This window comes from Coloeus monedula (genome assembly GCF_965178545.1).
Source record: "Coloeus monedula genome assembly, chromosome: 19".
NCBI classification, from domain to species: Eukaryota; Metazoa; Chordata; class Aves; order Passeriformes; family Corvidae; genus Coloeus; species Coloeus monedula.
Genome location: NC_138799.1, coordinates 6,263,899 through 6,552,256, shown reverse-complemented (window position 1 = coordinate 6,552,256; position 288,358 = coordinate 6,263,899). Strand labels below are relative to the sequence as shown.

General features: G+C 41.0%; 6 protein-coding genes across 12 annotated transcripts in view; 3 read left to right on the top strand and 3 right to left on the bottom strand.

The window, feature by feature from the left end:
* Window positions 1-68,858, top strand: part of CA10 (carbonic anhydrase 10) — a gene marked incomplete at both ends in the record, with an annotated part of 185,804 nt that extends 116,946 nt beyond the window's left edge. The window contains 6 exons of the mRNA XM_082294323.1: window positions 30,296-30,481; window positions 58,471-58,566; window positions 60,177-60,249; window positions 65,433-65,587; window positions 67,793-67,967; window positions 68,836-68,858. Coding sequence (XP_082150449.1) covers window positions 30,296-30,481; window positions 58,471-58,566; window positions 60,177-60,249; window positions 65,433-65,587; window positions 67,793-67,967; window positions 68,836-68,858 — 708 coding nt within the window. The remainder of the gene's footprint in view (window positions 1-30,295; window positions 30,482-58,470; window positions 58,567-60,176; window positions 60,250-65,432; window positions 65,588-67,792; window positions 67,968-68,835) is intronic.
* A 90,405-nt stretch (window positions 68,859-159,263) lies between these two features.
* On the bottom strand, window positions 159,264-167,924 carry UTP18 (UTP18 small subunit processome component). The gene is made up of 14 exons (XM_082294027.1): window positions 167,628-167,924; window positions 167,358-167,485; window positions 167,159-167,254; window positions 166,365-166,444; window positions 166,048-166,133; window positions 165,350-165,475; window positions 164,344-164,518; window positions 163,922-164,022; window positions 163,070-163,160; window positions 162,629-162,752; window positions 161,558-161,732; window positions 160,685-160,827; window positions 160,024-160,083; window positions 159,264-159,407 (listed from the first exon to the last, which is right to left on the bottom strand). Exons 1-13 carry the CDS (start codon window positions 167,871-167,873, stop codon window positions 160,059-160,061), a joined length of 1,596 nt encoding a protein of 531 aa, XP_082150153.1. The 5' UTR covers window positions 167,874-167,924; the 3' UTR covers window positions 159,264-159,407; window positions 160,024-160,058.
* A 499-nt stretch (window positions 167,925-168,423) lies between these two features.
* MBTD1 (mbt domain containing 1) lies at window positions 168,424-203,866 on the top strand. 7 transcript variants are annotated; one of them, XR_014226961.1, is made up of 17 exons: window positions 168,424-168,604; window positions 176,098-176,299; window positions 177,443-177,582; window positions 178,156-178,270; window positions 178,359-178,444; window positions 183,963-184,080; window positions 184,711-184,845; window positions 185,318-185,406; window positions 186,691-186,925; window positions 188,136-188,191; window positions 188,450-188,554; window positions 189,358-189,505; window positions 191,957-192,039; window positions 192,341-192,575; window positions 193,180-193,257; window positions 200,009-200,225; window positions 201,125-203,866. XR_014226961.1 is itself a non-coding variant. In XM_082293948.1 (17 exons), exons 3-17 carry the CDS (start codon window positions 176,146-176,148, stop codon window positions 200,125-200,127), a joined length of 1,896 nt encoding a protein of 631 aa, XP_082150074.1. In that variant the 5' UTR covers window positions 168,424-168,604; window positions 170,367-170,555; window positions 176,098-176,145; the 3' UTR covers window positions 200,128-203,866. The 7 variants fall into 7 exon arrangements, 6 of the variants coding, with proteins under 6 accessions (XP_082150074.1, XP_082150073.1, XP_082150072.1 ...); XM_082293948.1 differs by adding an exon at window positions 170,367-170,555 and having other exon boundaries at window positions 200,009-203,866; XM_082293949.1 differs by lacking the exon at window positions 168,424-168,604 and adding exons at window positions 168,918-170,010; window positions 170,367-170,555 and having other exon boundaries at window positions 200,009-203,866.
* A 505-nt stretch (window positions 203,867-204,371) lies between these two features.
* LOC309580194 (nucleoside diphosphate kinase) lies at window positions 204,372-207,060 on the bottom strand. Its single transcript, XM_082293993.1, has 5 exons — window positions 206,830-207,060; window positions 206,498-206,630; window positions 205,868-205,969; window positions 205,051-205,163; window positions 204,372-204,608 (listed from the first exon to the last, which is right to left on the bottom strand). The coding sequence occupies exons 2-5, from the start codon at window positions 206,624-206,626 to the stop codon at window positions 204,491-204,493; spliced, it is 462 nt and encodes a 153-aa protein (XP_082150119.1). The 5' UTR covers window positions 206,627-206,630; window positions 206,830-207,060; the 3' UTR covers window positions 204,372-204,490.
* Window positions 207,061-209,223: 2,163 nt separating this feature from the next.
* Window positions 209,224-211,199, bottom strand: LOC309580195 (nucleoside diphosphate kinase-like; the record flags this gene model as incomplete). Its single annotated transcript, XM_082293994.1, has 4 exons — window positions 209,224-209,341; window positions 209,675-209,787; window positions 210,440-210,541; window positions 211,071-211,199. The coding sequence occupies 4 exons, from the start codon at window positions 211,197-211,199 to the stop codon at window positions 209,224-209,226; spliced, it is 462 nt and encodes a 153-aa protein (XP_082150120.1).
* Window positions 211,200-218,781: 7,582 nt separating this feature from the next.
* Window positions 218,782-280,575, top strand: SPAG9 (sperm associated antigen 9). Its single transcript, XM_082294213.1, has 29 exons — window positions 218,782-219,217; window positions 225,375-225,495; window positions 236,367-236,437; window positions 244,557-244,651; window positions 249,181-249,334; window positions 253,466-253,676; window positions 254,170-254,269; window positions 254,840-254,961; window positions 258,012-258,069; window positions 258,609-258,761; window positions 258,851-258,902; window positions 259,325-259,455; window positions 260,589-260,645; window positions 261,513-261,686; window positions 262,363-262,492; window positions 262,749-262,841; window positions 263,125-263,292; window positions 263,981-264,152; window positions 265,257-265,484; window positions 266,182-266,377; window positions 266,803-266,925; window positions 267,470-267,550; window positions 268,012-268,079; window positions 269,294-269,442; window positions 270,562-270,733; window positions 271,717-271,830; window positions 274,446-274,622; window positions 275,006-275,143; window positions 276,918-280,575. The coding sequence occupies exons 1-29, from the start codon at window positions 218,912-218,914 to the stop codon at window positions 277,031-277,033; spliced, it is 3,930 nt and encodes a 1,309-aa protein (XP_082150339.1). The 5' UTR covers window positions 218,782-218,911; the 3' UTR covers window positions 277,034-280,575.
* Window positions 280,576-288,358: the final 7,783 nt, after the last annotated feature.

Genomic DNA, 288,358 nt, shown 5'->3' with positions numbered 1-288,358 from the left:
TTTTTCTTTTCTTCATGCTTATTCATTCAGTTCTAAACAGCTGTAAAGAGAAACTGCAGGCAAGGGGTGAGTAAGAAGGGAAAGGCCCAGTGCAGGGCTGAATCCAACTACATTAAAGATTAAATTCTTTCTGTGATAAATGGGTTTCTGTTGCAAGCTCTGGAGCAGAAAATCCGTGATTTGTCAAGATCATCCACAAAAACTCATCAAACAAAGTGGAACATAAAGGAAAAATTTTTTCATAAACTTCCTAACATGGAAACATGAGATCGTTCCAATTCCTGTTTTCTGAAGAGTTTTCAAAGAAAAAATACAAACCCTGTCCTAAATTTAAAGACTTTGCACTGTGGAAGAGCTTCTGAACTTGAAAGGTAGCAACAAAAAATCCATACAAATTCAAAACACAGTCATTCCAGACTCTTGCAGTAGTAGCTTGATCACCCACACACATTTCCTTAAATCTCTTCTAAGGGTTTGGGCTGAAGATGATTGAAAAATATTTTTATTCCTCATGGTATTCCATATAGAGCAGTCACAAGGTGAACATGTATCCATGTGTGTATGAATATCCTAAATGTACTTTTTTGCTGCAGAACAATGGGACAGTATTTTTAATGCCAAGAAAGATGATGAGGGAAGGAAAACTAATGAACATCTGTAAGTGACTGATGTTAGTCATAGCACACAAGTCAGGGTGGTGTTTTCCTCAGGTGAAGAAGGATAATATATCAGTATGAAAGAAAGATTTGTGAATTAGATGTGAAGTCCAAAAGGAGAAAATACTGCAGAAGAAATAATTATGTTGGAAATACTCTTTATGGTTTGGAGAACATCCACTGAAGTGATCAGGTCTGTCCTGATGCTTCGTATATTGTTGATTCAAGGATATAATAAAATTCTATTCTTAGGATATAAGAGATGCCTGTGTTTCTCATTACTTATAAGTCAGAAAAAGTCATATGTGAAGGTAGATTTAGGTAGATTTTTTAAAAAATTGGGCATCAAATCCCTCCTGAAGTTCAGTGATGTCTAAATTCCTCAGGCTTCTCTGCAAAACTCAGTTTTGATACCCATAAAGCTGGTTAGAAATTCTAACACCATGAAGAGCTGAAAGCAACAGAAGACTCGTTGACTTTCTTGGCCTAACACTGACCAGTTCTCTTGCTGAAAAATGAATGAAAAGTCACTGACTGATTATAGAATTAATCAACATGAAGCCTGCTAGAATCTCCTACCATGAGGACATTCTTTTATGCCATAGTCACTAAGCAGAGCAGTGAGCAGTTGTGTTTACCTTTACTGTCAGTTAAATACCAGAACCTGGTGTTTCCTCAAAAATCCCACAGATGGGATGTTCATCAGCACACTGAGCTGTGCTGGGGCTCCATCAGCTGAAACTGCAGATTGGCACTGCACATAAACCTGAAAAATCCCTTTTCTGCCCAGGAAATGTCTCTGCACTGCCAGCCTGCAGCTGCTGCTGCCTCAGACCAGCTTTGGCTGAGGAAATGCAGCACACAGGCGTGGGGATTCCAGTATTCCAGCAGCATCTGACTGCCAGAACCCATTCCCTGGTGCTTCTAGACCTGGGCAACCAGCTGTGAGACAGGGATTCAAATGACCTGGAAAGAAAATTTGGCTGCACTGAAATCCATGGTAGAAGTCTCTTTTTCTTCAGCAGAGCCAGGATTTCACTCCTGGCAGTTGCCAGGCTGCTGTTTGTACAGAATTGTTTTCCTACTGAAGAGTGTTGATTTGGGGTGGGAGGAGGCTGTTTCTCCTGGAGTTGTTTCTGTAACTGAGCCAAGACCTAGAGAATTCATCTCAAGCAAGCCACTTCCACCTTTAATTTCCAAAGGAAACTTGAGAACTTTTTTTGCCTAATGCCAAGGAAATGAGGCTTCTTTTTCAGCAAAAAAACCTCAACTTGGACGCAATTTGCAAGCGAAACCAAGCTGTTAGAAAGGGGAGAATTGATGAAGTTGTGCACTGAGCTGTTGACAGGCCCTGAGGAAAGGGTTTGCATCCAAATCTGTGAGAAGTCAGCGGTCAGCTCATGCTCCTATTAACCCAAATAATGCTCACTGACAGAGCCATGGATGTAACATTAGAACTGGAGAGCTCCTGGTGTGCAGCTTTATGTGCTGGCCATTAAACAGCCTGGCTGGAGCTGGAGGCTCCTGGCTTGGGCTCAGCTGCTGTGGATTCACAGGAGTGTCCTGGTGGTACCAGAGAAATCCCAATTGTCCCCATCCCTCCTCCAGCCCATGTGTGACACAAAGATAAGCAGCCCTCAGACACGAAGAGGGAAGCAGGTATAATCTGCAGCTACATGGAAAACTGCTAAATATTAAGAATAAAATCCAGTTTTCTGTGCCAGTGAGAAGGTAGAGGAGCCTGTTGTCCTCCCCCAGTTGCCGTGGCCTTCCTTCACCTGCCCCCTGCAGCTCCAGCCAGATTACAGCAGAAATATTCCAAAGCCACAAGGAGGAATCACATTCTTAGGAACCCATTTGGCACTGAAAACCCTTTTTCCCTACTGGGAAAGCCACTTGTACATGTCAAACTGCAGCTGGCATGTTTGGTGACCAAGACCTGCTTTTGTGCCACCACTGCCAACTACCACAGCCATAATCTTTTTTCCTGTCCATTGCACCGTGGTGTCAAGAGCTTTTTTGTCATGACAGAATAGTTGTTGTGCAAGTTTAGAATCTGACAGGTTTTTTCTAATTCCATTTTTTAATTGTTTTTTTAGTTAGAGAAAGGTAATCCTTAAGCTATTGGAAGGGGCTAAAAGAATAATAAGTGTTCGAATACCTGGATTTGAATTTTAATTCTGTAGACAATCACTTCACTGTTAATAGGCTATTTTTCCCTATTTGGGTTTTAATCCTGAAAATATTATTAAAATAGGGAGGAATTTTCCTTCCTTAGGCTCCTTTCCCATGCAGTTTCATGTCTGTATTTAACAATTCACAAGGACACTGATATGAATACTCATTATTCCAACAAATAGGCTATTTATTTCTGGATAGAGTTACCCAAACCTAGTAGACAGTGCATCTGACCAAATCACTGAGGTTGACTTGAATTTTGTTTGAGTGTTAACCTCTGAGCTTTCCATACACTGTGTCATCCTGTCTGACAAGGAAATAGCAGAGATTCAGCCTCTACCTCTATTTCATTGCACCCACAGTGTATTTTACAAGAAATGTATGTGCTACTGAATGCAGTAACAAATCTACAAATTTCTTGAAGAACTTAAGGCAGCCACAACTTCTCTGAGGGAAGAAACCCTCCATGGAAAAATAAAGCCCAAGTTTAGAACGTGGGAGCAAACTGGTTGATTGCTGCTGTAGTAACTCAGTTGTCATTGGAATAATAATTATAATTTTAACAGAACTGATAAACCACTTTAGAGGTATTTGAAAATGGCTTGAGCAGACTTTAAAAATTATTAAACTGGTGGAGCACACCCTACCAGTAAGTGTTACAGTGATACTGGTTTGACACAACATGTGAGAACAGAGAATGGCAACGTTCACTAGACTTGGCTCTTATTTCCCTTACTCATGTAGGTGTTTGCATAAGGGTTGGAGGCTTTCTGCAGTGCTGCTCATTTGGGACTGAAATTTATTGTTCACTTTCGCTCCTAAAAAATTATCCAGTTTTCAAGCTGATAGAAAATAGTGTGAATTATTCACCTTGCTTCATTATTATAAGATACTTTATGGTGACACTAGAGAAGTAATTATTTATAACATATGGGATCATCTTTTATCAAATGTTTTCTCCTTTATCTTCTTTTAAGTGTCTTGAAACGATGAAGTAAATCTTGAATCATCCAGTTAAAAGTGCCTGACAATGATAAATAGTTGCATTATGTGCACAGGATTGCAACTGCAGTGTTTCTCTCAAAACTGTGTATTAGCTTTTACTTCTGAAAAACAAGACTTTTGACAGGAATTTTTCTTTAAGTGCTTCCCTTTATCATAACATTGAATATCTACCCTGCAGTTTAGAGGCAAATGGAACAAAAATTAGGGCTAGGGAGACTATAGGCTTCTGCTTTTGAGAGAGAGTGAACCAAAATTAAAACACAGATTTAAATGAAAAGGAAAACGTATTACTTGCCATAAATAAGCCAGCTGGAGTAGTGTGAGGGAGAGAGAGAGAGAGAAAGGCTCTGTGTTTGCATGTGTGTGTGATAAATTGAGGGAGTGAGTTTAACTGCAGCTGTCTGACTTTGGCAGATTAATGCAATGGAGAGAAGGTGACTTTTAAAACACAAAACCCAAATTTTTCTTCTGGAATAAGGGCTAGAGCACAGCCAAGGGTACTTTGACAACAAGCTGGAAAGCTCATTTTGTTCAAAGATAAAGTGCATCTGGTATGTTACTAGATGGCAGTGGCCAACCCAAAAGAGAGACAGTTAAAACCTGGTGAAATCTTACGACTTGATTATGTTTTTAACATGATTCAGGTAAGATCAGAAGGTTTTTTTCTAGTTTCTGCAAAGTATATTTTCAATTTAATACCTGCATCATTACATGGTGTTTCAGAAAGACCACATTCCTCTCAACATTTGAGGCTTTGTCTGAAAACCAGCCTGGCAGTTGAATCAAGCCATTTCTCACTTCTTACCAGTTCAAGTCCCATTCTGTCATTGTCTTCACAAAGACACCGAAATTACAACAGGTTTCTGGTTCAAGTCTTGAAAAAGATGCACCAGGCAAAATTAAGCCATTTTTCATGTTATGCTTTACCATCCCATCTTCTTTTAGCTGTAAAATCCCGGAAGGAAGTCAGTAGGGATTTTGTATTTATTTGGAGGCTGGGATTCCGTTCTTTGAACTCCCAGCCCTTGTGCATGTCCTCAGACATGGAGAAAGCCAGAACACCACAGTTTAAGTTAATGGTGCTGCTCTATTTCTGAGAGCAGAACCAGACACAGCAGCAACAACATGCCTGAAATGTTCTGAAAGCAAAACCAACAGGGCATAAACAGGAGCAGAATTTAGTTAATACCAGACAAAATATTACCGCTGCAGTAAATGATGAGGGAATGTCTTGCTGATTTATGTCTGTGAGGAGCTCCAGAATGGTGACGTTGTGTGCTGTATTGACAGGTTCATGGAAAATTCAGCACAGCCTGGTAAAAATCCACAGCACAGACCAGCCCATCTTTACTGCTATTAACCATCTACTTACTACTAAAACACGTGAATAGAGTGTGCAGCAAAACAAGGCATTAAAATGTTGTTTAGATTCTTCTCCTCGAGCACCGGTAAAGCTTTACTTATAAACTATTTTTTTAGGATGGACTAAAAATACCTGCCTCTTCCAATTACATCCCAGAAATCAACAGGAAGGAAATTACTGCTCTGTCTCTGACATCCCTGCTATTATGGTCTCGGTGGGGTGAAATTACTTTAATTAGATTTTTAAAAAATATCGGATGGCTTCTGTATAATTCCCCTGGCTGTTTATGCACCTCCCCAGCTTTTTAAATCCACTTCCAGGAGATCAGTCATTGATTTTGAGGAGATTTAATAACCCATTGGTAACTGTATAATCACCTGCAGCTGCCATGATTGCACTGGTTAGACTTTCTAATGGCTACAAGCAGCAAGTCAATATTTCCAGCAAAAATACGTGCATGTGTTCACAACCCAGTCCTATAAAATCATCCGGAGTTCTGAAAATGTGCATCTACTTCAGAATGTCAGTTCAGCTCCCGGGTGTGCTTTCAAAGCAAATTCCTCATCTCCACTCACTGAGATTCAGTTCATATCTGGGGAACCACCCAGTGCGAGAGCAGAGGTGGAAAAATCTGACATCACTGTGTGTGGGCAGCAGCATGGATGGGGATGTGGAGGGATGTGCAGGGGATTTCAAAGACATCTGAAAAACACACTTCTCACAGCAAGATCCTCGTCCAGCAACCCAAAACTTCTGATATTTGGAGCAGTGTGGTGTCTCACCCAAGGTCCTGTAGTTAGGAAAAGGTTTGCCATAGATGGAGAGGAGTTTCAAAGGCAGAGAGCAGAATCATTTTTTAAGTATTCTGATTTCTCTTTTTTGGTCATCATAATTCTATTGCTGACACTTTATCTGGGTTGGTTAAGTTGGTGCCTTGTTTTGGATTTTAACTGTGTTGTGGATAAAATATGAACTGGAAAACAACACTTAAAATAACCGTGGAGAGGCTGCTGTGGCTGGACAGTTTTCAGAAGCCATCTTTGGGCATGTCTGGGCAAGATGCTGGAGTCTGCAATACAGAGATGTGCCCAGTTCCAATCTCCTGTTACTTCATCCACTTCCCTCTGGAGTTTAGGGAAGCTCTTCCGGCAGGCAGCAGCATGGAGACCTGGCATGCAGTTGGCACATCTTCTGGAAACATTCCCCCAAATGCTGTTATTATCCTTAGGTGTGGTGCCATTCACAACAAAGAGGTGGAAAACTATGACTTGCCAAGGTGAGTGAGCATCCTGGACAGTCCCTTCAAAACACCTGTAATCTAGGCAATTTAATGACATTTGCAGCAGAATATTTGTTCTTCAGAAATCCCCTCACAGGTAGCTGGGAAAAGCCTTTAGCTGTTCAGCTGAGGAGCATCTGGAGCACCAGGAACTCCATCAACACTTGGGAAATCATCCTAATCTTCCCTTTTGTTTGCACTGACATTTTTATAGGGGCTCTTCTTTTAGCACATCATTGATTGAGCTTGAAATAGCATAATCAACTCAGTGGGAATTACCAGTCATAGATTACAGCCAAATTCTGCTTTCAGTTATGGCTGGCTGAGTCCACATAATTTTGCTGCAGTTACTGTCTATTTACCTCAGGGTATGAGGGATCAGAATCCATGAATCTGCATTTCCAAGGCAGCACGATATTTAGAAACACTGGATAGTAATTACTAATTGAACTTCATTATTTAACTGTAGGTTGTTTTCCTCCTGAAGAGACCTATCCATTATTATTAATTAACATTGCTTAATCAGGATCCTACTTCCCTTCTGATTTCTTTGAATACATTTTTATTGAATGCTTTCAAAGCATAGTTATGTTTCCTTACATTTGACTTTAAACATATCCTACAGCTTTTTACTACTTTTTCCTTCAGTCTTTAGATTACTTTCTTTTCTCATGTGTAGTTAATTCAGTTGTGTGGAGCTTGGTTGGTTTTTGGGAAAAGACAGATCTCTGGGGTTGAATGCTTTTCCCTCACTTTACCAATTACAATTATGGAAGTTGTGCTTTATATACAAGGGGTTTTTCACATCCTTTCTCAGATTTTTATTTTAAAGTTAAGCCCTCTTTTATGGGGAAATTTTCCTAGTAATATCTGGAGTAAAAATAGGAATTTTGTTAATTTTTGATCACTGCCTCAGTGTACAAGCCTGATTTTCAGTGTGATGGTAACACAGCTTCTCAGCTCCTGTAATTGCTCCAAGTCCTGCAGTTTGGTCTAAGAAGTGGATTTACAAAAAAGGAAGCCTTCTCTGTATTAAAAGAAGTGCTTGTTTCCAATGGATATATGAGAAAAATCTGGAAATATGACATGAAAACAGTAAAAGTCAGTAAAAAAGAAGCCCTCCATATATTTCTTGAGCCACTCATTATTTCACTGTGCTTCTTGAGAGTTTGGAATAATTTGGAGTGGCCAAAAAATGAAAAGAACCAAGGATAGCTGCTTATATGTATCTTGTTTTCCTTATATTAATGTGTACGTGAGCCCTTTGAATTTCTGATGTTTATTATCAATCATACCTTAACAGATAGTAACAGATATTTTGCATGCACTTGGCTTTTTTGGCCAGATTTTCAAAGTAGCAGTAGGTGGCTTGGGAAGCATCACTCTTTTGAAACCCCAATAGCTTCTGCTGTTCTCAGGTTGAGTTCCTGGGTTCAAAAGACAAACACAGCCTTCACTGGGTGTGTCGAGACTGATCAGAGCACATGTGACATCCCTCCCTACTGGAGGTGACATAAACATGACCCTGAACCTGTTTTGTGGTCACCTGAACAGAGAAAAAAACATCCCAGCATCCGAACCCTGTCCATGGAACGTCTTGAGTGGGGCATCTCAAATCTGCTCACTTCTCCTGACTTATTCAAGAGTTCCAGGCTGCCAGTGGTTGCAGTGAAGAGCAAAGTGCAGACAAAACCTGCCCGTGTCAGGTTGGTGACCAGGAGGGTGTTTGGGTCTCAGATGATTCAGAAACAGATGGGAGCCCAGTGGGTGAATAAATGCAAACCTCACCTTCAACGAGCACTTGACAAAGAAAGGTCAGGAATGAGACAGGAGAAAAGTCATAAGTGAAAGGGAGCGAGTGTCTGGTGACACCAGGGAGGAGGAAACTGTCTTTTCTCCACAGATAGACTGTTTCCATATAATAATTTAGCTATCAACGTCTGTTCGGTTTTTAAACTACTTTAATACTGACTGGCATTTCCTTTAAATTGTAACTTGTGCAATTTAATGATAACCTCTAATTTTCTTCTACCCATGTAATGAGAAGCAGCAAAAATAGTAAGAACTAAATTACAGACATTAGAAATACTTCCTATCAGAAGAAGGCAAAGAAGTGCATTCAGGCATGGTAATTTGTGAGAAATTTAGATGGCTTTCAACATTTTCTTTCCTATGATAACTGCTGTTTGGCACTGCTTCATTCATGATTAATATCTTTATTATTGTATCATGGAAGATCTCTTCTACCCTAGACTGAAGACCTAGTTTTTAGAAACTAAGAATTTTAATGTCCCACTGACTAGTGGGAACTGAAGTTTCTGAGCTTTCTTGTATGAGATCAAAAATGGTTATGAGTGCCCATTTACCCATTTAGTCTGCCCACACACACAATAAAAAGCTCTGTCACAGTTTCTTATGGGTCATTTCCATCAGTATGTTTGATGACATGAGGCTTCTGGCTCTCTTTGTTTAATAATGTAGTGCAGAAGATATTCTGCAGAAGTGATTAAATATCTACTTGAAACACTACTACAAGTGCTTTGGATTCCATTTATCTTAAATTGTTCGCATGTTTCAAAAACAAATCATTCCTTAATGTGGAGCCAGTGTTTGCCAAAGCTTTCCTTTTTCCCCCTTGGTCCAGTTTTTATGTGTTGCTGGAGTGTGGCAGCTCTGATAGCAGAGTCTCAGGAACTTCAGAAATAAATCCAAGCACTGCCTTACAGTAACTTAATTTTGCTGCTTTTCAAATTATGCTGCTAGTCCTGTCTCTCCTGTTATGGGAGATGGAAAGGAGCTGGCCCAGGAGGTTTAATTTGCACCCTGCCTTCTCTTGCACAGGCAGGGAGGTCCACTGAGATGAAGGGCTTGCTTTTTAGGTCTAATGCTGTGGTTTGGCCACGTGAACTTTATCAAAGGAGACAGTTTTTACCATGAGTGCATTGCCAAGGCTGATACCAGCCCATCTATGTATTTAAGCTTGTTTTATTTTGTCCAGCCAAGCTGTACCTCAGATTTCTCAAGTATAACTTACTGGAGAAATGTTGGCCAGGACGCCTCGGGGGCATTTTTGTAACTGGCAGTGGGAAGACTCTGGTCCCTTACAGTGAGGGAGATTCCACTGAGCAGAATTTGGTAAAAAGACATAGGAAGGCACAGAAGTGTGTAACTTTTTGATTTACTGTTACACTGACCACAAGCCAGTCCAGGCTGAAATTTTAACAATTGAAATGCAAAATTCCAAAAACCTTTTTCACAGGTGATGTCAACTACAGAGCTGTCCTGTTCCCATTGCTGTGATGCTGACATCAGGTTTAGGTCAGCTCACCTACCTGGTTACTCTGATGTCCCAGAGAACCCCTTCACAAGTTCTGTCCTTTTAGCTGAACTGTTGAATTGAGAAAAATCTGCACACAGAAATAGAAGAATGGTTCAGCTTGGTTCACAGAATCAATCAGTTAATCTAAGTTCACCTTTCATTTCCTGGGCTGTTTGTGGACACATCTGGATGTGGACATGAGTGAATTAGAGGGATACAAAGACAATTCATACAATTTGATCTACTTCAGAACCAAGTATTTTCCTTTATCGACGACTTTAAAGCCATCAGAACACCTCTATGGCTTTTTACTACAGTCTGCAGGATGCAAAATACGTAAGGGTCCAAGGTATTCAGCAGATTCTACCCCCTCATGACCCAGCCCTGGTCCCACTGCCTGGGCCATCAGCTCCTGTGGGACTGAGATCCTTGGCTCTCTAAACCTGTGTGTGAAGATTGCACTTCATCAGGATCATGAATCTTCTCTGGGTTTTCTCACTGGCAAGTTTAATTTAAAAATGGGGAAATCAGTGGCCCAGAGTGAACTGACAGCAGAATCTGAGCCTCTGTTCGTTCATCTGAATTAAATAAAACAACTTTGACCTGAAACCAAGCAAGCAAGGCACCTGCTTCCAGCCTCACACCCACGTGCTCTCCTGTTCCCTCACCCACAACTCCCAGCATTGTGCAAACACATTTACATACTGTGCAAACACAGTATTTATAGCCTGCTGGAATGGTATTGCTTATTTTCTTGTGCACACAGCCTAATTAACAGCTATCACTCAATTTATTCTTGATTCAAACATAATTAACAATATGCTTAAGTAATGATTTTGCATATGTCTATTAACTGCAGCCAAACTTGTCAAACTATTGCTCCATTAATTTAATTCTTCCTCTTGATTTAGGGAAATTCAATTACTGTGATGCAGTTAGTCATATAGTAAATGTTTTCGAGTTCTCTTCTGTTGCTTAGATACTTCCTGAGTATTTCCTAAATTATTATAGTTTGTTGCCAAGGGAATGCATGAGCAAAAAATTATACCTTTATAAACTGTCAGGTGTACCTGACTATTCTGTACAAGTTCTGTAGCATAAAAAGCATTGGATTCATTTCAGTAGTAAATAATCTACCAAATGTCTTTTCTTCCACAATATCCTTTTACAATGGGGAAAGGAAATGATGACGTCATTGTTGTGACTGATGTCCTTGTGTGTCACTGCCGGCCCAGTGCAGGTTAGCAGGATCTTCCCCAGAGTCTGGAGACAGCAGGAAGGGAAATATTCCTCCAGAAACAAAAGAGGAGCCACCTTCCACCTCTTTTCCCTGCTGGGAGCTGGGCCTCAACGGCTGAGGCTCCCTTGGGCGTGTGCCCAAAAGCTGCATTTTGGAGCATAAGGTGATCTTAGAGGCTTCTTCTCTGCACTGTGTGAGAAACCAGTGTTTTCTTAAAACCCTCCAGCTCTGCCCCCACCACTGCTATTACACACCTTTCTACTTGGCTGGTTTCAGCATATGTTTATTCAAGATTTTGACCATCTGAACCTTAGCAAAATCATGGAATTGGAACTGCTCAGATCATTAGTGAATTCTTCCCGCAGAATGGCTGGAGGGAATTCTTTCACACACTGAGCATGTCCCCTTAAGTCATTAATATGCTTGAGGACACTCTGGCTTGTGTTGTGGTTCCTGACACTGTGTGAGTGTTCAGGAACAGAGGCAGTGTCCTCAAGGTCTCTGAGCAGGCAGCCTCTGCTACACGGGGTGACTAATGCCATTCACTTGCTAGTAAAATCCTGATTCTTTGACTCTCCTTTTTTAGCTGTATTCCTCTGTTCAGCTGCCTGGAACAAGGCAAGACAGAGATGCTGTTGTCTCCCAGGACTTGAAAAGATAGCCCAACAGCACTGTCTCTATTGATGTAGGGAGAGCTGCCTTGTGCATATTGCTGGCACTTCAAAACACACCCTGAATAAGGGAATGAGTAGGGAAGGACCATGGGGGAATCCAAGCACAAATGTTCTGCCTTGAAGAGCAGCAGGTGTGAGCTGCCAGCATTTGAAAGGTCTGTGGTCATTTGGGGGGAATCTTCAGCCATCTACACAGCTCAGGGAAGGCTTGTTTTATTCAGGAGAGCTGAGGACTGGGGTCTGCGTTTTCTGAGCGAATAGGCCTCTTAAAATCTCCCTTGATGCATAAAATAAATGATACGTGCCTATGCTGTCATCATTTGAGTGAAAAAGACCTGGTTTGAAACTCCCCCAGCTCCCACTGATGCTTGCAGAGCTCCAAATCCAAAGGTCCTGTCTACACTGCAGTTTGTATCAGTTTATGCAACAATAAATCAGCTTTGTTCCATAGATAAAGCCCCTCTTAAACCATGTCTTGTATTTAGTTTCCCTATCAATTTAAAGTAAATCCATGTACACTGTTACACAGTTTTCAGATAAAGACTTGAGGTAATTCAAGTAAATTGATCTAGAAGTAACCAGGTCTCTCACATACAGATACACATACACATTTGGATGTTATATATGAGGAACACAACAATGGTGGGAGTGCACAAGGAGCAAAATTCAAAGGGAGAAGAGTTCCAAGAGCTCTAAATTGGGCAGGGTGCAGAAGGCAGAATGTTGGGCAAAGGAAAATCAAACTGTAAGGTTGTTTCCCAAGAGTTCTGATGAAATGATGCCTGACTGAGCTGTTTCCCAAGAATCCCCCACCTGGTGCACCCTCCCTGCTCGTTACAGGTTGCTCTGGAGATGAAGCTGCCTTATCTGTGCAGTGCTGCTCACACATCTGGTGGTGGAAAATTACCCACCCTAAACTACAAACAAAAGCTGTGTTGCATCTTAACTTGCTTATAAATGTGTAATTCTTCCTGAAACTAAATACAAAGCTCTGGCATTTGAGCATAAGAGCTCAAGGCCTGTCATCCTCCTGAACACATCCAGAGGGGCCCAGTCAGGGCATTCCTTTGGGCATTCTGTGATGTCCTGCACAAAGCATGTGATGAACCTTGGCTGGTACTAAAGCTGTCCCCAAACAGGGTGGCACAGGAAGGGGCACTGCTGGGAGCTCTCTCTGGGCTCTTGTTGCTGGGGTGACATGGTGGCATTTCAGTCTCACCGCAGTCCTTCCATCAAAACTAAATAAGATCTTAAGCTTTGCTTACAGCTGAAAATTTCACAAGAAATCGGGGTAGGGTGGTGCCTCTTTCCTCAGCAGAAAGAGCCTAATTCCAGATGATCTGGAGTCTAAAGCCTGGGGGTTTTTTTACAGGAACACCTGCATGTTAATTAGCTCGTTGTAAATGCACAGATCTGCAAAACTCTGCCAATAATCCCCAAATCTCCTGTACTGACAGGAGACATTTCATTAAAAATAAACTACCAAGGAATTTTGAATCATAAAGAACAAAAAAATACTTAGACGTCATGAAATATTTTATTTCAAATCAAACTCCAGGTATGTGGACTAAATTTCCATGTGATCTCCACTGGTTTTAGGCAAATGCATTTGCTTAAATTCATACTTCCTATGTGACTGTGCTAACAAGGGGTGAGTGGCCACTTGACTTGTACAAGTAAATACACCCTCCATTTTTCAACCATGTTGTTTAAGCCAAGTTGAAAATTCACCCTAAATGTGATTTAATGCCTCATAAGCCTGGTTTGTATGTACTCTGCTATAAATGATCATTGACTGAGTATTCAAAGCAGGAAACCAAGTGATCTATACATAAAGAATGACCACTAATCTTCACAAGGGGCCCTTCCTTCCCTGTGCATTCTGAATGCTTTATCCAGTACAAATCCTCAGCTGTAAACTCCAGGTTTGATTCTCCTCTCACAACAGTGTAAATCAGAAGTAGTAGCTCTGCTGAAGCCAGTGAATTTATACTGCAGTAAATCCACCAGAAGAGACTCACTGGATTCCCCATTGGCATTGATAAGAAGAGCACCAGGCTCCATGTAAACAAATGGCAAGAGGTTTCCTTGAGTCCATTCCACTTGACAGAAGTTATTTGATAAACACATTTTAATGAGGTCTGTTTAGGCTGTGTTACATTTCACCTGATGTTTATATGGTAATGCTTAGAAACTGGTTTACTGCATGAAATATAACATACTTTGATGCAGTCATCTATATGTATATGTGAGAACAGGAGGTTGGATGTGCCACATATGGAGAAAATTTACAATTTAGGGTTCCCAAATGGCATCTTTACATAACTGTTAGAATACTTAGAGGAGCTGAATAGCTGTAGTGGTAAAAAAGAGAAAGAGAATCATAAAGCTAATGATAAATAAATATTTGTACACACATGCCACACAATAGTCACTAATTCAATGTTAGAAGAGGGGAACAGCTGCTAGCTGTATTTCCCATAACAGACAAACAAACAAAAAAAAATATATAAAAGAATTTAAATATGGCACAGATTTGAATCCTTTCCTGTATTTTGCAGGTATTGTTAAATATTCCCTGAAGCTACACTTTCCGCTATATTTTTTAGCAGTAAGCAAAAGTTTTTCTCTTTAGAAGTCTGTGGATTCTGTGAAGTGACAGGTTTTGCTGTAAATAGGATTTTGCTGTAGAACAATGAAGAGGCAATTCCCTAGTTATCAATGCACCATATTGCAGGGATTGCAGAGACCTCAGACACTGGGGCTCTTGGCAAAAATAACTTCCTTTGACAGCAGTTTGAAAGCAGCTCCCTTGCATGTCAGAGACAGTGTGAACCCACAGCTGCACAGGCTTCAGCAAAGACAATTTTAAAACAACTTTCTAGATTTAGCTCTCCAGCTAAATAGATTTAGCCAATTACCTGCCAGTGGGATCACATTGCTTGTGGCTCCAGGGCTGTCTCTGCCTGCAGCAGCTCCAGGTTCTCTGGCTGGGAACATCAGGCAGCAGGGACAGGTTCACTGTTGATCTTATTTTGTTTCCCTGGAATGTGTTTAAGCGGAAGCAGAGCTGGTTTGGTACCAACAACTCATGAAAAAAACAAAGGCTGAGCTGGAAACGTCCTGCACATGTTGGTGACAGGGAGCCAAGCACAGGGAAGAGGGGACAGAGGCCTTTGAGATCTGAGGGATGTGTGAATGTGGATGCAAAAAAGTGTCCTCTTTTATCCCCCCAAAATACTGCACCAAGAGAGTTAAAATAGAAGAAATTTTCAACTCTGCAGTATGGAAATGTGGGAACCTGCAGCTGAAAATGGAAACTTAAGCAACCCCTGAGATGTTTGCAAGAAAGGAGAGGCTCCATCTGTGAATTTATCCTGGAAAAGGGAATGCAGTATATTCCACAGGGATGAGCACGACAGCTCTGTGGAATTACTCATGTATTAACAATTTGTACAAAGAAGTCAACGCTTTGATTTTTGTCTCAATTCCTGTTGAATCATGTTGCATCTCATAGTAGTAACAGTAATTTTCAGATACCATTAACGTTTTTTGAAGCAACTGTTTAATATCCAGGGTTTCTTTTTTGTCTGATTTATCAGTATCATGAGTTTAGGGGGGCTTCAGGGGCAGTGTTTGTTTGTGCTCAAATACACACAATCAGGAAAGATCTTTTTCTTGACAAGCCAGCTCTTCCCTGTTCACTTCTAGGGCTTTCATTTGAAACCAAACTGTCTAATCTTTCTCTAAAAATTGTTTACCACTCTTTTATCATCACTTGCTTTCATAAATGCTGTCAGTGCACATGATACCCTCTCTACTTCAGAACCTGCTTATAGCTGTGTGTTCACAAAGGTGGTAAAATACATTTGATTTCCACTGAAGGGCCTGTTTATAGAATATCTCCTACAGTCACATTAATTCCATTTTGTGGAAATTAAGCTGGGAATTCCAAACAAAATAATAATCATTCTGTCCAGCTGGAGCGAAGGTTGGATCTTAGAGTATAATCAGGCTCCAGAAAATGGAAACATGCCGTGTCATAAGTAAGAAACTGTCTGCATAGTAAATACTGTAATTTAAAAATTGATTAATATTACTAGAATTAATTAATATCAATCAGAATTAATTCTTCCCTGCTGCATATTCTTAACCTGTAAGTGGAGTACCTGCAGTTTAAAACTTTCAGTGATCCCACTGCAAAGCTGAATTGAAATTCATAAGATGTAACTTCTGTCATCAGTTTCTAACTTGTTTTTGTGGCTGTATGGTGTGTCTATACCATCATCTGCAAAACCAGCCCACAGCCATCCCCCTCACAAAACTGAGCCCAGGATTATTTTGCTTCACCTTGGAGAACAGAGGAGATGGATCAGAGAGGAGCTCGGACCTCCCCCTTGTTTTGTTGGCCCCTTTCCCTGGCTGGGGCTGTGTCAGGGCCCCGCTGCTCCTCTGGAAGGGGCTTTATCAGCTCCCTGTGGTAGCCCACAGTGGGGCATCATCCCACCTCTGCCACCACCAAAGACCTGCTGCTCCTGGTAGTGTGAGCCTGGACAGTGGAGCTTCCAACCTGCAGCTCTCCCCCTGATCCTTGCAATAGATCTGCAAGTGTAGAACTGGAAAATAAACCCCAAACCACCAAGCTGCAGCTCTTCCTAAAGCCTAATGATAATCCTTTGTAGTGTTTGTGATTTGAACTATCACTAACAACTGCAGCAGTAGCAGAGACCCTGAAGATAGGCTGGTCACAGATCAGAAGGATATCAGGAAACATGAAGAAGCTCCTTAATTTCTAATCCTTTTTCAGCCTTAATCTTCTTTTTTATAGTAAGATCTGGCTTTACACATTTTCTGCACACATGCTTTCTAGATGATGTAGATTAAGTCTTAGGTCTCTGATTTGCTGGAAGCAGCATGTTGGGGGGTTAGCTCTTACTGCAGCCTCGCGCTGGAATGCCCAGGATTATTCTCTGTGGGCTGACATATTCAGCTAAAATATTCATTAAAAATATGTGAAGTCATCCAGGATTTTAATCCATGCTTTGTTCTGTGTCTCACAAGGGTTTGTTCAATCTCTTTGCCATAGCTGGGGCTGTTTTATTTGTGCATTTATTCCAGAATTAGACTTAAAAATAGCAGTGCTGGGATGGGGGGCAGGAGGGCACTGAGTGAATATCTTGTGTCCAGGCATAAGAATAAATTATTCCATAGATATTTTGAGTGTTATAATCAAGAGGTGGGGCTTTTTTTTTCCTTACTAGCAATTGATAAAATGTCTTCTAATTTATTTTTTGAATACATAAAACAAGTGGAAAGGCCTCTTCTACCACCCTACCAAAGCAAGCCTAGCCACCAAGCACCCTCCTCCACGCTGGAGCAGAATCTGAAGTCTCTCAATTCGGGAGATTTGAAACGTATGTCAGAGAAGTCTGTCCCTATCAAACTCTGTAGCAAAATAGTTTTCAGGATCCTAGAGCAGAACCATAATTGGCTTTTTTTCCATGCTTTCTAGAGAAGCTTCTACATTTCCCTATGGTTAAGTAGGAATTTTCCATCAAGATAGAGGTTTTTTTAATAAGGACTTAGTCAAATTTAACAACTATCTGGACAACTATCACCTGATGTTACTTCTGACACTTCCAGTAGGAGAGTTGCAGGCTGTAACCACAGTAGAGAACGGGATGTTCATCCCTTCAAACTCAGGAACGAAGGTAGGTCAGTGCTGACAATGTGTTTTAAATTGTTCCTGCCTCAGATGCTCTTGCAGCACTACCAGATCCACATTTAGATAAGGACTTATAATCTGTGCCACTGCCTTGGTGAGGAGAAAAATGTATTCAAGTAGCTGGGATGCAGCACTGTGCTCTGGAAGTGAAAGGCTGGATGTTCACTGAGCATTTCCTGTTGGGTAGAACACACACATCCCTTTGCTGCACACTTTCATCAGGATTTAGATGAGTTTCAGACAGAAAATTGCAGAAAGTATTCGATTCTTCTGCAAACACCAAGAATAGAGACACAGAACAGACAATGAGTTTACCCAGAAGAGCAGGAGACACTTGAGACCTCCCCACGTGTGTTTAACTTCCTGAGGAACACTGGGACAGATGCTACACAGAAAGCAGACTTAAATTATGACTATCCCATATGTATAGGACAGTAAAAAAAGAGATCAAACGAAACAATTCACTGGAAGATGGAGGAAAAATCCCTTTGCACAACTACAGATAAAAACATTAGGATTCACATTTTCCTAATAGCCTAAGGGACGTATTTAGGAGTTTCTGAGGATTATTAGAAACCTAGAATGTTATGACTAACAGAATTCTGTTTACTTAGCACTTCAGAGAAGGAGGTCATGTCAGCTAAGGGTGCCTGGAAAGGGGAAAAAGTTGTCCTAGATCAGGATTTCTCTGACTTGGAGCATGTGTGGAGCACTCCTGGTCTTGTGCTTTCAAGGCAGGGATTCATCCTCCGGCAGCTGCTGGAAACAGTTGGGAGTCAAGGGGGAATGAAGTCACTGACATCTGTCACCTTGTGCCTCATCTCAGAGTGGTGGCCCAGACTTTGAGGAACACTGGCCTCAAGTGTAGATATTTTATCTTAGAGGTTGCTGGTTTGACTTTGCTTTGTTTTTGTGAGGCAGGACATACAATGAAAGGCAGGGATTTAGGAGTGTTAACCTTCTTTTTAATATGTAAACGAAAAAGACAACAAGCAACAGTACTTAAACCAATCTGAAATCCCTTAAAGGTGATTTGGCCATAATATTCTATTCAGGTTTTTACTCAATACCTATTACTAAGTTGTCAATTATCAGCTTGCATGTAGCACATTTTATTCAGTAATCCCTCAATGCTTCTGTTATGCTTTAGCATCTATAAATTTGTGTTTCAAGTTGGGGTTTTCCCTTAAAAACAGGCAGAGAAATATTCTCGGCACTTTGGGTTCCTACAGTTTTTTTTGTGCTATGAAAGCATAAGCTGGTATGGAAAAGAGGAAAAAAAAAACAACAGAAAAAAAATCATAAAACAAACAAAAAAAAAAGTTTTTTTAAAAGAGCTGGAATTATACCCTGAATACATATCTCTGACATGACATGCAAATAGCCATCTGTGTACTTGGATAATTATACAGATGCTTTGAGTCCCCTAATGGATCCATATATATATACAAACCCACAGTTTTAATACACAAGCTGCACTCACGCTTGAGGTGGAACTTGGAAACAGAAGAGTCTTTTTGATATTCTAACTGGCACATTTTAGGATGTTTTCCCCAACATGGATTTTCTTATAGTCTGAGGTGTACAAGAATTTTCTGTTGTTTCCATTTTACTTGTTTGGTTTTTTAACAGCTGTGCCATCATCACATGAACCTTCTGCCCAGAGAAATCCACAGCCACTCAGCTGTGTAAGGCAGACTGATTGAAGACACCCTGACACTCCTGAACATGTGCAGAGGTTTCATATACGCAAAGTAAATTCCAACAGTGATGAAAAACATTTCTGCAATTAGAGGCAAGTTTTTTAAATGTTCCAATGTTGACCCATTGGATTGCATGGCTGTGGGGTTCCCACCACATTTCCTCTGTGAGCCAGAATGTCATCTGGAAGGATTGGGCACTTTGGCCCAGTGTCCTCACTGCAAATGAATGTCAGCAATGAACGGATAATGGATTAGAGCTCCAGCAAAAACTTCCCTTATAAATTCAGCCCTTTGCCAAGTCTGTTGATGCCCTACTTTCAAGACTCATAGCAAGCAATTCTGGACACTCTCTGTTTATTAAAAACAGAGTGCTAAAATCAATACAGCAATATCTTGTTGGAGAAAATTCAATTCATCAATAGGTTTGTTGTTTTAAAGATGATTAAAGACTTGTTTATTAGGCATCATCTAGGCTTTAGTAATAGTTGGTATGAAAATAATAGGACATCAGCCACATTAGACTTACAAATCTTCCCATTACATCAGGGAGAGGACATTTTTCTCTAAGTAAAGGGCTGGAAGCCTTTCCTATCTTTACTTTAGCCTATATGAGTCACCAATTACATACCAAAACCTGGTACTGCTCACAGATTCCAGTGGCTCAGGGGCAACGCAATCTGTGCATTTAAAACCATTAAAAATACCAAGTGTGCTGAAATTTTCATTGGACTCTTGGAATGAATATTTATTCTGATCTGCAGGTGTTAATTTCTGAAAGCTCCAGTTCAGCTTCTGCCTAAGCACTGTCTAATTAGCATGAATATAAGCACATTTAAAGTATTTTCCTCTTCTGCAGGCAAGAACAGCAAACCTGAGTGTGAGAAGGAACTCTTAAACTCATCTTCATCAGGGATAAAGAGAGGAAGGTTGTCTTTACACTGTCAGTAAGATGTTCAGCACCTCTGAACTCCTCAGCTTTAACTAATCCCAAATAGGACTGTGAGCACACAAGTGCTTGTGCAGACACCCAGAGCTGGGGAAGATCTCCCTACACAGGCATTTGAGAGCATCCAGCCCCAGTTGGCCACAAAGAAGGAAAAAAGGTATAAAAAACAGGAGGAAAAGCAATTGCTGATAAGTAGGATTGTGGATCCATAGCTGAATTTGGACTATTTTAAAAGAATCTTCCTGGGAAGATAATAGAGATGAACTTGCCAACAAGTTTCAAAAAGTGAAACATGCCTGAAACTCTTGGAATATAGGTGATAAAATACTTCTTAAAAATGAACTTTTCCGTGTAAAAAGTTGAGATTCTGTCTAGTCTAAATTGTATCCCTATTGAAAAAGCATTTTCATATGCTGATTCCTAGCTAACTTTATCCCATAACCCCTTCCTCTTTTCCTCAGGGATTCTTTTGCAGAGCCAGATAAATTTGTACTTTGTAAGCAAAGCAACCAAGAAAGCAGAGAGGAGTTGGTGGCAAATTGGCGCAGTAGAAAAATTGATTTTCTAATAGCCTTTTTCAGAATAATTTCTCACCATTTCTTTAGTATTTGAGCTTATGGAAAAGTGTCTTTCACTCTGCATGGAATAAGGCATGTGTGGGAATGATGTAAGAGGACAAAGGTTCTTCTTGGTATCCAAAGCCTTGGTTTTGGTTACTTGTAAAAATACTGATTTACACAACTGCAGCATACATGGAGCTGTACAGGAGATCAGAATGTGGAACAAAAGACTGGCTCTTCCCCCATAGCCATAAACACAGCAGGGAATGGAGAAAAAAACAACCAACTAAACAAAAAAACCCAAACCAACCAATCATAAAAACAAAACAGGAAAGAATAAACACAAAATCTCTTGACCAAGTTAAGCAGAGGAGTGATCCTAAGCGAATCTGGAGCACAAATTCATGCTGTAACCCAAATTTCCTACTTTTCTTACATTGTGCATTGTCAGGGGGAAGAAATGAAGTTTTGGCAGAGAGGGAAGTGTCAGGAAAAGCAGATAGGTTCAGGATAGGGGTTGTTTGTTTGTTTTTCTTTTATTTCTACCTCTTCTGCAGACCTACTGTTTTCTCAACATAAAAAGTACACAGATGCTTTTGAGGCATACAACATGAGAACAGTAAAACAGTCCTCTGTTAAACTGGAACAGTAATATTTGCAGCTCGAAAGGCTAATTTATTCACCTCCTTTAAAGAAGTAGAAAAAGCAAGCCAGGACAAAACAGCTCTCTTCTGCTCAAAAAAAAAAAAATCCCAGTGAAATACGCTACTAGGCAGAATAACTCATGATTTTGCATGCCACAAAGGATTTGCTTTGACACATAATGAATTTTATTGAGGTCAAATTTCAAGTTATCTAAATACTAGTTTACCTCCAGAGATACAGGGCTCAGGAAATTATTTTGCAATAATTATGCATCTTTTCCTTGGCACTGATTTGAGAAGCAGTGAATACTGTGAATAACATTGCTCTCAAAAACTTGCTGAAAAAAGCTGATAAAACTTTTGTCTCTTTCATGGCTAAAAAGCTGAGTTTATAAACTCTATGTTTCCACTATAATTTCAGTAAAGCATCACCATGCTTCTCTGGCAACACCACAGCTCAGACACTGCAGTTTTCATTAGGATCAGTTCATGGGATGTCATGGCTGGAGTGGGCACAGGATCACAAAAACCAGCAGCAGTTCCTTCATTGTTTTAGAGAGTTTATGAAAACTTAATAGGCTTAGAAATTAGAACATCCTGGCAGCAAAGGAACTAGGGAAATAACTAACTACAGGTGGTGTTTTCTAGCTTTTGTAAAATTGAATCATTAACCTTAATAATGGTGTATTTTGACTGTGGAGTAAAACAGATGAGCTTTGAGGGCACATCCTTTGCCCTGGGCAGGAAGCTCTGTGATTCTCAGGCACTCGGATCTGCTGCTCTGGGTGCACAACTGCAAGAAGGGCTTTTTATTATTCTTGACCTGTGTGTGAGGACATTTTTTTCCTCCTTTCTATTAACAAAGTTAGTAAAAAATAAAATATTCACTTCTGTAGATGTATATGTAGAGATACAGACATGTAAGGATATATAGCTGCAGGTAAATAAAGCACTGAGTGCATTAATAACCTACACAACACTACAGTGTTAATTACTTAGCCTGAAAGATACTTCTTAAACTAATTTAGCACAGCCTTTTTGCTAATGCTATGCACAAATAGTAAAGCAGAAGATGCATCAACAGTTTAAAAGAGAATTTAAATCAATCAACTGGCTATATCTCATCCTCTCAGCAGGGAAGGATGTGTTAGGAATGAACGTACTAAAGAAAATGTAGAAGCAAAATCAAGATCTTAGAAAGTTGGAACACATTTATTAATATGCAGTTGATCAAATGAGATTTAAGCATTGAATGTCTACGTCTGTCTTCCTAGATGGTAAACATAAGGAAATTAAAACACACTAATTTCAATATACATCCTATAAATTTCTGTCTGATCTGGATTCCATTGGAAAACCTCTGGGTTTTCAAGCAAAGACCCCTCTGAAAGAAGAGCTCTGAAATCAGGCAGCTCCAAAGGTCAGCGCACGTCACTGTAACTCACTAAAAAGGAACTCAGGCCCTCTGGATTTGAGCATATTCAGTTTTATCTTTTGAACCCACATAAAAAAATGGAAAGAGCAATTTTTCATTGATCTGTATTTCTCACAAATTTGTTGGCTTCTCTACGATTTACAACCTTTTGAATATTTATGTAAGCCTTCAGATTTTGAAAAGGCAGCTCTTTTGACATCCCTTTAGCAGAGACAAAAATTATCCTTAGCACAATTTTTAATGCAGATTCTTCAAACAAAACCAAACTAAAATGTCTTTATAGATTGCAAGACTAAGTTAGGGTAATGAGTTCTCCAAACCCCAGTTATTCCTTTAAATACTTATTGGCTTAGCCTGTTTCTAAACTAAGGTTAATAAACTAAGAGGAGCATGCAAATGTGATTTTTCCCTCCTTCATATAATGCTTGTGACTGTCACAGCACAGGATGAGAGCTGTCATCAGTGGTACTAAAGTGGCTGTGGACACACAGGATTGTGAACAGCTGAGTTCTGCAGTCAGTGAAAGTCTGTCTTAGAATGCCCCAAAGTATCTTTTTTTACTCACAATGGAATATTTTAGATTAAGGAGAGCACGATTTCACTGCAAAGCTGGTGTCAGCATGCCCAGCAATTATTAATGCAAGACACCATAAATTTGGCTACATCTGCTTTAGGCTTCATAGTTACTAACAGGCAGAAATCACTGCATTAATGGAGCAGTGGAAACACAATGAAGCACTTTATTATCCCTAAAAGGCAGCATGTGGCACATGGGCTCTGTGGGGTGTTACCAGTGTCCTTGGAGCAATTTCATTCCTTCACATCCGATGGCATATAATTATCACAAGACTAACCATGACCCGTGCAGGTCCTCTATTAAAATTATATTTTGTTACAGAATGGAGTATACATTATTGAAGCACATTATTTTGATCACTGAAATTTGACATATTGTGCTCATTAGCCAGTAAGCCTGAATATTTAATTTATGAGGTTAACGCCACATTTTTTACAGACCAGTCACTTACAGGAAGTAAACAGGCAAAACTGCAGAGGAGTGAATGGGAAAAGTTCCTACTGAAAATGGTGCTTTAAAAGCAGAAAAGTGTCTCATGCCATATGCTGGTAGATGACACATTACATTAGGCAGGTAAATGGGTTAATTGGGCTCATTAACATCATTTCCTTTTTAAAACTTTTCAACTGAGAAGATGAAAAGATTATGTTAATCTTTACACTTCTCTCTTACATTTTACATTTTTCACACGGGCCTTTTTTAATCAAATATTGATTATGATGCCTGTTGTTCTTCAAAGCCCAGCAATTAGATTGCAGCTCCCTCCCAGTAAGTGGTGTTTTCTTATCTTTATTTCCCTTCTCTCCACATTTTTTTTTTCATAAACACAATGTAAGGTCCATTGAATTCTTGCCAGAAAGGCCACTCTGGATGTTTTTATCCGATGGCCAAGCAACCTGCAGAGCCTGAATCCCCCAAACCCTTCCTGAGCAGTGCAACAGATCCCACAGTTCTGTCCCACAGCTGAATCCACCACTCCTGAATTAAAGCCACGGATTACAGCCGTGCCACATAAACCAGATGAGTTTTCCTTTTCTTCCTGGCTGTGGCAGTCCCTGTGGGATACAGGTAAAGGCTGTGTGGGATGGGTGGACGCTGCTCTCTGCTGGCAGCAAGGAAAGCATGCAGGAAACAGGAAATTTCCCCTAAAACTACCTTCAAAACCAAAGCATTTCCACAGTTTCTTTCCATAATGTTGCATACAGTGATTAAGCATAAAGGCAGAGGAAAGGTATTGGATAAAATAACTCTTCAAATGTACAAATATTCATTAAAAACACCTAAATAAAACTGGATCTTCTGTAGAAAATCATTGCTTAAATACAATTTTGAAAGTTCTTTTTTGTACATATATCTCCATACACCCAGAAAATACCTCAGGACAAGGATAAAGATCTCAAAGGTTTGGAAAATCGATAGAATAACTGTCTCCTATTTGAATATGGCAATCTCCTCTTTAAGAGAAAACTTCACAACACCCTTTAAAGAACTATTAAATAACTTAGAATAACAACTCTATAAAACCATTTTATTTTCCAGCTTGGGCCCCCTCTTAACAGCAGCCAGAGGAATCAACACCATAAAACTACTCCTAAAACTGACTGGATGCCATAAGCACAATATTAAGAGAATGCATGTTCTCATGTAGCCACTGCTGTGAAAGAAAGGAATATAATCCTGCTGCAGAGAGCAAAGCAGGTTGCCCTGGCAGGTTACCTTTGAAATTCTGGTTAGGTGCAGTGCTTCCTCACTGTCCCTAAAGTCAGATTTCAGATCACAGACCTGAAGTCTATGCAAACTCTGCTTTCAAGCCCTGAAGCAGCCTCTGCTTTGCACAGGGGAGGTGAAGGTACTTGCTACAGTCCAGTCAATTTAAATCAGGGAGGACAAAACTTTGTATCACAGGATGTGGTCAAGATACTGTGAACAACCATCAAAACAACCCCATTAAATGAAAGGAACTTGCTTGAGGGACTCAGAAAAACATGATTTAGTTTATCACTACACATAGAAACTCAAGTTTAGATGACATTAGCCAGAGAGTGAAATTTTCCATAGGACAATTCTTCCTAGCTGTCAGGAAGAAAATGAACCCACCTGGCAAAGATGTTGACATTCCCCAGTGAGACAAAAAAACAACTGCACACTTATTTTTGCATTTTTTCACTTTGAGATCTGTAGATGGGGGATGCTACAACCAATTTAATATTAGTGTTCATGCTTTAATGCTTCATGGAGCACCTGTCCCTCCATGGAGCTGCTCACAGAGAGTTGAGCAGAAATGCAGTGGTACATCTCAGGTTCCTTGGGATCCCCGTGGCACTGCTGCCATTATTGAGGGGCAGAAAGCAACAGTAAATGGCAAAGTGGTTCAGGTGCTGCTCACAGAGGAGGAGAGCCCACCACTTCTACCCCTCCCAGAGCCTGCAGAGCTGCTTTCCTATTCTGCTGGAACACTGGACTCCAGGAGAAAGGATGGAAAGGCCAGGCAGCAAATGATCAAAAACTGGTTATTGCAGCACATAAAACCAGGGCACTACAATTCCTTCAAAACACAGCTCAAACCTTGGTGATTTGTTTCCCTCCAAGGCACTAGGCCTTCTTTGGACTGTATCTGTTTTCATCCTAAAGAAAGGAACATCAAATATTGCAGATAAGATCCAAGGACACCAGAGCAGGCAGCCATACACAATTGATTTTCCTGCTCCCATACATTCAGTGCTGCTCCACTGGCAGGTACTGATACAAGTTTAAAAATGTTCTTGGAACTAATCTTCAGCCCACTTTTAACTAGAATAAATCCAAAATGTACTATTCACTATTTGAAAAGGCCCCAGGAAGCGGAGGGCCTGTGCTACCTCTTGAAGGTGAGCGTGAACTGCAGATGTAGCATGGAATTGAAAGGCAAAGCATCCATCCCCTTTCCTCTTGCATTCCCTGCTCACATTTCTAGCATGGCTTCACCCTGAAACAGGCTTTCTTTTCTCCTGCTTGGAGTTTTGAAGGCTATTTTAACAGAGGCTGTAATGTAGAGATGTAGGCCGTAAAGGAAGTTCTGAAAAATACTAAGTTCAGGAGTAATTCAGGAAGAAAAGATGAAGGGAAGAAGATACACAGTTAGCTGGGACAAAACAAAAATGTTTCCACAGATGCTGGTTAAAGAACACCATTGGGGGAAAAAAAATTGTTTCTGGACTGTTTTGTATGTGGCTTTTTTTGTTTGGTTTGGGGGGGTTGCTATTTTTTTTATTATTGTAGGTTTTTTCCTAATGGTCATAAGGTCTGTAGCACTTCAAGATAAATGTGCATCAAGGAGATTGTGTTTCTTTGGTGTGTGTTTTTACTGACTTTGCTTATGTTCCACCTTTCAAAGAGCAGAATTGGGACTTTTTTTGTGGTCACAGAGCCAACTTATACAGAGGTACCACAGGAGTATTCAGATCTTACTGAGAAATGAAGTATGGAATATATCAGCAGCCTATGCCCGTGTGGATGTCTTGCATCAAGATAAAGATAGAGAAAAATGCTGCTGGGGAATTATGTGCACAAAGCCCTGTGAAGTAAGAATTAAAAGTAATGAGATTAAATAAAAAATAACTACATCAGGAATATGTTATATTTTATGTTAATAAATTAGGTAAAGCCTACCAAAGTTGAAGTGTTCCATATTGAGATTGAAGCCCATGAGAGTGCTCTCTTCTACTTGGGGATTTTGCCACAGGTAATATTACCTGTTTGGAAATGTTTCTAAATCTGTGAGGAAAATGGGGTCAACTGAGAATGTGGTCTGATCATTAACTTGGACGATTTTGAACTTCTCTGTTTTCTCAGACCAGTTTTATGGATGATTTAATATGTTTTCTTTACTGCAGTCTCATTTCTAGCACATAAGATAAATGTGAATATTGATCTTTCTTAAAAAGAGGAGGTCAATATTTAGTGCTTATTTCTTGCCCAGGTTTGTTGCTGAGTTTTCATCTTTGTGTAACTTTCAAGTCAAACATACAGAGAACAAAGCAGAGCAAGAAGCAGCACGAAGGCCACCACGCTGAAGCACCTGAGATCCATCTGACAAATTAAGGAAATAGTTATGTAGATCTTAACAGCTCTTTTATATGAGCCTTTTAAACTACCCTATAACATTTTATCCAGTCCACATATGAAAAATAAACACTCTGCTTTCTGGAGTGGCAGAGACTGTAGACTGTACCAGGATAAGGCACCATCTTTCCCAGAAGGTGCCCATTCTCCATACTGTTTCTTTTGTAGGGGAATGTACAAAATGCAGAAAATACTTCCTTGTTAACTTTTGCACCTGCAACCTTTTGTAAGGCCACATGCAAGTCTGCTTTCCCCAAAACCAACTTAGTTTGATGAGTCACCATCACTTTCAAGGCTCAGTACTATAAACATGGAGAATCCTTCTCTAATCGTAGTGAACAAGATCAGAACCTCATTTTACTGCAGCAGCAGTTAAAACTGCACATAGGGAAAAGAAATTATTTGCTCTGCAAAAGGCATTTGTGGGTGTTGTGCTTGCAAACAGAGGGTGAACACATTTAAGTGTTTCTGTATCCTAACTGCAAATGGTTACATTTCAAATGTACACCTGCAAAGGTGGTAAGATTTTGTGGTTGTGTATAAACCAGACAATATCCTGAACTGCAAGAAAGAAATTCACATTGTGTTGTGATGGTCCTTCCAGTAATCAAGCACAGCCAACTATAGAGCCTGGGCAAGTCACAGAGTCTCCTCACAAAAAAATGTTCCTCTGTATGTCAGCCTTTTCATTCCGCTGTAATCTCGGTAAATATAAGACCCTACTTCAGAAATGGGCATGTCCTGAAGATGTGGTTTGGTGCTGAATCTCAAGTGGTCTCTGCAGGTCCTCTTTCTTTGGGCACACACACCAGTAAAACCAGTGCTTCCCATAAACCTAAGAAGGCACGTAAAAGGGCAAGGCCTTGCATTTTTCATATTGAAGATCTTGGATTTTGTCCTGCCTGGTGCCCAGTCTGTGCCCATGCAGGAGAATTTTACAGTCTCACTTCTAGTGTTCACCCCTCCCCTCAGGTCAGAAATGAGGCACCTCAGATGCTTCACTGCTTTCCTGGTATTCCCCATCTACAGTTATGCAGGGAAATTCTGGTTCCAGAAAGTCAATACTGTGTCATTATGAGCACTGCATTTTTATGAAGGGGGAAATAAGAAAGACAAATGTTACTCCTGGTCATGAATTTGCCTCTTACCATTTCCCCTCTCTGGTCTGTGGAAAATGAATTCATATTAGAGGTTATTTGGGTCACTTTTACTTCGAGTGAGAAAATAATGGTAACCTCATTTGAGATTTATGCCAATTTAAGTAAGAAAATGGATTCTGAGTATTTCACATAGCTGCTAAATTTAACTGAGGGTTCAGTGAAGCATGAGCTTCCAAATGTGAGTAAGAGGCTGTAACCATTTTCCCGTTTGTTTTTAAACTACATTTGTTACTTATGATTGGCAATTTTGTGTCATTTATATGCAGTGTACTCAAACTGAGTTCAATAAACTGACCTTCTTCCACCTATTAAGCTAAACTTGGTATTTAATTATTATGCATGCAAAGTCAAATAGAAAAAGTAAGGATCATTTATAAATGAAATCATTGTGCTTTATTTGCAGTGAACAAGAATATCTGTCTTTATGACTTTTCATAAGAAATTTATTACTACTTATTTTGAATTGGAATAAACATTAAAAAAAAAGAGAACATCTATATCAGTGTAAAGAACCACAACAATCAAAAGCTGTTTAATCTCCTCCATTTAGTTCTAGTGCATAGTCTGTTCAGTGTAACTTTTTGTTACACTGTTGTTGTTATGCACAACATACTGTGCAAGAAAACAGGTCATTTAAGCTCAGTAATTAGTATTATAGATAAAATGACACTGCTGCAATGTTAATTACCGTAGTACTGATGTAGTATAGGATATAATACATAATAGTCATGTCTTTAATTTTAAATTGAAATGCAACAAAGCATATTATTGCTACACTTCTACTTCTTACATTAAGTGAATGTTATTCAAGTGTACATTTGTATCCATACAGAATGTTTTAAAATAAATCATAATTCTAACTCAAAGTGGTATATTTGACTTTCTAATGGCATAAATTAAAGAACTTCTTGATTGAAAAACTTTTTCTAAGACAGTGGAAATCATGACAGAATTATATTCCATATGAAAAATTTCCAAAATCATTTTCTTTTTCATTACAGCAGCTGTAAATCACTTTGCAAATGAAGCACAACATTCAGCCTTTTTAAAAATAAAGATGAATCTCAAGGAGCTGTTTGATGTGTAGTAGGAACTAGACATATATAATCAAATCATAATTAATTCTGCACTTCTCTGGCTAAAAGATCTGGCAATTGTACACATAGAATATTCATAACAAAACAAAGAGACTTGCATGGGCAGACAGTGAAAGTTTTTACCTGCAGCTCCAGGAGGAGTAGAGTTCCCTATTAATGAATAATTGCATCTCTGCTTTTTGCAACACCTTTACTTTTGAGTAACTTTGTTATAAATATTAAAAGAAGGGGGAAAAAATTAAACTTCAGATTTGTTCGAGTGTACTTTAATAATTTATGTCAGCTGAAATGTTCCCATTTCCAGTGCAGAAATTTTGAAATGAAGCCATTATTCAGACCTGGCATGAAAAGTACTCTAAAAACCTACTTAATTAGAAGTGCAACAATCCTATCCACCACATCAGCCCACGGCTAAAATGTGTACATAGGGTTTTAGCAAAATATTTGAATACACAGTATAAGGTTCAAAGCAGAAATTGAAGTGTGACCTGAGGTTGGTTATTTCATCTCACAACCCCAAGATGCGTCACTGCATTTGAGTGAAGGTGTGCAAAGAGCAAAATCTCCAGTTTCTAAGATTTGCAAATTATTTTGAAAAACTCCTTTTTTTTTTCTCCCCTCCACTCTGTTTAGGTCAGTGGGACGATGTACAACACAGGGAGACACGTGTCCCTGCGGTTAGACAAGGAGCACCTGGTGAACATCTCTGGGGGCCCGATGACCTACAGTCACCGCCTGGAGGAGATCCGGTTACACTTCGGCAGCGAGGACAGCCAGGGATCAGAGCACCTCCTCAATGGCCAGGCCTTCTCTGGGGAGGTATGTCACGCTGGGGGGAGGTACCACTAGCAATGACCCACCTCTTATTTCTGCCTGAAGGTATTTGCAAGTTAATCTGTAAAAACGGTTTCCCCGTAGCCATTCTGAAAATCAGGGAGTTGCTTTTTTTTTTTTTTTTTTAACCAAGCACTGCAGATTTTGTAACTCATATCTGCAGATGACACTGTTGTGTTTATTGTATATAGAGACACCCTCTATTCTCATCTGTGCTAGTTACAAAGTAATCAGGTCTCTTTGGATGGGGTCTTTATGTCTCTTGTAAAGGCAAATACGAGATTAACCACAAAGCAATGCTGGGAGTGCTTCAAATTCCCATAGAAGTGCTACGTTTGCTTCTCACTGGTGTGTAACACTTTACCTTGAGTACCATTCTGCCTTTGATTCATGCAAAAATAAGATGATACTTGATTCTGGAAATGACTCCACGGAACTCTGCTAAAGAAATAATGTTATCTGCATGTGTAGTCCCTGGCAGAATACTCATGTTGTATGTTAAATACATATCTATAACTGTCCCAGGAAATACCATCATTTCATGATCCTGATACCTATTCCAGAATGGCCCATTATTCTTGCTGGAAAAATATTTTAGTGGCTTAGATGGAGCACTTTTACAAGATGTACTATAAAGTTTGCAGAGTTTCTGGGACAAACAAAGTGGGATCTTTCCATTTTCCTTACATAGGGACATTTTCACATAAAAGAGATGTGTGAAGTTGGCAGTACCCCATCCTCCTTCAGCTTGGGCTGTGAACTACCCAGCATCCAACTCCACAGCTCAAAATAATGCTTCACAATAACTCTGTGTTACTGTAGGGATTATATTTAAAGCCACTCTGTTACCATTCCTTCAGAATACCAAAAAAGAACAGCTTTTTCATTGTAAAGCACTTATTTTCTCAGAGAGGGGTAATCAAATGAACATCTGTATTATGCATCTCAGACTGGTGATGAGTCAGTAATGTGTGGCATTTTCTTTGGCACTGAGCAACAGCAGTTATTTAAGAGTAAGAAATTAATTGCAGAGTTGTCAAATGATGGTGTTATAATTGATGGTAATCATTGGCTTTGTTTTATAAGGTACATGTAGCCATTGGCAGCTTTTTTGTGAAATTTCTAATGTCTTACACAACTGATTTTGGTTGCCGTTGTTAAATTCTGTAGTCAACTCATCGTGTATTGCTCCTTTAAGGGCTGGAAGTAAAGGATTCTGTAGTAAACAAGGTCTTTGCTTTGCTGTTCAGACTTACACAAGACCAATATTCAAACAAAAAAAATGTTGACTGAGCATGAAAGCAAAAATCTGCTTGAAACATACCATGGCACTTGTGATGTATGACCACCATTTCAGATGCTTTTAAAAGAGTGTAGTGGGTACAGTTCAAATGGAACAGGGCAGAAACACCAATTTAGTGTAATGGTTTGGTCCAAAATACTCATTACTTATTTACCTTCTGTGAGATATGAATTAGGGGAAAGCAAAGCAGGCACAAAACTTAAAAGAATATAAAGAAGTTTATTAACAGACCTAAAAGGAAGGAAAAAATAATCAGACTAAACCTTCAGACCACTTCTCCTCCCCCGACCTTACTCCCTTCTCCCACTGACAGTGCAAAAAGACAACCCTTGAAATTTCCAGTCAGTTTACCACTTCTATAGTAACCTTTCTCAGTTCACTTAGGGAGAGGAGTCTCTCTTGCTCATGCTATGGAGACATCTCCACAAGAAGTTCTCTCATGGCTTCAGTATCACAATGAGACAGCCGCCCGGGTTGGTTCTCTGCTCGCATGTGAGAGTCCCTTCCCCCGACTTACAGCTTTACCCACAACTGCTTTTGAGGGTCCAGTCTTGAGCTACTGGGGTACCATTTTAAGGATGAGCTGTTCAAAAACAAAGGTTCTCTTCACCCATCTCTGGGAGCATCTTCATCTCTAGGAATAGAGGCCCTCCTCCTTCCCTGGGAGAAAAAGGGTCCTCATCATCTTCATCTCTAGGACTATCTCTGGGAGCATCTCTAGGAACTGAGGTCTTCTCCGTCTGATTTGGAGCAAAAGGGTCCTCATCACTTCCATCTCTCCCTGTTCAAACTTCTCATCAACTTACAGCTGCTTCAGCATTTGCTTATTCCAGCACAGGTGCTTTTGCTGACAAGTACAGTTTGAACGCTCCACCCCCCATGCTGTCATGAAATTACAACGGGTACTGTGATATATCATAGCCCATCACCACCATAGCTTTACAACAGAATTTCAGCTTTAAGCATCTCCTCTTCCTCCTCCCTCAGGTTTTCATCTCTTCTTTCTTTACTTAATGTCTGCAGGCTTCATCTGTTCTGGAGGAAACTTACAGCACTAAAAGGGTTAATCTCACCCAGCCACGCAACTGGAGTTTGCTTTTGCTGTTGCTCACGTGATCTTTGCCGGACATCAGGGCAGCTTCAGCTGAATCTTTGGCCACACTGGAGGGGGGGGGTGTGGAGCTGGGCCACGCCGTCTGCATGTAACAGGGATGTGGGGGGCCACGGGTGGAACAGGGCCCATCGGCTCCAGGACTGAGGCCCACATGGGCTGGGCCCAGTTACCTGTCCCAAGACCAGAAGCAAGAGAGGGCTTCCCGGGGTTTGTCCATTCTTAAGGGTGGACCACAGAGGCAGTCAAAATTTTTAAGTGGCTTAAAAAATTGTCAATATTCAAACTAGCCAGTTGATAGGTTCTGTCAGGTCATGGAGGAAGCTGTAAGCACCTCTTTGCAAGAAAATCTCTTCCGGAGCTATGCTAACCCATGACAAAGAGCTTTTAAGTTTTTTATGCATCAGTCCTAGATTATTACAATGTAAAAATGTAGAACATTGTTTGGCAATACTTACTGTTATTAGCTAGGCTCTTCTAGTTTTGAAAAAAGGAGTTCTGAAGTACTATTAATATTTGGTGTTTTCTAACAGAGACCTCAAGTTTTTCTTAATAAAAGCAGAAAACTGAGCTAAGTGGAAACTGCTGTCAGTCAGTCAGGCACAGCTGGATCTACAGTGTGTGCAGGGTTCATCTTGTTGTCTGAATTCCTCCTGCAGTGAATAGAAAGAGCTCAGCACCTTCAGAGGATTGAACAGTCCTGGTAGCTAGAGCTGGGTCTCTTAGGACAGGACAAATCACTGTGGAGATGCATCTCTCTAACAGCAGAGCACAGACAAAGAGCAGGCAGAGGAGTTTAGATTCAATGACTTCCTTTCAGATACTGACCTTAATTCTGTCCTTTGTTTTTCAAGGTTTCAAACGCTGTTCTGGGCAGGTGGACAGGTGAGCTCCAGCAAGGTCAAGCATTAATTATTAATTCAAGTGTACACCTGCACAGTTAAGTCTTCTAGAACACACTGTTCCAAAGTGCAAGCCCAGATGCAAATCAATGGTGCTGAATGGCTGCAGATTTCCAGGGAAGGGCAGCAGCTGATGGAGTTATTTGAGTGTCCACCCGTGCAAGTGCTGCCTGTATAAATGAGTGATCTTCCACAAGCCCTCAGCACTGGGGTTTGTAACATCTACATCTCCCAGGGACGAGAAGGGGAAAGCTGTAAACAAGCCAGCTGACTTCCTGGGAGAGTGTCTTTGTGATGTCATGGATGCTTTCAAGGCTTCTGCTAATTACTGTTCACTCCTGCCTTGGATAACGCTGTCAGTGGAAATGGGATAAAGAAAAATAACTGCCTAGGTTCATTAGTGTAATTTAGCTGGTGCAGGTAAGAATTGCAGTGACTATTTACTGACTTAGCTTTAGGAACCAGGGAAAAATCATTGCAGGACTGCACTGTGTGACTGCTAATTGCACACTGAGCTCCGAGGGCACTACCCCATTACTGCTAGTCCGAGCTGTGTTGGACAAACCCTCTGTGGGCTTTCCAGAAACCTCTGTTATGCTGGGGAAGCAATTCCCAAGTTACCCAAGAAGGGTGATCCATTCCAGTAGATGACAATCAGAATTATTCCTGCTGCTCCTTTCCTCCATTCCCATCTATATCTCTCCCCTCATTTTCACTGAGGTCTCCCAGTTATATTAGAGTCAGGACATTGAAGAGAGAGGGGGGCCTGGGGAGAGGGCAGGGGACAGGGCAGCACCTCTCCCTCCCAGCACTGCCAAACTTAGACTGGTTCAGACCTAAATTAAATCCAAGTCCAGACAAAGCAGAAGCCTTTAAACAGCCCAAATACACCTTGAACCAGCTGCAATGTCCTTTACAAATCCTACCTGATGTCCACACTAAGGAAGTAGTTTATTTTAGGGTCCTTTATTGCCTAGTTCTGCAAGTGTGCAGGCACCCAGAGCAAGCTGGAGAGCACTGGAGTGGTACCATGGCATGAAAAACAGCCTACAAATAGCAGATTGCTTCAGAATGTCCTGTGGACAGAATGATACCAAGAGGCTTGTAATTTCCAGGCTTTAGCTTATAACTAGGTGTTAAAGGCTGTCAAGAGAGATCTCTACAATAATCTGGTTACCTTTTAGCCCCCAGTTATCACTTTAGTAGACAGAATAACTGAACTAATGTTTAAATAGTTTAGAACTGTGTATCAGATTATCAATATGTTTGGCACTGGTAGCATGGAAAGGCAGGCAGGCTTTGGAATGCTTAAATAAATAAATAAATGGACCATTTACTTGTCCCTATGGTACGGACTTGAGTGAGTTTTAATTCCTTATTCTTTGCAGGAGCATCCTACTGTATTATAATGATTAAAAGAAAGTCTTGGCTTAGGCAAAGTCTCCAACTAAGACACCAGTCATTTGTGTCTGCTGCCTAATGCCTCTATGCAAAACAGGTTTTAATGCTTCAGAGTCTGTATCATTTAATGAAAAAGATCATTTTCCATTCAAGCAGCAGAATTGGCCTGAGTGCTGTAGTTTAGGCACTGTCTGCCTTGTTAAAATAAAAAGGTAACCATTTCCAAAAGGTTCATGGTGAAAATAGCACCCTTTAACTTTACCGTGTGTCAAAGTCGTAAAAAATTTTTATGGTCAATTTTTTTTCCTAAGCATAAAAATGAAAAATGTGCTGCAGGAGACCTCCAATCACTTTGTGGCTGTGCATTTTGGCAGCCTTATCAGTGCCACAGCAGAAAGTCAAGGAGCTTAATTATTTGGGGTTAATGCACTTTTCACAAACTCAGTGGCTGGAGACTTTCAAACAAGAGACTATAGTCCACAACACATGAAAAAAAAATATTTCTTCTCTGCCCACCCTTCTAAAAACCCATGGACTGATTATAAACACACAATTATTTCATTTGATTCAGAAGAGTTAAAATGAAAGTGAGAACAGGATCTAAATAAATGGACATGTATTGCTGTCACATAATTTGGAACTGAGATTTACTTTTGCTGCTGCTAAAAGCCGCTGAGGAAACCAACACCAAAATACAAGAAAACGGGGATAAAAGGGAGAAGCTGGAAGTTCTGGAACACCAGTCTCCTCTTGCTACTGCCATTTCTTTAACTGCAGGCGTGTTCTGTGTGAGTGGGGGACTTCTAGTGATGGTAAAGGATTACTTATCAGGGAGATCAATGTTGTAAACCCAGCTTGGGATATTTTCAGATAGACAGCCTATGAGAACCAGCCAGCCAGCTGGGATAGTTTAATCCAGCCTGCAGCAGAATTAGATTTTGTGTTAAATCACAAACAGTGGCTCTGTTACTGAGACCCTCTGTACACCCCTGACTTGCATGTGAGGTTCCAAACAGCCTCACCAAAACACCTCATGGTGGTGTCATTTATAGAGGAAAAGCTTGAAATCAGATTGCACTAGCACATCATCCTTCCTCTTCTTCAGGGGAAGAGGATTAAATCAGATAGTGATGCCATTGAGGAGGAAGATGGGAATCACCTGCTTCTTCCTAACCCCACTCCTCCAGGTGCTCACAGAGCCAGCTGTGAGCAGCCCCTACTACACCAGGTAACCCCAGCACTGCTGCCAATAGCTCACAGAAGGAAGTTCAAAATTCAGATTTTTCAGTTGCCACAGGCCACTGGTATTACATTTTGGAGCCTCTTTTGGAAGTGGTGCAGGTCATTTTTAAATATTTCAGCCAAAAGAGAAGTTTACTGTATTCCAGTGCTTATTAATGTTGAAAAATAAGCCTCTGAAAAAAGTACCAGCTGAGGGAACATGTGTCTAATGGAAGGGGGGCTTAGTAAAATCTCTATAACCTTCAGATTAATGCTGAGGTTCAAAGGAGAAAGTCAAGAGGGTAACGAATTAAATTGCTATAGGAACAGCATATAAAGCAGGGAGAGATGGTAGTATGGTCATCACTAAAGTATAGGGAGACTGCTCACATGAGTAATTCAAAATCACTGGGACATGAATATGTGCTTCGTTGTAAGAATGCACCTCTGTCCCCACTAAAGATTACAGATTGTTTCACCCAAAATTTTATACAATATCAATTGTATCAATACAAATACCAATACAAAAAGCAGGGTTGAAGTCCAAAAAGACACTCATTCACAGAATATTGTGTTGAAGGAACCCACAAGGATCATCAAGTCCAACTCTTAAGTGAATGGCCCATACAGGGTTACTGCGTTTTTCTAAACCAAGTTCAATTTTTTGTTTTAAATTAAATGGGCTTTTACTGCTTGATAATATAACAAAATGCAGCTGGTGTTTCTTACCAAGAAGGCCTCTCCTTCTGAACTACTCTACTGGAGCCCACAAGAAAGATTACTTTCCAGGAACAGGGAGCTGAAATTTTTATGGTGTATTTTACATCAAAAGGCTGTAAACTTCCTGCACTGACTACATGCTAAAAATAAATCTTAATCCTTAGTGACCTTCAAAAGCAGTTTCATCTTTAACTTTGTTGGAGTAGTTGACTTTTAACTTATGTTCCTGTAATTTTTTGGCTAGACAGTCATCTTCAAGCCATGGGTAATACACACTTGTTAAATAAAAAATCCCAAACCTCAATAGCCAGGAGAAGTTCTAAAATCAACCAAAGGTGTAGCAACTATAAATCATTGATCATAAATACATAAATAGAAAAAATACACAGTGAGTACAACTCATTTTTATAGGAATGGCCACATTGCCAGGCAGTACCAGGGTACTCCTGCAGTCACAGGTTTACATTTAGTGCTGCTGTAGCCACACTGCCATTTTTAAAGGAAAATTAGATTCTAGAAATAGACTGCTCTATCCCTCCCTTAGGAAAACCCCTTAATTACACAAATCAAGTTATATGATGACCAAATTTTATAACAGCAATAAAGAATTTTACTTCATCTATAATCAGCTTCTCCTATCATAAATAGCATTCCTGTTATTTTTTTGCCTTTCTAAAACTTGATTACCAGTGGAAATACAAATAAGGCTTTTGACTTTTTTTCTTTTCAAGGGAAGAAGTTACAGTGCATACTACAGGCCTAAGTGTGCATTTTATGATAGTTCTGGCAAAACAGGAAAAGTCAAATGGTTTTATTTGTGGTAATTTCTAATAGGGTGTTTCTCTTGGTGGATAAATCCCAGAAATTCAGTTATTGCCCCAACAGGAATCAGGATTGGACCTGATGCAGCTGTGGCTTCCTGGATACAAACTAAGAAAAAGATACAGGGGCAGAATTATATATTTATGTCTTTTAGCAGAAAGACTGACAATAACATATAATTGAAAGGAACAGTAATTTAATTTTATAATCCCAAACAATCATTGGAAACCATCTGGAAACGGAACCTTTACAGCAGTCTTTTAGTACATCATCATTCTGATTATTTAATCATGCTAAAATTGCACTAAGTCTTTTCGGAATAGTTGAATACATTGATTTCAGACAACCAAACAATACAGAAGCCACCTGGTTCCTGTAGATCATTAGCTGATTTCTAGAAAGCGTCTTTAAATATTTGAAAATTTTGTGTATGGTATTTAAGGGAGTTTCCCCTCAAGCACTGAATGCCAGGCTGTTGAATTTGGGTACCAGCTGCTACACTGCATTGACGTTCTCTTTGTCATTTCCACTGATGTGCAACAGGACATTCACTCCCAAATCAGTTCTAGCAAGAACCAGAAACGTTTCTCTGTTTGCTCACTAAAGCCTGAAAGCATCCATATTCCCTGGATTTCTCCATGTTTTACTGAAGCACATGATTATTCCTGGATTCTGCATAGCAAATTCCAGGTGCTTGATACAAGAAGCTCCATTTTTGGGGCCCAGCATTTTTTCTTTCTGTCTCTTGCTTTCTGAGGATTTGGGGATACAAGCCCCCCTAGATACTGTCTGCTATACCCTGAATTACAAGAAGCTCTACAGGCAGAATTTTTGAGGGGTTGTATTTCACTATCTACACATATGTGGGCATTTCTTGCCAGAAAACTTCCCTTTGTTGGAAACTACTTTTCTGAATCTTATGAACTCTCCATCCATTAGCAGGAGCTGTCCAAACAAATTCCAAGCTTTATGACAATGCCAGCTCATTAATGTAGCATGTGAAACAGCAAAATATCTTCATGGAATAATAAATATTGAATTTCTTAGATACTGAGTGAAACAGATTCCTTTAGTAATAAATACATTTTTGCACGTGTTTACTTTTTGGTTACCAACTGTTCTCTTTTAAGAGGGGAGGGAGAAATGGAAGAGAGTGTCAATGTACTGAGAGCACAGTCTGTCACTGACTATAATCTAAATCCCTCTGGTGCCTCAATTTTAAAATCCAGCATCATAAAGCAATAAGGTGGAGTTTTTCTGCCTAGAGTAGCAGCTGTAGGATTCGCTCTTTTAAACCACTGGGACATGAAAACATTCAGCACTCTAAACCTCCAGTGTCACTTTTGAAATATTCACTTTGCCTCATTCCAAATTATTATCATTTGCTTGGGGTGACTTCACTTGCTACAGGATGACTCTTCTTTAATTAAAGAGTAATTTACCTCTGCAGGCAAAAAACTATGCACATTTTGAAATGGGTTTTGTTTTATGTCACTTGGTAATCAGTTTTCCATTACACTTTTTGTAAGCTTTAACTTTTTCCCCAAATATATTTAATGTAACATTCCAAAGAAAGGAGCAATCCTACTAACAACCTGTACAAAAGCTCTTGCAGCTACTATGGACAACCCAGAAAAAAATAAAAAGCAATGATAGGCATTTTTATTATTATAATTTAGCAAAACAATAAAAAACAGTGAGCAGTTGCTGTAAACATTATCCTGAGCAAAACCCTCCTGGAGGCAACAGACTTTGGTCTGGGGTAAAACTATAATTTGGTATTTCTGTACCTGTGTAGACTGCAGAAAGCCCTGGTAGGCCAGTCTGTCCTCACTGGTAGTACCCCTGAGCTGGATGAGGGATGCTGGTGGTCAGATAATAAATAGGAGAGTCCAGAGTTTATGACAGATGAGCCACAACACTGAGGATCCAGTGAAGCTCCTGAGCCCATTTGGTGCTGAGCACTCACACCCCACAAGTGTGTGTCTCAGTAAATGTCTAAGTGGGAGCAAACCCAACTAATTCTGAGAGCAAGCCCAGCCCTTGCACCCAGACAGCGGGGAGTCATTTTGGAAACTCATCTTTAGTGATTTTTATTTTACTCTATGAAAATGGAAGAGCTTCAGACAATGAATGTGACCCTAATTCTGAACAATCTGAATTTACTGGCAGAGTCCTCTTGTGGGAGATGGGAATTCCTGACTCGTTCCCATAGCCAGGACAGCACAGGAGGCAGCCACAGCAGGTTTTCCTCATCCCAAATGGATGTGCTGGTCACTGTGCCTTGGGACCCGAATGGGGAGGGGGAGCACTGCATCCCTCTAGGACCGAATGAGGCCAGGAGGAGCTCCAGCTCCCCCCTCTCCCTCCTCCCTGGTAATAATCCCTGTTTCCTAATACACAGTGGCAGCTGGGAACACTCACTGTCAGCTCCCTGACCTTCCAATTATTTCTGTAGCTTCAGCAACTCCTTTGGTAGATCTTTGTCCCTTACTTTATGTTTAACAGTTTCTTATGACACATTTTTTAATATCTTAGCAAAAAGCCAACTAAATCATGTAATTTCTTGCTGCCTTTTTATTACATTTTCAGGGATTGCTGGGAGGTGGCAGAGTTACAGTTTTCATTTAGAATACTGACTTGACCTTCCTCCATCACTGCAGACCTTTCCTGTCATGCAGTGCCTCCCAGAAAGTCAAAATACTTTAAATTTGAGGTATTTCATTTTAGCCATCTCTGTAATTTCAATAAAGACAGAGAAGGAAATATTTCTACATTTTGTTTTCTTGAGACAAAATTGTGATAGATAATGGATTGGGATATTTTACAAACAATAAAGGGAAGCAAAATTCAGTTTTGTTATCATTTCAGAAGCATGTCTTTCTAAAATTAGAACAGTTTCTCAGGCATAGCTGCTTTTAAAATAGCATGCAAGTGATAGCAGCCACAACGGCATCAGTGCTAACACTGTGAAGAATTAAAATTGACAAAGTTAAACTGCATTTATTCCAAGTCAATTTTCTTTTCATTTATCTTTTAAAATCTCACCTTTATCTGTCTGCATTCTTATCTTTATATAAACTAACTGGATGTTACAGCATACACCTGCCAAGATTTGGTGGTTTAAAATTCAGTAGGAATTAATTCATTATGTTCAGCTACTTTTCAGTGGTTTGGTTGGGGTTTTTTAATCTACTTGCCATGAAAAACATTTTGTCATTGTTGATTTGCCATAGGCACATTAGAAAAGCACCATATACAAGTTGTTACTCTGAAAGTTCTATCGAACACAGAGAGGGTTCTGGATTTTAGCTAGGAAAGGCAAGTTCATTACAGTTTATCTCTTTCTATCATCTCAAATTTTATTTACTTTTTCTTATCTAAGTATGAACATTCCACTACCATATAGTGCCTGGAAATTCTGCTAATAACAGAACCAGTTGGCAACACAGCCTTAATCTGCTTAACTTTCAGCGTAGGACTGGCCAGAAACAGCTGTCACATTCTCTCAAATGCAAAATTCCTATGAATAAAGAAAATAGATTTTTTTTAAAATTTATTTTCTGAGGCCTGTTCAATGTGAACAGTATCTATTCGGTGTATTTTGTTACATCAGTCTTTGCTCTTCTCACCTTGAGCAATTTCCTTCCCATTTCCTCTGACAATCAAAGCACAGAGTGATCAAGGCCTGAGCTATCAGTCCCACACAGCACCTCCAGCCCAGCATGATGCTTTGAAGTCCATGTCCACAGCACAGCATGTGGGGATGGTCCCATCACTTCCCATGCTGACACAGGAATTAATCTGACAGCATCCATGGCTACAGGAGCTCAGCCACCCAGTTCTCACCACCTGCTGCTCTTTTGCCTCCCTGAAGACTGAAATAACCTGCTGAGGTTGTGCAGACCCAACTTCTTCCTTCTGCCCCAATCCACCAAACTCTCAATGCAGTACTTGCACTGCACTAAAATTCATTAAATAAGGCATTAGATGAGCATGGCTTTCAAATTGGGTTTCTGCTAAGATTCTCCAGAAGAAACAAACTTTTATCCTCTTTTTTATTTTATTTTTGGGAGAACAGAAAAGCTTATGATAATGTGCATAAATGATAAATTAGCATACTTGCCTGAAATAAGGAATTCTCATTCAGAAAAGGATAAAAGACCTCTTAGTACTACTGAGTGTACCACTGTCAAGTGCTTTAGAAGACACGAGTGTTCATTGCTTGTTGTCTTCACATAAAAAAACAGGGAAGGGCCAATAAAATATCACAAAAACATGCTACCAATAAAAACATTAAAAACACATAAAACATTTTCAGAACAATCCACCATGGGCAGAACCTGAAGCCCTCTTTACCACACATTCCTTTTGCAGAATGTGCCTGTACTTCAAAGACAAAAACTAATAATCAAAGGGCCAGACAGAGCTCTCATCCCAGTTGTGAGTATTGTGGCTTTGGGGCTTGTGGGCTGTTCTGAAGAGTATTGTGGCACTGACCTGTGGAGCACATTTTACTGAAAATACAAATTACTGCACCAAGACTGCTTCAGTTATTTTAAATTTTGGCACATGTTGTTCCATTTTACCTTCAGAGCAGTGGTGGCAGTGAGATATTTCCAGTGAGGTGGCTCATGGACAAGCCTGGGAGGGTGGTGCTGCTGTGGTTTCAACTGTACAACCCAGCCCTGACCTTTACTGCTTCAGGCATAATTAGTGCCATGAAAGAGGCATCAGGCAGGAATATTTCCATGTGCATCCAAGGCTGCAAATCACAGCCTAACCCCAGGAATTCTAGTGTAAGGCAGAGTTCTCTACAGCAGCCTTAAAGCCCCCATGCTCTTGGTAGCCAGATTGTCCCTTTGAGAGTCTGTCTGTACCCACAAACATAATTTTATTCACACTCAGCCCTTCCTTGGGGAGGGACATCACAGGAAAACCAGCCAGTTCCTGAAGGCACCAGGTCTGCAGGCTCTTGGATAAATCACAAGATGAACTGGCAGGAAATCAGGGAGGTTTCTGATAGTCTCTGCTTGTCTTTCAGAAAAAAATCTCTTTGAAATCAAGTTCCCTCCACAAGGTACTTTGGTTTTGACACATAAGCATTTTCCAGCAAAACCCTGTTTCAGCAAAAAAAAATCCCAACTAGTTCTGCTTATGATTAGTGCAAGGCCTTATTCTGTGTGAAGCCCAAGGGTGTGTTCAGTTAAGAGGATTTTCACTGTTTGATTTATAGCTTAGAGCCTCCCCATCTACTGTTCCTAAGTCACAAAAGGCACAATAGAGGAACTGTTCTTCCTCCTGACTGGTAGAGCCATTCCCTGGGGCAGTTAATTAGAAAGGAAAAAAAAAAAAACACCCTTATTCTTCCAGATTCTAATGAATGTCAGTCTATTCTATTCTCATAGGATTTTCTTTCAGAAATCCAGGAAAATGATAAAAGGAAAAATGGCAGGGAGAAAAAAAAAAAAAAAAAAGTAAATGTTCCAAAAGCCTTTTTCCTGTGGCCTATTTGAAAATACCACACCATTTTTTAGATATAGTCAGTATTGAAGATGAATGCTTCAAAGAAAGTTGGAAATCTTTTGTTAGAATTTTGAGCTGTCAGTAAGCATATTTGGGGTTTATCCCCACAAATCTTCATATACATCAACAAACCCCTGGAAATAAGTGAAACCATGGGGATGATGACAGATGTAATTTGGGATGTATGTTTGCAGTGCAGTTGTTACTGTCAGAAGCACAAAAACTATGGGGGTCACAATACAAGAAAAACAGGATGCAATCCCTAGGATTTAAAATACTTAAATCCATCTAAATTTAAAATGCAAACCCCACTGTAAGCTTTTATAAGAATTTCATTTTTTCTTATTTTATGTACACAAGGTATTACCAAATAATAAAGCATCTAGAAATATCTAGAAATTGCTAATACTGAAGAAATTACCAAAAGATTAAGGTGAAAAGAGAAATTTTAAGACACAGGCTTCTTTCCTAGCAAAGAGTATCACATCAGTTCTCTGATGCCATCCATCTTTCAAATGATCTTGTAAATTCATCAATATTTTGGTTGTGATCATCAAACAATCTTTGGGCAGCTTGGAGTAGATCAATTTTATCTGTGTACTGTGAGATAGTATTCCTTATTTTGTGCTTTGAAAGTGGCAGCTTATAACTCAAAGTGAATGACCATGATTAAATCTAAAGATGTACATCATTTAAAATAAAAGAATTAAAAAAAGAGAATTCTAGAAAACCAACTGAATTACTGAGCTGTATCATCCTATATCAGCTGAAAATCTGTCCTTTAATGTTTATGAAGAGGAAAATAAAGTGCAGTGAGGAGCTGGAAGGGACCATCTGTCTCCTTTTAGTTCGTTGTTTTGTTTCGAGCTGGGCCTGAACCAAAATCCTAATTCAGAGATGTCCAGTGCTGGAAGCTGTCATGTCATGGTCCCCTTGGAAATTGGGAACTGCTGATGGCTGCACACAGCAGACACTAATGACAGCCCTTGGAATGCTTTTGGCTTCACAGCTATTAGCACGTTCTCCATTAACTATCAATTACCTCACAGGGTAATTATTGTGCCAGGTTTACAAATGACAGAGGCTGAGTCAACTGCACTCAGGACAACAGGCATGGCAGGGTGAAGACCAGGACATGAGAGCTCGTGATGTTTGCAAAGACCCAGAAATTTTGGCCACCTGATTTCTCAAAAATCATTCCTTTATTATTCCATTCCATTTATATTCTTGATGGACACCTTAAGCAGGCAGAACTTGCGGTGTTGCTGCTCCAGTGAAAGGCCATCATCCCAAGACACTGCACTGTGCAAACTGCAACATCCAGCTGCATCAGAGAACAGTCATGAACCTCCCATCATATATACACAATATTCTGCCACCCAGAAAGCCTTTTATCATCTATACCTGAACCTGCCTCTCACCTATTAAACTATTTAAATTTCCAAACTTGTAAATATAGAAAAAGAGGTAGATAAAAACAATGCCAGGTAGAGAAGACTGTAACGTAATAAATATGCCAAGCTAAGTAGATCTCCAAAGTACTTCTGAATTGCAGGGCCATAAGCAGTTGACAATATTAAAAATCAATGAAGCAGTGAAAAATAATTTACAAGATTTGTCTTCAAAGTTCATGGAATGCTGATGGGGTGAATACCTCCTTAAATGTGTCTAAATGTATAGTAATTTTTCTTTGGATGTATACCTCAGATTTATTGAACCATTTAATTATTTTGACAGTCTTCACACTTTGATTCTAATCAGTAGACCTGTACCTGAACAACTGTTTATCAAATTGCTGTTAATGAAGCAAAGAAAGCAATCCTTCACGTGCACACATTTCATCTGTACACCTTTCTTACACCATCTATCTGTGGGGTAGTGGAGCTGCACCAGTTTCTGCAAACTGCACTATGGTAACAACAACATGCTTCCCTTTCATTTGAATTCCTATTGGAAATCTCATTCACAGCAGTGACACTGTATGTAAAGAGCCACATATGGCTGGGTGAACACCTCCAGCTGCAGACAGTAAAACTATTGCCAATGACTTGAGAGAAAAACAGCACAGCCTTTGTAATCTGAAGTCTGTTACCTGCTGTGATGCATCAGCCTTCAAGTTTTGGGGCCAAATTTTCTCAAATGATCAGCACAGTGAGAGCTACTTAGCGTGTGAGTGTGCATACATACATAAACGTGAGAGAAAACCAGCAGCAGGTGAATGCTGAGCTGGTTTGAATGAACAGTCCAACCATTAATAGTTGGTTAGGTGAAAATATTTTCCTTTGTTTATTAAGAGCTGTCTTTGGTGTTTTGATTCATGAAAAATTTCCCTCCTCCTGCTCTTCTGAAGCAATGTGAGCTGCTCCTGCTTTAGATAGGTTGCACTAGATTCTTTTTCCCTTTATTGCTGCTGGTAGCTTTACCCTTCTCCCCATTTGTTATTAGCAGTAGAGGAACCAGAAGGAAATGAGAGTTTGGGGAGCTGCCAGAACCCCAGCTGCTGGTTCACCTGCCCTGATCTCTGCCTGCAGAGGAATTTGCCATGGCAGCACCATCCTCATTCCTGCTTTTCTTTCCTCTGGTGTCTTGTCTGGAGTAAGATTAGAGCTTGTTTTTGTAATACAGATTGACCTGCATGGTCAAAGGTACTTTGTTGAGAGTTCCTGGAAGGTACAAGCAGATCCTGCAGAAGTCACTGGCAGTGGAGCTGTTCCACAGCATCACTCTCAGAACATTTTCTCACCTAGCCTCCAACAGTGACCTGTAATCCAAGCTTAGCCCCAGGGACTGGAGGGTTTTATCTGGGTCTTTTCAAGTCATAGCAATTACCTTGTCCAATTAGATCTACTTTCATTATTAAATTGTTTATTTACTAGGCCTTTGGTTGGCCAGTAACAGTATAAATATGATGAGTGTATAAAACTGCACAGGTCTGTGAGCAAACTACTCCAATCACCTCAGCCTGCAGAATAATCTGTCCCTGTCCCAAGCATGAGACTCCTGATACCAAGATTTGTGACAGCTGCAGATGCCCAGCTCCAAGGTGTTCCTCTATTACTTACTGAATTTCGTGTACTTCATTTGTAAAGTACAGTATAAACATGAAAGATGCTAAAAAAAATGTTCTTTTCTAGTCTTCCCTACTAAAAAATCAGAATATATAACAAGAACATCATTCATCAAGAGTATAAATGTAGTACTTTTGCCTCCCTAGTCAGAGTATGAGCAGATCAAGCCTGTGCCTGTTCTCCCAGCTATCTTTTGAGTTAAAGGCAGTTCTTCTGTTGTCTTTTTAACTTACTTGTTTTCCAAAACAGTGCATGTACTTTGTGGTGCTTCAAATTACACAGAATAAACTTTGCTAAAAAATTACAGAATGCAGAAGTTTAGTGCTCCAAAGCTGGGACGTGGGAACAAAAAAGCTGGTTGTGCATCTCTTAGTTTGCTTGCCCAGACAGTCTTTTTTGTCCTCCCTCTCTGCTGTCTCATCTGATCTGCCACAGAGAGAGATGAAACAGGGTGAATCAAACAAGTCAAAGTAATTCAGAAGGTTGGGGTTTTTGTCAGCTACATCAATTCTGCTGAATTGCAGCATCACTCTGTACGTTCAGGTTGTACATTAATTCTGCCCCCCTTGTATGATAAAATAAAATAGTATTTTTGTAACACAGTTAATGCAACATTTGGGAGCTTTTTTCCCTGAAATTTGTTGATTCTAATTTTGCAGCAACAGAGATAAAATTCAGAATGCAAAGACACAGTAGCTGTACAAAGAAAAGGTGAGATACTGCAGCCTGCTAGAGCACCTGAATTGATTCTTCTGTGCTTCCAGAAACACTTGGAATAGCTACCTGTGACATCCCCAGAGTGATGCAGGTGGCAGAGCAGCATCACTGCCCTTTCCCACTGTGACAGCCCCTTGGAAAAGCGGTGGCCTGGCCTCAGACTTGTATTCACTAACCCCTGAACCCCACTGAGACAGGAAACCAGGGTGTATTTAGGGACCATTTTGCCTCTCTAGGAAATGCACAGTGGGGGACAGAACAGCTGGATTGCAGTGCTAACATTGGAAGAATGACAGATTTTAAGTGACAGGAAGAAATGGGTCAGAAAAGGACAGGGGAGGTTCAGTGTTCATAAAAATGGGAATATTTGGGTCTGAACATGGGCAAGGAAAACGCCACGGCTTGAGTGGCACAGGCAGCATTAAAGGAAAGGCTGGAAAAGAGCAGGGCTCAAAGGGAATCCAGCCCTGCTGGGCAGAGACAGCCACAGGCATGGCTTTGATTTCATCTTTTCATCTGCTGACACTGTCAGAGCTGACAAGGGTGGTGGGAGCAAAATTTCAGTCTATTAAATGAACGTGGGTAGCCTCAGTTCTGTGCAGAAATACAGACTGACTGATAAAACAGCTGAGTTATTTGGAATTGCAGGGGGAAAATAGACAAACTGAAATTTGGACTGAAGCACCAGAGCCAACAGCAACTTTATATAATGTGGCTGAGAGATGTAATGCCCTGAAGTACTAACAAATGCATTTTTACATCTCATCCTGAGAATCTTACAGATTTTTTTCTGGAAATGTCCTAAAAATCTCAACCTTGACGTTCAAACTCACAATTGTTTTGAGCAAACCTATTTCCCTGGTGAGTTGCCCTCTTTTCTTTTGCAGCAAATTTCTTCTACTTGACTCCCAGTTCTGCACAAAGTGATTTATAAGAGAGATTGCATTTTTTTCCCCCTTCTGGAAATTGTCAGTTTCTGAGAAAGATCAAAAAACCTTCTGTGCTTCAGTATTGACTAATTTTAATTATTAAAACCTTTCTCCCAGGAAAAACTCTTCATGCTGTTTGCTGAGAAACCAGCAATTTTTAATAGAATTCAGTGACTTGAGGAGATCAGGGAACACTGGAGACAGAATTCTGAATTTATACTGGGCTCACACTTCTACAACATTTTTTTTTAAAGTAGGAAGAACTAGATGTTTTTCTTTGCCTTCTTTCTATGTGTCTCCCTTTAAACTTGAGCTAATGGGCTTTTGCAAAGGCTAGAGGAACAGGAACACATAATTTGTTATGCAGTAAAACTAAATCATATATATTTAAATGAATTATAAAGCTAAAATCTTACTTTGCATATATATTAAGCTTATTAAAACCAGAAATCAGTCTTTTATTATGAATCCTTTTACTGATACGTAGTCCCTCACTGACAGCTCCACATGGAATCCTTTCCTCACAACGGCTTGGCATATTGATATTGTTAAAGTGTCAGTGAAAGAAAGTAACAGCTCCATTCCTATTTGAATTTCTCACATTTAAGTTCTCAGGTTTTCACATCATTGACAAATAATCAGATGTTTTAGCAAGGTAATAGGATAATTACACTGTTGCACCATAACTCAAAAGCTAAAGACAGCACTACCTGCATTTAAAGTAAAACACAGCTTTGCCTACAGACACCACAAACCAGCCTATATCACCTCAACAACAAACTGTTTACTGCAGGATAATGAAATTAAATACATGCTTAATGATGTAAGATTGACAAAGTAATAAAGTTATAGAGAGAGTCAACATTATCTTCAATTAGGTGTCTACTTCGGTTGAAGAATTCTTACCATTACAGTTCAAAGAGCTGGATTTTTATCTGCAGTAATTTTCAGCTCCATTTCACCTGTGCACTGAGAAAGCGTGGGTTTTTTCGCTGTGCAAAAGCCATACCAGAGGATATGGTACATAACAAAGGAATTAAATAAAGGAAGAGGTGGCAGGCACAGCACTAGAACTAACTGGAGAAAGTACAGCTGGGAGAAGAGTAATTGCATGGGGGAAAGACTAAGAGAAAACCCACAGGAGACATTGCTTGTATAAAGCCATCATTCCTTGCACAACTAAAAAAGAACAACACGTTTTCATCACCGTGCACCAACAGTCAAATATTGGCATGATTTTATGGGATTGGCATCAGTTCAAAGGGAACCAGAGTATTTACCACAGCACAGCACTCCAGTCACACCGGGAGTGCCCAACCTGGGGACAGCAGGAGCATCACCCACTCTTTGAACCATCCATCCTCCCCAGGGTGTCCTGGAAGGGGGAGGTGGCTGCTGCCGGGGTAGGAGAGGGGCAGGCACCACTACTGCTCTCTGCCTGCCCTGCTCACTGATCACAGCGTTATTCAGGTTGGAAAAGACCCCTGAGCCCAACCTTTGACTGCTCATCACCTTGAGGTGTTGTCACCAAAGGACACGGTGCTCCATGAGGAGATGGAAGCAGGTTGTACCTTTCACACCCCACTCAGACATTATTCCCCCGTGGAAGCCACAACATCCCCACTCAGCTGGTTATTTCAGGAGTCGGTAGCTCTCCCAGTGGGAGCTGGTGGCAGCAAGAAGTGAATAGTGGGTGTTGTTTGCATGGCAGTCAGGAACATTCTGAAGGCCCTTTGCCAGCCAGAGTAAAGAGCTGCTTTCACAGCCTGACTGAGGCCAGGCTTCCTGCTAGCAGAATAGAGTTTAGTACAGGACAAAACAAATTTGAAACACTTCTATTTGAATCACTGCCCAAAGTCACCTTTTCTAATTGCAGAAAGTCCAACAAACCAAAGATCAGTTCTTCAGGAATTCAGCATTTTTAGAGCATAGAATGTTCCCTGATCTTTTTTCATTAAGGCAAAATATCTCTTTGGCATTTCAGGTATTTCCATTCCAGTATTTCCAGCATTTCAGCTGTTAAACTAACCTGCAAATGAATACAGACTGTGTTGTCTAATAGGAAAAAAAAGCTTTGACTTCTGTTGTTTGATGTAGAAAGTCAGCTGATAAAAAATGCAAATGTGACTTTATTGCTGCCCCTTCCACCACCATCACATCCATATCCTGCATTTGTTCACCAGTGTTTGCCAATATGCTGCTTCTTTCACCAGAGCCTTCAGAGGAAGCTAAAGGGCTTACTTTTGAAAGATAACTGGCTTAGTTCTGGCTCCTAAGTGTCACTTATCTTCCCTACTGAGTTTAACACCACTCAAGTCATTCAGAAACAAGATAATTTTATACTTGCCTGCCTTAAGCTGTACAATCTCATATTCTTAGATAATCCATGTCCTCTTGTTTTTTTCTTGCTTGCTATTTCTCAACTTCAAAGTTGCCTATTAAATTACGAACATGAAACTCGCTCTTATGCAATTCACATGAACAGCAAAAGGCACTTGCACTTCCCTTAGCTTTAAAACAAGCTTCCAGGATATTCTTAAACAAAAACAAAAAAAACCCCACTTCTCTTCTGCCTGCAGGGCAGATCTGTGCCAACTTTCTCTGAATCATTGAAACTGCACCTCTGACAGGTGTTAAATTTCTCAGAATCGTTTCAAAAAAATTTATTCTAATTCATCATCTCACCTACCACAGCATTAATATCCTAAAAGACCTCTGAAAACTCAATAAAGCATCATTCCAGAAATGCTTTTGGCTATTTTGAATCAAACTGGGCTTTCTCAAACTCTTTTGTGTTTGAACTCTCAATTTACATTCAAACAGCAACTTAACCAGCAATTATATCCATTTCAATTTTTTTTCCTCTTCTATCGGGCTTTAAAAGTCTTCCTCTTACCACATTTTGAGGTGCTGGAAATCAAGTGGAAATCCCACAGTCTCCTGCCAGAACTATTTGGATTCTGATCTTTTTGTGCCTTTTATGGGTGATGTGTCACAAATTGTCATTGTCACGGATCAATGACACAGACTGAACTCCGTAACATGACATTCATTACTAAGATGCTTTCCCCAACACCATTAATGTTACATCTGAGCCTCTCACAATATTGATACTGGAGAAATGCAACTTTTCCCATGTTGGAGGTGATGAGCAGGGCAGAGATGGGAGGGAGATCTGCTCAAAGGCAGAGTAGGACTTGAACATAATTTTCTTAAGTCATAGGTGAGCAACCCAGTCACTGAAGTGGAAGGACACTCTTGAGAGAAGAGCATGAGAAAAAAAAAATCATGGAATTATTGGAAAAGACCTTTCAGTTTAATCAGCTGTTATCCTATAACTCCCAAGCCCACCCCTAAACCATGTCCCCAAGTACCACATCCGCACGTCCTTGGGGGATGGTAACTCCACCACTGCCCTGGGCAGCCTCTTCCAGGGCTTGACAGCGCTCTGGGGGGAGATTTTTTTCCTAAAATCCAATCTAAACCTCCCCTGGTACAACTTGAGGTAATTTTCTCTTATCCTGTTGCTTGTTACCTGGGAGAAGAGGTACGTTGTACCCCACCTGGCTACAACATCCTCTCCAATGGACAGTACCAACAGCTTCTTAAAATAGATCCTCAGTTTTATTCTGTCCTTTCCTCATATACACACATTGTTGGCATTTTAAAAATATCAAATCCCATGTTTCATTTTTGTCACAAATAGGAAAATAACATTTTGAATTTACAACACACTTCTATGCTCAAGAGAGCAGGTAAAACTGATAATTGCCTTATTTCTGCTTCTGGTTTGGAATCCTAACACTAAACTTTACTTGTTAGTTAACATCAGGTATCTTAAACTTTATTTTTTCCTACTAGATGATAAAATTAGGACAAAAAGGGTAAGATCTAGATTTTCACTAGACCAAATGCTCTTAACTTTTTTTTGCTCATCCTTTTATTCATCAGTCTGTGATGTGTCTCTGTCGGCTGTTGCCCGTCATGCCCAGCCCCTGAAGAGAAATGGAGCTACAGATGGTTCTTTGGCAAGGTGGACTGAGAGCTCTGGCGGTTTTTGGAGAAGACTTGAATTGCTAATTCCTCTGTCAGTGACCTGCTCTGGTGTCCTTTGTATTCAGTGTCTCAGGGCAATGCACTGAACAACAGAAATAGCATCAATCACCACTTCCCCACATTCTTGACATGCAGGAACCATTTTCTGCTGCTTTCTGGGTTGATTGCTAAAGAAACACAGAATTCTCTCAGAAATTCAGAGCACCATTATGTAACTGAATCTACCAAATGGAGCGTTTATACCGAGTTCATCATCATGGTGTCTGAGCATCTGTTGTATTTAAAATGAGAAAACAATTTAAATGCAGTGTTTAGTCAGAAAATCCTGCATGAATCCAGGAATGATGATAGACTCATCTAATAGTGGCTTTTTTCCTACATTACCCCTATTCTCTCTTAAGATACAACTTTAGTAGATGATGGACTGGGTCTGTGCCAAATAACAGCTCGCAGTGAAATTCTGCATCAGCCAAGACATAATCAACATTAAACATTTGAGCCTCAAACTTCAATTTGATCCTCACACGAAGTGAATTGCAGAGCAGTGTCATTTATTTATGTTTACCCAGCTCTTGCTCATCTGCTAACGACGAGTGACAAGAGTGGTTGAGTGGCAGGTCAGCCAAAAATATCCATGTTTGGAGCAACTGGCTCAGCAATGACTCCCCTGTCAAAAACCCTCCCCGAGTCACTCAGCAACCAGCAGCCAAGGAACTCCTCTGTACCTCTGGGGCTCAGTTTGGATTCTTCCTTCCTTGCATTTCCTGCTGTGCAGAAGAGAGTACAAATGGTTGTGACACTTGCAACAGTTCCAGCAGCATTTGGATGGCAGGAATCCATCACCTCTCGCTTTTACTTTTTCAGCCTATCATTTACTTAATCTTTTGGTGCTGGCACAAAGGTGAAAGTCCTGAGAGCAAATTCTGAGATATGCACAACCAGTCTGGTCTCCTCAGCCAGTAATTTGTAGTTTTTATTTTAGTCCTGGGGATGCTTAAGAGAAACATCAAGTTTTAAATACTATCTAAACTAGTCTTGTTTCGTACTTGCAAGTAAATTAAAGTAAGACTTAGGAAAGAAATCAGAATCTATATAAATATTAAAAAGAAAGGCTTAATCTTCTACATTTCGTTCAGGTCATTTTTTTTTTAACATTTTCTAGCTGCAGTGGTTGCATATAAACAAGGAATAAGGCTCTGTTAGAGCCTCATCAGTGTAAGATACCAGGTCAGCAGCCCAAATGGCATCTAGAAATAACTAGAGATAACTACTTCAACCCCAAAGCAGGTTATGGCAGATCCTTTTATATATATATTATATATTCATTTTTAGGAGCCATAATACATGCTGAAAATAACTCTCCATGTTAACGAGCTACCAAGGAGCCCTGGGGTTACCTGAGGGTAAGGCTCCCTGTTGAAAACCCTTTACTGCAAGTTAGTTCTTGTTACCAACTGCTCTAATGAAATGGTTAGACACCATTTGTAGCTTCAGTGATAATTCCAAGCATGCCATTATTTCCAATAAAGTAGATTCTGCAGCCAAGTGTAGTTAACCCAACTGCATTTCCACTTTACTGCATGATTATTGCATTTCTCTGCACAGCTGTCTGCTCAGAAGCAGGAGAAAAATGAGTCCTTTCCATGCATTCTTAGTCTTATTCTTCTAAGTAAAAAAATAATTCTAATATTGTTTATTTATTTAGGATACAATTGCCAGCATATAGCTATAAGTGTGGATGACAAGCCTTTCTATTAAACCAGTTCTTTATATACATTTCTTTTAAATCACAAAATAACTGTCAAAATCAGTAAAAACACAAAACAATGCACAAACCACATGTCAGCAACAGCCTAAGTAACTGCAGTTTTAATAAAGAGAACATCAAAGAGAGTCAGAGATAAAAAATTATTTCAAGCAGCTGGTTTTTTGCAGTTTTTCTCCTTGGTTTAACATAGCCAAGTTAATCTTGTAACCAATTTAAATCTTAAAACTGCAGTAGTTTGCTAAAATGCAAAGTAAACTGCTGGAAGTACAGGTGATCACGTACAGTTCATGTTACCAATGTATAAAGAAAGCAAGAGCACCTCACTGCTGTGAGCTTATACATAAAGAATAAAAGGTCGATCTGGGGATTAATGAATCAGGATGTGGGTAACACCACCTTGTCAAACACTAACATTCCATGGTTGGGTACCCTGGGCATGAGAAGATGGGTTTGTTCTTCAATGATAAGAAAATTCCCCTGCACCACTGCCAGGGATTGGTCCAGGGAAACAAGACAGATCAGGACCACAGGTTCTGAGGAGCTGGTCCATGCTCTCACAGCTGATGCTATGCCTTTCCACAAAGCAGGAGGTACATTTAATTTAATTTAGGACAATTTTAAAAATAGTTTTGTCAGTCACACAAATTGCACTGATCTCATACCTGTTCATGCCCACAAAATTAATGCCATAAATAACTCTTGAGTGATGCGGCATTACTGCTCTTTCCAAAGGGTTTTACAAGACCTGTAAGACCAACTATATTTTAACAGTGGAATAACTGTTGTTGTTAATAGCTTTTAACTCAGTAAAATTATTTTCCTCACTGGGCACCCACCATGCAGAAAATACATTTCTTTTGCTGTTTTTATTAAACTTTGGATAAACAAAAATGGCGTAATTATTTTCCTTAATGATATCTTAGACACTTCTTACAGGAACTCTGAATCAAAACAAACATTTAACCTGTCTTCTTGAGCAATTTCATTTGCTTTTGTTCCCTGCTGTGCTGGAAACATACTCTGCTTGCTCTCAGTGAGGTATCCCAACAGTTTATCAGGTAGTGCAGCATAATACAAATATTATGGTTACAGATGAGCTGTTCCTTGCTGCCATTTACTTCATGCTTTACCTCCCTTGTCATTTACAAATCAAAAATGTTTATGTACTCAATTATAACTCTTCAAGTGAGAATAAAGGGTATTCTATTATTCCCAAGAGGACTGTCGAAAAATGTGTGTGAAGTACTGCAACATTCTAAATTCCCTCAGTTTCCTATTGCTCCATGTTTGGCTGCGGCAGAACATGGGCAGTCTTGAGAGGCTAAAAAGTTCTGGTTCTGGTCCAATGCACATTCTTGGGTGATGGAACAAGGCCATATTCTGGTTTTTCACCAGCTAAAAGAGAGTAATTAATCTTAATTCTCTTCTTTTTCCTGCAAAATAGAACTGTAACTGGAGGAAAACAAAGCTATCAGTTATTCTGTGGCAAATTAATCTTAAAGGGGGGATCTTCCAAAGTAAATCAATAGGTTAGAACAAGATTCTATATTGTCTTTGAGCCCTGAAACCCAACCTAAACTCAAAGGGTGCTTTCAGCATTGTAAGTCTGCTCTTGTTGTGATGTGCTTTTAATACAGTGTCATCATTTGAAAAGTGAGATTTTCATATATGAGCAATTTTACTTATGTGGCTTCACCTTTGTGGAAGACTCCAGTAATATGTTATACAGACCAAAAGTTTACAAATATTTCAGGCAACTTAAAAGAAATTCTTCTCAGAGGGAATTTAATAGGGGATTATGTTTTTTATCCTGTTGTATTCTGTGTTTAAGACACTTGTTCATTTAAACCTTTCAAAATTAGCCTGTTCCATGTGAGAAACTTTGAAAATGATGTCTCCTTAGATGGTCAACCTTTTTTTAAAAAAAGATAAACCTAATGAATTTAACCATGGTACCATGGAAACAGCTTTAAAATTAATTTGGGTACAAGGAAGAAGGATGCAATTCCAACACAGAGAAAGTGACAGGTTTGAGAAGAAAAAAAAAAAGTCTCTCTTCATTAGGCACTGAGACCTTTGTTTGGGACAAATATCCTGTATGTGGTTGTATATAGCTGAGGGGTTTTATTTCCATAAGTTCCATCAGTCAAAACAAGAGTTTGATGTTGACTCAAGTTTCCTGGGTGAAAGGAGAACTTGGCCCTTGCCTTTACTCACTTCTGCACTCAGCATTTTGGTTTGTTATGTAAAATGAGTTTATCTAATTCATTGTTATTCTGGGACTTTGTACAAAAGAAGGTCTAGTCTAAAGCAGATGTCATCACTTATTTCCTTGATAATTCACAAGTTATTTTGGCTGCCAGGGTGAAGAGTTGTACGTAAAAAGAAAAATATGTGACCAAGCCAAAAAATTTCAGTGAGTGCACGGTCCCCAGAAAAGTGGTGTTACTGAAATTCAGTAGTACCACAAAATGATGACTAACAAGCATTGTAACTCCTGTGTGCTGTAGAGTAAATGCCATCATTAATTCTTTATGAGACCTTCACTTGTCCTGCTTTCTGACTGTCAGAATTTGGTAGAGGACTCCACTGGCTCCTTTGACATTTTCACTTTTTCACTGCAGTTTGATTTGTTTGCTTGCCTTAAAAAATGCCAACTGGGTAGACTGTAGAAAAAACAACCAATAGTTCCCAACTGACACAGGACTAAAGTAATTGAAATTAACACATCATAGCAGTACTTTTGACCCTCACCTTATTTTTTTGGTCTGTGAACTGCTGGCTGTAAATAGCAAAGCTACGCACCAAAAATCTTCTGATCTTACCAATGCAAATTTTCTCTTTCAGAATTTCCATTGCCCCTTTTTACATCAATGTCCAAGCACTAAAACAGCATCACAAAGTGATTTGGGGGGTGGTGAGAGGACAATGCTCAGGGGACTTTTATATAAAGCTTATGAGTTCAGATTCTGAGTAATTTACTTACAAGAAGAATACATTTTGCAGCCAGGGCAGAATGTGGGAAATAGAACTGTTTGAACACGTCATTTATTTCCCACCTTAGCTTGGACTGAGATAATAATGGTGTAGGTTACATATAACTTGGGATGCTGCTGTAATTCAGATCAGCACATGAATTGGTGGACTTACGTTTTTGAGTGGCAAAGTGAGGTTTAGTCTGTGTAACTTGATTGTGCCCAGCAGATCCTGTAGGGACATCATTCCTGCAGAAAACTCCTCACCTTTGTGTTTCACTACTGAATAACCAGATCTCACGTTCATCCAAAAGACAATGTCACCAATGCAGGCATTAAACCCTGTTTCAGTGAGGTTTAGGGGTTGTTTTTTTCCCTCATTATAAACACGGGCAGCACATTATAATGACATTTCTTTACTGGCACTCTTAGTCTTGGACCATTTGTACAGTTACAAAGATTACCAGATATAAACCAAATTAATCCCGATCTTGTTCACAGGATGTAAGTCCAGGAATTTCTCTGGACAGCCTTTAGAATTATCAGCACATGAAAGACAGACCTGATTTTAAAATGTGAACATCAGGCTGCTGAAATTCTGACAATGGCAGAACAAGAACCTTCCTTTTCTAATTGACATCTGAAAACTAAGAAAGATCTTTAGGCTAAATAAAGCTGACTAGACTTTCATCTGTTCAGAAGTACTTAACTGCCACCGGAGTTCATTACATTTGTTCATCTTTTTTTTAAAAAAAGCTACAAATTGCAATGTAAATGGTAGCAGTGGCTGGTGATCCCAGCCAAATCAAATACCAAGGTTCCGGGTAAGATATTTACATAGCAGTGAGAGAAGGGAACTGTGCCTTTGTAATTTAAAAGTTCCAGCAAGTCATAAAACTAAAAAGCAGAAGGAAAGCTGCAGGAGCTAAGGAGAACCTGGTTAACAATAATACAGTAACTGCTTACCTGTAGGAGCCTTTGTTACCAAGTTTGCAGAATCTGGGGCCAATGAATATCAGTATTTTGAATTCTGCAAGTGCTGGTTTTAACAGTTCCAAACTCATATTCCATATGTTTCCTCAAATATTTCAACCCCTGATTCCTCTGTGCTTGGCTTGAGGCTGCAGAGTACAGATTACTTGGTGCCCATGGCAAGTGCTGCTGGAACAGGGAAATGATGTCAGCCCCTGCAGTGCAATCTGTAACTGGATGTGGGTGAATTCACTGGCTGGCAATTCAGAAGAAGACACGCTGCTGCTGTACCAGTTGGAGCCAGAGGGTGACTGAAATTATTAAAATCACACATGCTGCAAATGCCTGAAAAATTACCCTGCTACAAAGTACCCAAAGCAGAGATGGAATCCTGATGCAAACTGAGGGGTGTGTGGGGAGTATTTGCAAATGCTGTATGGGATGATTTGCCACTGGTTAATTGTTCCCTTCACCCTTTTCTAGGTTCAGCTGATCCACTATAACCACGAGCTGTACACAAATGTCACAGAAGCTGCAAAGAGTCCTAATGGGTTGGTGGTAGTTTCCATATTTATGAAAGTAAGTATTCAGTACTACAGATTCCTAATATATAGACAGTAAACTTCTCCCTGAACTGTAAATGTAGGAGTTAGACTCCTCATTATGCTACAGCAATGCCCAGAGGCTCTGATCTGGAATCCAGAGACAGCTTCATCCTGAACTGAGCACACCATCTCTGCTCCAAAGCTTTTCCAATAGAAGGGAAATTAAAAGGGATAAGGAAGGGGGGAAAAAAACCCTTACATTACAAACATCACTCATAACACTTTAATGGGTATGACAGAAGTTACTAGCTTTGCAGATTTTGTGTTTCTTCGTGAAGTGTTATTCATCCAGTCTCTTCCAGTAGGTTGAGGCCCTGGGAAAGAGGGCATATGATGCTGATGTGTCAAAGCCAGCAAAATCAGTTTTTCTCCGTGTTATTTAAAACATCTTAAACTATCAAAACTGAAAGAACGTTAAAGTAGAACTTCTAATATCTTCCATTTCACAGAACTACAAAGACATGTGAATATTTTATTTAGTCTCCATCCTGTTGCATTCAAGGTACATATTTATGTCTATAATTTATAGTGATCTAACACTGAACTCAAGACTTCATGGTTTTCTCAAACCTCTTTAATTACATTGGAGAAACCTTTTCTCTAATTTTATATAAAGAATGGATTTCTCCCCTCCAAATATTGTTAATATTCTGCCATTTTGTAGCTCTGTTCATCAGTCTAAAAAAGTGTGTATTTCTGAGTAATGCTGAAATTCACCTCATCACACCTTAGGTATGGGATATCTATAGTTCCTCTTAGTACTCTAATCCCATTTCATAAAGCTCCTAACAAAGCATTAGCCTCAGAATTAAAGTATGCATTTCACAGAGCATACCGAATAATTAGATATAAAAGGACAATTTTCACACAGTCTAATATTTAAGAAAGTTATTTAGGCTACCTTTTTTTTTTTTTTTTAAATCCAAAATGTATTGTATTATGACCCAAAAAACTGACTTGAATTCATGAAAAAGGGGAAAATTAAAGAGAAGACAGAGAGATTGTTGTCAATATTTAGAAGTCCTGCAGGGAGGTGTCAGAGGATGGACCAGGCTCTGCTCGGGGCTGCTGAGCAACAGGGAAGAGGCAACAAGGGGGCAGAATCTGATACATGGGAAATTCCACCTGAACATGAGCTGTTACCTCATATGTTACCCAGACATAAACCAGAAGAAGAGAGCTTTAATTTGCAATTAAAATAGTCTGATGCAAGGAAATTATATTTATTAATAAATAAAATAATAGAATACTAATTAAAATCCTGGCTAGTATATCAACCACCTGCAAATTCCATCAAAGCTGTTGGAGAAGAAACCTGTGCTCATGCTTTTATTCAGGTAGTAATTTCTGTTCACCCTGTTCTCCCATCCCTGTGTTTTATTTATTTTACCAACTTTCTATCAAGCTTCATTAGAAAAATGACTAAGTAATTATTTCCTTCTCCCATAACAATGAAAAAAAGGCAGAACCCAGTTGGAGGAGTATCAGAGAGTGAGGGGGTGTGTGCACACGTGGAAGAGCTGCAGTTCTGGCAAGGAAATGTTTGTGAGAAGATTTTGACATTATCCATTTTCTCTTCTGTAGGTATCTGAATCATCAAATCCATTTCTAAATCGTATGCTTAACAGAGACACCATAACGAGAATAACATATAAGAGTAAGTTTCTTTTCATTTCCTCTGGTAAGAGCTGTATTCTTTCAGTATCAGATAACACATTTAGTGATCTTGAAATAAGAGGCACTTCATTATGGGCAGAAATTCCAGGTTTGCGTTGCCAGCAACTCTACAAGATAAACTCAGGAATGTGAAAAATCTCATTCGGTCATCACTTTATCAAATGAATTTTGAATTTCAAAGTCTGTTTTATGTCTGAAGGTGCAACAGATTAATGAAATTATATTTGACACATGTATTCACACAGAATGCTCAGGAGAAACTGCCTACTGTTAGCAATAAAAGGGACGTGTGGAGCAGCCGGGATTATATCGGATCTGGTTATGTCAAGATGCTGCACCATTAACTGGATTTAGTATTCATCAGTGTTTTCTTTTTGTACAGAAAAGTTACAACATTCCTATTCAACAACTGCTGCATTTAACAGATACAGAAAGAGGTCATTAACATAGCTTGTATATTTGTTGTATTCACATTTGGAAAGCCTTAAACTGATGATCCTCAATAATTCCATGTTCGTATATTGACCTTGTGGAAAACTGGAGCTTAATTAAGATATTTTAGAGAGAGTAATGAAAAATATGTATAACAAATTAAACTTCTTCTCCTGAAAACCTCATTTCCTTTGTCAAATATTCCAAGCTGCCATGAAGTTCTTAAGTTCAACAATACCAGAAATTAACTTTCAGAAAGTACACAGCAAACTGATAACACAAATAGTTCCTTGTCCTCTCCTACAACACACATACCTTTCACCCCACTGATGTTTCTCTGATTTTACCTGACAGTTAACAAATCTTGTTACATCTTTGGTCCAAATAAGAGGCTTCTATGATGATAAAACTCCGTTCTCTACAATACCTATGGAAAGGAAGGCAACAGAGGGTTCTCCTCAGAATGTTTTTTCCAAATTGTTCTATCACTATCAAATGCCATCTTTTCTGCGTGGAAGAAGCAGATCAGTCCCACTTTTAAACTGCTTGTCTTGATTCCTTGCAAAAACACAACAATGCTGTTCTGCAAGAGCTTCCTGCCTACCAGCACTGCTGCAGCATCCTGGAAACAGGGAATTATTGTTAAGGCTATGTGTGCTTTTTCCAGCTCTTTCACCCACAAATTCCATATTCCCAGCTTCTGTCTGGGGATCAACCAGATGTTCTCCCATGGGGCCACACCTTCCCAATACCAAATATTTCATTTGTATGCTGCATTTACAGTGAGAACTACTCCTCTTTGGAGTTGTCAGCATCCCACAACCTCCCATTGCTTGTTTTGTCTCCATACAAGGGAAAGACAATTCCAGTCACACCTAACTTGGGTTTACTACATGAAATTTCACATGGAGATGAACACACGAAACACAGGCTGGAAAAGCAGTGATTAACAGAATTGCTTTAATTTGTAACCACTGTTTTTGCTAAGTTTATCTGTTCAAATTAAACCCCTGGTAGGCACACAATGCACACAATATTCCACAGGGCATTGGGTTACTTACTGTAGTAACAAGTATTGACTGGGAATTTTTAGTGTAAATTGGAAACGTGGAAGTGTTATTGAAAGTAATTTTGCAGTTGTCTTGCATGATGGATTATAGCATCATTGCTGAAAACTAATTTTACCTCTTACACTGCAAGGATTTCTAGTGTGCCTTTAGCAGCTGGAGTTTTTCAGCTTCTGCTTTACGGCTCCACTCCTGAAGTCAATACTCAGCACAGTGCTGACAAAATGCCCAGGCCCAGTGTGCTCAAGAGGAGTGTGGAGGGAATGATAAAGGGAACACTGGTTCAGAGTCAGGACAGTTCATAACATAAATAAAGGTGGTTTTTTTGTTTAAAGAACAGCAACAACATTAAGTGCTATCTCTCCTGCTGCATGAAATTTCCACAGGCAAAATGCATTAAAAGGGAAATTTCTACCCTTAGATATTAATGGCTACAGTGAAGCAAAGTGGACCCCAAGGAATTTTTAAGGAGATTTTAAATGCTTATTTTATTCTGTTATCGCAGCCCAAAGAATCTACTGTGAGCAAGCTGAAACAAGGGTTCTTTCAAGCAGCCTTTAGTCAGAAGCTGTGTGGATATCTCAAAAGCTGTATTATTCCTTGTTAAGTGTGCCATTTGAGGGGAAAAGTTAGTTTTCTTTCAAAACAGTTATGCTACAGGAGCTTTCACCCAGTGTTTGCTTAACATAGGAAAAAAAAAGTAACTTTTTAGATTCACAAAATTCCTCATAAAAATTTGCTCTTGTCATTGTCTGGTAAGCAGAGAAACTGAGGATCTCTACATTCCTTACCCTGTAAATCTAACCTAGATCCTCTTCTGGATTATCATGATATGAACTTTAAAATCAAATGTACCATCCTCCACTCAATTCCCTATAACAAGCATTATTATAAAGAGAACATACAAGAATTTGCTGTGAAAGCCAACCCCATACATTTATTACAAATCTAGGGATAAAAGGATTTCCATAATTTCCTAAGTAAATTGTCAGAGTCAAGGCCTTTATGTAAATGAGTGTGAAATCTAATTAAATCTAATTTGTAGAGAGAACAGTTCCTGAGTTTGGAAATCACCCTAAGGTACCAGCAGATCAAGAGAAACAGATTGTGGGCTGTAGATAGGAATGATGCAGAGGACCTAGGAAAGGCTGGATGGGTTTATGAAAAGAAGTTTGTCACTGGCAGGAGATCACATGTAGTGATTTTGAGCATTTTGAACATATTTGCAGTAAATATAAGCAAGACTTTGAAGTGCTGCAGTCTGGTGTTAATACTGACCCACCACGTCTGCTTCAGCTCCAGAGCAGGAGACCCTTACCAAGATGTGGGAAAGGGCAGACCTGTTCATGGGAATAATGTTGGTAACCAAATCTTTATTGTGTACTCTTCTCTCATAGAGTCATCTGACTTCCCATGGGAATGTAACTCACATACAGGCATTAATAAGTACTGCTTTTTCTTGGACAAACTCTTGTTTCATTCACCCCTATCTTCCACTTTTCCTGAAGTGGTATTTTCCTCCAGTTTTCCATATCGATATCCCTCATCTGTATTAATCTTCAGTTAGCTTTCCATCTCCTAGTAAACATTTCAGGGCAAATTCTACCTGGTTTAAATCATTTTAGCCCAGCTGAAGCCAATATGGCTGTGAGAAAACAGATCTGGTCCTTAGGGATCTCTTCTGCCTGACTCTGTGCCACTTGGTGCTAAACACACCATGCTCCATGGCTTATAAATAATGAACAGGATGTTCATGTGGGAAAGGGAAAAGTGTGTGATGACTCATGAAAACAGGCGCTGGCATGAAAAAAATCCATCCCTTCTCTTCTGATGCAATTCTAGCAAAATTACCAGTGCACTGCAAATAATGTTTTTAATGAATAGGACACAGATGTATTCAGTCATCTCTACCTGTTCAAATATAACTGCATTTTGACAGTGTTTTCATGCTTCTGTCAGGAAAATTTGGGTTTAGAAAGAGGCTATCACAGGCCATGGGCCAGTGAAGCCTGGGCATATTAAAACAGGTGACAGTCAGCCACCTACCAGACACTAATGGCACTTTCCCCTCTGCTTGAGGATCCAGCCAGCCATGCAGCAGGAAAATCACCCTGGCTCAAGCTGCAGGGACAGGGCAGAGGGCTCTATTTTTGACAAACATGAGAGGACCTGCCAAGATTTTATTTTGTAAAATAACAAACACATTTAAAATATGAAATAACAGCAAGGCTCTGGTCAATGAGGCAGAAACATTACACTCTCACCCTGACACTTTAACTGATGCTGTAGCTGCCAATATTGCTGCCCCAAAACCCTGTACCATGTTGACTGTGCTGTGTTAAAATAAAAAACAAGGTCGTATTTGCTCTGCCTGTTTTCTTTGATTTTCTGTTGCCCAAGACAATAGTCTGCAGCCTTTCTTTTCTTTCCATTAGATTGTACGAGACAAGTCTTTTGCTCATCTAAGTTTTGTCCTTCAGATACAATATGTTAAATTCAAGTTAAATTATGCCTTTCTTTTTTAGCTCTTATACATTTCCTTGATCATTTGGATTTCTCTGCAAATCAAGGCCAGCCCTTGTTGAGCACTGAAAGAGGGAATGCACCTCAGTGTGCAATTTCCTTGCCTGCATTTTAATGTTCCCTCTGCAAATGAACCAAATTGGAGACACCACACAGGAGTGAAAGGGTTTGAAGAGATCTCACAATGTTACAACTCATAACCACCGCAGCTTTCTCCGAGACACACACAAGCAGCAGTGTATCAGTAATAAAAGATGTTTATCCCTGAGTGGATGAACTCGTACAGCCTAAGATTTGGCAGGAAAATCTGAGTTTTAGCTTTGACAGCACTGCCAAAAGTACTGTAGGGCTAGCATTACCCAAGGGAAATAGTGCAGGTAGTACAGGAAACACTGAGCAACTCTGATGGATTTTGAAAGATAGAACCGTATCTCATTATATTTTGGTACATATCCACAAAATAAATTCTGTTGGAGAGGAATACACCTCATTAATTCCCAGGGAACCTTACAATAAAGGCAGGAACCCTGGTGCTGCTTCCCAGCAAGCTTTCCACCCGGAGTTGAGCTTTCTGAGGGAGCTGGCACTGCACCCACCCCACTGTACACATGCAAGGCCAGGAGGTTTAATGGAGCAGCTTTATTATCACACATTCACTGCAACTTCCTCTCATGCCAGAAGGGCAATTAAGTTTTAACTCTCTTCACCTTCCCAAGGCTTTGTTGAGCAAAAATTGTTAATCACCCCAAAAGATGGAAAGTCAGCATTCTCCAAAGGCTTCTGCCTCTCAATCAATAACTGCAACTGCAAGAAGCCTTTGACTCCAGTCCCTAAATGTGATTCAGAATTCCCCTGTGAGAGCCTGTGCTCAGCTCTCATTGTGTGAATGTGAATCTCAGTGCAGCTCCACCCAGCAGTGTCAGGGATGCTACTCGTGTTGCTTGTTCTTGTCTAATCTGCTGGAGCATACAGAAATGTGCATCTGTTAAACTTCATTCTTTGGTAAAACTGAACATCATGTTCTGGAACTAGGAGACATGAAGTGGGGGGGGAGGGTTTGTTTGTTTTTGTTGGTTTGGGTTTGAGGTTTTTTTGTGATGCTACTGTTCTACTTGATTTGTTTTCCTCCTTTTTTCTCCAGATGATGCATATTTACTACAGGGGCTTAATATTGAGGAACTTTATCCAGAGACATCTAGTTTCATTACATATGATGGGTCAATGACAATTCCACCCTGCTATGAAACAGCAAGCTGGATAATAATGAACAAACCTGTCTACATAACAAGGATGCAGGTAAAGCAATTTACAAATTAATCTAGGATAGGTACAAAATAATATTTTAAACATAATATTTATAGCTTTACATAAAAAATTAGATTCAAGCCTTGTGCTGTAGGGATCTCTGCATGCAATTTATACAGTTTGCAAAAGCATCGAAGAGGTTTTTTTTCAAAATAAAAATCTTAACTGTTTAGAGTTCCATCAGTATCTGTATACACAAACTTTGAGGGGGGGCCCTGTTTTCAGTGAGGGTTTGAAACAAGTGGTTTCCAGCAGTCTGTTCACAACTGCATTATTCTGTGATGCTGTGAACTGTTACTTGGGGACTCTAAAACAAGTACAGCAGTGTTGTACAAACATAACTGAGGTTATTAAGGATAACAGAGGCCATTCCTAGGTCTGAATAAATACATGTTGATAGCACATTAATGTGACAGAGATACAGTATCTGGAGCCTTCTGGAAATAAAATAAGCTGATGCTTTCTGGTGTAGAATGAAATTACAGGATATACACCACAAATATCGTTGGAAAAATCACACTGACATATTGAAGCCCCTGTCAGAGAGAAGCAGAAGAAATCATGCAAGAGAAAACACAATTTCACATCCAAAAGGAAACTGTTGAGGAAACACATCAGTGGAAAAGTCTCAAAAACTACATTTCTGTACAGCTTGCTTACAATCCAATGCCTGGCATCAGAAAACAGCAAATTTAACACTTTGCCCTCTTCTCCAGAGTTTCCTTCAGTGAGTTGCCTAAAGAGCTGTGAGATGAACTAAAACCTCCTCTCTTGCCTGCTGGAACCCCAAGGAATACTTGAACCACCATCTGCCTGCCCCACGCAGGCAGCAGAAGAAATCTGGCCTGAGAAATGAAATGAGGAACAAGAAAACAACCCCAAATATCACTTTGGGATTTAAACTCATATTAATATTGTAAATAAGATGACTTTTAAAAGCCTGAGATGTTTTATTTTTGTGATATTCCTTGTGTCCAGTTTAGTCTGGAGGCAGAAAAAGCACTTTGTTTCTTTTCTAAACTGGTGATTTGGGAGAACAACACAGCTAAGCACAGGCAAAAATGCTGAGTATTGTGAACTTTTCAAACACAGGACCTGAATATTTTCCTGCAAGCAACATTTTTAGGTAGAACCTTAATGTGCAAAGTAAGGATTCAAATATTTCCAGTCTGTGCTGCTACCTATGGGTTATAACCTCATGATACTTGTTCCTTGTCATGCTTTAATGGTTATTTATATCCTCCATTATTAGTGCTGCAAATGGATTTTGTGGAAACTAGTTACGTTGTGTACTCAGACTGAAAGAGCAATGCCCAGCTCAAGTTTTCCCTAGAAGCTGTTAAAACTTCCAGTACATAAAACCCATCTACTGGATTTCCCAATTAAATGCCATAAACTAACCTCTTAAATTGTACACTGATGGGGAAGACACTTTCTTTTTATATCTTTAAACCAAAATATTGAGGATTTCTGGTTTGTAACTTGAAACTTCTTTTTCCCTCTCTGATTTTGGTTGACTTGAATCAATTAAGAGTTGCATAGTCACTATAACAGCCATTTCTGCCAACCAGTGCTGGATGCACAGGATGATTCAGTAATTCCCTCTGTGCTGTGAAACCATCTCAGAAGAAGGCCAGAGTCTGCTGTAGGAACACTCACAGTCCCAGCACAGACAGTATCATGACAGACCTGTCAGCAGAGAGAGGCTCTCACTTTTTAACATCATTAATTTCACGACTTCAGCAGCATCACTGTCAGTTTTCCTTCCCATCCTGTCTGCCCCTACCTGGTTCTTGAGTAACAACAACCAAAGCTCTGGCTTCTCAGCTGTAAGCTACAGTGATTCGGGAAATTAGCTCTTGTCATTCATCAAGTTCATTTGCTTTGCACCAGCTGCTGCCATCCAGTGCTGTGGATTCCATTTGTTTCCTGCTCACCCAAGGACACCTCAATACTATTTTCATTGGCTCCCCACAAAACTGGTTACTCTTGTTTAAAATGGGGCTCAGAAACAGAGGAGCACACGAGGAATGGTTATAAGTTACCTCTGACTACAAACTGTCAGCGTTAACTTAAATTCTGTTTTACTGAAATTCTGCTTCACTTCCAAATATTAACTTACCTATTTAATAGTGTTGTATGTTGTTTACTTACAGCAAAGACCAGTACTAAAACCCCCTTGTTTTGTGTTTATAGATGCATTCTTTACGACTGCTAAGCCAGAATCAACCATCACAGATATTTCTGAGCATGAGCGACAATTTCAGACCAGTCCAGCCTCTCAACAATCGATGTATCCGAACCAATATCAACTTTAGTTTACAGGGAAAAGATTGTCCAAACAATAGAGCACAGAAACTACAGTATAGAGGTACGTTCCACCTCCAGAATAACCCCTTCCATGCTTGCACTGAGCTCCTTTCTTTGAGAAATCCAAGGGCATGACAAAGCACACCAATAAAAACACATAAAACTCCAGATCTAGGGGAATAACTGTGTCAGTCAAATGCCACACACTTGAAATAGATGAGGAAATGTGCAGGAAAAGCATGACAAAACATAGCCTGGGACATCTGATATGTTTTTAGAAGTAAATAGGACAGGTCCTTGGTTTTTTAGCCTCATTTTAAAGTCTTCTCACCTTAAAAAGTGCATTTTGCTCTGGTTTACTCACCCACAAGGGGGGGGATGAGCTAGTCTTTATGACAACTGATCTCAAACAAAATGAATAATTTATAAGACTTAATTTTGCTTTCGAGGTGCACCACCATAACGAACACCTAAATTGCTACATGTAGTGTCAAGCATTGATATTAAACAATGAAGCAGCTCAGTCACCTGCAGTTAGAGTCTTACAATGCCACAGCTGTGGCTCACAACTGAGCTCTAATGTGTCTCATGCATCTTTGAGCCCATGCACACAACTGTACTGGCTGAAATAATGGTATTGAAGTGCCCTCCCAGCGGTAATATCATCATTATGAAGGAGTAGCACTGAAGGCTGGAAAAGAAAGGACATTTTCAGCAGCAAGGCAGATGACTGTGTTGCAATACTTCAAAGAAACAGTCATTCAGACAATTCTTTTCTAGAAAGAGGAGGAAACTGAACCTCCTGGCTTTTTTAAGCCATTTTGCCTAAGTGCCTAACACAGTGCTAAATAATTTGATTCACAGTGTTAAACCAGTTTCATATTTGGAGTTTATTAAAGCATAATGGTTTTTGTTTGTTTCTCTTCCAGTAAATGAATGGCTCCTCAAGTAAGTGAGACAGAGCAGGCAAAACCCAAATCCTCAGTGGAATGCTCCTTCTGGGAATTGACATCATCTACAATGCACCCAACCTCCCTCTCTGGGCTCACGTGCACCACGTGCTGTGGGAAAAGAGCTGCCGTGCTGGAAAACTCAAAATTCATTCATACGATCGGTGGCCATTTAAAAAACAAACAAACAAACAAACAACAAAAAAACCAAATCAGTATTACATTAAATGTGATTACAATTTTCCTGAACTAATTTAGAGTCACACAGAAAGACTTTTCAGCCTTTGTACATATGAAATTAATTCTTCCTCTGCTCCCCCCCTCCCCCAATTGAAAAAAAAAAAAAAAAGAAAAAAAGAAAAAAAAAAAAAGAAAAAAGGTGGCTCGGTACAGCATCAAAGTGGAGTTGTGTTCTGTGTGCCAAGTAATCCTTGGAAAGCTCTCATTATTTCACTATCATTAATGGATACTGACAAGACAGAACAAGACTACTGTAAAGGAAACCTATTTCTAGGTTATGATCTTTCTGTTAATTTAATTTAAAAAGGGACAGACTTTGAGAGATAAGTATTGTAAATATATCACTGCAGAATATAAAGGAAATTGAAATATTTCCCTCTGTCACAAATCTGTAGTAGGATTTGGCAAAATCAGAATTGATCCATTTTCTGTTTCTTGTTTTACAACAGATCATACATTGTGTTGGTTACAATTAACAGCTCAATAAATGTGTTTAACAAATTAATTTAGTAAAGTTGCTTTGATTTCTTTTTTCCTTTCTGAAATAATAACCCTCTACCACTTGTGGATGCATTATTTGTGGTTTTCTTTTTTTTCTCCTTTTTTTTCTTCTTTTTTTACTTCATTTCTTTCTTTGCAGCCCATTTAAGTGAGTTAATGACAATTGGGAATGCACTTAGAGGTGGTATAACTTTAACTCCACTTTATGGTCCATCATTAACAGGAATTGGGCTCAGAAGCAGAAAGCAGTTGAAACATATCTCAGTTTAAAATTGCCATTTTCCTTGCTGAAGCCATTATTGGGACAAACATTCAATCCTGTAAATTGGTGGTGAAAGGGATACTTTTTCTTCACAGATAAAGCAGGAGCTGACCAAGTAAAAGCAAATGCCTTTTTTCTAGTTTATAATGGTCATTCACTGTGTTTGGTTACTGTCAAGAATTCAATAAACGTGTTTAACAAGTTCACACAGCGCATGTTTGACCTTCTTGAATATTGAGGGATTTTTCAGGTTGGTTTTCTTTTCAGTGTGGAGAGGGGTCAGGCCTCCAGATATCCCATCCCTGATGCTCACTTTATACCACATTTAAGTTCACAGAAAGCAAAATGAAGCCAGAAAACGCTCCAGCAACAAGGAAGTGTTTACACCAAATGGAAGAGCAAATGGAAGAGCAGGCACTATACGAAGTGTGAGGGAACTGCCAGGGAGTTTTAATGTGACAACAATGTTATTTTATCTGTGCCTGAAGAGAACAGTGCAAGGAGCACCTGACAGGAAAGTCCAGGGTCTGTGTGGTTTGGAAAGATTACAGCTTGTAAAGTGAGAACAGGCCAGGACTGGCATTCAGGGGACTGTCAGGATGGAGATGGAAAACTGAGAGGAATCCAGAATTGTCAGCAGTTGGGTTGCTCAGTGCAAGGTGCAGGGAAGGCTCTGGTGAGAAGCACTGGCACAAAGGTGCCCTGTCTGCAGCGGGTCTTGGGCTGGTGACCCTGACCTAGAATCCTCTTAGCACAAGTATAATACTTGATCCTCAAGTTATTTCATTCCCAGGATCCTGTTAGCACACATATAAATTACTTGATCCTCAAGGTATTTAATTTCCAGGATCCTGTTTGCGTATCTGTAATATACTTGATCCTCGAGTTATTTCATTTTAAGCGTTTCCAATGACTTCCAACACTGTGCAGTAATCTGAAAAATCCACAACACGACAGAAATGTCACACAGCAAGTACTACACTGTCAAATTCTGTAATTGAAAACAGCAAAATTACCACCTTAGCTTTACCTAGCTAATAAAAAACTGAAAAACCATGGAAGTCACATGCCTTCAATATGTTTAAGTGATCTATATATAACTTATAAACTTGTTTCTCCTACTTGTTTGAGTTCTTTTAAGCTTCACTTAGGGTGCAGAGTAAAGTTACTGAGAGCGTAAAATGCACAATGCATTAATCTATATTTGGACAAATATCCAGCAGTTGTTGGTCCAAGTTTTTCAGTGACAGAAGGTAAGGAAGATAAGCCAGGCCTCCATTATAAAGCTTTTAATAAGTAATAAACCCTATTTTCTATTTTACTGAAAGCTGATTGAAGGGATTTAAGGGGAGGTAGACACATGATAGAAGGGACTAGCCCTGGGAAGGAATCATGCTGTACTTTGGATTAGGCTGCAATATAGGAGCCCTGCAAATTGAGAAAGGGAGCAATCATACTGGGACACCACAAGTATATTTGTCAACATTTCTAACTCCATTTTGTGAGTGTATCTTGCCATGAATTGCCTAGATTTTTGTTTTAGTCGTAGATTACAGCAGAAATAGACCCAAATAAAATTTAGGATTAAGTGTTCTGCCCAAATAAAATTTAGAATTAAATGTTTTGCCATTTAGACATCCAGCCCCAGTTGTTCAGATCAGGCATGGAGCTCTGTCAGGAGACTCTGAGGAGCCAGAGAAAGCCACATCTTATCACAAAGCCTTTAAGCAAAAAGATTAAAGTTCCAGGATCAAACAGCTGACACAGGCTGGGAGTTCAGAGCCCACACACCACCTGCCCAGGGTAATGCCTCCAACCTGAGCACTTTGTCTGCAGTGCTCAGCAGAGTCTGGCTGCACACAGAGCCCAATACTCATAGGATGGGCTGAATGTGGCCTCATTGCCTGAGCCATTCAGATCAGGACTGGGATTTTTTGCTTGTGATGAGGCTCAGCACAGATGGGAGGTACCTGGCAGGTGATGCGCTCATGGCAGCCTGTGGTGTTGACCTCAATGAACAGTCAACACCTCAGGCAGGACCAGGTATTCATGCCATGATGATAACAGATATTAAGAACCTAATAATGGGAGGAAATGCTCAGATCTGTCCACTCACAGTGAAGAACATGCTATCAAAACAGGTACCAAACTATCAAGCTCATCTGATGATAAAAGACATGAGAAGATTCAAATCTACAACACTCCAAAACCCTCTGCTTCAAGTAGCAGTCAAAAAAATGTAATAGCCAAGTTTTATAAGCTCATTTTTTCCTTTAACCAAAAATAAAAAAATATTCCTATGCAGAAAATCAGAACTGAAAGAGATCTGTGGGATGAAAGCAGAAAGCACAGGCCTTCAGCATAACAGTACCTACAGATACCACACATCTGTGCTTCCACCTTCCTGTTCCAGCCTTGAACGCTGAAGTAGCAAGGAAACAGATCGAGGATGTACCTCGAAGCTTGGGTATTTTATTATAAAACAAACTCCTATAAAACAAAAAAACATCCTTTCTTACCATTTAAAACCTCTCGCTTTCCTATCAAGGAGGTACCCTGAAAGAAGAGGGGTAACACCGTCCCTGCCCGGCTCGGTGGGGTCCCGCGTGCCCCCACAGGCGCACGGGTGGGTTCCGTGCTGCAGTCGGTAGCAAAGAGTCGAGAAGGGCATTTGTGTGCGCTCTGCCAGGAGCATTTATTGCTGCTACACTGTCAAAGGTTACAGGGGCAAATACCAACACGATCCCGAAGCTCACAGTTTTATCCAGGGGTGGGGAAAAGGCAGGACCAGGGAACGAGGACCAGTGGGGAGCTCTGGGGGAGTGATGAGGGGTAGAGGCCAACAGCCAACTGGGGAATCCAAACTGGGATAGATTAACACAACAGAAAAAGCATCCTGGGAGAAGCCTTTTTGGCCACCCTAACATGAAGTGGTTCTTGGGGTACTGGGGACTTGTACTGAAAACTCTGTGTCCCTTGTAATGAATGTTCACCGGCCAGCACAGAGGGCCAATGGAAATTGTGCTGAAAAATTGAGACCTGAGATCACAACACCAGGAACAAAGACACGTGAGGGTGTGCAAGGTTGTACTCCCTGTACCGATCCAAACATTCGAACACAAACAAGGAACTCAATCAAAAGAATTTGGTCTGCAAAGATCAGAACAACTTCAAAGTCAGCAAACTCTTGCTTCTTTGAATAGCACTGCTTGCTCTGAGTGTTCCACATCCTGGCCTTAAGAAATGCCAACACTAATTGCTGCTCATGTGACATTAGTTTGTCAGGCACCAGAGACATTGGGAGCCTGGTGGAAATCATTTTTAAGTACTTTGTATGTCAAACAGTAGGATCTTTCAAGACATTTATTATAAAACAAAGAAAAAAACCCAGGATAATACTTCAGAATCCTTCCTGCTTCTGACAGACCCTGCCTTTGCTCTCCCTATTTTCATTTTCTGGGGATTTCGCTCCTTGTTACTTCCACCAGTACCCTCCTCTTACAAAAGCAGCTCTAAGGAATGCAGTAAAGGTTTATCCCACAGAAGCACAGTGCTGCCATGAATATATGAGAATTGGCAATTTTCTTGCTATACTATTGCTGGATACACACTATCTGCTGGAATTAACACATTTCAGCAGCCATTAAAAAAATTCAAGTAATTATATAAAATAAGTTGGTACATCTATTAATTGGTGAAGACAAGCTGAAAAGTAGGATATGATTGTACCCAGAATGCCAAGACCAAAAGGCAAATAAAACCCTTCCAACATTTAGGGTGTTCCTCATGCTCTTTAATATTAAAGGAGAAGGATGTTCCATCTTTTTATCTTGCTTTATAAAGCGCTCAGGGTTAAACATTACCAAAATTCCATCTAAGTCTGAAAACAAAGCTGAAAATTTTGCTGCTTTCAGGAGGTGAACCTCCCCCAAAAGTCAGGAAAAATGGTCAGTGTATTTTATTGCAGATACCAGATTTGTAACAAAAGGTAGATGTTTTGTTGAACTTTATATCTCAAAGCTTTAGTACTGAACACTGCACCCCAAAAAATTGCAGATATTTAGTTCCTAAACTCAAAACACTGTAGGTTTTTCAGGGAGATAAGCTATAACTGCTCCATGTTTGGATTCTTTTTATTAGATTTTATTCCCCAGATACAGTGGCTGACAAAGCATGGAGAGTTTACTGTAGGAGATGCTGATTTACTGGCAAATGGCTCAGCACAGTTCTCAACAGCACACCGTAAAATTATTCAAGGAGCCTGGTTGTATGGCAAAGAACAAGCACCATTTATAATGTGAAATGTAATGCAGGCAAACATTTTTTGTTTCCTACAGTGTCAGGCTTCTATTCTAATAACTAAAGATGTGTCAAACACATACTCAGAACAGAAAATGAAAAACAGGATAATAAATCTTCTAAGGACAGGAAAATAACACTTAGCATTTGAATAGAGGGAAAAAAAATCCTGAGAAGCATTAGAAAAACAGCAAAAATATTGACGCAGTTTATGAATTTAGGCAGATGCTCCCACCCCATAAGGGAAGAAAGAGCTGGAGCCAAAAGTAAATTCAAGGGGAGAAAAGTTACAGTGGAAAATGGTGGTGTTGGCCCAGAAGGAAGGTCAAGGCTATGAAATTCACCCTTGGGTGCGTATTCCCAGCACAAGGAGACAGCCAGCACCTCACATGCCACTTGCTGAAGCATTCAGGTATTTGCACCTGTGGCACATGTTCAAATGCACCAGGACCATGTGTGGGCTTGGTCAAGGGAAGCTGATGCTGAGTCAGGGTCAGAATGTCCTTCCCAATTGCTCGAGGGCCATTTTGGGTGTGCCTCCTCAAGGATTTGTGAACCCTCCTCAAGGATTCTGCAAAGAAATCACCAGAAATGCCTCATGCCTGCTTCATTTGCTGTCCTGCTGCACCACCTAAGCCTTAGTGAGACTCCCTGGAGGTTTAGCCCTGCAAAGCTGCCCTAAAGGACTCTCAGGTAAGTGCCAGATGAGAAAGTGATTGTAAAGTGATGGTAAAGAGGTGGGAATATTACCACAGGCCTGGTTCCTACGGTATATCACCGGGTCCTGCAGCCATAGGGAGGAGGAGGAGAGAAGATCCAGCAGGCAGGAATTGTGCAGCAAGATTGATTTATTTATTTTACAAACTCTTTTATAGACTTTTTCTTCATAGTCTAATTGGACAAGGGACCAGCCACCCCTTGGGGGTGATTGGCCAAAATCCTAAAACATCCATTGTCAAAATATTTTTCTACTATACCATAAACAAGATTTTTCAAGGTTGCAGGTGTTTGGTTGTTTACATTCCCTGCTACCTCTTCTGTGAGAGAGAAAAATCTCTCACGGACTTAGAGAATAGCAAGAAAATCATCGCTAGCAGCATTTTTGTATCTACATGGGAATATGTCAACATGATGAGGAAATATCCTATTAATATTCAAATATGCAATAAAAATCTTATGGAGGAATGTTAAGACAACATAGAAAGTCGTAAGCACGACGGCAGAAAACAGAATTTGGGAGAATCACAAGGGGAAAAGATTGATCTTTTCCCTCTGTCCTGAATTTTCCCCTTAATGATGCAGCAATACAGCAGCATGCTGATTTCAGCTTGCTGCCTCCTTTCAGACATAATTTAAATTTGACAGCAATAGGAGTAATAGTGACATTTTCAGACATTCATGCCAAAGTTTCACAATACTGGAGGCCTCGCTCATTAAACATTTATTTGTATCTGTGTTCCTCAAGCTGCAGAAAAAGATGCAAAAATGGAACTTCATTGACGAACATTTCACCCAACTGCTGCCTGTGTTCGTCCCACACAGACGGGCAGCTGAGACACTTAAACTGAATCACTCAGACTCTGCCCTCCTGCAGGCAGTGGCTTCTCCTGGAAGCATGTGAACTATCAAAGGCAACCATCACCTCCTGAGATCTTCAATCATGTAGCCCAGACTACAGACCAACAGGACTTTGACTTTTAAAAGTCTTGATGAATCCCTGCATAATTCCGAATATAAAGAATGAAGAACTGTCAAATAATTCCAGGTTTCAGCTTTCAGAAATTGACTCTTTCCACTCCTCCTTATATCTTGCTTGTCTTACAGGGAGAACGTCTTTGTAGGGGACAAACTTTCCTGTCAGCATGGGAAATGTCAGAGGACGTGGTTGTTATCCCAGGTCAGGTTTCTGTAGGGAGTCTAAACGATGTCAACTGAATTATCACAGCTCTGCCTTTTGGAAGGCTGATACAGCCAACAAAATAAAACAAAACAAAAAACAAACAAACAAACAAAAGACTAAAGCTGGTGGAATCCACCAAATATTCTAATAAACAGCTTATTTCTACTAAAGACCTGTCATTCAATGCTGTCTTTTTTCACCACAATGCACAAGGGTTTCAGTGCCATGTGGGGCTTCACTGAGGATGCACAGCCCGGGTGCTGGATTTCAGCTCAGAGCCCACCCACCTCCTTCCTCCCCACGTCATTCTTATTTTGGCAGCTCAGACAGCTCTTTAGTTTAATTATTAGTGTGTCTTTCAGATTCCCCTATTCCTAGGTACTCCCCGTGCACAGCAAAAGAATTCCCAGCAGGGCAGAGGTGTATTTTCCCACCAACCATTTAGAGCACTATTCTCTCAGCCTGTAAGCAGCAATTAGTCCTATTTAAAAAAAAATAAATTAAATTCAAAACTAGACAAACGAGGTTGGCTCATAAAGCAGTTACAGCGTTGTCTGGGTTCCCATGCACATGCAAACAGCAGAAGGGCGAACTTCCAGCTCAGTTCTCCAAGCAGGGAGTGATAACATTTTATGGGAAGCCACTAGCCCCCGTGCCAGTGTCACTCAGGGTGGTTGTGCTTAGGTGTGAGCTGCACCTCACTGCAGCTGGTCTGCACAGCCCAGAGCCTGGGGCTGCCAGCCTGGGAGAGTCCCCAGCAGGCTGAGTGCCAGCCCCCAGACACACATCTCACAGACAATCCATGGATTCACTGCTGGGACTCACCACCTTCCCACCCCACACATCACGGGAAGCAACAGAGACCACACCAACTACCACTGTCAGGGCAGAGTGCCAGGAACACATGGAAAGCCTTGCGCTGCCTCTCTGTTTCTTTTCATCACAGGAATTTCAGTAGCAGCCACAGCACAGAGCAAAATGCACAAGGTGATTATGCCTGGTGTGTCGTGCTGCCCCAATCAAACAGGGATTAAGGACAAGCCAACCAGTCTGGCCTTCCCTACCTTTGTCACGAAGTGTTTCTGCCAAAGTGCAGACTCCAATATTCCATTTTGATGGATCATTGTCATTCCCAGTCGGTGCAAGCAACCATGGAAACAGAAGAAATTTGGGGCCAGGTTCAAGTTTAGAGAAACTGCAACCAGCAACAACTAAACTGTGTGCTTTATTTACAACTCCTTGATGCTGCATTGTGATTTGGAAAGGACTGTGATCTTGCTAGCCACACGAAATGGATGAGAAAGGAAATATCTCAAAACAGTGTTGGATGGTTAGACTGTAACAGCTTGCTTCTTTATGATGTTTGCATGGTTGCTCTGAATTTTTTTGTCTTATTACTCTTTTATGTTAACACCTCAGAATAATAGTATCAAATTATTTTTCCTATATTTGCTCTTTATTTGCAGTTTTAGGGTAAATTTTCACAAGTTAATGAGAAATTTGCTTGTTTGGGACACTTAGGAGAACAGTCCTACACAAATGCTATTAAGGTTCCTTACATAAAGGATTCTTCAAAGTTACACTGCAGAGCAAAAAGGGAACTAATTTGAGATCACCCTCATGCTTCTCAGACAAAAACACTAAAAGAGACAAACACAAAAAAAGAAACTTCTCCAAACTTTACAGCCTTAAAAATATATTTTCTTTTAACAGAATTTACGTGTAGTTGATTTACAAAACAGAGCAGAGGAATAACATTCTGTGCAAGCAGCACCATAAATACTGTGAAATGAGTAACAAGAGACACACAGCAATGGAATCTGGTTGCTTTTATAGTGTAGGATTTGTCACTGTGAATCAGGAGGTGTTGTGAAAGGGCAGTAAAGTCTGGTGAGTGATTGTGACAGGCTGGAGCCTGGCAAGGTAAGCAAAGCCCTTTGTGTCTCAGGAGTGGGCATCTTATCATGATGGGTGGAAGAGAGAAAGGAAAAAAAATCAGATGAGATTGACTTCAAGATGTTTCTCTTAATGAAAGTTTTCATGTCAACAGTCATTCCAATGCTAATGTCAACATTTTTTTGGAAGTAGTACCCTATAACATTCATTAGGGATGTCATAAGCATCCCACAACATATGGTGTCTCAAATCCAATTACTTTTCTATTCAAACCATGACCTTGAATAGGTTTTTAAAACAAGAAAGAACACAGAAACAAAGCCCCTATTGCTTATTTGATGGCTCCGTGGCATAGTACTAAAATTCAGAATTATGTCAACTTGTCGTTCTGTTTGTTTTGCTTTCCAGTCTTGTATCTAATCTAAAAAAAGTGATGGAAGCTTATTTTAGAAAAACAAGTGGCAGCATCTACTTCCTGAGACTGTTTGCACATTAAAAGCACCATGTACCCAGAAAAGGGCATTTTGAAATACTTCAAGCAGCCTTTGGCTGGGTTTCAAGTATCTCTAATTCCGAGGGCTAAGGCTGGAGTTCTCTGTGTGCTGCATGTCCTGGAGCTGAAATGCCTCTCTCTGCTGTGATAACCTCCCAACCCAGATGTACAAAAGCCTCTCACTGACCAGCATTTCCTCACTGCAGCTGCTGCCTTGGGTCATCTCTGGACATCAGTTTTTCCAGCTCAATCCATAAAAAACCCCCCAGAAATCTTAGAAGTGTTCCTAGGGCAGTGATTTAGGCACTTCACCTGGGTAATTCAAGAAACAAAAAGAAACTTTTTCATCTAAATTTTACCTTTTGAAAGCACCAATTTCACACAAAGATTATTCAGCAACACTTTTGTCAGACAGAGTTTTTCTTCTGCGACCATCTTCCCCTACATGATTTTAACAAAAGCCCCCAAGGATATTTTGCTTATGTGAAGATCTAAAAATCTAATCCATTCTATCTCAAGCATGTTATGTCTCCAGAAAATAAGTTCTTTGTAAATATAAATGATATCTTACTGGAAGTTCTCCTCTTGCCACAAGAATAGGGATAGCACTGTGCTGCTACACAAATAATACTGGTAATAGAAAACTTACAATTACTTGCCATGTTTTTTGCAAGTTCTTCCTATATTGTTACAATATAAACAGTCATGACTTTATTGGTACAATTAAATCTAGAGCAATTACTGCAGATGGTTCTTCACTGAGCTTTGCTGAAATAGCCCAAATATTCTTGCAGTTTAATACATTTAAATATGTAATTATGTTTAGCATATATCTATTTGTTGAGCTTTTGATGGGATACCCTTCCTTCTTGGACCAGGGTAGAAGAGCAGAGGAGGCTGCTGTTCTGCTAAATTCTTTATTTCATAGTCTCACAGCTTTCTTGAAGGCAGAGTTCAAGGGGGTTACATGATAAGGCCAAGCAGCAACAGCAAACAGCAGGTAGAAAACAGCTTCTTCTTCTAATTCTAGTTTCTTCTATATTTTTTCTTACAGAAGTGTGGATTATATTTGTTAATTGACCAATAAGATCAACACACGATTCTGGTTTTTCTTTTCTTAACCTATCCTGGTCTAATTCTAACAGTTGTAAGCCTCACACAAGGGTTACACAGGTATTACACAGATCTGCAGATGCAGTTTCTATCAGTTCTTATTGTTTATGTGAACACTCCATCTAAAAAATGTGAACAGTACAGTTCTATCTATACTTTGTCTAAAGTAAAGAATTCTGTGAAAAGGTAACACTGCTGCAGTAAGAACTGTGTTTAAGGTCTCTGCTGCAGCTTTTTAATGTTTAAGGCACTTAGCATATATTTCTACTAAAAGTTTAAAATCTATATTTCTATTTCATTTTGGTGTGACTTCATGTATCTCAGCTTGTCCAAAGGTTTTAATTCAACCCCTGTGCTTTGGCTTCCCTCTGGGCCCGAGTCCAGAGAAGCTTTCACTCCAACATCTATTTATTATGCACAGTCACTGGAAATCAAGTTCACTTTGAATATATTTTCTAATTGATACTTAGAAACACTGGCAGACAAAATAAGTGCTGAGGCTACATTCATGCACAGATAAATACATTAACCTAAACCTCTGTTACCCTTTTTTAATGATAAGAACATTAATTCAAGACATTCAGTCATGAAAATATTCATCATTTTCCTCTTAACTGTAAAGTAACTTACAAGCTACAGAAAGATCAAATATGATGACTATTTTAGAAAAAGAAATATTGATGAAAGAAAAATCTAGGGGAAAAAAGAACCCATGCTAAAAAAATGAACTGAAAGCGCTGACTTGTCTCAGTAGCCATCAGAATTATTCAGGGGAATAGAGCTCAACAAGAGAAGCCATCTTTTAAAATATTCCACATTTACATTGTTATTTATAGTGTGAACTTTGCAGAATGAGAAGCTGACAAGCACTGCAGTAGGAGATATGGTCATTCAAGGGAAGTAGTAATCAGCTTTCTGGGATTCACCCACAGCCTGGGGGCCTGGGAGACGTTTGTTACACCAGAGGCTGCTCTTGGAATCTGTGACAAATCGCTGCCCCCTCTTAGGTCTCTGCTCACACCTAAAAAAAACACAATAAAGCCTTGGCACAGTAGGGAAGGGCTGATGTGGGAACCACCCCACAAACAATTCAGATGCTGCAGCAATGGAAGCCCTTATAAAGTTTGGGATGGATTTGCCGTGCAGACACACCCAGAACTGTGCAATATTTCCCATCACTGGTGGTTTGGAGTTTATTTAATGATCCCTCCAAGCATAGGGAGAGAGAAACCCAATCCCCTTCCCGTGCCATAAGGAATTGTTAGGTCTGCCTGACCAGAGGGAATTGAGCTATCAAACTACAGCCAGCGATGTTTAGATAACAATATTTAGCATTTAGATAATTATGTGAATTTTCCAGATACCTTCAAAATGACACACCACCCTTTCTAGATGAATAACCGTGGTGGACTTCAGTGGCTGGTACAGGGCTGCTCAAAAAAAAATGTAATTCCACTCAGCTGAGGAATGACTGAGGGAGCTGGGATTGTTTAGCCTGGAGAAAAGGAGACTCAGAGGGGACCTTATCACTCTCTGCAACTTCCTGAAAGGTGGTTGTAGTCAGGTGGGGTTGGTCTCTTTCTCCAGGCAGCCACTGACAGAACGAGAGGACACAGTCTTAAGCTGCGCCAAGGGAAATATAGGTTGGATATTAGGAAAAAGTTTTTCACTGAAAGAGTGGTGAAGTACTGCAATTGTCTGCCCAGGGAGGTGGTGGAATCACGATCTCTGGATGTGTTTAAAAAAAGACTGGATGTGGCACTTGGTGCCATGGTTTAGTTGAGGTGTTAGAGCATGAGTTGGACTCGATAATCTTAGAGGTCTCTTCCAACTTGGTGATTCTGTGACTCTGTGAAATGCCAAGTTCTGGGGCCAAGCTGCCCTTCACATTGCTATTTTCCATTCCCAGCCCATTTCACTCCTTGCATATTTTTCTCTGCATCTTCCCACTCCCCACAGTGAATAGAAATACAAGCACACTGAAAACCTTGCTGAGCAGGATCAGACTGTGTAAAATAACATACATATTAAAAAAAAAAAGATGATACCCAAGGTCTGTTTCATCAATGCTCAGAACAGACTTGCATAAACTCCACAAACAGCAAGATAAACAAAATATTATGAGAAAAGAAAAATGTTACTTTAAAAACAAAAATGTAAGGTTAAGGATTTAAAAAAAAAAAAGAGAGAGAATAGTGAAATGAAACAAGTGTAAAAAATAAAGAAGTAGGAACAATTCTTTTATCATGTGGATCAGAATAACTGAAGTGAGACAGCAATAAATGTCTCTATGAACATGGAATACTGGCCTTTCAGGATGCTGCTTAATACTGGCAAAGTACAGAGAGGGCAGAGCTAACAATGTCTGACAGCAAATAGAAAATGAACACAACTTCAATGCTTAACAAGAAGACCACTACAAGTGATATGATTCAACCTAATTAATAATACTTTTAAGAAATCTTCGATCTCTACACAATTTTTAGAGGTTGGAGGTGATTTACCTGAGGGGGCTGGAACACAGAAACATGAATGCCCTGTGTATTGTGAAACAAAGAAACCTCTTCTCCAGCCCCCTGCATCATCCTTCACTGTGCTGAAGAGCCGTTGCCATGAGACAAATGTTGCCAGATTTTTTTTTGCATGCATTTGAAGGCCCAAGTTCAGCAATGATCGATTTTTGATGGTGACTTTACAGAGATCACACAATATGTGAGTGCAAAAACAAATTACAGAGCAATACTTACTGGGGAAAGCAAAGTGTGAAGCACCACGCTCGTTAGAATGCCTCAGCAGGAACAATTGCTTAACTAATGCTATCCAGCATGTGCATGATGTAATTCTAAAACAGAGATATACTACTCTATATAGTAGCACCCCTCCCCAAAGCCCTAAGCATTACTTCGACTTTCTTTATTATTTATTGAATACTTCACCTTGACAAGACTGAGAAAGCCTTCTATCACAAACTGTCATAATTGCTTTGGGGTCTATTTTCTGTCAGCAGCTGTGCAATGACTATTGCTGTTTAAGGTTGAAATTCATGTCCTAGCATTTTGATTCCTCTTCTTATACAGTGGATGAAGTGCCCCTTTCTCCCAGACGCATCCCAGCACCCCAAGAGTATCTGCACTGATTCCACTGGGAATAAATCCTTTCTAATTAGTAACCATATTGTGCTTCTTAAAAACAGAAGGTGATACAGAGATGTAAGACCTGGGCATGAGAGATGGGCTGTGAGAGAACCCTCCCTGCCCACCTGGAAATGGCAGTGACAAAAACTAGCAATAAGGCCCCACACTCTGCACACAAACCTCCTGTGTGCCTACAAATGCTTGAGAATCAAGCTAAAATTAATGCATCTCATCTCATGCACTGCTGTCACTCTTCTTAAATGAAAAATAACACAGAATCTTATCATGGCTGTATCCTGTACCACTGATACCTCATCAGCTGATCCCCTGAGCATTGCACTGCCACATCCCTTCCCTCACAAAAAACCACAGACCTGGAAAAGGACACAGATGTCCTATACTCACCTTCTCTACTAATATCAAACACAAAGGCGACAAGTCAGGCAAGATCTTCACTCAAGTTCATTCATTTAATACTTGAAACTGGAGCCAAAGCCAGCACAATGCTTATATTCATTCATGAAGTATTGTGAATGGGCAGATGTTGAAGGAGCGTGCTGAGTTTAGGAGTAAAACACGAAAAACCTGTTGAGCCAAGACTAGCCAGTGTTCCCAGTGACTGGGTTACAGGCAGTGCCTCAAACCTGATGCCCCCTTCTTCCCTCAGATTTTCATGGGATATCTGTGGTCTCATCTATGTAAGACAGGAAAATCCTAGGCCAGGCCTTTCTTTCAGAAGGGATCAAAGAGCAAAGACATGATAACCTAATCATCACCATTCACAGGGCACTGTGCAATCCCCAGCAAGAGGGTCCTGATTTGACCCCAGAGTCTCATGAATCCCAGTGCCAAAACTGCTGAAAGGAGCAATGTTACCTGCAGGGAGCTGGTTCCCAATGAATCAGCGTGGTACCCTCAGTCCATATTGTCTGGACACAAGGAAGGATCTCCTCAGCTTTTTGAAGCTCTGTCATGCAAAGCAGGTGGGCAGGAGCTTCAGTCCTAAAGGCAGAAACCAAAAATTAAGAGAGGTCAGAGAGAAACACTTTTATTTCTCCACCTTTACTGAGTCAGCCAAAGTTTATTTCAAGACATTTTAGTGGAAAACCCCAAGCACCTGCGAACTTTGCAGAACCGGTGTGAAGGCTCCGAGACTTGGTGAAATGGAAGATTCCCACGTCAACCCCCACAGTATGCCTATACTAGAGTACACAAACCCAACAACAGCCCACTGCTGAAAACATCCAGAGCCAGACCAGTGTTGTATCCTCACATAAAGTCCCCTGAGGCAGCGTATTTGAAGTTTATCTGGGCACTGTAAGCAGAATCACATTTACTCGTTTCTTTAGTAGCAAGTTTTCTTCCCCCTGTATATTCCAATTTGTTTCTTAATTCCATCAAACTTAAGTTCCTTCCCACAATCTTGCCCACTATTCTCAAGTACAAGATGGACATGTTTGTAAAAAGCTCATTATGTTATGGCCTTGCACTTAAAGTACCCATGCAAGTTTAAATTGACTACAGAATTCTCTTAACTCCCTCCGTTTCTTGTATCTACCTTTGTGCTCCTTTGCCAAGAAACAGTGTTAATAAATTTATCAGTTCTTCTCTCCCCTACTGCTCAGAGCATTGCAACACTTATTTATGCATTTTTATACACACATACAAAGTGTCATACATGTGGCAGTTATTGATTGTTCTATAATGGTTGGGGGATTCATATGTCACAGCTCTGGCATACTGATGTTATCTCATCTCATGTTTTCAGAGCCCTGAGGAGCTCCATTTTTTAGGTTGATACCATAATTTCTCCTGTTGTCAGTTCCAAGCATGTATTGACAAGACTGTCAAGAAGTCACCTTTTATGCATTTATTTTCTCTCCCTCAGTTAATTCAAAGACTTTCAAATTATAAGAAGGATAATTTATCCTTTATGGTGTAAATAAATCCAAGGGAGACAATGCATTTAAATTTATTTCTCTTATAGTATAATTAGTTGTTCCTACCCAATGAAGCTTTATTTCTATATGGTCCATTGTCTTTTAACTAATATCCAGCTTTTTGGTCCAGGACTTAGAACTCAAAGGATGATTTTATTCAATAAGTTTCTATGCAGTTCCATGACATAGCAAAGTCATAATTAGGTATTATAAATATTGTATCTTAGCACTAGTACTTTACTACTCTCCAGCGAAGATGTCACGATAATGAAAAATTCTATGGGTGAATTTCTAGAGAAAGAACAGCAAATAAACAGAAATTTGAATGACATTTCCTCAAACCAACTCTTTAGACTAAGAATGACTGCAACATGTAACCTGAGTCCAAATATCAAATTTACCAGAGCTGTAAAACCCACATCAGTAGGATGTGCAAGTAAGAGAAGGAGATTTTAGTGCAAGATGATCAGTGAGGTCAGGCAAGTCCTCAAGAATAACAGCAATAATTCATTAACAAAATAGGTGTTTAGTTGAAACCAAACTTGTCAAGACAACCACTAAACACTCATAATTTGTTAATAATCTTTATGTCTAATCAAGCAGATTGTTTAGCAATATTAAAGACCTGTAGGGTGAGCCTTCACATGTAATCAAATCTTCCCTTTTTCCTTTCACTTATTTACAAATGGATGGGTAGGGCTTTTCAGACATGAAGCAATTTTTATGAAATAGCCTTTTCTCAGCTGCAGAATAAGCCCACTAAAAGAAGAGCTTGTTGAAAGTTGATCTTTATTTCCAGTGACCACAAAAAAATGTCAGCTCTGAACAACATTTATCACCTCCTAGTGACTTCAACAGTCCCCATCTCTCTGTGTTAAAAGAAGTCTGTAATTACTGTCGATCATTTCTGACCATGGAACCACCAACCACTGCAGACTTGTACACATATGTAAAGCAGATTCTACCACAGATGTCTGTGTTTGTCATAAACAGCTGCTGATAGTTATGAAGAAATTTCCAGGCCATCATAACCCCATGGTGACAATCATTTGTTGCTTCTTCTGTTTAGAAGAAACAGCAGTGGACACCTCTTTGTGAGTTCCTTCAGATTAAATGCATTGAATTCAATGGGAATTATTCCATTCACATGTTGGCCACAGCCCAGCACTGAAATGTCATTTCTGGAACACTCCTAAAGGCTATTATCAAGTTGTATCAAGAACTAAAATGGCTGGAGCTCCCCCAAAATGTAGCAAGCATGCATTTTGATCAGAAGATGCTGAATACATTGCTGAAAAACAAAACTGTTTCCTCAAAACAACACCAAAAATCCATCCTAAAGGCCTGGGTCTCATGCCAGCTGTGATGTCCATGGGAGCATGTTGGGGGCTGCACTGAGCCAAAGCAGCAGCAGTTGATCCTGTTAGGGAAGGGCAGAGGATCCAGGCTGGGCAGTTTGCTGGGATCAACATCTGCCTGAATCTCTTCTTTTTGATTAAAAATCCCCTCAGACTAAGCCATCCCCAATGTGTCTTTAAACAGTAAGTTAAAAGGTTCCTTTAAAGTTACAGCTGCTGATACCTAAATCTCTCCTTCCTTGATGACATTATGCACATCTATGAGAAGGATTTCCATGCTCTCTGTGCAGAACAAAGAACTGATGTTCCCATTAAGGCCTTTAAATCTTATGTCTCCAGAAAAGTTCAAATCACCACTAATATCTTTCCTTTACATACTCTGAAAGCATGGTCAGGCTGACCTTCAATCTTCTGTGGTTTTTGCACTTATCTCCTTTTTCTCCTTGTGATTCTATGTCTGTTCCCTTTCAGAATAGTTCATGTCCTCAATTTCCCCCAGTGATTTGATGCCCATAATCTTTTTAGCGTTAAGGTTTGAGCACCATGGGATGCAACTTTGATTCTCCAGGAAAAAATCTGGAGGATCAAAGAAGAGCATTCTTCAATTTGTTTCAAAGTAAGCACTTGGTTTTGTTTGGTTTTAGAGGAATAATGGGTCATATAATTTCTCCAAGAAGCAGAGTCCATTGAATAATTCCATATTACTGAACTAAGAATCACTCTTCTATTACAGGAACAAATATGAAAGTATAAAAGGCATTTAGGGAATAATTGGGGAGGATCACTACAGAAGATGATTTATATTATCTCTTTTAAACACACAAACACGGTGGCAGACACAGGTTTTTCTAATGGAGGGTTAGATCTCAGGCATTAAGCAGCACCTAACTGTGTGGCCTTAATTCAGCAGCTACACAATTCCTGTCACAGGCTTGTTTTAATGAATGCTAAAAAAGAGTGATTTAATCCAGATAGGTTGGGTATTTCGGTACATAAGGAAGAAAATCAAACCATTCCTATCCCGTATTCCTACTCACCAAGCAGATCAGCTGAGTACAGACAGCACATTTAACCATTAAACCTGTAGGGTATTTATTTATAGAAATACTTTTATTATAAGAAAGGTAATGGGAATGTCATCTCCTTCCAAGTAAATTCCAATGGTGTATACATTATTAAAAATTATTGATTAAGTATTAACACCTGAACAACATAGGTTTTAAATAAGGTATGGGGACTGGATATTAGTTTTCACATTCTGAATGCAATGTCTCTTGTGACTAAAGGATCTGAAGCACAACTTCAATGTATTTTTTATTAGTACAATAAGTCTGTCTGACTGTATGATATAGTGATGTTATGCTTAAGATACCAGTAAGTGTACAGGGTAATACTCAATAACACAATTAATAGTGAAGGCAGCATTTCTTGGGCACTGAAGGAGTCAGTAAATAGAGCTGAGAGTGAATCAAAAGGCGCTGCAGCAAAACTGACACCTTAAAAGCAGTTTGAAAGCACTAAGTATTGCTACAAATGATTACTGGAGAAAATAAAACACAGGTTGCAGGGATCTAGTTCTTCTCTTCAAAGGGAAGATGATGGAGGAGGAGAGTTTAGGGTGTCTCTTCACCCTTCTAGAAGCACTCTTTAAGAAGTAAAATAACCATGTGCCCTAAAAAGTAAGCCAGCAGGTAAAATATAAATACCATGAGCAATGTACTGCTACTGAAAACACCTTCTTTATCCCACCTGTTCTCTCTTTCAGACAGAACAATGTGGCAACACTTTTCAGAAAAAAAGCCCGTGCTAGATAAGCACCAGTCTCCCTGTTCTACCTCAAAGCACTGAGAAATTCCAGCACAGGATCTCATGACCAGCCCAATTCTCAATCTTCAGTTTAAAACCTCTGCTATATGGCATTAAAACACTTGATATATAGGATCCATATATACACATCCCCTGAATTTAGGTCTTAAATTAACCATAATCTCAAATATAATCAATCACTGTTCATGCAGAACTCAAGGTGCCATACCAAGCATAAACTGTAATTTAAATATCAAGGTTGTGTGTGCTGCATTCTTGTTTTGTTTTGGATTTAACAACTACTGAAAGATTTTTCCAGCATTCCCTAAAGCAGTCACTGCTTCAGCAATTATGAACAGCAAAAATAATACTTCTTCCAAAATCTTCATAGGCACTGATCAGATCCCAATTTTACTGAAGTCTTCATTCAGCAAAATGAAAAAAAAAAAAAAGTGTAAGCCATACATTTTGGCCAAACATTATATATTTTATATACACATAAAATATATTTTTAAATATACATTTGCAGTGTACAATCACACATTTGGATTTCAAGGACAATGGCAAAGTCAGATCACAGAAGATTCAGGCAGTTACTGGAATACCAGAGGCAAGGTGGCTCTGGCTCATTTACCAGGATCCCAACTCAAATTCATGGAAAGGCTCCTCCCTGGTGTTTCTTCTTGTTCACTCTCACCTCAAAAAGATATTTTTAAAAAGTCTGATGGATCTTGGGTATGGATGAGCTTAGGTTACACAAAGGCTGCATTTTAATTGGCCAGAACTCCAGATGAGCGTCCTTCATTCCAGCATATTGGAAAATTCAAATCAAGAACAGAAAAAAATTTGCAAATAGGAGATTTGGGTGGCTGCTGATTTCAAACATAGATGATGGACAGTGAAGAGAAAGACAGACACAATGACATTCCCAAAAGCCTAAATCTTGTCTTCACTTGGAGTATTGACTGTAGCTCTCTCTGCTATGCTATGAATAAAACCTTTTTTTGGTAGTTCTGTGGTTCAGGCAAAGACCTTGGAATAAGATCATTCAAGTATTTGTGAGCCAAAGGACTGGGCTTCCAGGTACAGGTTACTTTGGGGTCACTGATCAGCTTGGTGTCTAACTCAGTGTTCAAAAGGGCAGGACCACTTCTTATCTGCATTCAGCAAGGAGAACTTTCCAAGTTTAGTACCCAAATTCACTGCTCAGGTTACAGCCATGGCAAATAATCCCAGCACAAATAACAGACAGTGAGTTACATCTTCACCACAGCTGACAGCTTGATTTCAGGTTGGTGGTCCTGGCACTTTTTTCACTCTTTTATGAAAAATAAACATTTAGGTTTGAATTAATTTACTTTGTATTTGTGGTAGAGAAAACCTTTTATTATTCCCTTTAATTACAAAGAAAAACAGCAGGATCATGAGGGAAGAGAAAAGCTGGGAAATTTCTATAGAGCAAGAAGTTCACAAATGTAGCCTCATTTGTGGTTCCCTCCTGTAGGAAGGAATGTGATGCTGGTGGCATTCGCAATTACACATCTATCAGCAGCAGCACAAAACATTTAATTATAGTTCTGACACATTTATTTCCATACCCTCTGCTTCCCTCAAGTGCTAGATACAATCACCCTGCTGGACTCCCACCTGCTATAAATCACTTGCTCAACGTGGTTTATCACTTCATTTAAACAAGCCAGAAAACCCCCAGTAAAGCTGAAAGGACCAAGCCACCCTTTCAGTAGCTTCTTTATGTCCCTCTGCACACACCTGGATGATGCTAAAACATCAATCAGCCTGCTGGGAACACGGGGGTACCAAGAGCTGCCTCAGCGCTCACACTCCCTCAGATTTATGCTGGGGAGGGTAAAGGTGCTCAGCTCTACACATCATATTTCTTTCATGTTTCTTTGAGGTTTTAAGGGCTTGGAGCCCACACAATAGCAAAAATCTCCCATCCTTATTTCTTTGAGTTCAATGGGGGAGGTCACCCCCTCAAAGTTTCCACTGAAGATAAAATATAAATGTACATCAGTTACTTAGAGGAGAATGTAATGGGAAAGTACCCAGCAGGGGTTTTTTTGAAGAGTTAAAACTCTAGGAAAAACAACACTACTTTCACACAATGTTTAGATGAGTAGTGACCTGGAAGAGGCAGAAGGTGGCTGCTGTTTTGGTATCTGTTAAAACACTGTCTGCTGTGTAAACAAGAAGTATAAATATTTTTCCTACTGCAGTCAAAACTGAGTGTTATTTGTTAACAATTCTGAATTTTTCAAAAGCCAATAGTAACCATAACTGGGTTCAGCATGGCAAGGGATTAAAAGAAGTCTCTTATTAAAAACATGCCCTCAAATTAACATGCCCAATGCACAGGCCATCGCTCTGGTCAGGGGATCGTGGCATTTGACTATACTTATAGAGAGAGAAGAAATGAGTCACTGGGCAAGTGTTCTCAGAAACTAAAATTTCACATACACCATCACTTTGCATCACACTGCTTTACAGAACTTGTGCTGGCCAGAGGGATCAAACTCAGGGCAACCTAAGCAGAAAATAGATGTATTTGGTATTCAAAAGAAGTGATTTTTGGGGATACTCTGTGTATCACACTGTGCAACATTACTCAATTGACTACTAGAGAGGGGAAATCTTCATATTAAGAAACAACTACCTCACAAGAAGTGATTGTACCTCCCAAGCATGATTGTACCCAGAAACAGAAGAATGAAACTTTGGTGTCCTAAGGTCTACATAAAGCTCCTTTCAGCAGTACAAACTCAGTCTGAGTGAGGTTCTAGAGCCCTTGGGGTACCTTAAATGAGCTGAGAACACCAAGCAGGGCACCACAACTTCCTGCAGAACTCTCCACATCAAGGTGGGTGATGAACTGCACCTCCATCTGCTGCAGCACCGACACACTGGACTCTCCACACGGAAACACACGGCTGCTCTCAAGCTAAACAAATGGAGATATGCAGATCTACAACATTTTTTTCATTTTTAAATATGCAGCTTGTTTAGTTTCTAGAAAATACATCTTGCAAACCAGTAAGTGTTATGGTTTGCTAGGATTTTTGATGGCCATCTGGCTTCAAAACAATTGATTGCCAAAGTATTGTCTGTAATCATCATCTAAGAACATATGTGTACCGGTTTGGACAAATTTGGAGGAAAATATCCTCTGATAGAAGGCAGGTTACAACCAGCCCTCCCCCACCAGGTTTGGGAAAAAAAATTTTCCTCTGTAGAAAGTGAAAGAGATTAAAATAACTATTTATTTAACCAACACCCAGGAAAAGGATAATAATGCTAAATAATAAAACCTCTTGCTGTGGAGAGAAACCTGGGAAGATTCCAGAGTCCTTCTATAAGTGTGGTCTCTCTCCTCCTCCTCGGAGCTGGGTCGGTGTGGGCCCACCCCCGGGGCCTCGGTGGGAAATTCTCCCAATGTGTTCTGATGTTGAAACAGTCCAGAAGAGAAGAAGGGAAATCCTAGGAAAACAAAGTTCAACTCTCCATCTCCCCGAGGAGAAAAAGAGGCGAAAGCTGGCTGAAAAGCAAGCAGGGCACTTCCTCTGCTCTTCTCTCTGCTGCAGCAGAACACAGAAGAGTGTATTTGTGTCCTTGAACAACTGTTTGAAAGGTTTGCTCAGTTTTTTTCTCTCCCCCCTCTTGGGCTCAGTTTAAAGGCACAAAAAGGCACAGGATTGATTTCTGGGCATAGAGCAGCAATAGGGGATACACATCATAAAGTCACCCCAAGACATTATGCTTATCCATTTCTAGCTCATCCTAAACAACCAGAGGTTACATGTAGCACTTAAAGAAAAAGAAAAAAAAAAAAGAGACATAAGCAGCAAAAAACCCCACAACCACGGCATGAATTTGATAGCACTGTAGTAATGTATTCAAATGAACTGTTTTCCTGCTTCCATCCTAACAGGTCCCACAAAAACACATCTGCATTTGTACTTGATAAGCTATCAACAGCACTTGTAAATCAGTGTGCTTACTGTTGTTTATGAGCAAAAGCAGGTACAACAAGCCAATAAACTCATATAAATCTGCATACTTTAATAAGGCAAATAATTTATAAAGTAGATTATACAACAAGGGAAGTTAAAATATATTGATGCACAGGGAAATTTAAGTGTTTAGGTATAATTCAAAGTCTAGTTTTCTGTTCTATGCAGTAAGTGCATAGTGCTATTTTACAAAAAACACACAGATTAGATTTCAAGTCAGTATATGTAAGCATTGCTTTGGTAGTGCAAGAAACTTCAGTTTTCTTACCACAGCAGAAAAAATTGAGGAAGGAAGAACTCATGTCCAATGTCAATGATCAAGGAATCCATTTAGAGCTGTTTCCAAAGCACTCTTTTTTCTTAATTTTTTCTCGCTTAAATGTTTTTCATTCTACTCCTTTATCAAGCATCACTGAAGCTACAGGACAGACCTGGCTCTTTCCAGGTCCTCTGGCAAAGGCAATGATTTTGGAAGTCAAACACCTTACACTGCATAAGCCAATCTGAATTTGGAAGCAGCCTTTAGCTTTAATTAAAGCCTTTTTTCCTGCTGCCCCCTCCTTAAACTGATCAGCCTTGCTTCAACCCCTTGTATCTGAAGAAGCATGTCCGACATATGAATTACATCTGGAAACCAAACTGAAATGTGTCTATCAAAAATACATATCTAACCTGGCTCCCCAAGGACATGCCTCTGCTTGCACAAAGGATGGGGCCAAATGAGCCCAGAAGACCAGCACTCACAGAACTAATGAAAGTACAGCTTTACAAATTTGACAGGAACAGCACATATGCTTGTTTTTCCAATTGTGATGGAATTAAAAGGAGCAGAGTACTCTTTCTGGACTCCTCCTAAGCATTTATTTATTCCTCAGGTATTCAGATAAATAACAGCAAAGTCTGCAATGAGATAAACAGACAAAATAAGGAAGGCTGAGCAATGGGACCTAAATAAAATATGAGATGCTTAAGAGCTGTAAGGAATCCCCAGTGATAGGAACTTTCAGATTAACAAATGCTAGGAAAAAGAAAAAAAAAAAGAGCTATTAAACCCTAATCTATTATGTCCTTCAGGGTGCCATTACACTTCCTTCACTAAATACTAAAGGTGCTTAAAGGACCATTTTGGGGGCATTTTAGTGCTTCTTGGCACCCTGAAACAAATGAAAGTGATGGCATATTTTAAATATTACATGATTCTTCCCCAACACGAAAGACCAATGGCAAGCTAAACTACCTATAGAACATACTGGGGGAGGGCGTAAGGTAAAAACAGATTTAAAAATAGATTAAAAGAAAGCAACTTCTCGGAAAACATCAAAACTTCTGAAAAACTCCCCATTTTTCATTCACCTTTGGCACACACCTAGAAAGAGAAGGCAGCAGGGAAGTGTGTGCTGAACATGTTTAGGTTACAGAGGAGCAAACTCACTTTGCCACTGCACTGAGGATATTTTAAGAAACAAATAACTAAGCACATAACTGGCTGCACACAGCTGAAAAGTCAAACAGCATGAGGAGCTACAACAGGACAGGGAAAATGTTCTGGTTATAGGTGCAGAGACATCTACAACATTTGCCTTCCTACCCCACCATTCTTTCAGAAGAGCTTTTAAACACTTGAAAGCATGATCTTGCAAAAAAAATTAAATGCTAGGATGACTCTTTCTTCCTCCATAGGTCAGAATCACAGCAGGAAGAGCAGTGCCTGCTTTGAAAGTCCTTGTGGTTTTTAAGAGCCAGATTCAGGAAATGATTGCAGTTTTCAGTGTGGACTCTGAATTTGTGTTAAGAACTGAAGAGTGTTATTTTCTCCATTTTTGCTCTGTGGCTTCATTTATTTTATGTAATTATTTTTAAAGCCCACGTAATGGGAGCTTTATGAAACTCCCAGCACACAAGATATACCAGGCACATGTACTTGGTTATGACCATGCTTATCACCTCTAGAGTTCATAGAAAGTGAGCAGTTACCACTTTATTCCCTGAAGATCCCTTATCCTACTGTATAGAACCTGTATATGAATCTTGTACAATCTACCAGTGGCACAACTGAAGAGAGGCAAGGGAAGAGGAAAGCTAGAGCTGATAGCTGAAATAACATGCCCTGGTAAGGAAAATGAGCAGTGCTAGAGAGAGAAACAGCACTGGTGTGAGCAGCAGAGGCTCCAAACACCAGTCTGGAAACACGCTGGTTTCTGGCTGTACTTGTGACTTGAGAGAGAGTCACACTGCAAGCAAGGCTTGAACACAGGGCTCTGAATTGCCCTAAGAATAGTTGATTAAAAAACAACAACAAAACACAAAAAAAACAAGCAAAAAAAACCCCAACATCCCACATATCAAAACAAAATCCCCAAAAAACCCCAAACCACCCAGCTTCAGTTCTGTGAGAACACCTCCACAACCTCCTCTCCAAACACTTTGTCTTGTCAACACAGGCCCCACATTCACCTCACATTATTCTTCCTTATTGCCTCTTTCTCTCTCCAAACCCAAAGTCCCGACCTTCAAGTGATCCACACAGTCAGGGTATGTTTCCATTTCCTCAGCCTCCCAATGCTCTGTCCTTATTTCATAATCTTCCTTGTAAAAACAGATACCAGCTCTGTTCCTGGGTGTTGAAGAACACACAACTCACCACTCTCTCACAACCTTCCTGGGCACAGGGCAGCTCACCTGGAACAGTCATCAAGGCTTGATAAATTACAATTTTTCATTAGTTCATTATTATATGTGTATTACATTATGGTGTTGCAGAAAACAATTTGTTTACAATTCCCTTTAAAACAATCCATGTGGTTATTGGAAGTGACCAAGCATTATTTTATAGGCTTCCCCATTCTTTTAGATTTTACGTTAAATTAGAATCAGATTTAAGCCTCCTGTAAAAGAACCTGTCCTCCATGGGGAATTCCCAAATCATGGACACGGATTGTAATGCAGAGGATAAAGAAATTACCCTCTTACCATGTAAATTGGATTAGATAATCACAAATTTATCATGCACAGTCAGAGATATACCTTAGAATTTTAAAAGACTGAGATTCTTCAAAGTCCACAGAAGAACAGGAGAGAATGGAAATGCACATCATTAGCTGCTTTGTGTAATTCTCTCTTGACATCTCCACGTTGGTTTTCTCCTCAGCACTGAAGCAGTGTCTTAGTTTACCAAGGCAGCCTCTAGTTTTAAGTCTGGTCTCATCTAAATCCACCTGTCATATGCATTACTTTTGCCTCAGTGACTACATTTAGTTTGCAATTACTCCATACTCAATGATAAATCAGCAATGGGGACAATGACCTGTGGATACAATATTGCTGCTAGCAAGAATTTCTCTTGCTTCTTTCCAGTCCCGTGAGATACTTTTCTCTCTCACAAAGACAGTAGCAGAGTTCTATAAGCTATGAACACCTGAGACCTTGCAAAGCCTTGTTCATGGTACAGTAGAAAAATATTTTGACACTGGATGTTTTAGGATTTTAGCCAATCACCCCCAAGGGGTGGCTGATCCTTTGATCAATTAGAATATGAAGAAAAAAGTCTATAAAAGAGTTTGTAAAATAATTAAATAAATCAATCTTGCTGCACAGTTCCTGCCTGCTGGATCTCTCCTCTCCTCCCTACCACTGCGGGATGCAATAATGATCCTGGATAAAAGCCCACGTGAATGCAAAAATGTACAAAAAGCTGGTTGGTTTTAAATTCAATTCCTCTCCTAACTATACCATAATATATTTCTTGGAAGTTTCCTACTCTCTTGACTAATTAAACAAAAAAAATCAAACAAAAATCACACACACTAAAAAACACACAAAGATACTTAGCAATTAAAATAATCTCGAAGAGTTTTTCTGGATGTTGTCTTGGACAAAACTGTGAGTGAAAGAGCTCAGGCAGAACGCAGGTCCTGATGACCATTTCCCCATAACACCCTCGAATGCAACACACCACCCTGCCAATGTTTTGTTTGCTTCTCAACCTGAACTGTTTCTCCTCTCATTCAAAAGTCTCATCAAAACAGCAAAAATTCTCGTCAAAATACCACATAGTGGTGGATCTCCATCTGCATCCTTTGTATCCCTGAGCACCATTTGGACTGTGGATGAGGAAATGAAGGTCTGAAATGAAGCCCTCAAAATACACTGATGAAGAATAGGGTTAAAATGCTATTATTTACAGAAGAACCAGGGTGAAGTGTTTATTTAACTTTACATAAATATCTTTGTTGTTTTCATCCTATTCGTAAAACATTTCTATGTATAAATATATATATAGAAATTATTAGATCTACTTGATGTATATTTCACTCTAAGAAATATTTTGCCACTTAAAACATAGATCTCAGCTCATGACAGGACTTCCAGGGCACAGGGTGCTTTACTCCTCCATCACACTCAGCCTGTGAAACCCACCTCAGAGATTTGGGGTGTGTCATCACAGAGATAGTGTCATCACTAGAGAACACAAAAAATGCATTTTTTATTAAAGATAATGACTTTTTAATGCAATGAGATTTAGATCAGACTATAACTAGGAACCAAAGTTCATGAAACCACAGGTTGAACTAACCAACACAACAGCCACACTGCTAGAGAACTCTCAGAAAATCTTCCTTTGCTGAAAAGTTGGTGTTTATGCATTCAAGTCATCTACAAGACTGAAGAACATAAATTATTCCACCACACATTGGCAGTAAATTTACACTTACTCAGCTGGCTTCAGATCTGATTGTTTCAGGTGGCAGAATAGGAAAAACTTTGATGTTTGACTAAACCTTAAAGTTCTGCCATCTGTTCACAAGCAATTTGCCAACAGAAAGATGCCAAAATTCATTTAATATTTGTCAGGGGCTCCTCGCTCCATTATTGATTGTGCATGACTGTAAGACAAAAGCAGCTCATGACCTGCCTGGATCACAACTGACAAATAATCAGACTCACACATAAGTTACAGAGGAATTCAAGTGGATAAAATAAGTACACAGTCAACACTGCCAGCCCTCCCACATAAATAAGCAAAGGTTTTATTCTTGCAGTGGATTGAACTGAGAATTTACCTCTTCTCGCAATGAGGGAACACTCAGGACTAGAAATAGTTCTGATTTCAGAGGAATTACTTTGTGGATAAGAAGCTGGGGCCATGAACAAAACCTGAACAATGGGAACCACTGAGCAAAATCTACCTGCCAAGTGCCTACACTGAGGTGAACAGGGCTACCCAGCTTGGCTTGGGTTTTGTGATATGAATTATACTTTCATTCACAAACTCAAGTGAGTCTCATTCATGCTGGCTCTGCCAGGCTTATCTAACAGAAAAACCTGAATAGACAACAGCACACCAGTCAATTCTGTGTAGGACATGCAGAGGTATCTTCAGGGAAAGACAAAACAAAACAAATCAAGCAGCCAAACAAGGGGAATACAGCCCAACTGCTGAAAGTCTTCCACATCTCAAATGTTCAAAGTGCCAAGATGGAAAAATAAAAATATTTCCAAATTTAAAAAATGTTTCAATTAAAATGGCTTGTGCACTTTATTGTGGAGGAATCAGAATCCTAAAACTGCACCCAAATACAAGAGAGGGACTCTGCTGCTTCCAAGACCATCACAACAGATATTCCATTTTCAGTGTTTGCCAGCTGGCTTATACACTACATAATCTTTTAAGCTCTTGGAGAATTTCTAATGGTTCAACATTCTTAAAATCAGATTATGCTAATTAGAATAAGAATTTACAATATAATTTAGCTGTAGAACAAAATGTTACCAAAAACTAGATACAAAAAGGCACTTTAGATTTCTAGGCTCAGGAAGAAGTTCTCATTCATTTTAACTGAAGTGGTCAGCAAATAACATGAAAAGCAGCCATGGAGTTGAAAAAATTAAACTATTTAATCAAAAGGCTTCCACAATATGTTTACTCACTGACGAAATCAGAGCCCCTCAGGAAAATAAATAAGTAAATTATATTTTAAGAAACTGATGAAAGAAGTTTGAAAAATAATGAACACTGATGGTAATTGCCTCTGAAGTTCCAGCCAGATGATTTAATTTGGTTGGTTGGAGCATCCTTAATTGCAACTAATGCTTTCCAAACAATAAAGGGTGAATTAAAATGGACACTTGTTCATTCAAATGAAGACTTCTCTCTCTTTAACATTCCAGTCAGTTTTACAAATGAATAAAAATGCAGACAGGGCAGAGGACAAGTCCTGCAGCACCCAAATGAAACTCAGTTCCAGGACATTTGTCATTTTGCTTGCAAGTGGCAGCAACACCAGCATTCCTGTGCACTGCTGAAGAGTCAGAAAGCCCCTGCTTTAAGCTCCTTAACCAAAAAGCTCCTTAAGAAGTATAAGTTTTACTCCACATTGACGGTGCTCCCAACAGCAGGAGATAAGGAGAGCGTTGTACGTGGCTTTGGAAGTCGTTCCTCAGTGGAGCCTCTCAAACCCTCCTGGCTCTGCAGTGATTAACTGAGAACAAGGTAAAAATACTTGTGGAAAGCACCCCTTGGCTGCTTGCACGTCCTGCTGACTGCTCTGCACATGGTAATTCACCAAATGCTCCTCAGCCTGTGTGCACTCACAAACAGGTAATTAATTCTCTTTACACTTGCTGCATGTACAATATTAATCTACAGTACAGATTTTAAGGTAAAATAGGCTGCCAGCCTAATAAAGACTCATTAACAAAAAAAAAAAAAAAAACCTATGTCAAAAAGCGTATTTTAAATATATAAATTCCAGGAAAAAAGTCTTTATGAGGATACAATGGTCCTTTTGGCATTATTTTAAAGTCTTCCTCGTGGCCTTGACTACACAAAGAGCCTACCACATGATTTCAAATATTTTATGTTACATACATTACAGTGTTGTTCAAAGAATTTTATTAATTTTTTATAGATTTCTTTTATTTTTTGATTATTACAATGGCTGCAGAGAAAGGGAGCTATTTCCATTCCAGCTCCAGTTGATTTACAGACAGAACATTTTCATACAGCAGTAGTAGCAATTACAGACAAAAAGGAAAGAAAAAATGAACAGCTGTATCACATGCTTTTGGTTAGGATGACAATCTATTTTACTGTGAAATTCAAATTCTGGGATGCAAAGATGAGGGCAGATATGGACTGAAAACAGAAAGCATAAATGACAAAGTTTAATACTGTTACATCTTTGCCAAGCACCACTTCTTGTTCTTATCAATTGCATAAGGTCCCAGAACACATATTTAAGACTTGTTCCAAGTTTTAAGTACCCTTTAAATCACCAAAGACAGTCTTTAGGACTAGGATCTCAGGCAGCTCCTCCTACATCAATCAGATCCTACTGTATTAGACCACTATTGAATAGCACAGAAAATACTTCTCCAAGTCTGAGGAAAATAAACACAACATGCTGGGTCAATACCAAGAGAGACCAGGGCTCACAGAAACAAGCAAACCCTTCAGCAAAAAATGATCTAATGTTTTGTGGTAAGTCCAAGAGGAAAATAAAAATGAAAACAAAACACAAACACACACACCCCAAAAAAACCAGATGTAACACTGAGAAATACTGGAAAGCCTAAAACTTTTACCCCTTTGCTGTTCTTCACTAAATGCTGCCACTGCCACGTTGACAGATGATGTATGGCATGGTAAATCACACTGGAAATGCACTATAAAAACAACTTGTTTGTGCAGTTATGGAAATGGTGTATTTTGGAAATGTGTCATTCTACTCAAGCCAAAATACAATTAGTAAAGTTAAAAGTTATATTGGAGCTCTTTATAAAGAAAAGCAGCTCAACATTCAGAGCATGGCAGCTTGCAGAAAGTGTGTGGTGGGCACCTTTCCTCTTCCTCACCTCTACAGCAGCAATTCTGATTTAGGAATAAAAACAGTAAAATTAAATTTTAAAAAATTATGGGAAAGAATCACACAACTGCCACTGCTATTCCAGTATGCATTTATGGCCATGATCCACCTTCCCAAAAGTATTCATTGCCTCCTTTTCCTCCTTTTCTTTTTTTTGTTTTATCTTTCTCCTCCACAGGCAGCTATTTACATACAGCTTTCAAACTGCTGGGAAATCTGAAAACAAACATATGCACAGCCTGAAAATTGAGAACATCCTCAGTGAAATAGAACCCTAAGAATATGGTCTGGATGTAAAACCTGATTTTAAAGTAAATGACAAGGTCAGAGTCATTTACCAAAATGGTCTGTTTAATCATCCTCTCAAAGCACTTACCATTTTGTTTAATTACAGAAGATAAAAAATAATCCAGGCAGGAAAAAAAAAATGTTGTGTATTGGTTAAGAAGAGCCTGAGTGTGAACAGGATTGCTCGATACTCTCTAAAAAGGAAATCTGACTTCATTCAGCTGAACACAGAAAGCAAAGAATTAAAACCTCCATTCATAAGAGTGGGTGAGAGAAAACATGAAAGACATATTTCAGTCTTTGTTTTGGTAGCATTTGAGAATATCTGTGTCCCATATGGTGCATCAATAAGATCCACATTTCTGGTGAGTCAGGTGATGCCACTTCCTGGGAATCACCTGAGCCTCATCAAACATCAGGTTGTTACTTTAGGTATAAATAATCCTGGATTACATAGTAACAACCTGATTCAAAGGGTTATTAATCAGTGGTACAGTGGCATAAAGTTTAGCAGAATTATCTATTACAAATAATTAATTTTTCCAGTGCTTCCAGGTTCTCCAAACTTCACAGTTTCCAGATGGTTCATCAAGAACACAGAGACCACGAATCTGCTCAGGTTTGTAGACAAACTAAAACAAGAGCAAGCAAAGCTGGGCCTTTAGGGTAGCAAGGAGACTCTGATAAAGCAATCCTAGATCTTTCAAAAGTCACTGATATTACTGCTCTGTTTCAGAATTTCAAGCAAAAAGCCAGAAATTTCCAATCAAATAATGCAAAGTTGACGAAGTTAATTTTGCACATTGCTGTCATATGTGTCAATAATTGATTATCATGCAAAAATGATAAATAATAAGTGCCCTCCTAAGAAATTATTTCTATCAGCTATTGATTTGCCTATGCAAGAACAAAAGAACCTGTGAGGATGTGGATGGCAGTGTGAAAATCCACTTTCCTGTAACTGACTGGTGGGTTTGATTCATCTCATGTATTTCTCCCCACAGCCAGAACATACCAACCGGCACATACCTAAGGGAAAGGCATTCTGCATGAAGCGAGAGTTGATTTGAACTTTTATCCTAAATATCAGAGAAGCCCCCCATCAAACAGAGAGAAGCCAGTCCTTTAAAGGCCAGTGTGAACTGACCGGTGGCCAAAGGCTCTGTTTGCATTGCTGGCTGAGAACAGACACACTGGGGACAGCAATGGCCAGGACACCTGCCCATGGCACTTTCCTGCTCACACAGGAGTGTCCAGGCTGAGAGGATGTAAGAGATGGTCTGAAGATCCCTCATCTGCCTCATGAGCATCACCTAGGACAGAGACTGAACACGGGAGTCCCGGCCTGGCTGAGGTGGGATGTCTGCCAAGTGTTGCCTGGGGGTGTGCCCACTGGGAACTGGTACTCATTCCTGAGGAAATTAGTGCAGGTCACAATGGACTGCACCGTTCTTGCTGCCCAGGCGGGAAGGACTGTGCTGAAGCGGAAAGGAATGGCCTGTCCTGTACACCTGTCCTGTACACCTGTCCTGTACGCCTGTCCTGTACGCCTGTCCTGTGCCTGTTTTCTCAAAGCAATGGGCCTCATAACAATGGTTGTAGACTTCCCCAACCCCTTGGCCAGTTGCCCCTCGCTTCTGAAAAGGACTATAAAGGGACTTTCTGAAATAACTGAGATCTCCCCACGGAAAGAAGATGAATCCATTGGCAGGAGACCACGAGGACTTCGTCTCATCCGTTGGTAGCTATTGCCCCCTCTTTTTCCCCCCTCTCTACTTTGTTTTTCTCTCTCTCTCTTACTCTCTTCTATTGCATTACTGTGTTGTGGGCACTTAATAGAAGTGCACTGTTTTGATTAAAACCTAAATCTCCTGTGTCCTTTTACACTCTGAGATCGATAAACGAACCATCACGACCCCCGCTTGCATTAGCAGATCGTGACAGAGGAACAGGCTCTGCAAGGAAAATACCAACCCAGCTCCACCACAGCAGCCTCAGATGTGCAGCTCTAATGCTGGAAATTACAGTGCCCAGGAAAAGGATGCTCTGGGGAACCAGTGAAGGGCATTAGTGAGGCTTGGCACAAGGAGTTAGGCACACATGCTCTTGGAGGAACCCAAGTATTCAGTAGGCACTAATTACAGCCTTATCAGCCACATTGTATTGTAATCAAACCATTTTTCACCACAGTCACATCCTGACCATGGCATATCAATGTCTGTCACCTGTAACACCAGCACAGTTCAGGCTTCTTCACTGGATGTATAAATTGCCTAATTTTGTCATTAGTAAGTCAAAGCCTTCACCCAAAATTTTCTTGATTTGTACAAACTGAACTTGTATTATAAAAGTGGTTTTGACCGAGTAGTTGCCAGAAAAATAGTTAAGTTAGTTGCCACTGACTGGACATGAAAAGCTGTCAGTCTTTTTCGATTTTTTTTTGCAGGTGAATGACAAAGCAGCAATTCTGGTTGCTGGGTACATTGACAAAGAAAATTAACAGAAGATTACACTTCAAAAAGGACAAGATGTTGGCAAAATTATAATTTCCTATTGAAGTGTATTATTTATTTTATCTACAGTAGTTATTTTATCTATTTTAGACACAGAATATACTTAATATTTTAGTTACCTGCATTTTGATAGCTATTTACTGTGCACACAAACTTACTTTGTGGTAGATTATGCTTAAACCCAAAAAAACCTGAGAAAGTTTAAAACAATCAGAAGTTGAAAGGCTGCCATACTGTAAGAAGCAAGGGAAGCATCCACATAGCCCAGAACAAGATGTTGGATGCCTAAATAATGAGAAATCTGAGATATTGTCATAGATTTTCCTGCTAACAGGAAAAGACTGACTTCCAGAACATTACCCAAAAAATGATTCAATTACTATAAAAGGGGAAAGCCAGCAAAACAACAGATATGTTATTCAGACTACCTATTTTTGGAAAAGGCATTTCAGTCTTTCGAGAAAGCTTTTTATAATTCATGTTCATGATGAAAAGATTCATCTTTCCTTAATCAAGTTGTACACCTAATCAAATGATTAATCACTTTGACTGTTACATGAAAATTAGGCCTTATTATGTACATTTAAATTTGGGAGATTATAAAATACATGAGTTTGAAATTTAAAAAAAAACAACAAACACAAAATCCCCATCACTTCATTATTTACATGCAGCCAGACTGAAACAAACTTTACAAGAAGACAAAGGAGGAAATTGCTTTAAGGAACTCCACACCACTGAGCTCCTGAGAGACCCAAGCAGTGGACAGGATTTGTCTGTTAAGCCTTTATTCAGGTAATTTATAACTAGTCTGATTATCATTTCCTTTTTGGATACAAATATAGCTACAGCTCTGAACAGAACGATACAGTGCCAATTCAAGACATCCCTGCCAGTTGGATTTTGCCAGAATAGCACTGAAGGACTCATTTCCTGGGAAACCAATTTATGGAAAGCATAAAACCTTTCATATCCTAAACAAACACTAAAATGAAACAGTAACTTAACGACTTGTTAATTACTGTCCTGAATGTTTATTTTTGTTTTAAAGCTTAGAAATCATAAACAAAGAATGGAAAAGAATTAAATCTGAGAGCTATTTGAGCAAACACATCAGATTGTATTAAACAATAGAAAAGCCATTAACAACACAGCTAAGTGTCTGCTATATGTATATACATATGTACTTGTGAAAAATAGATCCAACACACGGAATTGTTTCAGCAGCAATAGCCTTCCTTAGGGTTTGATCTTGCACTCATTGAGATAAGCAGTGAGTCCCCATTGACTTCAGTTGTGCACCATTTAAAAACTCAACTATTGTAACCCATTTATTTCAGGTTTCTAGATGCATTATTCAGCACAGGCATAAAAAAGCAGTTTAAAAGTGAGGGGGAAGAAGAAATTAAAACCCAAACTTGTAGTCTGGTCAGTGGGAACACACTTTGATAGAGAACTTGGAGCCCTATGTTTTGCCACAGCTGGAAGCTTCTGGGGAAGCCCCAGCACGTTTTGTCTTTAGCATCTCAACTCATACTATTGCAAAAGCAGCAAAGAAAAACAGAGCTCTGGTTTGGCATTTTGCATCTAGAGCATTAAAATGCAACCAGAACATGGTGCACAACAGATTTGTCTTTAAAACAGACTGAGGTACCCAGGACGCACAGAGATAAACATCTCCAATTCCATGAAGTCCAACCTTTTATCAAAAGGCAACTTGCTTGTCTTTCCATTAAACTTTTTCCCCCTTCTCTAAGCTTCCATAATATAACTTCTTCCCTTCATGCATATTTTTCCCTTTTTACATCTCCCTTTTTGGGTCAGTTATGTAAGATTGCATACAGTCCTGCTTGCAGTATCTCATTAAAATCCAGGTGCAATTAAGAGCAATAAACCCAGGCAAGGGGTTCTCCTGCTGTGGCTGGGCATTCAGAGCAGTGTGCATGGTTCAAAGGTAGTGCTTTCCAAAAAAATCCTATTAATTGCAAGCAGCTGTCAAATATTCCAGAAAAACAAATCACAGCTTCCATCATATGTAAAGCTTAAAAATGATGCAGCAGGGGAGTAAAGAAAGTTTATGTTGTGACTTCAGATTTACGTGATAATTGCAGTGATTGACAGGAGTCTGAGAAACAAGGAGGAAGCTATGGACATTTACAATGCACTGACATTTACAGGCGAGGATGACTGTCACAATTGTCAGAACTTTAATAAATATGTTAACTTTTCAACTCCTGCAATAATGAGATCTCTTCTACTTTCTGATATTTTGTTATCAAAACTCCATTATCTGTCCTTCCCAGCCCAACATACAATAAAAGCATTCACAATGAGTCACCTTTTAAAATGTGATTAAAAAAAATGAATAACTAAACCCTTGTCATTTCAGTCTTGACTCTAAGGTGGGATGAGCACCAGAAATGCTTATGGAAATAGAGGAAAACCTCAAAACCTTCAGAGCTCCAATTCCACCCCACTCTTCACATGGGCATAAATCCTGGGGCAGATCAGCAGGAACTATGCACAGAACAAAGCAGAATTTTCTTCCACAAATCTAGGTTTGAATTTCCCCAAAGCTTGACCTATTTTTTGTTTTGGTCATCCCTCACTTACAATGAAAATCCAGGAATTAAATCAGAAGCTTACAGAATCCCTATAGTAGTTACAGTTTTTCAAGAACAAAGCAGGCAGAGCAGCACTCCAGAGGGCATTTCCCAGTTATAAACTTTTTTACATACAGCAAAGATTAGCTTAACTCTTCTACCTTCACAGGAAACTGAGCCCTTCAAAGTTTGGTAAATAGAACAGTTGTTAAAGACTGAAAGATTATAAATGCAGGGGAAAAAAAATAAACACCTCAGCCAATTTAGTGCAGAACTGTAAAGCAATACCCAAAGCAAGCTCCCACAACATCCTGGCCACAGAGAAAAGAATAAATTAGATAATCTCTAGAGCAAAAACATTCCTATTATTTTAGAGATCATGCTACAAAAGAGGGAATATTTGACATGATTAAGGAGACCACAGCTCACAAATCAAATGTGAGAATTTGCCTTCACACAAGCCACAACAGATAATCACAGAGCAGAACTACAGGAGCACACAAGGAAACAGAAAATAAAGCACTTCCATGCATTTCCTGTTAACAAAAGACCCTTCCAACGAAATATTTCACCCCATGTGTCAGAAACTATGAGGATCTGGGACCCTGGATGAAGGATCTCAGCATGACACAGCACTTAGCACCACTCACTATGTGAATTTTCACTTTGGTAGGGGAAAAAAGGTAATTGGGAAGTCATTCCTACCAATAAACCCAGGGAAAGAACATCAGAGAAAGAGTTTTGCCCCCTCTCCAAAAAGGGGAAAAGAACCCAGTCTTAAAATGTGCATAAGCAAAGAGAAGGGGAAGGATGCAAAGTCTGGGATACAGCCATATAGCATTTCCCCAGCCAAAACACCATTATTCTTCCATTAATACAATAAAGACATAACATTTTAAACCAGAACTTGACCAGAGTGCACAGATCAGATTTAAAGTCTGAAAATTCAGGTAGAGGCTCAGGCTGCTGCTTTGAGAATTACTGTTTTCATACCATAGGGGTTGATGGTGTTGTTTTGTTGAGGGTTTTTTACATGAAAAATTAAGCATCAAATCAGTTTGAAATTATTTTTGATTCCCACTTTGGTTTAAAACAACAAAATGAAAAACAGCAGCAACACAGAGTTTGTGTTAAGGAAAGAAAAAGTGTTTTGACAAATAGTACCCACTATTTCAGAAATAGTGGAAATGGGATTTGCATAAATTCTATTACGACTTTAATATGTGGGGGGTTTATCTTGCTTAACAACCTCTACAGGTACATAAATTAAATTATAGATTTGCTGCATGTGTTATTAAATGAAAGTCTGAAATTGTGCTGAGAACTGAGTTACAGCTTTATCTGGTGAGATTTAGGTAAAACACAGAATAATTCCTAAAGCAGTAGGGTACGAGGCAACTCCAGAAGAAATCATATTCCTACTTCCTTCCAGAGGGTAATTCCTTCCCACAAGCCCAAAAATAGTTCATTTTGCCAAAGGCCCTGTAGGTGCAATGTTGTGCTAAGATGTTACAAGAGGCTTTGGGAGGCCAGAATTGCTTTTGTGGTTCAGGTGAGCAGCCAGGTCAGAGCTGAATGTAAAACACTCACCCACCCTTAAACCTCGTATTTCCCGTCTACTTTTTACCATGCCTGAAACATCCCTGTTTATAACTGTGGTGGTTTGACACTCGCCCAGCGCCAGGCACCCACAAGAGCCACTCACTCACCCTCTCCTGCCACAGCTGGGCAGAGGAGGGAGAAGGAAAAAAAGATTAACTAATGTTTCATGAGTGAGATAAGGACCGGGAGAAAACACTCCAAGGGCAAACCAGGCTTAACTTAAAGTTACAAAGTGAATTTATTGCTAACAGAATCAGAGGAGGATAATGAGAAATAAAATAACCCCTCAAAAACACCTTTTCCCCCCAGCCCCTCCCTCCTTCCCCCCGACAGCGCAGGGGGACAGGGCACGGGGGTTTGCTCAGTCCATCACCGAGATTTCCTTCGCTGCTCCGGGAGAGGAATCTTCCCCTGTGAGGCCGTGGGCTCCCTCCCACGGGAGACAGCTCTCCTGAACTTCCCCGGCGTGGGTCCGCTCTCAGGAGCAGCAGCCGCACCGCCCCTGCTGCAGCCTGAGCCCCTCCCACGGGCACACAGCCCCCCAAAACTGCTGCAGCCTGAGCCCCTCCCACGGGCACACAGCCCCCCAAAACTGCTGCAGCCCGAGCCCCTCCCACGGGCACACAGCCCCCCAAAACTGCTGCAGCCTGAGCCCCTCCCACGGGCACACAGCCCCCCAAAACTGCTGCAGCCTGAGCCCCTCCCACGGGCACACAGCCCCCCAAAACTGCTGCAGCGTGAGCCCCTCCCACGGGCACACAGCCCCCCAAAACTGCTGCAGCCTGAGCCCCTCCCACGGGCACACAGCCCCCCAAAACTGCTGCAGCGTGAGCCCCTCCCACGGGCACACAGCCCCCCAAAACTGCTGCAGCCTGAGCCCCTCCCACGGGCACACAGCCCCCCAAAACTGCTGCAGCCTGAGCCCCTCCCACGGGCACACAGCCCCCCAAAACTGCTGCAGCCTGAGCCCCTCCCACGGGCACACAGCCCCCCAAAACTGCTGCAGCGTGAGCCCCTCCCACGGGCACACAGCCCCCCAAAACTGCTGCGCCGGGCTCTGTCTGCCACGGGCTGCAGCGCTCCAAGGCCAGGCTGCTCCAGCCTGGGAGCAGGGCCCTCTCTGCACCGGGACTGCCCCTGGATCCCAGCCTCCTGCAGGCATCCACCCGCTCCGGCACGGGCACCTCCCGCAGGGCTGCGGGTGGATCTCTGCATCCCCCGGGGATCCCCAGGGGCTGTGGGTGGATCTCTGCATCCCCGGGGATCCCCAGGGCTGCGGGTGGATCTCTGCATCCCCCTATGGATCCCCAGGGGCTGCGGGTGGATCTCTGCATCCCCGGGGATCCCCAGGGCTGCGGGTGGATCTCTGCATCCCCCTATGGATCCCCAGGGCTGCGGGTGGATCTCTGCATCCCCCTATGGATCCCCAGGGGCTGCGGGTGGATCTCTGCATCCCCCGTGGATCCCCAGGGCTGTGGGTGGATCTCTGCATCCCCCTATGGATCCCCAGGGCTGCGGGTGGATCTCTGCATCCCCCTATGGATCCCCAGGGCTGCGGGTGGATCTCTGCATCCCCCTATGGATCCCCAGGGCTGCGGGTGGATCTCTGCATCCCCCTATGGATCCCCAGGGGCTGCGGGTGGATCTCTGCATCCCCGGGGATCCCCAGGGGCTGCGGGTGGATCTCTGCATCCCCGGGGATCCCCAGGGGCTGCGGGTGGATCTCTGCATCCCCCTATGGATCCCCAGGGCTGCGGGTGGATCTCTGCATCCTCCATGGATCCCCAGGGGCTGCGGGTGGATCTCTGCATCCCCCGGGGATCCCCAGGGCTGCGGGTGGATCTCTGCATCCCCCTATGGATCCCCAGGGGCTGCGGGTGGATCTCTGCATCCCCCTATGGATCCCCAGGGCTGCGGGTGGATCTCTGCATCCCCCTATGGATCCCCAGGGCTGCGGGTGGATCTCTGCATCCCCCTATGGATCCCCAGGGCTGCGGGTGGATCTCTGCATCCTCCATGGATCCCCAGGGGCTGCGGGTGGATCTCTGCATCCCCCTATGGATCCCCAGGGCTGCGGGTGGATCTCTGCATCCCCCGGGGATCCCCAGGGCTGCGGGTGGATCTCTGCATCCCCCGGGGATCCCCAGGGGCTGCGGGTGGATCTCTGCATCCCCCGGGGATCCCCAGGGCTGCGGGTGGATCTCTGCATCCCCCGGGGATCCCCAGGGGCTGCGGGTGGATCTCTGCATCCCCCTATGGATCCCCAGGGGCTGCGGGTGGATCTCTGCATCCCCCTATGGATCCCCAGGGGCTGCAGGGGCATCTCAGCTCCGGCGCCTGGAGCACCTCCTCCCCCTCCTTCTTCACTGACCTTGGTGTCAACCATGGTGTTTCCCTCACATGTTCTCACCTCCTCCTCTTCTCTGACTAGAACCCAAAATCTTGCGACTTTGTTTTGATTTTCTTCTTAAATATGTCATCACAGAGGTGTTACCAACATCTCTCACTGGCCCAGGTTTGGCCAGCATCATGTCCATCTTCAGAGCCATCAGCTGGCTCTGCCGGACATGGTGGAAACTTCCAGGAGCTTCTTCACAGGAGCCACCTCTGTGGCCCCCCTGCTACCTAAAACCACTGTGCCAAACCACTACAATAACTTCTCTTTCCTAATAAATTAAATCTAAATAAATAATATTTAAATTCATAAAATATTGTTAAATTATCTTGAGGTCTTATGTATTTAAGATCAAGTCTTATTAAGCCAATAAGAATATTAATTAGCTAGGAGCATATGTTCATTATTCAAATGTGTCATAACAATACTCTATCAATAAAATCATGCAGATTATCCATGTCCCTTTTCTTTGAAATTTTCACTTAACATCAAACATTCTCTGTGATTAAGAGAATTGTTTATTTTTGTCCAGAAAACCAGTGCTGAAACACCGTGCTAAACGTCCCTAGCCCCACAAAAATGATAATTTATTTATTGCTGGTTTGCTGGACTTTTCCCTAGTTGTCCTAGACCACATTCACTCATTTATGAAATGCAGTTCATAAAAAAATATGAGCTCCAGCTAAATCATATTTTTTATATTCTCTTCATGAAACGCTTACATTAAACCAGTACATTTTCTCATTATTTCTGCAGAATTCTAAAGCACTAAGTTGCCCTAATGTGCAATATATTAGTGACAACTTCTAGATCTCACATAATTGTGAATTTATTTTTTTTAAACCAACAAACTTGCATAATATTCCACTAGTGAAGAGCAGATCTTTCCTGGAAAAAGCACTTAGGGAGTTACCCATTTCTGCATTTCTGCAAAGCCTTCAACAGTTAGAAGGACAGAGCAAAAAAGTCAGCAAACTCCTGCAATAATCTCTCTTAAACATCACCCAGTGCCAAAGTTCCCTAATGCTTGGCTACAAAATATTTGAGGTTAAGATTTTCATTTTGGCACAAAGGTCTTACAGAACAAAGGATAATTTTTGCAAGTTGGGATATATTAAAAGACACATGTAATCATGCTTTCTCAATTTAACCTAGAATTTTAAAATATGTATTCTCTGTGCTTAAAATATTGAGCCTTCTGCCTCTAGCTCCAAGTATCTCTAAAGTATAATAAGTCCCACTGGTCTAATTTCAGGTTACCAGCTCATTGGTTCCTGTTAACAAGACAATTTTCCCAAGCATTTTTCAAATCTACTCATTTAATAGCATTATCATTGTCTTTCAACAGTGTTAATGGACTCCACAAAAATAGACCTTTGAAATGAATATGCCTGCTCTCACCTCAGCTTTTAAACTCCTTAAAGAATTAGGTCCTTAGAGCTGAAAATGTAATTCATATGTCAAGTTCTGCTCCCACTGAAATCAAGAGTCCTGTTGGCCTCTGTATCTGTCTGATGTAATCAAGAGTAAGAACCTCATTATGTCTCAAACCTGAGCTTTATCCTACCTTTCTCACATAATGAGCATAAAACTTTCCTTCTGCTCAATGCACAACCCTGTCTTTGCACTCCATCAGTACAACAAATCCTGAGAGACCTCCCCAACTTACTCATTTACACCAATTCTTCTCAAATGTCAAGAGGGAAATATATGCTCTTTCTTGTCTGCTTGCTACTTCTAAATCAATCCCTCAGATACCCAAATAAATAAATTGCTATTTCATCAAAAGATAAAAAAGAAAAGAGTTACTGGCCACTCATGCGGCATCTTCAGGTAAAGTAATTCTCCTGAATGTTTCACGCAATTATAATTCACATACTACAGTGATTTGTATCAAACAGAAGATGAGGAGAGACATTACCTTTTGAGGAAATGCCTGGATATTCGATACAACTCTATACAGCAACAACAAAACATAATCAAATAGATATTGTACTGAACAGCCAGACTTGTGGTTTAAGGAAATCAATGCAATTGATCCAGAGAGGATTTAACACCAGAGACCAAATCATGTTGTTTGTAGTCTGATTCTGAGACATTTCCTTGGAATTAAAGAGCATGGGCTGTGTCCACAGCTTGTTTTATTCAGCATTAGGATTGGAACATGGATCTCCCACATAATGAAAGCAGTACGGTTGTCACACTTAGAAATATCACAATATCGTGGAATGCAAAAACCATTTCCCTGCAAGTGATTTGATTGGATGCATCATATTAGAAGAGACTGTGAGTACTCACAACTTGAACACAGAGTAACCACTGAAATCTTCCATTTACCAAATAAAATAACTTATTAGATGCTGAACCTCCCTGAATCCCATCACCAACAGCTAACAAAAAGCTGTCTAACAGCAGCTAGAAAAATTCCGGGGAGAAGCTTAGATTCTGCCTACTCATCTTCCAGGTGGTTCCTGTTTAAGAAAACAGAATTCACTGAAGTTCTCTCTACACCACACAGCAGCAGGGCTTTCCAAGGTGATGTTACCACTGATTACACACTGTAGGGATGGATACAGGAGCAGAACTCTCCCCAGCACAGTGGACAGGGATAAGGAGACTGCTTGGAGACAGCAAAGGAAACCTCAGGTGGGGAAAGGTCTGGCTCGACAACTCTTAAGGATGCAGCAATGATCCTTTCATGGCAATTTTTCTCTATTGTCTTGGGATTTTTTTCCTCCACTTCAGTAAATACACCATCCCACCTAGTCAGAAGAGACTGACACACAGCTGGGTAGGAATCATTAGCTGATAGCACCCAGAGGCTTGACAGCATTTACACAGAGCACTCAGTAATACACGTTACTGAGAGAGATAGGGGACTGAAATTTAACACCAGTCCAGCCCTTAAAAATAAATAAAATCCTTCTATACAGTTTGACTTTTTCCTCACTGAATTCTCTCCAAGGCTATTTTTAGTGAGCCCAGCTGCAGGGGCTGGTGCTAAACATCAATATAATCTGTAAAGCCAAACACTGTCACTGGCACTGAGAGACAGGGCTGCCCTCCACAGAGCCATGTTTCTGCATGAAAGAGGGCATGAAAGCAGTGTTTTGTTCCTTCAGAGGATGGGAATAATGAGCACCCTCTCTCCAGGACAGAGAGGGTCAGAATGTACACAAAGGTTTCTAATTTCCAGCTTTAGGAGCCCCAGCTCTCTAAGGAGGGATTCACCTCTCCAAGGAGGCGGCTGCAGCAGGAGCAGGGAGAGGGGGCTTCAATACCCCCACACACAGAGCCCCTTCCCAGTCTCCACCTGTACTTCACCAGTTGCCAGGCAACAGCCACAAGGGTGTTTTCCCCCATATATTAAAAAATGAACAAAAAAAACCAGGTGTAGCTTTGTGTCTATATAACGAGATACAGGTATAGACACACCAGCTTCCAGGCACAGGCAAGCAGGGAGCTGGGTCAGGACAGGAGAGCAAAACCAGGACCCCCAGCGAAGGCCCTGGGAACCTCTCCCCTCAAATAAACACTTTTTTTTGTGAAATAGGTCACATCATCCTCACAAGCCTGCCCTCCTCCTAAACAGGATTTTTTGAGGGGCTGGCAAAATACAGGTGTGGCTCTGCCATGAGGGGACAAACCCTTCCTAGGCTGCATTGGAGCCACAGGCACCTTCTGGTGGTGAAGCGGTTCAGTCCAGTGTCCCTGTGACTTACTGGAATGGAGGTGAATTATGCGGGAAGCAACAGAAAACATTTTAAAAAATTAAACCAAAACAAAACCCCAAATTTCCTACCCAAAACAACTAGAGGTTTAAGTTGCTGCCTTTCAAAGGCAGACAGAGGCTGGGCACTCCTGGCCCTGTTCCCTCATTTTCCAGCCAGTCCAAGCTGCTGTGGCACAATTTCACTCATGTGCCACACAGAAGCTGAGCTTATAAATTCTTAGTGAGCACCATTAATCTGGAGTTATCACAATTTATTTGTCGGGTAAACACAAGGGAGTGTGGTTTTGGTGACAGGGAGAGGTGATGTGCCGGCAAAGTCACATCATTTCCCTCAGATTGTTTCCTCATCACAAGTCAAACTTTGGCACTGACATGAACCTCTGGAAAGAAATTTGTGTAAAACCTGCAAATTTCTACTATGGACAAGTAATTCCTGCAGAATGTGAGGCCTAAAACCTTTTCAATATTGTGTCCTTGAAGCAACATGCAGTGTGCTGTGATCTGCAGAGATGAAAGAAAAAAACAAACAGGAAAACACTCCCACTTTTTTTTCTTGGTCTTCCCTGCAATAATAACCCACAACACACTGACAGACTTGAACACAAGGAACACATATTAGAGACAAGATCAGGAAGGAATCCTCAAAATACTTTATACCTTCTGCACTTCTGCTACTTTTAAATTATTATTCTATTCTATCTAAAAGACATTTGAAAATGTGATGTTTAATGACCTGTTTTTCTTGTTTCATTTTGGTGTCAGATGTTTTTCTCATTTATTTTAGAGAAATAAAAGTATGCAGGGAATCGGAGGGAGAAAATATGTGGAACTCAAGTTGTCGCAGTCTCCATACATTGGTATTGATAAAAAACTGATAAAGGAATATAAGTTAAGATTTGAATTTTAGGAGGGGAAAAAAATGCTCATAGTGTTAGGGGCAATGAGGGAACACTGAGAGTCTAATAAGAGTTAGGATATCTCTGTACCACAATTTGACAATTCCTATGTGATGCTTTTTTTACTACTGGACATCTTATTGTTGAGAGCTAAGAAAATAATTATTTCTTTTTAAATCAAAGACCTTACCAATTTATTTGTACCAATTTAACCAGTTATTTCCTTGCAATAGCAGACCATAAACAACAAAGATCAGCCTGGACACAAAAAAAAAGCTCTACATTGACATCACTGCTCTTGAAATTCCCATTTCTGTCGCCTTGTTTAGGCACATCTACATCCCTTTAGCCTCAAGCAAACCAGAACCAGGAATAATATAATATCTTCATGGTGTTTCCAACTCACTCAATAGTATGGATTGCTAGAAATTTCAGAAAGACAGACTGCAAATCTTTCTGCTTGTTTATCACAGCTGGTTCAGAAGCAAAATTATGACCAAAACCCCTTTCTTGTAACTCCACCCCCTCAGAACATTAAGAAATAAAGAGGTTTTGGTAAACCAGACACAGTAGATGGAAACTTTAAATCAGAAGGTTTCTAAACTTGCCCAACTTCCTTTAAAACAAAGCATTATTCTACTTCATCGATCATTTCCAGGATTTACATAATAATGTGAATTAGAACACCATTAACTACCTGTCCAGTGCGAAACAAATGGTCTGTATAGAAGCACACTGCTGATTCCAATCTCTTCATTCATACTCACACAAGAATTTTAAGCAAATAACTTCATTTTAAATGGAACTTCATGGCTTTGGCAACTCATTCCAAAAGAAAGCACAGATACAAAGCAATCACAAGATATTTTTTGCCTTCATTCAAATGTAAAGTTGGAGTGAGGAATGCTCTAAAACCACACAACATCTGCATTTCCCTAACGTGATCCTTTTTTGCATGAATGTTTTGACAAGCACAGCCCTTGACTATTACCATTTTTAATGACAAGAGATGAGAGAGAGGAAGCAGACTGCAGATGCTGATCCACAAAAGCAATTAATGCTACATATTTTTCCCTTCTGGAGGTATATCATATTACTACAGGAAACCTCCTCACAAAGGAAGGGCTATAATGCAGGTCTGAACATCGGAGGGCAGTTCCAATGTACCTGCCTCTATATCACCCTTAATGAGAAGCACAGCAAAACTCAGACCCAGTTTGTGACATCCTCTGGTGTTCATAAATCCATTCTATTTAGAGCTAGGAATACTGCACAAAGGTAACAGGGGTAGAAACCTGCATTTTACCAGTTGGTCTGGAAGGAAGGGCAGTCACTGAAATATTCAGTTCGTTTCTAATGGGCCTTGTGGAAAATTAAAACTCCAGCTCTGCAAATCTCACCAGTCAGAGGCTTTTCCATTCTATTTTTTGCCTAATTCACTAATGAAACGAGGCTTAAGCAATTACTGTACCTATGTATCCATCAGTCCTTGTAATAACAACTTAACTTGTTGTCTAGCCTTAATAAAATCAGCACAGGGGTAGCAGCCTTCAAGATATTAATTTCCTACAAGTCTAATGAAATAATTGATAACTCCATCTCCAATAAAACCTGTTCTCCCATTACAAAATCTTCAAGGTATTTCAACCAAAGAGGGGACATAGTTTTACTGACTTCAGGCCTACATTTTCCTGTCTGAATATATCCTGTTACTGCTAGTGAAGCTGTCAGCTTGTCACCACTTCATAGATACACTCTAAAGGCATATAAATCCCTGGCTTTTAACAGTGACCTTCCCAGGTAGATATCTACCAAATATTAGCCTTGATAACCATTGGGAGGGGGGTTGTGTTTATGGGTTTAATTACAAATTTTTCGTATTTTCTAAACCAGACTAACAGAAAAAAAACCCCAATATTTAAATTTTTAACAAATATTTTTTAAAAGGGTTCTCTTGGATAGCATTACAGCAAGAAATTACAGATGAAACTGCTTTTGGCTTTGTACCTATGTGATAATATTGAAATAATAAATATCCAAGGAACACAACTTCCCCCCATGCCACAATGTTTTCAAGCTAAAGAGTGGTCCTGCATGCAGAAAAATCAAGTCTTTGGAAAACATAAAAACATTTTAGCCAGGGGAAGGTCAGGAATATTCCCCCCTCTACCTCTGTCCTCTAGTGTTACATGACCTATTATTATTTCAAATATTTATCACGGTTATGAGCTCCAAATCCAACTTCAGGCAGCTCACACAAGTCAGCACTATGTGGTCTGCTCACTAAAATTGCATAAAATAATTCTATCAAGAACTAGCATATATTATTGTGGATACAAAAATACAGCTAGCAAGAATTTCTCTTGCTTCTTTCCAGTCCCATGAGATACTTTTCTCTCTCACAAAGACAGTAGCAGAGTTCTATAAGCTACGAACACCTGAGACCTTGCAAAAATTTGTTTATGGTACAGTAGAAAAATAGTTTGACAACGGATGTTTTAGGATTTTAGCCAATCACCCCAAGGGGTGGCTGATCCTTTGTCCAATTAGACTATGAAGAAAAAAGTCTATAAAAGAGTTTGTGAAATAATTAAATAAATCAATCTTGCTGCACAATTCCTGCCTGTTGGATCGCTCCTCTCCTCCCTACCACTGCAGGATACTGTAATATATTATTTTTCAAAAGAGTACCTGAGAGTAAGGAAGTAGTTGTTAAATGCTCCTAAACAAGGAAGCAAGAAGCTGCTCAGCCTGATACACCACGATCAGCAAAAAACTCATATATTTCACATCACTGCCTTTTTGCACATCAGGTCTCCAGAGTCACCTGTAAATGACACCTGTAATTGTTGTGACCATCCAGGGCTGCTGGACCCAGACCAGACACAACCTCCTCCAGCATTTTCCCTTAAACCTGCCCCCTCTCAGCCTCACTGTGCACACTGGAGCTGACAGTTAATCAGCATTTGGGCAGGGAGCATTTGGCAGATTTGATCGGCTCTAAGACACCAAACAAATGAACTCCATTTTCACAAGATCAGAGGTTTATATGTTGAATAGAGACGTAGGCGCCTTGCTAGCATGAAGAAGTAATAAAACATGAATTATTATTGCAACACATTTTGCTTTAGAATTTTAAATTATAGTTTGGGGCTTCAAAGTTGCAATTTATGAATAGTAAACTGTGATTTGTTTCCCCCACATAACATCAAATCATCATCCTGGTATAAGCTCAGCAAAGGCTGCTTTTAATGGGGTGAAGAACTACAGAGATCTCTCATCAAACTAATGCGGAATAGGAAATCTGGTATATTGCAAATTTGCTCCTAATTATGCAATGAACAGAATCATCCTTCTTAAATCATTGTGCTTTTACTATGTCTTTACTAGTTTTGGTGTTAAACCTCATTTTCAGTCAGATCCTTACAAAGGGCATTGATCCCCCCCGCCCTTTTTTTGATCTCTGTCCACATCTGCAGTTGCAGATTTTATTTGCTATTATGAAGAGCAAAGTAGCAGATGACATCTCACCATAAAGCAGGTGACATTCCCAGACACCACACAAGAGAGTCAAGACACCCAAGTCAGGGAGAAGGATACCTAAACATTGGATACTGCTGTGGAATATCCACAGGAATATCTCTCTGATCTAATCCATTAAAAAATCCATGTGATCTGCAGCCCAGCAAAAGTCAAATCCAGGTATTTCAAATCCCCTGTCAGTGCATCTTAGACAGTGGGCTCTCTTTCCTTGCCTTTCATACTGTGACAGTTATGAAAAGAAAGAAATATACATATATACAGTTATAGTTATGAAAGAAAGGAATGAAATCACAACAAAAATCCCTCACTGGAAATAGTGATTTCTTTATAAATCTCTTTATAGAGAAACTTCATTCTTGAAGAAGCCTGAATTGTCAGAAAACTCCAGTCTATGCAAGGTGACAGATATCATCCAATCTGCAGGTAAAGTAGTGATTGTAAGTTCATTTTTCTCATTGACATGTAGTGAATACTTTGCTATTTCTGAGGTACAGCTCTCCTGCAGAAGTCCTGTATAGGCGTATTGAATGCTTAGTGAAACAGAATCATCTTTAAATAGTGTCTTCTTTTCCATGCACCCTTCTCACCCCTTCTTTCAATCCCAAAGAGCTTTGGATTTCGAACACATTCACCCACAATCATCACCTTCCGAGTCAAGAGGTGTTTTGGTAATGTGTTAGTTAAGATAATTTTGCCTTTGAGCAGGTGACCTACCATCATAACATGGACTAGGAAACGATGATGTGCTTGATTTCTACACAAAGTCCAAAAAGTTTCTTTTGCATCACTGCGGGGGTGGAAAACACTGAGCACTTTGACAAAATAAAGTTCTACATACAAAGGGATTTAATACAGAGAACAGGCTTGTGCTTGGTGGCTCCAGTTCAGCCTCTCCCAGGAAAAGTTTTATTACCCAATGGTCTGTGCAGAAGTTTTGTCTGTGCAAAAGTTTGATTGAAACTGCACTAGTTATAAAAATACAGCTGAAGAAACCCAAACCAAAGTATTCACAGTTATGAGTATCCCAGCAATGAGGTTTGTCATTCCAATCCAAGTTTAACACAGCCCGCACTGGGAAAAAGGTATTGGTTTCAGGGCTAGCAGTGCCAGCAGAGGAATACTAAAATCCCCATTCTCATCCTCTTTTACAAAGTCTTTCTGTGGCTCAGTAAACAAGGATAAGTCACACAAAGATTTGCCCAGCATCTGTTGATAGCTCTAAGTACTCGGTGCTTTAAAAAAAAAAATAAATCAGATTTTGTCTACAAAGAAAGATCTATTTAAGTGTCATTAATCTGGTGGTTGTTCTAACCTTCTCTGCCAGGATTTGAGGATAATAAACCCAGAAATGTCATAAGGAAATACATCTTTATATAAACGCTCTCCCTCATTTTCAATGTACAATGATATTAGAAAATACTCCGTTATCACCCACTGCCCCAGGATATAAACAGAGTTGTAATGGATTCATGCAAGAAATTTGTGGAAGTCTATCCCCTGTAAACAGCTCTTCTTCCTATTCTATCAAAGGCTATTTCAACATCAAGCAGCACCAACCACCTCCCCTGGTGAATCCAATTTTGTATCTGCAATCACTGCTCCCAGATGGTGGATATTATCAGTCAAGAATCTGTTTTTAATAACAACTTGTTTGATCTGTACAGCGTCTTGCAAGGAGCAGATCCCTCAGGCACAAAGTACTTTTCACCAATATTTCTCAATTATCATAAAAGAGGGCTGCATAACCCCCGTCTTGAAAAGGTTCTTCACAAGTATAATTTTTAAAAAGTAGAAAACAAACCCAGATGCAGATTAGGGCCAAAATAATTGAATGCCTCCCAAATCTTTTTAGTTAAGGGTCAGCAAATATAATATCCATAAATACATGGACACCACCTGAGCCACCTAAACTTTTGCCCTTTACTTTTCCAACTGTAGACTTGTTTGAACTACAGTCAGATAACTGTGGTCCAGTTTACAGTTTCTTGTTCAGAGTCAGAGCTTTAAATTCAGCTAAATCTTTAACATCAATAAATAGATATATTATATGTATATATATTATATGCACAAGATGAATTTTACACACCTTTGTCCTGTGCACTGGAAAAGTTAGGCACCACAAATTCTTCTGAATTGGTGAATTTGCTCAGGAAGATACATGTAATAAACAGAAGTGAACAGAACTTTGTTAGTTAAGCCCTCTTGAACCTACGGGAGAAAATTTGCCTTCCTTACTTTGTATTATTTTTAAAATGCATCGTTCCATTAAGGTTTTCTTTCAGTGTCACTAGTCTAAAATACACTGTTCCAAACGGAAAACAAAAAGAGGGAAAGTCTTTTTGAAATGTCTTAAAACATTTTGAAATGTTTTAAGACCCAAGTATAAACAAAATGAACAATTAGCTCTCTTCAACCACATTGTCACCAGAAGGGAACCACAAGTTTTAGAATGTGATCAGGATTTATTAAACAACTTTTGCACCAGCAAGGAGGAGAATACTGTTATAATTGAACTGACTTAAGTTGGTTTTCATAGCTGAGAGAATAGTTAAGAGTTCTCTGTTAATTGTTAATTAGTTAACCACTTATTATTGGCTTTGCCAACTGATCGTTAATTGTTAGGAAATTTGTTGATTAACAATTGTTAAGGGGAAGTAGTGTTAGGAGCATTTTCTGTGTTAGTGTTAGGATGGTGGGGGGGTTGCAAGTTGGTGAAGAGGGAAAGTTCTATGAGCTGTGAGGGTCTGTGCCAGTCATGTGTCCTTGGCATAAGGGGATAAACGCCAATGCTGATAGGAGCGAGACAGCGAATCACTCGAGGCCCAAGAGTCACAGCAGGGAGGAGAACCTGTCCCCTGGAGATGACACCCTAATGAGCCAATGGGACTATGGAGGGTGCGAGGGCCTGGGCTGCAAGGGGCTGGTGCCTCCCTGGGGATAAAAGGCGGCGCCCCTGAGGGGACGGGGGATTTCTCTGCCCACACACGACCGTGAGCGGAGCCCTCAGCGCGTGTCCTTTCTCTCTGACTGTTGGGCTGATTTGCTGTGAAAAACGAGGTTCACTCTCCTGTGAGAATTTAAGGGGTTTAATATAAAGACAATAAGAGACACATAAAATAAAGCAAAGGGATAACTGCCGGGTGCCTTGGCGCTCTGCCAAGAGAACACCTGATGCTCGAGGTGAGTCCTTTTTATACCATTTTTACTGTCTGTTCTCTATTCATATTCAAACTTTTCCCAGAGCTGTTCTGCATGGCCACTCCTTGGCTCTGCCTTTTTAGAACATGCGTGTTCTTCTGCCTTGCGGTTTTCTTTCTTTTGATTCTTGGGGTTGGGCTCGCTAGGTAAGAGTCGATGGTGGGGTGGATCTCTTAATTTTCCAGACAGTCAGGGCTGATTGCAGCTTTGGGCCTCTTCATCTCTCCGGGCAGAGCAGTGATAGCGGCTCTCGGACTCTTCTGGCCACCCATTCTCCGGGCGGAGTAGCCTTTGGGCCCTTCTGTTCCCTGGACAAAGTGTTGATTAGCAGCTTCTTGGGCCTCATCCTCTGTTCGCTTGGAGGTTATCTTACTTGCTCACACTTGCTAACATTCTTGCTAAAAAGAAAGAACACTACATCCACACAGCAAAAGCATTTCTAACATTATGTAATATCTACTTTAATACTTGCGAGAAACCAATATTACAATATATGTTTATAACATTTGCCAAAGAGATTCTTAATCGTCTCAGCTTAAACAGTAAACTCTGAAAAGGGACAACTGGCTGATGTGGTTATCTCTCTCAATATCACCAGTGTTATTTCATGTTCTCTGATTTAGTCAATACATGGGGCCTTTTAAACACTTTTTGTTTCTTCTCAATATACCATGTAACAGTAGATTCAGATTCAGTCTCTTCCTGAAACACGTCTGAGCACGTTTGGAAGAATTTAGTGTAGAGAAGCAATAGAAGACTTTGTTAGAGTTTTAAGCCAGTCTTGCTCTTGGACTTACAGATAGATGGCAACATTACTTTATCAGTAGATAAAGACTGGCAGACCTTGAATTCTGAAAGTCTGTATTTCCACTCAACGTATCTTTTGAGCTTGTTTTTCCCAGAAATGGGATAGCTTTTTCACGCTCCATCAATTCATGACACATTTGCAGCTATCAGGAGAAGGAGAGCTCCACTCACCACAATCTATTACATGTACAGAAAATAGTCTGTGTTTTTTTAACAGCTCTAAAACACTCTAAAGAAACTCAGCATTTAAAAACTGGTTAGTCCATGTTCTCCAGATTTATGATACTGTATCAATGCAAGTCTTGTTCTGCTGGGTTCAGTGTAAGTGAATGGAGCTTCATAGACCAACCTGCGCTGCAATGCTTAGTGTTTTATTTGTATATAAATACAGTTTTTAGACATACATTTATATATAAGTATAAACAAAATCAGCCCTCCGTTTCACATCAGCATGCTCTGAATTTTAATCAATCCCTTCAGGGCAACTGGAGGTTATGAATAGAGAAGACAAGTTCTGTGCACTCATTTTCAGAGCTATACTCTTATTTAAGCATCCTTTATTTCTTGCCTTCAATTTGAGTATAAAAACCCTTCCTGATTACATGTCAGAGCAAACTCTTGATCAGAAACGAACAACCAGTGAAACCTCACAAAAACATTGAACCTCCTCTGAATCATCTATATTAAAGTGTATCACATATCAATACACAGTAATGTCTAGAGGAAAAACAGGCGGTATGATAAGAATTGAAAGAATTTTAGTTTAAAAAGAGAAAAAGAAATCACATAGGAAGCATTGTTCACAGAAAATCTGATGTGTCTGGGCTGTTGGATACCAGCATAAAAGGATGCAGGTGTGTGGAGGGCAGCAAGAAAAATTCTAAGTATCTTCTTAGTACCAAGAATTGTCAGCTAAAAGCTTGTAAGTAGGATTATTTTTTCTTTTAAAGAGAGTCAAGGTTGTAATTTTGAGTCAGGAATCATGAAAAGCACTGCTCCCTAAGGCACACAACTCCACAAAGTACAGGGAGGCTGAAGGGGCATAGAAGAAAAGTCTATTCAAGATGTTACATACCTTCTCCATGGAGACAAACATCAGTGGTTTTTATTTTTGAGAGCTGGGTGTACACGTAGAACTCTTGTGACGGGTTAGGACAGCACAACGTGTTTCCCCATCCACATTTCTGCCCTGGTAACACAGGGAACTGCATAGAGCTCAGCTCTCCCTGTGCAGTTCCCTCACGGCACCATAAAAATCAAGTACTGCAAGCATAGCATGGATGGATTTTGCATCAGTGCCTACAAGTTTGAAGCAGAACAACAAAGGATTGGGTTTTGGCATACAGAGAGCTGCATTATCAGTTACCTCTCCTGGCTCAAAGGGCCATCAATTCCTCCCCTTTACCAAAACATGCAGTTTGTGGAAGAAACAGGGAACTTGTGCAGCTCCCCATCACACAGCACTGCTGACCCTGCCCCCAGGACAGCAAGAGGAAAGCAAAACCCACTTAACTGAGCGTTTCCCAACAGCCATGGCATTAGGTAATCCTAATTTCACATGGTGACATTATTAATCTTCCCAGGAGTTTACCGACCTATATGAACCCTGAAATAATTTTGTGTTTCTATTCCAGACTTCTAATGAAAGTTTTCAGTGAAATGCAGCCAACTCATTTCCCAGTGTTATAAAAGCTTGTGAAATGCTCAATTTTTATTATGTGATGATACCTTTTATAAAAGCTTAGCAAAACAGCAGTAACCACTAAAACAGCCCCTTACAAGAGGCTCAAATCTATGCCTGGTAAAAGGGTTTATAATTATTGCTGCATTCATCAAAACAAATCTATTGAGCAAACAAATTACAAACACAGAAGGTTCAGCTCTTCTGAAGCTCTCCTTTCTGGTTAGCCCAGCAGAATTGGACACATTAAAATTCTTCCAAACTGTGAAGGAGAAATTCCTCTCATGAGTGAAATTATGCAGACAACACCCAGCTGGATATATTTTGGTTTTCATATTGATATTTGTTGTGCTCAGGGGACATTAGCAGCAGAGCAATAATGGAAAAATAGACCACCACTGCTAATAGTCCCTAACTGCTTTAAAAACATGGTTACAGCTCATGTGCATATATATATATATATATGGTAGATATATTAAATACATAGCTAAATAAAAATAACATGGCATTGGGCAATCCTTATTGGTTAAAGAGGTAGAGGGAGAGAGAAAAGCTCATCAGCAACTCCTAAAGATCATCAGAAGCCTTTGTTGCAGAAGAACTTGCTCTCACAAAAATTATCTCCCCAGCCTCATCCACAAGTCCCTCAGGAGAACAAACAGGCCCCCAAGGAGAAAGACAGAGAGCAGAGTTTCACTGCCTTCCCCAGCATTTGTGTTTATTCAGGGGAAATTACCCCCTACTCACAATTAAAAGCTCACCACGTTCAGATTTCACATATCAGTCTCCCCCTACATTTTTTTGAGCAAATGGTCACAATAAGAAGCTGCCTCAATTCCATGGATAAAATGCCCCTTTATTGCAGGAAAGAAAGTAACTTTCCCAGCCACTTTGATCTACAGGACTGAGCAGCAGCTGCAACAAGTAGAAGGGAGCTGCAGATCTCTGCTTGCAGGTTGCTGGAGTTATTTTTGCAACCCAAATGTGGTCTTTGGATTAGAGGACTGAAATGGGATCAAGAACTGGAGAATCATTTTCATGTCTCAGGGCGGTTGCTGTACCCCGCTGGTCAAACGTCTGAACACTTTGGGCCTCCCTTACATGTATGATCAGGTTTCTAACACTTCATAACCCTCTATAACTTCAGAACCACGATGGGGTAAAACCTGATTAAGGCAATTAAACATCCCCACAGCAACGCACTCCAAGGAAATACAAACTGTACAAGTAGTTGCCTAATAGCAGCAGAGTCCTCAGCATTTCCTGTGTCACTGATGCCTGTTAGGATGGGATCCCACAGGTTTTGGAGCTCTAAAACCACCTGGAAACTGTGACAGGTTCCCTAGTGCTGACTTGTCTGATCTCCACAATGAGGCAGGAGATTGTTGGTGCAGAGGAACAGAAGTTTGGCACGGGTCACCCTCACAGGATTTGTGTCCAATACCCCCACTGAAGACACACCACAGGCAGCCTGTGCTGCCTGGCTGGGCAGCCTGTTGCTGCTGCATCTTTGCCTTTGTTTCATGGTTTGGTGGGTGCTTTTTCAAACATGCAACATTTGCTGGTTCTGAGTTTTTTCTGAAACTCAAGAGCATTCAGACCCCACAAATTTTGACATATACCTCCATGTAACAGTCAAGAGGACTATGAGCTGGTGTAGCTCAGAAGCATTTTCCAGCCTGCTGGCAGCCCTTCCCTATCCCTGATCAACCAGTCCTCAGAGTGGTACCAACGAGGTGCCTGAAGAAACAGACCCAGAGCACTCTGGAGCAGGTCCATTCTCCATGTCTCAAAGCTCTCCTGAGCTGTTTTCCCTTCTCCCTGTTGCTGGGAGGTCAGAGCAGAAGAGAGAGAACTGACTGTGTGTGGGAAAGTCCTTAGGAAATTTAAGGCATTAAGGAAAGAGTAACTCGTAACTTTTGAGATACACAAAGGCAAACAATCCATGAGTTTGTTCCCAGCACACATCTACAACTGGAGGAAAAATTCAGTTTGACTGCTCAAACCCTTGCTCTACCATCTCCCCACCCTTGAGAGAAGCCAGACAATGCCATCAAGAGAGAAGGGGCTGTTTTCCACAAAATTATCAAAACTATCAAAAAAACCCAGTTCTTCTCAGCTGGCAGCACAGAAAGAAAGCCTGCCTATGTTTTTCTGGCAGTTTTTAGGAAGAAATTAACAGTTTAAAGTCCCAAAATAACTTTAATCCCCTGCACATTAAAAAAAAATCCCAACACTATGACAACATAGGAGAGTTAGCAAAAGATAAGCAAATTTTGTTTTCTACATTTTCACAAGAGAACATATTGCTGCACCAAATTCAATACAGCCAGCTCTGCATTTATAAACCATGAACGAAACCATGAAGATTAGATTACTTTCCCCCCCGCCCCTTTTATTTAAAGCTGAGATTCCCATGGTTCCAGGAGCTCAGATTTCAGTAAAAACAGCAAGCACTGCTAGACTGCCATCCCTGCAATCAGCTTAAGTGCCAAGAAACGTGCAGCATTGCAGTTCCAGGCTCCTCTTCCTCTGTTCAGTTAAGTTCATTTCTGTGCCTGCCTGCTCCCTTTTTCAGAAGTTGAATTATTTCCCCAAGCCTGAGGTGGCCACCTGCTATCAGTGCAAAAAGAGCCGTGGTGTTTCCTGGGTACCCACAAATACAACCTCATACTCACTTCCTCAACAAAAGAGTGTCAGCCCCATCTTGCAGGAGACCAGGTAAAGCACCACCAGTTTAAATGACTTGCTCAAGGTCACAGAACTAAAATTACCAAGCCAGAGTTTGAGTCCACTTTGTCTATAACCCAGCCCAGTGCTCCTACCAGGTGATAGCTCTGTTCTGGTATCCCTGAAGTCCCATGCTTTCTTTAACTACAGTCATTTTGAAATGCAGATAAACAGTTATGAAAAGATCCAAACTAAGAAAAGACACAACCTTAAACTCTTTTGCTTTTCACCAGAAGCATCCATATAAAATTTTCTGCAGTGGGGATCCCACTAGATCTCACCTAATATTGTCACTGGTTGCCACTTGCAATCCCTTTGGCTGTCAGAGCCCATCAGTTCAGCAGCTGATGTATAGGTGTTGGAGATTATTTGATATTTTCTGCTTCAACCTTGTCTCTTTAAATAAAACAATACTTCTCTTGATACCGCTGAGATGGTTCCTCCAGGTAGTACAGGAATAGGCAATGCTATCTAAATACATTCTTCAGTCTTGGCACGAGATGACTTAACTGTATTTGTTAAAAGGAAGAAAGAAAGAAATTTTAGAAGTACAATAAAGCTGATTCCTTAGCCCAAAAAAAAAAAAAAAAACCCACATGCATTTATTTTATTTCTATAGGCTGTCATATTATTTTTATTGAAATTGTAGTATATGCTGGTACTAGAAGGAATTACTGCAAAGGGCTCAAATCCTTAATCAAGCCCTGCTTCAAATAAGGTCATTGGCAACATGAGGAAATCCTATGAAGATGTGTGACCCTGATGGATACACACACAATGGAGAAGGTTTGGCCCTGCACCAGCACGGCAGAGGTGACCAGGACTAAATTGCCTCCAAGCGTGTAATTGTTAAATATCATTACGCAGATTTTGAAACAGAATCTGCTGAAACGTCACAATTTTTTGCATTTCACAAGAGCTGCACTGAAGGCTTCGTTTGCTCTAAGTGAATTCTGTTCATGTCATCAGCCTCACCTTCCAGCCCTCTTTCGGATCTTTCTGTACACATGGTGTCATTAATCTCAAACGCATCACCTACAGTCCACGTGTGCTCTTTCACATCACTACAATACTGCAGAGCACTTAATTTCATCAGCCCAGCATAACTGAAATTTGAATTGCTGGAGGAAAAAGGTGTGATTTAGTAACATTAAGTTTTTTATCACCGTTGTTGAAATACTACATTGAAGAGTTAGGATTTTCCTCCCCGAAACCTACAGGAATGCTCTGGATTTACATTACAGCAAAACCTAAACAGAAGAAAGCCCCAACACCCATTTACTTGTATTCATTGTCACAGGGCAAGTTTGAGAGTGGTTGAAAAACTGGTTTTGTGGTTTTAAGGATCAGTTTCTCACATGGAAGAACCAATGTCTTCTGAAAAAGAGGTTCATTTTTCTCCAGCTTCCCTCTACATACAAATAAAAACCACTTTGCAAGAGTCTGGCCCATACCACAAACCAAGGAGAGCCCACCCACTGCTGGAGGTCATCACCTAGAATATAATATTTGGGAAGCATATCAGATCTTCCAGGTATTTAATCCAACTGTATTTCAGTGGAGATTTGTACCTTATTTAGCTTCTGACTAAAGCTCTACTCTTGGCACTAAGTAATACTTGAAAGCATATTTGTATTTCTGGAACTAAGGCACAGCTCTATCCCATGGGCTCCAGTGAGCACAATGCACATGAAATTGGAAGCTGTGCTCAGCTGAGCCATACATGAGCCCAGGTTATGTGATGGACAACAAGAGAAGCAAGCCGAGCTAACACAGGAAAACAGGTGCAGCATCCAATTTGGGCCAACTTTCCTATTAAAAAAAGCTTTTTAAGGGTCCTCAGGGTAACTCTCATTGCTATTGAAAACATTAAGTCCTTGTGGCGAAGCAATGAGCTCCAACAGACCTCTCAGACAAAATTTAGTATTTATATTTTAAATGAACAAGCTGCAGAATAGGTAAAGCCTTTAACTGCACCTGAACAGCAGTTCTGGCAGAATACTGAGAAAACACTTAAAATGTTTTCAGGGAAGGGGGGGAAAAATGTGACTGCTGATTTAAAATCCCTTTTATGGCTACATTTATTGCCATTCTTATTGTAATGTCTAGGCTTGCTCTACTGCATGAGCCTCAGGCCTCTCTCCCCATCAACTTCAAACAGGGAATTTATTACAGAAGTAAGTGTGGCTTTTGCAAAAAAAAAAAGTAAACTCAGAACAGTGCTAACTGCAAGCAGCCCTAAACGCAGAATGCTCACAGCACAGCCCATTAAAAGCCAGCCCAACAGAACTAACAAGCAACTATCCCAGTTCCTGGAAACACCCAGCACACAAAGCTGCAGATTATTTTCAAATCATCAATGTCATCATGTGTGAAAAAAAAATTCTGATGTTCTGCTGTTTACAACAGGTCCCCTCTGTGTGCATCTGGTGCAACCTTTATTAATGGGAGGTAGAGTGGATTTCAAGTCTACAGATCAGAAAGAAACAGGAATAAATGATGCAGCATGCCAAGGGACAGACTTCCTTTCAAGCCAGTGACAGCTGAGGCAGCCTGGCTTTGCTACCTTGAACAGTTAGCGATAAAGTGGGCCCCTAGCAGCTGGAGAGAAGTCCCAATGCAGAGGATGTTTTTAACCTCTGCTCCAAGCTTCCAGCAGAGTGAGGCAGGAGGTGATAAAACTGAGCCACTGTGCCTTGATGGCTCAAGATAGACTTGACACTGCCAGGACAGCCATATCAGCCTGAAATTGTGCCAGCTCTATTAGGGAGTACAAACCACATTCCATTCAATGTCAAAAACAAAACAGAATAGAGATGTGCTATAGGCAGCAGCTATGGGAAAAGATAGAGTATTCTGCATTCAGCTTTGAATCCAAGCTTTTCACTTCCCTACCTTGGTGACAATTTAGATCCCACAAAATCAAGAGGATTTAATGCAATATCTTATTTTTGTAATTCCTTTTAAGCAGAGAAATGAAATAAAAGACTAGTTCTTTAAAACTAATCCTTTCATACCTGCTATACTCCAACCAAGAGAAAGCTATTTCTTTCAAGGCCCTCATGTCTGCTATGCCTTGACTCCTGATCTCCAGGACTAAAGACATCTATAAAACAAAATGGAGATTCTGGCACTACTACTATTCGTATTTAGCTTTACAAAGTTCAGAGGGGCATTTTATTGGGAAAAAAAAAAATCAATATTAAGAGCTGACACTTTGGCTGCTGATGTTTATTATACATTACTAATTTATTGTTAGATTCAACTTTTCCACTGGGCCCAGAGGTGCTTCTTTACCATCCCAGCCCCTCATCTGACCTCTTGGGTTCTGATTTCTCCCTTTAATTCTCATTACACCCCTGCCTTGCCACAAGGCCACCTCTACCTCCCTACTCCACTACATGATTTTCCTGGCCACTCTCCACCCATACCTGGACCAGAACATCCAAGTGGTGGGTCAAGGAAAGAAAGCAGTACTGTAAGGTCTTGGCTGAAGAGAGAAAAAAACCACCCACATGGGAAATAAAAGGCCAGCAACACCATCAATTGATTCTTTTTTCCAGCTATTCATTAAAACATGCATATATTTAGCCTACTAATATCACACAGGCTCCACATATAAGCAGAAAACATCACTCTTTCTGGTCTCAGTCTGACTTGCACAAACCACATCACCCCAGAAATAACAATGCCATGACAACAGTTAAAGGAAAGGATCTGGAAAGCTTCATGTGGTGTTAGACCACAGCACAAGCTCAAGCCAGTAGAAATACCAGAGAAAGAAGTTGCACTGCTTCCTGCTGCTGTTTATTTGTATAATTAATTGTCATCCCAGCCTCAAAAGATGATGAGGATGTTTGCAATCATGGTGCTTGAGACCAGAGACCCCTCACTTCCTGCTTTGATTGTGGCAGAAAGTGCAGCTGCCTAGAACACACCTAGTCCAGTTAATTGCACCATCTTGGTCATGGCCTTGGTATCCCACTGCCAACCCCCATCCAACAACAAACTACACACCCTTTGTGCTTTGGGGTTTAGTGGTACCATAGGTAACTCAGGCTATTCCCCAAGTTTTAAAAGCCACCCAAGAACTCTCCCTTGTTAGTGTACAGTTGTGCTACCAAACACTCCTAGTTATATCAGGACCCCAGAGAGTCCTGTATCTGGAAGTCAATATGGACCCAAATAACTTTCTCATACCATTATCTTCTGTCTTTTCCCTCATGACAGGGGAAAGCACAGCCTGTTGTTGCTGTATTCCCTTGTGCTTTCCCAAACTTCTTTTGCAACCATTTCTTCCAGCAGTTGGCCCAGTACCGCACTGCATGCAGTTCGTGAAGGGCAGCTGCGTTTCTCTGAAACACCCCTGGCTATGGAATTGTTCTGGTGGGTGCAGTATGGCACTCCAGCAGGCTTACTCCTTTCACCCACACAGCTGTAAGGCATGGACTCTCACATACACACTCAAGCTGGATGGCTCAGCGTTCCCAGAGGCAGAGTCAGGAGGGCTCTCCCGTATGGCATCTCCACAGACGAGGTTTATTGCATCCTGCTGCGAAGGGAGACCAGAGACGAACGAGAGCGGGACCAAGCAGTCCCAGGGTTTTTGTACTGGAGTGGAGAGAGCATCAGGGACCAATGATCTGAGGGCACAGGGGTGGTACAAAGGCAGGACTAGGGAAGGGGAGCCAGTGGGGAAGGTCTGGGGGTGTGTAGGGTAACAAGCCAATGAGACAGACCAAGTCAGAAAGCCTGATGGGAGAGGCTTCTCCTTTCTCACCATATTTGGGGGTGTTCTTAAACCTCGGAATTGGTCCACCAGCAGGCCCCTGCTATTTCGGGACTCCTTGGCCCCTCAGCCATCACAGTCGCTGGCTCAATCACCTCAACAGCCCAGGGCAATCACTGAGTATCAGCTACACGATCACCCCTGGAGAAGGCACTTAGGAAAGACTGAATCCCATGTCTAGTGGGGCAACTACCCTGTGGGCCTGATCAGAGCTTTCCAAACAGATGGGCACAAGTACAGGCACTCAGAGACACTGCACAGACACAAAGTCCGATGGCTGCAGGCAGGATTTCCAGCCAAGCTCTCCCAAAAGGATGCCCACCCCGGATCAGGACGCTCTGCTCCAGAGGATATTGTCCTCCACAACCAATCCTCAGCTTCCCCTCACTGCTGCAGCCACATGAAGTGGTGCCTGACCTCTGCAGATCGAGAGAAGCAGAGTCAGGTGGAGAGCGAGGTGTTTTAATGCAGTGATCACACTGTGTGGGCTCTGCTCGAATCCCTGCAGAAGAGGCTCACACTAACTGTTGTTTCTGAAATAGCTCCATCAAAATCAGCACACAGCACCGCAGCCAACTCTGATAACACTTCCATATCCATTCACACAGCAAGAAAAATGGGGAGAAAGGAGAGGAGCAATTTTACAGGATGTGAAAATGGAGCCTGTAGCAGTGACGTACTGCAGAACTTGTTATTTTCTCTGTAGAAATATTTCATGTCATGCCTCTGACCCGTGAAGATAGTTTAACAGGGAACATTCCAAACCAATTTTTACAGTTATTTTTTTGCCCTCAGGACTGAAATATAAAAGTAACCAGACAATTTGTGCAGCTTCTGGTAAAAGAGATGAAATAAAAAGGCTGCTATTAAACAGCTTTATAGTAACTACAGTATGCCAGAATCATCATACATATATTAATATAATACTGCTGCCTTCCACTTGCCTCAGCCCTCAAGTGATAAAGATAAACCAGAAAAAGTTATCCCAGCAATTGCCTGGAGCAGTGAACAGTGTATTTACATGCTGCACTGGGCATTTGTGGGGTTTAGGGAAGAAATACCATTTAAACAAGCACATGTACATTTTACACATACATAGCACAGCTCTACCTGCTGCACCATTTATATTTTACAGGGATCTTTGCAGCCCAAGGAGCCCAGTGTTAATTTAAAAGCTGCATCCTGCAGAGAGAGTGGATGTTTGCTCTGTGATTGCCATCTTGTGGCCACACAAACCTGTCCTGCTCCATGTTTACTGCTCCCAAACAAATCCATCTTGGAAGAGGCAACCTTTTGGCTATTCCTTGAGCTGTAAGGGGTAATTTAGAGCTCAGGCTGACAAAAAGCCAGGTTGTGGTGACCTTGTGAACAGATCAGCCAAACCCCCAGCCCTGTGCAGCTAAATATTGGTGGGAAAGGATGAAGTTGGGCAGCTCCCAGGTGCTCCATGGCTTCAGCACAGCAGGAGCAGCAGCTGACTCTGCTTTCCCAAGAGCATGGAAACAGCCTCTGGTTGTTATCATTAATGATATCGTTAAATCATCATTTGATGACTAATGAAATACAGCTGAGGTCACACAGCAAGTCACTACAGGAAAAGAATTCAGCAGTTCTGGAAATAACAGCTTTTATCTTTATTTCATCTCACCTGAGAAAGTGCACATATGTTGGTTTAAGTGGAATTTATCATCTCTTGATTGAAAAAATACCAAATACTATTTTTGATGAGTACCTTAAAAAAATACATCTCTTCAAATATATACATTAGAGAATATGTTGGCTAGAATTCACACACTGCTACACAGCATAAGCACAAAAAATAAATTATTAAAATTACCACCCACAGAGTGTCTTGCCATGAGTTTAGGGTATTTCATATAGTGAGACACCACAAATCTGAAGGCAAATGAGACTTTTCTGCTGTGGTTATAAAATTTATCATGCAAAACATCATTTTATCCATGCCACCAACTGAGTATTTTGATCCTTGCTCTCAGACTCATTGTGTAGTTTAGCACATCTCCAGCATGAAATATGAATACATTGTAATTCCAACAACCACAAAACCCGGAGGCAGGAGCTTGGAAGGATTCCCAGCAAGAACTGTGAGGGAGAGAAATCGCCCAAACTCTTTAATGCTCATTAAAGGGACAAATGTAATTCAGTCTTAGATTTCCCTAACAGGTTTCAACAGAAAGGGAGCCTTAAGGCTTTCTAAACAAGAGTTGAAAGATTAAACAAACAAATAAAAAACCTACACAAACCCAACAGCAACTTCTCCCTTAAAAATTGCCCTCTGAATTGCACCATTCTAGATTCCAAAGTTTGTTGATCCCTTTATTGTGTTCTGGTCTTTTCTGAAAGCACCCACCTTACCCACCCACAAGAGATTTTTATTGTAAGAATTCCTATTTTAACAGGTGCTGGTAGGTGCTATGCAGAAAGAGTAGTTTTTAAAAATCGTCCTAAGGCCTCATTATATGAACATGGCCAAATGCAGATAACAGGTACCTGTTATCTATCATCTTTGCCTCTCCTGAAATCTGTTCTACCCCAGTTCTTGTGTTCTCTAGAACTTCCAGCTCTGCCAGTTCTTGCAATAAATTACAGCACCCACACATCTTACCCCTTCTGTTTCCATAGTGTAATACCACAAGACATTTTTCCCTATTTCATCCCTATTCTGGGATATCTCAGGCTCTTTTAGCCTCCCCTTTTCCAAAGAACTGACTGGAGAAACAGAAACATCTGCTAATGGTACCAAACCCTTTCAGCCAGGGAATGCCATTTGTAGTCTCCCAGTACAGATCAATATGTAAGTGTTTTCAGAACAAAACCAGCTCAATTATTACACCCAAGGCTCACACACAAGGAACAGACTAATTGGTTTAATTATTTGGGGGGAGACCAGTTCTTTGTTTAAAAAAGAAAAAAAAAAACAAAAAACCAACCCCACTACATCAGGTAGACCTTTCTCTTGAGATCAGCACTAACCCACCAAGCACAAAGCACGAGGGCATTCATGCTTGAGGCAGTCCTTTACCTGCTCCACAGACAGGAGGGAGGAAAATCTACAGCTAAACCTGTTGACAATTGGAAATAGAAAGAACCACACATATATACACAACACAAACACTACTTTCCTCCTCTTCCTCAGCCTCCCATCCCTGAGCCATCCTGCTCTCACTGAGCTGAGCAGAGGACAAGACACCTCAGGTTCCCTCCTCCTTTTCTCAGTACCCCGCTGGAGAGCAACAATCAATACCAAGTTCACAGGGAGAAACACAAAGCTTCAGCCTGACAGTTTTTCCCATCTTTTTCTAAATGTCCTCTGCAAGCAGTGAGAGCATCCAGCTTGGGCTGCAATCCCAGCTGTTCTGTATTCATCTTCATTGTGACACTTGGAGCTTCAACACCCAGCCAAACCCACCCAATTAGTGCATCTCCCTCCTGCAGCACAAATACTCCATAACACTCAGCTCAGACTCAATTTGCTTGTAGAAAAAAAGAAAAAAAAAAAGAAGGCAGTAGAACATTAGGTGTGGATTTGCCTCATTGTGAAAAAGGAACTTTGATTTTAAGAAAAGTAAAGCTTTGCAGTACATTAGGGAAAAGTGAAGCAAAGCCATACTAGGAGAGGCAACTAGTAACAGATGTAATCAAAAAAGCCACTCCCAATTCTGCTCCAGATCTGCCTCAGAAATCCAGGGGCAAAGCAGTGAAGGGCAGAGGGGAGCCCCGAGCCCATCCCAAACCCCAGCTCCCTGCATACACAGCCCCAGTGCAGCGCAACAGCCAGGAGCCACATCTGTGCTTCAGAAATTCCCTGAAAAACAACATGAGGGGCTGTTTTATCCCTTAAAGCTTTGTTTCAACTGACAAAGTTCAAGCAAAGAACTTCTTACAGTAGCCAGAACTCAGATCCACTGGTTAAAAGAATTAAATTAAGAGGGGGCCATAAATACCCTCCACACACACATCCTTGAAGAGCAGGCTCTTCCCGCCAGATTGGAGCCTCATCCCTACAGGTGGTCTAGTTCTTCAGAAAAACAACCCTTTCAGTGTCCTGAGAGAGGATGAGCAGTTCCCTACCCCAACATCAGCAGTTCCTGCTCCCTCCCCAGGGAGGAGGCAGCTCCCAAGATCAGGCTGCTCCCTCTCCCTGCCAGCACAACCAGCAGAAGGCAAAGAAAATCTTCCCCTCCACTGCTCGGTCCCTTCCTCCCCTAAGGGAAAACAAACAAAAACCACGAAGCAAACAAAGCTGATATCGTCCCTCAAAGCCCTATTCAGAAAGGTTCCCTCAAGTTCAAGAAAACCAAGGGCTCCGAGTTGAAAGTCTTAATTAAAATCAAGCCTTGGAGGCTGTAGATGGCTGGAACAGGAGCACACCCTCAAACCTCACACTCGCTTTCTCCCCAAGGAATGGGGATCTTAGAATTATAGCTCAGTCTTTTGGCAATCAAACATCAAGGGGGCACAGAGACACACTTTAGTCAATCCCCAGCCCCAGCAATACCAGAGACAGAGGATTTACCCCATAGGGGTGATAGACACATTAATAATTCCAACAATGAGCATTGTTTAAAAAAGATGACACAAAGGTCTCCCTCTGGGGGAACTACACGAATCATAAACTGGCATTCTCAAGAACATTCAAAATGCAACAATAAAATTTCAATCAAAGAAAGATAAGCACTAAAGTGGGATTAACAATGTCCAGCACTTTGATATGTGATATGATCCAAAAGTAACATGAGCAACAGGAACAGCAAAAGAAATCCTGAATACACTGATGTAATTTTTCCTTTAATTTTGGGAGGTCCAGAAACAGAAGAAGAGAGACTTTTCCTCTAGATCCCCCTCTCCAAGTCTGACCTTTGAGACATTAGAAAGAGGGTTAGTTCCATTTTGTGTATGATTTCCTTGAAAATTTTATTGCCCTCTTGTAGGAGCCAAACCAGCAGCTCAGCACGATTCCAGTGTTTATTGGGATGCAGGGCATACACTGCTCACAACCATCTTGCAGGGCTGACCATTGAGGTGGTTATTTAAGAACTGCTGCTCTCATTTCCACCCACCCCGCTGCAGAAAGAACCAAAGCAAGGCTGCACATGGCCAGATCCATGACCTGGTCATGTATGTTTATGTGGAGGCCGGTGGGCCTGCTGGACAAGGAACAAAAGGAGTCCCACGGTGGGATAAGTCCCAGGTTCCTTTCCAGCTTATGGTGGCTGAAAGGCTTCCCCCAGAACGCTTTGTTCTGTTCATGTACCCCAGTTCTGCTCCCCTGGTTGGCTCCGTTGGCCACCACAACCCTGGTTACCCGATACCCCCTCAGGGTTTCTCTATTGGCCCCCTTACCCTGGGCCTCCCATTGATCTCCCCAGGGACTTCTCTGGAACCTTGTGTGGGTGCAGAGGCATTAAAATCTCTCCTGTAGAACCCCATGTGAAGACCCTTCCTGCTCATTCATCATCAGACTGCTTTGCCAGCTGTCCAGGGTGTGCGTGCACGTGTGTGTGCCAGCGTGCTGGCTGCTCTGAGAGGCTCCCTTAGAGGCATTTTTGGGAAGGCTGTGGCATTTTACCATCCAATATCACCTCAACGTGTTTAATTCCAGTAAACACACTGGACCCTCTCTGGTAAAAGTTTACAAAATATTTCATGGAGGATGCAAATAAACTGTGCTGTAGGTGACTTCGTTGGGGTTTTTGAAGCCAAAGTTAGCAGCTTGCCACAGTGACCAGTCCTAGTGAGAGAGGAGAGGACAGAGAGAGGAGGACAGCTCAGCTGGGGCAAGGCTCATAAAGACACCTGGGCCACACAATCCAGGAGCTCAGGCAGGTGACATTAACTGCCCTCCTTGGCTGTCACCATCTCTGTGGAATGCAGGAGTCTGGGCAGCTCTTTGGGACTGGACACCTGAAGTTAGGTTAGATTAATCTCAGCTTAAGTGCTTCAACAGCATTTAAAATCTTCAGGGTAAAAAAAACCAACCAACCAAAAAACCCAAGCCACCGAATTATTTGTTATTAATTTAGTTTGAAGCGGAAACAGAAGGTAAACATCTTTCCTAATGAACTTCCAGTATTCTGTCTGTGATGTTTATTGCTGTTACTAGTAATACATCCCATCAAATAAAGCATTTATTTTAATTGGCTCCTTAAGTGTGTGATCAGTTTGTTTGTTTCTGCAGATCTTTGACACATCCACATAAGACAACAACTCAATGCTTGAAAGCTAGGTTACTGTAAATCACCAAAAGTGACACGTTCTCATGAACTTACTTAAATGGCTTTTTTCATCCTGATTACAGCATCTATAATAGCATTCTCTTTGATCAACTCTTTGCTTCCACAAGTTCATGTTGGTTCAAACTCAGTATTGGTTTAGGATAAAGTCTATGCTGAATTTGGTCACCTAGTGTAAACAGACCTTGTCATGACCGTATTAAGTGTCAAAGGACTGGGCTGGTACCCATTTCACTTACATAGTCCAGCAGTAATTAAAACATTTTTCCTCTCAGATATAAATCTCTTTATAAAGAATAAATGCTATTCTTAAAATGCACATTAGCATGCCTAGACCTTGTGTTCTCAGAGACATGGCTAATCAATATCTAATGTGGTGAAAACAAAACATTACATGTATTTTCTATGAAGGTTAAAAATTCAGAACACAAAACTGTGAAGCTGTGATACAACACGCAAAATCAGAAAGAACAAACAGTGCATTCAGAAATGCCAGCAAAACGTGAAATAAAAGTGAAATGAAAAAGAAATAGAAGAAAAATAATTAACTGCCTTTATGATCAGGCTCAGTTTACAGCCCCCACCTCTTGTTTACACTGATAGACCTGGGTTTGGGACACCACATCACTCACACCATCCCTGGCATGGCCTCAAACAGCACTTGCTGTTAAATGGTCATCAATGTGAAAAGGGATCTGAATGGATTTCTCATTATTAAATTACTTCTGGTGGCACAATATTATCTCAAATACTCCAAAGAGCCACAAAAGGATCATTATTCCTTAAAACAAAACCAAACCAACCAACCAAAAACAACAACAAAAAAGACTTTACCAAAATTTCTCTAAAAGGGTATAATAGCTTCCTTTGGTCTGAGGAGGAAAATAGACCCAAAACAACAACACAAGAACCAAACCCACAAACCACATAATGGGGAAAGGGAAATGGTTGGGTTTAGGTTCTTTTTTTTTTCCTGCTTTTACATCATGTAATATCCTGACTCCCAACAGAATATTTTCAGCAGGGAAATAAATGGTTTTCTAAAGTTCATTAAGATGAACGGGAAAAAGACAAGTGCCATCATGGGGCACCAAAGTGTGTAAAATTTGTGTTTATTTTCTCTAAATGCATAGCATTATTAAACACATACACATAGTAGAAAAATCTTACCATTTAAAAAAATCTGTATCTGCCAGAAATCCTTTGAACTTACAAAGTCAATCAAATTTCAGAAGCATCAGCCCCCAATTAATTCAGTGTAACCCTCTTTAAATAACGCTATGTTAAAGATAAAGAGACATGACTGAGAATTTCTGATGCATCATTATTTAAAGAAAAATATTAATAGCTCATGAAAATTATGTAAATTAGGAATGAAAAATGAATTTGATGATTGGAAGAAATAAAACCAACTCTGTGGGGACAATCTGAATGGAGAAGGAGTAGCCCATACTCAAAGAGAAACTGCTTTACTGGACAGCTCTGCATCACTGAAACAAAATAATAATAACAACAACAACAAGTGCATCATAAGTCCATGCCCACAAATCACAAGGGGATGCTGCATGAGAGAAAACTCCATGGTTCTGATAGGAGATGTCAATCAAGGGTGATGCCTCAAAATCACTTTACTAAACATGAATGCAGAAAATACCATACAGAGGAAAAAAAAAAAAAAATGTACCAAGCTCTTGTCATTTATTATCTCCCAAGACCCCTCAAACCTGAAGGAGGAGGTGTCTCCTGTTTCATGACCAATAATGAGGAAGGTTACAGGCTCAAATTTGTCTCTTTGCAGGACTACAATGTGCCTCTCTAGAAAAAAGTCATTTCCATCAGTGCTGCCCACACAGTAATAACTAGTTTAAATATAGTTATTAACCTCATAAAATCTACCAAAATTAGAATTGTTTTGTTTAATGACCAGCCATTTCTTAACAGCTGATGGCATCTGCTGTTTCTTGTATTGTATTTCTTATTTTAAAAAAAAAAAATCAAAGGAAAAACATCACTTCAAAATTCACCATCTTGGCCTTGTTTATGTTCACCTTCAATCAGCTCCTTCAGTCCCCCGTGCAGGTGCACAGCAGCAGCAGCCCCTGACACTGTGGCAGGGGGGAATTTCCTTTGTTTTCTCCCAAATTTGTCCTTGTCTTCTTCATCTCCAGTACCAGACCCACAGTCACAGTCCTGCAAAGGCCCTAATTAGAGAAATGCATTAAGCTGAAAACACTGGTGTTTCTTGTGGCACTGGAGATGGATGCTCCGGAAACACCGACTCTGAGCACTCACTTCAGTGCCAGCAGGAATCCAGAACGTTGCCTGCAGGCTGAACTGGGAATGAACCTCCAGTTGCTTTTGTAGGCAACATGTGGCACATTCAAGCAACATTACTCCATATAAACGTAAGAAACAGGGATTTACAGTTTCTACTTCTCCTTCTGCCTCTCACAGAACTACTTTAAATAAGCCTCCCCAATTTCCCTCTACTTCAATTTGGGAAGCTGAGAAATGTTGGATGTAAAGTATTACAGAAATGTACTGTATTCCCACTCTATCACCAGCTTCAAAATATTTCAGCATGAAATGCTATCTTTTCCCTGAAGATTTTTATCCAAAGAGACAACAATCCAGAAGCAGTGTTGAATAGGTGCCTCTCTAGACACAAAAAGCCCGAGTCAATTATGTGCATAACTATGAACAATTCTAACTTTGAACAGACTTCAAATGAGAAAATATAGTGTTGAATTTACATCAAGTTAAAAAAACAACCACATTTCAAATTTATTTTCTTTCTTTTTTTTCCTCCATTGCTCCAGATCAGGCTTTGTATTCCTACTCTACCCCCTCCTGTGACAGGGAACTACAGCATAATTACCCCTTTTATCAAACCACAGGCTTTATCTTAAAACCAGGTAAGATTTCTGCCTTCCACAACTCCAACAGGAAAGTTGTTTCCAAACCTCATCCACATCAACTATTAAAAATATCTTTCTTTCAAATTTGTTTATAAACAGTGACATGGATAAATATGTGATTCTTTGCACCATCATTGTTCTTCTGTTTGGACACCACATTTATTTTCTCCTCTGAGAGGGTTTTACCACAGGGTGCCCAGGACAGCACCAGCCCATCTCAATCTCAAAATGCCAGTGCTTCTGTGCAACCCTTTAGGTTCATCATCCATTATCAAGTTCCATTTCCTTACCCAAATTCCCAACATTAATAACATGGATATTGACAGATAATCACTTTTCCCTCACCTTAGCCAGGAATTGGAAGCAAGGCATTGTACGTGAACATAAAATAGGTATAGACTATGAACGAAAAGTCTTCAACACTAATAAATGCATAATGATTCATGAATCAGTTTTTTGGACAGATAACAATTAATGAAGTTTAATTGCAAGAAACAAGGTAAAGTGCTAATTGAAAATACTACCATATTGTTCGCCTGTTTATTTTTATGGTCTATTTTTCCATTATCCAAAAGGAAATGGATAGACTTCACTCAGACCTTCCAATTTATACATGTTAATATTATTAGTATATACAGATTACTGAAAATCTTCAGGTTTTACTTGTTTGGCCACTTGGATTCCCAGACTGTGACATAAGCTCTGAGTCCTGGCTCACAAAATTTTTTGTTGTTTGCAATATTCAAGTCTACTGTATGTGCAAACAGTGTATAAAGAAAAATTAGCCCAATTTCCATGTGTGTGAAAACACATTTCTAGAACTTTTAAGTCAGATTGCACTTGATAGGGTGTCTCAGGCTTAAAGTAGCTTTAATTTGAAAGACTTATTTGAAGGCACAAGCCTTCCACTAGATTTTACTAAATGCATTTTCACCTGTCTTTTCTATAACATTCTAAAACCCTGATTTGACTTCCTCTGTGCCATGCAGAACTAAGATGCTGCTGTGAACATTTTCAATGGGAGTTTGTAGAAAGAGCAAACCACAAACAGCTTCTGCTAACGAAGGATGCTGCTATTTCACAACATAAGCCTCATGGAGCAGGAGACTGAAGACAAAGCAGCACTTCGCCCAGAGCTGGAAGACAATTGTAGTGATAAAATGAAAAACATTATTTAGCTGTTTCACCAACCTCTATTTACACAGGTCCTCAAAATGCCCAGCTGCACTGCCCTTTTCCAAGGCTCTATCATTATTAGCTTGTTACACCCCAGCGGTTTCAAAACCCTAACTTTTTGTTCCTGTCATATTCACTATTTTATAATCTTTAAAAGAAATAGGAAAGGAACTCTGTACTAACCTATAAAATATTATTTACTCAATAGGTGGATAGTTTCTTTCAAGCAGTCACTACCAACCTCCCATAGCTACAAACAGGAATGATAAAGTACAAGAAACCTTCACAAAACTCTTTGAAAAATGCTGCATTTCTGTGAACAATAAACACCTCCAGTATCACTTTTCTTATTCCATAAAAACTTCTATTACCTTTTTTCTTCCCTAAGAAGATGGGTGAGCACATGTGCCAGTGGCTGCACTGTGACCAGTACAAGAACGTGGTGTGGAGTCTGTACATTCAATTTCTGACTTCAACAAATAAAGCCAACAAATGACATGGGAAGGGGGGGGAAGAAAAAAGAGTGGAAAGAATGAAATCCCAATCTTAGAGGGAATGTGCTTGCACGTAAGAGGAAGGATTTCAAAGGAGATTTTCCCATCCATACAAATACCTACTTGGTACTTATAGGAAGAAAAAAAAAAAGGGAAAAATAAAAAGGAAAATTATGTTATCTGGACAGCATGTTCCTGTGGGGTTTTGTCTGGAGCACAGGGGGTATAGGCAGTATCTGCAGACAGACTACCAATAAAAAGCACAGGTGAGTGACTCCTGTTTTACACCCCATGCCCTCCACTCTCCGCCTGCCCACGCAGGTCCATCCAGAAGAGCTCAACACCTTCATTCCTAACTGCAAAACACCAATACCTGCAGATGGAAGGTCCTATCAGAGAAGAATTGCTCTATTAGTAATAAATTAGAAGTTAAACACTTGACAGGTCAGGAGATTTAGATGAGGAACATGAAGTTGTTTTCTTAAACTAATTTCTTCATTGAGTGCAGATTATTTGGAATCATGCTCTTACAGTTGTATCTTTGAGAAGTAAAAAAGATGATTGCAATGGGCTAAGGCAGGTTTACTTTCCTGGAGTTCTTTGGAATGGATATCTTGCATGATTGAGCAGAGCTTTGTTCAATTCTCAAAGCAATTTACTAGGATTGAGAACAAAACGTTTGGTAGAGCAAGTTGTTCAGTCCTGGATGATTACTTCTTATTCCAAAACAATTACAATAAAGGGAAAGTGGGTTATGTTCCTGTAAAAATATGACTCTTTCCAAGTAGCAGCAGAGAAACACACGGATACACAATCCCAGTCCACTAAAGAAAACAGTCAGTCCATATTTTGCCAAAAAGTGCCTAATTAAAACTCACTGCTTCTTCATTTTTAATCATTTCAAAAGAGCTATATAAAGTAGGATATATCCCCCCCAGTAATCAGAAATGTGCTTTTTCCCATTCTGTGTTATTAGTTCCAGTTCCATGCAGGTTGGAAGTCGCTGGTGCAACGCTGAACCAAACACAAGCAGAGCAAGGGTATTGCTTGGGACTGAACTTCGGATTATTGGATCAAATAAAATGAAAAGCCATTGCTTTGCTCTGCACTTGTTCCATTGACAAAGGACTTCTCCCAGCTCTGGAAATGGGAACTCTTAATTGAAAAGCTTTGGGCTGTGTTCCTCATACCACTGCATACCATTTACACTCTGGAACTGCAAGTGGGGGAAGGGAAGGAAAGCAGCCTCAATTTTCAAAGGTTTCTGCCACTGTAAAGCAAAACCTATTTGGAAAATTGAGACCTCATCAGCTTTTATCTGAGGAGGGAAAGCAGGGGATAAATTCATTTCAAGTCTGTGATAAGGTTATTGAATAAAATGAAATACAATAAAAATCATTTAGCAGCTAGAGAAACATAAAGAGAGACACAGAGGTTTGAACGCTCAGGCTTTTCATCCCGGCAGTCAAATAGTCAGCAGAGTTTTAACCTTTACACAAACAGCTTGCTTTCAAACATTTACTAAGCCAACAGCACATCATTCAGATGTGATCAAGACACATCAACACCTAAATGCTGTTCTGCATCACAGTTCATACAACTCCTGAAGCCCACAGAGCCCTACATTTCCCTAACGCTTGGGACAACATAGGGAAAGCAAAACTCTAAAAGACAGTTGGTGACAACTGTGGATTTATAAGGATCAAGGAGAACTAGAGATGTACCAACATATGGGTCTGTCATTGAATCCCAACAATTTATTCCAAGGTTCCCAGGTGGCTGCTAACAGTTGTCGTTAGTTGGCTTAGCAGCACCAGATGATGAAGTGCCGCAACCTTCCTAAAAGCATCTCCAAGGCGAAGATGCTCAGCAGGACCACCACACACTCACACACACGTGCACGCACACGGATCGCTCCTTAAAATGGGTCAATGGCAAAGAGGCAGGAAGGGTCTTTGTACGGGGTTCCACGGGAGTTTAACACAGCCACGCTCATGAAGGGTGCCAGGGATGAAGACAAAGAACACAGGAGGGTCCAGGTTTATATACGGGACCAGAGGGAGCATTGGAGACCAATGATCTGAGGGCACAGGGGCGGTACACAGGCGGGGCTAGGGTAAGGGAACCAACGGGGAAACTCTGAGGGAGTGGCAATGGGGCAAGGGCCAGTGGGGAAACAGGGAGTGCAGAACCTTCTAGGGCAGGGACATAGAAGGTATAAAGGGGCAGGGAGGCCAACCGGCCAACCAGGGAAGCAGAATTGGGATACATGAACAGAACAGAGCATCCTGGGGGAAGCCTCTTTTGTCATCCTAACCTGGGGAGGATCTCTGATACTAGGGACTGTCCTACCAGTGGACTCTTTGTCCCTTGTTCTGTAGGCTCACTAGCTGCCGTAGCTCCCCTTTTTTTATTAATTAAAAAGGCTTCCCCTAGGTATTTCAAAAGCATACGTCTTAAACAACCAAAAAACACACAAAACAACAAAATACAGCCAGAAGCACCCACAACCCAACGTCCTAGCAAGTCCTCAAATCTTTCAGGGGATTTTTCTTCTGGATGCTGGCATAGATGCTTTTCACAGTGGGTGGTCTCTTTTGACTGCGGCACAGTCCAGGCATCCAGAGGATGGCAGGGTGATAGGTGTTGGGTGCTGCTCTAGCAGGTACTTTTCTGGTGGAGGCTCTGGTTACGGGACAGTGGGTCGGTGTCGGTGGTGGAGATCTGCACCATCTCCATTTCCACATTGCGCTCGTTTGGTCTTCTGGCTGCGCCCTGTTTGTCTCGGTTGACATTGTGTCCACGGGAGCAGTATTTGCCGGGCCAGTGTAGGGCTTGATCTTATCTGGCAGCTCCCAGTTACCGTCCCTGGCTGTTCGCTTCCTCACCCCAGTCCAGTGATCCTCAGACCCAGTGTCAGAATCTGAGGAGTCACTGCTCTCCTCCTCCGAAGAGGAGGGAGCTTGCCTGGCAGGGGTGCAGGGTTTTCGGCAAACCGGAGCAGCCTGACGTTGTGATGCCAAGATGGTGTCCTTTTGGTCACCACCACCCACACTTCTGGTCCTGGTAGTGTGGGAACTGGAAGTGGGTTGGACCCTGGGGCAGAGGCGCCAATGGAGGGGGTGGGAACACAGGAAGGAGAGGCAGGGTCTGCGGCCAGAAGGGGATCCCCAGTGGAGGGGGGAGATCCCAACGCAGACATGCCCAACAACGTAGGGGAGGAGCTGGGAATGGAGGAGGGGCTGCACGCGGTGACACGCGTGGGAAAAGGCGGGGGAGCAGCGAGTTTGCAAAATGGCCACTGCCACCATGTGGTCGGCACCATTTTGTGTGGTCAGAGTGAGGGCAGGAAAACCTGGAGAGGGAGAAGACAAGATGGTGGGGCTGGCCACGTTGCCGGCGCCGTTTCAGGAAATAACTGGGGGTGATAGAACTGGGTACACAGGCATAGGCAAGAGGGTTAGGGAACAGCCCGGGACAGCCTGGCCAGTGTTGTCCTGGGAAGGGGATAGAGGAGATCAGGAGATGTCAGGGAGACAGCAGCAACCCTGCGCCCTTGGGCAGGATCTGTCTCCCGATCTCTCCTGAGGCAGGGAACAGGGCTCAGGAACACGGGGAGAGGAAAGCGGCGAAGGGGCTTTCAAACTGGAGTTAACATTTCCCAGCTGTTCCCCAATACCCTCAACAGCTTTTACTAGCTTGTAAAACAAATAGCCTTTTCCCGACATAAACAACCAATGCACAAAATGCTTTAAATACTTAAACAACCAGTGAACAAAATGTTTTAAATTTTCCCTTGAAAAATGAAAATTTCCCCAAACAAGGCCTCCGACAACTTGGAGAAAAGCTTCCTGCAGGAGACGGGTCAACTCAACCCCCATCTCCCACTCTTCCCAACACCCAAGAAAAAAGGAGGTTAACAGAAAAGGATATAAAAGTGACCCATAATACACTCAACAAAGGGTCAACTGAAATTCTCGGGGTGGTCCATTGATCCCTGACCAATCCTCTTTCCCCAAGAGGGTTGCTGGTCACCTCTCAGATCACCCTGATAGAACTCAGAGCTCTCTCTGGGGAAGTGGCTGCGCTGAGAGCAACTTGCTTCCAGCGGCTCGGGCTGCATTTAGGGACGCTTCTGAGAGGTCCTTGTTCGGGCACCACTTTCTCAGTCTTCAGAGGCTTAGCAGCACCAGATGATGAAGTGCCGCAACCTTCCTAAAAGCATCTCCAAGGCGAAGATGCTCAGCAGGACCACCACACACTCACACACACGCGCACGCACACGGATCGCTCCTTAAAATGGGTCAACGGCAAAGAGGCAGGAAGGGTCTTCGTACGGGGTTCCACGGGAGTTTAACACAGCCACGCTCATGAAGGGTGCCAGGGATGAAGACAAAGAACACAGGAGGGTCCAGGTTTATGTACGGGACCAGAGGGAGCATTGGAGACCAATGATCTGAGGGCACAGGGGCAGTACACAGGCGGGGCTAGGGTAAGGGAACCAACGGGGAAACTCTGAGGGAGTGGCAATGGGGCAAGGGCCAGTGGGGAAACAGGGAGTGCAGAACCTTCTAGGGCAGGGACATATAAGGTATAAAGGGGCAGGGAGGCCAACCGGCCAACCAGGGAAGCAGAATTGGGATACATGAACAGAACAGAGCATCCTGGGGGAAGCCTCTTTTGTCATCCTAACCTGGGGAGGATCTCTGATACTAGGGACTGTCCTACCAGAGAACTCTCTCTGTCCCTTGCTCCCTAGGCTCATCAGCCACCACAAACTGCAGAAACCTTCAGTGGAAGGCATTTGTACCTGGCAGCAAGATGGCAAACAAGCTTGGGGAAGGATACAAGGTTTCTTTCCCCTTTCACAAAGTTCTTCTGCATAACAGAGCTTGAATTATCCCCACCTGCAACTTCACCCCAAACTGCCTCATCCCAAACCAATGACAGGGCATTGGCTGCTCTCAGGGCTTCATGAAAATAGGGAGTGTTTGCAAAAAAAATCACTTTTCCAAAAGACTAAGGGCCACATTCCTTAACCTTCACAGTGCACAGATGTAAATGACAACAAAGTAGAAGAGAAAGTACAACAAAGGACCAAAAAAAAAAAAAAAAAAAAAAAAAGAAAAGGAGAAAAATCTGAGGATAAATGGATATTTTAACATCTGTGTTCCTCTCTCATTTACATCTCTGGGCAAAGATGGCCAGCACTGCAGCTAATTAGTGCTAAATCTGGTAGGCAATTTTTGGATTATGAGCATACCTGTCTATAAAGAACAAAATGAGACCAACAGCTTAGTTTGAAGACTAGAACGAGCAGCCATCAGGTGAATCTTTTGTGTCCATGAACTAGAAACTGTCTCAGAGTACTAAAAATATTTGGAGTCCATGCCTCGCCTTACCTCCTGAGACAGTTTTGAACTACCTGCCCTACCTTGGTGTGTCCAGCCCAGCAATAAACTCGCACTTGGAAAATCAGAAAAAATTGCAGATCCGTGCTTTTAGCAACATTCCAGATTTACAGTGGGCTTTTTTTCTCTCTCTCTAATAGATAGACCTTTTATATAAATTAATTAGGTACAGTTGAAGTGCTGCTGGTTGAATATTAAAGCATCTGCTTTTGCTGCCCATTTGTACCAAGGAGCACGTTGAAATGCCAGGTTGCTGAAGATTTTATGCCAGCCATGTACAAAAACAATTACTTGCAAATGAAGCTGACATCATCTGCCCTCCTGTACTGGAGGCGTTCATCAGATGTCTTACCTCTGCCATGTATCACTTGATTCTCTCTGAATTAATCTGCTGGGTCATGAAACCTGCTCATTTGAAGTTTTTAGAAGATTGTAACAGATTTTTAACCCTCTTTCATGCTCTTCAAGTGACTCTAGCATCGAATTCATGGCTAAACAGCAGAATAGATTAACTTACCACTTCAGAATGAAAAACAAAGTTGAGGAAAATGGATATACTTTTACAAAAATATAACCTAGCAAACCTTTTTGGGGCAGACAACATGTTTATGGCTTTGTGCTTGCCTACAGCAAAGGAGTTCTGGTCCAGGGCTGGACTTGCAGATGCCCCCTTAAATACACAGTAAAATTATACAGGGGAAAGGAATTCAGGGGAGAAGCTGAAAATGGATTTTTTTTTTCTCTGTGCATACAAACAAGATCAGCCCCAAGAGAGGATGAAATCCAGCCATGGAACCAGTCCTTGAACAGGCTCCTTTTCCCAGCTTCCCCGACTGGCTCAGCTGAGCTCTTCCACCCCTTCCTGGAAGGATCCATGACTGCTGCCCTCCCACCTGTGTCACCATGACAAAAATCAAATGTTGCTTAGGAAATCTGGGGAAATCTGGAGACAGCTCTTGTCTCATGCCTCAGACTACTTTTAGGATTTTTTTTAAAATTCCAAGTTTTGTGCCATCACCAAAACTGGTGCCAAGGGACTTCACAGTGGTGTGTTTAGGGGAACAGACTGTTCAGCCTTTCCCCCTTTCCCAGCAGCAGCACATGAGGTTATTAAAGACTTACTACTTCTAGCTCTAGTTCCAGGTTACAATTAACATCCTGAGCCATAGGAGCTTTTCAAAAGCTATAAATTTTACCTGGGTTGCAGAAACTTACTCCTTGCTTTATCCCACTTGGCCTAGTTATATTAGAAAGGAAGAAGTGAGGTTGGAAAGTAACAATGTAGGGGAAAAAATAGAATTTATCACGCTGAAAAGGCTTTAGCCCTGCAAATGAGTTTTTTGCAGCAGTTCTCAGAATCAGGAATGGGCAGAGGCAGCAGCCCTGGGTAGGGCTGCTGGACCAGGAAATCTCAACAGCCCAATCCCAAAGGCGCTGCAGGCAAGAACAAAATTCTGTCACAACATCTAATAACTACTTCCCACACACATACACCTTTTTTATAAAAAAAAAAAATCCATGTTTTCATTCAGTTGGATAAAGATTTACTAGAATGAGAATCTTTCTGCCTGAGCAGAGAAGTGGGAAAGGGGGAAGAAAAATGCCCCATATCAGAACTGTGTGTTTTTACTTAGTATTAGACAAGGAGAACATATGAAGTATTTGAATTTTGATTTGAACCTCAAAGAACATCTTGTTCTCTGGGGTAGCAGAGTCCAGCACAGAGAGCACTTACCCACACTAACTACTCTGCATATGGTTCTTCTGAGTAAGAGCACCAGAAGGCTCTTTTTATTAAAATCTTGACACCTTTTTTTGCTTTTCAGTTGAAATTTTTCCAGCTATTTGCACATAACATCATGCCACTCCTTTGCAGAGCTAAGATATGCTTTTTCCTGACAAAGTAGGAGGCCTTTTTTCATGCTTACAAAGCATCCATTGCTCTTTTAGCTTTAAAGGAACCACATCAGCAAAAATATTGCCAGAAAGAATTGCACCCAGGTGCAATTCTTAACACTGCAGCTCAAAGCACACTGTGGATGCACCAGGACTAAAACCAGGCTACAAGACCTCCAGGATAACTGGCTGCATGCAGAGTGACCAAATTCAACACTTGTATCAACATAAAAATCCCTGACATAAATGAACTCAGAGCATAACTAATTAGGAAACTGGTTTCAGGGGTTGCTAACATTAAGCATTGGGGGCCCATGGATTTCCTGGTCACAGCAACACATTACGGTTCTTTTGGGTTTTGGATTTCTTTTTTCCTACTTTTGTGAGCACAAATTAATGATGAGTAACCATGGGTTTTGTCAGATACTGTGGAAAGCTACTCAGGGCAGAGAGGAGGTGGCACAGAAACTCAGCAGCTGCTCCCTCCTCTGTAAACTGGCAGCCCACCATGTCCTGGTGAATCAAAACCACAAGTGAGGAACAAGGAATTAGGGAAAACACCAGAAAACTGGTAGGCAAGCTCCTATCCTGGCAATAGCTCCTTTAGGCCTGGAACCCTACAACTTTTCCTGTTACAAGTATGTGAATGCAAACAGAGCTCTCATGAAAGGGATCCTGCCTCAGTCCATCCCTGTGATAACAGCAAAATTACTGTATTCCAGAGAGTTCACCGTGTTTAGATTAACTCTTCCATCCTTAAGACATTAAAGAAAGTCCTTTAAATTCCTTCAGGGAATACCCTCCTCCAGCACTCAGTTATTATCAGAATGCCAAAGCTAAACATTCCAGAGAGACAACTGGTCAGAGCCCTTACCTGGAGCTTCAGCTCCGAGCTGCACCAAAGCAGATCATCAGCATCACATACCCAGACCAACAAGCAGAGATTTGACATCTGGGAAAAGGATTATATTCTAGGGAAACTCTTACCTGCCTTCCCAAATTCAGCCATGCCTTAACCTGGGGTGAATATAGAGCCTCCAGCGCTAATCTGAGCCTGCTCACAGAGAGCTTCCTTCAGCTGAGCTGAGCTGAGCTACCCCACCCCATCCCACCCCACCCAACCCAACCCCTCCTGCCACAGCTGTGTCAAACTAACTTGGGTGCTGCCAGCCTTAACCAGTTCCACTGGCCTTGCTCCAGCACAAATCCATCTGTGTGGCCATTTCTAAAATCCCTTGGATGGCCACAGCTCTTAGGACAAGTAAGAGTGGTTTTGCCTGACATGGTGAAAATATCTGGTGCTCTCATTAATAAATAGTCACAAATGGAGAGATGTACCTGCTGCTTCTGAATTCTGTGGGAACAAGACCCAGCCTCATGATTTTGATGATTTTTCAAGGGCTCACTGAGTCAATGCCTCATTTGCAAGGCTTGGAGGTGAATAATTGATATTACATAGGTCTTAAGTGTTTAAGCCCATGAATACCCCACTTAGTGAGTGCAGGAATAGAAGGAATGAAGCCCAGGCCTTCTGTGACCACATGTGATTCAAATTTCTCCCACTAACTCCAGCCAGAACACAGGTGTTCAGCATCTCAAAAATCAAGGGTATCTGCAGTCTGGGACCATGACCTTATAAACTTTCATCCAACTAAAAATACCTGACATACCAGCTGATATATTTTTTGGGGTAAAATCTTCAGAATAAGGTATAAATACTTATGAAATGCACAACTCCTTGAAATACTTTTAAAACTCCCATGCATCCATTAAATTAAGTGACATATAAATAAATATACAGATCTGAGTTCTTTAGAGTGATCTCACTTCTACTATATGTGTGCAAGCATATGCTCTGGCAATTAATGATGTTTGTAAGTGCTGTGATACTACTCTGGGCAGGGACTAGCACTTGATATTGATGGAGTCTTAAGTAATTTTGCCTAATACAGTTAATGAAGTATATGCTACTAGCTGGAGTATATCAATCTCTTCACTTTAATGGCAATATATATATAAATTCATTACCATAAAAATTTACTAAACTCAATTTTTGCACATTTTCTTCTCTAGGCCTCCTTACTAGGCTGATCTCTGGAGGTGGCATGGCCACTCATAAACCAAATTGTGTCTGTAAGTGAGATTATCACGTGCTTCACAGAAACATGTGCTCTGTGTCCTTGAGAGCAAAGGATCATTTGGTATCAAAGTGCAGGTAAACTATGAAGGGAGTAAAGTAATGAAGCAATGACATGGTCATTAGGAACATAATCTAACTGGAGAGTAGCCCCATTAAACCACTGGTTAACTTTGCACAGTTTTAAGGCTGTTACAAGTGGTAACAGCAATTACGTGCCTCATACTTTTAGATTAAGGGAGTTGGCTGAGCTAGAGACTTCCTGCAGCCTTCTCTGAGTCTGTCTGAAAGCACAGAAGAGGTTCCCAGAGGATAGGTTGGGGGAAAGGCAGAAAAAACATACGAATTTGGGGATTCCTTAAAGCATCAGCCTGGAGCAGCCACAGGCCATGCTGCTTTTACTGAAACGGGCACTGGACACACACTCAGGACCACCCCAGACCTGTGGGACCAGCTGTCTCTAATTATTACACTTATATACTGAATATATAACTGAAATACTGATGCCCAGAGACACCCCATGCCTGGCAATCTTGCTATCTAAAAGCAGTAGAAGAAAAATTAGGTTTCCCCTTGCCTTGAGCATCTTCCCCACATTGAACTGCAGCCTTGAGGTGCATCACCAGTGGAGCATTAACCTTCTCCTTGTCCACAGCCCTTTGCCAGTCCTTCTGCAGCTTTCTTGCATAGAAAAGCATCCAAATAACATCCCCTTGCCTCTGACCAGGATAAAGAAGCTGTTTCATGGCAGGAGCAGTGCCGTGTGTCCTTGTGAGTAATGTCTGCCTGGGTTGCCAACAGCCCTGCCTGTGTCAGGCAAGAGGATCTGGGCAGGGGTTTCCCCTCCTGCAGAGCCCTCCAGCAGAAAGATGTTCATTACTGTACTTAAAAGTTAGCAAAACCTTCCAGAGCTGGGAAAGTGGGATAGCACAGGCCTGACCTGTTCATTAATTTATCATATGTGCTTCACCTTCATTTGTTCTTGGCAATGTTTTGCATAAGCACACACAGGTTTCTGAGCTGAAAACATGCTGGAAAATGTTGGGTTTACTCTCTGCAAGTAAAATACCAAATCAGTTATGCCAGCTTCAGAGCTTCACATCCTTTCAGAGCACAAACTCCCACTCATTTATTATTCTATTTGGAAGATCTTGCATGGTACTCAGACTTTCTCCCTCTGGGGGAAATCAGCATATGGCAAAGGCAGGAGTAGAGCAGTAAACGCATTCAAGTGAAGTCCTGTTCCACTGGTTTAATTGCTCTGAGGTGAAGACATAATTTGCTGAAGGATCTATTTGCTGGAGGATATTTTCAAACAAATCAGTGAGTTACTATGGCTAATTTTAAGTGCAAGTTCCAGGGGTATCATTCAGCTTCTTTCCGGATAGAGGTAGGAGAGTATGGAACACACTGTACAGCTCTGTGTGAATTGCACTGAGGCACTTGCTTACTACCACATCCCAAGTTCAGAGAAGCAATATAGCATTAATTCATTATTTTAGCAATAGGTCCAATGCTGGCTGCATGCTACTGAACACTTTTTTTTCAAATTATCGTTTGAGTCTTGCTGCCTGCAGAAATCATGGCAAATGAAAATTTTCTTAGTTTCTTACAGACTTTTTTGCCAGGTGCTGGGTGATCTTTCTACTCTTGTGTATGTCACAGCCTCTAATTATCAGACCTACCCCTCAGATCACTGGAATTCACTTTATTGACAGGGAAGCAGACAGCGAATATAAAAGATAGTCTTCAGGCTTTGTGTACAAATTTTCTGCTCAGAGATTTGGGGAGAAGTTTCTTCCATCTCTCAAAGGCTTTATTTAATGGCTCTCATACAAGTGAAGATAGATGCTTACAAAGTGTTTAGGACCTTAGAAAAAACTTAGTTAAAAGCATCTCTAGCATTATTAGACAGGTAGAGAGCAGGATATTTATTTAGTTTAAAACAAAGGTAGTTATTTCTACATGGCCCTTTTAAAATTTTAGACAATTTTAGTGCATTTATTTTTCCCACAGGTCTCTCCTCCTCATTCCTGGCTTGCAATTTCATCTGTACCCACAAAGAACCTATGAATTGTTGTTCAAGAGTGAATTTTCTGCTACAAACTGAACTTTTGTAAGATGAGCATCTTTGCAAAAACCTGCCAGAACTGACAGATTAGTACAAAATACCAATACAGATGTCAGTTCCCACAGAACCAGTATTCTTCACAAAAATCTCATCAGCAGAGTCACTTTTAAGTATCTGGGGAAGAAGAACAGATTGGAGAGTCAATGAAATAACTTCAGTATCATCCAAGAATTGCAAATCAATAGAGAAGAAAATAGCAGGCGTGCATGCAAGAGCAGAACAAGGCACAGCCTTCAGAGAGACAAGCAATCTAGTAGTGTTTTTTTAAAAAGTGACAGGAAATCAAGAAAATAAACTGAAATTCCATTTCTGATTCATTTTAGGTAATTTATTTCACCTCTGAGATGAGCCTAGTATTACTTACTATGTAATATAATTAAATTACATCCTTGCCTTGACAAAGCCCTTCTGGAGCCCCACACTGAAGGCTCTGCAGGTACAGATGATAACAATCCAACAACACAGGAACATTTTAACTTTGCCCTGCTGGGCTCCAGGACACAGACATGAGTTAGGTACAGCCTTCACCTTAAGACAATCAAGTGGACATTGCACCTGCAGTAAATACAAATGGCCATTGCATTAATGGACATTACAAAAGGATGTTTTAAACAAAACACTGGGGTTTTTTTCAAATCACAGCCACCTGCACCTTTCTTTGTCTGTGCCTATCCTGACTTTTATGTAAACAACTTGAGGAATGTGAGCAGCACAGATTCAGCTTCACAGCCTCTGAGGGGAGAAGTGTGAAGCTGCAGCATTTTTTTCAAAAGCTAGAAGAAAGTAAAATACATAATCCCCATCCTACAATAGTTTGATATATAGTCCTGAATTTCAAACAGGTTTTCAAATCTCCAAGAGCTTAGACTAACCCCAAAGTTACATATGTCTGTTTGGGAAGTTTAACTGTAAAATTTAAAACTTTTGATTGACCCCATTATAATCTCTGCATTGCTGAATTCCTCAGTATCTTTAGAGTAAGCCATTTGCTACCAGGGCTGATGTCACACATCACTTAAACCAGGAATAAGAGTCACAAAAGAAGACTTTTCCACTCAGCTGGAAACAGCATTCAATCTTGGCTTTTTCTGTAAGTGAAACCTGCACACTTGAGGGATCCCAAGTACAGCCTCTATTCATTCCCACAATTATGCTTGAATAAGTCATTTCATCCAGTTACAACAGGCCAAGACAAATTTGGGGATAGAAAATCAACATGGTTCTGTCAAACAATGTTCCTATTTTTTTTTTTTCAAGATAGAAAACTTTATTAGAGATTTGCTTAAATTTTGCCAAGTATCTGTCCATAATACTCAAACTTTTACAGTAATTAACATTAATTGGCACATAGCACTTCATTGCATAGCTTCATCTCAGCGTGGTGTAGAACACAGCTGAAATTCTGCAGCACAACATGGGCTGAGAACTGACAGCCCATGGATTCTGCTGTAGTTGCTACAAACTGCTTGGGGGCCTGGCTCCACTAGACAAATTTATGCAGATGAAAGACTAGTTTGTGTTAATATAGACATAAATATTTTTATGAGCAATAATGGCTGTTTCATACAAAATTAACTCCCAGGAATTTGTCTCATATTCATGGATCCCGTGTCATTTTGCTGTGGCACGTACCCGACCACTTCTTGGCTGTCCTCAATTAAATGTAACCTTGAATTTCCTATTATCAAAGACCTTCCCATTCATTCTCAAATTGCAATCACTTCATCTCACAGTGTAGTAATCTTCCCTCTAGCCTTCCCTTGTTGAACTGAAGCATTATGCAGCCAGGACAGCATGGTAACAACCATCCCACAGGGTAACAGATACTTGTATTTCATTATGAATTACTCTTGGCAGCACAAATTCAATATTCTGCAGAAGCCACACAAGGAATCTGTGCACACGGGGCATAATTTTTATTTCTACAATCCAGCTCATATCTTGCAATCTGTGAAGAAACTGCTTCTTCTACAAATTGAGCTGGGTTTCTCCAGAATTTGATCCCTGTGTGCAGAAAAAGGTAGTTTGTGTGGTATCCCAGCCTGCTGGAGCACACATAGGCATGGCTGTGACTGCTGTCATGTGGAACACGTTTGTATAAATGAAGGACAACATTCTCCAAGGAAGGAAAATGCAGCCACTGAGTACAGTTAGAGTCAGAACAAGCTCTTGCTGCTGCAATGTGTTCATTAGAGAAGCTACCGGGGAAAAAACTCCAAAGCATGGCATAATTAATTAATTCTTAATGCAATTCCTCCCAGTATAGCAGGGAGAATAGTTTTTCAGCAAGTAACTGAAACCATCTCATGAAAAGCAGGTTTCCAAGTTTTGAGTGACTACACAAGTTTTTGAAAATTTTTTTGAATTGTAAATACTCAAAACACCTTATCTCTTCCATAACTTTGAAATATGCATTAAAAACTTAAAACAAAGATTACAAAGGAATAAAAAGCCTTTGTGTTAAAACATGGGGTACAGACCCTTAAACACTACACTGCATCAGGATTTGCAGACAAGTAACTCAGCCTTCATAAAATGGATGTATCTTCAAAGATCCTTGGCTGAAGATCCACTTCCCCCCAGTCTCCAGCCATGTACATCTTAAAAAACATCTCACTGTGCTGAATTTCTTAAGTCAGTCCCAATTCGGTGAAAACTGACTGAAAACACAACAGAATTCCAAAAAAATCCATTACAAATACAGATCCCTGACCTTCTGGCAAGGCAGGAGGAGATCAACGGAGAGGAACTAAAGCCAAGGCTCCTGCATCACCTTTCCCACCTCCCCTCTGCTTCAACTCTTCCTCCAAGCTGTTTAAGCATTAGAAGACATTCAATACTGCACAGACAAAATGAGGTCTCCCATGGCAGGAAATCTTACGTGCAAAATACAACACTCTGAAGACTCAGATCTCCGGCACAATTTCAATCTCTGTTATGAAAACCATATTGCAGCCACTTCCAAGTGCCTGATCAGCTTATAAGACTTCATTCAGGTTAAGGGGTCTCAAAGCAATTTAATCAGATGTATAACTTGCATGGTTTTAATAACAGGAAGAAAATACACAGGAGCAGCTGCCTCTGTTAGTGCTCTAGAATAGGTATTGCCATCTCACTGTGACACAACAGGGGACAAAAATGTCCAAGTACCCAAGAGATGCTTTGTTCCAGAAAAAAACAATTTTTGTTCCATAGTTTCAACAGAAGAAATCGAAGCAAACACAGCAAGGTGTCAGTAAGTGCTGCTGCTGTTTGTCCAAGGGAAATGCAGCACAAACACACCAGGATTCAGTGGGAGAATCAGTGCAGGTGTTTGGGTGTCTGAGAGACCCCCAGAGGGATTGGACAGACTGATTTCAGACACCCTCCAGAAGAATTCTGCATCCTCCCAGTAGATATAACAAATTAGAGCACAAAAGGGAATTTAGAGGGTCACCAAAGGCCTTGCAATACTTTGAGAAGATCTCTTGGCAGGAAACTAACTCCTTTCCAAGGTGTGCCATGACTGTCACAGCCCATGGATAGGTTCAGCATATCCACAGAGAGAACCTAATTTGCTGTCTGATCAGCAAGCAGTTGGAAAAATCATGTAGCAGTTGAAACAGTTCCACATGGAAGAGATTTACAGAACCACAACTTCCCCAATAATTTTGAGAGCAGCAATCTTGGATATTGAATGAGACATGAGAGAAAAAAAAAACATTCAGTCCTTCAAGAATTTGCTAAACTTGTACCACAAACACAGCTCGTGGACAGGTGCAGGGTCAAATAGCAAATTCAAGACAGACAAGAGTTGCAAACCCAATAATTTTCTAAATACCCAGTGTTACTCTAACATCTAGACAGGTTTTTTTTCTTGGAGGTTTCCTTTTCTAAGCACCAACCAGCCTAATTCTCTTTAGCTTGCAAAATCAGACAAGATCACAGCCTGGAGGGGAAAGGCTGCCATGATAAATATTTCATGGGCTACATCAATAAAATTTATTTTGCCAAGGAGAATGGAAGGAGAGGAAAAGCAGAGAAATAATTCATTAAAAGAACTTGAGCTTAGCAGTGCTGGGGAAAAAAGCCATGCTAGGAAAAAAGGAATTAAACACAGAGGTTTTAAATAGGTCAGAAGCTTAAGTACTCTTAACACATGGCAAACTGACAAAGAGCTGATCTTTTCAGAATGAGAGTACTGCAAAGTGTATACTTAACAGTAATTCGCCCCTTTCCAAATAAATATCCCCAGACACACAAGTAGCAGTTTCAGCTTCTTCCTATCATCCAACTTTTAAGACCTGCTCAGTACATGAAAGTGTCATTGCTCAAAACCTATTACAGAATGCAACTGGTACCTTGAGGTCTCCTTTATTTCTCAGAGCAAAAGTCTTCCCTGTTTGATATTGGATGGGGCAATAAGCTGTGTTTTCCAGAAGACAAAAATGCAGCAGCAAGAAGTTATTTTGTTCAAAGCTTAAACTTTCCTGCAGTGCAGTAACTCAGCAGCCTAAAATTTGTAACTTGCATCATATATTTTGCAAAAAATGTTTAACTTTTTCTTTCTTTCTGCCACTATTTGAAGCTATTTCCAGTGATACAAAAGTAAACAGAACCTCAGTTTTATGACACCTTTTCCATTTACTCCCCTGCTCCATCCAGTCTGGACCTCTTACAAACAGAGGTCAGCAAGATGAGCAAGGAAAACCAGCAGAAATTCGTTGTGTTTAGGCAAACTAAACAAGTCCAGGACCCAGTAATTCCCAAATTCTAACCCCAGACCTGCCAGTGACTTGCTGTATAGCTTTGAATCACTGGATTTGGGCATTTTGTTTTCAAATGGGTAAATTGGAGAAGCACATACTGTGCAAAGAGTGGAACAGTCTCAGGACATGTAGATTAAATAGCATTAAAACCCTTCACAGCCACTTCAGTGAGATTTGGTAACAGGCAAAATTTACCTCTTTAGAAATCTTTCATTTGAAAATATTAAATAATTTTATGGGTGAAATCACACTACTTAATTTTACTTAATGATGAGATACAGAGATGATGAAAAAAGAGAATTGCTTGCTAACCACAAGCAAACCATCTCCCATCAGCAGAGCTGTCTCAGGACAATCTGGTCAATACCATCCAACAGCTAAATGTTCTGTAAGTGATGCTGAGCTGCCCTCTAGTGAAGTCAGAAACCACTTCCAGCACCTGGATTTCTGAAATTCAGGACTCAGTCCCAAATAGATTTTAGCCAGATTTGTTTATAACAGAAGAAACCTACAGCAAGCATCTTAATACAGTGTGCTTATGATTTAATTTTACTCTTCCATCCTAGGGTCTTTAGTTTAGGTTTAGATTAAAGAGTGTACTCAATTTAACACCTCCAGAGCATACCCTGCTTTTTCCAAGATTTGTGAATTTAAATTCTCATTTTACAATGAATCACTGGCAAAACCATTGCAAAGACTTATAATATCTAAACATATGATAGTTTACTTTTTAAACAGCATGACAAGAATTTATCAACATGCTCCTATAGTCAAAATTTTTGACATGGTTATAGAATTACATTTTTCTCATGCTCAGAGTACATTTTCTGGGATGCCACTTTCACTGAAAGTGAAATGACCTCAGTGCTGGTTACTGGAGCACCTTGACTGGTGCTGTTACTGCCCACAAAGCTCCATTGTGGGAAGGGGTCAGACATGACTCACAATTTATTCTCAAAGCAGGGTTTCACTGTAGCAGGTTCCTAACCAACCTTTTTTTTCATGAATTTAAGCAGAATGAGGTAGCCACATCAGGAAGAGAGAAGAGGTGCAGGATTTGGCAGCAGATGAAGCAGCAGCAGCAGCTGTACCCCAGTCCCTGCTGGGGGACCCTGATGGCATTACAGTTTCACCACTGATTTAAAAATCATGTGATACTCAAGATTCTTTGCTTTCACAGAAAGATAAGACTGGGGTCTTCCTTAAGAATTAAACCCATGTTAGATGCAGTTGTTTGGGTGATACAGGAGGCAGGAAAGCATAAATGGGGGTGGGGTTTTTTCACTTCTTGCTTTAGGGCACCTTGAAGCTCCAGCTGGGAAGTTGGGCTGAGCTGCAACACCAACATCAACAGGGTCTCAGGGGAATGGGCTCCTCCAGGCAGCAAAATGCTGTTTCCAACCCAGCCTCAAGTGAAGCAGGCTGATGGAAAAGCTCCTGCTAATAAATGCATGGAGCAGAGGTCAGTTTACACAAAATTTCTGTTTCAGCACTGGAATATTTCTCATGCTTATAATAATTAAGACATTTAAGCACTTCTGGAAGACACCAGCTTGAGTGCCAAGCAATAAAATCTTACTTGTGAGCTTACACAAAGCATTGGAATAAATTGAAACAAGTTGCCTGGAAACTTAACCAGGTATATTTATTTTAAAAAACAAACAAAATTTTAAAATACATACATTCTATTACTATTTTGTAGCTTCCATATACAATAAAAATAAAAAAAAGTTTTGATTTTGTCAGCATCCTTGTATCTGCAGGTTACAACACCTGGGGAAAGACCAGTAGAGAGAATTTTGTTAGTATTTTCCAAACACTGAGCCATCACAAAATTCTATGCAAGCTTAACATGCAGCAGTCAGAGCTGCTTCCAGTCTGAACAAGTTCAGCCTCCCCTCATTAACACAGTTTTTGTCAATCTACTGTATTACTATCAAGGCTACAGGTTTTTCCAGTTTCCCAAGAAGATGTTTAAGTGCACAATAAAATCCTATCTACACACAAACTATGCTTCAAACTTCAGTAATTCATGTAATGGTAATTTGAAATGATGCAGACTTGTGTAGGCTCACAAGACACCAGAACAGGATCAAGCCAAGGACCTGCCAGCCTGCAGCTGCTTATCAACATTGCTGAGTTTGATTTAAATATATTCAGCTCAGTCATGCTGACAGCAGTTTTTAGTTGAACTATCAACTTGCTTCATTATCAGAAAAGCTGAGAATGACAAGGCCAGTCCTACTCCAGCCCACAAGTGACCCAGGCAGGACAGATCACACAGGGCTAAGAAATTCTTCCTGCCATCTGTAAAGAAGTGGAGGCAGCAACATGAAAATTTTGAGGCTCCTCAAGCCAATATTGTGAACAGCTCTAGTGCTATTTTCACCTCAGTTACTGGTTCATTTTCTCCTGTATCTTCTTTTAGAAGGATGAATAATGTTTCAGCCTAAAGAAAAAAGAAATTGAGAGATTTAAAACTTCTCAGTAACCTCTTGAGGGGGCAACACAAAAAAACAACAGCTCTTCAGCAGTGTCACTGAGTATCCTTAGCTAATCTGAAACATGGAGCTTTGAAACAAAGACAGCAAACATCCACCTGCTAGAATTACTTAAGTGCCATTATAATATGCAGTTCAAGTTCACATAAAGGACAAATCACAAGATTTATTCACATTTAGGAATATTTCTAGAAATTTTCCCTGTCAGTCTTGGTAAATCATTAAAATCTCATCTTAAAAATAAGCAGTTTTTCAAGCATCATGAAGTTATGAGTTGAAATAAAATAAATATTCCTGCCTAGATTAGCACTACTCCTCACCCCTGACCACACCAGCAGGGGAGGAAAATAAAAAAGCATGGAAACAGGGTGTATTTCATAATCAGACAATAAACAAGGGTTGTTCTCCAGCAGGGAAAGCCAGCTCCACACTCCAATAACTCATCAGGTGAAATTCAGATCAGGAAGTTAAACCTTATCACTTAGTCAGGGCCCCATCTTACAGAACACAGATGTTATCTGGGATTAATGGACCTAATTTAGTACGTACCTAAATAACAAAGCTTTGCCTTTGTTATTTGCTACAGAGAAATATCCACTTCTGGGAGAGAAGTCCATAGATTGAGTAAGATAAATCTGTTTTCTCCTGAACACTGGGAAGTTTGAGAATACAGTGTATGAAGGAAGGTGCACCTATTGAGAAATAGGTCAGAATTTAAAATTAGAAAAAAACCACTAAAAATGAAATTAAATTACGAATCTATAATTGAAGGTCAATGTTAAGTTCAAATGTTCAGTTATATTCCTACCCTACATGACTCCATATATAGAATTCTACTGGAGAAAAGGAGCAGGGAACACACCATGGAACCAATTATTGCAATTCTTGGGCCTACAAATCCTCAGAATAGTTCAACAGTTCCACTGTTGGCAAGAATTCTGATAAGGCTGGCAAGAAAAAAAAACCCTACTAAGATGGTTTCAGTTACCAGCTACTGAAAACTCACATTTGTTGCTGAGTTATATTTACAGCACTGAAATAGAACCACAGACTGGTTGGGTTAGAAGGAACCTTAAAGTTTTCATCCAGTTCCAACCCCCTGCCATGGGCAGGGACACCTTCCATTAGACCAGGTTGCTCCAAGCCCTGTCCAACCTGGCCTTGAACACTTCCAGACATTTTAGAAGGCACTTTAAAAAGGTTAAAAGGTTAACTAAACTACAAAATGTTATTTTCAGAGCAACTTTACTAAAGAAAATACAATTATATTCTTGTAAATGCAGAGTCTTGGCCATGTCCAGATCTGGTTGGTCCAGCACCTTATACAGTATCTGTATCTGCTTCCTTTCAGTTTTATTACGTCACCAGCAGTATTTTAATCAAGATATAAAAGAAATATTGCAATAAAGAAGCTGAACCTACCAATTTGACAGCCTCATCAGTGTCACGGGAAGCCACTGCCAAAATCTCAGTGGTGGGATTGAAGGTCACACAGGTGGCAGAAGTAACAAGGTTCATTATGGCTTTAACTGGTTTAGGGCGGTTTTCTTTGAGGCAAGTATCAGTAGTGTATAAATTTACAACTCCAGAAGATGAACTAAAGAATAAAATGAACAAAGATTATACCAAAAAGTGACATTTCAGTACATATTACCTTGTTATCTATAGCCACTACTCACCAGAAGATGTAATTTCCAATTAGTTAGTAGAGTTTGTAATAATATTTTGTTTGGAGCTTGATTTTCCTTTGGAATTTATAACAGTATTTAGTGGAGGGGTTTAGGTTTTTGCTGATTTGGGTTTTCTTTTTACTTATATATTAAGAGACTCAACTCTGATGAGCCCATCTCTTACCACGTGAATTCAAAGCAAGGAGAGTTTGGTATCAAAATGTTCTGAAATAACTTCAAGTTTTTTATTGTGGGGGGTTTTTTGTAACTGTAGCATAAGCTCACTTAAAAATCCTCTTCTGCAGTGAGCTAGGAAAATACTCCTGTATTTATTTGCTATTCTCATTTAAAAGAATCCAGACACTGGCTGAAACTGCATCTCAATAAATGTATTTGGAGAAACAGTTTCAGCCTGTGGCTTTGAGTTGAAGCCCCTTCTGAAAGGCTAACATGTTGCCTTTCAGGAAACAAATTCAGAGTACAGGGAAGAGAATTAGAAAATGGAGAAGACCCTGAACCAACATTCCTATTACAGAATTCGTAATTTCTGTCAGTGTGATTTCAAAATTAACTGCTGGACCCATACATGGCAATACCAACACCAGTATCACTCCTATTGTTTTAAGTGTACTATGGTATTTTATATTTACACAGAAAAAAAAGTAAATTATTATCATAAAATAGGGAATATTCATCTATTTATGTCTATTCTAAGCTTATTAGAACCAAACCATGTTCCTACACTCTCACCAGACACCCATGAGTTCACTGAAGAGCTTCAAAATGAGAGCACGAGAAGCTGCCAAAGCTGTCAGTCACTTACCCACATGCCACATACTGGTTATTTTTTGAAACAGCAATGCACTTTCCTTCCAAAGAACCTTCATCTTCAAATTTGTGTAGACATTTTCTGCTTCTCACATCCCAAATGAAAACTTCACCTTCCTCTGATTACAGAATGAAGGATATTAGAGAAACCACATATACACATCACTTCGTTGGTCTATTTTGCTAAAATAAATTTAATTAGATGACAACTAGAAGCTCATTTACAACTATCAAATATAGGATATTTTTAAAAAACCCCAACAATTAAAGGCATACTAAAATAGTTAACTCCATTCTTTAATGATTGATCACTTAGTTGTGTTTTTAGGTGAGATACTGGCATAATTTTTTAAATTATTTTTCTAAAACGGTAAGTGACTTCTAAGAACTCATGCAATTTAAATGGAATTATGATTGGAGCTGTTGGAATACTCACTTGAATAGCTGTATATTTTACTGCTGTCTGGGGTGAAAGCAGAGGCAGTGCACCTTCCATTCACCTTCATAGTGCTGATCAGTTCTTTTGTCTGTAGGATGGAGAACAATGGTGACAGAGATTCTACCAAAAATCTATAGGAAAGTTGTTTCCTGTCCCACAAAAATCTTAAGTTAGCTGACATTCAGAGAACAGCACCAACGTTTTCAGTGCCTGCAGAGCAGAGCACAAGCTCCTGAGTCCAGCTACAGCTGGATCAACAATCACTTGTTTGCTCCCTCACTGAAGGGCCTGAGTTATACAACAGAACTGAACTTTCTCCTTTAAAAGCATTTTTCCCTGTGAAAGTTTAAAACAAATCCAGCTGCCATCATATGGCATTTTAAAATTCAGCTGAAAGATTGCTCTATGCATTATGAATCAGTATTTGGCATGATTCATGAACAGGGTACAACAGCATGCACTAGCATGACTCCCAAAAAAGCAGTCCTATATTCTATCCCCAGGTGCCTGTTCCCATGCTGTTTCCATTCCTTTTGCCAGCACAGTGCTCATGCAAGCAGCTGAAATACAACACTGACATATGACATCTTACAGCTGAAAACCCCATGGAACTGCCCTGAGCTCCACCAGCCCCACGGAGCTGCAGAACAAAGTCTCAGAGAGCCCAAAATAATTCCCTAAAGCTGCAGTGGGTTGATTCAGCAGCACATTTTTGAGGGCTGTCACAGTATGTGTCATACCTTGGCTTCAGCTGAAAGTTAGATTGCCTTGCAGATGAGACAAAAGCAGATTCAAAAGGGAAAAGGTGCCAAGGAAAATGAAGCTACATGAACCACGCAGAGAAAGTACCTTCATGGACAGCAAGTGAAGGTAACCTGAAGTTCCAATTAGCAGCATAAATGATCCATCTGGAGAGAGCTCGAAGTTTCTGAGAAATTTTTCCTCCACACCTTTAAAAAGAGATTTGAAACTTGAAATTGGTGTAATTTATTCTTTGACCTCAACATTTAGAGGTAGGATGACTAAGACCTGACTCCACTTCAGCTTTTCATTTCTGCAATATGCTGTCACAGTGAAGCTGAACTCAACCTTGCTCCTGTGTGATAATTAATATCCCAGACAAATTAACCCTCAAGGTACTTTAGTTCTTTGAAGACAGGTTAAAAATACAACCTCCAACTCACTGCACTTCCTTTTAAAGCAAATTCATGTGCCATCTTTATTTGGGACAGCTTGAACTGTGCCTGGACACTCAGAGCTGCAAAACATACCTCGTACTTTTGGGATAGGGATGATACTCCCAGCCATCATGTCATACACAAAGAACATACTGTGGTGAGTGCCAGTGGCTATAACTTGCTCTCCATCCATGCTGAAACGAGCCTTATAAATTGGAAAACTCTCTAAATAGATGCTCTGTATTTTTGGGTTCCTTATACCGTCCACCTTCAAAAAAGAAAGTAACAAACCAGGTTGTCATATTGAGGAATATATCAAATACTTTTACAGAGAAAAATCATATCAACTACTCAGCTGAGACTTAAGTAGTAAGACCACTGTGAAGCAGTGAACTCTTCCTCTCTCCTACAAATGACGTGGTTCTTAGCTCCTCACCTCATGTAAGAGGCACTCCCTGCCTTTCTGATACACCTCACACCTCGTGCCCTTCCTCATCTTGCCCATGCTTTGTTCAAATCATCACTTCTGTTGTGCTTTTTCTAAACAGAAACATCTGCTTTGATTTGGGGTTTCTTGCAGCCCTGTGGGAATATCACGTTCCACTTGTGTCTGACCATTTCACTGATACTGGGCCATGCTAAAAGTTCCTAAATAACATTAGGATCTTTAATTTTCAGAGGAGCAGGGCAGTGTCTCAGGATGAGCACCTTCCTGCTGCAGCACAGCAATTTTACAGTCTTAAAGCAAAGTGGCCAGCTTGCTCCACTACAGGTTCTCCAAACAACTTAGGAACAAAAAACCTCCTTAGTCCTCATCACTGCACACCTTCAAACCAAACGTTTTTAAACACAAATCTTCAGCTAAAAACTCTGGTACAACTATGTTTGCCAGTACTCTGCATGTGCTCGGTGTGAAGTCACAGATAGAAATTCCTTCTGAGATGCCTTTAACCAAGGAATCTCAATTGTAACCACAGACATTACACCCAGTGTGCAGAGGAAGAGAAAAAACAAGGTCTACCACTCCAGGCTATTTCATGTACACTCAAAAAAAAAGGTTCTGTGTAACATTTGCAGAGTACAGACTGAAGTTCTTCACCTGGAAGAGGGACACAGAGCGATCATGCCCAGCTGTCATCACCACTTGAGCTGAAGGATGAAACTGCACTGTCACCAGTTTTCCATTGGCAAAACGTTCCTGGTTTGCAGGAAGGCAGGTGCTCATCTACAACACAGATCAGACAGTTAAAACAATCCCAACAATCACTTGTGCTGAATAAAAAACCAATTACTCTTTACGCTACAAGACCTCAAGCCTGGTGATGAACTTTTGTGCAGCATGAGGTGAGCAGAGCACACACAGCCAGTTCAGGGAGCTGCTCCAGTGCAAACACAGGCTGAACTCACCAGCCTTTCTACTGGCTTTAAAACTGAGTGTAAAACCAGCTGCATTCTGACTCATCTGAGATAGCTGTAGGAGATAGTGTGAGAAATACTCATTTAAGGCTGTCTTCTTAAAGACCATTTCAGTAGCTTCAAAGCTGTGGGAGAATTCCATCCTTCTCTGCAGAAATTAAAATCCTATTACAAGATGCTGTTTAGAGTGCAGGAAATTCTATGTCAAACAATCCACCTCAGTTTATTGTTTCATGCTTTCACATGAACTATTCAATTTTTATATCCTCTAGAGCTTCTACTTGCAGAAACAAATTCACAGAATCACTAATTTTATACACAACCAGAGTCAAAGTGTGCACCTAAGTCCAATTGAAGTGGAAAAATAAGGTTTGTCCTTACCTTTAAAATCCCTCTTGGCAGAGACTCCGAGCTCGTGATGTAATTGCCAGTCCTGCGTAGCAGATCATCATCTTCATCACTGTCACCTCATTAAACCAAAGCACATGGAAACAGCTAATTGCACAAACATCCACAGCAAAATCAACACATTCCTCACTGAAACAAATTAAATTAAAGCACACTGAAGGAGTAAAGCTGACTTATCCAGCATATTGTCACACTACTGAAACTGAGAAGACATCAAAAGTAATTCTTTTCTAGCAAGCTGAACAAGGAATCACAGAAACACTTATCAGAATAGTATTGGACATATTTACTATCACTCAAAGTCCTTTTGGATTTCTTCCTGTTTTCTAGATCAGCCCAGGCAGGAACTCCTCCCATGGCTTGCTGAAACCTTGCAAGAAAAAGGGGAAAGAGAAAAAACACATAACTGTTGTGAAACAGTAATTTCCTTCTATGAATTAAGTACTTAGAAGAAGCAGTCAGAATTTTGCAGGATTACTTGCACTTAGAACACAAGGCAAGCTTTTAATTTAAAAAAAAAAATTAAGATGTCACTGTTTCTTGTATAACTCCCTAGAAGACAAATTATTGTGCACTTTGACTAATACAAGTATTAAACAAACTAGTCTAGACAATGCTAATGCACATTTTATTTAAAAACACTGCAAATACTGCAGGAAGCACTGGCTTTAAAGAAGCCACATGAGCACAGTGGCTAGAGAAAAGTGACTTTGAATAGCACATAAATGTTATTTTAGCTCACAAAATTGTGGGGTTGGAAGGGAGATCAACCCTCTGGACTCTGGAGATCACCCAGGCCAACCCCCCCACCACAAAGCAGGGTCATCTGGAGCAGGTGACACAGGAACATGTCCAGGTGTGTTTGGAATGTCTCCAGAGACTCCACACCCTCCCTGGGCAGCTGTTCCAGTGCTGTGTCACCCTCCATGGAAAGAAACATTTTGTGTTTTAATGTATGGTCACAGCCCCTCATCCTGTGCTGGGCACCACTGAAAAGAGTCTGACACCATCCTCCTGGCACCCACCAGGAGGTCAATGATCCCACCTCAATAAAGTCAGCCACAAAAACATTAATGAAACTCACTGTTCCTCAAGTCTTTTCTTCAGCTTTTTCTTAGTAAGCGTTGTCTCGGCATCACTTTTCATGAAATCTTTCCTGTACTTATGGGTCATATCAACACTAGAGGGGAAGAACAGACAGAACACAAAGATCGTTCAAACCAAGGCCACTTCAGTCACTCCCAAGCGTAAGATGCCATTCCCACCACCCAGTCTGAACTTACTTTTCCTCGGCTTCATCATCCTCATCCACCCAGGCTGGCTTTTTGGGCAGTAAGTCACCTTTCGCTTCATTTTCCACCTCCGAATCGCTGGACTCCTCCTGGAGGCCTTTACCCTCTGCAGCAGTAACCTGAAAACAACCGAACGGGCCGTGTGAGCGGGGACACGGCCCGGAGCCGGGGGGCAGCGGGGGGGCCGCACCGAGCACCGAGCCCCGCCCGGGGCCGCCGCCGCTGCTGGGTGGGGCAGGGCCGGAGGGTGATGTGCCGTACCCGCCGGGGCCCGGCCAGGCGCCGCAGCAGCTCGTCCTCCTCCACGTTGAGGCTGTCCCCGAATACCAGCTCCTCCAGCTCCCGCTCGGCGCCCGACACGCAGCTCAGCGCCTTCAGGTGGCGGGCGCGCCGCGCCGCCTCGGCCGCTGCCTGATCCGCCACAGCCGGGCGCCGCTTCACCATCCGCTTCGGTTTCGTCATTTTGGCCGCTTTGGGCAATTTCGCCGCTTTCTTCGCCGCCTTCATTCCGGGCGCTTTCGCCGCTTTCGCCGCGCCCGGACCCCGCACCAGACCCGGAACCGGAACACGTGCGCCCGGTCACGTGACCCCGCCCGGCCCCGCCCCCGCCCGCGATAGGCTCGCGCCTCCGCCCCGCCCCCGCCCCGTGACCAGGCCCCGCCCCCGGCGCCGAGGCGCAGTCACGTGACTCCTTTCTTTGCCTCCCTTTGCCCCCACCCCCCCCGCCCACCCGGAGTTCCACGTGACGCGGCCACGTCTGGGCCACTCCATTGCGAGCGCGCGGGGGGGGACGCCCCCGTGAGGAAACACGCGTCTCTCACCGGCTGCTCATCGGCCCCTCACCGGGACATCCCGCGCGCACCGGCACTCGCTGGCGGACATGGCTGTTCTTATCCCCGCAGTCCCCGCCTGGGCGCGGGGCGCTCCCCCCCGGTAACGAGTGTTTTCGCCCGGAGTGGGGGGACATGGCGGAGGGGCCGCCCCGCGCAGCCTGGGCCCGGCGGGGGCGTGTCCGCGCCTGCGCAGCCGCGCGCTCGTGTTGTTGATGTCCCGGCGGCCGCGGTCGGTCCCGGTCGGTCTCCGGCGCTTGGAGCGGCTGAACCGCCCGGGCCGCCCCCGCCCCGCCGGGTCCGGCCCCGACCGCGGGCACCCGCAGCGCCTGAGCCCCTGGGGCGAGCGCGCAGAGGCAGCGGGCGGCTCCTGCCCATGAGGGCCTGATGGAAAACACAAAGGAGCTGGTGAGTACCGGAGCCCGCGGGAGGCGCGGCCGCGGCGGCCCCGCGAGACCCCCAGCGCCTGAGGCGGGGAGCGGCGCGGGCTCAGCCGGGGCCGGGAGCGGAGCGAGCCCCGGTGCCCGTGCGGGGGGAGGCGGCCCCGCAGCGCGTGGGAGGGAGCCGGGGACACCCCCGGGTGTTGCGGGGGCGGCCCCGCGGGGTGCGGGGGTTTGTGCCCGCCCGGGGCGGGGGCTCCCGGGGCCGGGCCGGCGCTCCCTGGGGCGCTGCTGCTCGCGGAGGGTCCCGGGGAGCGGCGGGGGAATCTGGCCGAGGCACGTGGGGGCGGCACGGCGGGACCCCTTTGTTGCGGCCCGGCTGTGCAGGGGCGGGTTTTGTCCTTTCCCCTCCTTTCTCCTGCCTCGGAAAAAAGTTTCAGCTTCTCCAGGGTGCGCTCGGATCCGCTTCTCCCTCTGCTCCGCTGTAGTGCCGGGTTTCAGCAACTTCCTCCTGTAGTTCCAGCCTTTAAAGTTCAGTTGTCCAGCATGCTCGTGTTAAGCGCTGGGGAGTTTTCTTTAATAACAGCACCTCAAAAGTTTTGGATTCTTTGCGGCCACTTCCCCCCTTCCCGTGCAATTTTTATGACTTCTGGTATTGTTACTTTGTTCTCTTTGTAAGGAACAGTAAACTCGTGAAACCAGTTTCACTTTCAGGTTGTTGCTGGAAATATTTGAAAGTGTAGCAATTTCTGCCCGGCGTGGCTTTAAAAATTAAAAGTCCTACTTCAAAGCGTATGCTGACTACGGTAAAAACTTTTGTGTGTGAAAAAGCAATTTATTTTAAAATGTGGCTGGCAACTGCTGTGATTTTTCACATCTAGACCAAGTCAAAACTGAAAGCTGCAGGGCAATCTTCTGCATTTTAAATTAAAATTATTTGGCAGGTTTGAGGAGCCACATTTACCTATTTATTGTATTCAACATCTTGATTTTGACTTAAAAGGAGTGGACTAAGGCTATGAGAGTCTAATCTGGAGTATTTAATGAGAACTAAAACAATATGTTCCCTTAAAAAGGCAGTAAAACTTGGCAGGTCAGTTGTCTTTACTCATTCCTTCAGCCTAGGCATCGTTTTGTGGAAGTGTGTAACGTAGGCTGTAGGGAACTATGCAGAGGGATCTTGTCTCCCAGGAATAGTTTAGGTGTTGTTCTTGAGAGCATGTGGGCTTGTGCATGTGCAGAAGGATTGCAAACTGGAAGTAAGAATTCTCTTAATTGTTCCTAAAAGAGCGAGGTGCCTCTGGCAGCAGTGATAACATGCACAAAAGTTCCCTCTCATTTGCTTTGATTTCTCTTACCTTCTAAAATTTGATTTAATTTTGCAAGGCTTTTGATATCTTCTGCAAACCTCTACTGCATTCCTTCATTTCTCAGGTAAGTTGGTACACTCTGGGCATGTGGGATCATTTGCTGAACCTGGCTCTGAGCACGTGGAATGAATTCAGGTGCTGAAGACTTTGATTTTGGGTTGGTGGTGGTTTTGGGGTGTTTTACATTTAAATTTATTATTTTATTTGGGTCTGGGGGTTTTTTTTGTTAGTTTTCTTAATGGTAACACAGTGTTTAAAGTGAAATATTTGCCTCATCGAGATACTCCTGTAAGGCTTTGTAGAAACATAATGGAGTTTGTAACGGATTTTTAGTTTTCTCAAAATTCAGATATTTCACATATTAATCATCACACCCTCCTCCAAAATTTCCTGCTAATGTGATATATTTTTTTATGAAAGAGTCTTCCCTCTTGTGTGAAACCCCCTGGGGAAGAGGCTATGGACAAAACCATTGGCAAACAGCAGAAACTGGCTTCAGACAAAATGCTGTCATACATAGCAAATGAAGAGACAGGAAAAAACATTTCTGTAATTTTCCAGCAGAGATTTTACTTATAATAAGAGTGGAAGGCACATTTCCAGATAGAGGTGAGTTGTTTATATAAAAAAAGTAAGTTTGGTTGGTTCTGATTTCCAGGAATCCCAAGATGTTTAGCTTTGGGAGATTTTGTTTGTTTTGAATTAAAGCTGAAAGTATGTTTTCTTTAAATTGGTACCATGTTTGAATTTTCTTTTTTGATCATGTTCTGAAGCACAATTAGGCTTCAGTTCCACAGGGACAAGCTACTGTTCTAGTGTAAATTCAGAAGAATTGTAATAAATTAGTTCTATTGTAGTGTTTCCTAAACATCCAGAGCTGAAACTAAGTTTGTAGCATAAAGCATCAATGAACTTTTGAAAACAAAACCTCTGCATCAAATTTAAGTCTAACTTGGAAATACCCTTAGATGCATTAAGGATATGTGATTAAAGTAAATCTGTCTTACAACAGCCCCTTGGCTTGAAGGTTGTGGTGACCTCATTGTTGACGTTGGCCTCAGATCCCATCCCTCCATGGTTCTGTCCTGTTTGGGGGGGTTGGAGCTGAATATAGGAAGCAATGCCTCTGTTCAGGTGCTGCTGGGCCTTTGCTGAGCTACAGCTCTTGTACTCCAAGCTCCAAATTGCTGCCATCCTGAAATCAAGCCCCAGATTGAATTCAGTAGTAACAACAACAATTTGGAGTGGTTTGAAACCTTTCTGTGGCTGTTTTGGATCCTCCTCCTGTGGCTAGATGCACTTACCTGGGTGCAAGAGGTTTGGTTACATAATAATAGGGTGTCTTTCTTTCAAGTTTTTACCTTCAAAACTCTTTTGCATAAATTTTGCCAATGCTTGAGCATGGTTTTCATCAAGCCACTAAAGCCATTTCCTGAGTAAGTGTTTGATGTCTAATTAACATGAAATGGTTTTTGTTTTGGCCTTGAATTGCTCACCCTTTGTGCCCAATTTTTTGTTGTAAGAATAGTTATTACACTCAAAGAATGTATGCTATAATGTGTTGATCAACTTCAGTGTGTGTATATATATATATATATATAAAAATGTATGTTAAGAGTGAGAAACTGGTTATTTTCTTATTTGTTTAGAGTTGCCTTCCTGCTCTCAGGGAAACCTATTTCCTTAACTATATTCTTTTATCATACCATTTGCCTTATGTAATGCTTAATTAAAAGTATTTCTTAAAAATACTCTGTTGCCAAGTACTCACAGGGAGGAGGGGAAGAACAGGAAAATGGGAAGTTGGGCAGAATAAGAAAGCAGTTCTTAAGAGTTCCTTTCTCCACCCATCCCTCCTATAAAGAAAAGTATGCAAGAAAAGCCCCCGAGCAAATAGTATGGGGTAATTTGCCAATGCTGTTCACCCTACCCTTCACAGTGCTCTGACTAAAAGCCTCTGTTGAGGAACCAGTAATCTTATTAGGAAAATAAGCCTTAGCCAGAATGCCTGAAAGTTTGTCTTGTTCTTTTGTTTGTGCATTGCTTCTGCTTAATGTACAGATAGACTCTATTAGTGGAGTAGTTACTCAAGCTGCTGCTCTTTTGGCATTAACCAGCTGCAAGGTTCTGTTTTATAGCAAGCCAGGCTCCTGCTCCAAGCAGTTTCTGTGGATAGGCAGGAGGTTGTTCCCTGGTTTGTTAGCAGGTGAACACTGGTTGTGTTTTGAGGAAAAGACAACCTCCTCAGCATGATTTTTAGTGCTAAGTCCAGCTTTGAAGAGTAGGAAACTGGCTTGATGTTGATTTGAGGGTTTGTCATTGTTGGTTTTTTGCACGCCTGTTTTTGAACCGAAGGCCCTGCAGCTGCTTGGGGAGGTGCTGCTTCAAGATAGACAAAGTGTTGCTGTTGGCTGTGGAGCCTAAAAGGACTCGGCAAGAATTGCGTGTCCTTCACATGCCTAGAAATTACTTCCAACATTGCTTGTTCCATCACCTCACAAGGAGTAAGATGAGGTGCTTTGACCTGTCACTTCCTGGGTCCTCCTTTTGCCTTTTTCGAAGATGGGAAGCATAACAACCCAGGGACAGAGAATGTGTGCATAAAGTAGATGGTTCCAAGTTCCTGGCATCTCTGATGAAGCTCACCATAGTGTATTAGAGGCCACCAACACTTCAGGAAGTGTTGGTGAGATGGTTGAGAGCTTCTGGAAAAAGGTTGAGGCCCTAGAAAATCAGGAATGGGCAAATTTTGTACTTAATTTTCAAAAGAAAAAGATGCAACCAGTCAGCAAGAACTCAGCAGGAATTGCAGGCTGCTGCTGTACCAGAGCAGCTGCTTTATCTTGTTTATAGTTCTGTTTGAGACATACATTGTCCTTTTTGTAAGGATGTGTCTTTAACCTTTGAATTCAGAGCAATGCCCTAACATTTTTCACTTTCAGATGTTAGAGCTCCTATTCTTTTGTGTATCCAAATTCTGCAGGAAGGGTTATCAAAGCTTCCTTATATTCACTTATTTCTATAAATGCTGTGTTTCAATATGGGTTAAAAAGAACCTTTGTGGTGTTTATTATCAAAATAGAAGTGTTTTGATCTGCTCTAAGAAAATTCCAGCATAGTTATTTGTATATCATCTTCCCTAACTTTCACCTACTTTTGTGTACAAAGTATTTTGGTTTTTTTTTTCCTGCAATCTCTGCCTTTTTGAAATCTCACAAAACATTTTGAGTGGTTTCCCCAATTGCAATCCAGGTAATAACTGTAAATTAACATTAAGCATGTCTTGCATAACTTATCTGGCAAATATGGTTGTCTTCAGGCAAAAGCTGGGATACAAATGTTTTATAAAAACTACAGTATTATTTTAAAATGGTAAGCAAAGATGCTGATTTGAATTGCAAATTTGATGTTCAAAAATTCTGAATTGGAACCATTTGGATGAATATTAAGTAAATGGAAAGGTGATATATGAGATTTGTTTTGACAGTGTAGTTAAGCTCAAAAACTTGATGATTGCTACTTTTGAAATTGTATAATGCTGAAGAACGATTTTTCCTAATTGAGCGCCCAACTTTCCATTTACAAAGGGAAACTATTTTCCTTCTCATCTGTGGATATTTTGGCGAAGAAAACCTACCAGTAATATTGAGGTTCTAAATGGAAGTTATGCAAAAGAACAACAAAAAGAGCCAGGTGCACTGCTGTGGTGGTCACCTTACCCCATGCTCCAGCCTCTGGTCCTTCACCTTGCCCCCAGCTGCCTGGTTCTTCTTCCACCTTCCCTGGCAGTGGGAGCAGAGCTGGCATGGGGAGCTGGAGGGACTGGGAATGGGCTGCACTTCAATTCTTTCTGAGCTGTGACAGCATTTCAGACTTCTGCCAGCAGAGCACTGAGCAGAGCTGCTGCCCTGTAGGTCCAGGGATCTCCAGACTGGAGTGGGAAGGGGGTGCCCTGAGAATGGCTTGTACTGCAGCTTCCATAAGAGGGCTGAAGCCATAGAATCACACCTTGGTGTGGGATGATGCCCTAATTTAGTGAAATCAGAACGGCTGACTTAGGGAGGATGAGGGCATGAAGAGGGAGATCCTTCCCTGGGCTCTGAAACACCACGAGTTGTCTGTCCTTAAAACCTTCTAAGCATCACAGTGCTCTGGTAGTACTGCTGGGAATGGTTCCTATGGAATCACACTTTATATCTTAGCAGAGTCTGTGGTCAAGAGAACTTAAACGGTGGGAGATGTTAAGGAGCTCCTGAAATCTTGAGGAAGATTACTAGTTTTCATCTTCTGCTCTGAAAATTCCTGGCAGTGTTGGCAGGATACTGTATCCATGGCAACGTTGTGCTCAACTTCTGCCTTAAGCTGCACACACGTGCATGCACAAACAAGTCACTGGTGGTGCATGGTGGTGGCAGATGGGACAGGTGACACTGCTGCCAGCATGGGTCAGGGCTGGGCTTTGTCTGCTCAGTGTTTCCTCTGACAATCCCACAGGCGCCCTGATTGCCGGTGTCAGCGCCTTCAGGAAGTTGTCAGGTTATGCCCTATCCTAAATTTCATTTGGTTTAATACAATTCTAATTTTTTTTTTTCTGAGAATATTCGTAATTAACATTACACTGACTTTTTTTGTTGTTTTGTTTCAGAGCTACTGTAAGTGTGTTAAATGTGTTTGCATTATTGCATAACCTTTTGTACTTACTGGGTTTTTTGAGGATTTTTTTTTTAATAATTACACGCTAGGATTGGGTCAGTGTGGAAATCAGTTTTTCCTTGTAGCTATTAGGAAATTCTTTCATAATAGGATTTATTCAGATTGAAAAGGAGAATATAATATAATAAAGGGATAGCATGGTAGAAAAAGGCTTGAATGAGATCTAACAATAAAGATGTTCAGGCATGCACTCTAGGAAAGAGATTTGGGGAATTGTGATGAGATCTTGAGGCTATGAATCCAAATGCAGTTTAAGAAGGAAAAGCCCAATCACATTATTTTTCTGTCTACTCTGACTTTTAAATAAAATTAGCTCTTGGAAAAGGAAGTTGAGGGAAAGGCTTTCTTAATTTTTCTTGTGTTTCCTTGTCTGTACTTCATTCCCCTAACTTGTGCTTCTATTGTAGAATGTCTTTGTTTTCTCTGTAGTTATTTCCTCTCAAACTTAGTAAATACTGTGTAAGATTTTTGGAAATAATTTGAAACTTTTTTCCCCTTAATGAGGGCAGCTCACATAGGAGTAGCCTTGTTTCAATAGAGCTGTGTAAGATATCAATAAAGTAAAAAGTGTCACTGTATCAAAATGCATGTGGTGGATGTGCCTCAGAAAAAGTACATCAGTTAATCTCTTTCTTCTTTAATGTCGATGCTGGAAATTGCTTAGCTGTCATGCCTTCTTCAAAATTGTGTGGTTTTATCCTACTTCAGATTTTTTGATTATAGAAAAACTATTATGTAACAAGTTTTTTGTATATGACAGTGTCAAATTAGTCACCTTTCTATCTTTCAGCATTTGTACAGACCCTATTGCCATAGTAACTGAGCTCTTCATAATGGTTAATGTATTAATCCTCAGAACAGCCCTGTGAGCTGAAGAGGTGTTCCTGCTTCACACGGGAGTCATGGACTCATAGGGGAGCTGAGTGATTTATGGATAACCCCACAAGCCAATGAGAGCAGAGAGCCTCTCATTCCTGCTCCTGTGGTATAAGTGACCTCTTGGTTGAACTGTCTTCTCTGCCCAGCTTTCTCAAATGAATGAATTTTAGTAGAATTGGCTGCAGCCATCTGGAATGTGCTGATTTGCATATAAGATCCCTGTGGCTGTCAGTGTTCAGCGCATCAGGCTTAATGCACTCTGAAGATACCAAGGAAATTAAATGTGTGGACGGCTCCTGTGTATTCTCAGTGGATCATGAGATAGATGTTTTTTTCTTCCTGTATATCACAATACCAAAAATTGGCCAGTTTTGATTATACCAATGCTCATGTAATTGGCAATACATGGCTCATGTCTGTGCTGATACATCAGTGCCTTAGAATATCTGCTATTGAAGACTGACCTGTGAAACTTTGTAAGCTTGACTTTGAAATCTTTGTATTCAGAACATTCTGATATTCTTTGGTTTTTTTGTTTTTGGTTATTTTTAATTTTTAGACAGAGCATAGTTCCCAAGTGGAAAGGAAACGCCGAGACTCGTTCGGGATGTTTGACGGTTATGATAGTTGTAGTGAGGACACCAGCAGCAGCTCCAGTTCAGATGAGAGTGAGGAGGAGGTTGCTCCTTTGCCATCCAGTCTCCCAATTATCAAGAACAATGGGCAAGTTTATACTTATCCAGATGGCAAATCTGGCATGGGTAAGTATGTGCTGTGTGAGTGCAAGGAGTTGGATATTGATGGGATTTAGCCTGTGCTGGGTTGTGAGGGTCCAATCCTGAATGTTGGTCCCAACTGAAAAGGGACCAGAGCAGCTGAAGGGTTTGGGTTGGTTGGTTTTGGGAGGGGGAATTGTTTGGGTTCTGCTAAACTGAAGTAAGAGAGGGTTTGAATCCTACTGACAGGGAAGAAATAGTATGGGAACATCTGCCCTCCTCTCAAATGTGTTGTGTCTATCTGCACATGCATGTGTGCGTTCTCATGTGCATTGGTTTTGTTCTTGGAGCTTTGAGGACAACGTCAGTGTATTCTCTGCCAGGCATGCCTTGTCTCTGCCCTTTATTACATACACAATATGTTTAAATATATTTCTTCCTATTCTAGGAAAACTTAATTACTGCTACTGTGTAAAACCTGTTAGTGTATACCTGTTCACTCCTCACTAGCTGTGAGCTGGAGGATACTAGGAAAATAAATCTAAATTTCTTTTGTTATCAGGGAAAAACATTCTTTGTGAAATCCTAGTGGTTAGTGTAGAGCTCTCTCTGGGCAGAATTTTGGTATTGTCTCACTGGCATTAGTTGGTCTCTAAGTCTTACTCATCGTGGAAAGCACTGTGGGTGATGCTGTCCACCTCTGAAACATGATTCCAGCCAGAAGAAAACTTTCGTGGGCTGGGATACTTGGGATATACTAATTTATGAATCAAACAAGAGATCTGGTTTTATTTCAGGTTGGAAGTGTTAAATATTTAGAGGAAATCAAGATTGGCAGGCCCAGATTCAAAGCAGATGTTTCCTTGAGAACAGTGAAAAACCAGAAATTGGCTTGAGCTGCTTTAGCTGGATCGTTCATTTGCACCAGGGGTGAAATTAATAGGGAGCAGAAAGAGGCACTGTTTCACCAGTGAACTTGAGGTTCCTGGCATTTCACTGACATCAGTGGTGGTGTTCTAAATTTTAAATTATTCTCCTGTGCAATTCTCTTTGGGATCAAACCCTCAGATACCATTTGATGGTGCCACTTCCAGCACCTTAATTCTGTCTTCATCATTCTGAATTCTTACTGTGATTTTTTAACTACGCTCTTAACATTTTGGGGATTTTTTTCTCTCCTCTGATTAGCTACATGTGAGATGTGTGGGATGGTTGGCGTCCGGGACGCTTTTTACTCTAAAACCAAGCGCTTCTGCAGCGTGTCGTGCTCCAGAAGCTACTCCTCCAACTCCAAGAAGGCCAGCATTCTGGCCAGGCTTCAGGTAGCGGTACAGACACCGTTTTTTTACATCCTTTCTGTCGTCTGCGTGCTGAAATTGGGCTTTTGTACAGATGGCTGCATGTTTTAAGATAAGTTTCTTGGGTTTGAGGGTTTTCTTTGTAGAGCTGCAAAATAGTGATATGTCTGTTCACTTAAAATATTAATTGAATGATCACTCAGGCGTTTTTATAGTGTTCAAGAAAAGATAGAGAATTGTCAAGAAATATCATTATACCCTGTCTCAAATTCATTGCAATAAATGCCAAGAGATTGCATTGCTATAAGTTAGATTAAAAGTTCTTCCTTTTGACTTGCTTTTAAGAGATATCTTTTTTTCAGGTAAACAACAGTGAACCTATAATGCTGTTCAAGTTGGAATAGTAGTACAAACCCCATCTTTTGGACATTCCTTACTACTGGTTTTTAAATTTATTTTGTAACACATGTTGTTGTGTGATACTTAGCCTCTGTGTACTTCTAATTTTAGTTTAAATCTGCCAAAGATAGCTACAGACCTGTGGAAATTTCGTGATGAGAGTTTGAAAATATGTTATTTACTTGGGTTGTTGGTCTTTTTTAGGGTAAACCTCCGACAAAGAAAGCTAAAGTTCTACAAAAACAGCCCTTAGTGGCTAAATTAGCAGCATATGCCCAGTACCAAGCAACTTTACAAAACCAGGCAAAGACAAAAGCAGGTAACAACATATAACCAGAGCTGAGAAAGAAATAGTGAAAGATTTGTGCCTCATTAGCAGCTTCCTAACTAAAATAACTTTTCCTTAGCAGCTGTCCCTGTGGAAGGTTTCAGCTGGGGTAACTACATCAATAGTAATAGCTTTACAGCAGCTCCTGTTACCTGCTTTAAACATGTGAGTATTTCTCAGTTTGTGCTTTCTGTCTCTGTGTGTATGAGTGACTCCATGGGAGTTCTTGAATTCATTTTTCCAAAACATTCATATCCAAGTATCTTTCATGATCTATGGAATACAACTGTTAGTATGTATCTGTCCTTTAAAACCATTCTGGATGCCATCAGTTACTTTCATCATATATATACTCTCATAAACAAAAAGGAAGGCTCTTAAATACTTGGGAATTGTTTTTCTCGTGTTCAAGTCACAAAATTATCCCATGTACTGCAGAGTAACAAACCAACCAAGTCAAGCTGTACTGAAAACAGTTACAAAAAGCTTTTTAGATTAAATCAGGCTTGCTCCATTGTGTTGGACTGATCTTTTCATTACATATTTGGTTTTGGGGCTTTCTTTCTTACTTTTTAGTCAGACTCTCCCTGTCAGTCATGCTGCCAGGTAGTCTGGTATGGGGCAAAATGAAGGCTGTTTAGAAATCTGAAATTTAAAAAGTTAGTTTTCTTTGTATTAGTTTAAAAAGTTTCAAACAAAAAGACATTCTTTAATGACTGAGGAAATTGGAGGATGGGGAAAATATTTAGGACCATCTGTCTTTAATGTGTTTGTAAAATTCCAATAATTAGGCATTGTTTAAAATATTGTCAGTACTTTCTGTCTCTTAAGAAAAAGCTTGGACAGAAGGTGTTTTCTCAGCATATTTTTTAATTTGAGAAACTGAAGTGTTCTGTGTTACAAAATTTTTGTTTTGCTCAAAATTATGTGCTGAAAGTTACCATCAAAACAAACATTTTGCTTCATGGAAGTTGTCCATGAGGGAGAAGAGACATATTTTCTCTCCAGCTCAGGAATTCCTGCTGAGCCCTGTCAGCTCATAAACCAGTGGGAGTTGAGGGCTCCTGGCAGTTGGCACTTTGTGAATAGTACCCTTTATGCTCAGAGGCCTCAGCTACTTCCCAGAACAGAGCCTTGCATTAGGAGAACTTGGGGAATTTGTATCAAATTCCACGTGCTCGAGTCAGCATGTTTGCACTTGGCTTTCACAGCTATGTACATGTAATAAGTGATTCCGTAAGTCCATATCAAAAAGTAGCATTTGATAACAGGGGCTGTGCTATTGTACCAACAAATGCCTCAGGATGGGTGGCATCCTCAATTAGAGACAGCTGCAGGTCACTTGTAAATTATGCTCCAACATTCCATTTTATTAAAAGGAGTTGTATGGTCCCTTCTCACTGCTTCATTTGTTCAGCTGCACAGTGCCCCAGTAATGTGAACCAAGACCACACTCATGGGCACGTTGTACCTTGAAAATTTTCACAAGATAATGGCAACAGTGCTACCAAGTAGCCTGAAAGTTGTTGCTTTTCTGTCCTCATTTTCCTTTTTCATACAAGTGAAATGCAAATCCTACAGTTTTCTTTGGAGATTTCTACTTCTTTGGTGGATATGAGTTAGTGTCATAAGGGTATGATTTGCTTTTAACTTTACTGTAATTATTTCTTTGAAAAGTACATTATTTAAACCAGTCAGAGTCTGAAAAACACATCAGTGCTCTCTTGTTAGATCCTTCTTTGTCCCACTCTCCACTGATAATTAAACAACATTCTTTTTTTCTTTCTGGAAAGATTATTGCTGTTTTCTGTGTACTGTATTGCTTTGATTTGTAAATGTTTTTATTAGTTGATGTTTGTTTACCATCTAGATTATGGATTTCATACGCCTGTATGTATGTGATGGAAGATATAAAGCTTATTCTGGTCAAGACCAAAGTTTTGACTTGACAGAAAAATCATGGCATATCTACCCTTGAGTTCATTATTCAATAAAATACATCGAATTTACTGGTTATACTGGGTGTACCTGTATGGATATTTGATAGGGAACATTGGGATCAATATTAAAGAAAATTTAAGGGAATTATGACATGTGAGATTTGGCTTATTAATTATTTTTTTAATAACCTGGCATACTTTAGTATCTCAGGTCTGATGTAGATTTCCCTCATCAGGTTTTCTGTTGTTTGTTTTTTTTTTTTTTCCCCTGGGGATTTATTTCTTCTTCAGTTTAAAATAGTTACACTTTAGAATTAAAGTATCTAAATCTTGAAAGTTCTCTCTCTTTATGATAATAATTAATTTCATAGTATTTTGATGTGCTTTTTGTGCTTCCATGTTACCTTTATTCCAGACTTGAGTAACACTAATGAAATTCAGTATCAATAATATGGCCATGCCCATGACTTCAGAGTTCAGTAAACAGAAGTAGGGAACTGCTTTGTTTTATGCTTTCCTACAGGAAGCCCATGACAATGCCAGAATTCCCATTTGTGCACCTTGCAGCCTCTTTTTTTTTTTTTTTCCTCTTTTTTTTTTTTTTTGGTCAAATTGCATTGATCAGGCACACAGCAGTAGCTGCTGCAAGGAGAAAAACTCAGTTTAATGTTTTTAATATTGAGTTACAGCTTAGTCACATACAGTGAGCTCATTGCTGACCTGCATTCTACTTTTTCTCATCTAAACACTTTTTATTCTTTTCTATAGTTGCTCTTATTAGTTCAAACTGTTCCTACAACTGAAAGCAAGTTACAGTGGTTTGAGTTGTTTTTCAATACTACTTACTGGACAATTTCATGCACAATTAAGAGTACTTATTTATTTTCACTCTGTTGCTAGTGAGAGGCACATTTCCTGAAGTTCTTTATTCCAGCTGAATTTTATTCTGAGCCAAAATATTTTCATTCTCTTGGTTTCTTGTGTTTTTAAACTATATCCAGTGTGATTTAAGGGAGCATTTCCAGGATGCTACACTGGGTGGCAGTGCTCTGCTTTGAAGGTTTTTGTTTAAACCCTGTTGCACGTTGACTCCTCTGGCATTACCTGTTCTTGGGGCACTGCTCACACACGAAGTTCCAGCATTCCATACAATCCAGGATTTGGTAGCATCACCATCAGGATTTGCCATTAAAATCCTGATTTAATTTAAAGTCTGGAATCATGGCAGTGTTGATGCCATCCAAAACTTTTAGAAGTTATTTATTTAAGCCATGTGAGCTCTTTGTCCAGCTGTGTATGTGGGGATACTTGGCCTTTAGGTGCTCCTGTCAAACAGGCCCTTCCTGACTGCACCTTACCTTGCAGAGAAGGCCCTTGGTGCTCAGAGATAGACCCTCCCAGGTCATGTCCTGAAGCAGGAAGCCAGGAACCAGCTCTTCCTTGTTTGAGAGTGATGTGAAGTGGATCTCTTCGTCATGAGTCTGAAAGGTAAATTTGTTCTTACCTGTAAATGATGGTTCTGCTAGTTCACACTATGCCAATCCAGACTGCAGTCACCTTCCAGCCAGCAGATAAATAAGACTTAACACTTCTCTAGTGCTTTCTGAGTTTTTAAAAGCACTCTTCAAACATTGATTGATTAAACAGATGAGACAGAGGAGAGATGAAGAAAGATGGCTGTCACAGCCCTGGTTTATCCAGGTCTTTCTGCCTTAACAATATCCCTAATGAGTGAAGGAGACCAAGATGGTGCAGTGTAGGTGGTGTGCTGTAAACCATCCCTCAGGACAGTACCATTGTCTGGCATTTCAGCAGTGATGCTGCACAGGATGGCTTCCTTCTTGAAGGGGTGAGCCATATGGATTGGTGTAGGAGAACTAGCAGAACCAATGTTTTCACAGACAAGGACAAATTTAACTTTCTGCTATTTCCCTCTATACCAATCCACATTCTAGAAATGAAATTTCCATTGTAGGTTGATGTCAGAAGAAGTGTTTTGATATACTTTTCTCTCTGAATCAACTGAATAGATGAGCAGGCAGTAAAACATATTTCAGTTGAGTGCAGCTGGATTATGAAATTATTCAGCACTGCTATTTTTGATTGTTTGGCCTCATCTGTATCTCTGTACAAGGCAACAAGATTTGCTAAAATAAGCAGATCGAAAAGTTTATTTCCCCAGTTCAATTCAAAAACCTACACATGTCAATTTAGAGAGGGTAGTGAATATGGGATGGGACTTAAGTTGTATCTGCATATTTTGTGTGTGAAAATAAGCCATCATCTTTTCAGTTGGATTTTTCTCTGGCTGCCAGTTGGCAGAAGAGAGCTCTGTGGTCTAGACTGGTGTAGATGGGTATAGCAGAACATGAAGAGACCAGGCTTCAAGAATAAAAGCTGGCATACCTACATTTCCTTTAGGAGTTAAAACTGGTTTTAAGTTTTGTATAGTCTCAAATACTTCAACTAGTGAAGGGTTTCCCTTTTTAAAATAAGTTCAGCTTTTAGTGCTGCTAGTGGCAATTGCTGATTGCCAGCAAAATTCCAATATTGTCATTTCCAATCATTCAAGATTTATCCAGATTTCTTCACTTGTAGCTCTCAGCAAAAATTCTGTGCAGTTGGAGGCTATTCCCACTGAGTGGTTCAGTTCTCTGGGTTTGCAAAGAGCTTTGTAAATGAGACATGGTGCAGAGCCAGAGATCCCTCCTTCAGTTCTCCCTGTGATAGCTGGGTAATCTCTGAACTGATAAGAATTTATTTTTCTCAAATTTATGTGACTGTTTTTCAAAAAACCCAAAATACAAATCTCTCTCTTCTGGGTAGTCTCAAGTTTAGTGCAGACTGAGTAATTTTCTAGCTTGTTACCAATATAACTTCATTTGAGTTACTGTTAAAAATTTAGGTTCTTCAGCACTGTGCATTTCTGGTATCTACAATACCATCTTGGACTGACATTTCATGATGCTCTGTTCCACAAAATGTTCTTCTGAAGATAGCAAACTTAATGTAATTTCTATCACCATCTTCTGCAAACCCTTACGAGTTCATCAGGCATGTATTCCTTCTTGTTCCTAACATATTCCTCATACAGGGCAGTGTGAGGGATCTTGCTGTGCCTTTCCTTCTGGTGTTCATTAAAAAGGTGCCACTCAGAGCCTTCTGTTCTTTTTGCCTGCTCCATGGAGGGATCACTTGCAGGTGATGTGAAAGCCTGTTCCTTTGAGAGGATGCGAACCAGTGGATGATAAACCCCACCATAATAAATCATCAGAATAGATTCAAGAAATAATTTTTAGGCATTCTTCCAGCAGCATGCCTGACTTGCAGAATTTAAAGGTTTTGATGTCTGTGCTACAGGTACCATAGTTTTCTTGCAAGTAGAATTGCATAGGAATTCCACCATTCTCACTAACACCTGTAGTTTGTTCCTAATTGAAACATCATAGATAAAACTGACCTGTGAGAATGTACAATTTGTGCTTAACTGATATTCAGACTTGGAATGCTATAGGTTTTTTCAGTAAATACACAGGAATAATTGGATACAATTACAGTATTATGCATAAGCATCAAATCAAAACCAAAGTAGGTCCTCATAGAAACAGTGGTTTCTAACCATATGTTTGTTATGTGTATATTGAATATTTTATCTTTTTAAGTTGCTTGTAGAACACTGAGATAACAAAAAATGAATATTTTCACATGGTGAACTGGTGACTTTTTAACCCCAACCTTGACAGGCACCCATGGGGACTTGCTGGGGTGATATTGCAGAAGGAGTGCGAGTGGAGGTTCCAAACACTGACTGCAGCCTACCTACCAAAGTCTTCTGGATAGCTGGAATTGTAAAATTAGCAGGTAAATGTGTTTTAGTTGAAATTAAAATAATCAAAGAACTGTGTGAAGGGATCTAATAATTTAGTCAGTGATCACCTGGTGAGGGTAATGCTGGCACTGGTCAGGTTGGCAGAGCTGTGTCTGTAGGTTACATGCTGTAGTGTTGTCACTGTTCTACAGTGGCTGCAGTGATGCTTGAGAATGTCTGTCCTTGGTTTGGTTTTTTCAATATTGCCTCAGAGTGCAGTAAGAGCAGTGCAGAGCAGATAGACTGTATAAGAGCTGGCAAGAAGCCTCATTATACAAATCACTTGTCTTGGTAAAAAGTTAGAAATTCAAGGTGGCAGATCTAAGATATGAAAAAGCAGATACTGTGCATAATTAATTTTGTCCTCTTATGTACAACTCCTAAAGGTTTATAGTTCAAGAATTTTAATTAAATTGACTTACATGATAATACATGCACATTTATCAAAGTAATCTATTCTGTGCATTTATAGCATCCTGAAATGTGCCATAAAAACAACTTGCTATAAAAAAATTACATTTAGAAAACCCATGTAATGTATATGATGATTGGACAAGAAATATTAATACGTATTTTATAATCTTGTTTAATTCTTGTGGGTTTTTTTAAATGCTTTCTTTCAGGCTACAATGCTCTGCTGAGATATGAAGGCTTTGAAAATGATTCAAGTCTTGACTTCTGGTGCAACGTTTGTGGGTCTGACATCCACCCAGTTGGTTGGTGTGCAACCAGTGGGAAGCCCTTAGTTCCTCCTCGAAGTATGTAAATAGTGGCCTTACTGACTCATGTCAGAGTCTCTTTATTAGACTGAATTTGCTCATGGTGCAGATATCAAAGTATTCTTTTACCATAAGAACTCTTTCAACAGTTATGAATTAATAATTTTGACTTTTGGAAAAATAAGAGCTTGACTGATGCTGAAGTGTTTCTTGGAATAGTCCATCTGATGCGACTCAAAGCTTTTAAGATCAGGGTGGCAGCAGTTGGCTAATCAGTGATGGGAACATACACTGATTTAATTTATACTTTGTTATTAAATTCTTTACCCTGACCCATAAACCTAATTTTGGGTAGCATTCATTCTCTAAAGAGGCTTTTTGTCATTACTGTCATGTAGGTGTTTTAATAGTCATCTGGGATTTCTTCTTCACATATTCCAGACTCTAATATTGTCTCTAATGGACAAAATTAAATATCAGTGGCTTATTTTTTCCCCTTCATTTGCAACAGCTATCCAACACAAATACACAAACTGGAAAGCTTTTCTAGTGAAACGACTTACTGGTGCCAAAACACTTCCTCCTGACTTTTCTCAGAAGGTAAGGCTGATGCAGTATCAATGATGTTCTGTAAAGAGAATTGCACCACAGTGTGGAGAACTGAAATATTGTACAGTGGCACATTACCTTCTCTTGGAGTGAAGGTGATACAGTAGTTTCTTCCCTTAGATACAGTTTTCCTTGGAATCCCTTCTCCAGTTATGTCCCCACTTGTCAGTATGTATTTGGAAAACTGCTCCAGAAAAAATAGCTTTCTTTAAAAACTAGTTAGTCTATTTTAATTTTAAAATACCCCATTTAAAAAATCCACAGAAAACCCAGAAGTGCTCATGAGTTACCGATGATATGTAAGAAAAATGAAAAGTGATTTTTCTAATTCAGGAATGATTTTTATCATGCACTATTTCAAAAAACTGAACAGAATATGTTAATATAGCATGGATCTAGAAGGAATGAAGATCATACTTTTACGTCTTAGTATTTTTCACCTGCTCTGGACTGTGTTTTTTTTCTCTTAGTCATGTCTTCAGGTGTGGCAGCTGCTGTATAGTGTGCTGTAAGTTTACTTACCAATATTGTGAGATGATGTTGCATATAGTTCTTAGTAGAAATATGAGACTTGACTTGTTGTTTAACACTGTATCTAATGTTTAAAAAACAACCAAAAAGCCTTTCTGCAGTTGTTAATTTTTATTTAAAAATTGGCTCAGTTAGAAGCCAAATTAAGTTGTCAAGATCTCAGTCCTTTGGGGGAGGTGGTAATGAAAAGGGCAAATGACAGATACTGATTTTTAAACACAATCAATTTTCACAAAGCAGATTAACATCTATTTACATTCTCTTCCTTTCTTTTGGAAATACTTTTGTCAATGGCCAGCTTTAATTATGTTGAAGGTTTGTTTTCCATGCCTTATAATGAAGTATTTTAATCCTGTTTTTAAAATGCTGTATTTTGAGTGGATGACAAAACAAGAACAAAAAGTCTTGAGATTTTTCTTGTTAAAATTGTTTCTCAAGGTAACTTCACCCATTGTTAACAACTGAACAAACTTTCATTACGTCAGTGGAAAATTCCTTGAACTTGTGAGGGAATTGTATCTCATCTTAAGGGATGACCTTGAAACAATTGAAGTACTGTAGGATCTATTCTTAGTTTTCTGAAACATTTTGTTACAATGAAATAGAAGAGAAATAATTTGTGTCATTTCTTCAGGTTGATTCAAGTACTTGAATTAAATTACAAGTGCATCAATACTGTGCTTTAACAGACAGGAGGATATAAAGCAGAGGATATTCTTACAGAATGTGTTGTGTTGCTTCAAGGTGTCTGAGAGTATGCAGTACCCTTTCAAAACTTCCATGAGGGTGGAAGTGGTGGACAAGACCCACCTCTGCCGGACAAGGGTGGCGGTGGTGGAAAGTGTCATTGGGGGCCGCCTGAGGCTGGTGTATGAAGAGAGTGAGGACAAAACTGATGACTTCTGGTGCCATATGTACAGCCCACTCATTCATCATATTGGCTGGTCTCGAAGTATAGGACACAGGTTCAAAAGACCTGGTAAGTTTGGTTTGGGTTAGAGGTGTTTTGTGGGCACTGTTGGCTGGGAGGAGTCTGGCTTAAGCAGTTCTGTTGCTTTGTACAATTAATCAAACTATTTTGAATAATGACATTTTAAAACATGTAATGTGGCCCAGGGGTTTTACCCATTATATTACACTCAGGAATTTCTGTTAAAATTATAATTAACTGTATTATACACCAGTGGAAAAGCCACAGTAACCTTGAGGTTGATTTGTAGTATGTTGATACTTAGAAGATTCAATGATAAACAAAGGTCAACAAAATGTTGGCAGAAAAACCTTTAACTGCACAATTCAAGCATGGTAAACGTCACTTTTCATGCTGATATCTGGAATTACAGCCCTGCTCCACAAACTCCTAGTTTCTTCACATCTAACTCCTTTTTTTGTACAACGTGACATGGACAAGTATCCTAGTAGATACAGAATTTCTATTTACTTGCAAGTTTAAGGACTGTCTAATATTTTATATTGCAGTATTTACATGATTTAGAGGGCGTTAGGAGATGGGCAGGGAAAGTGAAGTGACAGTCTAATAGAAGGGACACAATTAAGGCCCATGCTACCTAAAATACAAAAGTAATTGTAATTTGAAATAGTTAAGGTTTCTAAACAAAAAAAAGTCTGGGTTTTTTTATTATTTCTCTGTTTCTTTGAGCCGGTATCTCTTGTCAGAAACAGAATTTCTGTAAAGCATTTCACAAGGCTTCCCTTCAGGGAAAGGCCTTCAGTTTTCCTAATGATTCAACTTTCACTGAAACCATTTATAAACAGATAGATATAGATAGATATATTTCAAGTGATTGTGTAATTATATAAAAATATATAGAGAAATGTAATTTTCTGTCATAGCATAGTGCAAAATAGTTTACCTGCCAATTTCTTGCAAAAGCTTTTATATAATACTTTCATCAATTTTGCAACATAATCAAACGGTCTTGTAAATACTGGATATTGGGTTTTTTTCCAAAAATTATGTTTGTGTTATAGAGGTAGCTCAGATTGAAGTCAGCAAGGAAAATGGATGGATTATGTCCTCCTGATTTTTGTGGGAGTGTTGCTAGAAACTGTGGGCCTTCCACACCACTGATTGTATGGTACTGGTTAATATATTCAGAAAAACATATTGTTTGCTCTGTGAACAGAACTTCTGAACAATATTATGATACTATTATTATTCCCTGTAGATATTACAAAGAAACAGGATGGACATTTTGATGCACCCCCACACTTATTTATGAAGGTGAGTTCAGTAACTGGAACACTCTTTGCAGAGTTGATTGAGGACTTTTAGTTCCTGTTGTGTGTAAACCAGACCTGAAACTATTTACATCCTGGCCCAGTACAAGCATTTCTGCTTTTATTACCCAATCTGACCTCCTTGATATAAGCAGAGGTGGTAGAACAGGTATTTCAGTCTGTTGTTTTGGCAGTGTGGGGGTGTGTTTTGTTCCAGGCTCATTAAATTCTTTGTTTCTGCTGCTGTTCTGTGATTCTTCAGGTAAAAGAGGTTGATGCAGCTGGAGAGTGGTTTAAAGAAGGAATGAAGTTGGAAGCTATAGACCCCCTAAACCTTTCAGCAATATGTGTGGCAACTATCAGAAAGGTAAAAAAGCAAATGTGCATTTTTGGGAGGCAGAGAGGAATCCTTTTTCACTAACCTTTATTCGGGCTTGAAACAAAAAGCACGAAACCAAAACCAGTGCAGTTCATTCACACAGTGAATGGGGTATGTCTGTTAATTGTTTATATACAACTGCTATGAAAACGTGCTCATGTAAATTTGACTTTAATCTCTGGAAATTCAGCCTTACCTTTACTTAGAATGTATGTGTGAGATGAATTTGCAGGAAAATCTTCTGCTAATTATACCAGTTTTGCAACTGTTCAAAACCAAACCTCATCTTGCTGACTTGCAGAAGTCTATGAAGATATTTTAAGGCTGTCCTTCTTTCTTAGCTTGATTGAAAGGGAGCCAATCCATGTGAAATCTGCTTTAAAAGAGAAAATGTAAAAAGCAGCTTAGCTGAATTGTTTAACCTTTCCGGTGAGGAGGAGTATGGTTATGGTTTTGAGTAATGGTATACCGAATATCCTTGTAAGATGAAGAATAGACTGAGTTATAAAGCTTTAGAAATAGAGCTGATGTTCACAAGAAAAACTGGAGATCAGAAAAAGGAAATGTTGATCTCATAACTTTGCAGTTCTCAGAGGTACATGTGACAGTGGTATTCACAATCCTGGAGACAGGTATGATTTGGAGGGTTTTTTGTTATAATTGAATGTCCTTCTAAGTGCTTCCATTATTATTGAGTTACTTTCACTCTTTTGAAACATGGCATGCTTTCTTTTTAGCCTTCTCACCCAGCTGAAGGTATTTAATGTGGAATTTTGTTTCTCTTTACCAAGGTGTTAGCAGATGGCTATCTTATGATTGGGATTGATGGCTCAGAAGCAGCAGATGGGTCTGATTGGTTTTGTTACCATGCCACTTCCCCTTCTATTTTCCCTGTTGGTTTCTGTGAAATTAACATGATTGAACTAACTCCACCCAGAGGTACAGGTAGCATTCTGACACCTTTTATTGTGAATATTGCTCAGTGATATTGTATGTGCCATATGCTTTGTTTCTTAACTCAGCCTACAAAATTCAGGTCACTTTTTAGAACTTCCTTAAGTCTGAAACAAATACAACAGCTTTACTTTGAAGTGATCTGAACCAGAGGTAGCCAACTCTTCATTTAGAAAAAGTTTGATTATTGGCTGAAATAATTTGCATTTGCTGTCAGAAATTCAGGATTCCACTAAGTCAGTGGGAAGTGTAGGAATCACTAAAAAGGCTATTCCAAAAATGTAACTGGTTGAGAAGTCCTAGCCACCAAAACAATTAATGAACATTGTAAAGAATCTTAGGCTAATTCACAATACCAGTCAATTTTTGGAAGGCTATACATAAACTTGAGTTTTAGGGCTGTACACTGAATAAACCCCTCTGTGAGGAAAAGCTGTCTGTCCACAAGCACACATGCCTACAGAAGACTTTGCCTCCCTTTTCCCATTTTTTGCCTTGGTCTGGCACTTTTTAAGATGATTATAGCTGTATAACAGCAGATGACGATAATTTTCTATGGCTTTTTCCCTCCATTCTCATTCTTGCAGGCTTCTACTTGTATTTAATGAATTATTTCTCTAGGTAATAACTACAGTGTAATGCAGCATGCAGAAAGTAATTTCATATCATTTTTGTTGTACAGCAACAACTCTGTCTCCTTAGAGTGTGTGGAAAGTGTAGTTATACAGATATAGTTTTATTTTTCAGTCAGCTCATTTAGTGAATTTATTGCCTAGAAATTCATGGGCACAAGCATCCCTCAAAAATCTGAGGTGCAGAGACTCTTGCAATAGAGATACTTTTATAAGAGGAAATGCTTGTATATCAATACATACCAATCATTTTAGAAACACATACATGAAACTGATGAGACAGAATAGGAGAAGAACTTGCCTTTGGTGATGAGACTTTACCTCTTCACTCTTCAAACACTGCTTTCAGAATGTGGGTTTTGTTGTTAGCACATTTATGATAATCAGTGTTTTTCTTGTATCACGGCAACCTAATTCTTTACCTCCATGTACATTTTCCCTTTTACTGCAGTTTTTCCTAAGTCCTGTGTCATCAGTGAGAGGTGATTAGAAGTCACACGTGCAATAGTCTAATAGTCATTTGGAAGAGGAATTACCAGCAGTAAAATACAGAGTATAATGCACATTAGCATTTTTAATAGGATCAAAGTGATCAAAGCTCCTTAACTCTAATGAGGAGGGTATTCTGCTTTCCAAATTACAGGCTGGAAAATGGACAGTTTCTTAATTCTGCCTGGTCTGACAAGTCCCACGTGCACATTTCTTGTGTGTGATGAACTTGAGTACAAATATCTTGGTGTAGCAGAGGAATGTTACATTGAGAAGAAAAGCATTAATATGCAGAACTGATACAGTATTGCCCTTACTAATTAACTCTCCAGCTGCATCTGTTCATGGAGATATTCCACAGCCAGTATGAGCACTCTTATCCACATTGCATTTAGCACTGTGGAAACTTCAGTTGCTGTGAAATCACTGGGCTTTGCAAAGCTCTTTCCTCCCAAACATCTTCATCCCATGCTGAAATCAGTAGAAGATGAAGGCTTAGGCACTTTGAGGGATGGGATTGAATTTTGGGCTGTGAGTACTGAGTGTGGCAGCCCTGAGCTGCAGCCCTCTGCCCCCACAGAGGTGAGATCCAGCCCTGTGCTGTAGCTCCCATGCCATGCCCACTGCACTGCAGATTTTCAGCATGTCCATCACTGCACACTGCTGCAGAGAAACCCTCCAAGCTGTTGTTGCTTCAGCTAGAATTAAAAAATTATTAGTTTAAGCAGTTGTTGAAGTTGCCCAATGGAAAAGATATTCCTATGTTTTATGCATATTCAGTAGCAGATACATATATTTTTGAGAGATTATTTTCTTCCCTTTATAATAGCTTTTAGAAAATCCTCTTATTTTCCATATTACTGCTATTTTTACCCTTATTAAACTTTTAAAATGTCCATGTTTATCCTTACCATTCTGTTCCTGACAATTCAAGTGTTTCAATAGTGAAGCTATTTCCCCACAGGGAAGAAACTGGATGTGCTTAATTCCATTATCTGTTCTGGGTCATTTGTGTAGGGTATTTGTAGAGATCAAGAATCTGCGTGGACAAAAAACTTTAAGTTTCAATGATTAATCTTAAATGATACCTTTTATGCTACCCAGTGCTTCATTCTTCCTGTTTGTTGCAAATGGGCAATGTCCAGGTGACTGTCCCTTAGACCAAAGCTCACAGAGTGGAAGTTTCTGTTATTAATGTTTGACTTCTTTGTTGTCTTTTTAGCTGTAACACACTCCCAATGTGCAATTTTTTTGCTGTTGTTCTTACACCTGAAGTTTGCAGTTGGTGTATGAAAATGTTGTTTAAAATTCACAGGTTATGCAAAACTCCCTTTTAAGTGGTTTGACTACCTCAGGGAAACTGACTCAATAGCAGCACCAGTGAAGCTCTTCAATAAGGTAATAAAAATTGTACATGTTTGTACTGGAGTTAGTATTTTCTTTCTATTTTTGCATAGTGCATGGGATGGACCCATTTTATTAAATACAGTTTTGAAATCTGAGACTAGAGATAAGAACCATTTGAGTAAACAGAAGTTGGTATCTCTGAAATGTTAGGCAGATGCAGAGGTGCAGGAAACTTCATCAGTGATACTTAGTTTTTTTCTATATTAAGTTGATTGAAGCTCCTGTTTCAGCACTGTGCTTAAGCTATCTTAATGAACATGTTTACTGATGTTTGCCTTGTTTGCTTCCCCAGGAAGTTCCAAATCATGGGTTTCATGTTGGCATGAAACTGGAGGCTGTAGATCTGATGGAGCCCCGTCTGGTGTGTGTGGCCACAGTGACACGCATTATCCACCGGCTTCTGAGGATACACTTTGATGGGTGGGAAGATGAATATGATCAGTGGGTGGATTGTGAGTCCCCAGACCTGTATCCCGTGGGATGGTGTCAGCTGACTGGGTACCAGCTGCAGCCTCCAGCACCGCAGTGTGAGTCCTGCTTTGTCAGTAGTGGAGATGAATTTCGTGGGGGCTCATTCTCCTAACCTTTTCCAGTTAGCTCCCCAGGCATAACAAAAATAGAACAAATCCTTGCTAATGCCTGAAAGTGCTAATTCACAGTTCTAATCTCTCCCACTTTGATTTTTAAAGTACTTCTGAGGTTTTTTTACTATTTTTCAATGCCAGAAGATGCTGATTTGATGCAGGGAAAAAGCCTCTTACTTGTCAGTTCTGGAGGAGATCGCTGAGAATTTATATTGCTTTAAGACTGCCAGTGTATCTGTTTCACCTCCTGAATTTTGTAGAACTCAGCCTGTGCAGAAGCTGTATCTAATTTATTACATCACAACTTGTCCTGTCAGATCAAGTGATAAAAACTACTAACTCTATCTCAAGAGCTGTTGTTTAATGAGAGGGTAATGAGAGAGTTCACGTTAAGTAGTTTAGTGCAAGTTGGTTTTCCACAATAAATTTCTGTCTTTGTTCTGTCACTAAGGAAAAATTCTGTAACTGTGTAGCAGTTTTGATGCGTTCTGAAGTGTTTATTTTTTTAAATAATAAGCAGAAATTTTGAATTCTTCTTTTTTTGCAGCATCAAGAGATAGCCAGTCAAGTTCATCCAAACAGAAGAAAAAAGCTAAATCGCAACAGTACAAAGGACATAAGAAAAGTGGGTGACAAAGTAGTGTTTGCACCTTTCCTGTTGTTTTAAAGTTTGTGGTCTCTGCCTAAGTCCCTGTTCTATTTGGAAATGTTTGTGTCTAAACAGGTGTTATGCTTAAAGGTGCAGTATGCCATAAAAGGAGCTTTTTCATTGAGAATAACCATTTTTTATAACTTGTGATAGGGCAGATGTTGCTCATAATAATAATCTATGAATTGTAGATGGACAATGGTTAAAATATTTTTGTATTCTGACATAATTTCAGTTAAATAATATATTGGCTGTGTAGTTCTACTGCCTTGTACAAAATACTCAGGTATCAACACAGTTTTCCCTCTGCTCTCTGTAACACAGGTGGAGGAATAAGAACCAAGTTACTGGGATCAGAAAGAATGAGGTGTAGAAAATTTGAATCATCATCTAACTGGCTCCTCTTTAAGACAAAAAAGCCACTTATTTGCCAAATTTTTTGCCTTAGGCATCTGCGTAAATTAGGCTTTTATATTATTACTTTCAGAAACAAGCAGCCCTGCTGTATGTGGCTGTTCTTGTCACAGTAAAACACACTAATGACATTATTAAGAATCTGAAGTGTTCAGGTTCTTTGCACAGTAGTTGATTCCCTTGGAATCAAATTGTCAAAATATCAAATTAGTGTGATTAATTTAGACTTGTTTCCAGAGTGTTTTGTTGTTGTGTAGAACTAATGTGAGGAATTAAAGCCTTGTCTTCCTGGTAAATTTGTGAATGGATCTATTAAAGCCAATTGGAACCTTCTTCCCCAGTCATTGAGAATACAACCTTTGCTGTGTTGATCTTTGGGCATGAAAAAAGTTGGCTGGTGAGTTTCACAGATAAACCAGGTGTCTGGGAAGTTCTTAGAACCTCTTGCTAAGTGCCTCAAACATTGCACTGGTTTTTCTTTTTGCTATTGGAGGAAATAAACAGTAAAACAAACAGTAAAATCCAGATCCTTTTCAGAAACTTGCAGCAGTATTTTTTAAAATAGAATTCAGGTACTAGAAAACTCCTCATTTGAGAATATCCAGGGAATGTGAGTGCTGTTGCCTTAAGCTAGGGAAATATGGCCCTATGGTTAATTACCTTTGTGTAGGACCTGTTTTTGGATAATTCTGCACTGTCTGAGCAGATTTTGTTTATAAAGCTGTGCTAGACCATTGTACTCCTTACCTTATCCCTTTCCTAATACCTCTGCTGGTTTCTTGCTACCCCTCTTACAGTTAGTGTGACCCAAAGCTGGAAGATTAATTCCTCTTACTTAGTGCCATAGGAAGCTTTAGTCTAGCTTTAGAAAACTAGGGAAATTTCTCACTAACCTGAGGTAAATGTTGGCTGTGGAAGCAAGGAAAACTTTGTATTCTGGGCTGTTTGCTCAATACTAAGAAATCCTCTTAATCACCAGAAGATGAGAGAACAAGGTCATGAAGAGTTAGAGCTGGTTGCCTCCTACATGGGTTTTTTCTAAGTAGGTTATGGCAGTGGAAGTGCTGAGTCACAGGAAATAGCACTAAAAATGTCTTCTGAAGCTTTTCTTGTTCAGCACTTGTAAATGAAATAGAAGGTTATTTTGTAAAGGATTTCAGTCACAAAACCATATAATGCAGCAGTGATGTTTTTATGGTACCATGTAAAGTCACCACAGACGATTGATGAGAAATTCTGTGTATGTTGTAAATTAGATTAGTTTTAGCAGGGCAGGATTATTTCCACACATTTTTCTCAAGTGTTCACAACACAGCCCAGGATGTCGTTGAGTCATTCTGCTGTGTGTAATGATGCAGATTTCTGCTGCAGTGTCCCCTCCTTCCTGGGAGCACTGGGAGTGCACATATTCTTTGGGAAGCAGAACTGATGGCATCGTAAACACTTTGGGAATGCTGCTGGGGATATGTGAGAATCTCCCCCAATTCCCTTTCCAGTAGTGTTTGTTTCAGTGAGTGGGGTTTTGTACCGTGTGCCTGCTGCTCAGATGGCTGTGCAGGTGAATTCTTGAAGGGTAACTTGCCAGCATGCCTGGACAATTAATTAATCATGAAGGATGCAATATCTGCTGGTATTGTCTGCTTCCTCTTGGGTATATATATCAGAATAAGGTTACTGAAATCATAATCTGACCTCCATATTTTCAAGGCTGGGATTCTGTAGACACCATTCTGCCTCATTAATCTCTCTAAAAGGCTTATCCTGAAGTTGTCTTATAAGAAGAATATTTGAGCAGGGTGTGCTACCTTTAGCATATGCATAATCAGTTACCTTTTCAGGACTGAGCTTTTGTTTGTCTGTCCGACAGTGCTGATAGGACTGAAGCATCAGCAGACACAGTTTTGATGTAGCTGAAGACACTAATTTGTGTTACAGATCTTGTAACCTCAATATCACAGAGAACATGCCTTGGGCACAGAATGGGAGCATCTTAGTGGTAAAGGAGAAACATGGTAATTTGTATGGGAAATGTTTTAATAACATTTTTTCATGAATGCAGTGTTTAATAATTTGAGGGCATTTTAGAAGTTTTTTTCTACACACTGAAATGGTTATTTCTGTTACAGTAAGGCACTGTAAAAATGGGGAATACCATTCTAAGGGAATTAAGAGTATGTATTTTTAGAGGTGCTAAACTTTGTCTGGAGAGGATTATTTCCCCAGAAGCATCCTTCTGTCTCTTAGGCACACACACTGAAACAACTGCAGCCTCACAGAGCCAAGATGTCTTGGGTGTCCAGGCAGAGAAATGTGTGTGACTGTGCAGTGTAGCTGCAGCAGAAGCAATTCACAGCACTTGTATTTCATTGATAGAGCATGAAATAAGTAGGTCATGGTATTAAGCAAGGGCCTTGAAACCCTACCAGCACCCTCTAGAATTCAGGGACTACAATGTGGTTGTTGAGAACAATTTTCCCAGTAATAACTGAATAGTGCCATTGTATGTGCCCTGGTTTTCCAGAATGGGTGAATATCAACCAGAGCCATTTCTCAGTGAACAGAGTTGCCTGATGCACTTTAACTCGAGCGTTTATTTTAGTTTGACTTGATGTTTAGAGAGGAAGATACCAGTTGGGAAGAAACCTGTCAGTTTGTCCAGCCCACCCATGGCAGGTGAGGTGCGGAGGAGCTTCTCTGGGGATGACGAGTTGGTTCCTCCTCCATACCGAGCCCTTCCAGCACAGACAGCCCCCGAGGCCTTCCAGCCTCCCAGGAATAGCCAGGAGTTCAGTCCCAGCCTCCAAACAGGTAACTGGTCACAGCAGTGTGTCACTGCAGAGTGGGGAGCTATGGTCCAGGGTGTCATGTGCTGACTCATCCAATCTTTCTTTTTTCCTTTTTTTTTTTTTCTTTGAATTTTAGTTGTTTTGGTTTTTTTTCTGTTAGAGAGCTTTTCATTCTCGCTGATGCACCACGTCACTGAATTAATCATAGCAGAGGGTTGCAGCTGCTTTAGAACTTCAGAGGAGGGAGGCTTTGGTGTGGGTTACTGAGAATCCCAGAGGGGCTCTGCAGAGTGTTAAAATACAAAAATGCACTCTGGTAATGTGGATCTGGGAATATTGGATGTAAGTAGGTCATTAGTGTGGATTATCCTTTGCAGAGAAAATAACGATACGCGATAAATAAACATTTTTGTCTTTGTATTGGAAAAAAGCAGTTATCTGGGAAAAATATCTTTGGAATGTGTTATTTGAAATTTTGTGGATTACTAAGAAAATATATTTGAAACAGTGTAATTGTGCATCTGTATGACTGAGCAGAGAAACTCTTAAAAATTAATCAGTAGTATTAAGGAAGGTGATTAGAGTTTTGAACTTATTTAAGTATAGTTTGCATAATGTAAGCAATCTTCAATTATACAAGTTCACTTCAAGGATCTGGTAGTTTTTTCTATTCCTTTCTCCTAATATCTGTGGCAACATAATGCAGCAAATTATTGCTAACAAATATGTTGTGGCAATAAGCTGTCAGACAGGCTGGATGATGCTCTCCCTGCAGGACAGTTGCCAGGTTGATAGATTTAGCTTCAGATTTGCTTGATTACTCCCTTAAGCTTGCCTTAGTCTGCACTTAAGCTTGCCCTGTCAGCACTCTCTGCTGACTCTGAAATACATCCAGAACAGTTTCTCTTGTCCATGTGTTATCCATTAACAGACTGGGGGAAAAAGAACCCACATGCCACCTTTAGACCCTGAGGAAAACCTTTACTCTCTTCTGCACGCCTCTTAACACTTCTCAAGGACCCCTTTAGTGTCACTTCATGTTGCTGCTGGTGTGTACATGCTGTGTTTAACAGAGCCTTTGATGCCAAAGGGAAGCCTTGCTTAGGGGAGTGTTCTGGAGCATCTATTTCTGCCCAGTTCTTCTCTTATTCCAAATCTACACCTGCATTGCATTTCTATAGTGCAAAGACATACACAGTCTGAATTTCTGTGTCATTAGATCTCACAGTTCCTATGAAACACCTGTGTTCCTTGGTTTCTGATACTCAATGCTTTCTGTGATCAGTTGAGGGGAACTTTTCAACCCTGAGTTTTGGTAAGGCTGGACAAAATTCATTTTGTTTGTGGTGTAGCCATGTCATTGTCCAAAGGTGTTTGTGTTTATATTGAAACCAGCAAGACCACACCTTTTCAGTCTCTAGGAAGGAGGCATAACCTTGATACCATCTAATCAGTTTAGAACACGTTTGAGATTGGCCAGAACTCATTAATTACATACATATTCCTCAGCATCATTCATTGCCTGATGTTGCAGTAGCTGTAGGACAGATGCAGGGGATGTTTGCAGGGCTTTGAATGGAGTTGGTGTAAGGTTAGTAACAAAGCAGCATCTGCTCTGAAATGTCCTGTCCGTGGGAGATCTCAGTAAGGTTCAAACCCAATTCTTTCCCTGTTTGTCCTGTCATGAGGACAGGAGAAAGGTTCAGCACTTCTTCACCTTGTTTGTATGGAGTGGTTTTGCTCTCTAGCAAGTTCCTGATGCTGCTTTAGGGTGCATGAGTACTTCACATCTTTCAGTCATCTGAAATGATCTCTTTAAGCACTGAAATCCACCTGTTGGACTGTTTTACTTTTAAAAAGAACCTACAGCCAACCTGGCAGAGGAGGAGATTGTTCCCAGAGATTCTCCCAACTCTGGAGCATATTGCTCCATTCATATTGGTTTTGAGAGGTTTGAATGTCATAGCACCAGACACAGTCTGTGTCCCGGCAAATCACTGAGACAATGTAGAAAGGGAGTACCTGGCTCATCTGCATCCCTTTTCCTTTAGCTGGATGACTTCCACTAGCTTTCCTTTTTCTTCTTTCAAGTAATTCAGTGTGTAGCTGTAACTAAGCTTTTCTGATGGAGGATTGTAGTTAAAAGCTATATAATAGAAACAAACTAAATGTCAGGACTTTGGTTTAAATGAGCCAAAGACAATCCAAATCATGGCAACTGCTGTTACTGCTGTACCTGCAGGAGCTTCCTGCTGGGGGAAGAGAAGGGAAACAATGTGCATGGTGGGTTGGTTCGTATCCCTGACCTCTGTGTAGCCTTTGCTTAAGGTATTGCAGCATAGCCAAGTAGCCAATTGTGTGTCTTAGCATTTAGACAGCACTTTGTTGTACCCCAAAGATCAGGAGTCTTGGTCAGAGATGGGCATGATGCAGGGAAAAGTACTTGAGAGAAAAAAATAAGGAAGGGATTGTGGGCTGTGTAGATGGGAGGAAGAATCTACTAAAGATGAGGAGAGCTTGCATTATGCTGCAACTTTTGACATCTTCTACTATCTTAATTTTCAAATTTTATTTTTATTTAGCTCAAGAACTTGTTTCAACATAGAAGATGACATAGAATATTTGTAAAAGAATAATCAAACAGCTTGTAAGTTACTGAAGGGCTATCAGTAGCAGCAGGTTATGGGTTGGGGTTTTTTTCTTTCACTGCATATTCCTGCATTTCAAGACACATTGACAATGTATATAAACTTTATACTCAATAATTATAAACTTTGATACTTTTCTCATTCATTTGGTCATAGAGAATCATTTATTTTTGTATAATCAACCCTTTAATGTGGGTACTGCACCTTTAATGAATGCTTACATGTTTTGTTTTCAGTGTTCTTTTCATTGTGCTCATATTTTGATAATCATCTCTATTCATTAATGAAACAGGAAAAGTAATTGTGACATTATTGCTATTCATAACATCTTTGTCTTAGATCTCATTTCTATTTAATTTTGACAAAAGAAGAGAGAAGATTGAAACTACAAAAAATGTTTTGCTTGAATGAAACTGTCTGGGAACTTAAAATTTTAATGATGGATTGAGAAATCTTTGTCAATAATTTTGTTGTCTTGCATAGACTGTTTGCAGTAACTGGGCTAAGTAATTTGAATTATAGGTTAACTGTTGGCCATTTCCAATCTCATTTTTACTTGCATAAAGACTAAATAGGAAGCAAAGTGGTTTAAAAGTTTAAGTGGTTTTAAAATACTCAGATCTTGAGAAAACCTTGTAGAGAATATATTATTGTAAGTAATTTGAAGTCTGTTAATATTGGAGCATAACTGGAGGTTCCATCTGCACTCACAAAGTGTCTGCTCTCTGTGGGATCCTGAGTGTTAAAGCATTGCTAAAATGCAGACTATAAGAAAATGGGGAATCTGGGGTGCTCCCAATAGCAATATTATTAAGTAAATTGAAGGAAAAGTTGCACTTTAAATTGTATAGACGTTTAACATGAGGTTTTGATTTGTAGTGACTTCATTGCAGCTGAAGGAGGAGTTGCTGGATGGAGAGGAGTACAGCTTCCTGCAGGGAGCATCTGACCAGGAGAGCAACGGCTCCGCCAGCTACTACATCAAACAGGAACCCTGAGGCAGCTCCCAGGAGTGTGGGGCACAGCATTGGTGATAGGAAAAGAACCTTTCTCCAAGACTGACTGATTCTGTTCCCACTTGGATGGTGCAGTTCGGGTGACTGTGCCTGGGGCACTTTGCTAACTGTAGGTGAATTAGACTCAGTTCAGAATTTTTTGGAAGGGCGGGGAAACTATTTTAGTGAAAAAGATTTTTCAATTTATTAAAAACAAAAAAAATGGACACTTTTGTGTTGTATTTGAAGCTTTTGAAAGAATTTTGTAATATTTTCAAGTTCAGATTTATTGTGCATTGTTAACAAGAACTGAAATTCTAATTTTTTGGTAAGATTAAAGTTTAATTAGCATGGTTGTGGGAAGCAGTTGGAGGAAGATATAGTTGCAAATACAAATGAACTGTCATAACAAATGAACCTTTTTGGTACAAGTTGGGAGACTTTTAGACTCTTGTGAACTGCACTGGTCACGCCTCTGTTTTTTTAATTGTGAAAATAAGGCTTTTAAGCCCTGATTTAGAGGCATAAATTGTATGTGGAAGATAGTGCTGTAAAGCTCTACTCAGTGAGTAGGCCCAAGTGCAACGGAGCGGAGCCATCGCCTGAGGAAGATTTTAACTTTTCAAGGTGTTTTTATTTAGTTTAAAATACCTTTTTCTATATAAAATTTTGGTTTTTAATGTTCCTTAGGGTCTGATTCAGTGCCCATTAATATCAGTAGCCTTGTCTCCATCGACTGCAGTGGGCATTGGATTGGATCTAGAAAGCCCTTGTCTGTACATGAATGTCTGTAGTCTTGGAATGCTTCAGCAGATGTTTACAGAGCCCTATGCCAAACTGGAACTTCAGAAAATTCCCTCATTGGAAGATTAGTTTTAGCTCTGAATTTTGACTGAAGAAGCAGCTTAGATGGACAGTCACTAAGGACTCCCTTGGTTATTGGGAAGGAACTTGTGAGTATTCTTGTGATTTTTTTTTTTTAATTTTTTTTTCCATTCAGGAAGCCCTAAATGTTTCCTTACCATCTTAAATATTTATCTGTGACCATTCAGAACTGATGTGCCACGTGGTTTCAGGTGAGCTGAAAGGAGCCCTACACTGTGGATTAAAAATTAGTTCAGTCCTGCATAGCCTGCAATATTCATGTCTTGCTGCAATAGTGTAACATAGGAGTTGTGACTTGAGAACAGTATAAAAATTACATGGTTTTAGTCTATAATTCATAAACTGGATTTGCCTATTGCCTGGAATTCTTGTCTCATGTCAAGTATCCCATTAGTCCCACCTGGTCAACTTCTAGAATTTTACAAGGCAAAAGTCACATAAAAGGGTGAAAATGACAACCACTTAAACACAAAGTTTTTGCAGGAGCTCTTAGTAATTTGGATTTTATCTTTCCATATTTTTAACCTTTGTACATTTTTGTAAATGGAGTTGATGAGTGAGGTGGTTGATCAGCCCTGCAGAGCTGTGACTGGAAAAATGTGCATCAAGAGCTTTAGCTTTTACCAGTAAGGTTCATTAACTAAACTCTCAGGAATTATCTCATAAGTTCTGCAAGTGCTTCTGGGTCTTCACAGGTCCCCTTCAGAGCAGTACGATGACTCTTGACCATAAATTAGGGCTTAAAAAAAAAACTATCAAAAATTATTAACATCTGTATTCCTACAGCCTAAGAAATGCTTTAAGGATATCAACCCACAGAGCCCCAGGAGACCATTTTTGTATATTGTTGTTTGAGCTTAAAAAAAAAAAAGTGCATAGAAAGTTGAAAACCAGCAATTTGATTATTTTCTAAAAAATTGCTCTAACTTTGGGTACATAGTATTGGTGATATGCACAGGTTTACCTCATTCTATGCAAGAGGGGTTAATTATGTAAAGTTTTGTATTTACTACTGGAAGTAAAACATGTCCTGTATAGTGTAGGAATGTCTGGAATCCTTTTCTCCCTTACTGGTAACATTTCTTAAATAACGACCCATTTTTAACAACAGCTTCTTCTATTGACAGAATCTGTTAATCAGATTACAAGAACCTGTAACTTCAGGTGGTAAAGACATTTTAGCTCTCTATAACAGCCATGAAAAGGACTTTGTTGGACCTGGTAGACTTCAAATACTTTATCTCAGATTCTGACCCAGCCATGAAGTTTATTTTGAACAGCCTAGATTGGAGAAGTAGGATTAGAGACCATTGTAGTGACACTTTGAGCCTTGAGTGTTTGTTTTCCTATGTTCTCAATTTAACCTGCTGTAAAATCCAGCTCTGCAAGCATTGATTTGGTTTGGTAAGTATAGTACTATTGATTTATTTATTTTTTTTTTAATGCAACAACTTGCAGGTTGTCCCAGTCAGCTGGAACAAGGTTCTCACAATCTTGCTTTCTTCTCTCATCAACAGCTTCTGACTTGAGTAGAAAAACTGTTGCATTAATTAGTGTTTCCTAAGGTAGAAGGTCGGGCTAGTTAATGAGTGAGGTGCATTGCCAGGTCACTAAACTTGGGCTCCTGAGTATTGCCCAGGCTCATCCCTGATTTCAGAGTTGGTCTTCAAATGTCAAGAGGGAAAATTAGTCCTTAACACACTTCCTGTGCTGGAAAATGTAACAATCTGTTCTGTCAGTCTTTATAGTATTCTTTTATTCATCAAACACTAAAGTCTTGTGAGGTGATGTATGTTCTCGGGTACCCGTGTGACTTCAGCAGTTGGTGAAATGTCTTTTGTGTCTCTGAGTTCATAATATGCCTCAGTTGTGTAATTGTCAAGTACAGTGACATCTGTGCTAAGCAAACCATGGAAGGAGCTGCTGGAAGTCACTTGCTGAGGAGAAGCTCAGGAAAACCTGAGCAAGGTGCTACCAGGGATGTGATCTCCAGAGAGCCTGTGGCGTGTCCCTGTGGCAGCTCCCTGGCTTTGCAAAGCATTCCCGTGGCTCTGGGATGTTTCTCTTGGCTTCAAGCTGTGGTACCTGGCTGAGAGAGCAGCAGATGTTGGACACCTGAAACCTTCAATGGGGTCGGACTAATTCTGGCATTTGGCACAGCAGGTTTTTCTGACCATGAGGCAGCCCAAGCTCTGTCCCTGCCTTGGCTGCTGCCCCTTTCCTTGCTCCAAATCTCTGCTGATCTTTGATTGTTGTTATTTTCAGTAGAACTCTAACCTGTTCCTTGCTACGTCTGAGGAAAGCTACAGCAGTGATTGATTCCTTGTTCTACGGATACTAACACGGGTTTCAGTGTTTGTTTTGGTTTTTTATTGTTGTTTTCTGTGATGTGAATACCCTCCCTCAATCTTTGTACGATGGTGCTAATATATTTGGTAACAATCCTTTATTGGGAAGGGATTTTAAAAAACTGTGATTTCAGCTGAATTTTTCTTCCTTTTGATTTTTTTTCATATTTAAAATGAAAAGTCACAGCCATTTATACAAAAACAGGCATCAGCTTTGGCCCCCGGGAAAATGTTGGGGCGGGAATCAAGATTAAACAAATGGGGTTTTTACATAATTTCTGTATGTATTTGATATATAGATCAATATCTGTACAAATTTATCTTTTATTTTCTTGGTAATTTGTGTGGTCAGTGAGAAAGTATTTAAAGCTTTCTCATGCAATGTACATAACTCAGTGAAAAAATGCTTTTGGAGAAATTAATGTTACTTTCATTTTTACGAGACTGCAGATTTTCAGCATGGATGTGAAAAGCATTAAAATTATAACTTTGTGTACAAGATGAAAATAATTCACTAAATTTGCCTTTTTTACACAAAATAAAAATTATAAAAAGTCTTTTTCTGAGTAGGGATTGTTTTGTTTAAAAGACAGTCTTACCCCTAAATGCATTTCAGCTTATTTCTCTCAAGATAATGCACATTAATACCCACAATCTGTAAAACCATGAGTATTTTAAGTAACTGGGTATATTGGTGTGACAGCAAATTGTGTGAGGCCCTGAGCACAAGGTAATGGGTTTGATAAGAGAAGGTGAATTAGATAATCATTTCAGAGAGCAAGATTTGCACTTGGCTCTCATTTCATTTAGTATTAATATTTGTATAAGGAGGGAAATTTTGTGGTATCCCGTTTTTCTTCTAGCTCCAGCCTCCCTTCAGCTCTCCCTCTGTGAATTTGCCACTTCTTGAGTTCAGCAGCTGTGCCAGGACGTGTCAGTGGCTCCTGAATGACTAAAATGACCTCCATGAGTATTTGAACAGGGGTCTGTTGTAAATGAACACACCACAAGGAATAAGTTCACACCCATTTATTTGACAGTCACTTTCAGCACTACGATAACCGTGGTTGCTCCCAGGGCAGCAGCTGGAATGAGATGAGGTGTTGGAAGGCACAAATCACTGTGGGAACCCATCACTCATAGATCCAGTCATGTGCACAGGGCTTGAAGTCGATGAGCTCTGCCGGTTTGAACCACAGGTTGATCTCCTTCTGTGCACTCTCCACGGAGTCACTGCCATGGATGATGTTTCTGTGGAAGGAGACAAACATTGTTCCCTATAAAAATACACTTTCAGCAACCTTGTTCTCAATTTGCAAAAAACTTGGATGAAGCATCTAGAGCAGGGAGACCATTGCTGTTATTTCTGGTAGTGTTCCAACACCCCCACCCCCCCAAGAGCTAATTATTTCTCTCAGGGTCGCTCTAGAGCTACTGTTCTACACCAGCCCCTGCCTGAGCTTACGTGCTGCTCTGGGGAGGAGCTGGACTGCAAACAAAGTCAGCTTTGTACCACTTTCCTAAGCAGCAGCTATGCACTGTGACCTGCAAATGAAATACCATCAGACTAAGGTATCTACCACCAATTCTGGCTTTGCAGAATAGGAGACTACCAACAGTTTTTGTGTTGGCAGTGAAACAGTGAGTAGGAGTTGTTGAGTTTTGAGTATCAATTAAGAGACTGAGCACAAACCTTCCCACTTGAATGCAGAAGTCACCACGGATGGTGCCAGGCTTGGAGTCTGCAGGGTTAGTTTCCCCCAGCATTACTCTCCCAGTTTTAACCACATTGAGTCCTTCCCATACCTTAAAGTAAAAAACAAAAAAATTCTGTTAAGCCATGCTTATACAAAATACTGACAACTCATCTTTGCTCTACCATACTTCGCAAAGAAACAAAGGCTCTACCACTAAAGAAATTAACCCTGCCTAGATTCTCTCTTAGGCTTGTAAAGGTGACAAGGGAAAAAGCATATGAACTGGAAGTACTTGTAAAAAGGACCATCACCATTGTTACTGCAGTGAAGGAGATCCTTCACCAAGCCTCAGAGTTAATGTACAAGGCCAACTCCCAGCCCTTTGTCTTGTGGTGGGATAGGGACACCCTGCTGAGTGTTCTCTCCTAGCTCATAACCACAGCAGGAGATGCTATTAGAGCAAGTACCTTGTTTTGGGAGGAATGTAAGAATGAATGACACAGAAGATAGGTTTCTGTGTCTGAAAGTCTGACCTTGCCCAAAGCAGATTTTTGGTGCAGAAGACTCGCTTTCGGGAATTTTGCTTTATGCATTTATATATTACACGTTTTAATACCCATTTTATATGTGCACTTTTCTTCTTATTATAGTAACTTCACTGTCTTAATTTTAACTTTTTCTTTTGCCACTATCAGAACTAGGTAGTTTGAAAAAAATGTATCTGCAACAGTATCTCTGAATATTCTTAATAATTTATAGAGCAAGACAAATATACTCAAGAAAGTAATCTTAAACTAAAATCAAGCCACTTACCATGGCCACAATAGGTCCAGAGTTCATGTATTTAACCAAACCAGGGAAGAAGGGGCGGTCTTTCAGGTCAATGTAATGTTGTTTGAGAAGGTCTTCAGAGGCCTTTAAAAGGGCAGATGTAACTTTAAATATCATTTTCTGAGTATCACTGAACAGAAGGTGTTACAGGTGTAAGACTATGAGTGATTAGATTCACTAATAATTAATGTTACCAACAATGCTGCAGTGCTATTGTGGGTATCAACGTGAGCTCCTGCTGTAACATTAAGGGAGTTCTTTGTGGCAGTGCTGGGAATTGGCAATATGATTTCTTTGCACTGCAGTGACCCTCAGCGATAAGCAGAGTACGGGATTCCTGGGTGATGTTACCCAACACAGCCTTTCAGCCAAGGCCATTCCAGCTCTCAATCGGGCTGCATTAAACCACTGGAGCAAAATTCGCTTTTTCTGGAACGGGGAGAAGCCGCGTGCTGGGCAGGAAGCCGGGCCCGAGGCGTGCCCCAGCACAGCCGCCGTCAGATCCCCGCAAGGGGAGTCTCTCTGTGCGTGGGTGTGGTGAGCCCCTCTCGGGCAGGGCAGGGACGGGGATGGGGGTTATGTTTAGAACAGGGGCAAGACGCGGGCACTCACGTGCACGAACTTCATGGCCACGAGCCGGAACCCTTTCTGCTCGAACCGCTTGATGATCTCCCCGACCAGCCCGCGCTGGACGCCGTCGGGCTTGATGGCGATGAAGGTGCGCTCGCCGTTCCCCGCCATGGCGCTGCGGGCGGGAGCGCGGCGTGAGGGGACGCGCGGCCTCAAGGTCGGCGGCGGCCATGGCGGCACCGCCCCGCCACGCGGCACCGCCACCGAACGTCCCCCCGGCCCCGCCGAGCCCGGCCCGGCCCCGCCGAACCCCGCGGGGCCCCTCCGCCCGCACCCCCCGTGCCCCTGGAGCGCGGGGCCCGGCCCGGCCTCACCTTTCCGGAGCTGCTGTCGCCGCCGCTGCCGCCCGCGCCGCTGCCGCCGGAGGAAGAGGCGGAGGAGAAGGCGGGCGGGCCGCGGATCCCCCGCCCCGCGCAGAGGAGGAGCCGCCGGGTCGGCGGCGCTTCGGGGGCGGGACCGCCAGCACCGAGCGGGACCGGGCCGGGCCGGGATGAGGCGGGACCGGACCGAACCAGGCAGCGGGCGCTGCCGGGCCCCGCGGCCGGGGGGCGGCTCTTGGCCAGGCCCGGCCGCACCTGTCGCCTCCGCCGCTTCGAGGGTTATTGATTTACAGGCGCAGCAACTGTGGCTTAAGACTTTAAGGCACTGAAGCGACGGCGGATGTTTAACACAACTAAATTATTTTTTACTCATTGGTGCTGGCTTGGCTGTTTTCAGGTATCCCCGCGGTCTGAGGGTTGGTCCTGCCAACCCGGCTGCACCGCACAGCACGGCTACAGCTCCTCGAAAGCGTATTTATCCCAGAAAAGTGATGTGGGATCCGTAACCCAGGAACGTTATTGGTAACTTTATTGAGAAGATGAAGCTGCCAGCTGTCAAAACCTCACAGTCCCTGAACCCATGTCACAACATGAAGCAGGGAGTGTTTTGTTACTTTTTATGATGTTCACTACTTGGCCCTTTACTAGTTGATAAAACACCCTTTCCTGAGCAAGTTACAATCGCACACCATCACTGCAAGTGGGATATCGATGAAATAGCCTCTGCAGTCCTTGCGTTGTCTCTTACTGAGGGGCCAGTGAGTGGCTTCACAGGGTCAATTAGTGGTTTCACACTGGACCTGCCCAGGCACCTCAGCCGTGCAGGAGTGCTGGCCTCCACGTTTTCGCTGTCTCCATCACATTAGAAACACTAATCAGCAGCCTCCTGACAACCCCCGCATCTCCGGATAACCCATATTTCTCTGTTTTATGGAATCAGGAAATCTTAAGTAACCTTTCAAGCAAAGATTAAACTGGAGACCATTCATCCCGTACCCAGGTTTGTCACATATTCCCTTTCCTCCAACTACTTTTAATTTAATTGTTTTTCTTCTATAACACTGAATATTTTCAGAAGAGAATCTCACAGCCTCACCTACAGCTTCATAGTTAGAGAACTTGTTCCCTCTCCTTATACTCATTAATTAAAGACAAAATATTTTAAATTTCTTTTTATTTCACTTAAGAAATACTTCACTTAAGCAAATATTGTTTTATTTTGTACCATCTCTTTTTAGGAGTTTGATATCACCATAAAGTATCCTAAGTTTTCAATATTTGCTGCATAGTTCAGTGTTCAGACACAAGAACTCACTGTGGGGAGAAAAAATCGTGGAGTTTGAACAACTGATTCCATGAAATTCTTGCTCTTAGTGAATAAAATATTGCAGGGACATAAATACATAGTATCAATCCCAACTACCTCATCCAGTACAACTTTTGCTCTTGAAACTGAAACACCTTCTGCATTATGATGACTGTACTTCTTTACATCATTAAATAAATACAAAATGATAGCGCTAAAGTCACTTCTGAAACAACTTATCCAAGGATTGTTTGCTTTGTAGTTCCAACTACTAAGGAAAGGACACAAATGATAACAAAGCTAAATTATCAGCTGTTCAGCTGGCAAAGCAAGCACCACTTATTGCTCTGTGCAATATCAGACAGCTGCTGCACTGAAGTGGCTGAAGGTAGAATCTCCCTCATCCATCCTCACATTAATCTTCTTTTCACATAAAAGGACATTTCATAAAGCCTGGCCGGTTAATCTTTCCTCAAAATGCTAAATAAATCCCACGTGGAAGGGAAAAAGAACAAGCTGAAATAGTGTCATTGTGGAGGCCAGTTGTCATTTTAGCCAGAGCTGAGCTCTCTTTGGGCACAGCATGTTCTGGGGAGAGAAATGGGCTTTTTCTGCAGCTGTTTTAGGAATGGGGACACATTTGATATTAAGTAAATCCTCAACATCTGGGCATATTAGCAATGCATTTACACCACTATCAGTTGTTCTCTAATGTTTTAGCAAAGTTAACCTCTGACTCCAAGTCATTTGCACATTTATTTACCAAATAAATTGTTTACCCTTTTTTTTCTGTTTACCAAAACTCTATGACTATAAGTACTTCAGAAAAATATATCTGTTACCTGCTCCGTGTTTTCACCTCATATCTCTCAACCCCAGAAGCAGCTTTTAAAAAGTGCAATCCCATTTATAACTTGACAGCTTTTAAATCAAAGGAGCAGCAAGCACTGACTCTATTTTAAACATCCACGAGAGAGCAATCTCAGTGTTTTCTGAGCTTTCTACCAGGGAATTCTTTGGAATAGCTAGAGACTGGCAGCTGCTCACAGACAGTGGGGATATCAGAAGATCCAGGCTGGGTGTTAGTCATAGATCCACTCATGAGCACAGCTTCTGTAATCAACCAGTTCTTCAGGAGTGAACCATAAATTGATCTCTGTCTCAGCACTTTCCACAGAATCACTGCCATGAATGATGTTCCTAGGAAAAGAAAAGGTGAATATAAGAGTAAGAGAATTCTTAAAGTAAAGCAAGCTTCTTGTTTTGAAGTGGTTCCCATTATGGACAGGAGCTTTAAGTAACAGTAAAGTAGGAAAAGACATAGCATAGGCAGTGCCAGCTTTGCTCCTCATTGTTGTCTCTGGGGACAACCACAACTTGATTTCCATCCTTAGATCCTAACATGACATGGGCACAGGGAATGGCAGCTCCATGTGTAAAACAGAGAAGGATGGAGCACCGTTCCTGCAGATATCATGACACAACACTTGGCATTTAGTGCCTTTGGATGATACCAGAAGTTTTAAAATTTACCTTCCAACTTGGACACAGAAGTCCCCACGAATAGTGCCAGGCTTGGAATCAAATGGATTGGTTTCTCCCAGCATCACCCTTCCAGTCTTAATCACATTAAGACCTTCCCACACCTTAAAGAAAAAAAAAATTCCACTGAGATTATTAAATTTTAGCAGCAGTTAAATTACACCATCCACAAGAACACAGGGCTGTCCATCATGGCACAAATCACCTTCTGAATATTTGTCATAGTGAGACATATTTTATCTCCAATTCTTCTGTCAGATTCTTGAAGCATCTGCTCACATGGTCCTTTCTGTACAATCCTCCTCCTCACCCAGTGTGGGGAGAGAATGATTTTCCATCTCAGTATGTCAAACAGCCTCACAGAGCTGTCTGCTCATGGGAGAGCTGGACCTCAACTATTTTACAAATACATTATCAAGGAGAAAAAGGGAAATAGAGTAAAAATATTCCACCATCCTTTTTCAGTTTGCTTACTACATGGCATGTCAGTGGGGCTTTTGTGCAGGTTTACTGTTTCTCAAGATCATGGTTTTGATTCCCTTTTGTCCTGTCCTCTTCCTCAACAAAATGACTCAAAGGAGAAAAAGGTTATGAGAAAAGATTAAAGAAAAAGGAGTTAACAGCACATCTTCCTAATTATAGTATGTGAATCCAGATTTTTAAATCCTTTTTGAAATAAACTAGAATCCAACAGGTGACACAATCTCATTGCAGGGAAGACCATCAAGCAGTGTGGTTTTCTTGCTAGGAACTCACCATGGCTACGACAGGTCCTGAGTGCATGTATTGCACCAGGCCATCGTAGAACGGCCGGTCCTTGAGGTCGATGTAGTGTTCCCTCAGAAGGTCCTCAGAGGCCTGGGTTAAAAACCATCCAGACAGAGAAAAAAGCTTACAGTAAGAACTTAAGACCGTAGTGAAATCACAGAGATTAACCACAGAGCACTGGTAATCCTGAAACTTGCACGCACTTCAAAATTCTGCATTTCTAGCATCTTTCTAGGAGCACTTTTGGTCGATATAAATTTGAACTGTTTGCTTTAACCCCAGCTCAACTTACAAAAGCTTCTGCTGCCAATACAGGCAGTTTATGTGACCTGTGATTTGTGAAAGGTACTCAAAGATATTTATTAGGCATAGGATGCACCTGAAAGAATATTCTCTTCAGACTAAGGACATCAGGTTACTAAAATTAGTGTGCTTAGCGCGTCTAAAGCATTTAGCCAGAGCTGGGAATTGGAACTTTTCCAAAAACATCCCAAGTACGACTTCTCAAAATTTCAGTTTTAAATGTTACAGAGGCCACATTTGTTGTTATAGCATGCTGCTCTATTTGAAGGCTGCAGCTGATATAAAAAAGCAGACACAGCAATTAAGGAGAGCTTACATGTATTAATTTCATGGCCACCAGTTTGAACCCTTTCAGCTCAAAGCGTTTGATGATCTCCCCCACCAGCCCCCTCTGGACCCCATCAGGCTTGATGGCAATGAAGGTGCGCTCATCGATGGCAGCCATGGTCCTGAGGAGGGAGAGAATAAAAGTTGTTATTCCAGGATTGTGCAAAATTGTGTAAAATCCCATCCCTTCTGCTATCAGTGTAATTAGATTGGCTGCGTCTGAGGGTCAATAATCCACTGTCTGCAACGTTTGGACAAACCAGTGACCGCACACGGGTTTCCCCAAGTGCTGCAGGAGTGAGTTTGAAGCAGTGGAAGGGTGCCAAGTGTAGGAACAATCAGCGAATACTGAAATCAGAAACGCTCTGAACGGAAAGGATCACCAGGGATCCATCTTCCAGCGCCGTGCAATAAATTAATAGATTAACCCACAATTTCACCTGGAAACCAGCAGGACCGGAGGGGCTCCGAGCCCCGCGCCGCTGCAGGGGCGTGTCCGCGCACACCTGAGCGGGCAGGGGAGGGACGCGGGGGGCTGCGGGGAGGCTCCGCGGGAATGCGGTGACGCTGTCCGGGGACAGAAGGTCCCTTCCCGCTGCACCGCAACCCGGTTTACCCGCTGGTGGCCCGATGGCTCTAGCAAACCTTGAAACCTCGTCCCCCGCTGGTGGCCCGGTGGCCGTGGCAAACGGTGTCCCCCGCTGGTGGCCTCTGTGAGTCTGGCAGCCCGTGTCCCCCGCTGTTTCCCGGTGGCCCTGGCAGCCCGTGTCCCGCCCTGGTGGCTCTCTCCAGCCGTGTCAGCGCGGGTCCCCGCCCGGCTTAGCCGTGCCCCCCCCGCACCGCGGTTGCCGTGGCGACAGCGCGGCCTCCCGCCCGCACAGAGCGCCGTTCCCGCGGGGGCGATTCGGGATCGATCCCTGTCCCCGATCCCCCGCCCGGGTCACACCAGCACCCACCCAGGGCCTCTTCCCCTTAGAGCGGGGGTGCTGGGCTCACCCCTTCCAGCATTTCAGTCTTGCCTGCTGGATCCCGGTTTTTATTTAACAAAAGGCACGTAACGTTATTTTAATAAAAATCTCATTATCGTGCTGTTCTGCTTGTGTTTCCTCTTTAAAGAAGGAAATTAATTTTGTTTGGTTTTTTTCCGGTTATACTGTATTAGCTCTTTGAGTCAAAAGACCCCTCAACCATTTACCACTGAGCTGCTTTGCCTTGAGCATTTTATTGCCTTTGAGAGAATTGAGGATAAAGCAACCAGATGGAAATCCGTGCTTGTCCTGGTTTTGTTTCCCAAACTGGGATGAACTTCCTGGGCTCCACTCCCTGGCTGTTCTTGAAAGCAAAACAATGAAGATTTCACTTCCCTCAGGGCAGGACTTTACTGCTTGACAGGGATAAGTTCAGCTTTTTGATAACATGGATTTCCTTTCTTGGGATCCCTTCTCTTCCCCACAATTCATCACACATCCATGTGGTCCTTTGAGTTCTGGTGGGAGACTCCAGATCTGACCTAAGCATCTATTCAACCAACCTGTTTCGTTATATTCAGGGTCTTTTGTCATCATACTTTCTAAGATCTCTGATTTAATAAATGGTATTTAAAAAAAAGAAGCATCATACATTCTAGCAAGACCTCCTTGAGGTTATTTAGGAATTAGAGTTTCTGAGTATTCTCCTGACAGTGCCAATCCAATTTATTTTCTTGCTTCAATACGCATTTATTTAAGATGTTTCATACTACTTAAACAAACTCTGATGCTGTAATCTTCACTATGGAAAAATAATATATAAAAATAGAAGAAAGGTCTCTAGAAACAGGATATTTAGAAAAATGTTAAGTTTAAAGCAGCAATAGGGCATTTATTTACAGCCCTGTTAAATCTACATAATTTAATGATTAAAGCTTAGGACTTGCCCTAAGGTGGGCAAGCACAACTTCCAGTTTTACCATAGGTCTGCTCTGTGATCTTCACCAAGTCTTTTAACCTCATTAAATAAGGGTCAACTCTGTCACTTTTGAGATTAATCCATGATTAGCAGAGCAAGTTGTACATCACAGGGTGCATGAAACACCACAGAAGAAGGCTTCATGTTATTGTTACTGTACAAAGGAACTTTTGCTGACTGCAAATTTTACCAAGATCACTTATTGGAAATGACATGTTTATCTAAAATGTGAAGAAGTAGAGAATCTAGACAAATAATTTCCAAAAAATGGACTGATCATGGGAGAGAAGTAAACACCTTCAAAGTTCTCAGTGAGTGAACTAAGTGTAATTGCTGAGCTCAAACCATTTCCACATTACTTAAAACCAGTAGAGATTTTTAAAACTGGCCTGAGGCAAAGGACTGACTGTGAATGTCTCCAGACCTCAGGAGAACTTAGCACAGCTCCAGCTTTGCTGGTTTGGCCCCAGCTTTACACTGGTCTCAGCTCACAGCCTCTGTCTGTACCACCCAGAATATTTGGGGTTCCCATAAAAAATCATATTTTGTGCTGTGGCCCTCTTGCTCCTTGTAACCAGAGTCCTCACTCTGACATTTTTTGTTGCTCCAGGATATCCTACTCTTCATTTAGCTGAGTGAGCTATCATTCATCAGTCTTTACCTTGATTTCTGTTGTGCTTTAAGGTACAAAGCACTATAAAATTAAGCTTTTACAAAAATTCCTCCCCCTGGGTAAAGTCCCAACTAAACTCTTCTAACCCCAGAGTGATCTGAGGGCTGATTTTCTTCCCTGGTAATTTGCAAATCAATTCACTTTCTAATTAATTGTTATTTCTAGGGATAGATTTTTCTTATTAACCAGAAAACTGATTTTTTTTGTCAATCAGTTCTTTCCACAAGAATGTGCTGGCATTGTACTCCACTAACTACTAAAAAGAGCCACTACTTTCAAGTTACAAAGTCAGTACTATCAGGTTTGTTTGTGCTGTTTCATATGCTTGACTAGTGTGCTAAATTGACAGCTCATCCTTAAGGTCCCTTAATCTCCTGGCAAGAAAGTGGAATATCATTCCATACCTCCTTCTGTTTTTAATCCACCCCTGAGTTTCTGACCTCACACTGACTGCAAGGTGCATATAAAATGTGATCACTCTGCTGTCAATAAGACACATTTTTACACCACTTAGACTTGTCTCCCAGGTAATTTTTTAGTTTGGCATCTTTTAAAATACTTCATTTATCCAGGTGAAAGAACCCCCAGATGGCCGGAAATAAAACACAAACACAAATAATGGCCCTTTTACCTGTACTTGTCAGTTTGACTGCAAGTCTAGTGGCAGCAGCCAGCCTGTTCAGGGATGCTCCTGCTCTGTTTGGGAAGGAAAGCCACATCTCCCCATTTTGGTGACAGAAACAGGATAAAAATAGCATATCCTCAGAGCCACCTTTGCCACAGGCTGCCAGCAGACACCTTGACCCATTTCTGCCATCTCACATCTTTGAGCTGATGTGTTTGTGCCTTTTGCCAAGTAGGGTGGCAGTGACTGCAAACCCTGCACAGAGAACAGGATCTCTGGAAGATTCAAGGGGATTGGCACTTTTATCCTCACAACAATCTGGGATCTTCAGAGCTGTCCTCACATCATAGAGAGTTATGCATGAACGTGGTGAGGTCCAGGTTAAAAATCCATGGCAAGGAGGTATGTCCTGCCAGCCTTGTTCCCAAGAGCAGCACGGAGGTACCTTCCCACTGGAGCTGTTCCCAGCCTTCCTGCAAGGTCTGTTCAGGCTCAGAAAAGAAAAAAACATCCATGAATAACCCCCTACCCCAAAGGCTCTCAGTGCCTTCCACAACACAAAACACTGAGGTGAATGGGGAGCTATGTACGACCTAAAGGGAGAGAGAAGTCCAGACACACAGATTCCCTCAGCACTCCTGCTTCAGGGAAAGGCTCTAATCTGTGGCAGACAGCAGACAAAACATGGAGGAGTTGCAGTTTTTCTCAGTGTATGTCTTGGGGATCGTTTTTTATCCCATATCCATTTTTGGTTTTATTTTTGTTATGTGTCCGGGGTGGTCGCTGCCCCCCCCTTCCCCAGCTCCGAGTGTATCGCAAAGGGTGAGAGCCAGCCTTGGGATGTGCTGCAAGCGCTCGGGGCGAGGAATGGTTCCTTCCCTCCAGTGGGGCAATTTTGTCTCAGCAGCCACGCCACGCGGTGCCTTTGACGAGAGGTACTGTTGCCATGTGGATTTTGCCCATTTCTTCTTTATTCCTTTCCCTTCGGCCCTGTGACTGGGCCTTGCTGGCTCGCTCCTCTGCTCCTTTGCTTGCCTGGGAGCCCAGAGCCAGTGCGTGCTGCGCCGGGAGCACGCTGTCCCCTGCCAGGGCCGCCCCCTCTGCACAGCCTGACCCCGGGACCAGACATCGCTGCTCAGCTGCCCAGGGGAGCGATTCCCTGCCCAGCCCCGCTTGCTCTGCCGCTGCCTCAGGGATTCCTGCTACGTTTTAACCCGATGCCCGGACACCCCGTGGCTTTCTGCTAGGGCTGCGGAGTTTCTGCTGTATTTGCTTGCTACCCCTGGTGTGCCCACCTCCGCCATTTCAACCACTTCTCCGAGGTTTCCTGCTACAGCTCATTCCGCCATCCGGAGGGGCACGGGGACCGGCTGCCCCGGGGGTTTGCGAAGGAAGCTCCTTTTCTCTCCCTCCTGCCGTCCAGCCGCCATCACCGTGTGGAGAGGCGGCCGAGCGGGCGGCACAGCGCCCCCTGCAGGCGCGGGAATCGCCGCCCCCGCCCTGCCCGGCCGGGAGCCAGCAGCGCCCCTGGCGGCCGCGAGCGGAGCTGCAGCGAGGGGAAGGCGCTGCGGCCGGGAGAGGCTGCTGCCGGGTTTCTGCTTCTGGTGGTTGGTGCTGACGTTGCTGCTGTTTGTTTGCCTTGTTATACACACACGTACATGTATACACATGTAAAGAACTGCTATTCCTTTTCCCGTGTCTTTGCCTGAAAGCCCGCTAATTTCAAAGTTCTATTAATTTAGAGGGAAGGGGGTCCCATTTTCCATTCCAAGGCAGGTTTCCGCCTTCTTTGGCACCCGTCTTTCAAACTAGGATAGTGTACAACTGCTAAAGAGAAACAGGGAAAGAATAATCCCTTCATAGCAATAATTTCCAATAATTTAAATGAAAATTTCATTTGAAGAGATGTATAAGGGTACATGCCGTGTCTTTTAAAAATTAGTTTTTAGCTGGAATTATGTCATTTTTGGGTCATAATTAAAAGGCAAACAGCTTTTCTTTTGCAATGTTTATAAATAAATTTGTACTTCAACAGCCTGTGCCCTGGCCACACCATGTTAAATATTAGCTTGGGAGGATAATGATGTGTAAACGGGACTCACAATAAATCAAATATACAGGGCTGGAGTATTTTCTTCTTTGTCATTCCCACGCAGACTCACTGGCTCAGTACAGGAAGAGACAAGGCAGCACATGCATTTAAAGCACAGTTCCTGCCTTAGAACCAGTCCAAATGAGAGAAAATTAAGTGCAAGGCTCTGCTGCTCTCCAGTGGAGCTGAATGCAATCACCACAGTTAAAATTCCACCCCTTCTGAAGCTTTCTGCTTTTTCTTAAGCACTCATTTCTTTGTTCCTGGATTGCTGCTGGGCCACCGAGTTACTCAGCTGTACATGTGATATTATATAATGAAAAATACTGATTTCCCCAAGTTCGAGTTTAATGATAGAAATTGCACCAGAGGAGGTTTAGAGAGGATATTAGGAAAAATTTCTTCACTGAAAGCGCTGTCAAGCCCTGGCAGAGGCTGCCCAGGGCAATGATGAAGTTACCATCCCTGGAGGCATCTGAAAAATCTGCACATGTGGCACCTGGGGACACGGTTTAGTGGCGGCCTTGGCAGTGCTGGGTTAATGGATGGACTTGATGGTCTTAAAGGGTTTTTCCAACCTAAATAACCCCATTATAAAAATGAGGGGTATGAAGCAACTCAGAAAATTTTCAATCTCAGTAGGTATTTTCAAGTTTACCCTAAATGTCTGTAACAGCTCCCATTATTCCCATGACAGAACACATGATCCAGAATGGAGCTCCCTGTTCCAAATCCTAGGAAAATCAGTCTCTCTCAGCAAGTGCAAGATGCCTTCTAAGCTGTATTAGTGCTAAGAAAACAGGATTTCTGGTATTATCTGGAGACCTTATTAGAAAGGAAAGGCCTTTTTGCTGCCAGACACAAGTCAACACAGAGTCCCAGGCACAGTTTGGGAGCTGCAGAGTCCCAGAATCCAGGAGCTAAAATCCTAACTCCTCCAGTCATCCCTCAGTGAATCACTGGGTCTATTTGTGCCTCCGTGGGTGTGATAAACAGATACCCTGGGAGCTGTCAGACTGCATCGCCTCACATCTGCCATGCACAGAGGGAGCTGCCCAAGGGGCACCCCCACCCCACAACCCAACTGGAGCTCCCTGTCCTGCTCCCACACTAAGGGACTAAAGGGACTAAACTTACTCCTGCTGTCAGGAGCCCCCAGAGCCTCCACCCACAGTGCCAGGGCTTCAGTGTTCACTCTGGTGACCTGGAATATCTTGGCTTGTATCAGGAATAGTGTGGGCAACAGCACCAGGGAAGTGATCATCCTGCCATTCCTGACACTGCTGCGTTCAGTTTTGGGCCCCTCACTTTAAAAAGGACATTGAGGGGCCGGAGCATGTCCAGAGAAGGGGAACAAGGCTTGTAAAGGGACTAGAAAACATGTCTTATGAGGCTGGGTTTGTTTAGTCTCAAAAAGAGGAGGCTCAGGGGTGACCTCACAGCTCTCTAGAAATACTGACAGGAGCGTGTTGTGAGGTGGGGATGGGACTCTTCTGCCTTGCCTGCAGAAAGAAAATGGCCTTAGGCTGAGATAGGGGAGATTCAGATTCAATATTAGAAACATTTATTTTTACTGTTGGTGTGGCCAGGGGTTGGAAGGGGTTACCCAGAGGGTTGGTTGGTGGAATCACGCACTGGGGATGTGGTTTAGCGGTTTAGGGGCTGCAGTAGCAGTGCCAGGTGCATGGTCAGACTGGCTGACAGAACCACAGGATGAACTAGGTTGGAAAAGACCTTTGAGATCATCCAGTCCAACCTATGACCCAACACCAACTTTTCAACCAGAGCATGGCACTGACTGCCACATCCAGTCTTTTCTTAAACACCTCCAGGGACAATGACACCTCCCTGGGCAGATGATTCCAATGTTCAATCACTCATTCTGTGAAGAATTTCTTCCTAATGTCCAACCTGAACCTCCCCTGGTGCACGACGGCTGTGTACTCGTGTCCTGTCCCTTGTTCCCTGGGAGCAGAGGCTGATCCTCACCTGGCTGCACCCTCCTGTCAGGGAGTTGGAGAGAGGGATAAGGTCTCCCCTGAGCCTTCTGTTCTCCAGGCTGAGCCCCCCCAGCTCCCTCAGCCACTCCTCACAAGAATTGTGCTCCACACCCTTCCCCAGCCTTGCTGCCCTTTTAAAGGTCTCTTCCAGCCGTGACGATTCGGTGATTCTGTGACCCCTGGCACGCCTCCCACAGCCCAGCCCAGCCCTCCCCGTCCCCCCGGCGCCGCCTGCGCCCGCAGCCACCCCGTGACGTCACACCCCTGCCTCCCGATGACATCACCGCGCAGACCCCGCCCCCGCGCTGACCTCACGGCCGTAGCCCCGCCCAGCGCCGCCGTCCCGGCAGGCCCCGCCCGGCGCGGCGGGTGAGGTCAGAGGCGCGCGCCGCTCCCCGCCCGGCCCCGTCGAGGCTCCGCCGCCGCCGCAGGAGCCGCTCCGAGCAGGACCCGCCGGGCCCCGCCAGGCCCCGCACACCCCCCCGCCGCCGCCATGGAGCTGGCGGACGGCGTGGTGTACCAGGAGGACCCCGGCGGGCCCGGCCCCGCCATGATGTCGGAGCGGGTGTCGGGGCTGGCGGGCTCCATCTACCGCGAGTTCGAGCGGCTCATCGGGCGCTACGACGAGGAGGTGGTGGCCGAGCTGATGCCGCTGGTGGTGGCCGTGCTGGAGAACCTGGACTCGGTGTGCGCGCACAGCCAGGAGACCAGCGTGGAGCTGGAGCTGCTGCGGGACGACAACGAGCAGCTGCTCACGCAGTACGAGCGGGAGAAGGCGCTGCGCAAACAGGCCGAGGAGGTGAGCGCGGCGCCGGGCCGGGGCCGGGGCGGCTCCGCGGGGGCGGCCGCACCTTCCGCTCTGGGTCCGCCCGGGGCAGTGCGGGCGGCGCCGGGAGCCCCTGCCGGGGAGCGAGAACCGGGGCTGCCCCGTCCGGGCGCGGGGCCGGAGCCGCCGGTGTCGAGTTGGGGTCGCGATGCGGCTCGGGAGGAGGATGAGGAGGACGGGGAGTCCCTCCCGGTCCGTGCGGCTCGGCCGCAGCGGGACCCGTCCGTGCGGCTCCGTGTGCCCGCGGTGCGCTGAGCCGCTCGTCCCGGAGGGATCCCCGGTAGCCGCTGCGGAGCGCTGCGCTGCCGGTAGGGCCGCGGGAGGGGAGCGGAGCAAACATGGAACCGTGCGCCGGCTGCGCTGTCGCGGCCCGCGGGATGCTCCCCGCGGAAGGAGGCGGGCTGTCCATTTTTGCAAAAATAGTGACAACGCATTGCAAAAACCGTCAAATACACAGTGTCCAGGCTGAAGCTCTTCAGAGTTGGCACGTAAAGCTGCAGGCAGCAACAGGTGGTGTGGACTCTCCAGTGACATCGACTGTGACTTGGGATGTTAGGTGGTTTTATTTCAGTTTTTGTACCAAGAATAACTTCAACATAAATAAGCTTGCGGTGCATTATCTTCTGTGACATTATAAAGCAATACAATAGGAAGCAGCTGGGTAGGATAACTTCCTCCAGCTCATTGTCTTGTCAAACTCCTGAAGGAAATTGGATTGGCAGCATTATCTGTAATAGAACAAGCCATCTTACAAGTCTATTTCCAGACTCCTTGTCCTGTGCTTATCTCTCTGGTTGTGCTTGCCTTCTAAATTTTCCAAAAATCAGAAGAACAACCGCACTGAGGGTAAACACAATAATGACAGTGAAAGCTTAATTTAAAAACCATTAGCCCTGTACAAATATTTGTTTGCTTCTGTTATAAGTGAGTGCAAAATGTTGTCTGCAGGTTATTCCAGGACTCAGTTTCTTATGAAGTGCTGTGATATGAATGGTGTCCCCCCAACTCTCGGACTGATAGATTGTTCATCCTCCTTGTCAAACATGTGGTGGTTTTATGATGCCTTATGGACTCCAGTCAGGGGACTGGAGTTGCCACACTATTTCTGACACAAGCTGATGTAAAAGGCTCTTCTAGAAAATATGTTTTTATTGAGAGTAATAGGAAGAGACTGACAAATACTTTCTGAACTAATTAATGAGAAAATCTATCAGGCTTGAAGCACAAGCAGCATTTGCCAGATTGAAAAAAGCAGGCCTTGGGCAGCAGGACAGAAACCATACCAATACGATGAAACAGAACATGGGGTTATTTGTGTTGTTGTGGCTCTTCAGGAGCTGTATGTGCCTGTATTGGTAGTGTCCTTCTCTGCCATCTCCATTTCTGTGTGTCATGATAAATTAACGTGAGAGGATAGGCTTTATGCAGTCAAAGAACCAGTGCTCATGCTGCAAGACAGCTGACTGATGCTTTCCAAAGTACAGTTAGACCAAAGACCTTATTTTCATGGTAAGCACAAAGGTCATTTTTGTGATGTGCTGAGGTCATTGTGCTGTACAGGTGTGGAAGTGTCAGGTACAACCTGGTGTGTTCAGGAGAGGCATGTGTGTTAGTCAGGCATGGTTGTTGAATTATGTTTTTTGATGCTGAGATAACCTGATGTGTGCAGTATGGTTGAAATAAAAGGAGGGAACAGAAATGTAACACTATTTTCCTTGGGCAAAAAGTTGCTGGCTTAGCACATTTCTTTCATTGTGGAGTTTGGTTGTGTCATCTGGTGGCAAAAAGGAGAATTTTGAGCTGCTAAGTTCAATATTTGTCATCTGTTCATAGAAATCACACAATGATTTGGGTTGGAAGGGACCTTAAAGTTCATGTCACTCCAGTCCCTGCCATGGGCAGGGACACCTTCCACTAGACTAGGTTGTTCCAAGCCCTGTCCATCCTGCCCTTGAGCAGGGATGGGGCAGCCACAGCTTCTCTGGGCAATTAACACAGCTTCTTTTGCTTTCTGTTATAGGAAATCTTATTTGCAGCAGTATCTTAATGAATGTTAAATAGTTTACTCTTGGAGTAGGGGTCTCCTTACCCCATTTTTGTAATTTGCCTTCTTTATTTCCTGTGCTTAAAAAGTGTTACTAAAGAAACATCTTGAAAGTTGTTTCCTGTGGATTTCTGAAATAATGTTTTTTAAAAATCACCTTGACAGAAGTTCTGGGCCTACTTCTCACCCCTCTGGGTAACAGTCTTGATCTTTGCAGTTCTGCAAAGTCACGTGTCTGAGTTCTAATGTTGTAGGTTTTTTGATTCCTTTGCTGAAAGAACGGAGGAACCAGCTGCTCTGCTGTTCTGCTTCCAGTTCTTACCTTCCTGCTTGGTGACTGTGAGGCAACAATTCATGCCCCAAAGAAGTGGGAGAGGAACCAGCATTTGTGCTTCTCCTATTTTATACCCTGATAAGAGTTACTTCTGCAGCAATGTTCTGTTCCAGACCTGCACTTGTGGCTGGCAGGTGTTTTGTGTGCACTTGAAAACACGATAAAATCTACTCCTTTTAGCCATGCCAAGTTAGGATATCTTTTAGCTTTTCTGCTGTTGGTGGGATTAAGCTGTTTTTGAAATCTTTTGCAACCATGAAAAAGGATTTACCACCAGTAAAATTGGTTTAAGTCATAGCATGAACTTGATGTCTGTTTTTTCTTCCCAGAGGTAACTTTCTTCCGTAGGATTGTATGTCGAGTAAACATTGTGCAGTAAGAGTTTAAGTTTAATTTTTCATTTGAGAGAAGAAAGCTGAGATGCATTTTACAGAGGACTTTCACTCCATTTTACAGCTATCAGGTTGTTTTCATTTTCATGTGTTCTTCTGTGCCCAAGTCCATCTGAGCTGGCTTTTTAGGTGATTTTTTTTTTTCTCCCTGCTCCAGGAAGAACTTGCCATTGGCTGGGAATCTGGCATTGTTGCAATACACATTGCTGAAGGACATGTCATGGAGTAATAAAGATTGCCAAGTGGGTGGGATCCTGACATCAGATATGCTCAGCATTGCACCTGGCTCCTGTGACAGGAAAACAAGTCCAGATATAAAGAGACAGAAGATGACATAAATATAGGAAGAAATATTTCATTTGGCTAATAATGTGCTACTGAGTGCTTCAATGGTTGTGTGCAGGACACAGGGTTCCAAGCGTGCTGGGCTGTTGTGTAGTCTGAGTTCATATTTATTGCAAAGATCTCTGCAAACTTTCAAGTAGGTTTAAAATTGATTACATAAAGATTTTTGAGTTTAGTTTGTCAGGGACTTTTTCACACTTTTTATATGAGGTCTTTAAGAACAGGTTGGACAAAGGTCTGAAATGACACACTTGATCCTGCTGGGGGAAGAAGGGAAGGATTAAATGGGAGTTGCCAAACATGGCTGATGAAGGTACCACAGGTTGGGTTTCAGTAGCAGACACACGCAGGAGGAGCTATGCATCACATCCTGTGTTACACCTCATCATAGCCTACTCAAAATTAGGGTCCACGCATCCAACGCTGAGCATCAGAACCTGGAAACAAGATTACCTTTTAAGGATCATTCCAGCTGTATTTTCTGTAATCTTATATAATTTGGTCTGGTTGTTTTAAAAGATAGGTTGGTGTCCTTCAGCTTGCTCTTAAGAAAAAAAAAAAAAAGTAGCAAAAATCTCACTTCTCTTTAGAGTTGTAAGATACATCTTTGTTGCCCAAACAGGACATCACTTAAAATGAGGAAAACTAGATTTTTGTCTGAGTGTTTTGTATAACCAGTAGCTGGAGTTGAAATGAGAGGATGGCTATTGAGTGCCTAACATGTTCCTACATATCCTGCTTTATTTACATTAAACAGTACAGGAGATATGCAGTATTTGAGTGTATTGTCAATGTAGATGAAAAAAAAAAATCTTTTAATAAGGGTGCTCAGCCTGTCCTTCACTGCTGTGGTGGTTTATCTGACTAGTTCTTCTGTCATACTTGTGCAGGCTTAGTCAAGATGTGGTGATCAATCTGCTGGGTCTGTGTCCATGATTGTACTATCACCAGAAGGAGAAATGAAACCAAATAAAAATATTAAAAGTCCAAAGTTCTCAATCCCAAGATTTGATCAGGTATAGTTTACAGCAGGGGAGGGAAGAATACTCAGCTGAAATTACAGAAATGCTTTAAAGCATAGTAATGTAGATTTGAACTTCAACAAAATGAAGGTAAACTAGTGGAAGGTAACAAAACTGTTCAAGGCAAAACCAGTTTTACCACTTGCAGTTGAAGAACTTGAGAGGAAATACAAAATTATATCTATCTTTAGTTTCATGAGTAATGACGACATTAGTGGCTCTGAATGGCTGTTAGTTATTCATGAGTGTAATTGTCCCTGGCCTTTTGCAAGCTATGAGACATTTTTGGGAAATCATCAGAGAAACAACTAAACAAAGATGTTACAGTTTTATATTTATTCTTTCATGTTTTCCCATGTTTAATGTAACAGACTGTGTTGGTCTTTATCCTCAGTGCCAAATTTGCATCAAACTTTGAAGCCCTTTTTGAAAAGGGAGTTTGCCAAGAATAGGCCAGACATGACTTGAATGTAAAGAGGGCAAAAGTCTTGAATCAGTTACTACAAAGAAGCCATGAAACAAGCTTAAACATTGAGGTTTTCAGCATTACATTGAGTAACTAATATTCCCAAACTTTGTGTGGAGGGGGTGGAAAGATTTCTGCACATCTGTTTGAAGAGGGATTTTTGATGGCAGCACCCAAAGCAGAGCTACCAGGGCTGTTTCTCAATTTTGTCATGGTTTAACTTCAAGCACAGTCATATGAACGCCATGCCCAGTCCTGTGATAGCTGTGCAGAGCTTGTCTGAAAGGAACTCTTGTTACACTTCGTAGATTTTGCTGCATTTCTACATCTGAAGTATTTTTTAGTCAGAACTTCTTCTGATGACCCTGCTAAACTGAAGCCCTTTTCATAAGGTTATGAATTTCTGCTTTTGTAAAAGCTCTAAAATGCACTGGCTAAAATGTAGTAGTAGTTTATTAACAGTTGATATGTGATCATTTGAAATATTTTTCCCACTAAATTTTCCTGACAATACATAGGAAAAAAATACTCCAGTCAGATGACTGTTTTCAAGTGCTGCCTTCCCTGTCTCTTTTCTTCTGTGTGGTCCTCAGGTGCCTTTGCCTCTTTAACTGTCTTGGGTGTTTGGGGTTTTTTCCTGCAGAGGTTTCTGGTCTGCTTTTTCTTCCTGTTCTGTGAGCCTTCTGCATTACTTGTGTTGGTGGCCTTGTCTTCTTGCAATGCAGAGCACAGAATACTGCATGACCTGAAACATCTCTGGCTATTAGAAGCATTCTTTGTGCCAGTAATACACGCTGAATTTCTTAATTTTTTTGGTAAGATAAATAGCAAAAAAAAAGTGCTATTAAAGCTGCTATAATGGTGTGTTGGTAATTTTAGGTTAGGGGATGTAAACACTGATACATTCATCAGTGGACTCCATAGTATTGGGAGTCACAAAGTTTGTAAACCAAGGTAACAGAAAGTGACAGTGATCAGCACAGAGCTTTCTGTGCAGTTGACAGATAGTAGATGGTTATTAAGGATTTGATGAAGACTGTGAGAATTTATAGCAGAATTGGGTGGGAATGGAAAAGATATCGTATAATTTTGGTTGGCACTACTGCTGGTGTGTCCCTGTTGCAGTGTCTGTACCTTTGTGACTTATGGGTGAAAATAACTTCACTGATGATCGTTCAAACTACGGATACCAAGACTCCCTGTGTTCACGTGCACTGATGGCAGTTGTTGTACATTAAGTTAGACAATAATGAAATAATTCATATTTATGTTAATCCCAGCAGGTTCTCTGGAGTAGCTGGCACTCAGTTGATAGTTATTACACAGTATAACCTAGGCTGGGTGCTTGACTGATGGACCAGGACTGAAATAGTTCTTTGTGTTTAAATCTATTTGTGGATCTATTCAGTTGTTTTGGAAACCACCTTGCACCTTCTTGGCTGTGAAGGGCTGCTGTGTTGCTTCCTACCTACTATAAAACCTGTAATTAGTTGTTTAGTCTAACTTGACTATTTTGTTGTTGTTTAGAAATTCATTGAATTTGAAGATTCTCAAGAACAAGAGAAAAAGGACTTACAGACCAGAGTGGAAGCATTAGAGTCACAAACTCGGCAACTTGAACTAAAAGCAAAAAACTATGCTGATCAAAGTAAGTAAGATACGGTGCACTCCCTGTAAGTGATATTAGTGCATTTTAAGTTTTCTTCTGTAAAGTGGTAATACACTAAATATCTGTGCCCTCTGATTCCTGTACTTGGACAGATAACTGGGTTTAACTCTTGTGCAAGTCTGTTTTCTTCAGAATTAAGGCAAACAAACCAGATACGAGCTTGTGACTTGTGATCTGATTCTTCTGGTATCCTGCTTGTATTGTTTGCCTTTTAGACTGTGCTGTTTTCACATTTAGCAACTTCTTCAGGAGATGCTTAGATTACTTCCTTGTTAGTGATGATAAAATAAACTATTTTCTTTCTACTGAACAGTTGTCTGTGCTAAAATAAAGGTAATCTTTGGGTTTAGAAGCACAGCTGGGATGAGAAGAGCATTGATGGTGATTCTCATTAACTTTTATTTAATTTTTGCTGAATTATTTATTTCTATGAGGCATTTAGTTTTTATAGAAAAAGAGTTTAGGAGGAACACTTCCCTTTTTAGAGATGTTCTATGTAATTTAAAAAAAAAACAACTTATGGGAGCTTTGGAAAAAGATGAGAGTGATCAGTTGTCTTGAAACGCTTGAAGTTACATATATTGTAGTGTAGACATTCTGCTGGGCTGCTTCTTATCCAGCCACAGAGTCATTGAATGAAACTCCATCATCAGTTTTTCTGCTTTTCTACTTGGAGCTTCTAAGCCACCCTCTGTTGATGTGAGACTGGTGTGTTTATCAGTTAATATATAGCTTTTATTGCTGGGTCCTGCAGGAATGTAAAGTGAGACTGTGACAAGGCTGAGATAAGATCAGTTTCTAAAAGCAGTGCCAGTCGTCAAGATAGCCCCTTTCCACTATTCTTTCTTCCTTTATTTCTGCTCAGCCACATTTCCTGCCCCTAACAGCCTGTTACAGCTCTTCTCCAGCTGAAGCTCTAACACTGTTGGTGTAAAGTTTAATTTTCAGTGGCATGACTGAGCCTATAGCAGGGTAGGAGTGTCTGAGAGTGTTAAGATGAATGTAGGTGGCATCTAGGGCAGAATTTTACTTAAATTTGGACAGTTTAGAATGGTGTTGGCAAATCTTAGAGGCATCACCTGCTTCATATCCACTGTTCAAATATTCCCATATTCTGTACAGGCAGGGATGAAGGAACACTTCAAGCAATCTTTCCTAGCAAAGACCAGGGTGATTATTTCCTAGGATTGTTCTTTGTAGATGAAGTCAGGCTAAAATGGATAATTGTGAAGCAGATAGTAGAGACTTGTACCAGAAACGCTGTGATTCTTGGGAATGGGGGTGGGTGTGTGTTTAAGAGCGGCACAAGAAGGGAAAAGAAAACATTGTAGCAGGAGTTAAGTGGTCTGTTTTGGTAACAAAGACACTGTTTCCAGAAGGCCTGTGCTCTAAACCCACAGCCCAAACAACTCGTTCATGGGAGACCCTGGTCTCTGACAACAAGATTATGGATCAAGATTGCATTGTATCCTATAGGTCATGGCTTTATTCTGTTAATGCAATCCAAAGGACAAAGTGGTTGCACAAAAAGGAAAAATTCAGTTGGATTTCTGGCAATATATGTGGCAGCATACCTGGAGTTTGGAGTTTCTCTAATAGAAGTTACATTTACCGTGTGTTGATAGCAACATTTTATATTCCTCTCTGAGTCTGTTGGAGTGAAATTCTCTTTTTGCTTTGAAGCCTTCAAATATATGTATGATTTTAAAGTTTTAATTATATATTGTGTGTATGTGTATATATGATAATAATGAAAGCATTTGCCCAAGAAACTCAATTGTTCCAGTAGAAGCACTGAGGGGTGCTAGAACTACTTTTTTATAAGAAGTAATGTTGCTAAAAACAGTTATCATAACTACGTAAAGCTCTGGTGATAGAACAATGGCTTTTAGACATTTCCAAAATCTATTTGTTGGAGGAAAAAGTCTTTTTATTGGAGAAAAATTTTCTGTGTTGGCAAAATTGTATCTTTGGAGAAACAATCAGGCTGGGTTGAACACAGAGTTTGCTTATGCTTGGGGTTGATAAGCTGTCTGGGACAACATGAAAGGCTGCTGGGAAGATTTGACATGCTGCTGATGCAGAGCAAGATCAAAGGGGACATAACCACATTTGCTGAACATCTAATGAATATTATGCAAGTGAACTGGTTTTTTTAGTGCTCTGTATTTCTAAGGTATGAAAACCATACAAGTGTCTATATTCTTGAAGCAGCTTAACCTTACTGCATTACCAGGCACCTGGCATGTTGTATGATCCCAATCACCGATGTGTCACTTTAATTCAGCTCCAAGTCTTTTAGCTATATTTCTTTTTCTCTTCTACTTCCTATAGTACTGCCTGTGCATCTAAATTAGGCTCTGGTATTGCCAACTGTGTTACCGCGTCGACATTGAAAACAGTGGCAGTGTTATCACTGGTAATGGGAGTTGCAAATGCCTGGCACAGAGCAAGTAAGCAAATAAAACCTGGCTTTGGAGTGCAGAGTCTGAGATCACAGCATCAGTTCATGACATGATTAATAGATTAGAATGAAAAACAGGTAAAACGTGGTTCCGTGTCGTACTTCAGCTGCAAGACTTCTTGCTTCTTGTGGCTGCCTGTGCTCTGTGATTTTCCTCAAATAAGCAAAGCCTGTGAGAACAAGTTTTGTCCATTAAAAAGTTTTGAATCATTCTCTTGAACACTGTCAGTGCTGAGCATTTAGTGAAGACTTGTTAGCTGGGGCATCTCTTAAGTTACATGGTTGAGTTCAGCTTGATTATATGTGCTTAAACCTGTGTGCCAGTAAAAATTGCTCAAGAAGTTATGGTTGTTATGCCCTGAATTGTAAGGGCTTGTTTGTGCTGTCTAAGTGACTGTCACACTAAATCAAAAGAAAAAAGAGTATTTCTTAGCACTTAAATTGACCCTGTGGAGTTGCATCCATAGCCATGTATTCAACCAGTTAGGTTGGAATAAAGCTGCCGTTTGAAATTACAGAAGTGAAATCAGGAGGTTATTTTCTGTCAACCAGTTGCTAAGTTCCTGTGGTTCACTGACTTCTTTTCTCTGCATCAGAAGTGGAGACAGTTGCTGCCAGATGAGTGAACTACCTTGAAGTGCTCTGTTCTTTTTTAGGAGGAAGTGGAAAGAGGGGGAGATGACAGCATGACGCTGCTGGGAGGACTGTGAGCCTAGCTAATGATGAAATCCCGAGTGGTGGGAGCAGATGCACTGGAGTCACCACTCCTGCCTGATGTGTAGCATGCAGTCCTGGTAGTTGACGGGCTAAGTTGGGTAGTTGATGGGTGGTTGCCTAAGTCAAGTTTGCTGCCAAAAAATGGTGCAATATGTGGCATCCGGGGGTATTTTCTTAAACTTTACAACTGCTTAAAGGAGAGCAGAGGTGTAAGGATTTGTGCCTTCTATTTGAGCACAGGAATGTGCAGCACTGGTGAAGCTCCTTGGCTTGTGATCCAGCTTTTCATCTTGTTTTGCATTGCTGCTCTTGGCTGTGACTTTTTTGAGTTGCCCCTGTCCCTCATGTGCTCTGGCTCTCAGCAGTACATGGACAGAGAGGGGGGGAAAGGCAGTGCCTGTGCTCTTGGGGTCTGTGCCATGTGGAAGGTCAAGCAAGTTAAATAACACAAAGGTCCTGGGGATTTGTTTAGGAATGATGTTGATACAGGCAGAGTTTTTAGAAGTTCTTGCTGTGGGTCTTTAGTAAAGCTTTTACAGAGTGTCGGCAAACGTCTATTTTTGGGTTTATGACTTATCTAGAATTCATGTAATTTTTTTCTTCTTCTCAGCAGCAGAGGGCACCTGTGAACATGACAATGCCAGGTGTTCAATAAATAACATGCTTCTGTTCTGCAGTGGTGTGTATCTGAGGCCAATGCTAGTCTTTGATATAGCCTTAAACATTTCTTACAAGAGCTTGAAAATACCTGACTTCCACATTATTTAAAGTCTTTGCTGTTGTGACACCCCCTAGTTCTACTTGTAATTTGTTTGCAGCATTAAAATGTTTGAAATGTCAACCTTGGACCTGGAAAATAGAGGGCTGTTAAAAACGTGTAACAGCAATACGCAGCTCGTTTGTCCAGCAGTGCTCTGTGAAGGCACATGATACTGGTGGGATAGTGCTCAGTCTCCAGTTACAGGAAGGGATAAGATCTTCTCAGAGCTCACGTGATGTTCCACTGAGTTTGGGGTGGGGGGGCCTACAGAGGTTTATTTTAGTTTGCTTACTTGCCTCTTTTTCTGGGAATGTCAGTTTTCTTTATGTATTTCAAGCTATAAGTTAATTAAATTTTTGGGAGTAAAAGATGACTGTAGTGTGTTTTGACTTACTACAGGAATGGAACAGCTTTGGCATAAGCTTTCTGGAGGAATCATTCTTGGAGTAACTTATTTATTAGAGAATCTGAAAAACAGTGTCTGCATGACTGAAGTGCTTTCTGATGGAGGTGGTAGGCTGTGGGAGTTGAAAGATTTGGCTCCTTTTCTGGATCTGCCTAGTGCTAAAGTACAACCAAGATAACAAACTGCATTTGACAAGGCAACAGATATATCCACATACCTCAGTTTATCAAACCTGAGTTTTGTGCTCAAGATAGATTATATTTGGGGAAAATGACATTTTTAAAAGAAACCCAACAAAACAAACAACCAAACCCCAAACAAGTATAATCCCAAGAAACAACTCATGGGTTTTGGAGCTGTAAATGTTGTGACACAGCTGTTGGGATGATGGTATTTCCCCTGTCAGGTGACACTGAGCAGCTATTGCTTGCTGAAGGTTTTATTTGGGATATGAGACAAACGCTTTGGCAGCTGACCTAAAAACATTTGTTATCCTCAGAAGCCAAATAGAATTATTGCTTCCATTGGCTTCAAGAGAAAATGCAAGACCAGGTTTTGTTGTGAATGTTCTGCAGATGTTATTTGATATTTGATTTTCCTCTGAGCTCTCAGGACACCAGCATTGCTGTAATGTACACCCAGGCAGTCAGCCTCTCATAGATAATCTGAAGGCATCCAATATCTGAGATATCCCTGTACATGGGATATCATGCAGTTCATGTGGATCTGTAGTTTAACAGGGAGACTCTGATGTGAAATTTCAGCTGTGAAGTTTAATAGAAACAGAAACTTCCCAGAAAATTGTTTTGAGATTTGATTTGTGTATCTGCACAGATGGTGATGTGAATAACTAAACACCTCTGTCAGTAAATGCTGTTTCTAGGGATGGCTCAACTGGTGTTTATCTCAAGGAATACAAGGAATCTTTTCAATAGATCCTGGAAAGAAGTTGGAAAGTTCAGGTTTGTTCAGTGGGGGTTTGGATTGTTCCTACTTCATTTTCACAGACTGACAACAGGAGAACTAATCTGATTTCCAGCAAAGGAGGAACAGAATGGCTTAAGTTCTTGTGTTTCTTGATTAGCAGATGTGGAACTGAAATGTTTGCCAGTGTGTTCTCAGTGTGGACGTTCCTCGTCTCTGATGATGTCCACCATCATCACAGGTTTGTTTAGCAGGCAGATTCCCCCTGCCCTTTGCTACACTGTGCCCCAGGTATCAGTCACTACACCTGGAAAATCCTTCTGTAAGGAGAATTATGAGTATCAGGGTGTGCTGGAAAGGGAGGTTTTCCTCCTGACTGTGCATTTCCCAGTGCCTTTCCTGGCTGCCTGATGCTGTTCCCAAACACCCGCTGTCTGTGTGGTTTTGGGAGCCAGCAGCCCACTAGATGGAGCAGGGGGTACAGCTGGCTCCAGAGCCCTGCACCAAGCTGAGCTACAGGACTCAAGGCTAAAATAAAATGGAGCAGGAAATTAGAGCAGTGATTGGTCTGCTTTAAACTTGGCTATTAATATACCTGAGCAAAAGTGGTGAGAGTAGCTTGAAATCCACTGGTGTATAATTAGGTGCTCATGTGTGTTTTTAAATTAAGGGAGTATTGTAGTTTATGTGCTGGAGTTTGGTTGTTATACTGATTCTGTTCCTAAAAATATTGCAGTAAGTAAGAAAATGACTTTAAATGTCTCTTAGAATCTTACATTCCTGAGTTTTCACTGGCTTTAAAAACAAATCCAGTCTGCTAAAGCTTCTGTGTCCACACTGACTTCATGTGGATTTTCTCAGGCAGGGACTTGCTTCAATAGCCAGACATATAAATGGAGCATCCCACTGTTTGCAAAGCAGTCAATCAAAAGTTTTCTTAGTGAAACACTTCTTTGTGCAGAGACTGGGCAAGGAGTTGGATTTTTGACTTGATTTTGTATAGAAGTTTCTTGTATATATTCTTGATTGAGTTTCAACCTATGTGAAGAATGTCCTGGCATGTGGTTGTCTTCATATTAAATGTTGTAGCAGAATGTTTAAAGAGGTGGTTTTTTTTGAGTTTTTTGTTGGGTTTTTGGTAACAAATTGCAGGGATTTTGTGTGCCTGAGACATAGTGCAAACTTGAACAGTCCAGAAGTGTCAGGGATAAGACCATTGCTGCTGCATATGTTGATATTTCCTATCAACAGAGCATTCTTGACAGCTAAATTATCTTCATAATTTCGAGTGCCCTACTTATTAAACTGAGATCTAGACCTGTAGTTCACAGTGTAAGAGCGACTTGAAGATGTTGGTCTTGCCAAGGGGTTGAATTTTTCACTTGTTTTACAAATCAGTTTTCTGTGCTGGTTTGATTTGCAGGTCTTACCACTTCCAGGTTAAATACTTGTTTGATAGCTCAGTCCTCTTTTCAGTCCATGAGTGATGTGTGTGCTCTTTGGCAACTACTTAGGAGGTCATAAGGTCCTTCTGGATCTACATCTTAACTTTGGTGGGGGACCTGCATTAAAGGATGGAGCTGGATGAAAGCTGTCCAAGGAGAGTCTTCAGACAGTCCTGGTGCCAGGAAAGGCTCCTTAATGAGCTGGATCTCTGTCCTGGCTTGTGTAGGAGGAACTTTTAATTCCTCTTGAAGGCATCACACTGGTTGGATTTGCCATTCTAGCAGGTCTGTTTCTCTTTCTCCCCCTCAGGCTTATCAGGAGTTTGAGGCAGAGGACAACATACAGATGAAGGGTGTTCCAAACTTGGTAAAAGCCATCAGACTTGGGAGGTAAGCTCTGACTTTCAAACAGGCAGGGTGGGCAGCTTAGCTGCCTAATTCCTCATAATGCTGTCAGGAGACAGAAACTCCAGTTTCTCTAGTTTACTATTATATTAAATCTCCCATTTTTAGGCTTAATTGGTTTTCTTTGAGAGAACTTTGATTGAGATTGGTACCTCAGGTCATTAAAGGTGTTACAACATTGACAGTGCTGGAGAAGTTTGCAAGGAGGCTTTGGGTTTGAGTTGGTGGTGATGTTCCAGGGGGATACTTTCTCATCTGCCTAAAAGCACTAGAATATTTGCATTTTACGCTCACACTTATGATGCTTGAAGACCTTTATATTTTTTTGCCACATAAGCTTCTAAGAGTGAGTAGTGCAACTTTTTTGTTGCATGTTATATTTAGCACATGTATTATCTTAAACAGTGTAATCTTGGAATGTGAGATCTTCCTTGATGTAACAAGGCTTTGTAATGGCTTTGTAAAGACACATTGCAACAGAGACAATGGATACTTTTGCTTTTAGGATGTATATTATCAAACTAATTTTATCATCCACCCATAAGAATTTGACATCTTAGTGGAAAAAAGTCTGAAATATCAGAGGAACTTTTTGTATTGTTACCTAAGTCAAGCTGATAGGAACTATGTCTGGTTGGCACTTGGCAGGCCCAGCATGTGGCAGGCACTGCCAGCACACAGCTCCATTCCTCTTGGGGTGTTATCAGGGCCAGACATCCACTCCTTTGTATGTTGGTGTGTTAAAATGGAACTGGCAACAATTCAGTTTAAAATGTGCTTCTGGGTGCCAGTGAAAGGCATTTTTTCCCTCCTATTTAGTTTCCTGTTACTGCTGATAGGAATGTTCCTTTAACAGTGACTTAAGTTTCTCCACATTTGGGGCAAGAATCTGGTGGTCTTCCTCAAAATTCTTCTGACTCTGTTCAAGTCAGTGGTGATTTCTGATCCTCAGGGAATATCTGATCTCTTGCAGTGTTTAATTGGAAAAACAAAGTGTATTCTGTTGGTTATTTTGGCAAGATCTTATCTTGATGGGAGGCATATTTTGGGTAGAATAGATTTCCGGTGCTGTGTCTCATTCTGCTGGTATTGGAAAAACCAATTCTGAGGACTGTTACTGTGGTGTCTGTTGAGGGTATGTAACTTAGTGTACATCCTCTTCTGGTTGAAACTTCCAGCTCTAGGAGGGTAATGTGTTGCACAGCTGGAAATGACTTCCAGAAGAAAGTGCTTAATGTCAGTTATATCATCTTCTGGGCCCTTAATAGTTTTAACCTTTGTACCTAATGAAAACAGTGGTCAGATCTAATGGAGATATCCCCCTTGACTGTACAGCATCACTAGCTATGTACATTTGTCTTCAACGACTTGATTCAAGGAGCTATTTATTATAACTGGGACATTAAAATTTTAAAACATTTTAAAGCATTTCTTTCTTCACAGAGGGAGAAAGTGGTGTGCTGCTTTACGGCACCTCAAGGCCTGTGCAAGCGTGTGCTCTATCTGTAACAGTGGGAAATGCTTCTGTGGATTTCCTGGAGGCTGGTTATGGGCAGCTGCAAAGAAGGGTGTTGGTAACACCTGATGTGGTGTTAATCTTCATTAAATGCACTGTTGAGTACTTTCCCAGAATCCACTTGCAGAATTCATCCCTGGAGTTGGCTGCACTGTCTAGACACGAGCTCACTGAATAGTATTGGGTCCATCACCCTGGTTTGTGTGGAAGCTCCTGGCAAGGCCAAATTGAGCCGTGACTTCACCAGCCAGCGTGAAGCAGCAGGGAGGCTCCTTGGACACTGTTGGTAGGAGAGGGAGATGGTTTCAGCAAACATGAGGCCCATCAGTCGTGCAGTTTTCACTTTCTGATTTCCTGTTTTCCCAAAGCAAGTTTAGCACAGTGGAAAGGTTGCCAGGGTGATCCTCTGGGAGCTGTGGCACACAGCCTGGGCACAGTGTGCTCACGTGGGAGCTGCTGAGTATCTCTGCTGGGCAGCTGTTTAACATCTCATAACTCATGATTAGGATGTCAGGCAAAGATAGTGGATAAAAGATGGTCTGTCACATCATAACTTTGATAACTGTAAGTTCTGACTTTTGTTTCTGTAGTCTCTTACCAAAGGCTTCCATAAAACTGCACTTCAAGTGTACGAGGCGACTTAAAACAACTTGTGTCTCAAAACGAACTGAACTCTTCCATTCAGTAGTGTTCTACATCACATAAATACCTATTTTTTAGATGCACACATTGTGCTGTAAAATACATTTTTCTATATGTTGTGTTACAGATACTTGTGCCTCACTTGCTGCTATTTGATCCAAAGACCTTTTGTTCTGTTCTATATGAGGGCAGAAATGGAAGCATTCAATCTGGCAATGTTATAAATAATATCTGATGTAATATTTTGGTCAGATATTTATAGGTGGACTGCAAAAGGTTGTGTGAAGGAACTTAATATTCTTGTAAGAGCAAGATTAGATTGGGAGTTCAGAATGTTTACACAGATTTGAGTGAGCAGACAGTTATGTATTTTGGTTCCAGCATTTGACTTGGGCAAAGACTTTTTTCCATTGAAACATACTTATGATAAAATACTGTGCCAAAATATAGATATATGGATGAAAAAGAAATGGTATATCAAGAACTAATTTTCAGAAGACCCAGTTGACAACATGAAAATACACAAGTGGCAGAGAAGATCTTGGCATTTGTCTTCAGATAATGTGTGTCTGGCATTGACTCTCTGGAAACATGGAACTATAGATTTGAACTTTCCCAGGGGTATTTAAACATGGCAAGTAGAATAAGCTCAGTTACACAATTTGATACACATGCTTATGTCACATAAATATTGTGTTCAAAAATACCTGAATAAAAAGATGGAATTCACATCTAAGCAGCAAAAATGCTTTGTGTTTGAGTGACAGGATAAGTTGTGTGTAGATGGTTCAGAATGCTGTTAATTTTTCTGCAAATTAATTGCTTTGGGATATCACAGTTTGTTTCAGCTCAGTTTCATCTGAGCTGAAGCACAGCACAGATGAGCTGAGCTGCTTGGTTTGTTCCATCTCTTTCTAATAAGAACTTGCTGTCTAAAGTTCTCCTAAATCTGCTAGGTGTATTTTTAATTTCTTAGAATACCTACAGAAGTATTTAGATGTTTTCTTCCTTTAAATCTATTGCCTTAATGCTCAGTGAAGTGTGAGTGAATGCCAGTGGAAACCCTAATTTCTGTACTGCATAGGGCTTGAACCTGTTTTAACAAATACCTTGGCTATGTTTGTCCTGGTTAAACACAGTCTGGAAACTGTGTGGATGTGTTTTAGGGAACTGATGCAGGACCTTAGCTGCAGCCCATAGCTTCATCTGGGATTGAGTGATGTGGTCTCTGCCTCTTGCTGTGGTTTCCATGTGAAACCATCTGGATTGGGGTGAGCAGTAAGCTGGCCTTGAACAGAAAAATCCCCTCTCACTGGCCTAGCAATCAGCAGGGGAAAATAGAACTTGGGCTTTTTAGGGGAATGCAAATTGCAAGATTGTGCTGCTATTGATGGACTTAGGAAACTCAGTGATAAGAGCTTAAAAAACAAAAACACTGACATACTTTTTATCCTGCTTTGTGTTATTCACTGCTAGGAATACTCTAATCTGCTTGCTTAGTCCCAGGCAAGTCAATCTCACTAGAACTCTGAATTTAGTTTTAATTCTTCTATTTTTTTTTCTTTTTCCAGTTAGCAGACTTGAGGAGCGTGAAGCAGAACTCAAGAAGGAATACAATGCACTTCATTCAAGACATACAGAGGTAGGTTGTTACACCAAGATGATTTTGGGGTATCTGTAAAAATGTGGATCTGTGGAAAACCTTGCATTGTGAGCAATTGGGAAAATTGTTGAGTGTTTTGGTTTGTACACTGAATTGTAACCAGGCTTCATTTGGTGATGTAGTTTTCCTCATTCACATCTAAGTGTCTATTTCTCAATGCTTGATGACACATTTGTCATTTTCATAGCTTTGTCAGATATTGAGAAGTTTTAAAAAGGAATCTGTTCTTCCATATTTCAAAGGCAATTCGTCAAAGCACACTAATAAGCTTCAAAGAAATAGAAATGAAATTACATTTTCATACTCTTTCCATCAATTTTCTGTGTTGATTTTATTTGTACCATTGAAGGAACAAATACTTTCAAAACCTGGCCTACTGGGATTTGTGATTAAAAGAGTTCCCTGCCATACTTTATTGAATGCTGTTGAAAATGGGATTTGCTGATGAAGATGGAACAAGTTTGAATTTGTTATTTTAAATAAATAAGAGCCACACTGTTTAGGTTAGGTCCAAAGCATAAAAACAGGACTTTAGTTTTCAGTAGCAGGTTGTCTTTCCCATGCAGGGATGTTTTACTGCCTAAGTCATATACATATTTTAGTGAGGAAGTCACTAGGTGCTTTGAAGTATTCTGATTAATCTGGAGTCCCACTACTGAGTACAGTTCTTCTCCTTACTCTCCTTGCTTCGCCTGTGGAAGGTTAGAGAGCTGTTTTTAGATCCTTGCTACCTACCAAAGAGGGCAGTGCCATACTGACTGCTCCCAGTCCAAAAAGACCCATGTGGGGAAAGGGGAAGCAGATGCAGATGTCAGATTTGGTTATCCTAAATACTTTCAGCGATCTCAGGTGCTTTATACTGACAGCAGCTGAAAAGTGACTTGGAACCACAACCAGTCTGTAGCGCTCAAGTATTGTGTGACCAGACTTCTGAAGCTTATAAAAATATTCATATATTTACTGAAATCATAGCATTTTTAAAATCACATTTGTTACTAGATAATTGCTTTAGAAGGGAACATCTGTTGAAAACTGGAAATCTAAGTAGAATGAGAAGTGACAAATCTTAATGCTGCCAGCTGAGGTTTGGCATCCTTTTGAACTGGAAGTACTTCAGTGTATTGGGTGCTTGCAGAGTTCTGGTTATTGTAATTGGAGCCTGTGGGATCTGTCACAATAGAACTGGCAGGTTTTTATTGAATCCTGTTTCACAGAGTTCAAGATTAAACTAAATGTATTGGGCACCATTAATTCAATGAAATGCTAATGACATGTTCTGAATATCTTTTTACATAGGTTTTGCTCCAAAGTGGACAACAGCCTCTGCTGGTTTGATTCCAATTTATTAAATGCTTTTACATCTTAAATTCACTCTCTTTGGTGTAGGGAGAGGTGTTTCCTTGGGCTTTACTACTACTGGGGTGACTGTCCTTTCTTCATAAAGAAATAATTTGTAGTGCACCATGGTATATCCATACCTCTGTTCTCCTAAAATCGGATCTCCTGTTTTCTGTACTCCTCCCTTTCAGTATGACTGCTTCCTTCTTTCTTTGTTTTCCAGACCATTTTGAGTCTTGCAAAGATGCACCTCCTTTAAGGACAGAGCATCTCAGCATTTTAGTGCTGTATCTGGTGCATGTTTGAGGCTCAGGGACTGAAATAGCTGGGAACTGGAAAGGACTGGCTGATAATAATGCCCATCTCCCCATTCCCTTTGTGATTCCCTGCTTCCCTTTCTCCCAACTAATTCTAACACTTTAGGTCTGTGTAGTAACTTTTTTCTTTTAATGCAACGTATTTTGGCAGGTATCCAACTTCCTTTTGGCATTTAGGTTTATCAGGTTTATTGGATCAAATATTTCTATCAAATACTTGTTTCTGAAACTTTTTTCTTCCATGTTTTACTAGGAAGGGATACTTCTTTCCTTCTGAGTCTGCTTCACTGTTGTTTTTACAAGTGATCCACTTGGTACTTACTGAAATGGCAATTGATTTTCTTTCAATTGACCAAATAATGAACAGAGCATTAGAAAGATCATTTTTTTAAAATTTAGCTCTAAGGTGTTGGCAGTGCTTACTTTGACAGATGTCATGTTAAAGATGCAATGTGACTGCATTTTGTGCAATCTTAATTTCTAGCAATTTTTCTCTCTTCAGTCTTCAGTATTTGTTTCCTTCCACCTCCCACTCCCCCTTATTCTTTATTTTCACAGATGAGTATTTCAGAGTTGGATGTCGTTCTCTTGCCGCTCCTGACCTGAGTTAGGTTCTGTATCCATGTCCTTCATGATACCCACCTTTCAGCCCTCCCTACCTGCCTTTGCTGGAGTTCACTGCCCAGCAGAGGTGCTGGCTCAGCAGCCCAGGGAATGTCACCCATTTTCAGTCCCAATGGACCAAGACATACTGAAACTAAGTCACCTTGGGGAGTTCCACTAGGGTTGTGAAGCAGAGAGCTGAATCAATCCCTCTCCACAGTGTGTGTGTTGTGGTGAGAGCTGGGAGTTCTCCTTGGAGCTCAGCCTGCCAGAGACAGGGCTCTGCATTGCAGCTCCAGCACCAGCCTGCCCAGCAGTGAGGTGTCTGCAGCTGCAGAGACAGCAGGGCTGCCCTGGCTGGGAGGGCTCTGGGGACAGGCTTTATCCTCCATCATCCTTCTGTTAAATCAGCCTCTGTCTTGCTGCTCTCTGGAGAGGGAGGTAGGCTGGCTGGTGTGAGTGCAGGACATCCCATTAAGCCTCCTTCCCACTAAGACTGTACTTGGGCTAACTGGCTTGATTTTAAATGGATTAGGGTGTGAGAACCTGGGCAGTTGAGATGGCAGCTTGGAAGGTGGGGTGTAGCAGGTAGTCAAGAGGATAAAATGTTCAGTCAGAACAGAATGGATGGAACAGTCTGAGCATGTTCTGACATCTGTGCTCTGATTCGTTGTCTTTCCTGTGCTTGCAGTGGGCTTTGATCTTGTGCTGATCATACTCTGCTCTAACAACCTGGATGAGATGAGTGCCAAAGCGGTGTGCTGGAGTTCCTGAGGTGGAACTTCTGGAACCTAACTATGCAAAGTCTTGTTTCCATTTTTCTGTGACTGTAAAGGACCAGATGCAGGAAGCAATCATACAGCCAAGGGCAGTGTGCTGGAAAGCAGAATGGTTGACAGTGGTCTAACACAAAAATCTTCAGATCTTTGCTCTCTAGACTTGGAAAGGAATTCTATCAGTTGCCTCTTGTATCTCAAGTACTGTTCTGTTTAATAGGATCTGGCTTGTTTTAGTGCCTGGATAAAAGCAGGCCTGTCTGCTCTGTGTACCTGTGGGGGCTTTTTTGCCTTTGCTGCTGAGATGATGCACTGCTACTGGTACGTCTTTCAGAGCAAACCATTCAGGGTGGTTTTGCCTGCTGAGTAGGAGGTAAAGGATCCTTCTTTCTTTTTTCTGCATAGTTAAAGGGCATAACTTCATAACTATGGCACTGGCTTTTTAAAGGCTTGGCTAAGGCTTTTATGTTTATTACTCAGTTGGGAAACTGAGGCAAAGCAATACTTGAGCATCTTCTGGAGAATTGAGTAATACCTGTGGCCTCTCTCTGCACAGGTTTCCAAAATAAACCTCTTTTTTCTCTATTTAAGGAAGTTATTATTTTTCTCCCTTTGGAAACACCAGGCTGAGGTGGTTCGATATCTTTCCCTGACACACAGAATATGGGCTTAGTTTAATGAAGCATAATTGGGCCATGGAAGTTTCTCATTGTTCTGCACTGATACAGCATGACAGAACAGTGAGCCTGGCTCTGGCAGTGGGAATGGACTTGGTCAGGTTCATTAGGATAAACATATCCCCAGCAAGTCCCTGGGCAGGGGACAGGAAGGGAAGGCTAGTGGAGGTGTCTGCTTACAGTTACAGCTAAGCACGGGCAGCTGTCACATTGTCTGTGAGATTAGACTTTGGATATCTGTTCAAGTAAATACTTTTTCTAAAGCCTTATGCTGAGTGTTAACAGCTTGATCTATAAAACCTGGGTTTAACATATTCACATATTACTGTATCTGCCAGCAACACCATCTTGTGTGTGGATAAAGATGCATCAAGCTCTCCAGTGGAAATTGTGCTTTTACTTAGGTGAGAAACAAACCACAAACCCCGCAAGGAAAAAAGGTACATGGAAGTATGTTTAGGACTTTGATACTGAATCAAGGAGATTCTAGAAATATCTGTTACATCAGTAAATCTAGATTATATGGGACAGAGAAAGATCTATATACACGCAGTTGGGTGCACATTCCCAAAGGGAGGAGCTGCTTGTGCCCAGCCTGATTGGATGTGCAGGATAAGCAGTGAGGGCTGTAGCACTGAGCCTGGTGTGACAGCCAAAGAATTACTAAAACCTGCCTGGGGGGAGCTAAAGCAGTGACACAAAAAGGAAGGAGGAGCAAAAGAGCAAGGAAGGTATAAAGGAGATGCTCTCAACCTGGTTAAGGCAAAGGTACAGGTAACAATATCCCCAACATGGCATATCCACATTTGTTTGTGACAAGGAAAGTGCTAGGCTTGTGTACACTGGGAGTGGTTATATTTGTAAGAGTAGAAATTGAAATGAGTGCCAGGATGTTCATTGTCTGTTACTGAGTGCTTAAGATGTAGAAAAACCTTATAATATTTCTGCAGTTGTAAAACTTGTCACGTGCCATATGAGGAAATCAATCTGAGTATTTTTTTGAGATGGAAAGACATTGCATTCAAAGGGAATGGATTTCATGTTCATGCTGTAATGTGTTTAAAAGGTTGTTGTAGTCAGTTTGCACATGTGCCCTAAAATCATTAACACCTGAACTGTGAAATGCTGTTAATTAAGGTAATTCTTCCAAGTTCTGAGTTTATCTTTAATCCCCTCAGCTAATGGTAATTGAGCAATGTGTTTAATTACAACAATGCTGAAGTGCTCTGTGTTTGTGATGTGTGTTTCTTGGAACAACTGGTTGTATTCAAAATACTTGCGGACTTCATGGGCAGCAGAGCGAGCTGTCAGTAGTGAAAGGATGATTAAATATTGACTGCAGCTTGTATTGAAGAGAAAGGGGGTAGACATAGTCAATTATTTATCATCTGTTCTCTAGCATAACTTCAGTAAAATCTTGTACTGAGGGGAGAGCAATTCAATCCATTTAAGTCTATTTTTAAAATGTCAGTAGTATTAAAACCTTTTTATTTTGACAGCTGAATAATCTCAAAACAGCTGAACTTCTAATCAGATTTTGAGCACTCAGAATTCTAGTGCATTAATTCATTACACGTTTTTGGATCAGAATGGCACTTCATGGATATGCCAAGGCTTGAGGGTCATTTAGATTGAAAAGATTTTTGGATGTCATCTGGTTCAAATCCCAGTGATTTTGGAGTGAGTCTTCAAAATTTTATTGCAGATAAGCAGTTAGTGGGCTTACTTCCCAAGCTGCAGTATTTAATTTATTACTTTAACCTTCAAATTAAGTTTATGAAAGTTGGGAATTCACACATCATTTCTTAAGACTACAGCACCAGCTGTGAAGCTCCCCATCCCATGGGGAGGGAGGGAGGGTGAGGAACTCTTTTCCTTGTGGACACTATTCCAGTATTGTCAACTTTTATCCTTGGGACCCTGGGTTGAGGCAGAGAGTGGGCTTTACATGGTGGTACCACTGTTCTGGTTTTTTGGACACCACAGGCACATACAGCCTGGGTCTGTGGAGAAATTGCCATGGAGTGCTGCACGTGCACATAGAGCCTTATGATTCTATGAATCTTAAGTTACCATGCAGCACTGCACATTTTGTTTATAATTTTATTTTTGGGTTCCTATAGCTTACGTGCATTGTGCTGAAGTATGTGATCTACAGATTTGCTTATTTTATTATCAGCATCATTTTCAGCTGCAGAACAATATAAACTGAACAGTCCTTTCAATTGACCTACCCTCCAGTCTCTGTGGGTAGTAAATGTGATGAGACATTTCAGTAAACAAAAGAACATACTGAGAGGGGGGAAGAGAGTAGGTTAAAACCATGTCCTTTGCAAAACATGAAAGTTCTATGGGTTTTACTGACCCTATTTTTTCCCATGTGTTAGTAGTTCCCTGGAGAGGTACTGGTCACTCATCTTCTGTTCACTGGCTGAAAACACAACAATTGTTCTGTTTAAAATTTTACTTTGAGAAACCAATCAGTGTGCTTCAAATGGGAGTGTTTGCAGGCAGGTCAGCAATATCTTCCTCCTGTGACGAGGGAGTACATGAACAGGATACAGAATGGTCTAATGTGCATTTCAAAGTTATGCATTCTTGGAGCTTATCCCCCCTGGAATTTCTAAATTAATTTGCATTATAATAAATCTGTGTAAAACTATGCAAAGGAACAATTGGAACACCTAGTTTTGCCTGCTTGGTTAAAGAAAAAAACAAATGTGGATAGTTGAAGGTGGAGCTTTCAATCCTTTTGTTTGCCTTTGTGTGTGAGCAAGCATTAAAAATCAGAAAACAAATGGGATGGTCTGGTGAAACGCTGCATTTTGTTGGAGGATAAATATTGTAAGCTTTTGACAGCAGTTCAAGTATATTATATAATGTTTCTCTAAAAATAGCATGGGGGTTTTTTTCTGAATTATTTTTATTAGTTCAGGTGAATGCTGGGAAACCAACATCTGTATGTAACCAGTAGTTAACATAAGTTACTGATTTGTAAAATATCTGTCAGTCAGGATATCTTAAGCCAGTTTGTTTGATCAAAGAAATCTGAAACTAAGAATATATGTTCCTATGTAGCTAATGGTGGCAAGCAGGATTTGAGGAGAAGCTGGCGCTGAGGTTGGTGGCATCTGAAGGTCAAACTTGGATACATCCAATCTGATTTGAGAGTAATATGTAGATGTAGGTTTCCAGGTCCTGCTGAGTTCAGTCCTCATGTGTGCAGCTGCCCCCAAAACAAAAGCTTATATAACACTGGTTGTACAAATGCCTGGTAATATCACTATTCTGAAGTGTTTGTATACCCTTTGTAGAATAGCAGAAGAAATTGCAGTTCTAAAGAATAGGTTTTTTTATTTCTGGAGGAAGCTGTTAAGATGTGACCTGAATATGTCTCAGGAAAAAAAAGTACACTAAATTCCTCTGCAGTACACCTGTGATTTCTTTCTTCCTTTATTGTTCCTAGAGCCCTATTCATTTGTGAATGTGAGTGTTGAAAGTGCTAAAAATACCAAATTGCATGTAGGCTTTCCTCAGGCTTTCCCAGTTTTAAACTCAGAGATGTGTGTCCAGATGAAGTCCTTGGAGTGATGCAGTAATACCTGCTCCCCATGCATGTCCTGGATCAGTTACATGCTGAGAGCAGCATCCTTTGGCCACGGGAGTCAGAGCTCATTAAATAAGTTATGTCTGCAGGAGTCACCGTGTTGGCCTGCACTTGTCTCTTGTGAGAAAGAGAGCAAGCAGAGCTCATCTCGAGTGCTAAAAATCCACAGCCACTGTCCTTCTAATGAGATGTCAGCCTAGTTAATTTAAAACCAAACTTTCCTTGTAGAAAATACAGAAAGCTTAAGTTTATTTGTATTTTAGAAGAAAAAAGGAGAAGAAATGGGTACTTAATATTTCTGCTTACAGAAATAATCTGATTATTGGCCCATGGATCCAGAGTGTTTAGTATGTGAGGGGCATATTGTCTGACCTTCACAGTACTTTGCAATTAGGCCTATAGTGCCTACTATGTATCATGTAAAAACTGCTAATATCTGCTGGACATAGAGGTCTCAGACTCAAAAATGTATTTGAACATGGTACTTCTTTTCCAAACTCATGTTTGAAATATTGCATGCACTTTATTTACCCTTAGGATGTTTCCTGTGCATGAATGCACAAGGAAGTTCTCTAATATTTTTAATTTAGTATGGAGTTCTCTTCTGGTTTGTGGGTTTACACACTGTATAATTTTGCTGCTTTCTTTATTTCTTTAATGTCTCTAAACACTTTTACTATTTAGCACTACAGGGGGAGAATATATTGGTCAAGAACTTAGCAGTTGTAGTACAAGTAAATGTTACTAAATATTTCTTGCTGTTTTTGTCCTTGTAAACAGATGATTCACAATTATATGGAGCACTTGGAAAGAACCAAACTTCATCAGCTAACAGGGGGTGATCAGCTAGAATCCACAACACACAGTAGAATTAGGTAAGCTATTTATTGCTCTCTCACCCTGAAATGAGAGAAAAAAAATCCATTCATTTGTGTTTGCAAGACTTTGTTCTTTAATCCTACAACAACGGTTCGGCTGAATCGGAAAGATTCGTTGTATGATTGGAATGCGGTAAGAGAACAGCGTAGAAATCCGTAGAAAGAGGCTTTTGCTGTTGTGCCGCTAAGCGTTGAGATATACTTTGTACATTAATTAGCCTTAAACAATTTCAGCTTTTTGGCGTGTTTGCGTTGGAGCAGGCAGGGAAAATGTCAGCGGCTGTCCCGGCACGGCCGCGGTCTGGCCGCGGCTTTGTGCGCAGGGCGGTGGGGGTGCGTGCGTGGTACCCGCTCGTCCTCAGGGCTCGCTGGGAATAGATTATGCAGATTTGGGAGCTTTAGAGCCGATGAACCTTGCGTGGAAGGAGGGAGAAGCGCTCCCGGGCTGGCCGTGCCTCTGCGCTGCTGCATCGATGCTGCGAGGAGCGGCGAGGGGGAGGAGGGCGGTGATGTCATTGCTCTGGAGCTGCTGCAGGAGAGCGGAACGCCGCTGCTGCTGCTGATGGCATTGTTTTTGTGGCGGCGGCTGAATGACAGACTTTGCCTACAAAGATCCCCCCTCGGCCCCTGCGTAGCCTTCTCGGAGCCGGCGTTCCACCATGCCAGCGCAGCGCCATGAATCCGGGCTGCATGCTGCTGTTTGTGTTTGGCTTCGTTGGCGGGGCGGTGGTCATTAACTCGGCCATCCTGGTGTCGCTCTCGGTTCTGCTGCTCGTGCACTTTTCCATTTCCACGGGGGTGCCGGCTCTGACGCAGAACCTCCCGAGGATCCTCAGGTACTCTGACCCACTGAACCCCGGCTTCGTGTGTCTCGCTGCTCCCCTGCTTTCTGTTCTCCTCCTTTTTCAAACAGGGACAAATCAGAGATGTAAATTACATGTAAATGTCAGGTTTTGTTGTAAATGTGTCTATGTACAGAGATACAATCTGGTTTTTTTCATTGCCTTTTATTTGAGGTCAGTTTGTTTCTTTTCTCTGTGCAAAGCTCTTAACATCAGTTTATTGTAACCTGCTGCAAAAGCTGCAATGTTAATGTCAGGGATAACACGTTCAGTGTATTGTCAGGTACTTGGCTGATCTTGTATAGCATAAATGTATGCAGTCCAAGGCTTTGTACTATTAAACTGCACCTGTTTTAATCAAAAGGCTTATGTAAGATAAGTTAATTGATGTTAACACCACAATAGTTAGTTGATCACGTTACTTTCAAAAAATCTGATTATTGGTTGGTGGAGGGAAAAAAATCTTTGATTATTTAAGCATTAGAGTTCTTAAAGCCTATTCACTATTGTTCTGCCAAATGTTACCCTCTCCTCTGTTTCTGTACTTGTATGGCAAGTTGCCAGCTGTCTGTCCCTCCCCCTCAGGTTATGTTCTGTTTGTCCTATGTGCCTGGAGCAGTAGCAGACAGAGATGCATTAGAATATTGTGGCCAGAAGTAGTCTTGACATGTTTTAATGCTATAATTATGGATAGAAAACAGCTGGAAAAGTTTTAAAATGCAGCTTTCTGGCCTGAAAACTTGACATATTTTACCTGTGGTTGTAAATTCAGTAGCAAATTTTATTTTAAATGGAAAAAAATGCTGGAGATTAGTGATCTCTGGAACAGCTATGTGCCTTTTTCCTCCTTAATACTAGGTGCATGTAGACTTTGTATAGCAGTATGCTTTTAACTTGGGTCTCTGAGCACAGATGGGTTGTTCCAAAGGTTTAAAGGCTCTCAGTAGATGAAAGAAATACCAATCTATGCCAGTAGCTGATAAAAAACTGGAATGAATATTTAAATATGAAGAAATAAAATAAATTTCAAATGAAACTCTATAGATTGATCTAGGTAGTAAGTCTGTTTGTTTAAAAGGGGGGAAACCAAAACTCAGAACAAATATTTCCCAACTCTAAAACCAAACAAAACCAAAACAGACCTTCATATCCATTAACTTATAAGATGTTTTTTTAATTTTAAATAGTCAGATGGTTTAAGTGCTTTTGCTCCCCTGGAGTATTTAATGGGTTTGAGGGGTTTGGGGAAGCTATGCTTTTTCCTGCCCCTAGTAATTTGCTTTAGGAATTACAGGAATTAGAATTCACTTCCTTGGTCTTTATTCATTTTAAAAAAGAGATAAAAATATAGGATGAAGGAATCTAATTGTAGAAGAATTGTTTCTATTTTTCAACACTAGTCAGATTTTAGAACTGAGCATCTGGTTGCTTATCCTAAAGGTTCCTGTAAATGCTTCAGTGCATCACTTCAAAATACTAGTTTAGGCTTTTAAAATACATGTTTCCATTCTGCTCGCTGTGGCATTTTCAGGTATTTTTTGGGCCCTGGGGAAGCAAAAGAGGTTCTTTGCTTTCTGCTCAACAAGCAGTGAAATAAATTTAAATTGCTTCAGTCTAATCAGATAATTTCTTTTAATGCAGATACATGATAACCTTCATTTCCAAAATTAGCCTCTTCTGCAAACTTCATTTACTGTACAGCCTTGCGATGCACCTGACCTCTGTTCTAACACATCAAAATATGTTTATTATAAAATTTCTTTCAAACTAATCTGGACAAAAAAGCAATGTCAGGTGTGAACCATTTTGGTACCCATTTAATATCCTCTCTTTTGAGGATTGCAAAGCAGATCAGTTTTGTGGCATGTCCTGCAATGAGGAAATGCCTAAGGGCAGGCCCCTCCAATGCAGCTCTATCAGCCCCTGAAGGGCAGCTTTTCTTCTTCCTTTTTGTTCCTGCACTTCTTATCCAATGAAATGGTCTCAGCCCCTCTTTTGACATAATCTCAGCTTCAGTGGCATGTCTTTTGTTCCCCACATGCCTGAGAGTTGTGGGAAATCTAAAGCAAAGCAGGACCTGTTACAATAGTGGGAATCTTTGGAATCCACTGTGGGGTTTCTCATTCCAGCAGTTGCAGATGCTGGAACATTATCTGGTGTTTTGAATTTTGTAACCCAGACTGATTTTGCTTTACTCACTTTGCTGCCTGCTTTGTTGTGCTAAACTACTTCACAATTAATGACTTAATTTGGAATAATATTTCTGAAAAGCCAAGATTGCTCCAATGTGAGAACTAGGTGCAAAGGTTTTTCTGACAAGAAGCATCTTTGTACACCTGGACTGGAAAGGTTCATGCCAATTAGAATTGTTTGCTGTTTGAACATTGTGGTTTTGACAACGTAAAATTTACCAAAGGGAGTTTACTGATTAATGGGTAGATAAAATCCTTTCTTCACTAACTTTTCTTCAAAGCAAGTAAACAAAAATATGTCCAAAAATGCTTAGCTTTTGTTTTTTAGCACTCCCTGCCATATTTTTGCATGTATTTTATATGCAGATACTAATTCTGCCTAGGTTATGTTTAATTTGTAAAGGACCTTGTGAAAGAAAACACATGTGGTTGTGACTTTTTACAATGCTGAAATGTGAAAACTATGCCATCACTTGTGCACACTTTTATCTTCTGCCTCTACTATACTTAGAGCTGTGCTAGTTGATTACAGTCTTTTTTTTCTGCATTACATTGTTCTGCCTGAACAAACACTTTGCTTATCTCAGTTCTAGGCCTGGCTGATATTTTTCCTTTTCAGGGCTGGCTACAGCATCCTATGAATGGCATTGCACAGAATGGTTTTGTCTCTTGCTAGCAGGAAGAACGACTCCTTTTGTTCACTGAGCACACTACTAACCTGGGGATTTTTTGTTTCTTTTGAGGGTTAATACATAAACCTTTGGAGTTTCCAAATGCTATTTTCCATAGGGAAGGGAAAAGAGTGAAGAAGTGAAAAGTTGGGATGAAGTAATTTGCTTTGCTGGCACAAGCTTTTGTGCAGCTTTAGGGTGAAGTAGAGGGTTGAACTGATCTTGGGTAAAACTACACAGTTTTTGGCTGAGCCAGTGTAGCACTGGTAATTCCCTGACCCAGTTCTTTTCTCTTACACAAATCCATGTAATTTCTGTGATCTTCAGGAATAAAATACCCAATGATTTGAGAGGAGTTGCTTGAGGCTTACTGTTTACAGTTTTGCAAATGCTTCAGTTGATGATTTAGCTGTTTGCTGTTGTAGAATTTATGTGGTTATATCTTGGAGAAAAAGGTGCAAAATGGTATTTTTAATAGTGGCTGCTGAAAACTGTAATTCAATCTGAAATAAGGAAGCACTTTTGTCATATACTTCTGTTGGTGTTTCATTTCTGTAAAACTTTTGTTTGCTACAGAGTAGCTGCAGTGTAAATCAATAACTGCTATTTAAAGCCATGGAATTGACTGTTGGCAGTCATGTGAAATGAGGAATTATTGGGTGCTGTGGCACAGTCTGGGTGTGCTGCACTGTTTAATGGAGCAGTGTCTGCATGTTGGAACCTGGAATTTCACCACTTCCCTGCTGATTTCTGAGGCCTACAAGAAAATGGACTGTGTGACATCTGAGATGGCTGATGAACCCTGCCTGTCTTTCCAACAGGAAGGAGCGTCCCATATCCCTGGGCATCTTCCCCTTACCTGCAGGAGATGCTCTCCTCACACCCGAGGCTCAGAGGGAGGCGGCGGAAACGCCCGCGGCAGAGCATTGGAAATTCCACGAGCTGAGCCAGCCACGGTCCCACACCAGCCTCAAGGTGAGCACAGCCTGGCTGCCTCGTGTGGCAGGAGAAACTCCCATAATAGATCCTTGGGAGAAGAAAAAAAAAAAAAAAAAAAGAAAACAAAACCAAATTGAAAGAGAGGAGGGAAAGCTCTAAAACATCTCTGTATAAGCCAAGTACAGTGCTTACTCCAGTGAGCTTTGAGGGAGCTTTCTTACTGCAAGAAACAAAGTTTTGGGGGCATTTTCCAAATGAGTGATAATACAGGTTAGTTCCCTTCTTATTCTCAGCAGTGGGTCTTTTCTTTCTGACTAAGGACGCTTTCCAAATGTTCCAACTTGTTTTTCCACACTAGATATGTATCGAGGTAGTGGGAACAGTCCAATTAGCTTTATTAATGCTGCTTTAGAAGGAAAGCTTCGGTTACTCCATGGGCAGTGCTCTTCATGCAGCCTCTGCCTACTACCAGGTGTATAGTGTAGGTAGACCACAGAGCTGAGAATTACCTAACTTTCCTGAATTAGCCTGTGATCATGATTTCCCTTACTTGTAGCTTGGCTATAATTCCTGAAATTGTTCCATGTTCCAACAGTGAGAGGGTGGAATAGAACAATCTGCAGGAGTGCAGGAATGGGGGCGTGGTGTTGGAGTGTGATGAGTCTGGCAGTCTAGGATGCACTCGCAGCACAGCAGGAGAAGGATCTGCAAGGTGAAGAACTCCAGAATGTGTAAATCCTCCCAGTATATACTTCTTGATGAGGTTTTTTTTTGAAGACTCTGGATGTGCTGTTATTTCTGGAAAGGCATAGAGCTGAGAGGAGTTTCCTCTTAAGCAAACTTAATACCTGCCTAGTAGGGGAATATTAACTAATCAGAACTACAAAAACTCTTTGGAGGTAATAGGAATCCATTTATTTATCCTGGAGGTCATAAGGAGGTAATGGAGAGAGTAAGTAGTGGTTAATTATAGGCGTATCAAAGTGACAATGTGAGTTTGCTTCTAAAAATTTGTCACTTAAAAATGGTGCTAGTCAGGAGGTTGGATCTTGAATTCATCCAATTCCCTTTGTATTATGCTAATTAACATCAGTAAATTGGCAGATTTTAGAAAAGCTGATTGAAGTATAATTTATGTACAGTAAATACAAGTTATGATGAAGAGTAGGTGGAGATGAGGTGGAAAGGGAAGCTTCTGATTCCATCCTTTCCTCTCAGAAAATTGGCTAATCCATATTGTCAAAATAGGCTTCTTGGTATAATTCTTCGAAAAATAATGCAGTGCTAAAATGAGAATTCACAAAATAGCCTGAACTGTAGTTATTCAAATCTACAAGTTATTCAGAATAAGTTCCTTGAGTCCAAGGCAACATCTTTACTTTGTAGCTGTGAGTGTAAAGTACTTCTGAAGTTAACTTGTTGAATAACATGATATATTGAAGTCAAAACCAGCATATGAAACTTTTTTCTCTAATACTTTTCTTCTAAATACTTCTAACATCCAGTACAAGGCACAAACAAGATTCTGTTGCTTTCTAGCATCTATTTTCCATTCATGCCTGAACATTTCATTAATGGTCACTGTTTCCTCCAAAAGTGTCACAAAGAGGAGGTGGCAGAGATGAAAAATCTGGGTATTCTGTAGCTTGTGCAGTAGTGACATTGCTGGATATCATTTGAAGATGACACAATTATGTACCACTCATTCTTTTCTACTTGTTTCTGCACAGCATTGCAGCAGATGAGTTACTCCTTCAGATTTATTTGTTGAATTTTTAAACTGTTTTTTCTTTTTTTTCAGGAAAAATCTTTTGGCAGCATGACCAAAGAAGTATATTTTGCTAAGTCAACACAACACTGACTTTCAAATGTTTAGGCTTTGAGATATTCCCATTAATTGAGTGTCACTTAGTGAAATTTTTTTTCATTTTCTTTAGTTCTGGAACTAACATTTGTAATAGTTTAATCTGTGTAGTTTCCAAGAGTAAGGTAGAACAATACCGTAGATAATAAAGTCAGAAATATAAAATAGATGGGGTGATTTGAAATTCCCTTAGGGAAAGGACCATTCTATTCACTGGTTCTTGTTGTGCTATCAAGCTATTTTTCCTTGAGCTTTGTGTGTGAAAGTCAGTGATCAGTTTGTGCTGCATCAGTTAGTGGATGCTCTTGGAATACAAAGATGTAGAAATGTTTGAACAGAGCCAACAGCTCTGCTGAGGTTTTATTCCTCGTTTGTGTGAGCTCTGGATGCCCTTGGTAAGGGGCACCACTTCCTCCCTTCTGTATCTGCTCACTCAAGTATGAACCATTAGCCAGTGCCTCAACTTCACCCCTTTAAAAGGCAATTGGGTAAATTGCAGAGAGGTTTTTTCTTTTCTTTTATTCCTCTAGAGGTGTCTGTATTTCTGAATACTTTTGACAGAAAATCAAATATTAATAATTGGCTATTCTGCAATTTACTGCAAAACAATGAGAACTGTCAGTAATTGATAGGCAATTAGTGCTGAATTTTTGTTTCTAGGGCTTGCAGATTCAATGCGGGGATGTTACTATAGGATGCAAGCTTTGCATTTATGCTGATATACATAAATGTGTGTTTTACTTCCTGTCCCTACACAAATAAAAATCTTACTGTAGTAAGTTCCAAAAGGAGAAATCTGTAAGTTACAATTCATAGTAATCTTATGCTAAGTACAAATGAGAGAGTGTGTATCTACATGCAGGTGTCTTCTGTGTTTTTTGGTTTTTTTTAAATAACCTTAAAATTCAGTTTCATTTCCTCCACAAAAAGGCATGCTGGCAATACAGTGAATTTGTGCTTTGCAAAATCTAAACCTGTTTCGTTCCTGACAAGTTCCAGGTTTCTTGAGATAAGTTACATTCTCTTTAAATGTCACAGACTTGTCCAGGAGCTTTGCTTTCACCTCTGATTCCCAAACAAACCCTGCAGGAACTTTTTATCAAAAGTTACTGTCCTGCCTTCATTTTGCACACAGCAGCTTCAAGTTTCATCTTTATTTTCCCCATCAAGATTCCTCTAATGGTGTGTGCTAGAAACTATTGGCCTAAACAGGCAGACTTGTTTTCCTCTCTGCAGTGAGCTGTTGTTCACTGTCATGTGCTGCTTAAGTCATAGATCAGACATCTGGTGTGGGTCTGGGCATGAATGAGGGGTAAAATGTGAATGAAGATGAGAGAAAGGCCAAAAAAGGGCTGTTGGTATGTTCAGGTAGTGGCCTGTGGTTGTGTCACAGGCAGTCCACTCTGCCCTCCCACCCAGTACCTGATGCAGCTTTGTCTGAGTAATGGTCCTAATCTGGAGTCCAGCAGCTGGATTAATTCCATAATTAATGCCATACTTGTGGGTCTTGACACAGTGTCACTGTAAATTGTTGCCAGGAGTCAGCTTCTGAGGAGCTGTTTACTGATGTTCCATGGTTGATCTGAAATCTAACTGGGCAAGTAATGACTGTAGTTCCATGTCTCATTCCCAGGGTCAGCCAGCACTCACAGTTCACACTGGAAAGCACATAAAACCTGAAGTTTTTGCAAATATGCCTGGAAATGTTCAAGGCCAGGTTGGACTGGGCTTGGAGCAACCTGGTCTAGTGGAAAGCATCCCTGCCCACAGCAGGAACAAAATGATCTTTAAGGTTCCTCCCAACCCAAACCATTCTGTGATTATGATTCTAGGAATTACTACACTTCAATATCAGTTAAATCCATGTTTGCATCAGTGCTTCAGTGTCTGCTTTTTAAGGTACCATGTACATTCTGAACCATTACTTTTATAACAGCTTTGGGAAGATTAAGCAGATCATTGTGCAGCTAGAAGGACTCTTAGAATGAGAAGGCTGCTTGTTGTCTGGAAGACTTCACAGAAAAGCACCCTGAAGTTGTAACTAAAATTATCAGCTAAGATCAAACATTACTATTAAAAATAAAGGCATTTTAATGTAACTATAACTGCCTTAACAAGAGTGAAACATCCATAGGCTAAAGATGACTGTACTGGCTTAAAATATTCTTTTTATTCCTCTTTCTTTGCATTTGCATAATTTTCAGTAAAATACAGTGATTTTGGTGTCTATTCCTTAGTTTATAAGCCCAACACTTCTAATAACACTTTGTGTTCATTTTTTACTGGTAATTGTGCAATTCTAGGATGAGCTCTCTGATGTTAGCCAAGCAGGCTCCAAATGTACTACTCCAGCATCCACAGCTGCTTCAGATGTTCCTGTGCTGCCTGCTGAAACACCTCAAAAGGATAATGTTGAAGGGCTTGCCAAGGACACAGAGATGTCAAATGAGAAGCTGGATTTAAGCAAGAATATTGAAGTACAGGTAGCTCAAGAGACAAGAAATGTGTGCACAGGTGAGCTGCTTTAACTTCTTAATGTAGGGTTACTATGGACCTCATATTGGATCACTTTTTAATTGTCTTTTGTTGTGCCACAAATGGGAATGGGGTTTTTTACTCAATAATTTAAAGAGTGCAGAATATTGGTCAGAGATAAGTCTGTTGTTTATTGGTAACTTTAGTCCTTTTTTCTCCAGAATTAGAATTATTTATGACATTTCTTTGACAGTAGAAAAGGCACAAAGAGTCACGAAGTGTTGGACGTCTTTGTTTCAGTTGCAGAAATAGTAGGAAGTAACATAAGATGACTTGTGTTAAATTTAGGAGAGACCTAGAAATTCCAGTGTCTGCACTAGAGTATCAAAATCTGTGGGTCTTTTCATTTAATTACCCTGATAAGTCTTTGAACAGAAGTATCCTAAGTTGGTAATTGTTTAAGAACTACTACATGTAGTTAATATGTCATGATGATTCTGTTTATGGACATGTACCACTTGCTTTGCCCTAGGGGGAAATGAAAATGAAGAAAAATCTGAAGTTCAGGCAATCATTGAGTCAACTCCAGAGTTGGATATGGACAAAGATCTCAGTGGATATAAGGGTTCCAGGTAAGTTGTGTGTTGTGATTTGAGGAAGAAGACAAATTTTAGAAGGTTATTTAAAGATGCTGTGTACAGGAATTTTCCTTTGTCCTGTCTTTGTTTCATTCTTGGGATGAGATGGATAAAATTACCCTGTATGATGAATCTTAAGGGTGTAAGAGCTTTGTGAGAAAGGAGCTCCTTCTCTGAGCACAGGAATATTTTGACCTTTTACTGTTCAGTTCTCTTGCATTCTTGCTATATTAAATGACTTCCAGTTTAGCTGAGCTGTCTGTTCTTCAGGCATTTGGGCTGACTAAGTCCTGACACAACTGAATTTCTATAGGCCAAAACTTGATATGCTTTAATTTATTAAAATACTGTCCAGCTCAATATCAGCAACTGCTTTAAGTTTGGGATCTTGATGGCAAAGCAGTATTTGAAAATAGAATCTAGAAGTTGTAAGCCAGCTGAAAGCTTGTGGGGTTTGTTTGGGAGAACAAATGAACTACTGGTAAAAAATATAGAGAAAACTTTTCTTCATTGTGGGAATGTTTTCTCCCTGCTTTTTCATGTCTTGATTAATTCTCTGCCCAGCACTCCCACCAAAGGCATCGAGAACAAAGCGTTTGACCGTAACACAGAGTCACTCTTTGAGGAGCTGTCATCTGCTGGTTCTGGCCTAATTGGAGATGTGGATGAAGGTGCAGATTTACTGGGTAAGAAAGGTTATTAAAGATGCTGTATACAGCAACTTTCCTTTTTAGGAAGTGCTTAATTATTCTTGCTGGATTTAGTGTTAGTCTTCATTTGCATTAAAATTGTTTGAGTAGCATCCTAAGGTAGTCATTGGAATGCAAAATCAGAAGAAAGTGTTTGTTCTTTCTCTCTATGTAACGATGTCTTAATCTTTTGGGGCACTTCCTACACTATTCTCTATTTCATTTCTCCCTGTATGTTCTCTTACATAAGGATTTTTATCTCAAGGGAGGATTCTTGTCTTGAACTAGTTTTAGATAGTTTTATTCAGGTCATGCCTGATCTATAGTGGCCTGGCTTTATCACTTCTTTAGGGATTTTAACTTAAAAGAGAATTGCAGCAAATGAAATGGTGGTAATTTGAGAATCAAACTGTTAATTGATAGGGGAGGGGAAACCCACATTTCTCCTTCCCCTAAGCAGCTTTCTGTTACTTCTATGCTGACTGAAAAAGTGTGAGTTTTGAGTTTGAGTTGACCAAGATCAAAAAGGTCATCAGAAGAATAATCTTTCTATAAACAGTGTATCAAGATATTTTTGGCTATATAATTGTTCAGGCCTCATTTTGAAATAATGAAAGCTGATAGTATGGAATGTGTGAAATGCCACTCTCAGGTGCTTTAGAAATGGATTGTGTGCAGTCAGTCAACAGCTTGTTTGCTTCTGTCCTCTGACCCAGCAAAAATACAGATTATTAGGACTCTTAAAACTCCTGTGTGCAATCTGCATTTCTGGTTGTTCATAGTTCCTCCAGAAACTTACTTTACATCAAGCAGGTGACATTTCTGCAGGTGTTACTCTCTAGGAGTAATGGGCCTATCTCCAGTCTGAGATGGTTTTTCTTTTTTTGTCACTTTGAGCAGTGAGGCTCTCCACATCCTTACTGCAACATACTTCATCCAAAACTCTTGGATGTCACTTCATTGTTACAGGGACAACTAATCACACATTCTGCATGCAAAACTACAGATACTGGAGAAGTACTAACATGGAGCAACATCCATCCCTTAGCTGTGATAAATTGATTAAAGAAATCAAATTATTGTCAGGATGTCCTGATTCTAATCCTTTCTTTTCCATGGGCAAAAAATAATATACTTTTTAGTATAATTTATTAAATTTTTTTTTCAGTGAGTTTATTACCATTTTCTGTAAATCTATTGCTGGAAACACCAGTGTGTGCAGACTAAGCCTAGGGTTATTACCTGCATTTGTGATGCAGAATGTGTTGTTCTGAAAGTTTTATTTTAGAATTGTCATTTCACTTTGAGGACAACCATAGTCCAAAACCTGAAAAGCCACACCTGCATCCAGGATAGTCTGTGTGTTTCAAGCATTTGGATTTGTACTAAGTGAACATTAAACTTCAGTATGGAGTTGTGTAAATATAGTTAATTGGGATTCTCTAATCTGTTTTCTCTTGGGCTGCATACCCAGGGGAATATTCTGGTGTGTATGCTTCTTTTTTCAAAAAATCTTTGAAATCTGTTGCTTCTCCAGTTAGGCATTCTTGGCTGCTGCTCTCATAAAATACATTCTCTGCGTTTTTTTTCCCTGCTTGGTAACTTTTTTTTTGCTGTTGCACTCTGGCTTTCTAGTTTTTGTTCTTGCATTATAAAAGATCCTGAAACCTGTTGGACGTGATCCTATGTACTTTTATCTGTGAATATTGAAAATGTTTAAAAAGCAATAGCAACTTGAATAAAATCTCTTGATGGCTGTAGTATAGGGGATTTCTCCAGATATTGATAAACTAACCATGGCTGATCTAAGTTACTTCATTTACTTTTAATCCAAAACCCAGAGAGGGAAATGTCAAAAGCGGGAACTTTGACTTGCATGTCTATTTATAGATACCTTTTTTCTTTGTTACCCAAATATCTTTTAAGTCGTCTGCTGCCAAAGTTGCTTAGAAGATTGTGATCCTAAAGTATTGTAAAAGGCCTCCACCATTAAGATACCTTTTTCATTCATTATGTTAATCTTGAATTAACGTAATTTCTACTGTTATCTGTGTGGTAATTATTTTGCTGTGCCAGATGCAAAATAATTATTCTCTCCTGAAATTATCTTCTTTTAAATTCTGGAAATTATATTAGGTATGCAAAAAATAGGGCGAGAAATTAATTTACAGAAATTGGTAACATTAGTTACATGAAAAGTTATGTTCACTTTTTTCCATAATAACATATTAATTGGAAACTTCTGAATGGCTTAGCATTTTTTCCAAGGACTGTGCTTCTAAATTGTTTCACAGAGAGACTTTTATTAAGTTAGTGATTTTTATAAGAGGTTTAACCAATGGAAATGGTTGTGACAAACTTAAATTCTTCAACATCTGTCTTCTGTGTAAATCCTGCTTCTAATCACATCACATCCCATCCCACTTCAGATTTTTGGTGGCGGCTTTGTTTTAATTCACTCTTACTTTCCTAAGTCTAAACCTTTTATCGCTCCTCGCTCATACTACACCTCACATGAAATGTTTCTTGTTCTTGTTTTTGCTCTACATGGAATGCATGGGCTTTAAAGACCATAATTTCTTTGGTAAGGTATCATTTGCTCTGGGGAGATCTGCAGGGCTTTCACAATCTGAGTTTTATTCAGCATGTTTTGTGTCTATAACTGATATGCTTTGGTATCTAACATGGTGTAAAAGACAGTTGAGCATTTTAAACTTAACTTTTTGTGGTCTAATACTTCTGCAGCATATGCTGTGTTTGGTTTCTGTCTTAGTACAGTAGCATCTTCTAAATATACAGAGTAGCAACACTGGCCTGTGCTTAGCCAGGGATGTCTTTGGGCCTTAATTGAAGTCAGATTGGGAGAAGGTGGAGGGGAAAGCTAATTGTAGAAGGTAGGTTGGACCTGAAACTTCAGCTAGCTCACAGTTCTTCTGACAAGTTTGTCATACTTTAAATTCAGTTGACTTTAGACAATGGCAAAACCTAAGTTTTGTAAAAACATCAGTTTTATTTGCTAATTTCATGTGTTTGTTTCCTTTGGAAAGGAATGGGGCGTGAGGTTGAAAACCTTATTTTGGAAAACACTCAGCTGCTGGAGACAAAGTGAGTGAGAATGTTTATGTAAAAAATACTGACTTTGTTATTTCATTATATCATCAATATCCTGATACAGAATTGAAACTATACAAATGTGCTTTGAGTTCTAAGAGTAGTGGGGGTGTGAGTATTTTGAATTTGTAGGTGTATTTGGCTGAGTTGGTCTTCTTCGAAAAATTAAGGACCTAAGAAGCAAAATCTGTTTTGATCCTTGTAAGGCTCCAAGAAATGGAGTGCTATGTCCTGATGAGATCAACTCCCTCTCAGAAACACAGCTGTAAGTGCAGAGGCAAATCCACTGGAGCGCTGTTGAGGAATTTATTCTAAGCAAACTGATTTACTAGTACTTTTTTCTAATAGAGAGAATGTGAATGTCTTTAAATGTAGAAGATTTGGTGAAGAGATTATTTGACCTCTAAGAAAGCTGTATCTTTTTACAGCATCTCAGTAAGAAATGTGTAGGTCTTCAAAAATAAAACCAGGCTGAAACTGAACTGTGAGACCATGGTCATCCTTTTAACCATGTGATTTCAATGTTTGTGTAGAAATGCACTGAATGTAGTGAAGAATGATTTAATAGCAAAGGTGGATGAATTGACCTGTGAGAAGGATGTACTACAAGGTGAATTAGAAGCTGTAAAACAAGCGAAACAAAAGCTTGAAGAGAAAAATAAAGAACTGGAAGAAGAGCTGAGAAAGTAAGTTTAATCCTGTGGTTGTAAAAAAGAAAAAGAAGAAAAAACCCTACTGTGGTATTTAATGCAGCTGGTTTTTATGTTGTATTTAGGGCTCGGGCAGAAGCAGAGGAAGCAAGACAGAAGGCTAAAGAGGATGATGATGTAGGTGTATATGTGTGTGTGGTTTTGTGTGTGTAATTCAATGGGACATTAGAAGTCCACGTGTTTAGTGAGTGCCACTAAAATTTACTGCCTAAGAAGTAGTGGTAAAGTTCCTCCCTGTATGGGAAAGACAGAAGATCTAAAGAGCACAAGTGAAATTAAGCTGACAGTGATTAGTTTGCTTTCTTTCCTCTCTGACCACTATTATCACACTCCTTTTTTGAAGAGCTGTTTTCATTCAAATTATGTTGCATACAAAAGCTGGGAGGAGAGGAAGGTAGAACTCCGATTTCCAAAGCCCCAAATTATTTGAAATCTGGAATTGTGCCCTAGCCTGGCTGTTACCAGGAGGCTGAGGGTGCCTCTGCAGGGCCCTGTGGTGCTCCTTTGTCCCTGCCATGGTTGTTTCCCTGTGTGCCCAGAGCGACGTCCCCACGGCGCAGCGGAAACGCTTCACACGTGTGGAGATGGCCCGAGTGCTGATGGAGAGGAACCAGTACAAGGAGAGGCTGATGGAGCTGCAGGAGGCTGTCCGATGGACTGAGATGATCAGGTGAAAAGGCTCTTCTAGAATCTTGCACAGAGCTGCTTGTGATTTTTAGCTGCAGAGTGATCAGGTCAGCAGGTTCATTGCCTTCTGCTTGCTTTCCTCATTTCCATGAGGAGCTTTGTTTTTAAATTATGGGCAGATAATCTGTCAGAATTGTTCTTGGTGAGACCTCAGTGAAGATGTGTTACTTTGTATGATGTGAAATACACACATTTTTTCAAGGGATGCTTATTTTGAAATAGTTACAAAAGTTGATAATTGTAAATAATATTAATCTGTTGGGCAGTAAAAATTACTCTGTGTACACATACCTTGTGATGTCAAAATAGGGATAGTGTAGTCTTCGGACTGAGCATAATTCCTTTGGAAGAGCTTGGGTTGTTCAGGATAAAACAGTTTAAAGCTGTGCAAAGTGTGTTAAATATAAGCAGTAAAGGTGGTGATTTGGTCTCATTTGCATCCTGAATATTCAGTTGTTTGGAAGGTATGGTTTAAAAATTTAAGTCTCCTGCCTCAGACCTCAGCCCAGCTCATCCTTGTCCCTGACCACAGGTACCAGAGGCTCTGGTGCTGCCTGCTGGCCATGGACAGCCGTGACATGTAATTGTTCCCATTGTCCTCATGCCTCTGAGCCTTTGGGAGGAAAAATGCACATTCCCACAGCCATGGCTTGTTTTTCTGTAGCTATTGTCTGCTGTAGAAATTCTCTCCTATCCCTTATCTGTGGCTATGGGAACACTCACTTTATCAATTATTTACTGATGTGTTGAAGATTAATAGGCTTTAAAACAAAAAGCAATGGTTAAAATATTAAATAAGGGGCAGAATAATTTAAAATGGTTTGCTGCTTTCTTTGAGCTGTTTTCATTACAGAATTATGCAGACTTGTCTCTACTGTCTGAAAAAGACTTGCCAGTTGTTTGGGATGCAAAGAAATGTGGATGAAGTTTATTATTCCCTCTAGTGGGAGTTTCAGTATTGTGCTCTGATCAGTAAAGAAGTAGCATGTGAAAAAACAGGCTTTGTCATTTTCAAGATTTAATCCTTTTTTTAAAAATAAGAGTTACACACTGTTCCATTCCTTTTCCTTTTTTAATTATTGCTTACCCAGTAAACTTGGAATTCATTTCTTGTAGAGCATCAAGAGAAAATCCAGCCATGCAAGAGAAGAAGAGATCAAGCATTTGGCAGTTGTAAGTATAGAAACACAAATCACTGGCAGAAGTAAATAAAGACCCTAAGCAATTAGCTGGCACATTTGTGTATGTTAGCTAATTATTTTTTGGCAGATGAAGTTGTCTTAACCTTTCTCCTCTTGTTGCCCAGCATGCCAACTCGGTAAGACTGGTCTGGAAGACTAAATGTATTGTAAGCTGCAGCATGTAGTGAGTGGCTGTGCACTTTATGAAGTTAAATGCCAAAGTGCTGGAATTTTTTTTCTAGCTGAATATGCACCAGGATTCTTGTTTTGAACATTTTTTCTGGATTCATTTTTATGATGAAAAGTAGGAACCTGAATAGCACGTGTGGATTGCATTTATTTCAACTTCCTTTCCCTCTGTGAAGTACAGCTTACTGGTTGTTACATTGTCCTTGCTGACTTCAAGCTCTTTAAATCTAAACCAGTGTTTTTCACAACAAGATATTTGTCAAATAATCCTTTGGATGTTGTGATTTGCTGATAATTGTTCTATCTTTTTGTCTAGAAAATAGTGGGGTTTTTAAAATGCTCTCTGCATGAACTAATGTCCTTCATGGAACTGTCTTCCAGGTGTGATGTTCACATCCTAATTTTGTTGGGTCCCTGTGGATGTTAATTTGAGATGAAGTTCCCATTGAATTTGATAAACAAATAGGATAATAATCCTTTAAGAATTTTTCTTACTGACATGACTTTTTGTGCTTTGAGAGTGTTACTGAGTGTGTGGTGGCTGCTACTATGTTGGGCTCCAGTTTCTTATTTTAACTGTCTTGAGCAGGCTGGCATATGCTGTGTTTTGCCTGCATAATCAAATTTGATATATCTGACAAATCTTGACTCTTGTCTTTTTCTCTTCTAGTTTTAGCAGGCTCTTCAGTTCATCCAGCAATACAGCAAAGAAACCAGAACCTCCTGTCAATGTTAAATATAATGCTCCAACCTCGCACATTACTCCGTCAGTCAAGAAAAGAAGCAGCACCTTATCTCAATTACCCAGTGACAAATCTAAAGCCTTTGAATTCCTCAGTGAAGAGTAAGACATTTTGGTTTTATACCACTAGATATGCTCTATCAAGTGTTTACTCTTTTAGTCCTCTGAGATTACTAGCATGCTGCTAAGTGAAGTATAATGTTCTCCTGAAGTGTATGTTGATTCATAAGGACTCAAGATAGTGCAGAGTGAAATGTGCAGCAGTGGGTGAATACTCTGAGCACCTGGCTGAAATATTCTGCTTGCTAAATACCATTGTCTTTCAAAAAAAGTGCATTTAGGCATAGGAGGCAGCACTTGGTACACTTTTATATGCAAATGCTGTAGCTGGGCAGCAACTGTACAGGTACTTAAGGTACACGTAAGAGTCAGGCTAACAAGTATCTGCAATTATTTTTTTTTTCTCCTGTGCTTTGTTTTGGCAATATGTCCTTTTGATTTACAACTTTTGGACCTCTGAGTAGAAGTACACAACCCAAGTTAATTTCCATTGAGGATGCTGGCAATAGACTTTCTGGTTTTGCCTGGTTTTCATCAGTCCCTTAAAAATAGCCAACAGGAAACCTGATGTTTTGATAGGTGAAAAAAACTAGGGATACCCTTGGTAACCCAGTGCTTCCACAGAAGTCTTGATTATTGAGTTTAACAGCAATTCCCATTGCACAAGAGATTCTAAAGAGCATAAATAAGAGGTTCCTCAATCCTGATTCTTGCCCAGAACTGAAGCCAGTTTAGCCTCGCGCCGGGAGCAGAAGAGGGAGCAGTACCGCCAGGTGAAGGCTCATGTCCAGAAGGAGGATGGCAGAGTGCAGGCTTTTGGCTGGAGTCTACCTCAGAAGTACAAACAGGTACGATGTTTTCAGATGTAATGGTAACAGCTTCATGTTTTGTCACATTTGAGTAGGGTATGATTTCACAGCTTGTGTTTGAGTGATTCCAGCTTTTTTTTGTTGAACTTTGCGGTAAAGAATCTTCCTAAGAGAAACAACAATTAAAAACTCTTAACTGTGTTTAATAAAGTCTGAGAAACTGATTCCAAAGATTGTAAACCTCTTTTAAAGGGAAAGCTTTTCCATTTTGTTTGTTTGTTTGTTTTCTACCTAGGTGGCAAATGGTGGACAGGGTGAAAATAAGATGAAGAACTTGCCTGTACCTGTTTACCTGAGACCTTTGGATGAGAAGGATACTTCTATGAAGGTAGGATATTTCCAGTGATGATAGAGAGACTTGGGCAAACTGTAGCTCGAATATTTTTATTTTGGACTCAATTACATTCTTTTTCAAATTAAGGTGTTTCTTTTTAAAACATAGTAAAGAAGAATTTATGTCTCAGTAAAATGTACATTACTTTAATTGCAATTAATAATTTAAAATGGACTAGGGATGTATAATAATGTTGATATCACTTAGTGTATTTAACAATGCTTATGTCTCTCTTTTTAGTTTGAGATTCAAGGGAAACATTTTTTTTTCTCCCAAGCTGTGGTGTGCTGTAGGGGTGAACCTGTCAGGAGGGAAGACACGAGATGGAGGGTCTGTGGTTGGTGCCAGTGTGTTCTATAATGATGTGACTGGTGTGGATGCAGATGGCAATAAGCAGCAGACAGGATCCCAGAGTAGCTTAGATAAACTAGACCAGGAGCTCAAGGTAAGGTCACTGCAAGGCACATTTAATAAGTTATGTAGTTATGTCTTTACTGTGTAACTGTAGAGTAATAAAGTATTTTCTAATCAGGTTCATTGGTAACAAATAGATTTTTCTTGGGTAGTCATTAGCTCAGGATATTTGGGTTATTGAATCCAACTACAAAAATTCTTTGATTCTTCCCTTGCTGGCGAATCTCAGGAGCAAATCAATTTTACATCAAAATGACATACTGCTTATACCAGTGCTGCCTCCTTTAAAAACCATTTGTGACAGAATTGTTTATGTTCTAACTGCCATAAATGGAATTCATATTAAGGGCATAAAAACAAAGGCTTAATTCTGAAGTGCTTTGGGGATATCACATTGACCTGTGGTGATACTCAGTATGGCAGTTGGCATGTCAATAATGTTCTTGTTTTATACTGCTCTAACTGTATAATTATGCAGTACAATTATAATATTTTCTATATTTTTAAGAGAAGTATGAATTATGAGGGAGCTTTATACTTCAGATACATAGAGATCAAGTAACTACATGTAATTTTACAGTGGCATTGAAGATACCTAACTTCCCATATATTTATGTATATTTCTGTAGGTGAAAATGTAAGACCATAAAAGATCAAAGGTAGTAATTCTATTCTTATCCCCCTTTCTGTTGTTCGTTTCTGCCTTTATTCTCCTTCAGGATCAGCAGAAGGAACTGAAACATCAGGAAGAATTATCCAGTCTAGTTTGGATCTGTACTAGCACACATTCTGCTACAAAAGTTATCATTATTGATGCAAATCAACCAGGAAATATTCTGGACAGTTTCATTGTTTGTAATTCTCATGTGCTTTGTATTGCCAGTGTGCCAGGTAAACACTTGGGCTGGTTCAGCTCCTGCTTTTTGAACTGTTTCTTATTCAGCTTTTCTTATGCAATGAAAACCCACACATTTGTTACTTAGTGTGATAAAATGTTACTGTAACACAGCAATAAGAAAGTGTTTAGTTGTACAGAAAACTATTGCATTTCTACCCTACTGTTCTGCTCTTGGCTGGCTCTTGACCTAAATTAACCAAAACTCTGAGAGATGTCAGCAGCCAAGGGGAACTGTTTTGTTTGATGTACTATAAACTGTGCAATAATGTCAATATTTCATGGAATTGTGAACATCACAAAAAGAACAATATGTTGGCTGCTTTTTTGACCTCTTCAGCTTCTTGAAGATAAGCAGCAAATCTTGGAGCTTCCTGCAGAGGGAATCCTTGTTGCATTTGAGTGTATTTTAAGTCTTGAAAGTATAAGAGGGTTGAACATGAGAAAACCAGTTTTTCTTCCAGAACAAAGGATCTGTTGCACCTAAATTCTTCATAAAGATGTAGATAGGTGTCCTTGCATACGTGCACTGTTATGTAATCTAATTTTAGAGGAAGATATAATTAAAATAGCAGTAAGCTATTTGGAAAACTGCAGATTGAAATACAGTGAATGACATTTTAGTGCAGCATATGTTGATCTTGCTTTTGTTTTGTGAGCTTTGTGACAGCATCTTCCATGTTTGCTGATAATGTTAAAATAACCTTGTAGATAGGGGTTGTCTGCATGTTTAATCTCAGTTGCTGGAGAGCTCACTCAGTTTGAAGCTTAGTTATTAGATGGAGAAGGGATTCAGTTTCATCCCCATGAAAAACACCCAGTGACAGGACCTAAGGAAATGGCCTGAAGTTGTGTCAGGGGAGGTTTAGGCTGGATATCAGGAAAAGATTCTTCCCCAGAGGGTGGTGGGGCACTGAAAAGGCTCCCCAGGCCAGTGGTCATGGCAGCAAGGCTGCCAGAGCTCCAGGAGCATTTGGACAATACTCTGAGACAAAGGGTGGGATTGTTGGGTGTCTGTGCAGGGCCAGGAGTTGGACTGGATCCTTGTGGGTCCCTTCCAGCTCAGGATATTCTGTGATTCAGAGTTTAATCTCTTTCAGGGGCAAGGGAAACAGACTACCCTGCAGGAGAAGAAGGGTCCCAGGAAGCAGATTCCAGCCAAGTGGACAAATCCTCCCTGTGTGGCAGCATGACCAGCAACAGCTCTGCTGAGACCGACAGCCTGCTGGGGGGCATCACTGTGGTGGGCTGCACTGCTGAGGGCCTCACGGGGGCTCCTGGCACCCATGACACCAATGGGGCCTCACCTGTGGCAGAGAAACAGTCAGGTATGTGATAAACATTGCAGGTGTGTCAGGGCTGCCCAAACACCTTGAGGTGCAGCTGGAAATGAGTGGTGCAGCTACTGGGGTTAACAGCGTGTGAGCCACGATGACATGAGCTCTCTGTAAATCTGTAGATTGTAGCTGAAAACTTGGTGGAGGTGACATGAAATGGGAATTGGCAGCTGCTTCTTGCAGGTACTTTTGAGGGAATTCTTGTGCCTGCTCTAGAGAGAGATTTTAATGTAATATTTAAAATGCAGATCTTGCCAAAGAGTGACTAAAATAAATGCCTTGGATTTTGTAAAGTCTTAATAGAGATTTAAGTGAAACTCTCTATAAAATAATCATTTTTACTATTTTCTGTCATGTGCCCTGCAGAACTGTGGGGTTCTATGATTGTCAGTGGATATTTGGTGGTTGGCCTTGTTCGCTGCTGTCCTAGTTAATAATTTAATGGCCAATCTGAGCCATCAGTCACTGGGTTGATACTTAAAGTGCATTTGACATTTGTTTATACAGTGCAACCTGCTAAAATTTGGGCATTTCTGATGTGACTTTTTTTGATTCTGATGTGGAAATTGTAATTGTCTGGCTATAACAGCTATTCACTTCAGTTTTAAATATCAAGTTCTGGCTGTTTTAAACAATAGCAAATTCTATCGCAGTTGTTCAAAGTTTCTCAAATTTGTTTGTTTCATAGATATTGCAACTGAAAGTAATTCAGTAGATGAAAACATTCCAACAGCAGAGGAGGCAACAGAAGCAACAGAAGTCAATGCAGGGACAGGAGAAGACGCAGCTGATATTGCACAAACTGGAGTCTACACAGAGCATGTCTTTACAGATCCCTTGGGAGTGCAACATACAACAGAGGCATCTCCAGTGTATCAGCCTAAGTACATAGCCTCAGTTTTCATACCTCTTACAATGTGTTTAAAAAGAGAAAATGTTTGTAGGAACACAGCATGGAGACAAAATGACTACTTTTTTATTCTTGTTAAGTGTGTTGAGGTTTATATAAGTAGTCTTGGTACAAGACTAATTTGTGACTCTCTTCTGCCATTCCCCAGAGATAACAATACTGACAGGCATGAATGGAACCTAGTTTTCCTTGTAAAAGTAAATGTCCACTTGAAGAAATTCATTGTTATTGAGGTTTCATCTGTATTGTACTTTCATGTGTGGTTACTGTGTTTTTAAACACCTTATGTACTTCAAAAGCCAGTGTAGGAGCTCTCAGTAGTGAAGTAAGCCACCTGGGTTATGGCCTGAGTAATCTGTGCACTCCATTAAATGTATTTTAACTGGTGTTTTTTTCTAGTACTGAGTCAGAGTTATATAAGGATGTTGCGGTTCTGCCCAGTGAGCAAGATCTAGTGAGAGAAGAAGCACAGAAAATGAGTAGCCTTTTACCAACCATGTGGCTTGGAGCACAGAATGGATGGTAAGGAAGTGCTAATCGTGTTACATTTATTTATAATAATTACTTTAAGCTTGCTTCTTGTGCCTACAGACCTGATAACTGTCTCGAGTCAAGATTAAGTGCAGGAAGATCTCAAGAGAGCCAAAACCTTGAATACTTTGCTGCATTTTTAGACATTATAGAATTCAAAGGAAGCATTGTAGGTGATTAGCAAGCCCTTTTTTGTTAGATAATGCTTCATCTGCAGAAAAGTTCTGGGGGTTTTTTTGTAGTCAAAGAAATTGTTATGGTCTGTTAATTCCATAACTTTCAGTATATTAGTATGCTAGAAAAATATATTGTACTTTTTACTGCAGATGGGTCTGCAAGGGAGCTTGTAATGCTTTATGCCTCTGAAAAAGCCATTCTGCTGCTCATGTAGTTCTTGCTTTCAGTCTATACATAGTTTCCAGTGGAAGATGAAAGCTTATTTTCCCTTTGATTGTGGCTTTCAGTTTATAAGGGTTTTGCTTGTGGTTGTTTTTGTCTGGTAGTGCTTTTAATCCCTCCTGATTTGTCTTTGCAGCCTGTATGTTCATTCGTCAGTGGCCCAGTGGAGGAAATGTGTTCATGCCATTAAACTTAAAGATTCTATTCTCAGTATTGTGTAAGTCCTGAAAGAATGTCATGTAAATCATAAAGAATTTCTGTTAAAATACTTTCCAAAGTAGTTTTATATTTCCTTCTCAGATATTGGGAATGTCAGTTGCCATGACTGCCTGCATGTTCTTTGAGGGACAGTGGAAAAACATTTGGGAAGTTAGGAAAATAAAAGGAGTCTTGTACCTCTTGGAGATACATAGCCCAAATGATGAGCTGTAGCTATGCAAAGCAGTTACATGTTGCTATATTTGCAGTTTTCTTCAGGCACTGTAGCCAGCTATTCATTAATTTCAAGCTCTCTGAACTGAATTTTGACCCCTTGTTACATCCCTTCTCTTGAGCTATATTGTAGAAATCAAAACACTAGGGCTAATGTGACTGTAAAAAATATGCTGTAACATTTAAACCTGCCTTCTGAGCAGAGCAGTCTGACAGAGAGTGCTGTTGTGCCTCCTTTTTCCCCAGACACGTCAAAGGAATAGTCTTGGTTGCACTGGCAGATGGGACGCTCGCCATCTTTCACCGGGGAGTTGGTAAGGATTCTGTTACACCTGGAAACCAGGGAATTTTTAATTGTAGTCAGGGAAGAAATGTGCCATCCACAAGTAATGTTTTGATAATGTATTCCCCTTTGGCCTTTTTTTGGGTTGTCACGAGAAATATTTGTTGTTATTTCAGTTGCAGATTCAAGTACCATTTTTGCACTGTTCTGGTGCATTCATGGAATATTTTCTTACTCTGAAATGGAGAATGGGATAGATCTGAGCTAAATAGGAAAAAACTATGTGAAAGTCCACTCTGATCATCATTTCTCTTGCTTTTTCATCATACTCAATAGTCATGCCTTCTGTTTTGTTAGTGTTAAAAATTATCTCTGGGCAAGTCCTTCAGTGAGAATTTTGTAAGCATCCCTTCAGAATTTCTGCCCAAACTGCTCCTGAACCAGCTCCATTCTTCAGCCTCCAGAAATAGGACCTGGAGGGGAAGGTCTTACTATGAGCAACTGGAACTTATCTGTTAGCTTGTTTTTCCACAGCCTCTCTATTAATTTCATCTTTCCCTTGTGATGTTTAAATCCCTGTGCTCAGCATTTAAAAGGATTAAAAAGGTTTCACAACACTAATGCCAATACTGGAAAAGATGCATCTGGGATGAATTTGTTTTTAGTGGTTTTGTTTTGTTGGTTTTTCTTAAAACTCACTGTAGTGGCTTACAATCCCTAAGCCTCTCTAGTGAATGTCGTTGATGATCTGTGGCCTTAGCTCAGTCTAGAGAAGAATTTTACTTGGTGTTGAATGGCCAAATTTAGTATGCTTTTAGTAGATTTTGGGTGCCTTTTCTAAGATCTTGCAGCATATTTTAAAAAAATCTGCACTGGTCAACACTTGATGTTCAGCCAAGCAGCAGGTGCCTGGTGCTCTGTGGGAAGCTGTTTGTTTTCACAGGTACTGGTCCTAGTCAAGCAGACATGTAGCACTGGGTAACCTGCTGATTTAAAAATATTTTGCTGGGTATTTAACCTGAATCATCATACAACTTTATTTTTTTTAAAAAGTAGCATTTGGGATGTTAGTGGCTGGATTTTTAATGAGGAGCCTAGCCATAAACTTGTATTGACTTACCCAGATTATTACAATGCTTTAAAAAAATTAGACATTTAAGATAGTTGCTTGTACTTCTAAATTCTCCCTAAACTAAATACAGGTTCCTATGAGTTTTTCTTTTTGTTTTCCTCCTGTTTTTGCAGATGGTCAGTGGGATTTGACAAACTATCACCTCTTGGACCTGGGCCGGCCGCACCACTCGATCCGGTGCATGACAGTGGTACATGACAAGGTCTGGTGTGGCTACAGGAACAAAATCTATGTTGTTCAACCAAAAGCCATGAAAATAGAAGTAAGTTCAAATGGTGATTAAAATAGTTAAATGTTATGTTTTAATGCTGCAGCTCAGACTCCAGAGTAACTCCAGAAACATCTGTTTTCATCAGTATAGAAACAGGCAACCAAGAAAATTTGTTTTAAGAAATAGTATTACATTTTTTTAAGGTGTTTTCATTGTTTTGGAAGACTTAAAAGCCATGAGACAGTTCTCACTTATTGAAACCAGTTTTTGGGAGGTTTAGTTCTCCACTTTTAGCTGGCCAGAAACTGGAAAGTGTTCTTGTGCAAAGCTTGTAAGGCCAGCTCCCAGCTTATTCTGTGTGTGCTTCATTTTGTTCTCCACCCGCCTGTAAACTTCTCTGTAATCTGTCTTTGCACACTTCAGCGGTTTGTAAGTGTTAATTTGGAATTGTACTCTCCCTCCAGTTAGAGAAGAGTTTATCCAAGGTGTGTGAGCTGGTGTTTTATCTGCAGTGTTTAATCTGTCATCTCAAGGGCAGAAAGTGGCTGAGGTTTCTGCAAGCCTTGAGCAATATTAGTGTTTCAGCTCCTGCTAATTGGCCTGAGACATGGGCCAGGCCTTTGAGGGTGACTGCTCAGCTCTTCTGAAAATATCACCCAATAATAACCTGTTTTTGTGAAGAAGTCTATAAATATATGGGAAAACTGAAATGAAGTTCGTATAAAAGCGAAATGGATTGTTTTGCTGGTGGATAATGTGTATTTTGCACAGATGGGTTTGTTTGTGAGAGTCGGTCATGACAGAACAAGGAAGAAAGACACCTTTTGGGCACAGGTACCTTGTGCTGTGGCAGCAGGATCTCAGACTAAAAAGGCTCCAGCTTCTCCCTTCTGTCAAGGGAGACAGAAGCTGGAGCAGGCTGGGATGAGATGTGTAAATGAAGACAGAGTAAGAAGTTACAGCGTTGAGATCACACTTAGGGAAGGGAATTAGCAATTTTAGAGCATCACGTGGTATTTGAAACGGAGCTAAACGCTGTCTGTGATCTTGCAGATCAGAGGGTCGTGCTTGACCTAAAATTGCCAGTCCCGACTGTGTGAGAGTAACAGAGAAACCTTTCCTTCTTTTCCCTTTGTTTCACCTTCTGATTTGAACCCCAATGTTTCATAGAAGTCCTTTGATGCCCACCCAAGGAGGGAGAGCCAAGTGAGGCAGCTGGCGTGGGTGGGGGACGGGGTGTGGGTGTCCATCCGCCTGGACTCCACCCTGCGCCTCTACCACGCGCACACCTACCAGCACCTGCAGGATGTGGACATTGAGCCCTATGTAAGCAAAATGCTCGGTAAGTTGCCAGGGAGAACTGGTGTGTTCTTGCTGTCTGCAGCTTCCTTTTCCTGCTGGGGATCAGGCAGTTCTCACTGCACGTTTGGGGTAAGGGTGGGTGGAAAGGCCGGTTAAAATCAGTTTGTGCAGACTTGAATCTGGAAGTAGAAGCCTAAGTCAGTCTGTCAAGCATGATGAGGATGATGGGTCATCTGTTACAGTCATCTGTTACAGTCTGTTGACTTTACCTGATGTGTAAAGTGTCCTTAAAAACTCAGAACTAATGAGGAAAATGATGGTTGGGTTGGGCAGGCACCAATAGAGACACTACAATCTTTCTCGTTTTCTGTACTGATACATTTTTTTATAGCTAAAAATGGGAGGAATCCATTACCTGCCTGGAAAAATTGCTTCTTTTTTCAACCTCTCTTCTCCCCCCCCCCACAAATTTTTATTGCTATTGAATCTAATAAGCTTTCTGATTTTTTTCATTAGTATCTGTATAAGAGCAGTTTGACTACCTACATTGCACAACAAATACAGGCAATTAGGCCCTGGAAAATCCTTCACAAGTCACTGCTGTGCATTGCACATGGCTTGTCAGCCCTCTGCTCCCCTCATCATGCTAATGGATGAGAAATTAATTTTAATGGATGTCAGACCAAGCCACTGTCTTAGATCTGTAAACTCACTTTTTTTGTTTGTTTTAAAAGCTGATAAGCCCCGAAAGATTTTACTGTGCTGCATTGAGGAGCTGTTAACACCTTTTTTGCTTTCTCATAGCTAATGTTAGATTCTTGCAGTAAGGTTCTCAATTTACTTACAGTGTTGTAGCCTTCTAGGTTATCTTTACAACTTAAATGTGCTCCTCTACTTTGTTTCTGCCTGAAGTGGGAGGGAATTACTTGTCTGTGTGATTTGGGAGTTGGATTTAAGAGTCTGTTGTAGAACTAAAATTGTTCTTGCTTATAATTTTTGATGAAAAGCATCTTTTGTTTTTAGGTACTGGTAAACTGGGATTCTCATTTGTGAGAATCACAGCACTTATGGTGTCTTGTAATCGTTTATGGGTAGGAACAGGAAATGGTGTCATCATCTCCATTCCATTAACAGAAAGTAAGTAAAATATCAATGAATAGCACTGTGCAATATGCTGTAGACACACAAAAAAAAGTGTTAAACACCATTTAGATGCTTGCTAATGGATGGAAAGCTTCACTGCCAGGTCTGACTCTTTCAGGTTTGTAACAGATCAGGCCTGTGTGATGTTTAGCACCTAAATCTGTGCATGTGGTTACAATTCCTCTGAGAAAATAACACGTCTCCAGAATCTCCTGTACTGCAGTTTGAGTAGAGTTGGCTTGAATCAAAGGGACACTTTGAAGCCTTAGAGGTGTTCTGAGCATTAGCAGCATTGACAGATGTTTATTGCTTAGAAGAGACATCATTACTTTTCTAATTAATGTTATTTTTGATTGCCATATGATCACAAAGTAGATTTTTCTTTGATTTGAGCAAGTTGGTGTTGTTGCTAATACAATTTGATTGGCTTTATTTCTGGAGAATTCATACAGTGTGGGTATAAAGGACTGGATCAGGAGTAGCACAGACTGCTTTAAAGGACACATTCAGAGTTACAGAAGCTGTAAACACATTCTTCAAACAGGGCACTAACATCTAGGTCAAATTCCAGTCATGTAAATCCAGGTATTTTCTTAATAACAGATCCCAGACTCTTGTCATAGGCTGAAACTACTTAAGGGCAGTTGAATCTCAGGAGAAAAGAACAGCTCAAGGGCAAACCAAATCTTAAATAGGTAAAGCTTGGGAAGAAGCTCTGTGTAAATTGATTGCATTTAAAGAACAAAAAGAAGCCTCAACACTTGTGCCTGAGACTAATGTTATAACAGGTGAACAGAAGTTTCAGAAAATAAAATGCTGACCTTTGATAGTCCTAGTTGTACTGTTGCTACCTAGAAAATAGTGCAGTCTGATAGGTGAAGTTTTAGGATGATGTAATAGTGAAAACTCTTCATGTATTACCTGCTTTGTTGAACAGCACACACATGCATTGTTTCTCATATTGTTCCATTGCATTGTCCATCCATTCAGTAAATGTCTTTTTTTTTTTTTACCTTGCATGAATGTACTAAGGAAGGACAGACTTCCTGTCATGGATTTTGAAACACTTTAAATCATGCTTTCAAAAATTATAGCTCTTAATTTGTGTCAAGCTTAATTTAATGTTTCCAGAGGAGTTTGTTTTAAACCAGGAGTGAACATGAAGAAATCCCTATTAAAGCTGTTTGGTTTCATTTCAGTTCTGTTGACTGGTTGTGGGTCAGAGCAGCCTTTTGGGGGTAGCAGGGTTGAGAATCCTGGTGAGGAATATTAATGAATTTAAAAGCAGTCACATCCTTGCATGAGCAGTGGCATCTCTCAGTCCCCTGGGTCTCAGTAGCAGGGCAGCAGATGATGTTCCAAAAGGGTACTTGAAAACATGAGTTGTTCTATATTATTCTGGAGCCTCCTGCCAAGGAAAGAGAGAAAGGGGAAACGTTGCTAATCAATATTAAACTTTAAAAACACGTGACAGTGGCAGTGCTTTTGTGGTCCAGTTTGTTCTGAAACTTCTATAACAAGATGCTGTTCTTTGTGACTTTTGATTGAATCTTCTGTAATTAAATATCTATTGGTTTTTTTTAGGAGCTAAAATTTTAAGCTCTACCTTATCAAAAACCAAAATATGAGTGGTGGGTTCTCATTAATCCTTCTCCTCTACTGTCATACCTATCCATTTCCCCTTTCCTCCTTTCTCACTAGCTGTAATCCTCCACCAGGGACGTTTACTGGGGCTGCGGGGTAAGTGCAGATCCTGAACCAAAACCTATTTTCAGGCTTCTAATAGCCACTTTGAGGCTGTTTCCCACTCCTTATAGATTTACCCTTTGTATGTTCCTAAATGTTTTTCCACTTGCAGTTACTGCATTGCAGCAGTTTTATGTTTGCTAAATGGCCACCAATCTGCTCAGCAGTTTAGCATATCATCCTGTGTTGCAGCTGAACTCTCACATACAGACTTTGTTTTTCTTCCAGCCAATGTGATACCACATCTTGTAACTTTGTCATTAATCCACATCATTTGCTGTCTTGTTACAAATCACTGTTTCTTTCACTACTTTGATAGTCTTTGGAATGGAGATGGCTTGTATGTCTAGCATGAGTACTTCTCTGGTTTAATGTATTTTAAAACTTCTCAGTAAAATCTAGATGTAGAATGATAATAGGGTAGCTCCTTCATGCCCACAGGTGGCTATTTCTAGAGAATTTTTGCTGGCAAGGGGATACCTTATGATTAGTTGGAATGAAACTGTCTTTAATTACATGTTTAAGTACATGGAATTTGCTCATACTGAAACACATTAGAGGTACTTATTTTCTATGAAAGATACAGTCCTGTCACAAATTATTTTTTCCCAAAAGTAGGATATTGAAATCTGGTGTTTATGCTAGACTAATAAGAATCCTGCTCCATTTTCTGATGTACTTAAAATAACGAAGCATGCAATCTTTTTCTTTCCAGCTCTGTCTTGAATTGGCATTGCTGCCCTCCTGTTTCATTTTTATCTAAGTTGGCTTTAGCTTTTAGATGGTACCATAAGGTTTCTTAACAAATAACCACTTCAGCAATTTGTATTTTGAAGCAGAAAACAACTCCTCTTCTTTTACAGCCAATAAAGCAGCAGCAGGCTCTGGAAACCGTCCGGGGAGTGTGATCCGTGTCTATGGAGATGAGAACAGTGACAAAGTGACTCCAGGGACATTCATTCCCTACTGTTCCATGGCACACGCACAGCTCTGCTTCCACGGCCACCGGGATGCTGTGAAATTCTTTGTTGCAGTACCAGGTGAGGTTTTGTTACCATCTTTGAAAGGGGTTGTTTGGTTTGGTTTGGTTTGGTTGGTTGTGGTGTGTTTTTTCGTGCATTCACTTAGTTAAACACAGTGTTTTTAGGCAAAGATAGCAAGGGTATGAATTCATACTTTCAGAAACAATGTATTGTATTTTAATTACAAGACCTGTCTGATTGCTAAGTGCAACCCTGCTTAATGGGAGGAAAAGGGCTTGGTCACAAACAAGGACTTTGCTTCCTTCTGTGAAAAAGGTGCTGTGCTAAGTGAGCACTTGCCTGTTAAGAAGGCACTCAACTGCTTTAGGCAATCCAGTGACCAAGCACAGATGGTTTTACTCTGAGATAAGGCATAAAAATGCGTTCTGTTTTTCACCCAGGTCAGGTTGTTTGCCCTCAGAGTAGTGGTGGAACAGAGCTAACAGCTGATAAACAAGCCCAAGAGTCCTTCAACCAGAGTCCCTTAAAATCAATGTTGGTGATAAGCGGTGGAGAAGGATACATTGACTTCAGAATGGGTAAGAAATCTGAGCTTTAAATGAGTCATACTTCATACTGAAAGGTTATTAACCACATCATAACTGCTGCTGTAATTGCAATGAGTGCATTTGTGTGGTCAGTATATACAGTCTTTACTATACACTGCAGGGATAGAAGTATTTTTATTCTGACACACACCTTCAGCTTCTCCTCCTCCTCCCAATAAACCATGACCTTTGGGGTGACTGTAAGAAGGTTTATTTGAAACTCTGCTTTGGAGTCATGTGCCACCTTCCTGTTTATGCTTTCAGTCTTTCTTTAGCAGGTTAATCTTCTGTCTCAAACTGCTGGAAAACATGTCCTTAGTTACTTAAATATGCAGACTGACTGGAAAACAAGTCGTGTTAAGTGAAGAATGCTCAGTGTAAAATTTACTCAAGGAAGGGATAAAGTAGATCTCTTATCTCTGCATGCCCGTCTTATTTATTCATTGCTTTTCTTGGATAGCACTTTTGCATGATCTAGCCCACAAAAGAGTTCTTGTGTAAACATTCTTTTTTTTTAAATTGAACTCTTTGTGGAAATAAAGTGAAAGCTGTTGTGATTCTGTGCTTAGAATCTGCAGCTGGAGGCCTTGACAAAAAGTGCATAGAAAGGTGTCACAACTCTTAGGCCTGCTTTTGACCTTTTGCCTGAATCTGTCTGCAGTCTTTCAAAACCAACCAAACAGCAAAACAACCCACAAAAACCACTACAAAGGAAAACCCAGGAGGGCCATCCCAAATCCTGTCATCCCACTAATCGGTGCCAAGCAGGTTCCTGGGGTGCCCCTGTTGGATTTCTGTGGGAGGCAGGGCTTGAGGCAGTTCTGTGCCACCCTGCAGTGAGGGCTCAAGTGCTGAGCTCCAGGGCAGCTGGAACAGCCACATTGCAAATGCTCATTTTGCTGTCCCTGTGGCATGATGCAAAGCTAGGAGCTGAGTGTCAGGGCTGCATTAGCCCAGCCAATGCCACATGAGCCCAGCAAACTGGTCAAGAGCAGTTTGGGGCTACTCTGTTTAGACTGCTCAGCCCTCCAAAGGAGTCTAACCAGAACACCAGCCAAAATTTGATCTGGCACCTTCCTGAAGGTGTAGGTCAGTTCCTGTTTCCTCTGATTAAAGTGACCTTCTCCTTGGATTGATGGTTCTGGCTGTCCACGTGCAGTTCAGTGTCACCTTTGGTCCCAGTCAGCTCCTGTCATCCAGAGTTCAGGTGCAGCTACAAAACTGCCCTTCTTTTTGAAGAGCAGTAATGGAGAATATGTTCAAGGTTGTCTTTGCCACTGTGGGCAGAGTTGTGGGAAGCTGGAATAACTGGAACAGGAGGAAAGAGTGGGAAAGGTTGATCATAGACGTGAATGTTGTGTTGTCTCACTTGTGCTTAATTACAGCTCTTGCTCCAGAGCATTTATATGTTTGTGTTTGTCCCAGAACACTTTCTAGTGGCAAAACCATCTCTGTGTCTGCCTGGTAGTTTGCAGATTTAGGAGGTCTCTCTACCTTAAAGAGTTATAAGTAATGAAACATGTAGAACATGGATACTTATGAAACTACCATTATTTTTTGGTCTAGAACTGAAGAACATGGCCAGCAGAACGCTGGGCTCTGAGATAATTATGCAACACACTCTGTTTACATTCACAGACTTTAATATGTTTTTATATCAGCATATGGCAACTTCTGCCTTTTTAGTGTTTTGCTTGTCTTGCTGCATGTGGTGTTGACGCTCTTCTGATTATTGGCTGCCTCATTCAAAGCTGTTTTTTTCCAGGTGATGAAGGAGGAGAATCTGAACTCCTGGGAGAAGCTCTACCACTTGAACCTTCTGTAGCCAAAGCTGAGAGGAGTCACTTGATAGTGTGGCAAGTCATGTGTGGCAGTGAGTGAGCCTGCAGGATGCAGTTGGAGACCTTAAAAACAGGGAAAAAAAAAAAAAAGCTTCTGCATGTTTTTTTATTTTGTGAACCTGTTTCACTACATGATGTTGAAGCATTTCTTTGCTGTTTAACTTTATATTGCAAACCTGTCATACCTTTACCTATACAGGAATTAGCTTGTGCTGTTTTACTGCACCCGTGTTACATGGAACAGTGTGAGGAAATCAGATGTTTCTCCAGCTGGTGTGCACACCACAGTGAGCAGCTGAGACAGTTTTACTGTACCACAGCAATCTAATGTGTTCACTTCTTTGGTAGTCTCACTTGAGTTCAGCTTTGTTCCAACTGAGCTTCATTTCACCGTATAATGCATTGGGTAAAACAGCAAAGTTATTCCCAGAGTATGAAAAAAATGGACAAATTAGGAGATGGATTATTAAGACTCATCCAAATACTCAGTGAGGGCTAAAGCAAACTGTGTATTTCAGCTTTTGTTTTCAAACCTAGAAGATCTTGCTCATATAGTGTACACGGTTTAATTTGTTACATTCATCAGAATTTGGGGGGGGAAAGGAGGCTGTATAGGAATTAAAATGAAAATATTTAAATAAAATCGTATTTTCACTATTGAACCTTAAAGTTTGAGAACTGCTGCCCTCAGTAATGAGCAATTTTGAGCATAATGTTTTTCCATCTCCCTGATATGGAACAACTGTTTCCAAAGGGTATTCTTAGGTTGATTTAAATTGGAAAATAACTGTAAAATTCTCAAACAGGGGATATGTTTTGTTCTTTTCTTGTCTTAACTCCTTATGTCCTAAGCACTAGAATGATCTTCTCTGCCTAGTTGGTCAAACTCATGAGGCACTACATGTGTGAAGGTTGGAGACCTCAATTAGAGCATGAGAAAAGACTGAGAGTGTACAGAAGAAACCCCACATTCTGCCCAAGTGCGATCGTAAGGAACTGTAGTGCCAGATCATTAGGTACCAAATGTATTGTTTTGTAGCTCCATACCCCAATTTAGTAAAAAAAGTAAATAATTTAGCAGCAATATTATCAGGTAACACAAAGATAGAGAAAATTACTGAAAGTCAGGAGACTCTAATATTAGGCTGACATTCTGTCTACTCACCATCTATTTTTTTAACCATAAATGTGAGTTCAAGACTGTCTTCCTTTTAAATTGAAATTTCTGCATTAGTATCAGACCTAAGTTAAACATTTCATGATTTCTGTGCTTCAGAAAGTTTAAAAACCCAGATTTGTTTTTTCATTTAGTCTCTGGAAAGTAAAAGTTTTGAGGGGTTTTAATAAACATCCAGCATTTACCCCCAAAAGACTGGAGCTGTTCAGATTAGTAGAGAAATATAGTAACCTGATTATGTGAGAGAACTGAACAGTTTCAGAGGAGTAAATATAGAAACACTTTTTTAAAACTGCCTAAACATTTTTATGCAATAGGAGCAGTTCTGGTCTATCAGGCAAACATGTGTTTATATATTTTCTTAATTTTTTAAATGAACACATTTAGCTGAGGTCTATTGTGTAAATATATATTTAGGCAGCTTTTTCAAATGCATATCATAGCTGATAAACCAGAAAATCTCCATTCAGGTCTACTGGTTAGATTTATATGTATAAATACTTTTTAAGCGACATATTTTGTACACAGCTGTTCCTCTCGTAAATATGTATTTAGGACATGAACTATGTAGTAAAAATCCTTATTAAAGATGTCTAATATCTTGGTAGTATTTTTCTCTTCAGAATGCCAAAAGTGATGAGAGCATGTTCATAATTTGCTTTCCAAATTCATCTTGAATGTCACTCTTAAAGTACTTCGGCTTAAATACAAAGTCTGGAAGCTTATTAAAAATTATACAAATACCAATTATACAAAAGTAACCTGAGTCAACACTCTTAGACCTATTTTAAACTTACAGGCATGTATGCTGAACATGAAGCACATCTGAATTAACTTATGGGATTGGATGTCTTAAGAAAAATGCTGTCTAAACTTTTACTGTTGTGCAGAATCTTCACTGTGAGTGGTGCAGTTTCATTGCTTTTCCTGCCATTTTCTTGATATTTTTTTTTATTTTTCTCTTTGAAAAACACAATCTCCGAAGTTTTTGACTTGCTGGTTGATTGTCACATTCTCATGTCCTCAGAAAAAAAAGCGCACAATTCTGTTCCTTGGTTCTTGTAGGATTTTGTTGTTCGAGACGAGCTGTTTTCTCTGAGCAGCGTTACTGCTCCAGCTGGAGCACTGCAACCTGGCAAGTGTGTACCTGGTCTTTTGCCAAATGGAGCTGGCCCACTGTGCCATTTTAGTCACCTCAGTGGGCCACCCTTGCAAATCTTTCAGAGAATGATTGATTGTTTCTGTCCAAAAGTGGAAGGGTTTTAAAGCAGACAGTAGTTGAACTGTGTTACCACTATGGGTGTAGATAAAGGCATGTGCACTTCTCTGTATTTCTCATTTAAAAACTGTATCCCCTGTCCTAAGGTACAGTAGATTAACTGGGTCCCTGTTGCCATCACAGTGTGCTGGGCTGTATAAACTCCCCTTAAGGTCACTTGGAAGGGTGAATAAAGCACGCAAACCCCAGGCACTGGGATGACAATACATCCTCAACTCCGTCTCAAGAATGTGTTTATGCATTACACTCGTGATTAAAGCATCATATAAATAGGAGCTAATCTCTTGATAGCTACAGCTTGTTAATAGTTTGGAAACATTTCGAGCACAAAATATGCAGCACATGACTTGCCTGGGTAGGGGTGCTTGCATGGTGAGGGTGAGGCTGCATTGTCCATTCCTTGGGAAGGTCTTCCTGCGCCGGATGGGATCGAGCTGACGGAGCGTAGACACTTTATCATAGGCTGCCTTAGTAACAAACAAATGTTAAATCTGTTTTATTATACTAACTGTTCTAAAGAACGTGTGTCTTTAAAAAATGCTGTGTAACTGAATATTTATTTCCATGTGAGTATTATAAAAGTTACCAAAGGATTAAACCTGACTTAGCACTCAGTAAGTGGCCCTGTTGAGGTGGGGTGTTGTGAAGGCCCTGCTCTGTAAAATGAGACACGGTAAACTCAAATACAGTTCTTCTTTAGGGAAATTAAATGTTCTTTTCTAACAGGGTTATGCCATATTGTAACAACCTATGTTGCACCTCAAAGCATTTTTCTATACACTAAATGTCTCTCCCACCCTCTAACAAGATTAAGTTTCCTTTATTAATTTTGTTGATGCACATTTCTCAATCTTTTAAACATATATTTTAAACATTTTATGGTCTGTAATTTTTGAAAGTTTTGTCTGTTGGACACTTTACGCTGAATTTTACTTGCCTCTGTAATCTGAGATGGATTCTACAGCGTTAAACTTGCTGTCTGTTAAAACTTGAGGCTTCTTTTCTGTGAGCGGAAGAGCTCATATAGCAGTGTAGTTATTTCAGTATTTATTTCTATTATTGAATCCATGGGGTTCAGAATGTAACTTTGTACATGAAATATATATAAATATGTATATGAAACATGCATATGTTGCAGTGTGTTCTTTGTAGTCTCATTAATTTTGCAGAGTTTTGGTGCTATCAGAAGGCACAATATTGGGGATTTTACACTAACACCAAATATTGCCATTATCAATGATGTATTTGAGTCTGTCCAGGACTAGTGTTATCCTGCTCTCTCATACTGGGCCCAAACAAAAGCTGTGAAGAAAAGCTGTGATGTCTGTGCCTCTCTTAAGATACAGATCTGGAGGAGATCTGCTTAAAGTAGCTTGGATGAAATAGATGCTGACACTGAGATTTATTTTTGAAATTGTTTTAGCACAGATTCATCAAATGCTCGCTGGTTACTCCTGCTCAGCAAAGGAGATGATGTGTTTTTAAGGCAGAAGAATGAGGATGTGGTGACTGCAGAAACAGAACACTTGGCCAGGGCCAGGGTTTCGTGTTTTCCCAGCTCACCTGCCCCTTTCTAAGCACATTTGACCCAGCGTGTGTCCTGATCGGTGTTTCAGGAGTGCCCTAAGAGCCCCTGGCTCTTCCCAGGGGTTGGGGGAGCCCCTCTTGGTGCACAGAGACCCTTCCCAGCTGTGCTGGGGATGCAAAGCCCCCCTGCCCTCCCTGTGAGTGTCACTGCAGGTGTTACTGCTGCACTTGGGCACTCGTGAAGGGCCCACATGAAGCTGTTTAAAACCTCCAGAACAAAAAAATTCTTCAGACTTGCATGTGCAAACACTGGAATCATCCATGGATGAGAACCACCAAATGTACTGTTACCACTGTTGTACCAACTTGAAACTTTATTAACCTGGTGCTTAACAAACCCACCATAATTTTTGCTTGGTTAGTGGAGTTTTCCTGCAAGATTTTTGCCTGTCCAAAGCAGATGTCCTGATGCATTTCCCTCTCCTCACAGTGATGGTTCTGGGGCTGTGGCCATTCCCAGGCAGGTCACACACTGCACTGTGCTAAAGCAGAGTGTGTCTGTATTAAAAGGGAAGAAACATAAATCTTCACTCTGGAAGTTTCAGGTCTTCCAGCAGCCCTGGAGCCCCTCAGGTCTGTGCGTAAGTAATTGAATTTTTCAGATCTGGTGTTGAGAGAGATGTGAGAATAGAGCTGTGAACTGAGCTAAGGTGTTCCAAACAGTGTTTGAAGCCATTGGAAATAACAAACTTGTCTGCACTGGGCATGGGATCATGGGAAAAGCACTCACTGTGTCTGAGGCAGATTTTTCAAAAGTTCTCTCAGTTGTATCAGCTACACAAACAGGTTCAGGGCAGAATACACACATAGTTAATAAACTTGTTCAATGCGAATGCTTTTATTGAAAAATACTTTTTTTTGCTTGAAATAAACCTCACACTTACTGATCGAGACTATTCCCCTTTTTCAATTATGGAATAAATAGTAACCCAAAATCTGGAATTCTTTTTGCCTTCAACTCCCATTTTCAGCATCGTGTCTGAGCAATAAGGTCTGGAGCTGGTGCTGAACATCCTGGTGACCTCTGATGCACAAGTGCCCCTTAATTCTACTGTAGAACAAGCTGTGAGGGGCCTCTGGCCAGGGACCACACCAGCTCCTGGCAGGGCCTGCAGGACTCACTGTGATTTTGTGTAGTTACACTTTTTTAAAAACACCTATTTTGAGTGCAAATTGTTTCCTACTTTTTAAAGCACTTTAGGATGACGGTGGGAGGGGAGCTGATGGGAAGAGGTGTGGATTGGTGCTTGGTACACTCTGCTTGAGCTTCTGGCCAGGAACAGGAGCAGTCCGAGTTGTGACACAAGATGGTGCTCTTACCCTTCAAACGCAGCGTGGAACCCGAGAGAAAACTCATTCTGCTGGAGCACTCCCTTCTGCCGGCCTTCCTGCAGCAGCCAAGGCTCACGTTCCCTGGAACAGCTCTCCCAGGTGAAGCTGTTGTGTCCCAGGAAGGACGGAGGAACCCAAGCACTTGGTCACTCAGGGGTTCAGGAGATGCTCCCCTGCCCTCACCCCTGTGGATGCTCCAGTTGGGATTTGCCTCTCTCTGCTCCGGAGCTGGGACCTTCAGCACAATTCACCTAACACTTGGGAAAGGGAAAGCTTTTCCTTCATTAGATAAAGGTCCTGCTGGGCACTGGGATGGAGCCAGGCAGGGTGGGGGAGATGGGGCTTCTTGGCACTGCAAGGGCTGAGCAGCTGCTCCCCAGCACTCCCCTTCCTGCTTCTTCTCCATCCTTAGGACGTTCTGTTGCAGTTTGCAGGTGGGATGTTAAGGGCCCCCTTCACTCCTTCCCTGCCTGACAACAGCAGTTCTGAATCCATGAGCCAGCAGCAGGTGTGGCTGCCAGGGCTGATGCTCCTTACATCTACCCCGGACCTTGTCCTGCCCACCTCCAATGCCCAGGGATTTGGGATATGTTGGGGAGTGCTGCCATCTCCTGCTCCTGAATGTTGCTGTGTCCAGGGACCTTTTAGGCTGTCACAGATTTGGAGCTTAAATGAGGAGGAAAAGGGGAAAAAAACCCAAAAAACCATGTTGGAAACCTTCCCAGACATCATATCTGCTTTTCACTTCCACCTTTCAGTGCATGGGGCTGAGATGGGATCAGCATCCTGGTGTCCCTGAGGCCCTGCCCTGGCTCAGGGCTGGCAGGGATGGAGCTGCCACCATCCAGGCCCTTTATGGTAGTGACAGCAGAGCTTCCTCCCAGTGTCAGACTTTCCCAAAGCTTGGTCTGCAGACACAGATCTCAGGGTCTCCTTTAAAAATTAAATTAGGCTGATGTTTGCTTTGAGTTCAAGGAAAAAAGAGAGCTGATGGTGCTGCCCTGGGTCAGAGCACACACCCTGCTGTCCTGGCTGGTGGTGGCTGAAAGCAACACCTGAAGGAGGGAGCAGGAGCGTGGGGAGGTGTCCCACAGGTCACCCTCGATCCTGCTGTGTCTCCAGGCTGGAAGAATCAGTTTCTACCTTCTGGAAAAAACTGGACTGATGGAAAATGCTGCAGCTGTCTGTACACCAGCAGGAATAAATTCAGGACATCAGACAGCTCACTGGTTTGCAAAGGCAGCTGGAATACCTCTGGAATACTCTGGATGAGAATGATAGAAAATTTTACACTTCTTCTGCCACTGCACGAGTGCTCCTCGCAGGGGCTGTTGCAGGGATGCAGGTGCAACACATGGGTCTGTCCCTGCTTGGGGCATTTGGATTCTGTTCCTGGGATGGCACAGAGATATCTCTGAGATGAGCAGCACATGGATCAGGTGTGAAGAGTTTCAGTCTTTCAGGCCGGACCTGGTTTGCGGTGGGTAACGGCACAAGGAAATGTTGTCAAAGGCTGATGGGGGAGGCTGAATCTGGGGGGAGGAAAGGTGCTGAGGACTTTTTTGGCTGCTAATTGATGTGTTCAATGAGAGAACAGCAGGATGTGTGTGTAGGTGGGGAAAATTGAATCCTTGTCAAAATTGCCCAAAAGGTAATGAAAATTCCCAAGATAAGAGAGAGGTGAATTGTGCAGCATCCACAAACCCATTAGAGTCCGGTTGAGTCACTTGCAAATAAACACAGTGTGGGTGCTTGGGAGCTAAAAAAGCTCTTCTGCCCTTTGCAGATGTGCCTGTGTCTCATTCCCCCTGAGAAGGAAGGAAGGGAGAGAGGAAGGATGGATTCTCAGCCAGGCCCAAGCTCAGAGGTTTGGGGGTAGCAGGACCAGCCCCCCACCTTGGCATTGCAAACTCAGCACTTAGACACAAGGTACCCATCCTTGCCTTGCTCAGGGCTGTGCAGATTTCCACATGTGGAAAGAGAAAATGAGGAAGGACCTTTCCAGAGGGAAGGAAGGCACCAGAAACATCCCAGCACAGTCTTCTGACTGGCAGTACCAGCACTAGAGAACACCAGGACAGAATAAAGGTTTCATGCAAAGGAGATGAGGACACAGCTTTGCTGCTTTCTGGGTGATGACCTGCCATCAGCTGGCCACAGCAAGTCAATGACTTTGCAAGTATTCTAAATTGTTCTCTGAACTTTCCAGGGTGCTTGGGAGGTCATTTCACCATAGCAACCTGCATCTGCAATAGAGCCCCAAATGTCACCTCTGGGCCAAAGCTGTGGCTGAACTGCAGCAAGCTGGGAGCAGAGAGGAGGGTGTGCAGCTCTGGGCACAGGGTGAGGTGGAGTTTACACCATGATCCCTGTGGGGCTGCTCATCCTGGGAAGTTACAGCTCTTCACACCCTTCCCATCCAGGCTCTGCTGCTGTCCTGGCTTGCAGGAAGCTCAGGGCTCTGCTGGTCAGAATCTCTTTGAAATGCCTGCAAAATGGCCTGGTCTGTCAGAGGGGCTAGAGGCACAGGAGCCCCTCTCAGCTGACAGCAGATGAAGGGGAAGGAAAGGGGGTTCATCACTTCACTCAGCCTGGAAATCACACAAATGGGTCAGAAACCTTCAAAAAGAAGCATGGAGGAAACTTTTTGGAGGAACGAAGAGACTTTAACAAAGCTCTGCTGAGCCACCAGAGTGTTCTGGGCTGACAGCAGCAGCACTTGGGTGTTGAAGTGTTCTTGTTTTGTAAGCTGGGCTTTGCAAGCAGTGTGACATGTGATCTGAAATCAGACATAGGAAGGTGAAGGAAATGTGAATAGGTCCTCAGGAGAGTTTTCAGAAGGAGGCAGCACTGGCAGAGCTTTATCTGCTGATGAAGTGGCAGTTTCCATGCTCCTCTTATGGTTCAAGCAGGCTTTTCTGGGCTCTCAAAGCTCAAGCAGCTGGGTTGCATGATCCCAAGCTGGACTGTGCTTCTTACTGCTCAGTGGTGCTTTGGGCTGGTGTCTAAACATGATAAAATGTAGGTCTGTTCTCAGGCTGATCCCCAAAAGACAAAATCAGAGCAAAAAAGCCAGCTGAGATAGTCATGGTCAGACTGCAGATCAGACTGGCACAAGTCTGGAGGTTCTTCAGGGCTGGTTGTGTTTGGTCCTCCAGCTACTCTAGACCCAAATACTGGCCTCAGGGCACAGTGTCCAACACACCTTCCTCCAGGGAAGCTTTGGTGTTTGGACAAGAGACATGGGAGCTTTGCTCCACAGCCGCTGTAATTTCCTTTCTTGTTTGTATAGATTCATTTTTTTAGGTATATCTCACACCCTGCTCGGGCAGCTCTCATCACTTCTCACCACAAACTAAATAAATCACTGATGCTGCAGATCTTTCCTTCCCCTCCAGACATGGATCACCCAGAGATGTTCTCAAGGGTATGAAGCTACTCCAGGGCAGTGGTCACGGCCCCAAGGCTGCCAGAGCTCCAGGAGCATTTGGACAACTCTCTCAGGCACAAGAGTGGGATTGTTGGGGTGTCCTGTGCACGACCAGGAGCTGATCTTTGATGATCCTTGTGGGTACCTTCCAACTCAGCATATTCCATGATTCTAAATTGCTCCTTCATGGAAGAATGTGTTGGATGATGAATGAATCTTCAGGGAAGCCTCCAAGGTGGTGATGGCATCAGAGTGGGTTGTGGTGGAGAGATGCTCCAGAGCTCTGGCATCGCAGCAGAAACACTGCCAAGCCCTGGGGCAGATCCTTCTGCAACCCAGGACTTGGATATGACCCCTCTATTCAATTTATCTCTTCAAAGATCTTGACTTGCTGTCACCTAAAGAGATTGAGAGGGCTGAGAAAGGAGCAGTCTCACCAGCAAACACCTTCTGTCCAGGGCAAACACCAAGGGCCAAGATTGGGGTGGGGTTTTCTCACTTGACACAGCCACAGTCCTCATGAGAAACTGAAGGTTGGCACTTCCTGGCTCTCCTGTGCCATGGGGCAAGTGCCCAGCCGCCCTCCAAGCTCCCATATCTGACTATCTGACTGCCCAACTGTGCTTTAAAAGAGCCCAAATCAGGAAATGCTCCAAAAAGAGCTCACTGGGGTGCTGGAATTGGAGCCCTCTTTAGTAGTAAATTACATAAGTCTGTAGGTCATAGCTCAAGCTAAACCTTTTATAGGCCATAAATCCACATTTCCTGGATTTTTATAGCTTCTGGTTAAAAAGATAAAAATATTTTGTGATTGGAATAAGCCAGTTGATCACCTCTTGACATAAATTCTGTGCTGGGGAGAGCTCCTCATCGCATGAGCAGGGGGATGTACCCTGCAGGAAGCCAGGGGATGTCCCCAGGGGAAAGATGGGCATAAACAAAAAACAAGGCATTGCCAGGTGTGTGAGTACTGTAATCAAGGGTCTTGGCCAGTGCCACATCACCATATGGTGACACAACATCGTGCCCTCCCTTTAAACCGTGTCAATATCCAGCATCTTTATTCCTGCAGGTTTTATGGCTGTGGATGGTGCAAGGTCTTAAGCAAGGCCTTTAAGCTTGGAGTTTGTTTATTTGCTGGCTATCTCCCTCTCTCTCCTCACAGCCTGTGGTTTGGGATCATTCCCATTCTGCTCTGGATTTTGCCTCTTTGGTTCAGCCTGGGCAGTGCTGAGCAGGTGTGTCTGAGGTGTGACTGTCCCCATGAAGTTTCCTTAACCATGTGGCACCAGGGACCCCTCTGAGCCTGCAGTACTCCCTTGCTACCCAGTCTTTTCCTGAGGATCTTCTGCCTACCTGACTGTTATTTTTCACTGAGGGTTTTTTTCCTGCATTTGTGCTAACTTTCAGCTCAAACTGCGCTTTGACTCATTTTAATATTGTTACTATCTCAAACCTACTCCTTGTCACATATCTGGGGAGTAGGCAGGAGACATCCAAGAATCTGAAGCCAAAAATAGGGAGAATGAGAGAAAATAAAACGATGACTTTCAAGCTCTTCTGACTCAAACCCAGTCTAGCTGTGCGGCCGCAGGTGCCTGGGGCACCCTCAGGGGAGGCACCCTCAGCCATGGCCACACAGTGGACATCAGTCTCCTCTTCTCAGTCCCAGTGCTGTGCTCCTGCTGGTCAAGACTGCGCCATGAAGTTCTCCTAAGTCTCAGCCCATTCACACACCCCATACACACCGAGCAGGAGCACCACCAGGGTTGTAGCTGCTTTAACTTCTTTTAGAATAATGTTTGATTAACTCATGTGTTTGTTTTCAAAATCCTCACCCTCTTCATGCTGGTTTTAACTACGACTCATTCTTAGAGCTGAACTGGTTTCAAATTTCCTTATTCCAGTCTGAGCTTTCCTGGTCCCAGAAGAGAAAACGGATTAGCCAAGGGCTGTTGTGGTATTGAATTTCTCCTGTATCGCAATGTTGTAACGCTTGAGTCAAAGGTTTCCAGGGAATAGCAGCTCAGTTAAATAATCCTGCTCCTGGAGGAGTTAAAGAAGAAATTTTCCACTCAATCTCATGCACAATATTCTATACAGAAAGTGCAAAGCAGTATAAATTGACTTGAGAGGCACCTCTTAGCTGACCATAGTATCACTGGTGTGGGCACTCAACCAGACACCAGGCCCACGGGTGCTGGGGTGGGCACAGCAGCAGGGCTGGGAACCAAACCTGACGGGGCCCTCTTGCTCATCCCCTGGTGAAGTTCACTGGCCTACAAACACCTTTTCCTGGGGAAATGGGGCACCACAGTCCCTGCTGGCTAGGGGGACTCTGCCATGCTCTGCAGGCGTGGGTGTATTGGGAGGGGTGAAGCTGGGGCTTCATCAGTGAGGAAAGAGCACATCCAGGTGTCTTGCCTAGATAATTTCAGTCACTTGAGCACCAACTAGGGTTTGGATAAAAGCTTGGATTGCAACCAAACCAACCTCTCGGGGGCTGGGAACTCCCCACGGAAGATGCAGCTGCTGGGGATGGAGCAGCCCAGCAAGCATC

Excerpts from the sequence above, each read along its gene's own strand:
- LOC309580194 (XM_082293993.1), bottom strand. The coding sequence starts at position 206,626 with ATGGCGGGGAACGGCGAGCGCACCTTCATCGCCATCAAGCCCGACGGC. Across the intron at positions 205,164-205,867 it reads CTGGACCTATTGTGGCCATG|GTATGGGAAGGACTCAATGT; the intron begins GTAAGTGGCTTG and ends TTTTACTTTAAG. Across the intron at positions 204,609-205,050 it reads TTCTGCATTCAAGTGGGAAG|AAACATCATCCATGGCAGTG; the intron begins GTTTGTGCTCAG and ends CTCCTTCCACAG.
- MBTD1 (XM_082293944.1), top strand. The coding sequence starts at position 168,584 with ATGGAAAACACAAAGGAGCTG. Across the intron at positions 168,605-176,097 it reads TGGAAAACACAAAGGAGCTG|ACAGAGCATAGTTCCCAAGT; the intron begins GTGAGTACCGGA and ends TTTAATTTTTAG. Across the intron at positions 178,445-183,962 it reads CTGTTACCTGCTTTAAACAT|GCACCCATGGGGACTTGCTG; the intron begins GTGAGTATTTCT and ends CAACCTTGACAG.
- UTP18 (XM_082294027.1), bottom strand. The coding sequence starts at position 167,873 with ATGAAGGCGGCGAAGAAAGCGGCGAAATTGCCCAAAGCGGCCAAAATG. Across the intron at positions 165,476-166,047 it reads TGCCAAGAGGGATTTTAAAG|ATGAGCACCTGCCTTCCTGC; the intron begins GTAAGGACAAAC and ends TCTGTGTTGTAG. Across the intron at positions 164,519-165,349 it reads GCTCTGTGTCCCTCTTCCAG|GTGGACGGTATAAGGAACCC; the intron begins GTGAAGAACTTC and ends TCTTTTTTGAAG.
- SPAG9 (XM_082294213.1), top strand. The coding sequence starts at position 218,912 with ATGGAGCTGGCGGACGGCGTGGTGTACCAGGAGGACCCCGGCGGGCCC. Across the intron at positions 225,496-236,366 it reads AAAAAACTATGCTGATCAAA|TTAGCAGACTTGAGGAGCGT; the intron begins GTAAGTAAGATA and ends TTCTTTTTCCAG. Across the intron at positions 260,646-261,512 it reads AGATCAAGCATTTGGCAGTT|TTTTAGCAGGCTCTTCAGTT; the intron begins GTAAGTATAGAA and ends TTTCTCTTCTAG.